This window comes from Ambystoma mexicanum, chromosome 2p (assembly GCF_040938575.1).
Source record: "Ambystoma mexicanum isolate Mex_15411 chromosome 2p, UKY_AmexF1_1, whole genome shotgun sequence".
In the NCBI taxonomy this organism is placed as follows: domain Eukaryota; kingdom Metazoa; phylum Chordata; class Amphibia; order Caudata; family Ambystomatidae; genus Ambystoma; species Ambystoma mexicanum.
Window position 1 is genome coordinate 1,062,218,706 of NC_090923.1, and position 288,358 is coordinate 1,062,507,063.

The 288,358-nt window shown below is 48.0% G+C and overlaps 1 protein-coding gene across 1 annotated transcript; it reads left to right on the top strand.

Moving 5' to 3' along the window:
* The first annotated feature begins 83,077 nt into the window (after nt 1-83,077).
* On the top strand, nt 83,078-189,333 carry LOC138567109 (phospholipase A and acyltransferase 3-like). The gene is made up of 5 exons (XM_069644989.1): nt 83,078-83,211; nt 83,640-83,802; nt 128,448-128,550; nt 148,528-148,796; nt 185,240-189,333. Exons 3-5 carry the CDS (start codon nt 128,448-128,450, stop codon nt 185,339-185,341), a joined length of 474 nt encoding a protein of 157 aa, XP_069501090.1. The 5' UTR covers nt 83,078-83,211; nt 83,640-83,802; the 3' UTR covers nt 185,342-189,333.
* Nucleotides 189,334-288,358: the final 99,025 nt, after the last annotated feature.

Below are 288,358 nucleotides of genomic sequence, written 5' to 3' on the forward strand. Positions count from 1 at the left end.
CCTTTCATATTCAGACAACAATGTTAACAGTTGAGCAGAGTAAGCAGAATTTGCAAGAATTGCAAGCTGCAAAGCAGTTTAGACAGAAAGCAATGAGCAATGGTTAACAAGCAAAATGGCGATTCTTGCTACGTTTAAAATGGCTGCTTGTTGGTCAAGCATAGCAGTCTGTTTTTCTATAATTCTGTGCATAAGACGGTTGGCCTTCGGCCATCAAGATACGTCTATCATCCAAATGAAGGGTATTCACTTTTCCAGATTGACAGCGCGCGGTTTCACCTGGCGTGATGAGGAGGCGCGCGGGTCATTCAGACCCCGATGTGTGACAGCATCCACCCCCAAAGGCAGCGCCAACCCCTTGCGGGCATGAAAGCGGCGTAGAAGCTCAGGAGCTCGGATGTTCTCCAGTGGTTCCCAGGATCTATCCTCCGGGCCGTATCCCTTCCAATCAACAAGGTAGTACGGACGACCCCTGCGCAGCTGGAAATCCAGGATATCCGCCACCTCGTATTCGCCATCGCCATCCACCCTGATCGGGGGAGGACGAGCAGGCAAACGAGTAGAAGGCGAGCAAGGCTTAACCAGGGAAACATGGAAAACCGGATGCACTTTCCAAGAAGAAGGCAAAGAAAGCCGCACAGCAACCGGACTAATCACCTCAGTGATGGCATACGGACCCACGAACTTGGGAAGGAGCAAGCGTTTTCCAGGGATCTTCAAGTTGCGAGTGGACAACCAAACTTTTGCACCCACTTTATAACTGGGAGCAGGAAACCTATGCTGATTCGCATATTTTTTAGCCTTAACCTGAGCATGGAGGAGATGTTCCAGAACAGATTTACGAACAGATTTGAGATCCCGAATACAAGCTTGTGCAGCCGGGTTGTCAATAGGAAGTGTAGGATCCAGGGGCAAAGACTGAGGATAGTAGCCATACAAAGCAAAGAAAGGAGAAACACCAGAAGCCGAATGTCACGAGTTGTTATAGGCGAATTCGGCAGGTGGCAACATCGCCAACCAGGATGACTGGAAATGAAGACAGAGACAACGCAGGTATTGTTCAAGAGTTGCATTGAGCCTTTCGGTTTGCCCATCCGTCTGCGGATGATAAGCAGAAATGAATCTGTCATCAACACCAAGAGACGATGTCAACGCCCTCCAGAAGCGGGACGTAAACTGAGGGCCGCGGTCCAAAACCACAATGGAAGGGAGCCCAAAGAATCGGAAAACATGCTTTAGAAACAGTGAGGCCAATATAGGTGCAGAAGGCAGCCCGGAACACGGAATGAACAGTGCCATTTTAGTGAAATAATCGATGACAACCCAAATAGTATCAAAGCCATCCACAGAAGGAAGATCGACTATAAAATCCATAGAGACCATATACCATGGCTTGTGTGGCACTGGAAGAGGCTGCAGCAAACCCACAGGTTTAGATCTAGAGATTTTGGACTGAGAACATACTGAACAGGAGGCCAAATAATCAATTACGTCGCTGGACATAGAAGGCCACCAAGCCCAACGGCGCAAAGAGTCAATGGTCTTTTGTTGTCCCGGATGAGCCGCCATAAGCAAATCATGAGACCAAGCAAGTGCACGTAAACGCCCATCACCAGGAGGTAGAAACAATCTGCCCTGGATGTAGGGCAAACCCTGCACTATATCGAGGTTGAGAGCCTCACATTCCCCTGCATGTGAGGAAACCCACTCAGAGATCAGGGAGCGTAGTGGAGGTTGAGGAGTGCACCCACAGACCACTCTACACGGTAGCAAGAGAGAGTGCTTGTTAGTTTTACCACCGGTATTGGAAGACAAACGTGACAAAGCGTCAGCACAGGTATTGAATCGGGCTGGCCGATAAGTAATGGTGAAGTTAAATTGTGAAAAGAAGAGATGCCAGCGAGCCTGTCTAGCGGTAAGACATTTCATGGACTTGAACGCAAGAAGACTCCGATGATCTGAAAATACTGTGACAGGATGACGCGCATCCAGCAAATGATGTCTCCATTCAGAAAAAGCGTCCTTGATGGCCAACAACTCTCTTTCCGTGATAGGGTAGTTTTGTTCATATTGAGTCAACTTCCGTGAATGAAAAGCAACAGGATGGATTTCACCTGAATCGGGACAACGCTGGGATAGTACTGCTCCAACGGCGGAACCTGAGGCATCGGCCTCCACTAGATATGGTAAGAGTGGATTTGGATGTTGCAGTACTGGAGCAGTCGAGAAGGCGGCTTTCAGAGCTTCAAAGGACTGTTGCGCCTCCGGACTCCATTGAAATACCCGTTTAGAGCTGGTCAACGCTGTCAAAGGAGCTGAGATGGATGAAAACGAGTGAATGAATCGTCTGTAAAAGTTTGAAAAACCCAAAAAGGATTGTAAGGCCTTGGTAGTAGTAGGCACAGGCCATTCAAGAACAGCTCTGACTTTAGAACGGCTCATTCTAATGCCGTGGTTAGTAAGATCGTACCCTAAGAACTCTACTTCAGTAGAATTGAATACGCATTTTTCAGCTTTAACAAATAAATGATTGCCTCGTAGCCTCTGAAGCACGAAACGAACATGGTCAATGTGTTCCTCCATTGAAGAAGAGTATATCAAAATGTTGTCTAAGTAGACAATGACAAATTGATCCAGACAGTCATGCAAAATATCATTCATGAATGCCTGGAAGGTAGCAGGCGCATTACACAGCCCAAAGGGCATCACCAGGTACTCAAACAGTCCATACCGGGTCTTGAAGGCTGTTTTCCACTCATCCCCCTCTCGTATTCGAACAAGGTTATATGCACCTCGAAGGTCCAGTTTAGTGAATACTGCCGAAGAACCAAGCTGATCCAAAAGAACAGATATCAGCGGAAGAGGGTATTGATTCTTTACAGTTATAGCGTTCAAGGTCCTGTAATCAATGCAAGGGCGAAGATCGCCTTCTTTCTTAGGGACGAAAAAGAGGGGAGATGCCGCAGGAGACTTAGATGGTCTGATGAACCCGGTGATCAAGGCCTTGTCGATGTATTCCTTAAGTACTTTGTCTTCGGGCAGTGTAAGCGAATACACCCTTCCTGCTGGTATCTTAGCTCCTGGCACTAAATCAATAGGGCAGTCGTAGGGTCTGTGAGGGAGCAGAACATCTGCTCCCTCTTTGTCAAAGACATCCTGGAAATCACTGTATTCTGAGGGAACATGAACTTCCTTGGCAGTAGTAATAGCACCGATAAATGCATTGGAGGCTGCCAACACATTCGAGTCCTAAAAACTTTTTTCATTGCAGACCGAGGAAGGAAATTGGACAGTTTTTGCAGCCCAATCAATGGCCGGGTTGTGATAGCGTAACCATGGAACTCACAGGATGACCCGAAACTGGGGTGCTTTTATCAAATCAAAGGAGATAGTCTCCACATGTCCGTCTTCTGTTTGCATACGGACGAGAGACGTGTTTTGGGTTACCAACCCTGAAACCAGAGAAGTACCGTCCACTGCGTGGAGCGCCTCCGCTTGGGCCTTATCTAATACAGGAACCTTGTGATTGATGGCGTAATCATAGTCCATATAATTCCCTGCTGCCCCAGAATCGATGATAGCCAGAGAAGAAAAAGAAGTGTCAGCAGTTGCAGTAAATACTACTGGCAAAGTGACAGGGGCGGAGGCAGTACCATGAGAGTCCAATGATAAGATTCCCGGCGTAGGGACTCTGTCTATCGCCGGGATTTGGCGTTTCCCGCCTTCTTGTTGGGTTTCTTTGGACAGTCTTTCAGCGGGTGATCGGCCGAGCCGCAGTACATACATAGATTGTGAGAACGTCGATACTCACGTTGTGCAGGGGTTAGAGGGCCCCGCACTGCCCCCACTTGCATTGGTTCTGGAGCGGAAGGTTGTGTTGGCACAGGGTCAAAGGTGGGAGTTAAGTTTGCTTATGGCTTACGCTCCCCCTTCCTTTCGGACCTTCCGGTGTCTATCTGCAAAACTAAATCCAAAAGTTCCCCAAAAACAGTAGGAACCACGGGGGCAGTAGCTAGGATGTCTTTTAATTCCTCAGACAGCCCTTTATAGAATACTGCCGACTTCTTCTCCTCAGGCCAATCTGTTTCAGCCGCCAATTGGTTGAAACGAGTAAGGTAGGTAAACAGAGAGGAAGTGCCCTGTCGTAGGTTCAAAAATTCCAGGTCTGTGGCCTGTGATTTGTAGCGGGTATCAAAGACCCTGTTCATGGCTGTGATAAGAGCGTCACAGTCGTATAGAACGTAACTGTTAGATTCAAGTAAAGGATTAGCCCAAGCAGCTGCCGTCCCCCCTAGATGAGAAAGAATGAAAGCCGCCTTTGTCGTGGAATTGGGGAAAGCAGTTGGGCGGCAAAGAAAGTGTAGTTTACACTGATTAATGAAAGTACGGTATTGTTTTGGATCACCTGTGAAACGCTCCGGGGGGCCAACGGGAACTGTGTAGCCATGAGCACAGGGTTTGCGGAAAACCCGGAGGCGGCAGCCGTAGGGGTGCCAGAACCTGAAGCCGTAGCACCGGAGGAATCTATGCCCAGAATCGGAGGAGTTGGAAATCTCTGCAGACTGTCAATCCTGTGATGCAATGCATCATTCGCTGCCGTCATATCCGTACGGAGTTCGGACACCAAGCGAGCCAAAGCGTTCAGAGGGTCCGTCTCATCCATGGCTTCTGATTTTGTTACTCACCGGCCGGCAAGTGGTTCAGGCAAGTGACCAGGAAGGTTGTACTGGATGTTCCTTGAAGAGCTCGAGATGGAGCCTCTACATGAGCCTCCTCTCTGTTGAGGGAATAAGCTCTTTTTGATGATATGACTCTCAGCTGCACTAAATTACAGACTGAGAGACTGATCACCCAAAAGAGTGGGGAGAACACACCGCCACGGACCCAGCTAAAAGAAAAAGACAATTGGTAAATATTTGGGAAGAGCAAAGATCACCACAAGAAAAAAGCCTCTCAAAAGCAGAAAGTACCTGGGTCACCCACTCCCCTTGTAATCGAAAAGGAACAGAAATAGAATTTCCCCTGTAAGTACAGAAAAGAGATTAACTTCTATTTTGAGGATTCAGATAGGAATTAATAAAGAAAGTTAAGGAAGTCTTACCAGAACAGGAATTGAAATAACCTAAACAATCCAGGTTAGAACAACGGAGGTACAAAACAATAAACAGGAAGGTTAGTAGGGATGCTATACCCGGGCGGCACGAGGGGCGCACTAGATACGGGTAGGTGCACACTTCTCAGCAAGGCGTCCCTGTGTGCCCTTTCAGAAATGAGTCTTTGTGTAATAATCAGCAAAGCGTCCTTGCGTACACTTGAGGGAGCAAATCCAAAACAACGGGATGGAGTTGGAATCCACAAAAGAACACTGGAATTGAAGAAGGAAACAGTACCCAGTACTTGGAGTCAGCTGGGAAGGTGAGTTGAAGGCAGTGGTAGATAAATCAGGACAGAAGGAAGGCAATCCAGTAAACAGGCAGCGAGATCTGATACACAGGCAGGCTAAAGACAGTACAGAATCAGGAAGTAAGCAATCCGTAGGACAGGCAAAAGTCCGGTACACAGGTAGGCAGAAGACAGTACAGAATCAGGAAGCAAGCAAACCGTAGAGCAGGCAAAGGTCTGGTACACAGGTAGGCAGAAGACTTGAGAAGTCTCAAGGCAGTCCGTAATTGGAAAAACAGGAATTGGTACACGGGAAGGCAATGATTGGAAAGGTACAGAAGACGAAACTTCGGATGCCAGTTGCAACTTTAATCAGAAGCAGCGTCCTTCCCGCTGCAGTGCCTAATATACACAGGAGGCGGAGCGCCGTAAGCCCGTCAGAGCTCACGTTCCGAATAGTCGGAACTACACGCAAAAAATCGGTTTCCTGGGAGTTGTAGGCAAAGGCTGGGTTGTCGATACCTTTGATGTTGTTGAGCCCAATCTCCAGGGTAACCGCCACCGAGCGAAATAAGGGGCTGAGAAACGTCGGATACTGTGGCGAAGCGCCACGACTTTGGTAGGTACCTTGAAAGTGGTCTGTTTCACCTGGCGTGATGAGGAGGCGCGCGGTTTCACCTGGCGTGATGAGGAGGCGCGCGGGTCATTCAGACCCCGATGTGTGACACAATGAGGGGAGGGTCAGAGAAATGGATCCTCAAAAATATCATTTTCCCAGAGACCAGATGGTAAAATTTAGTGGGGAACTCCAACAGAGTAGGCCCACTAAGGGCATCCTGAAACCCTCTTCCCAGCTAGGACAGTGGGGGAGGCGGTAGGGGGGAGGTACTCAGCCAATCCTGGGAGCAAGGAAGAATCAAAAGACTCTTCTGAGCGCCACAGGACTCAAGAAACTAGGCCCCCACATTCTGCCAGCCATTCCTAAGCTTGCAGAATCCAGGAGAGCCTAGAAGACCAGACAGGCACCTCTGGTAGCAGTGCCTCTGAGTCAGAGGATGAGTGGACCAGGGTTACCCGAACTAAAAAAGCCAACAAGATCAGGAGGGCCTTGCTCAAGGATCCCCTAAAGCAAATAAAAGCTATTAGAAGCGTTATCACGCCCTATCATAAGAATGCAAAATATTCGGTTTGGGAGCACCTTGAGCTATTTGAACAAATGATGGAAACTTTCCATTTGAAGGACATCCAAAGCTGTATTTAAAGTGGGCATTTTCTCCTGAGGACTCCAGCTTCTTTGCGGGGCTGGAGGATCAGAATCATTCCAGGTGGTCCACCTATACGGCGGCCATCCTGAAACTTTTTTATATTCACAGGAATCCTCAGTAAACTCGCAAGGCAGCCTATAACTTGCAATCTGGGGAAGACCAGGCTCCCCAAGAATTTGTTCAAGAGTTGAAACGCACCTTTGTGCAGACCACTAGAAGGGTGCGCACTGACAGCAAAGAGTTTGTAAACACTTTCTTCCATGCTCTCCCTAAGTATATCATGACCCAGCTAGTGAGGGACTTTCACGTGAAAAGATCGCTAGACTGGGTCATTGAACGAGCCACGCGCATTTATGAGGTGCAAAAGCCTGTGGAAAATAAAAATAATCCCAAAAGCCCCAAAACAACCAACACCCCTGCTGCTGCTAAAGTGGCAGAGGTGAAGCTTGCCCCAATTTTAGATTTAGAGATGGGGGGGCCTAAAAATCTGCCCGCACAGATTCAAAACAACCACAAACCCAGAAGGCCCTCGAGCCAATCACAAACAGGGAGCCAGGGAGGTAATACCACAAATGGGACCCCTAACTCCCCTGACTACATCAGCCCACGCTACAAGGGCAATAGACCCATCCTGAGTTATGTCTGGACTCCTCCAGCCCAAGGGGGGGATCCAACCAGACCACAGGAAACCCACGGAACTTCCCTCCTCACTTTCCCCAGGAGGCCAGTAATTCCTCAAATACCGGACAGAATTCCTTCCCAAGGTATCCGCCAAACTTTAACCCCCAAAACAATCCATCCTTCTTTCCCCACTTACCTGAGCGCAGACAGCCCAATCCGGGAGAGTTGAGGCCAAGGGTGGAGGGGTACCCAAACTTCCCTAACGCGGGGTATTTTGTGAGAAGGGATAGCTAACCTTCCCAGGATCAACCCAGGGGAGACATGAGAAACCCGTACAAGCCAGAGCGGGTGTCCCAACTAGAGCCAGGTCCAGAACATGGCACAGGATCTGGGTCACATGCTGAGGGCTCAACAGAACCCTCAGATGAGCATGGCGGTGCAGAATGCCTCAAATCCAGGACCTGGTGCTCCAGAGCAATGACGGGGGAGGAACCCCAACAACCCACCGGTTCCCAGGAAGGAGGCACAAGGGGAAGGGGGGTGTAAAGCCTTGGAAGAAGCTTCCTTCCCCACTTGTAAAAAGCCCCTGGAAACCCAGGAACCGGAACCAAAATCTCCTGCCCCCTAAAGTCTGCAACCCAAGGAGCAGAGGGGGGGGTAGGAGAAATAAAGAGCCCAAAAAGACCCATTTTGTGGAGGAGGTACAGATCTTCCCGTTTGAAGGAGAGGGGTCCTCAGAGGATCCTGGGAAAAGGAGCTTCTCCTTCGGAGATGGGGGAACTCCTCCCAAAGAAAAATGGGTCCCAAAGGATCCAAATCCAGACTGGGTAGATATGGGGACTGACTTAGCACTGCCCATCATCAAACCCCAGAATCACCAGCATGAAAATTCCCTGGTTCAAACCCATCCTGGTGACTGTCTCCATAAAGGGGGGGCGGCCCAGAATCAGAACCAGGGGAACCCAAAACTCCCCCATATCCAGCTGTCACCTTTTTCTTCCAGATTCCCAAGACTCCCAACAGAATCCTACCCAAATCACCTTCCTCTCAGTGTCCAAAACCAAGAAACTAACCCACCAGTTGTCCAAAAATGTACATTATCTTTGCCCCCTTGAGGAGAAGGAGGGAAGATTCTATGCCCTGGTCCAAATACAGAGGCAGTGTACAATTTTGGCACTGGTGGACACTGGATCCCAAGCTACCCTTCTGTCAAAAAGGGCCTTTGATCAACTGAATTCTGGAAGGGGGGAGAAATACCAAATTCCTCCCACCTCTCTTCCTCGACAACTTCAGAATTTCGACAGGAAGGAAATTCCCGTCGAGGGGACTGCAGATTTGGACATTAAAATTGGGCGACACAAAGTGAAGCACCCGGTCATAGTTGTGACTCCAGAGGGCACACCTTGTTTACTAGAAATGACATCCTGCATAGGTTGTCACCCCTGATAGATTGTGTAAACACGGTCCTCTGGACCCAGACTAGCCGACCAATAAAATTGAAACAGAGTGTCAACCATGTTAGTTTAAACGGCACATGCCACATGATTGAACAAAAATCCGACCAAATAGAATTTCACTTCCAGAATAATCAAATCCCAGACGTGACAGTAATTGCAGTAGGACAACAAACTGGTGATGGGGGGCCCTCTCTATTTCTGAAAATCAACCTTCCTTCCAGTCTAAGGTGGCATTCCACACTGGAAGGAAACACTCTGAAATTCTTTACTAATTCACAATCGGAGAATCCCACTCCTATAGTCCAGAAAGATGAAAAATCAGCTCAATGCCTTGCTGATATTCAGAAAATTGGAGAGCAGTTGTTCATCCCTATTCAGTTAAATGAGGTGAAGGACTCTGTTCTCGCCCGTGTGTGTGTGAACAACGGTAAGAGCTTCATCAGCGAAGCCATGTTCCTCAAACTTCCAAAAGATCCAGCCATTCCCACATTTAAACCGATAGACAAATGGGAAATGGACCTGGAAACACCCAATTACATCTCCTGCCTAGCAGGTGTATGCTCAAAATTTCCATAGGCAACAAGAGCATAGTCCATAATTGTTGGGTCGTGCGAGATGTCCCTGCTGCATTCTACTTAGGCAGTGACATTCTCAATCGCTTTGCCATTATTTTGGACCTGATAAACTTCAAAGCCTGGTCCCGATTAGCGGGTAATCCCATGGACTTTGATGACCCAGAGAAAGCATTTAGGTCAGCTCAACTGCTGCCTTATGCAGTTGAAATTCAGATAGTAGAGGAAGTTACCATCCCTGAAAGAACCTGACACTTCTCACTGGAAGTGAAAGTTAAAAGAGGACAGAAACTGAAAAACCCTGACGCCTATATTCATCTTAATGCTCATTTCCAACAGCAAGGGTTGGGGGTAAATCCAACACCACTAGTCAACATAGAACATGACACCATTCCAATAGAGGTGGATAACAGCGACTTAAAGAGTATCACTCTAGCCACAGGCACCATTATTGGAATGGCAGTTGATGACCGACATTTTTCCATTGATTTAGGTAATGAAATGTTAGGACCAATCTCCAAGGACTGTTTTGACAGTGATAGTGATGATGACACAACACCAGACAGGATCTTCACCCGGCATGGGGGGAATTTCCTGGTGTACACTTCCTGCCCTTATGGTAAGGAAGATGTGACCTGTGACTTCAGGAGGGATGAGGTGATCTTCCAGGTCCGCGAGGGCAGCTTTCCTCACCTGAAGCCATCAGTCCAAATCAGCACTTTGACCAGGGACTTCTCCACCCAGCTGGAGGAGGCCGCTGAGATAGCAGAACCAGAAGTCTTTCCAGGCTTCAGGCAGATGGTTGAAGAGAGAGTCAACCTAGCCGATGCCCGTGAGACTCTGGAGCAAAAGCAAAAATTGAAACAAGTTTTCTTAGATTTTTAAGATCTCTTTGCGGTGGACTCATATGACTGTGGTTGCACCGATATCCACACAACAACAATTCCCACGGACCCTGGCATGACTCCAGTGTTTGTGAAGCAATATCGCTTGCCTCTCGCATCAATGGAGTCCCTTACTGAAATAATTAAGAACCTTGAGTCCCGTGGGATAATTCGTCCAGTCCACAGCACCTTCAATAATCCGGTGCTGGGGATTCTGAAACCAAACGGCCATTGGAGACTCTGCGCTGACCTAAGGGAGCTCAACAAACGGGTCCATACTTCCCGATGGCCTCTTCCCTACATTGACCAAGGGCTGGCCCAGATCCAGGGGTCACAGGTATTCACTGCAATAGACCTGGCCAATGGGTACTCGACTGTAACTGTCAGTAGGGAGGACCAATACAAGCTGGCTTTCAACTTCGAGGGGCAGCAATACACTTGGACTCGGACTCCCTTCGGATACATCAACTCCAGCAATGACTTTAACATTTTTCTACATAAGGCCATGCCCGACCTGGGTGAAAGGGGTAACCTGGCCTATGTAGATGATGTTTTAGTCAAAAGCTCAACTGTGGAGGGACACATAGCGGAGATCCGTTATGTTCTGACACAGTTGAGGGCTGCCGGAGCAAAACTCTCCTTTCAAAAGGCACAGTGGAGTAGAACCCGTGTCAATTTCTTGGGGCATGTGATTACTCCTCAGGGTCTCTGTCCCCAGGAAAAGAAAGTGGAAGCACTCCAGAAATTAAAAGACCCCACATCTTTGCGGGAACTAAGGAGCCTCCCTGGACTGACTAATTACAGCAGAAAGTTCATTGAGGACTACGCAGAGATCACAAGACCCCTGATCCATCGTTTGAAGGGGTCGGTCAAGTGGGTGTGGGGTGCAGAACAAGCCAAGGCAGTAAGACAACTCAAAAGAAGCCTCTCACAAGTGCCTTGCCTAGCTTACCCTGTCAAAAACAAGGAATTCTTCTTGGAGACAGGGTTCTCAAATACATGCATGACTGCAGTATTATATCAAAAGCATGACAAGGTCCTGGCAATGGTGTGAGCATTGAAGAATTACCACCCGTTTATCCAGGGGGAACACATCATAGTGGAGACACCACACCAGCCTCTGCAATATCTCCAAAGTGACAGAGTCCCGGCCGGAAATGTGAGTAATTCCTGAATTACTTCCTGGATTCTGTCAATGCAAGGTTTTCCTGTGGAGGTCAGATATGGCCAAAATAAGAAGAGTCCCCTCGCGCAAGGTCTGGCTAACTTGCATGATTGTGCCAGTGAAAACTGTCTCGAGGATGAAAGTCTTAAAATTAAGGACAACATGGAGGCATACCTTAATTCCCCACACAAAGTCTTTGAAGAAGACAAGTGTGAGGGAATGCCCACTGTCTATGTGGATGGATGCACTTACCATGTTGACAACAACTAGGAAAAAGAACTTGTGGCAGGCGTAGGGAATGCATGGGTGAATGATGCCCCAGAACCCTCCACTGGGTACAAAATCGGTCCCTGAAGTAGTCAAGTGGCAGAGTTGATGGCTGTGCATCAAGCCATCCTCACTGCTGTCCAACACCAACTCCACGAACTGGTCATAATCACTGATTCGGGTTATGTACGGAACGGGTTCGTGGAGCACCTGGTTAACTGGAAAACCAGAGGCATGCTATGTGCTAATAACAAACCATTGAAACATGGGAAATTAATCCAAAATATTGATGATCTGGTCACCTCGAATGGGATGACCATCTATTGGAAAAAGATCAGGGGTCATTCCAAAGTAGAGGGACGAGACAAAACTGGAAATGACCTAGCTGATCAGTTGGCCAAAACCAGAGCCATCCAAGGGGATCTACTTGAGATCCAGTCCCTGTTGGGGGAAATCCAGGTCATTGCTATCACTAGGTCCCAGACAAATGCTCACAATGAACTCTCAACTGCACAATGGAGTAAGGAGACCCCAGATGCTGATTTGATTACGGCTCAAAAAGGGGATCCAATAATTGGTAAGTTTTATCAACACATTGAGGACCCTGAGAACTTTCCCCTGACGGATACCGATTACATTGGGAAAGAGGACCTCAGAGTGTTGATGAAATGTCCAAAAATGTTCCGAATCCAAGACGGTTTGTTGGTGAGGAGATCCCAAGCTGGCCATGACCAGTGGGTATTCCCTACCTCATTCCGAAGCCTGATGCTAAGTCACGCCCATGATGCGGCCACAGCCGGTCATCGGGGGTTTCATACGACACTAGAAATCTTGAGAGAGGTTGCATACTGGCCACACATGGGGCAGGACCTCGGCCAATACTTGAAGGGGTGTCTTGTGTGTTTACAATTTCAGCCAACATCACTCACACACCGTGCTCCTCTCCAAAAGATGGGGATGACACTGCCTTGGTCAGATGTACAATTCAATTTCATTGGGTCAGTGTAGTCAAGTACATGTTGACCGTGACATGCTTGTTCACTAAATGGGTGGAATGTCTCCCGGCCCCAAATTGCAAGGCAGAAACAGAAGCTACCCTGATGATCAACCACATCTTCTCGCGTTTTGGACTACCCCAAAGGATTGAGTCAGACCGAGGTAGCCACTTCACTAGCGAAGTGATGACAAAGATGTGGGAGATGCTTGGGGTCAAAAGGAAACTACACATTGCTTACCGGCAGCCTCTAGTGGTGGAGTTTCGAGATACAACAAGACAATTGTGAGCCTATTAAAAAGGTTTGTGGCAGATTCTGGGCCAAGTTGGGACATTCGATTACCTCTTGTCTTGATGGCCATCAGATCTACCCCTTCTTCTGCAACTAAAATGTTGCCGTTTGAGCTGATGACTGGACGAAGGATGGTGCTTCCCCAGCATCTGCTCTACAGAACCCAAAAGCAGACCTTGATAAATGCCTCCACAACTCATTAGTAAGTTGAGAATCTGAGAAAACACATTCAACATGCTTTTGCCTATGCCCAGCGGAATCTAGAAAGATCTGCAGACAGTATGAAGACCCACTATGACCTTAAGACTACTCAAAAAGCATACCAAGTAGGAGACCGGGTCGACTTGTACAATTTCCAAAGGAACCAGGCCAAACAGCGCAGATTTCTTCCTAGCTGGCGGGGTCCTTTAGAAATTGTAGACAGAATCTCACCAGTCGCCTACAAAATCTGTATCCCCAAAGGCAGCTTGGCAGAAGGGGAAGATAAGTGGGTCCATATCAACCAGCTGAAGTTTTGCCATCCTAGGCACACTCTGCAGCAACCAGAGGATTCATCTGGAAACCCAGAGGGGGACATTCCAGCAGCTCCCTAGAAATTCCGACTGTAAAAATCATTCCATCTGTTATAATCAATAATAGTTATAAGCAGGAAGAATTGTCATTATATGTCAAATGTATGCGTCTGCCCCACTACATGAATAGTGGTGGGGAAATGTCCACAAATATGCTCTGTTTTGTCATCATAGGATTAAAACCATGGATCCTAAGCACCTAGGAGGACCCCTCAGGGAGCGGAAGGAAACACCCAAGGGGCCCATGTTATCGCTCCATACTCTCATTCGGAACTGGCGAGGAGGACCTGTCGATCCACCACTGATGGGAGAAGCAGACACATTTTTCCACTTGGACCAAAAAAGAAAAACTGGACATCCCAAATCTCCCGACTTCCCTTTGACGGGCAGTCAAAAGTCAAGTCGGGAGGGGGGGCTTTGCGGATTGTATTAACCCACTTATGCTCTGCCCTGCGGCATCACTGTGTGCTGGTGGCACCAGAATCATCAAAATGGCCGCAAAACCCCTATGCGTGCCAAAACCCATGAAAATTGCACTCTACAAAGCACAAAAAGATGTCTGCCAAATCTACCAGGCATGTTGTCAGTGGTGGAATGGAGACTGCACTCCTGAAACATGTCATTGGGCTGCCCAACATGTAAAAATTGAGTCTACATGAAAAGCAGTGCTGGCTGAAAGAAATCCGAAATCTTGCATTTTAAATCTTTTCTTGGTTGCTGAAAATACAGAATGCTGGTGAAAAACACCCACAAACACCCAATCTTCTTGCTGGGTATCACATTTTACTGAATTCAAGAAATCATTGTGAAATTGCAATATCCTGGAAAGCTGAATTTATCATCAAAACACCCACAGCCAGGGCCTGCCTGTGGAATCTGTCAAAATGTGGGCGCAGTACCAGCGGCTGCCTGAACGACTGTTTCAAAAGCCTGCATTAAAACTGTAAACTTGTACCATTAAGATCTAATGTCTAATATCTAAGTGACCTGTTATCAAGAGTAACCTAGGTTGTAACCATTTAAAATTCATGATTTAAAGTCTGGAATCAGTGTTCTAGCTGCTTGTTTTAAAATTGCAAGTTTATTTTAAACAAAGAAAAATGTAACAAAATGACATTTAAAGTGAGCCTGATTCCCAGCCAAAACCACAAACAACTTCCCCCACAGAGCCAGGCACCCCCATTCTACTCTCTAGACCAGGAACCCCTCTTAATCAACACATGAATGTGAATTCATGTGTTGATTGAGAGGGGAGGAGCACTTGGGCTGTTCTGGGAAAGGCACAATGGACTTCCTCTCATGCAAGGAGATGCTAATCAGGAAGGATCGTAAATAGCCTCTACCAGAGGAAGGGGCGGAGATTGCTTCTGAGCTGCAAGCAGGAGAAGGAGGCGGGGACAGACAACTTTTGTTGATTCACAATGGACAGAAAGTATATTTCTAAAAAGACTGATAATTTACTGTGGACAATTGTAAAAAATATGGAAACTCTGGACCTCTAAACCTAAATTTTGGGCTGTACAGTTTAAGAGGAGCCAGAACTCTGTGCTATGTTCTGGGAAGTAACTGTAGAAATTGTGGTTTTATACCAAATGTATTCATATCAAAAGTATGAAGCTTCACACGCGTATGCCCATATGCAATGCGCACAGTTGTACACAATTTTTGATAAACTAGATATTGTGTTCCGGCCCAAAAGGGCAGAATTCTGTCAAAAGCCGACACAAGATCCTTCCATGACGGGGCTTGGAAGAGCATTTGCTCCACAAAATATGTGATCTAGATGTTATTATTATAAAGTTTGCAAAATTGTAAATATGTATCATACGAAAAGTAGATGTCATGTTCAAAAGCCAAGGGGAGGATTCCCGGACTCATAAAACCACATCATCATGGTGACACCCTGTTTTCTCCTCCAATCAAGCGAGAGGGAAGATTCTAACCTATAGCCAACCTAGGGGGCGCGCTTAGGATAATCCAGCATACACACCCCTTTATCAAATGCATAAATAGAGACAGCTGAGGACTTAGAGACACAATGATTCACCCACCAACCGATTGCTGGCAGAGCACTTTGCGAGAGAACTTGACATCTTCCCTGCTCCAGACTCCAGAAACTTGGCAAGCAGAAAGGCCCATTTCCATAGCTGAACCATTCTCAGCTAGGCCTTAAAATTCCAGAAACCAAAATTTACCCCAGACATCTAAAGGGAACCAAAGAACAGCCGGGCTGTGCTGTAACCACTTTCCTGCTAAGAATTGTTACCAGAATCCAAAGATCCAACCAGTAGTGCCGTGCTGTGCCGTGCTGTGACCAGATAGCTGTGAACCAGAGCCATTGCCGACCCTGTCCAGTCCGGTGTGCCCAGCAGCCTGTCCCAGTCCAGTGTGCCCAGCAAAATTTCTGACCAGAACCCCTGATTTTGACAGACCAGAATACCTGCGGTTCTGTTCAAACCTATATAGTGAGTATCCTTAGTATAGGACTGTCAGTAGCCTATGTACTGTCCATAGCAATCCCTATCCAAACCCATCCTATCTGATATCCAGAACTGCATTGTTAGAATATTTTTGAACTGCCTGAACTTTCTATCTCATCCCTAATATCTCTTTCTGTACTAGTAGTGTTAAACCGATCTTTGCGATGATATATTTCATCTGGAGAAGGCAAGCGTCCCGGCAGGCAAAAACCTGATCCAGAGGTGTCCTGGTCTGGTGGCTGTGCTGTCGAATAGTATTTGCTTCTTCATAGTCCATCCCTAGTGTAAAGAAATCCTGTTTCTCTTTTAAAAGCACATCCTTGTTTTCTCATTTTCCTCTATCTGAAATAAAACGACCTCCACGAAAACGTCCATAACTTCTTCAAATTTCGATTATCGCGCGCGGAAAACTTTGCCGCGCATTTTGTCTTAGGGAATTTCTATAACGTGTAAAACAGCTTTCAATTGCACCCGACCTCAAAATTAAGTTTTCACATTGCTTCTTGCTCTCAAATCATTGCTAGTGTTTGTCTGCAACCAGATAAAGCGGCTCCCATTAGAATTTAACCCATTTCAGTGATTTAGCCCATATTTAGTGTTTTACCCATTCCATTCAAAGACAATTTTAAAACCATTTTGACAGTTTGCCAATCAGTTATGTTTCTCTCTTGTGTTTGCTGGGGGGAAATGGGGATTGATATATTTGCTTGAATTCTGCATTCCTGAAACCAGTTCTCTCTCTTCCTATCTCTCTACATTGTGTATTGGGTGGTTGAGGGGTGTGCAGGGGTAAAGAGTAACCGCATTGCTATTTGATTTGAACACATACCCACACAAGCATTACTGTTGTGCTGCATTGTTTTTTGCTCATTATTACTCCTTGTGCTTAAAGAGATTGCTTAGTGTGACATCACCACATTGGTGATTATTGTATCCCCTTTCAAAATAGTGTGATTATCTTGTGAATATATAAATAAATATGTTAACCTTGCAAACCAGCCTGATTCCTGGTTCAGTGTGACCATTGAGGTTCCAAGAGAGAGGCATGATATAAGTGGTACATCGTTCAGAATAAAATAACTTTTAGACACAAATAAATAAATAAATAAGGATTTCAGTTGTGCATTACACGCTAGGCATTGACTTAGGTGAAGTGCCAGATTGAAATCACTTACAATACATCTGACCCATATACCAACAGGGGCCCCTCAAGACACTGCCTTCAGTCCCCGCTACTCACCCATAACTCCCCCTCCCTTGGACAAATCATTTTCTCCTTCCTGTTCGCCTACTGCCTATTTGCAGATGGCATGCAATTTCTCTTTTTCTTCCCTGCATTCACTCTGCACTCTCTGCACAAATATCTAATTGCCTTTCTGCCACTGAATAGCACTTTGTTTTCTCATGCTAAACTCTTCCTAAACCGGAGCCATTTATATATATATTTTTTAAAACAATTTTTATTAACTTTTTACAGCAATCAGTTATTCACATAACAACAAACTTAGCAGTATATGTTATACATTTTACATAGCACGTGTCATGTTTTAACCATAGCCGCCCAAGACCCCTTTACCCTCCCCCCAACAACATGAGCCCATTCCACTTCGCTGTCCGCCACATCCTCTAGCGATGTACCCTCTTCCGTGTCTCGAGAGGTATCATTTCCACTTAGACTTTCCTGGATAGACTCCTACAATAAGGCCACTAAGTGCCTCCAGGCTGTCAATGTATCTACCTCTTCCTCTCCTCCTCTATTAACTGCCTCGGTCCATACTGCCATTTAGGTTTCTGCCCACTTCTTAAGGTCATTCCACCAGACCTCTAGCTTGGGTCTGTTACATGTTTTCCAGCCCATGGCAATTCTGTGCTTGGCCAGTATATAAGCCGGGTCTTTGAGTTTACTCACATGCTTTAGCTTGCGTGGTCTAGGGAACCCCCCCAACATACATGCCCACACTGATTCCACCACTAGCGTAATGCCTTTCTTCGCCAGTCGCCGGGCCACTTCTTTCCAGAACTACCCAATTTCTGGGCATGCCCAGAACATATGTGTCATGCCGGCATTCACTTCTCCGCACTTGAGGCATATTTGTATTCCTGCGTTCTTAAATCGGGCTATCCTTTGGGGGGTCATATATACGCTCTGTGAGTCACCTATAGCTGGATTTGTTGCAGCCTTGCGTTTCTCGACACCTTTTTATGGTACCTTTGAGCCCTCTCCCACTGCCCATCATTCATACTTTCTCCCACTTCCTCTTCCCAATCCCGTCTCAGCTGGAACACTTCCTTCCCCACTTTAGTCATCAGCAATTCGTAGATCCAGGAGACCTCATGCCCTCCCTCTGCAAGGTCATATATTGTATCGATCACTGTATCTGGTTGGTCTTCTAGCACTATCTCGGACCATGTTTTCCTAAACCGACGTACCAGTCTAGTATATGTGATATGTTGCCCCAGATGTAGGCCCGTTTCTTCTACCAGTGCATTAAATTCCAGTATGTTCCCGTCTTGCCATATATCTCCCAGTGTTGCAATACCCACCGGTTCCCAATATCTGCGTATCAACTGCCTCAGTTGTGCATCCCCATTGGTCAGTGCTACTAGCGGCACCTGCAGGGAGCATGGGGTCGGGCTTGCCATGGCCTGACAAGCCTTCCGCCACATTTGCCATCCCAGTTCCAGCATTCTCGGGCACCCCTTTATTTCAGCTTTGGGCAGCCATATCCATTCTTTCAGAAGAAATGGAGCACAGTCTTACCGCAGCAGTCTGGATTCAGCTGTCGAGTCTTCAGATAACCACCTGGCCACGTATTGCAGCTGGCTGGCCCAGTGGTAGATCTCGAAGTTAGGAAGTTTTATGCCACCTTTATCGTTTGTGTTCTGTAGTTTCCACAAGGCTATACTGTTTCTAGTGTTGTGCCCGATGAAACCTCTGCATATGCTCTGGAGTTTGACAAAGAACCGCTTAGGTATCAAGTATGTTATGTATCCGAAAAAGTATATTAGCCCAGGCAATACCACCATTTTCAACAAAGCCACCCTCCCTTCCATAGCCAATGGGAGCTTAGCCCAGAATCTCATGCTGTTCTCAATGTTCACTACTGCCTTTTCTGTGTTATATTTGTGTCCATTCTCAACAGCATGGTAGATATCTTTTCTCAAGTATCTGAAGGTATCGGTCTCCCAGGGTATTTGTAAAATGGGTAGGTGCTCTTGCGATATCCCTTTGTATCTCCCTAGGGGGAATATGCATGGCTTTTTAGGGTTAACTGCAATGCCGGAGAGCGACGCAAATCACTCCATTACTTCTAGGATGTATTGCAAGTTTTCCTCCGGATATCTCAAATATAGCAACATATCGTCTGCTTACAATGATATAAAATGTGGCCTTCCTTTAGTGAAAATCCCCACCTCTCCGTACTGTTGTCTTAGATATATATCTAGGGGTTCTAGTGCGAGAACATATAGCATCGGGGAGCAGGGGCACCCCTGTCTGGTGCCTCTACCAAGTTGCCATCTTTCTGAGATTACCGCTCCCGTCTTAACCCTGGCCAATGGTGAGCTGTACAGTAGTTTAACCCATTTCAGATATTCAGGCCCTATCCCATATTCCCGTAAGGCTGCAATAAGCCACTGCCATTTAACAGAGTCGAACGCCTTGACTGCATCAAAGGAAACAATTGCGACTTCCCTCTGTCTGTTCCATGACCCGGTGAAGTCTCCTAAGGTTATCGGATATGCTTCTATGCGGGACATATCCAGTTTGATCGGGATGAATAAGTTTGCTTATAACCTGTCTCAATTTCCCTACCAACACAGCTGCAAGAATCTTGCTATCCTGGTTCAGCATGGACAGCAGTCTATATGATCCGCGGTCCATGCTCGGCTTATTTGGTTTGAGGATTTGCAGCCCTTTGGATTTTGCTATCGCCGATCCCCTTACCACCACTTTAAACGCCTCCCATAAGGTACCGGCCGAGTTTACACTCCCAGTGTTAATTCTGAAATATTCTACTATATCTTCCCTCAGGTCCTCTCTAAACATATCTTTAGTGCTTCGGCTCGCAGTCGCCACTTTGGAATTTTAGCTCTGGGGGCTTGGTGCTGCCATGTTAAGATTAGCGGTGAGTGGTCTGAAAGGACTTTCGACCGCACTACTTCCCCTATTACCTCTGGGGAGGCAAACAGATTGTCCAACCATGTGTACAAATTATGTGGGGCTGAACAATGCGAGTAATGTCTATCATATGGGTGTTGTAGTCTCCACATGTCCTCTAGTTTAAGGTCTTTCAACAAGGTCTTCAGGATTTTGGCTGCCGGGGTGGGTTTATCTATTTTCCCATCTGACCTATCTATCTTGGGGTCCAACGTGCAATTAAAATCACCTCCCCATATGACCACACCTCCCAGGAATGGGCTTATTTTGCTATATAAGGTCTTAAAGTAGGACACAGTGTCTTGGTTTGGGGCATATGTATTAATGATGCATACTTCTCTGTTTTCTATCAGGCCCCGTATTGGAACTAGTCTCCCATCCGACTCTGCCGCAGATTGTTATAGCTGAAAAGGGACATGCAGTGCTACCCAGGTAATTACCCATAGGGGCATATGCCGAGTATGTTGCCCCCAGTGGTTCCCTTCCATTTCTTCTTTATCACTTCTAGTTTTTCTTTGGTGAGATGGGTTTCCTGTAATAGTGCAATGTCCACTTTCTGCCTTCTCGGGTACATTTTATTTTATTTATTTATTCAGCATTTTTAAAGCGCTCACACAGCCTGCGGGCATCGAGGCGCTGTTACAGGAATTGTTCGTTTTTTTAGTTGCGTGGGTTTTTTTTGTCTTAGTTACGTATTTATAACGCGCTTAAACACCCAGAGGTTTCTAAGCGCGGACCCGGGGATTGAACCTGTGTTGCTTTGTGTCGTCTTGCTTCCAAGGCGCACACGTTGCGGTTAAGCTATCCTCCCGGGACATCATGATCTTATTTCTCTTCAGGTAACTATTTAGCCCCCTGACATTCCAGGTGGCTATCTTGAGGTCTCCCATCATTCATCCATACCCAGACCCACCACTGTCCTCCTTTGTCTTCTGCATCTTGCGCCATGGCGCGTGGACATAGGTTTGTTCCCTAACTAAAATCACTGCACACCCTCCAACGCCCTTCCCACCCCCCTCCCTTCCCGTTCCCAACTGTTGCCCAGCTCCATCCCTGGATCTCAGGCTATCCCTCATTTAGTCCTTCCGCGGCGTGCCGATGCTAGGAACACAGCAGGAGATTGCTGCACTAGCAACAACCTAACTAAACTGTCTATAGGTTTATGAGTGCGAGTCCATCGCGCCTCCCGCACCTTCACACTATTGCGCCATGCTAGTTTATATCTATTTATTCGACACATAGCCTTTTTTAAAAAAAATAATGTTATTATTTTCTACAACCAACAAAGAAACAAACCAAAAACAAAACTTGCAGTGCATATCACAATATTGCAACACTTTACTTATGCCGATCAATGACCACTGCCTACCCTATTCCCACCCACCAACTCGAGCCTACTTCATTCTGTCCATTTTACCAATTCAATTTGAGTACCTTTCCGCTGAGTCCTGGTCCGTAGACCAGTCTCGGATGGGCTCATACAGGGTAGCTATCAAGCGTTTCCAAGCCATCACAGATTCTGTTTCTTCTTCCCCTCCTTTATCTCCCGCCTCTTGCCATACTGCCGTTTCAGCCTCAGACCATTTCTGCAGATCTCCCCACCAGACTTCTACCCTTAGTCTGGTACATGCCTTCCATCCCATGGTTATTCTGCGCTTGGCAAGTATATATGATAGATCCTTCAGTTTGCTTACATGTTTCATTTGGCGAGGTCTAGGGAACCCTCCTATCATGCATGCCCACTCCGATTCCACATTTAGCTTGACTCCTTTCTCATCTAGCTGTTGTGCTATTTCTGCCCAGAACTTCCCAATTTCCAGGCATGCCCAGAACATGTGCATCATCCCAGCATTTTCCTACCCACATTTGGGGCATTTATGTGGTTCTGCATTTTTAAACTTGGCTAATTTTAGGGGCATCATATACGCCCTGTGGGTGACATATAATTGTATTTGCTGTAGCCTTGCATTCCTGGACACTTTCTTATGATAACTCTGTGCTCGCTCCCACATCCCATCGCTCATGGCTTCCCCTACTTCTTCTTCCCAATCTTGTCTCAGTTGGGCCAACTCCTTCCCCACCCTAAACATCAGAAGCTCATATAATCTGGAGATCTCGTGCCCTCCATCTGCTATGTCATATATCGTTTCAATGGCTATATCAGGTTCCTCCCCCAATCTTATTTCGGACCATGTTTCTGTGATCCATCGTATAATACGGTTATATGCAATATATTGTCCTGCCTGTAGCTGGTTTCCTCTATCAGGGCTTTGAATCCTTTTATTTCTCCTTCTTGCCATATGTCTCCCAGTGTTGTTATCCCCACTAGTTCCCAGTACCTACAGATCGTCTTTATTAGTTGCCCATCTCCTCCCGCTAGCACCACTAACGGCACCTGCGGGGAACACAGGGTCGGGTTCTCCATAGCCTGGCACGCCTTCCGCCATATTTTCCACCCCAATAGCATCAAATCAGAGTGCCCTTTCAGTTGTGTTATAGGGAGCCATATTATTTCTTTCAGGACGAAAGGGGCACTTTCTTCCCTTAGCAGTCCCAATTCTGAGGTTGATTCCTCTGACAGCCACCTCGCTACATATTGCAATTGGCTGGCCAGGTAATAGACCTCAAAATTAGGTAATTTAATGCCCTCCTTGTCATACGCATTTTGCAATTTCCAAAGGGCGATTCTGCTTCTAGTACCATGCCACAGGAATTCTCTGCTTATACTCTGTAGTTTAGTAAAAAACTGTTTTGGTATCAAGTATGGTATGTTCCCAAAGAAATGCAATAGCCTCGGTAGTACCACCATCTTCAGTAATGCCCCCCTCCCCATCATTGCCAAGGGGAGCTTGGTCCAAAACCTCACGCTATTGCTAATGTTCTTTACCGCCTCCTCCATATTGTGTATATGCTCTGCCTCTACTGTATGGTATATGTCTAGGTCTAGGTATCTAAACAAATCTGTTTTCCATGGTATTGGCAGGACTGGTAGTTTTTCACCAGGGACCCCAACATACCTACCCAAAGGGAATATACAGGACTTTTTAGAATTCACTGCAATGTCAGATAATGCCGCAAAGCGCTCCATCACTTCTAATATGTATTGGAGGTTCTCTTCTGGATATCTTAAGTATAATACCATGTCGTCTGCATACAGCTAAGTTAAGTGCGGTGTCCCTTTCACACTGATCCCTATTTCCTCATATTGCTGTCTCAGGTATATTGCTAGCGGTTCCAGCGCTAGTATGTATAACCTTGGTGACATGGGGCATCCTTGTCTAGTGCCCCTGCTTATTTGCCATCTCTCCGAGATGATCGCTGCTGTCTTGACTCTGGCTAGCGGTTCACTATACAATAATCTGACCCATTTGCGATATCCCGGTCCAATCCCATAACTCGTCAAAACTGCATTTAGCCAAGGCCACTTGACTGAGTCAAATGCTTTTATGGCATCAAGTGACACAATTGCTATCTTGTTCGGGTCTCCCTTTGTGTGTTCTATGACCCTATGTAATTTTCTATGATTATCTGAGATATTCCGTCCAGGGACATATCCAGTTTGGTCTGGGTGTATCAATTTGCTGATGACCCGTTTCATTCTACTGGCTAGCACCGCAGTGAGTATTTTGCTATCTTGGTTCAGCATCAATAGCGGTCTGTATGATCCGCAGTCTTTGCTATGCTTGTTGGGTTTGGGGAGTGGGATTATTATGGCTTTTCTAAGGAATTCTGGTAGTTTCCCTATTTCGAATGCCACATTTAACATGGCTAGCAGGGGGGGAAGCACTTCATTTTTGTACATCTTATAAAACTCGCTGAGGAGTTCATCCGCCCCCAGAGTCTTACTAGTGGGCAGCTGAACTACTACCGCTTCCATCTCTTCTAGTATAATGGGGACTTCTAAATCTGCTCGCTCCTCTGCACTTATTCTTGGCATGCCTATGTCTTCCAGCGTATTCATCATTTCTCTAACATCAAGCTTGCCCTTGTCCTCGTACAAGTGTTTATAGTATTCCAGAAATTCCAAGTTTACTCCCTCTTGGGTGTTCACCACCTGCCCCTCTCCTCCTATTATTATTCTGATTGGTGCTCTGGGAGTCTCGCCCTTATACAGCCAGGCCAGCATTCTCCCTGATTTATCTCCTCCTGCATGCTGCCTCTCTACTTATTTTTTGTAGTTTAAGTTACACAGTCTCTCCCAGTATCCCGAGCATTTCTGTTGCAGTTCGCTTATGGCTTCTGCATCTTCCTTGGTGTCACTCCCTTTACCCATCAGTGTCTCTAACTCCTTTTCTGACTTTTGTAGGTCTCTGATTATCTCTCCCTGTAGTCCTCCTGACTATGGCTATTCCTCTTACCACCACCTTAAATGCTTCCCATAATGTGCCGGCCGAGTCCACACTCCCCGTGTTTTCTTCAAAGTAATGTATTATCTCTTCTCTTAGGTCTTCCCTGAACATTATGTCTTTAAGTGCTTCTGCTCGGAGCCACCACGTTGCGACCCTAGCTCTTGGGGGCCGATATTGCCATGTTACAACTAGAGGTGAGTGGTCCGATAGGACCCTTGTTTTATATTCGGTACGCATTATATCTGCCAAGATGTCTTGTGTGGCAAATATATAATCTATCCTAGTGTATAAGTTCTGAGGGGCAGAGTAGTGTGAGTATTGTCTGTCTTGCGGGTGTTGTACTCTCCATTTGTCTTCTAGCCGGAGATCTACAAGCAGCCCCTTCAAGGTCCTGGCGGCCGGTGCGGGTTTATCTAGCTTTTTATCTGATCTGTCTATCTTGGGGTCTAGTGTACTGTTAAAGTCGCCTCCCCAGATCATCGCCTCCCCAAGGTACGGGCTCAATTTGGTATATAGGGTTTTAAAATATGACACTGTATCCTGGTTCGGGCGTATGTGTTGATAATACATACCTCTCTGTTATCCACCAGCCCCCGTAATGCCACCATTCTACCATCCTCATCTGCTGCAGAGTGCAATAGCTGAAATGGGACATGCGGCGCTACCCAGCTAATCACCCCTCTGGCATACGCCGAATATGGTTTCCCGTAAACCATCCCTTTCCACTTTTTCTGCATTATCCCTAGCTTTTCCTTCGTAAGATGAGTTTCTTGCATGAGGGCAATGTCTATTTTCTGCCGCTTTAGATACATCATTACCTTGTTTCTTTTTAGGTAACTGTTGAGCCCTCTTACGTTCCAAGAAATTACCTTAACGTCTCCCATAATTCGGCCTAGTCCCGCCACCTCTCCCTTGTCCCTCCTTCTGTTGGATAAGGTATCTATCTCCATACATGTTGGCTTGTTCCTTTCCCTTAACTACCCCTAGTCCACAGCACTGCAACTTTCCCAACTTACTTCCCTCCCCCCTCCCTTCCCATCCCCAACTTCCCTTCCCCAACAGTTGCCCAGCTTCATCCCTGGATGTCAGGCTATCCCGCATTTAGACCTGCCTCGACTAGTCCGGTGCCAGGTCAAGCAGGGGGTTGCCACTCTAATGACAATCTATCTAATCTATCTAATGGGGTGTGAGGTGGGTGCACTGCATCTCCTGCATCAGTGCTTACATATGCTTGCCTGCCTTTAACCTTGCCTTGGTGCTGGCTGTCCAGCTCAGGTTTATATTCCAGTCCCAGTGTGGTCGTTCGTTTCCAGCGGGCCATTCTGTACGTCCAGCCATTCCATAGAATCCTCCGGGGTTTCGAAAAATAGGGCTTTGTTTTTGTGGAGTACTTTCAATTTTGCTGGGTACATCAACATGTACTTATTGCCCGCCTCTCGCAACCTTCTTTTCACTACTCCGAAGTTCATTCTGCGTCTTTATACCTGAAGCATATAGTCCGGATATGCCGTTATATCCGCTGATGCCCTCTGGATTGTTCCACCTTTTTCCGAAAATGTTCCAGAATCTTTTCTCGATCCCGGTAATTTAGTATCTTGGCGATGATTGGCCTTCGGGGGGCTCCCGGTGCAGGTTTCATCATCAGTGCTCGGTGGGCTCTTTCTACTGCAAATCCTTGAGTCAGTGCCCCTCCGTTTATTTCTTGCAATAGCTTGTTTTCAATGTATTCTGTGGGATTGTGGCACTCCTCACCCTCCAGGAGTCCTATTATGCGCAAGTTATTTCTTCGGGCACGTCCTTCGGCTTCCTCGGCCATGCTCTCCAGGTTATTTACTTGCTGGCGCAGTGCGTGGAGTTCGGAGGCATTCGATTTGCCGGTCCCAGTATTTTCTTGGCCTTCTTTTTCCAGCACTCCGGTGCGCTCTACTATCGCTCTCACATCTTGTCTCAGGAGGGTCATGTCCACCTGTACTGCATCGATCTTGTGCTCCAGCGATGTTTTTAGGTTTGTCATCGCTGCCTCGAGCTTAGTTTCCCAGGTGACCTTCAAGTCTGCTATTGCTTTCAGGATCTGTTGGTCGCTGCTCATGGGTGCAGTGTCAGCTTGTGAGCTACTTTCTTTGTCCTTAACTTTATCTGTCTGCGTTGGAGTTTTGGCGTATTCATCTAGGGTGGGCTGTTTCCCTTTCAACTTGCGTGTTTTGGCCACCATCTTCTTGTTACTTGTTGTGCTCCCTGCGACCTCCAAGGCTGCAGTGTCCTTGTCTAGGGCCTGTGTTGGCCCGATGTAGCTAGGTTCCGCCCGGGGAAACCGGCCGCTCTTATGTGGGCCCAGGCGTGTCTCTTGTCACTTGCAGTACTGCCAAGCAAAGCCAGCGGTATATTCTGTTTTCAAGCCGTCGTTTATCTATGTCCTCTCAAGATGCTGATGAGCTGTACATCCTCACTCTGTTTTCTCTTCTTCGCACCAGACTTGTCCACATCACTTTCTGGGGCTAGTGGTCCCTCTGTGTTTCAAGTCAGCAGTGTCTCCTCCACAGGTATTGTGGTGCTTATCTAGCCCCCAGCACATAAGGGTATTGTGTGTATCAGATGTTACAACTTCCAGTTGTCATATTGTGCTTTTCCTCCAGCGCTCAGGGGTCTCAATCTGCACCCAGCCACTGCATGTATGCCTATTTTTTGTGTGTATTCTACCGCCGCACACCTGCTGCTCTGATGCAATGTTTCGTCCACTGGGTAGCATTATAATCCCGCTTGTCAGCAACTTTTTCCTCCGCTTGTTCTGACGCTTCCTCTATCTCCCAGCGTCTGCTCTGGGGCTCCGGTGTTGATCCTCTACAGAGCGGGCTCAGCTGTGCAAATGTTCATTTTTAAAAAAAAATATGTTTTATTTATTTATTATTATTATTATTATTATTTTTTTTTAAATTACTATTTTACTCGTGGGCAGGTGCCCTTTTGTTGTGCTTGCATGCGTGTCCATCGGAGTGAAATCCTATGGTGCTTCCCCTCTGCCTGCTCTCCGAGTGCCTTTGTACTCTGTTCGAATCCTGTCTGTGAGTCCTGTCAGCCGGCGCTCCACACCGCTGAGCTGCATCCCGCGTGGACCGGCCTGCTTTGCCTCACTATTGCTCCGTCTGTGATATACTGGCCGGGGCCTTATCAGAGATCTGCTGCCCGGCCCCCGATCGCATCACCTCTCGAGGGCCCCACGCTCTGCTCAGCCTCTCTGTGAACGCCAGTGCCACGCGTCTTCTCTTCGGCTGCTCTCTGTTTGTTCAGCTGGTACCTCTGGATACAATGTGTCCTTCGCTTCACGTAGTTGTTACACTCGCTTGCCGGCTGCATGTCGCTCAGCTCCAGCTGACTCGCCACATCTCCTGTTATTATACCGCTTCTTCTCAATACCTCCAAGGCGGTTTCTCTGCAGAACGGGGCTCTGTTGTCGGCCCCAATTGCTATGCGGCTTCTCCTCTCCTTTGTTCCCGGCCGGGCGCCATTTTGGTTCATCAGCTCGCCATATCACCCAACCTTCTTCTTCTCAAAGTGCTGTGCCTGCTGTGAGTTTCTGCACGTACTTGTAATGATCACTATCAATCGTTCTCAATAATAAGTCAGTCTTTAAACATTGCAACATAGGAAACGTAGAATCTCCTACCTGGAAATGGACGAATCGACCAGCTCGTACCTCCAGAGAAGTATCAGGTGTAAATCAACCAGAAAGTTAAGCTGAACCCAGGTCGAGAATAGGAATCCCCCTGACTCCTCCCTCGGAGCCCAGTAAGATACTTGGCGACCGAGGAAAAACCCAGGGAAACCCTCGTGGGGGAAAAAACCCTGTGTAGAGCTGCTAGGGATCGTTGGTAAAGGCAAACGAATCAGGGGGACTGATGGACCTCAGATTCCAATGATGACGTCTTAGGTTGATTAAAGGCTGTTGATTAAAGCTGGATAAGTATAAGGGTAAAGATATGAGATTCAGTTGAAAGAGGAGAAAGTCACGCAATAAGAAATGGTGATGAGAATGAAGGATCAGGAATTACCATTCAGACATCTAGACAAGGAGTTTTTAGATGAGGGATCAGGGAACCGAACCTCTTCAAGAACTATTTCTTCGTAAGAAACTGGACGTTTTGGGAAGCAATATGTATGAGAGTTAAGACAGAAAAGAAAGACAAGTGGTAGAACTGAATGGTTCAATAATGAATTCTACCTTCAAGAGAAAAACGTGAATATGTCAAGATGGGCCACGCACGGAGAGGGCGTGGCTTATTTGTAAAAAATACGATATCCTCGATCCGATCGTGATCCGGATCCTGAGAACAAACGGAAAATAGATGATGGAGGCAACCAGGTATGGAGAGAAGAAGAGGAAAGATAAACAATGAGAAAAGGAGCTGGTAAGCTATACTCACTGAGCGTCCGTATACTCCTAAGAGAGTAGCAACGCGCCGGTATCCTGGACTTCCCGGATGATATGCTGAGGGGAAATCGACTTCCGCTTCCTGTGTGACTCGAAGCAGGGAAACAACTAGACCGTGGCTGGAGTCGCGGCGTTCATAAACCGGTGTGGCCATCTTGGAATATGTTAAAGCGGAATGAATCGTCCTCACGAACGTTACAGTATGCCCCTTCTTAGGTCCAACCCCTCCCGGCTTGTCAGGGTGTCTGGAGTGAAATAGTTTAACAAGGCGTGGTGCATGTACAGTGTCTTTTGACTCCCAGGTACGGTCTGAAGGGGAATAACCCTTCCAATCAACCAAATATTGTAAATGTCCTCGAAAAATACGAGAATCACAAATTTCTTTCACCTCAAACTCAGGACCAGATGAGGTCAAAACTGGAGGAGGGCGAGTTGTTATCTTTGGATGAAAAGAATTTCGATTGTCCGGTTTCAATTGAGAAACATGGAAAACAGGGTGAATACGAGACCAGGTATCAGGAAGAATAAGTCTAAAGGCAGCACTGCCGATCGGTTTGTCCACCCGAAAAGGGCCAAAGTATCTTGGAGACAGTTTAGATGGTACCAGGTGTCTAGGGAGGAATTGTGAAGACAACCACACCCTATCTCCTGATTTGATGATTGGTGCAGGAGAACGGGAACGATCAGCAAATTTCTTGGTTCTATCCTGGGTTTGTAATAGGGTATATTTAGCCTTCTTGTGACCTTGTCTGATTTGATTCATTAAATGATCTACATCTGGAATTCTGTGTTCCGATCGTTTTAGAATCGGAAATGTTGAAGGATTGAATCCATAGGAGCAAAAAAAAGGAGAAGTGCGAATGGAAGAGTGATAAGAGTTATTGTAAGCATACTCTGCCAATGGAAGTAAATCCTTCCAGTTATCCTGAGCTGCCGAAATGTAATTCCTTAGATATCCCTCTAGAGTTTGATTGAGACGTTCCGTCTGACCATTGGATTGGGGATGGTAACCGGAACTAAGGGCACGAGAAATCCCAAGATGTTGACAGATGTGTTTCCAGTAGAGTGAGGTATACTGCGTTCCACGGTCAGAGATAATTGTATCTGGTAAGCCATGTAAAGCAAAAATGTGATTGATGAAGATACGGGCCATAACGGCCGCTGTAGGAATTCTGGTGAGAGGTATAAAGTGAGCCATCTTCGTAAAAGAATCAATCACCACCATTATTGCCGAACACCCCTTAGAGGGGGGAAGATCAACGATAAAATCCGTTGAAATTATTTGCCATGGATGAGATGGAAGGGGCATCTTGACCAGTAGTCCCAATGGAGACTTTCGGGAAGACTTGTTCTGAAGACAGTCTGGACAAGATCCAATGTATTCTTTTATGTTCTCCCGTAAAGTTGGCCACCAGAACCAACGGGAAATCATTTCGTATGTTGAAGTTATTCCACGATGTCCTGCTACCTTAGATTTGTGACACATATCCAATACCTCCTTCTGGAGTGAGGTTGTAGGGATGAAGGCTCGATGACCAAGGAAATAACATCCATCCTCTTTGACCAATGTAGGTAGTTCCCCTAGTGAGATTCCTGATTTTCCAACTGATTCAGATTGATGTTTCAGACGAATCAGGAAGTCATGGGAAGCATGTATTCCTAATGCCATCCTAGGAAAAATTGGTTCAGATCTAAAGGAATCATTAGGGAGCTGTTCCTTACGTGATAAGGCATCAGCAATTATGTTATCTTTCCCAGGTATAAAGGAAAAAGTAATCCTAAACGGAGAAAAAAAATGAGCCCACCGGGCCTGACGACTATTACAAGTCTGGGCGTACTGGAGAATACGGAGATTGTGATGGTCCGTACGAACTTCTACCGGGTACTTAGCTCCAAGTAATAAGTGTCGCCATTCTTCGAAAGCCCTTTTGATGGCTAACAGCTCTTTCTCCAATACCGTGTAATTTAGTTCTGCAGGTGCCAATGTCTTAGATAAGTATGCCACTGGATGTTCCTGTTCGAAATTATCGGACTGTAGAAGAACTGCTCCCAAAGCATATTGAGAAGCATCAGTCTCCACAATAAACTGGCGATTCTGATCAGGTGTCTGTAGAACAGGGGCGGACGTGAACAGATCCTTAAGTTTCTTAAAGGCTTGATCTGTAGTCTCAGGCCAAGAAAAGGGTACCCCCTTTTTTAGAAGATTAGTCAGAGGTTTAGTCAGGCTTGAAAATCCCGGGATAAATCGTCGGTAAAAATTGGCAAGGCCGATAAACCGCTGAATGTCTTTCCCTGAGTTTGGGATAGGCCAATCCAATACTGCAGAGACCTTCTCTGGGTCCATAGCTACACCTTTTACCGATAGTACATAACCTAAGTAAATGACTTGAGATTGATGAAAGTAGCATTTCTCCAATTTGCAGAACAGGTGATTTTGGTGAAGACGACGAAGAACCTCTTCCACATGTTTAACATGGTCCTGTAGGGTATTAGAGAATACCAGAATATCGTCTAGATATACAATTACATTATGTAAGAGTAGATCGGCGAAGAGGTGATCCATAAAGCGTTGAAAAATCGCCGGGGCATTAGAGAGTCCAAACGGCATAACTCGGTATTGGTAATGACCAAAGGGTGTCCGGAATGCCGTTTTCCATTCATCTCCGGCCTTGATCCTTATCAGATGGTATGCTCCCTTGAGATCCAATTTGGTGTATAGATTTGCCCCCCTGACTGCTTCTAGAATATCTGGTATCAGGGGCATCGGATATTTGTCTGGGATAGTGATTTTGTTGAGCCCTCGGAAATCGATACAGGGACGTAGTTCCGTTGTGTTCCGTTTAGACACAAAAAATAATGATGCAGCTGCCGGTGAAGTAGATTCAGTGATCAACCCATTCATGAGATTTACTCTAAGATATTCTCGTAGCACCTCTTTTTCGTTGTGAGATAAGATGTACATTCGACCAAAGGGTAAAGGTTGATCAGGTATTAGATCAATAGCACAATCGTCTCGTCTATGGGGTGGTAACTGTGAATACTCAAAGGTGGAAAAGACTTCTTGATATTGATGGTACACGTTGGGAAGACTTGTGATTTGATTAAGAGTAGTCATTTCCTGGAGTTCAGGAGCGGAGGAATTGGTTTCCAACAGAACCTCTTGTTGATCTTTTATGCAGTGGCCGAGACAAAATTCGGAACCCAAAAAGAAAGACCCAGCTGTCCAGTTAATAAAGGGATTATGCTTCCTAAGCCATGGTATGCCCAAAATAATCGGATGGTGAGCTGCCCGAATGATGTCTAAAACTATGAGTTCTTGATGAGAAGAGATAGACATAAGTAGGGAACCAGTGTGATCCGTAATAGGTCCAGATGTCAAAGGACTGCCATCCACACTTTCCACGGGAATAGATTCGATCTTACAGGACCGTGGGATACCATGAGTAGAGGCCCAATGATCATCGATAAAATTCCCAGCAGCACCACTATCGATAAGAACCGGGATATTTTGTACGACTTGATTCCCAAAGGTTAGAGATACCTTTACAATCACCATGGTAGTATCCGAGGGATTGCTACAGGTAGATGTATGGACAACTTGTGAGGAACCTTGTTTAATCAAAGGATCCCGAACCGTGGTTCCCCTTACGGCCGGGCTTTTGCGTTTCCCGATCTCCTTGGTGGTGCGATAGTACACTCCTGTACAGTGTGGGTATTGGAACCGCAATACATGCACAAACCCTGGGATCGTCTTCGACTCCGTTCTTCAGGGGAAAGTGGCCCTCTGCCTGTTGTACCTAATTGCATGGGTTCATCTGTAGATGAAACACGTGGAATAGCAGGAATATTAGCAGAAAAACGAGACATTCGTCCTTTCCTTCTTTCACTGATGCGTTCCTTCATACGATAATCAATCTGAAGGACTAATGCAATAAGCTCGGTCAAAGAAGAAGAACGAGGAACCCTGGACAATTCATCCTTCAACTCTTCCGACAGTCCTCTCCTAAAGATGGTGATTTGTGCATCATCGGACCAAGTGGTTTCGCTGGCCATTTGTTTAAATCTAGTTATATAGGCCAAAATGTCAGAATTTCCCTGTTTTAAATCTAGTAAGTGTTCTTGGGAAGCTACTCTAATCTCCTGTCGACCAAACATAGTACGAATACTATTACAAAATGCCGTATGGGAGTCTAGTATAGGATTATTGCTGACAATTAAAGGTGTGACCCAGGCTAAAGCTGAACCAGTCATTTGGGACACCATATAACCCACACGATCCCGATCAGTATGAAAGAAGGCATTTTTAAAGGAAAACTGAACGTAACAGGAATCTAAGAATTCTTTCACCTTATGGGGATTCCCATCGAATTGGCCTCCCGGAAGGGGTCCTGGGGGAACCTCCGAACAGTGTGGAACTCGTGAGGCAGTAGTATGTTGTGCTATCTGCTGGGATGTCTGTTGTTGATTTTGCCTTAAGGCAGTATTCTCCTGCTGGAGTTGTTGAACTTCAGTGGTTAAGGATTGCACAGCAGAGATCAATTGTTGGATCTGCTGTTGTTGTTGTTGGGAATCCATTATGAGGATTTCCTAGACTCCCTGTTGCAATGACCAAAGACACCGGGAATATTTTATTTTTATAGGCGTTGCTATCTGTAATGATCACTATCAATCGTTCTCAATAATAAGTCAGTCTTTAAACATTGCAACATAGGAAACGTAGAATCTCCTACCTGGAAATGGACGAATCGACCAGCTCGTACCTCCAGAGAAGTATCAGGTGTAAATCAACCAGAAAGTTAAGCTGAACCCAGGTCGAGAATAGGAATCCCCCTGACTCCTCCCTCGGAGCCCAGTAAGATACTTGGCGACCGAGGAAAAACCCAGGGAAACCCTCGTGGGGGAAAAAACCCTGTGTAGAGCTGCTAGGGATCGTTGGTAAAGGCAAACGAATCAGGGGGACTGATGGACCTCAGATTCCAATGATGACGTCTTAGGTTGATTAAAGGCTGTTGATTAAAGCTGGATAAGTATAAGGGTAAAGATATGAGATTCAGTTGAAAGAGGAGAAAGTCACGCAATAAGAAATGGTGATGAGAATGAAGGATCAGGAATTACCATTCAGACATCTAGACAAGGAGTTTTTAGATGAGGGATCAGGGAACCGAACCTCTTCAAGAACTATTTCTTCGTAAGAAACTGGACGTTTTGGGAAGCAATATGTATGAGAGTTAAGACAGAAAAGAAAGACAAGTGGTAGAACTGAATGGTTCAATAATGAATTCTACCTTCAAGAGAAAAACGTGAATATGTCAAGATGGGCCACGCACGGAGAGGGCGTGGCTTATTTGTAAAAAATACGATATCCTCGATCCGATCGTGATCCGGATCCTGAGAACAAACGGAAAATAGATGATGGAGGCAACCAGGTATGGAGAGAAGAAGAGGAAAGATAAACAATGAGAAAAGGAGCTGGTAAGCTATACTCACTGAGCGTCCGTATACTCCTAAGAGAGTAGCAACGCGCCGGTATCCTGGACTTCCCGGATGATATGCTGAGGGGAAATCGACTTCCGCTTCCTGTGTGACTCGAAGCAGGGAAACAACTAGACCGTGGCTGGAGTCGCCGCGTTCATAAACCGGTGTGGCCATCTTGGAATATGTTAAAGCGGAATGAATCGTCCTCACGAACGTTACAGTACTTCACCCCGCTCTGTGTCCAGACTGTTCAGACATCCGCGGCTTTCATTCTTTTGTTAATATCTTGTCTTTTTTGCCTTTTAGTGCCACGGATCTTCGTCGGATCGGCAGGAGCTCCTCAGTGCACGTCCTCTACGTGGCCATGTAGCTACGCCCCCCTCTTTTCGACACATAGCTTATCGATTCTAGCCAGCATTGCCCCATCTTATATTCAAGTCCCAGTGTTACAATTTATACAGCACCTTCGATATAGCAATCACTGTCTCACTTATCCGTTCCATTCTCTTTCTGGTTGTCCGTTACCATCGGGCAGTTCTGGGCATCCAACCACTCTGTCGCATCTTCAGGGGTGTCGAAGAACAGGGCTCTGTTCTTGTGAAACACTTTCAGTTTCGCCGGGCACATCAGCATGTATTTGTAGCCCACCTCCCGCAATCTTTTATTCACCGTTCCATAATTCAATCACCTTCTCTGCACCAGCAGTGTGCAGTCTGGATACGCCGTAATGGCCGCGGATACCCTTTGTATCGTGCCACCTTTCCGTATTTTCTCCCTGTTTCGGTAGTTCAGGATTTTGGCAATTATTGGTCTTCGAGTGGCTCCCGGCGGTGGCTTTCTTGTCAGGGCTCTGTGTGCCCTCTCCACAGCGAACCCCTGGGTGAGCACCCATCCCCCTATTTCTTGCAGCAACTTCGTCTCAACGTAATCCGTTGGGTTAGGTCCCTCTTCACCTTCCAGAAGCCCAACGATGCGTATGTTGTTTCTCCGAGCGCGTCCTTCAGCTTCCTCCGCTCTATTTTCCAGGTTGCTCATGTGTTGCTTCAGTATGTGAATCTCCGATGCGTGAGACGCACATGCAGCTGTGTTGGGGGTCACTTCTTTCTCCAGTTCGCCTGTGCGTTCTGCTATTGCTCTTACATCTTGCCTGAGCAGATTCACTTCCTCCTGGACTGCGCCAACTTTGAGTCCCATTGCTGCCTTGAGTTCAACCATGGCTGACTCCAGTTTGGTTTCCCACATTAATTTCAGGTCAGCAATCGCCTCCAGGATCTGTTGATCATTGCGTGCTGGGGTAGTTTCCATTTTTGGGGTCTTTTCCTTACTTCTGGCTCCTTCCGTTGGCTGCGGTGTCCTTGCAAATTCTTCCAGTGTGGGTTGCTTCCCTTTTGTCTTGACCTGTTTAGACGTCATCTCGGTGTCGTTGTGTGCTTCAGTTCCAGGTGGCGCGGGTCTAGCCTGCAATACTTGAATATGTTATATAATTAGTAATGTTTTATGAGGATTTGTGCTTAGATGATTAACTTGACATTGGAGCTGCACAGGGAGTTTTGAAGTGTTTTGTGTTTTCCTGCTCGTGTAGAGTGAGGTGTACAAACCGATGCTGCGATGCCTCGCACTGCCACCATGCCAATAGTTTATGCCAGCTTGTGTTCTGTAGGGTCGCCTGTTCCACCACTTTTATGGATTCCATCACACATCCACCTGAGGTACCATCTTACAAGATTGCAGACAATGCGAGGCCAATTTTGATAGAAGGCGTCCCACCCGTAGGTGCAGTATCTGAGTCTTCCGCCATGGAAGGCCGTGCTGCACAAACCCGTTGCTGTGTGCACCTCAATGCGAGTGTGCCGTGGCCTGGCCCCTCAGCTTGCAGGGTCACTTTGATTATGCATGTCCGTGTGCCTTATGGGGGTTGTGCGCCACGTGGGCACCACTTTTTCCAACCAACAGTGACTACAGGGTCTTGCTGCTATGAGTATTCAACTTGTAGGCGAGCTCCCAGCCCTACCTTCAATTGGAGCGGGGTGACGGCACCCAGGCAGTGTTCCTCTTCCCAGTGCGGGCGCCCGCAGGCGATATCCCATGACTCCCGCACCCACAAATAGTATGCAGGGTCTGGGGGTTCAGCTCCTTTATGAACTGCTCTCTTTTGTGATCTTAATTGTTTTTGTTGTACCTCCGTTCGCGCTCAGCACCCACCCATTGTATGCTTGTGTGGGTCTGTCTGTTTATTCTGTTGGCTTCGTTAGTATACATGGATATCACACCCTGTGTCTCGGAGCTCCAGTCTTGTCACTGTCTGACATCACCGTTCCTTGGGGAATGAAACTTGGACTGGGGCGAGCCGTCGAGGCAGATTCCACATCAGTTTTACAATGTAGCAGTGGCCTTGCTACATTGTATCCACGCCGCGGTTGGTGTCGGAGGGGAGTCAGCGTCCTCTCGTAGCGCAGTACAGACCCGCAGGGCCACCCTTCCGAGTGTCGGGCAATCCGGTGCGAGCGCAGTACCTGCTCCGCGGGCTGCATCCCAGTTATCTGTTATATATGCCATTGCCCTTGTCCCACGGCATACACTCCAGCGTGTATGGGGTGCGGCATCCCAGCATAAAGTCTCTCCATCCAAGGGTGCAGCACCGTTTTGCTTGCTCCGCCCGCTATCGCAGTGCAATCATCTGGGCACAGTCCAGGACCCACCGTTTTCCGCAGCGACGGATCTCTTTGTTCTAGTCGCCACCATTTAGAGATCGCCCGATCCTTTCCCATGTAATCTTTCTTCTGCGGATAACTGACTGGATCACAGCTCATAGCCGGTTTCAATAGCTTCTGCCTGTGCCTGCCAGCTTCATGAGCACATGTGTATGAGTTTTAGTCTTCTATGGCTGCATTTAGTCGCATTATGATCCGGATCATTGTTGGATTTGCAGGAGACATGGCGGACACACGTCTTCCTACATGGTCACCAAGCCATGCTCCCCCCCCCGGAGCCATTTATATTTATTTATCTATTGAAAGCACTCCTCCCGTCACCGATCTCGTTGCCATCTGACTTACTATCCTCTTTTCCTAAGTGGCGCAATCTTGGCATCCCTTTTGACAGTAATCTTAGCCTCCACTATTCCATCACTTCTACCTCCACAGCGGCTAAAATTCAACTACTGAGTATTAGGAAAATGTGCACCCTTGCTTCACCACAAAAACCCTTGTTCGAACCGATGGTACCAGTCTCCTGGACTACTGTGCCCGCCTCCTTCTAGGCCTCCCACCATTCTCCTTCACACTGCTTGATAAGCTCTGCCACCCGCACTCTCTACCATCTTCCCAGCTCCTCGTCCAACTACAAACACTGTCTTCATGCCTGTTAGCTGCTGCCCAAGAAACTTAGATCCCTTTTCTTGTTGCTTCTACTTGTATTCAAATCTCTTCACAACCTTAGATCCCCAGGGTCGGACTAGCCTATAGGGCAATAGGCACATGGCCGAACCAAAAAACGCTAAATGCTGGTGTGGCCAGTTTTTTTTTTGTCAAAATGGGCACTTTTGTAGCCAATGTGGGTCAGTTTGATGAGTTACTTCACCACGCAGCTAATAGTTTTGACCAGTTTTGCTGAATACATATTCATTAAAATGCACAATTTGCATCACGTTATCAAAAAACTCCCCCTTGGTATTGAAACAGTGTCACAAAAGGAATGAATGGCCATTTGCAAATGAGGGCCACTTTTTCTTTGGTGCCCGAGACAATACTATGTCCCAGTCCGACCCTGCAGATCCCCCCACCCACTTCCGACTTTGCCGACACTCCTCCATAGACCCTCCACTCCTGCACTTCCAACAATTCTACATGTCACTCACCCGTCCTGTGCCCCCCTCCCTCGCTTCCACTCTGCTTCTCTTTGCCCCCTCGTTACTGGCTCCCTTCCTTCTCATATGAAAAGCTTTGCTACAATACATATACACCCATAGCTCTCAACCATTTGTGTTGCAAAGGCGGGTGAAATCACCCGATTTTGTTTTTGGCGGGTGAGACGCCCATTGAAATGAATGGGCGTGCAGGAGGCTTGGCGGATGAGTCAGCCCTTTAGAAGGCGGGTGACACCCGCCAAAAGCGTGTGTGTTGAGAGCTATGTATACACCCCATTAAAACCTCTCCAAAATGTCACCTCCCCCCCTCGAAGGTTCACCCTCTATCTACACCCATGCCACCTGTGGCCTCCCTGCACCCCTCTCTACTCCGCCTGCCTTTGTGACTTCTGTCTGTATCTTGTCTGTACTATCCCTCACATCACTTCCTTATTCACCCACTGGCCAATTGTTTCACTACCCACCGTACTATTGCACAGTTCCTGCTCTGTGATTGCCCTGAAGGAAGTGAGCTCCTTTTGTTAAGTGCTTCCGGCCGCAACACCTTCTTACCTCAATAAACACAACAAGTATAAAAGACAATAATAAATCTGTCCCAAATGCGCACAAACTCCTCGTGCTAGGGGTAGGAGGCCTCCAAACCCTTCCACCTGCCTATCCAAACTAACCACCCCAACCCAGCTCTTCTGCAATTGCCCTCAGGACCTCTCTTTGTTATTTGGAAACGTGTAAATACTGGCTCAAGGCTGACAATGTTAAACAATATTGTTATGGCGACCGGTCTCTGACGCTGGTATATGTTCCCATACTTATACCTTCACCACCTGGTAAACATTATTCCATCAAAGAATGCTCTTGTGTAAAGGCAGCTTTCCCTGGAACTTCCATTGCTCTCTTTTATTGCCTTCTCTGTAAGCCAGTGTTGTACGAAATTACCCTCTGTTCTTCAGTAAATACAAAACACAAATCTCCAGCAGTGCTGCTGGTGTCAAGGTCAAACAGGGAAAAAGTGGGCACTGGTGGTGCACGAGATGGACAGTAGGATAAGTTGGGAGCTTTGTCTCTGGAAAAGATACATTTCAGATGGCGCTAATAACAGAAGTCTGGTGAGGTGCCCGCTTTTATGCTGCACGCCCCACCCATACGCATCCCGCCCCCGCGTGATGATGTCCCTGAGCCAATGCCTGGCACAAGTGAAAGCGATTCCCGATCCGCCTCCAGGAGGAGTTCAAAGTTCGCCCAAGTTATTTTCCGCAAGTCTGTCTGTGCTATGCCAACACGGCAGTCGCCCTGTCTTTGGTGCGCAGGCAGAGATTATGGTTCCATGTGATAATATCGCCGCAAAAATATCGCCGTACAAACATTTTGCCATATTTTTGCGGCGATATTACCCCATGGAACCTGCGGGGGACACCACCGCACCCCCATATATTTTAAAAGGGAGCGGAGGACAGCCCTGCAACCCCCCCATCCGTTTACCCCATAATATTATCCCCACCAATAATATCGCCTACGACGACCGTATGTACGGCGAAATTTTTGGTGACGATAATATTACCTGATAATAATAATAGAATCTTTCCAGGTTGGTGAAAACGTTATATCGGTACCTCAACAAATAGCTTCGCGACTTCCAACTATTATTCTCGAAACAAACCATCCCCCTTGAGCATGACTGGGAAGGGAGAAAATAAATAGCGGGCACCTGGGAGTTAACGTGAGGGGAAGGGTGGCCGCGCGCGCATGGCTCTTGCAAAGCGTCGCACACGCAGCCTACCGAACTAGGGACGTGTATATAAGTGCATATGTTTGGTTAATACAACAAATGCTTGTCTGTCGGTTGATGGTGCAGCCTGTCCCTGTTCACGGGAGAGAACAGCTAGTGTGGTGTCACGTGCCCTGACGTGAAAGGTCACGTGACACAGGAAGGGGAGGAGAAAATAAAGGTATCACCGGAACTGGTGGATTCGCGCCAGTCCGGGTGTATGCAACCTAACGCAGAGTCGCGTGTTACTGCTGCGCGGCGCCCTACATGCTACGAGAGCAAGACGGCTTCCGCTGAAGGCCGCGTTCATTCCCCTGCTGCCGCCCGCTCTACCGGAGGCAGCCGACATCACACTGGCGACGAGGCAGTTGTGGACTGCGCGCCTCCCGGCATCGGAGGGAGCCGCTGCATCCACGGACCCACGTAATCGTCGCGGATGCCGGTAAGCACTGTCCCCGGCTCCGCCCACGCTCAATGCACGATCCTGCTGGCCGCACCTGGAAAAAAAATTAATAATAATAAAACGACAACAATCATATATACAGGAAAAAAAAATAAACCTGTTACGCCAGCGCCCCAAGGGAACCACAGCACGATTTATCACACGCGGCCCGCGCATATCACACGCGGCCCGCCCAGAACTGCAGCGCTCCACGTGGGGTCACGTGCCATCACACCAAGCACCCCAGCGGCCACGACAAGCTCACCAGCAACACTCAGCACCCAATAGAGCAGCATGTCGAGCCCAAGCACCAGCCCGACAAGAATCACCAACTCATCATCATCAAGGAGAAGCATCACTGATGAGCGCAGCGATCCCACGCTAACAACATTCATGCCACCATTCGACCCTTTCACCAGCGGAGCTGCCATCAGGTGGGAAATATGGCTGCAACAATTTGAGATGCACCTAGAGGCCAGAGACATCGCCACACCCAAAAAGATGCGCACCTTCCTTTTGCTCAACGTAGGGTCAGCGGCTCTGCGCCTTTTCAACGCCCTGCCAAACCGTGGGAGCGACATCGACTACGCAGCAGCGAGAGCTGCGCTCACCAACATGTTTAAGCCTGACCTCAATCCAGACTATGAGCGGTTCCACTTCTGTATGGCGAGACAACGCGAGAGAGAGACGGTGGACAAATTCCACGCTCGCCTTCGCGAAATGGCCGTAGGCTGTGAATTCCCGGATGAAGAATTCGCCATTCGCCTCCAAATCATCAATGGGATCTCCTCTGAAAAACTAAGAAGGGCAATTCTATCAGAGAGGAACATGCGACTATCGCGCATTCTCGAGACAGCGCGTCTCCGTGAACAGACAGAAGACCAAGTAGCGGTAATGGAAGCTGCCATCCAGAGACTACCGCTAGACAGCCCCAGACCCGCAGAAGACGTAGCAGCTATCTCCAAGCAACAAAGCACGCACCCGAAACAGAACCAGAGGCCCCACCTGTCACAAGGACGAGATCAAGCCTGCAAATGGTGCGGAGGCCCATGGCATAAAGGCGAATCTTGCCCCGCCTGGGGGTCCACATGCAGAAAATGCAATCGACTTAACCACTATGCAGCCGTCTGCCTGAATCCGCCGAACAGGAATGACAAAGACCCAGGCTCACGCCCAGCACAAGAACAACGAAGAAAATTCGCACCCAGAGAACCTTCCCGCCAACAAGCGAGGAGAGGTAAAGCTAGAGCAGTCGATGAGTCCCAAAGATCCCCGAGCTTGAGCGACTGCGACGACAGCGACAGCAGCTCATCCCCCGAAAGGTGGAACAAAGGGAGGAAGAAGAAAGGGAAAAGACAAGTACACCGAGTACACTTAATATCAGCAGTCAAATCAGGCCGGTCACGCCAGAAGAAGAGACCATCGTGCACAGTCCTCTCCAACGGAGACCCCCTCAAAGTAATAATTGACACCGGCGCGACAGTAAACGTCATGCCTGTGACCGCATTCAACAGACTTCACCCAAAACCAGAACTCCACAAGAAGAAAGTCAGGCTATATGCCTATGGATCCAAGAAACCCCTCCCAGTGCAGGGATCGTTCAAATCAGACTTTGCGCACAACAACACAAATTGCCGTGCACGGATCTACGTTGTAGATGCCGGCTGCGAAACTTTATTGAGCTGCAGAACAGCAGAGAAACTGAAGCTGATACACTTTGCATTCAGCGTTCAACACGACGAACTTAGCAACATCCTAGGTCGACACAAGAAACTGTTTCAAGGCATCGGATGCCTAAAAGGGAGGTCTATCAAACTCCACATAGACCCTACCGTTGAACCCAAGGCGGTGCGCCACCGACGGATCCCATTTCACCTGAGAAATGCAGTAGAGAAAGAGCTATCTAAGCTCGAAGACGCAGGAATCATCGAGAGAACATCAGGCCCGACCCCGTGGGTCTCGCCAATGGTGGTAGCCCAGAAACCGAAACAGCCAAACGCAGTAAGAATATGCATTGACATGAGGCTCCCCAACGTAGCCATCGGCCGAGAACGCCACGTAACTCCCACCATTGACGAGCTCATCGTGGATCTCACAGGAGCGAAAGTATTCAGCAAACTCGATCTCCGGTCGGGATACCACCAGCTAAGACTATCCAAAGAATCACGTTATATCACCACGTTTTCGTCCCACCTCGGCCTAATGAGGTACAAGCGACTAAATTTTGGGATATCATCCGCCCCAGAGGTTTTCCAGCATGAGATCCGCAAAGTCATCACAGGGCTGGCAGGTACCACCAACATCAGTGATGACATCCTTGTATACGCCTCAGACAAGGACGAGCACCACCGACGGCTGGCAGCAGTCCTGAAAAGACTTGAGGAGGCGGGTTTGACACTCAATGCAGAGAAATGTGAGTTCAACAAAGACGAACTATGTTTCTTCGGCTACATCTTCAGCGCAGCAGGAGTATCCCCTGACCCATCCAAGGTACATGACATAAAAGATTTCAAGCCACCCCAGTCTGCCTCAGAGGTGCGAAGTTTCATGGGGATGGCAACATATTGCGCGCGTTTCATCCCCGATCTCGCCAGCATCGCGAGCCCTCTCAGGGAACTGACCAAGAAGGACCAAAGATGGGAGTGGACCGAAGTACACCAACAGGCGTTCCAACAGATCAAAGACGCCCTGTCCGCCACCACGACCATGGCATTCTTCAACGTGGAACGGCAGACTGAACTCCTTGTAGATGCCAGCCCCGTGGGCCTAGGAGCTGTGCTGACCCAAATAGACAGCGAGGGTAGAGTGTTCCCCATCGCGTTTGCCAGCAGGGCCCTCACGAAGCCCGAACAAAACTATGCCCACATAGAAAAGGAAGCCCTGGCCATACTGTGGGGGTGCCGCCATTTCAAGGTGTACCTGTTAGGAAAACAGGCAAAAGTCTTCTCCGACCACAAGCCCCTGATCCCGATATTCCGAGGTTCCGCCCCACACCCTCCTGCCCGCATAGAGAAGTGGATGCTGCAACTGCAGCCGTACAACATTGAGGTAGAATATCGGCCAGGCTCGGATAACCCGGCAGGCTATCTGTCCCGCCATCCACGACCCGCTACCGACAGCGAACAACATCACGCAAGAGAAACGGACGAGCATGTCTGTCACGTGGTAGCATGCGCCAGGCCGCGAGCCCTGACACTGCAGGAAGTAGTACAAGAGACAAAAGAGGACACAATTCTGCAACACACTGCCTCAGCCATTCAATCAGGAAGCTGGAAAAACTATCTCATGTCGACGTCCCACCGCACCGTATCAGCTCAAACCAAACTCAGAGCCCTGTTTGGGATCAGGCACGAACTCTCGATAGCACCGGAAGGAGTGCTTCTGAAAGGTCACCGCATCATACTGCCAGAATCCCTCGAAGAAAGGGCACTCAAACTAGCCCACAGTGGACATCAAGGGATTGTCAAGTCCTCGGCGTACCTCAAGTCCCGAATGTGGATGCCAAACATGCACCAAAGAATCACCGAGCTGGTAGAGTCGTGCGCAGCCTGCCAAGCGTCCAGGAGACCAGAGAACCCAGAACCGATCAACAGTGTCCCACGGAGCTGCAAGCGATGGGACGCGGTCAGCATGGACCACTGCACCATTGCAGGCGAGGGATACCTGCTCGTAGTGATAGACGAATTTAGCAGATACCCCGAAGTAGAGCATGTGTCATCCACCAACGCTGAAACCACCATCCTCACGCTGGAGAAAATATTTGCCACGCATGGGATCCCGAGGAAAGTGAAAAGTGACAATGGACCATCATTCACCAGCCAGGAGCTGCGGGAATTTTTCAAAGAAGTAAACGTAAAACATCAGCGCATTACCCCACGATGGCCTCAAGCAAATGGTGACGCGGAACGCTTCATGGGGTCGCTGAACAAAGTTATCAGAATTGCCAAGGAGCAAAGGCACCCCTGGCTAAAGGCAGTGTATCGGTTTCTAAGAACGCACCGGCAAACCCCACACTCCGCCACTGGAATCAGCCCAGCAGCCCTCATGTTTGGAGTACCAATAGAGGCGGAACTCCCGGTACATCCACACTGGGTTGCACCAGAGCTAGACATCCCAGAAATGGACGCAAGAAGGAAGAGGCACAACGAGCAAGAAAGCATCGCCAGACGCGCGTGCCATCGAGAACTAAACCCAGGAGACACGGTCCTCGTCAAGAACCGGGCACAGCCAAAGAAGATGTCCCTAAACTTCGAGGTTCGTCCGTGGACAGTCCAGACCACCAACCACAGCATGGTCACTGCCACCCGAGGAGGGGACACCGTGACCCGGAACATTTCCCACTTTAGGAAAGTACCCCCGGAAATGTGGGAAGAACACCCCCTATCCCCGAGAGAAAGGACCGCTGACACGCCCCAAAGACGCATGCCATCGAGCAGTGAAAATGCGCCGGAAGAGTCAGACGGACCGCACCCACCAGAGACAGAGATGGGGGAAAAGACCACCATAGAAAGCTCGCCCAAAGGAAGGAACACCCGCTACAGCCTGAGAGAGAAGCCCAAGCCGTCATCTCGCCTCCAAGGGTATGTCGTGGACGGAATATACCGTCAAAGAACTGGTGCAAGAGACAACAATCCAGGTTAAAATGTGTTCCATTGTTATCTGTGATTTTGCCTCCAAATTGGGGAGGAATGTGGTGTCACGTGCCCTGACGTGAAAGGTCACGTGACACAGGAAGGGGAGAAGAAAATAAAGGTATCACCGGAACTGGCGGATTCGCGCCAGTCCGGGTTTATGCAACCTAACGCAGAGTCGCGTGTTACTGCTGCGCGGTGCCCTACATGCTACGAGAGCAAGACGGCTTCCGCTGAAGGCCGCGTTCATTCCCCTGCTGCCGCCCGCTCTACCGGAGGCAGCCGACATCACAGCTAGGACCTGAAAGTAAGTGACCACAGCCAGCGGAGGAAGTGAAACCGAAAGGAAAGACACGACAACCATATAACACGCCCACACACCCAGCTGAGGAGTGGCCGCCCTGTAAAGTAAGTAAAGATTGTGTTGGTTATTACGGGGGAGTCGTACCTCGCTCCTACGTCCGTTCTCTACAAACCCACTTATATTACATGTTCATATATCTTCGACGGTGGCGCGATTTTGCTAACCAGAAACATTTGTAAAGTCATGTATACATATAGAAATGAGAGAACTAAGCTTGCGCACTGAATAATATCGACTAAAGGCCAGGGACGGCGCTCGGGCCTTTCCACTTTTTCAGTTGAAATGAGCCCAAGTGTTATATCGTGTTTTATATCTAATTCCCCTGGTTGCTGGATGCAAGGTGTGTGACCTCATGAGAGAATGTTGAGTGAATGTTTACAATGTGTATGCATGAAGGGGCATCCAGAGCCAGTCAGTTGAGAAAAGAGACCTTGGGTGGTGGGATCCAGTGAGTCTGCATGCACTGTGTCTGCAGGGAGGCTTACATAAGATCCTACAGATGCAATTGGATAAAGGAACTTCATGTCACCTTACCCAATCTCCCGAGCATCCTTTGGTGCAACAGCGGCAACGAGCTGGTCAGAAACTGGGCCCAGGAGTGCTGAAACCCAAAGAAGACGGAGAAAAGAAGGAGTTACCTGCTACAGGGGCTGCAAATAGAGTAAACTGCTCCGGACATGTATGCATGACAGTTGGCGTTTACAACCATTTCATATGGCACCCTCCCTTTCAAAATATCCTATATATTGCTTCAACTTTCAGACCCCAGCATGCAGGATCGTACACTGTTCAAGATTCAGCTAAAAACGCGGGCCGATTTCCCTGCCTTCTACTGAGCCAGCCCCGCTCGAGGTCAGGAAATGCCTTCCTTCTGTGCCAGTACTGTGCACCACGGTGCGCGTCAATGCTGTAAACCAGGGCCCCTCTCCTGTTTGCCTTTCTCACTGATTTCCGTTATTTTTCATAACTTTCACCCACTAGCACCTCCGGCGGCCCAGGTCCTCAGCCCGTTTACTTGCGGTAACGTTCGGTTTAAGGCAATGGGCCTCATTACGACCATGGCGGAGTTCCATGGTGCTATAAGCACCATGGTCCATGGCGCTAAGCTGCCAACTCCGCCATGGTGGTTGGCGGATTTACCGCCCCATCCCGACCTTGGCGGGGCGGTAAATCCCCAATCCCCATTTTGCCCTTCCCCATTCCCATTCTGGCCCCATAGGGCATAATGGGAGTGGGGAAGGCGTTAATTACGCCACCGCAAGTTACGGTGGCGTAATTAACTCTAATGCCCCTTACCGCCATGGATTTTACCGCCTGCAAAAAGCAGGCGTTAAACTCGCCATGGCGGTAAGGGAACTCGTAGTATGGCGTAAATGTACGATATGCACTACGCCGGCGTAATACCCCTACCGCCATGGTCGTAATGAGGCCCAATGTATTTTACGGCAGTTCGAAACGTTTCACCCCAAATGCAGCTTTTGCCGGCCGGTTCCGTTTACTTTTATGGTAACGTTTAGTTTATGCTCAAGTCACTTTCACCCAATTGCAGCCCGTGTCCTTTGCGCGTTTAAATGAGTAGAAGTTTAGTTTCTGTAATTTCACCCTTACGCGGCCCGGGGCGTCAACGTCTGCTCCCCCACTGCTGTTTGCGGCGGCTCACCTCGGTTACTGCTGTCTCTGCGCCTCGGGTCTCCTCCGATGCAGGACCTCGTTGTCGGGTGCTCCGCTCCACCTTCCGGTCCCTCGCTGCCTCTTCCAACGCTGCACCACGCTCTCGGCAGCACCGGCTCCCCTCTAGGTTCCCTCACCGCACTGCTCTGCTTCTTCCAACGCAGCTCCTCCTGGCTGCAGCGGGTCCGCGTGGCAGCCCCAAGGCACTCGCACCGCGGCTGGATCAATCATGCTTCTGTGCCTGTGCTCGAGCTCCTCTTCCACGACCACAACTCCCGACTCCATGCAATCAGCTTGGCTGTAAAATAAAAGGAAACAGGAAATAAAAATGGAAAACCACTGGTCCTTCGGTGCAGTGGGCGTCCTTCTGATCGAGCTGGAATCTCCTGCAGAAGGAACCTGGGCGGTTTATATGCCGCCTGGCACGCCCCCTGCCTTGTTTATTTCCCAGGCATTTCTCTGCTTTTCGCAGGCTTCCCGCCCCTCGGCCCTGTGTCCTGCATACCTCCCCCTTACCCAGGGGGGAGGGAGGAGAGGATCCTGCCCCCGTTATTAGGGTGCCTCCTCCATTCTTTCGTCGACACCTCCATAGTTGGCCTGCAGATGGTCTGTTTGAGTGTGGAAGATGAGAGTGTTTGTGTTGGGCGGTTACTAGGCAATGTTGCAACCTCCCTCTGATGTGTTCGGAGCAAGATCATAGTCAGGTACATATGCTGTGGAGTCGCCCGTAGGCATAAAGGAAATCTGCATGGGCCATGTAAACTGCAGACACCATTGGGATAAAAGGAAGACACTAAAGGCCTGATTCATGGAATATTTGCCCGGTTCAAAGTGAATTTGCGCTGCTGAAAAGTGACTTTGTACTGCCGACACAAACCCTGATTCATGAAACCATGCAAAGTGTATTTTTGCCATGCAGAGTCCGGGCAAAGTCATTTTGTACTGCAAAAATAACTATACGCTGACTTTGCCCGGACTTTGCACTGCAAAAATACAATTTGCACGGTTCCATGAATTTAATCAGGGTTTGTGTTGGCCGTGCAAAGTCACTTTTCAGCAGTGAAAATTCACTTTGAACCAGGCAAATATTCCATGAATCGGGCCACAAGAGTCATGCAGGAGACTAGCTAAGAAAACAGCTATAATAGTACATGAAGGAACCAAAAGAGAGAACTACAATGGACCCACAGAAGCCAGGGATACATACAAATTACAAAGAGCAGGATTGGGACCGCCTGACCAGACAGCCATGTGCAATAGTGTAGACACACATCTAGTGAGGAGGCATCTCTGGCTCCTTCGGTAGCATCATCTTCTCACTTTCCCATCTGATACATCTACTTGTCTTTTCTGTGCTAATTTTCTTTCTTTCTGCAGACTAAGATCTGTATGCCCTTCCAAGGGCAAGCCTGGGTGCTCTAAAACTGCTACGGTGGTGATTTGGCACAATATGCAAGCATGTTAACAGCATGTAACTTTTGGCCCAGTATAAAAGATGTCTAACATATCACATTTCAAAACATTGCCTTTCATCCCATTCCATTCTGTTGCCTGAAAGGGTCTTCAGGGCTAACCAGGTAGCGGGTGAGTCCACAGAGAGGGTGTTTTAAGGGCATCACTCTCTCTCAGTGCCCCACTCCGGGCCCTAGAGCCTATGCACAGACGCTGTGTAAATACATTATTTGCTTTCCTGGGATTTACTAAATACTGCAGTGTCTCAAATTATTGGAAGGCAAATGTAAGACAGCATGTTAGCACTGCATATAACAAATAACACAGTAAGACATTGGAACAAATAAACTTCAGTCATGTCTCCAGATGTGTCAAACAATGAGACATAACTCACTTGCCAGAAAGGGTCCACATTTTTCTTCCTATAGCCAGGAGAGATAGTGCCTCTTAGTGAAAGAAGAAATATCACCTCTTAATGAGAGGAAAGAGCAATTTGTCATAGGGTGGAAGGAAGAAAGAGTGTGAAGGGTGGATTCCACTTGCCTTGGGTCCCTAAGCCTTGGCATTCAAAAGTGCATTCCATTCACTTCTTGAAAGCAGTGAACCCCCAGAGCAGCAGACTTCAAACCTCGAAGTGGTGAGTCTCGAGCACAGTGAGTGAGTGTGTGTGGTTGGTATGCTAAGCAGCAGAGCCAGCCTGAGGCATGGGTAGTCTGTAAGGAGGCTCAGGGCTGTCAGAAGCTGTCAGAGTGGGGCCCCCAGGCACCAGTGGCTGCCTCAACTATACCAAGAATATTGTTTAAGGGGGGCTGTGCGTAAGGCCAGGGTGTCGCTTCCCAACCTCGTGTGGCTCTCTAGAGACCAACACCCACTCCGAGCGGCCCATCAGACACTGCAGGCCACTTAAAGACTACTTATCACTTTCTTCAAGCATAGCATTTAAAGTGGTGGCAATTTACAAGTGATAGCCCATTTAAGAGAACATTGTTTTGGTGGAGATCCTTGTAACATTTTTGTGTTAAAAAATACAAATAGGCATTTGCATTCTGAAAGCACACACAAAGCACCAGTTAGCTGTCTAAATCTACCTCTCCTCTAGGTCAATTACAATATATCACACAAAACAGCTTTAAATTACCTACATTATTTTCAAATGTTCATATTTAATGCACCAAAAAGCGTTTATTTTTGGTAGAATGTGATATATTCATCACATCATATATGAACCCTGCATATGTCAAACACTGAAACAAAAACAGGTAACCTTTTCACACATTACATGTTACCAGCACTTGACCCCTGCTCTTAGCCTTGCACTCGCCACCAGCTGGCTGCACTTTTTATTATTGTCTTATGTATTTGACTGTTATCCTATGTACTGCATTTTGGCTACCAGGATTTCCCCCAGGCTGTCATGTTTCCAGTGCAGACACATACCTACCTGACTACCACCTGTTTGTGATTGGTCAGAGGGTCTTCTTTGCTTCTGATTTGGTTGGTTTTCGGAAGGTGTATTTTTAGGCCCCGCCATTTCTCGGTCCAAAATGGGTTCCATGTGTTAAAATCGTGGCAAAAATGGCTGTGAACACAAAATATTGCAGGAAAAAAGGCTGTGGGTTTTCCACTGCAATCCCTGTAAAGGATGCAGGGGACACCCCTGCAATCCCCGGACCTATTATACCATTTAAGGGTAGCGGGGTACACCACCACAACCCCCGCTTCCATTAAGTGGTGTAATGGGGTACACATTTAACGGGTCAAACCATGGCATTTTTGCCACAATTATTTCTTCAGGCGGCATTTTTACCACGATTTTATCACTACAAACCCCAAAATGGGGGTAACCTTCACCTCCGCCACATTGGCAGCACCGGGGGTGTTGGTTTGTATGGGGTTTTTAGCTGGATTTTAGTTTCTTCAGGTTTTTCGACCTCGTAGATCCAGGTAGCTTGCTCTATTGCCCAGTCCAGGCCCCTGTCATCATGGAAATCCCGTACCAACTGGGTCATGATGTACTATGTAAGTGCATGAAAATAGCTATTTATAAATTCCCTACTATTTGTGCGCACCCGCCTAGTAGTTTGCGCAAATGCCCGCTTTCATTTTGGAACAAATTCTCTTGGGGCCTGATCCTCTCCACACTGAAGGTTGTGGCCGCCTTGCGAGCCTTCTGGGGGTTCCTGTGTGTGGAGAAGTGTTTCAAGGTGGCCGCCTTGTAGGTGGACCACCTTGAATGTTTCTGGTCTCCCAGCCCAGCAAAGAAGCTGTAGTACTCCGGAGAGAACGTCCATTTTGCAAATTCTATGGAATTCTGATAATTTCTAATGTTAAAAGAGGTCATCATCTGGTCATATAGCTCCAGATCCTCCCAGGCTAAATGTTTGGCATTTTTGTGGTTCAAGATCATGAAACTCCTAATAGCTTTAATCTGTTTAGTGGGGTCTTTCACCAGAGTCCTCTTTTGTCTGTTAGCCTTCTTTTGCCGCTGCACCTGAGTCCATTCGCCCTCAGACTCAGAGCGGCTGCTATTTGAGGTCCCCTCGCTATCTCTAGGCGCTCCCTAATTCTTTGAGCTTGGGAGACTCTCCCAGAATGATGGGGCCTAGTCTCATCTCCCTTGTTGTACTTTGGACTCTTTGGGTCACTCCCCTTGGACTCCCTCTTTCACACAGGAAAGTAGTCTTCTGCCTCCTCCCTGCTTCCAGGGTTGGTGGAGAACTCCCTCCACTTCCCTGATTGGGTGGAGGTTTTCAAAATTCTCTTTTGGGGCCTCAACTCAGACTCCCTTTTCTCTGCAAAGCGAATTAAGTGGTTCCTTTGTAGGTGATATTTCTGCAATTCTAGCTCCCTGATTTTCTCCTCATAGGGGTCTTCCAGTTCCGATCCATCAGCCATTACATTTTTTAACCTAAACAGGGATGCCCGTCCATCAACCTGTGATGTGCGGTAGCCTGCCGGCTCCATCATGCTGGGCCTAATTGAGTCTGGCTGCCTCATGGTTCCCGGTTCTTGTGAACTGGTGGACATGAAGTCAGCAGTGCCTTGCGCATACAAGGTGGTAAATGGGTTTGAGGCCCTTGGTACAGAGGGCCTCAAACTGTGATCAGGGGTGGCCCTGTCCCTCAAGTTTTGATACAACCTAGCACACTCTTCTCCTAACCTCTCAAGTTTCTCTTTCTCAGCCCCTATCTCCTGACGGTAGGAAAAGGCCTGAGCCTTTTCCACTGCTATCAGGGCTTGACTGACCTCTATTACCTTCTCTTGTGCTGCTACCTGGCTCTGGAGTCCCCTGTTCACATCACAAAGGCCCTTATTTCTTTTATGGGCCTCTTGTATTGCCTGGGGATACTCAGACCATTTTTGTTGCAGGAGATGCATCTCCTCACTCTGCACCGCTTTGGCCTCTATGGCCTGCTCTAGATCAAGTTAGTTTGTCTCCTATGTCCCATTAATTGTTCATACTCTGCTTTTAGGTCAGTCAGTTCATGAAGATCTGACTCCCTTCTCTCCAGGTCTGTCTTTAATTGGCACACTTCCTTGCATGGGGCATATTTTTCTTGATACAGGGTGCCCATCTGTTCAGTCAGGTTATCCCTCTGTTTTATAGTGCTTAATTTCTGGCCTTCCTGGTCAAATTCTGTTTGGGAATGGACTCCTGTAGTAAATATCATGAGGCATTTATTTAGAGACCCACTATAACACGCCCCTCCCTTATATTATGAAAGAAGAAGTAAGCAAATAATTAAAATAAAACAAAACAAGGAAAGCGTTTAGTCAATTACAGGAGGAGAAAGAGAAAAAAAAACAAAAGCAAAAAAGAACACAAGAACAGTAAAACATTACAGAGATAAAAAAGGATACATCTGTGTTCCCTAGGTATCCAAGCACCTCTCTCTTGGATAATATGCCTCCTGAAACATCACTCCTACTTCCCGCTTCACTGTCTCTTTTGTCAGAACCGCTGTCCTGTATTCTCCTGTTTGCGTGATCTGTCACCACTTGAGTATTTGACTTACTGGTACTTGGCATATTGGAATCCCTTTCCACCCATACAACATCATCGCATGACCATTTTTTTTCCATCCTCAATGAGGCATTTATTATAGTTCTGGAATGGCAACATTCCAGAACCATACAATACATACGTAACTGTAAGAACTTAAGAGACCCACTTTAACAACTTCTTTAATGATTAAGTAATTATTCTGTTTGTCCAATTTCTCAATCTGTTTTTGTAGCGCGTTCATGTCCGTCCTCTAAGCAGACTCTGTTGTACGTTATTTGTTGCTTTAATTTTTGTTGACTCTCTTTCAGGGAATCAACCCTTTCCTGACACTCTTCTTTTAATGTAGCTAGTTGGGCCTCCTGTTCTGAATTAGTTCGTCGTTGTACTCCCAACACCTCTTTTAACTGTTTGATGAGATTTCTCAACTCTGACTCATAATTTTGGCTCTCTTGCATTTTTTCCTCTACCTGCTTTAATTAACTTTGGGTTTGATTTTGGTGGTCAGATTGGTTTTGTGCAAATGTTATAATTTCTTGATATTTTTCTTCCATTACCACCATGTGGAGGTATATGTAGGCAGTGAGTTGGACCATTTTAAGCTGCTCCTCTTTGATATTCTGAGTCATATAAAACTCAGTCAAGGCTTGATGTAACAGGCCACTGTCCTGCCACACATCCATGCTTGTGGAGGTGACCTGTTGCATCATGCTGGATAGCCAGGATTCCGGCTCCTGCTCTGCCCATTCTCAGACAGAAGGTGCCTCCTAGCATGTTAATCTTATATCACAAAAGGGGGTAGCCGCCTAACAATAGTTGAAACATACTCATGGTTCTGTATGCCATTATTAGAAAAGAGGTGGTTGTAGTGTTTGCAGAGATCACCACTGGTCCATACTTGTGACTAAGTCTAAGGGACCCCATGAGGTAGAGGCTACAGGCACATTCATTTGTACATGTAAGCATAGAACGGAAAAGAAATAATAAGCTTTACGTGGTGCAAATGTATTACAAGAAGCTCTTGGTAACAGGCCAACAACAATCAAGGTAGGGCAACTTGATACCTTAAAGAACAAACAGATAGCATTTTTAAAGCATGTACCCTAAAAGTCTTCTGCAACAGTGAGTTTACAAAAATGTAAGTTTTTCCACATGTAATTATGCTTCAACAAAAAACACATTAGTTGTAGACTGAAGTGTATGGGAATCAAGAAAAATCAAAATAACATAGAGAGTCATTTACAACAGTTTGGTAAGGTGCAACATAAAAATAGACTGCAGTGAAACATAAGTAGGTCTAATAGACACTAATTTCTAGTGCAAGCATAAATGTATAGAAAAGGTGCTTGTCCTTGTAAGGTCGAGACAAGTCCTATATGTTTTAGACAATAGTCTGTTCACTATAGGTGACCAACCTTTGGTCTACGTCGGGAACAAAAGATACCCAAAGGTGTAGCTGGGAGCAGCAATAGTATGGCTGGACCCTAGGACGTTTTGGCTTCCAGGATTTGGTGCCTTCTTCCGGGCCAAAGGATTGTGTCTCCCTTGAGCTTGAATCCAGGAGGGAAAAGGGCAGATCAGTAGTGGTTTGTACTGCTGAGTCCTTATTCGTACATCAAGGAGAGGTGGATCCATCATAGCTCGTGGGTGCCAGGTAGCGAGTATATCTTCCTGGGACCAGATATGAGTCTTGTGTAGGTACAGGGAGCCTTCACTGGGTAAAGCTGTGTCTCGTCATGACCAGAGATCTGGCATTTGCCGCCTCAAAAGGTGCTGGGACGAGGAACTAGCACGCTCCCTGAAGGGAGCAGCTGGCTACAGGGGCCCTGGCCGTGTAATAAAGGACACAGTGCTCAAAGGGGGCGCAGCTTGCGGGAGCTTCCATGCAAACACAGCATGTTAATCTTGACGGTGCTCATTATGAAAAGTGGTCTTCCTTTATTTAATTATCTATGCAAGGACAAATCTGTACCCTGCTCTTGTGCAGTTTAGGGTTAAATTTACTTGATTTTGAAACACAGGCCTGATACCTAGGGTATACGTTTCGGGAAGGCGCTTTTACAGTGTAAAATAGTTTTCTAGCCAATTACAGTATCACTATCTTCGATGGGTTACCCTGCTGTGTTAGACTGTTACGGGTGGAAACTCTAAGCTCAATCATGGCAAGAGCCCCCACTGTGTAACGGTTTTATAACACGGCACACCCCAGCCAGGGACTTCTTCCACTGACAATGAATGTGGTGCACAATAAAAACACTTTTTATTTTTATTTGAACCCTGGGTTCTTTGTTTAGTAGGCCTCCAACCCGTCTCACGCCCACCTTAACACACACCCAATGTCACAATGGACCAGTAACCAGGCCGGTGTATAACAATAAGATATTTATTAATTTTATGGTTCAATGAAAGATCAGAGCAAAATCAAATAATTGGGCAGCAACCACCAGTGTGGCAATACAAATGCAAAGATTCCCACAGCACAGTTAATTCAAACTCCTAACATATACACAGAAACCTTTAATAGCAAAACAGAAGAGAAAGCATTTTTAAAATCAACAGATGGCTTTTAAGTTAATCACTCCCCCTGCAACACTCACCGCAAACATCTGCTAATTAAATTCTTTTAGGATGGAAGGCAGTGGCGTCAGAATGAAGAGGGAAAGATCAACTTTTTGATTTAGCCCACCACCCCCAGATGGGAGACCAGAAATATAAATTGAAAACCTTATTTAGGAGCAAAATGTCATAATCGGTTTACACTTATTATTTGCGCAGCAGTTTACAATTGCGGTGGGATAGCTAGACAGAAATTTGTGTGGCTGCACTTAAGAGACAAGGAAGCTTACAGATACTAAACAGCACCAAGGTAATGTGGACACAAATAAGAAAATCGATTTTGGGGGAAAAAACGGAGTGCAAAAGAAAAAACACACAGCAGAATGGCAATTCTTTTCTACACAGAACTTGTGATGACAGACAGCCACAGAGAAGGGCGGAACTGTCAAAATCGGAAATAGTTTTTTAGAATTGGAAACAGACACATAACAGATAGGATTCTGATAGAAAGGGGTTATTCTTAATAAATTACAGATGGGGTTTTTCTATGGGATGAATGCAAACCGGAATGGGTAGGAAAGCACAATGCACATGCAAATTCGGGTTTTGTTGCACTAGACTATTTCTGTTGAGACTATGTTTTAATGACTATAGTTAGTAAAAACACTCGACAAAATTGTTGATTTCGAATGGCAACAATAATAAATGTGAATTTTCAATGGGGAAATTAAATGATTTACTTCAAATGATACTAGGGACTTACACAGATAACTGAAAGATTTCTTAAAGGAATACGCTAACATACTGTCAGGGATGGCACTCTATTAAGAGTGGCACAGGACACCCAGAAAGGGTTTGGGTGGTTGTGCCAAAATAAAGTGGACAGATAAGTACACACACAGCAGAGAGGAAAGAGAACGAAGAGTAGGCCAGAGTAGCAAGGGAAAAGGTACAGAATGAATTCCCTCTTGGGGTGTATGCAGATCTAGGAAAAGAGTATTCCACGAACCTTAGGAAATACTCTAGCCTTCTGCACAGTTTACTATAACAGAGGCCCACGCTGTTTGCTCATGGCTTGGAACAGCAGCTATGGGTGTCTGTAATGTAGAAACGAGACAAGGGAAGGGGCAGAGGTTGACTGATGGGAACCAACAGACAAGCTCTGTACAAAAGGGTCTACAAACAGTACAAGAGAAGATACTTACAGACAAATCCAGGAAAGGAGGTGATAGCAAACTAGCAGAAGGAAATGAAGGGAAAGTCGTGTAACAGGATGGGATAGCAGAGGACAGTAAGGAACGAGGTTGAGAGCTCAGAGGAGCAGGAACGCAATAAGTAAGCCCACAGGAGCAGGGCTGTTAGGTAGAGAGCCCAGAGGAAAAGGGCTTAGGGCAGCAGAGTAAAGCAGGCTGCACGGCAAGGAACCCGGAAGGACCGGGCAGCAAGGAGTAGACCCTGAGGGGCAGGGCCGCTGAACGTAGAAGGTTGCAGAGGACTGTAGAAGGCTGCTAGGCCGAGAACCCAGCGGAAAAAGGTAGGTAGTAGGCAGCGGAGCGTGATAAGCTGCAAAGTAGAAGGCCCAGAGGACAAGGGCTGTAGGCAGCCGGAGTGAGGTAGGCTGCAGAGCAGGAAGCCCAGAGGACAAAGGCTGAAGGCAGCCGGAGTGAGGCAGGCTGCAGAGCAGGGAGCCCAGAGGACAAGGGCTGAAGGCAGCCGGAGAGAGGCAGGCTGAAGAGCAGGGAGCCCAGAGGACAAGGGCTGAGGCTGGAAGGCAGCAGAGCGCGATCAGCTGCAATGTGGAGAGCCCGGCAGGGCAAGGGCGGAGGCTGGAAGGCAGCAGAGCATGATCGGCTGCAATGTGGAGAGCCCGACAGGGCAAGGGCGGAGGCTGGAAGGCAGCTGAGCGTGATCGGCTGCAATGTGGAGAGCCCGGCAGGACAAGGGCGGAGGCTGGAAGGCAGCAGAGCGTGATCGGCTGCAATGTGGAGAGCCCGGCAGGGCAAGGGCGGAGAGGAAGGGAGCCTGGAAGGCTATGGCTGTAGGCAGCGAAGTGTAACAGGCTGCAAGGCAGGAAGCCCAGAGGAGATGGACTGAGGCAGGGAGCCTAGAAGGCTAGGGCTGTAGGCAGCAGGGTGTAGCAAGCTGCAAGGCAGGGTCCAAGCAGGAGTGATGGTAAACAGCATACAAAGATCCGTAGAAAGACACGAAAGGTGGAGGAAGGACTCTCAATGCAAGAGGCTGAGCAACTGCAGGCAGCAGCCTTATATACTGCCTAGCCCAGCACAGAGGCAGGCTAATTGGTTGCACCTGGCTAAGCACACCTGCAGGCAATCGGCCACCTCCCTTTCTGTTCCTGGGCTGGTGGAAGCAGAGCAAATCCCTAGGGCTTCTGGGGGGTGTAGTTCCTTTGATGACCAATAGGAACAGCCAGGGATCGATGCTTGTAGCCAAGTGCATTATGGTATGCGTAGTTTGTTGGAAAAAATAACAAAGCACCAAAGTCTCGCAAATGGGAAATAAAGTCCCCAAAGTAAATATAGATGGATCCAAGAGTCTGTTGTAAATAAATGATAAACAAATAGTCCATAGTGAGCGCAAATGGATGCGCCCATGGCGCACGCATGACACATACATAGGCTAATACAGGTTTGCCTATGGAAAGGTGAACAGATGATACTGGCAATTTGGGATATGACTGGGACTTCAATGGGATTTGAATAGGATGCAAATGTCAAAAGAGCGGGATATGCAGTTTGGGGACTGGGTGATGTGATACTTACAATGTAAGCTTGAGTTTGTGGTTTCTGGACAGCCAGCGAGGTCTCTAGACAGCGGGCCAAGGGATCTGGTCACTGGGACAGCAGGGCCAAGAGATCTAGTCACTGGGACTGCTGGGCTCTCCTGGATGGGATCAGCTGGGCAAGGGGTTGGTCACTGGGACAGCGGGCTCTCCTGGATGGGATCAGCTACCTTTCCTCCTTTCTGCCTGGATTCTTGGGTATGCCTGGATCTGTATGGGTGGTTCTGCCTTGATGGATCTCTGCTTTCCTGGATCTTGAATGGATTTCAGTGGCATGTCCCTTGTGTGGCACTGTCTCCCCCTTATATAGCCAAAGTGACATCATAGAAGTTTACAATCTGGGGGTGGGGAGTACTCAGGAATTCTTCCGATCCTGGGATCGGCCCGGCTACTGGTCCTCCCTCCTCCCCTGGGGCTGATTGGATCAGGGGAAATAACATCATTTATGTGTGTGTGTTTATGACATTTCTTTGTCTCCCAAAGCTATTTTTTTAATCAAAAATGAGTTATGGAGCACATCTTCAAATGTATACTAGTCACCATCATAAGAATCAGATATGCGGATACCATATGTCGCAGGGAAGCGGACAGTCCAATCGCCAACTCTGTGTGACGTTGCATCGCCCTTTGGCACAATTTCGCCATTTTCATGAAAAGCATAATATCTCAAATTCTGCAAATGGCTACACATATGCCCACTAACATTCTGCATCTTTTCACCAAGTTTCATGTCTGTGCCATTTATAATTCACCCCGAAATGTGTTTGTCTAAAAATCCTATGTAAAGCTGTCATAATATTACATTACTGCTTATTCAGGGTATTAAGAGAAATGTCTTAATGGAAAAAGTTCTTTAAAGTAAATGAGCTGGATTTGACACTGTGTGGGTGGTCCTGCAAACCCCACAGCCAAATTGTCTCCTCCTGGGTCAGTCTGCACAAAGGACTTTTATGACGCCCTTTGAAGCCCTGTAGTTTGTCCTGGGAATGGGTTCAGGAGAAAATCGCACCTCTGTGAAATACTATTTCCACTTGGGTCCTTTGTTCCTTTCTGCAGGGATGCCGCCAAGTCTGGCGAGGCAGTGAATTTTCACACTCTTGGGCCTTTCAGGGGTCCTTGTGGGCCGGTTTACTTAGAGATGCAACTTTTCCCATGGGGGCAGGGCCTCCTTGAAGTTAGTGCCTGGGCTATAAACCGGTTCTGCTGGTTTCTGAGTTTTTTTCTTTTTCAAAGGAAACCAGTCTTTTGGGGATAAATATACTGTACATTAAATAGCAAACAAGCACAAGCTGTCATTTGACATTTCACTCTTAAACTGCATTTTCATTGTTTTGAAAGAGCAAATTTACACGTGTGTTGATTTCCTTGCATTTTGAGATTACAAATGTGTTTTTTTCCAGACCATAGTTTCATTTCACTTAATGTTCTGGGGTGTTTGGCATCTACGGTTGATTTAGAGTAGAGCGCTCGCTTTGACATCAGTGCAGAGCCTGCGAACGCAGGTTCGAATCCCGGCAGCGCCAAACTCAGCGTTTCATCCTTCCGAGGTCGATAAATGAGCACCACACACCGTGGGTAATAATAAGCAGCGCTCAGATACCTGAGGGTTCGTAGCGCTATATAAATGCCAAATTATTATTATTATTATTATTATTATTATTATTATGGACTCAAAAGGATGCTGCCCAGGATCTCTTTGATATTGACACAAGAGAAAGAAACGCTGTGTTATTTCTTTCATTTACTGCAATTCTGAGTGTGATGGTTCCCGGTAAAAGAAAACAAAAGCTGTGTTTAAGTGGAAAACAGAATTCTTTGCTCCTCAAGTACTTTATCAGTACAGCAGCTGTTCTTCGAAATGTATTGCCTCACTTCTTGGCAATTAGAAGAAATAAAGCATGCAAGGGTGTGTTTTCACGAAGAGGACAACTTTGTGATGTTTTCATGATATAAAGAACAATTTTGCAAAGCCGTTTTGAATGCTGGCCCTTTTCTGATGCTTTAATTGAAGGTAAAACAAATGCAGAGCCATTCTTTGGCTGGCAGTCTTCAATGCTCGCCACATATGCGCCAGGGAAAGAAAAACGCAGCTGCTTTTGTGGCATTATTTGAAGGCGTTTTTTTTGGCTTGAAGGGAATTTCTGTAATGGGCCTTAAATGTACCCCAGAGATTTTCCTTCCCTGCATTCGCTCTGAACTCTCTGCCCACATATCTAAAAAAAAAGGAGCCATTTATATTTATTTATTTATTCAAAGCTCTCCTCCCCTCACCAATCTCGTTGCCATCTGACTTACTATCCACTTTTCCTAAGTTGCTCAATCTTGGCATCCCTTTTGACAGTAATCTCAACCTCCACTATTTCATCACTTCTACCTCCACAGCAGCTAAGATTTAACTACTGAGTATTAGGAAAATGTGTACCCTTACTTCACCACAAAAACCCTTGTTCGAACCAATGGTATCAGTTACCTGGACTACTGAGCCAGCCTCCTTCTAGGCCTCCCACTATTCTCCTTCACACTGCTTGATAAACAGGCCGATTCATGGAATTAATGTGCGCTGAAAATATCCGCGCAAGCGTGCGAAAGCATGCGAATCGCAGGGCAAGTGCGAAAATCGCAGCGAAACCCGCGGACAGCGATTCATGGAAGTCCGTGCGCATGTAAATCCATGGATGTGCGCTAAAATCCTGCATGGCGCACGCTGGCGCCCACGCGCGCACAGCAAAAGCGCACATAGCGCAGCGCACACAACAAAAGTAGGCGTAATACGGGGCGTAACATGCGGAATGGGGAACAACGCGTGAAAATGTGGGCATCACGGGGGAAGTACAGGAGGCAAATGCGCAGAACGCCCACACGCGCACCTACAACTCGTATTCATGGAATCGAACGGGGCTAACACGTGCGCCAAAAAATACGCGCTAATCCGGAAACACGTACACCAGCAGGAAGCAGGCGTACGTGGACCTGCGCAGCATAAAAGTGCGCGCAAACAACAAACAAGCTCAGACGCTAAGATGAATATACCGTTACTTGGAGCAGTGGTCGTGGGATACCGCAGGAGGAGGAGGAGGATAGTCAGGGCCAGAATTTTCACACCCAGAATCAGCCTTTTTGAGATGCCTGATGACCAGGTGTATGGGATGTACAGGTTTCCACCTCACATAATACTCGACCTGGTGAGTGAGTGGGAGGAGGACCTCACATCACCCACCCTGTGCTCCCAAGTACTGATCCCCTTGGAAAAGGTGCTCAATGTACTGCACTTCTTGGCCACTGGTTCATTTCAGTGGACAAGTGCCATAGTGGGGGGGGTGTCACAGGCCACGCAGTCACGCTTCCTGCACCAGGTGTTGGCCATCATGACTGCACGCCCATCAGTCAGCAGGCACATATACCTGCCCAGAACACCTGTAGAAAGGCAGGCTGTCGTCCAGGATTTTTACGGGGTGGCACATGTCCCCAAAGTGCTAGGTGCCATTGAGTGCACCCATGTGGCTCTACGTCCTCCCAGGGCAACTGAGCACATCTACAGAAACCGCAATCACTGGCATTCCATCAACGTGCAGGTAGTATGTGATGCCAAGGGAATCATTACCTCAGTATATGCCAACTATCCAGGGTCCACCCATGACAGTTTCATTTACAGAATGTCAACCCTAAACCGGGACCTAGAAGCTGGGCGGCATGACGATACATGGCTGCTTGGTGAGTATAAATGCCCCTGCACATGCATGCATGTCAGATACTGAGTAATGTCACAACCCCACTAATGATACCCATCATCACCTCCCCAGAGGACAGTGACTACCCTCTGAGCACCCACATGATGACGCCAATTCGGAACCCCACGACACCACCCGAGGTAAAATACAACACAGCCCATATTGCAACCCGGGCATAGTGGAGCGCACATTCGGAGTGCTCAAGTCATACTTTCGCTCCCTTGACCGCTCTGGTGGGCAGCTGCTATACGCGCCCCCAGTAGTGTGCAGGATCATAGTGGCAGCATGTGTCCTGCACAACATTGCAACACGCCGGGGCCTGCCGGTGGACATGGTGGTGCCCACACATCCCCACCCACAAGCACGGCTGCTGCGCATAGGAGGGGAAAGGGCACGTGGTGAGGCAGCCCGTACGCAGCTGGTGGCTAATTACTTCACCTAAAATCACACCCCTGTAGAGTGCACACAGCCCTGGTACATACCAGCTGACAATCACTGATGATGACATAAGAGACAGTCAACTGTCACAACCATACCAGCCTGAGATTGGTCACCTGGAAATGTTACATATTGTGCATCCCTACCTACCCAAAGACAACTAATGCTGTGTCACAAAAAGACACACATTCATGCTGCATGAATGAGTACCCCCTTGCAAAATACAACATGAAAATAGCGCCATGTCACCCAACCCCTCCCCATCTCCGCCACCCAACACACCATGGCATGTCCTGCAATGTGAAAGCAAACAAAGGAATGCACAACACATGACACAAGTGTCACAAAGTGCACTGTCCCAAATGCAAACAGGCCACAGACAATATGCTCCCAGTAATCAATAACAAACAGCCCACATGACCAAATACTACCAGCAACATAATACAGCAACACAGCATGAATCATTGCCAAAATATGACAGTATAAACTCAAAGTAATGTAAGTCATACAACCTCAATAAGCCAGCACATCGACCCCTTCCAACTCCAGAGTGTTGCTGTCAGGCAAATGTGTCAGTGTACTGCATACAACATGAACTGCATCTGCAAAGGAGAAGGCCTTGTGAAGACATGAAGATGATACCTGCGAATAAGGAGGAAGACATGGATGCACAAGCTCATATCAATACACCATGCAGTGTCCAATACAAAAACATACCCCACTAGGGATGTCCACACAGTTATGACTACAGACTGCCCACACAGCTCATGGGAGCCCAATGTCACTGTGTAAATCACTGTCACTTGGTCACACCCTTTACAAACCCATGGAAACGGGAAGCAGGAGGGGTGTGTGTGTCAGGAACCCAAGCATCTAACCCAAACACAGGACAAGTCTGTATGTGCCCAGCCTGAATACACAGTGGATGCCCACGGGAGCCACACAAGGCAACACAATGTAAAAAAACAAAAAAACAAAATGGCCAAGAGGGGGCCGGGGGGGCGAGGCCACCCAGGAGGTCCGAGGACAAGGTGCACACCAACACCCACCTGTGTGGATGTTGCGAAAAAAAAAAAACACCTCCATGGGCTCATGGCCTGCACGGCTAAGCTACTGTGGGAGAACTGCTGCTGTCGCTCTCATTACCCTCTGCTGCTGCATCAGGAGGTGGTGGTGCTATGGGAGGCAGCCCACGCAAAGCCCTGGTATGGTCCTCCATGGCAGCAAGCATGCAGGTGTGGAAGGTCTTGTTCTGGAGGATGATAGTACGGAGATCCCCATGCAGCACCTGACGGGTTGCCTGCATTTCTGCACGCATGGCCTCCTGTGATGCCCGGATCTCCTCCCGAGTTGCTTACAGCTCAGCTGAGAGCGAACGTGTGAGCCGCTCCAGCTGCTGTTCTGTCCTCAAATTTGTGGAAGCCTCAAGTTCAACAAAAGTCTCCCTGAGGTTATGGAGTTCTACCATCAGGGCTTCCCTGTGGCTCTGTGACTCTATAGAAATGGCTTCCCGCAGAGTCTCCAGTGCCGCCCGTCGGTCCCTGTTGGACGCCAACATGTCTTCCCTGTGTGATTGGCAAATGGAGTCTGTTGCCAGCTGTTGTTGCTCCATCTGCCTTTCAGGGGGGATAATGGAAGTGGCCACCCTCTCCATTGCCTGAGCCATCATTTCAACTGATGCTGCCTGTTGGGTTGCCATATCGTACATGGAGTTCTCCCATACAGTATTGCCTGGTGGCATACGGCCACGCGTCGGCGGGCACCACACCTGTTTGGGGCAAGGCAATCTGCAACTTGCTGTGCTGGCACTGCCTGAGGCTGCAGAACTGCATTCTCCCTCTGATCTGCTGGCCCAGGAACAGGATCAGATGTTGTGGAGTGTGACCCTGCATCCGTAACAGCCAAAGGCGGAGTAACCAACACTGACATCCCCACAGAGGGTTCTACCCCTGGTGCAGGTGGGTTGGACAGAACAGAATCCCTGCCAGAAACACTCACCTGCGATGGCACATAAGTCTCATCATCCGATTCAGCACCTGAATAGAGGTCTGGGGAGGTGCACCCAGAGACACCCCTGGACAGTATGGTCTGCAGTAACAAAGGGTTTTCACCCACCACCACACCACGTCCTCCACTGGTGCCCGGACGTGCCTGAGATTCCTCCTGGGTCTGCACCATCTCCTCCACCTCAACAGCATCAAGTGCGTCATCACCTGCAAAAACATGAAAGACAACAAATGGAAACAGGCATGAGCACCATAGCACACACATAGGCCTTACAAGGCAGAGATCCAGTACATGAATAACACATGTCCCACATGACTGTAACGCTCACCTGATTCCCACGAAGGCGCCGGTCTTGGCAGGATGGTGTCTGTGACTCGAAAAGTGAAGTGCAGGACTCGATTGGCTTCCGGGGCTGAGCCTCTTCGCACTGTGTGTCTAACTCGAAGAGTGAGATATCTGCAGGTGAAAGAATATGGGGTTAATGATCTGGGGTTGTCGGGTATCTCTCTCTCTTTCCCTTCCTCGCTTTTCCGTGGAGCCCCAAGGTCAACGTGCTCACCTTAGATAGGTGAATGCTGGACTCTCCATCTGCGTCTGGTACAGGGTGCCGTTGCCAGTTCCTTCACTGGGTAAAACGTAGGCCTCTTGACATCAGAGGATTGCTACCGTCGTTAACTGCACGAACGGTGAGTTTCAGGACACCTTTTAAGTCCTTACAGTCTTTAGGTGCGTGGGCACGTTAATATGGAACAGGGCTCTGTATAATGCTTTTTCTATTTGTCTTGCAAGGCTCTTGAGGTAGAAGATGGTGTAAAGAAAGCCAAAGTTCGAGCCAGAGTCTTGGAATGAAGCGCTTGGAAATGCGTAAGTAAATGCCAGTTGCCTGCTTTTCAAAAGCTCTCTAACTGTCTCTTTTCCCTTGCAGCTGTGAGTTCGGGTGTTGAAGAGACGCTGGAAAACGCCGGAGTATTTGCAGGCACCCTATTGTGGCGGGCGCGATGGCGCGTAAGTAAAATACCTGTCTAATGTCTCTTCTTTTGTCTTTCAGGTGCAGGATTGCAGCGTTGAAGATAACCGGAATTCGCGGAGTGCCGGTAAGTAATTCCACACAGGAATAACTATGCTTTTGTCTTCACAGGCGGAGGAGCAGCGTGAAGAGATGGTAGCTGCCGATGGATCAGGTGAGGAAAGCGCTGCGCGTGAAGGTTGCCGTGCTAACCTGTTGTTTCTTGTCTTTGCAGGTGCTACTGAAGGCTGGATACAGGAATGGTAAGCGTCTGTTCTTGCAGGTTCAGGATCGGAAAGAAGAAAACTGGAACAGACACAGTGAGCGTTCTGCTGCAGATGCAGAATAACGCGAAGCACGTTTCATCAATCGGGTGTGGTTTAAATAGCCTTGGAGTGATTAGGCGTCTTCCTCCACGGCCTCGCCTAGTTAAGAAAAGAGTTCCTGTTCCAGAAGAGTTCCAGTGTTGTATCCAGGGAGTGGAGCTTGCCCCACCCAGGTAAGAAAGTAGTCCCGGCTCACAGAGGATTCCTATGTTGCTGGTAAGTAAGCAGCATGGTCTGCTGCAGGTAAGTCCACCCAAGCATCTTCATACAAATTATGAGCCCGGCGCTTCCAGTGCCGGGACCAGTGACTTTGATGAGCCTGGTGCCACCGGCACCAGGACAAGGTCCAAAAGGTCCCAGTGGGGACCGGCTGGTGCCTAGGATGAAGGTTAGGGGCCTGCTTCCAAGGACGTTGGGCTGGTCCTAGCTCCTTGGAAGCAGTGATCATGACAGCACCCCCCCTCAAGGCCCCTCCCAAGCGTGTCTTCTCCGGGGGTTTTGGCTCGTCGGGGTGATTCAGATGGAATTTCTTGACCAGACGAGGTGCGTGGACATGTTCTGAGGGTTCCCAAGACCTTTCCTGGGGGCCGTATCCTTTCCAATCAACCAGGTAATATAATTTAGATTTGGAGATTTTGGAGTCTAGGATGTTCTTTACTTCGAACTCAAGTTCTACATCCACTAGAACAGGTTCTGGGAGTTCGGTCAATCGGGTTTCTGGTTGTACTGGTTTTAGTAAGGAGACATGGAATACTGGATGTATTTTCATATGCGAAGGCAATTCCAATTTGACAGCCACCGGATTAATTATGGCAGAGATGAGATAGGGTCCTAGGTATCTCGGGATGAAGGTGCGGGGTCCTTTTAGAGGCAGGTGCTTAGTGGATAACCAGACCTGATCTCCCACTGCGTAGTGAGGGGCCTCTTTACGGTGTTGATCTGCTCCTTTCTTGTATAGAGCTTTAGCTCTTTGCAGATGGGCAGTGGCTTCTTTAAAAGTACGAGTGATCACCGAGTGCAAGTGATCCACAGCAGGTGTTTCGAATTCTTGGGGAGGATCCAGGTTAGAGGTCCTAGGATGGTTTCCGTATAATAGGAAGAAGGGAGTCTTCCCGGTTCCAGAATGGGTCGAATTGTTATAAGCGTATTCAGCGATCCAAAGGATATCCTTCCAAGGGTTTTCAGTTTGTTGGAGCATGCAACGTAAATATTGCTCCAGAGTTTGATTTGTCCTCTCGGTTTGTCCGTCAGTTTGGGGATGGTGACTGGTTGAAAGTCTCACATCAATTTGGGCTAAGCGACAGCAACTTCGCCAAAAGTGGGAGATGAATTGACTTCCCCTATCGGAGACCAAAACCGAGGGAAAACCGTGTAACCGAACAATGTTTTCTAAGAATTCCCGGGCTAATACTGAAGCTGAAGGTAGGCCCTTCAGGGGAATGAAGTGAGCCATCTTGGAGAATAGATCCACGACTACTAAAATGGTATTATACCCTGAGCATGGAGGTAAGTCCGTGATGAAATCCATGTAGAGGGTATGCCATGGACAGGGAGGGATGGCCAGTGGGTGTAAGAGGCCGGCTGGTTTCTCCTTCTGACTTTTATTCTGAGCACACACACCGCAGGAGATTACAAAGTCTCTAATATCCTTCTTCCATGATGGCCACCAGAAATGTCTTTTGACCTTTTCCATGGTTTTGGTAATGCCAGGGTGACCCTCCATTAATGAGTCGTGATAACAGGAGATTACTTGTTTTTGTATTTTCTCACAGGGCAAGTACAATCGTCCTCGGAAATATGGTAGGTCTTGATCCACTGAGAAATCCTTACCCTTGAATTGCCAGTCCTGTAATTCTGCCGGAGTTAGGAGTGATTTGACTGTAGTCTCGATGTCTTCAAAGGATTGAGCGCTGACCAAGCCCAAAATCCTTTGTTCTGGGATTATGGGTATTGGTTCAGGATTGGTCAAGTGTTCATCTATTCCCATCCGGGAGAGGGCATCTGCTTTTCCGTTTTTACTGCCTGGTCGATAAGCAATTATAAAGTCAAACTCAGCCAAAAACAGAGCCCAGCGGAGCTGCCTGGAAGACTGAGCTTTGGCCGTCTTCAGATATTGTAAGTTGCGGTGATCTGTCATTACGGTGACTGTGTGTCTGGCTCCCAAAAGATAATGCCGCCAGGCTTTAAAGGCTGATCTGATAGCTAAAAGTTCCTTGTCTGTAATTGAATAGTTGATCTCGGGAGCCGAGAATTTGCGGGACCAAAAGGCTACAGGATGTAATTGGTGTGTGACCGGATCTCTTTGTGATAAAACTGCCCCCATAGCAAGACTAGAAGCATCTGTTTCTACGATGTAGGGGAGTTCTGGGCGAGGATGTTTTAGAACAGGTGCAGAGATGAATTTAGCTTTTAAGTCCTGAAAAGCTTGTTCCGCCTCGGTAGACCACTCAAAACGTTTGTTTTTCTTTAACAGAGCGGTGATGGGCTGGACTATTCGAGAGAATTCAGGAATGAACCTGCGGTAAAAGTTAGCGAAGCCTAACATGCTTTGAACTCCTTTTACAGAGGTTGGTGAAGGCCACTTGATGATTGCATCGACTTTCTTTGAATCCATATGGACTCCGTTTGGTGACAATATGAATCCCAGGAACTCAACTTCAGTTACGTTGAAAACGCATTTTTCAAGCTTAGCAAAAAGGTTATGTTGACGTAATCTCTCGAGGACCTCTTTAACGTGTTTCTGATGTTCCTCTTCAGATGATGAATAGACGAGGATGTCATCAATGTAGACAACAACACACACATCTATGAATTCTCTAAGGACATCATTCATAAAATACTGGAAGGCGGCAGGAGCGTTGCATAGTCCAAAGGGCATAACTTGATATTCAAATAGCCCATACTTGGTGCGGAAGGCCGTCTTCCATTCATCGCCCTCTTTTATTCGTACCAAGTGGTAGGCTCCTCTGAGATCCAACTTTGTATATATACATGCGTCTTTGACTTGGTCCAGGAGTTCAGGGATCAAAGGTAACGGGTATCTGTTTTTAACAGTGATTTGATTCAGGGCGCGGTAATCTATACAAGTCCTAAGGTCTCCTTCCTTTTTCGGAACGAAGAACAAAGCCGAGGAAGCTGGAGATTTTGAAGGACGGATAAACCCGTTAGCTAGGTATTGGTCCAGATATTGTCTGAGGTGAAGATTCTCTGGCTCGGTGAGGGCATAAATCCTACTGCAAGGAGGAGTTGTTCCGGGTATCAGATCTATTTGACAGTCGTAAGACCTATGAGGAGGCAGGGTGTTAGCTTGGTCCTTCTGAAAGACGTCTTGGAATTCCTGGTATTCGGGAGGTAGTTTGGGAACCTCAGAAGAGATTGCCGCCAGTGAAACATCAGGCCGAGGATAACAAGTGGAGATACATTCTGGAAACTGAACCGTCTTTGCTCGCCAATCGATTTGAGGTTTGTGCTTCTCTAACCAAGGAATTCCCAGAATGATCTGGAACTGAGGGGCCTTGATCACATCGAACACGATTTTCTCCCGGTGTCCATCTTGACTCACTAACGTCACTTCTTGGGTGGCGTGAGTTACTGGTCCGGAGGCTATCTCCGTGCCATCCACTGTAGGAATGACGTCTTTTACTGCCTTAGGGACAAGAGGTAGATTCATCCTTGTTACCATTTCACGGTCCACATAATTACCGATTGCTCCGCTGTCGATGTAAGCTTCAATTGCATGCAAACGATCCGGACGTTCAGGGCTAATGAGGACCATAGGCACCACGAAATGCGAGGTCACGGAACTGATTTTAACGCTCGGCAAGAGGACCTCTACACTTGTCGGGCTAGGTCGTTTCCCTGCTCAGAATTTGTGGTACAGGTATCTGCGGCTCCTACAGCCTTCTTAGCTGGTTTCACTGGACAGTCTCGAAGAAAGTGCCCCGAGTTTCCGCAATAGAGGCATAATTGCAGCTGTCTTCTCCTTTCTCGCTCTTTTAGGGTTAAAGGTCCTTTCATGCCCCCTATTTGCATGGGTTCCACGGTGTCAGCTCCCCTAGTAGAGGTCTACGGTTTAGAAAACACTCGGGTATCAAATTTGGAACGATCAGCCTTCCTGTTCTGTAATCTGTGGTCCAATTGAACAACTAAGTCAATATAGTCTGAGCATTCTTGTGGAGGATTCACAACTTGAGCTAACACATCCTTGAGCTCTCCACGCAGGCCTCTGTAGAAAAGCGTTATTCTTTTATCCTCAGGCCTTCGAGTTTCCACTATAAGTCTGTTGAATGAGGCAATGTAAGTCAAGAGGTCTTGATTACCCTGTCGTAACAAAAGGAGTTCATTGTCCAAGGCCTGCCCTTGTGCATGTCTTGCGAACAGTTTCTCCATGCTGGACTGGAAGGCCTGGAAATCATGAAGAACCGGATCATCCTGAGTGACTAAAGGGATCGACCAGTCTGCGGCACTGCCACTGAGATAAGAAAGCACAAAAGCCACCTTGGCCTGATCTGTTGGGAAGGCAGCTGGTCTACATAAGAAGTGTAGGCGGCACTGGTTAATGAACACTGCAAATCTCTTTGGGTCACCAGAAAAGTGTTCGGGCGGAGCCAAGGGCACATTACCGGGTAGATTGATTTGCACTGGATTTGAGAAGGATGCTGAAGGATAATTTCCTCCTGGAGCGGGCAAAGGTGTTTGTCCTGCCTGCGTTTGTAGCAACTGCCTAGCGAGGTCCTCTGTTCGCTCCTTGGATATTATCAGCTCTCTTCTTAGAGCGTTTGTTTCCTGACGAGCTGCATGTACTTCTGCTCTTAGTTCCCCAAGCAACTGGGCCAATTGATCAGTATCCGAGGTTTCCATTGCGCCTGGGTAGGAGTTTTGCGGTGGGCTTCGCGTTCTGTAACGCTCACCTGATTCCCACAGAGGCGCCGGTCTTGGCAGGATGGTGTCTGTGACTCGAAAAGTGAAGTGCAGGACTCGATTGGCTTCCGGGGCTGAGCCTCTTCGCACTGTGTGTCTAACTCGAAGAGTGAGATATCTGCAGGTGAAAGAATATGGGGTTAATGATCTGGGGTTGTCGGGTATCTCTCTCTCTTTCCCTTCCTCGCTTTTCCGTGGAGCCCCAAGGTCAACGTGCTCACCTTAGATAGGTGAATGCTGGACTCTCCATCTGCGTCTGGTGCAGGGTGCCGTTGCCAGTTCCTTCACTGGGTGAAACGTAGGCCTCTTGACATCAGAGGATTGCTACCGTCGTTAACTGCACGAACGGTGAGTTTCAGGACACCTTTTAAGTCCTTACAGTCTTTAGGTGCGTGGGCACGTTAATATGGAACAGGGCTCTGTATAATGCTTTTTCTATTTGTCTTGCAGGGCTCTTGAGGTAGAAGATGGTGTAAAGAAAGCCGAAGTTCGAGCCAGAGTCTTGGAATGAAGCGCTTGGAAATGCGTAAGTAAATGCCAGTTGCCTGCTTTTCAAAAGCTCTCTAACTGTCTCTTTTCCCTTGCAGCTGTGAGTTCGGGTGTTGAAGAGACGCTGGAAAACGCCGGAGTATTTGCAGGCGCCCTATTGTGGCAGGCGCGATGGCGCGTAAGTAAAATACCTGTCTAATGTCTCTTCTTTTGTCTTTCAGGTGCAGGATTGCAGCGTTGAAGATAACCGGAATTCGCGGAGTGCCGGTAAGTAATTCCACACAGGAATAACTATGCTTTTGTCTTCACAGGCGGAGGAGCAGCGTGAAGAGATGGTAGCTGCCGATGGATCAGGTGAGGAAAGCGCTGCGCGTGAAGGTTGCCGTGCTAACCTGTTGTTTCTTGTCTTTGCAGGTGCTACTGAAGGCTGGATACAGGAATGGTAAGCGTTTGTTCTTGCAGGTTCAGGATCGGAAAGAAGAAAACTGGAACAGACACGGTGAGCATTCTGCTGCAGATGCAGAATAACGCGAAGCACGTTTCATCAATCGGGTGTGGTTTAAATAGCCTTGGAGTGATTAGGCGTCTTCCTCCACGGCCTCGCCTAGGTAAGAAAAGAGTTCCTGTTCCAGAAGAGTTCCAGTGTTGTATCCAGGGAGTGGAGCTTGCCCCACCCAGGTAAGAAAGTAGTCCCGGCTCACAGAGGATTCCTATTTTGCTGGTAAGTAAGCAGCATGGTCTGCTGCAGGTAAGTCCACCCAAGCATCTTCATACAAATTATGAGCCCGGCGCTTCCAGTGCCGGAACCAGTGACTTTGATTAGCCTGGTGCCACCGGCGCCAGGACAAGGTCCAAAAGGTCCCAGTGGGGACCGGCTGGTGCCTAGGATGAAGGTTAGGGGCCTGCTTCCAAGGACGTTGGGCTGGTCCTAGCTCCTTGGAAGCAGTGATCATGACAATGCCTATAACCCTGGCATGCATGCACTGTCGATGAGTTGGAAGAGGAGGCAAAAAGCACACACTGATGACACCAAGATGGAAAAGCAAGACATTTGCTGCATGCTGGGTAGCACTGGCATCACACATTAGCCTGTGAGTGGCATGTCCAATACACATACCATCACACAGATGGCATGTAGCATAGCCATGGTACATTCCACAAGTACAGCCATATGTCAGTGAATGAGTACTGTCAGCCATCCATGTGAGATGGACATGATGAGATGAAAAATGCTACATAGTGTGACAAAATACGCATGTGCCACTCACTGCAACACATCCAGTGTGCAAGAATACAGTGATTGCAAGCAGATGTACACATCAATGGTTGGTCACTTAAACTTGACAGGAAAGAACTATCATGTACCACATACAAACAGGCACCAAAAATCAATGTGAGCAGGCCAATACTCAATCAGCCTGAATGGTCTAATTCACATAACAAGGTAAAAAATGTGGGTCAATGTGGGGTGTTATCAATGACAGAAGCATGTCACGTATGTGACAATAGGGCTGAAAAATGTGTTGCAAAAGTGGGAGAATTGAAACAATCAGCCTGAACGAACACTGAAAAATTCTGAACAATGTTGTTGCAAGATGACAGTTCAAGGGCAACTGCAGTAATGTGGCGCTAAATGGCTACTGTTGGCAGAAGGGATACCGTCATACCCAAATCCAAGGCCAGTGAATGTTTTGGAGGAAGCACATGGGTGACCCATACCACTCAGGTGCACACACCCTCACCTGGCACTCAATCAGAACCCGTCACCCACACAACATACACATGGATTACACACACATGCATGGGCACTCACCGGACAATGCGTCGTAATCTGGTAGGTCTCCCACGCCTTGGATCTGTTCCTCTGTGACGAAGGTTCCAGCAATAGACTCATGTTCAGTGAGTTGGTTGTCCTCTTATGGAGACCCACTGCCAGTCACCAGAGTAGAAGCATGATTTGAGGCCAGCTTGTTCTTTGCTCTGTGTTTCAGGTCATTTCACCGCTTGTAGCAATCATCAGCTGTGCACCTCACAAATCCAAGGGCACTAATGATGTCCGCGATGGTCTGCCAGTGTACCTTACATTGACCAGGTGTGGTCTTGCACCCTGCAGTCACCACCATTTCACGGCTATGTGCTGAGACATAGGCCACAAGTGCATCAAGTTCTGCGTCATTAAAGATAGGCTTCCTTGACGTGCCGGAGTGTGTAGCCGTGTCTGGGGTCTCAGCCTGTAGTGCCAGAGCACCCTTCTTCCTCTTTTTCAAAGGTGGTGCAGATCCTGAGTGGCTTACGCCGCTCTAGTCAGTAGGGGCAGAAGTGCCGGTGGACTGGGTACTAGGAGTGTGCAAATGCACAATGACCATAGGTCTTGGTGCAGGCATTGGCTGCAGGGTGATGTTGGCAGGGGCAACGTCGGTATGATGGACCAGGACCAACACTGTCCCAGCTGGGAGAGTCGGAGCTGGGGTGGATCGAGCTGCAGCTGCCCCTGCAGCCTCCCCACCCTGCCTACTTGGGGCAGCAGATGACATAGCTGCCCCAGATCCACGTGGCTTGGTGACACCAACTTGCACCGCCACACGTGGCTTAGACTTGCTGACCTGGAAGTCAGCCTGGGAGTCATCCTGTGCCGGTTCAGGTGCCACAATGGGCTGGTCCAACAAGGGCTGAGCTGGAATGGTGTCAGCTACGTTTCCCACAACCATGGGGGGGCATGGGTGTCCCTGATTGCTCCTCCACACATGGGGGTCTAGGGGCACCCTGCAAATCCTGGCCACGTCCCCTACTGGGCCCACCACGCCCACCTTTTGGAGGTCAGCCACCTTTGCCTCCCTTACCGCTTGGTCGCCTCCAACCATGGCCCTGATGTTCTTGTGCGTATGGGAGTAGCAGTAAACGATTGTCCTGGGCAATTGGGGGTGAAAGGGGTAGGGTAATAGATGGAATTCGTACCCTATTGCTCTAGCAATGCTGTCTGTGACCCCTGGGGGAAGATGACGGGTCACGCAACGCACAGGCACCCCGAAAACAAAAAATAACGTGCACGCAACCCCTCGTAGACCACGTGCGTGGAAAAATGAACCCGCACTACGCTGTGGCACCCAGAAACACAAAATTAAGCATACGCGTAATACATGCAGCCTACAATGACCTCTGAAGGGGTACGCGACACACGGGGCAAGCACAGTTGGTAAATACGTGCGCGACTCACCGTCTGCCTGGAAAAAGAACGTGAAAAAGACGCGCGTGTGCGCGTTGGCAACACCCCTGCCAAAAGAAGAATTGTACGCTGTCTGAGGAGACAGGACAAAAGAAGAAGTGAATGCTGTTTGAGGAAACAGGCCCAACAAAAAAATGTAACGCTTTCAGAGGTAACAGGGAGTACGAACTTGAAACGCTGTGAAGTAATCGCGTGTGAACCGACGAGAAGTACAGAATTCACCCACTCGCTCTCCACGAAAAGCACGTACAAGGAAACGTACCTTTTAAACCGGCCCACACGTACAACGTCACTTACACGTGTACGCGCTGAGGCCCTTTCCTCCAATTACTCGAGCTGACACTCGGACGTGCAGTTTTTGCACGTGTATGATGAACATGCACCGTGTTGAGGGAAACGCCCTTGCGCGTCATGTCACAGACACATAGGCCCTTTCCTCGGATTACACGCATTCACACGCGGACGTGCAGTTTTTTCACGTGCCCTGAACCACTATGCCCACGTCAGGAGGGAAATGCCCGCGCGCGTAACGTCACAGATGCGCTTATGCGCTAAGGGCCTTTCCTCAAATTACACGGAGACGTGCAAGATTTTCACGTGCCAAATCACTCCGTATCAAGCTGGCCACGCAACAACACACGGAAGACCACGCACCTGCCCAGAAGGCCGAATTACTGCCCCCCCAGAGCCCCGAGCATGCTCCCACCTGCCATCTGCGGCTGCCTGCCTGCTGCCCACGTGCCCTGCTATTTGCTGCCTGCACATCAGCCATCTGCAGTGGTGCAGTTGTTGTGACCACCCTTGCTGGAAATGAAGACTCCCGACTGGGATACCATCACTCCACAGCCCAGCGCCAGGACCCAGTTTCCCACCCAAACCTGCCTCTGGGGTTGCCATGTCGGGCACACGACCATTTGGCACCACTGGTAACCCCCAGCCAGAGAGGCAGAGGGCCACCAGCTTCAGTGCCAGGGAAGTTGGTGTCCTGGTGGAGCAAGTCCTGGGGCAGTATGATGCCCTCTTTGGAAGTTCTCGCGCCGACTATGAAGGACGGACCAGGATCTGGATGGACATCGTGACTGCCATCAACGGGGAGGGGGTGGCAGTCTGCAACTTCAAACATGTCAAAAAGCGCTGGGAGGACTTCAGGTCCAGGACCCTCGACAATGCCCGGCGCCTCTTGAAGGCAGCGGATGCCAAGGGGCGCAGGGACCACCTGTCCGACCACCAAATGAGGGTCCTGGAACGCATATGCCCAGCGCTCCACGTCCAGGTCCTTGAGAGGCAGACCAGTCTGGAGTCGAGCAGTAAGTGTACATGCATACTGATTGGACGCTGTGCGTGTCGTGGTGTGCCAGTAGTGTGCAGGTTACACATGTGTTTTTGTAGGGCCATGTATGGATGTGTATGTACAGGGGCGAGGCTGAAACATGCAAGTCCTCTCATGTGTGAGACACATGGATGGTGTATGTGTGGGTAAGCATGCAGGCCAAATGCAGATGTGGGAGCACCCATGTTTGAATTACTGCATATGTACGTTGGCATGGTTGTGGTGTCACACTTGGATGTTGGTTCCAGCTGCATGTATCTGCACTGTGTACATGTGCATGTGTGTGTATTTGACAAGTGTGCAACTGTGATGCAACATGGATGCATGTGACACTGATATGTAGAAGGCTGAATGCCAGATGTGACATGGATGGCGATCTCCTCACTGCGACAGTTGGTGGAGATGTACACATGCATGTAAGTGTGGTGGCGTGTGTGCATGTCTTGTGCACTCCCCATGTTTCATGTGATGTCAGGCTCACTCATGCTGTTGTATCTGTATGGATGGTGCTGCCTGGTGCGATATTGCTGTGGAATTGCTCATGTGTGTGAGTTGAAATGACATGTGTGTTAGGGATTGTGATGCCATATCTGAAGTTTGACACTGCCGCACATGTGCAACTGTCATGTGTGTATCAGTCCATTGTACAGTGCCCTGATGCCCGTGTCCTATCTCTCCCTGTCTGCAGCGTCAACTGATGAGGAGGGCGGAGAGGGTGCTGTGGAGCAAGGCGGCAGGGATCGCACCGCCAGCCGGAGATGCAAGGCCCGGCTCCCCTCCCAGGTTGTCATCTCGTCAGGGAGTGAGGAGTCCGGTGCCGCGTCCCAGGTCGCAGCTGCCGAGGGTAGGTCCAAGAGGCAGAGGTCAGAGTTGGACTCCTCGGCAGCAGAAGGGGCAGCTGAGACCCCACATTGTCCGACGGAGGAAGATGGCATGTAGTCATCCAGGTTGGTGGGGGTTTGGTGGAGGAGGAGGCCGTGGAAGGGACAGACACGGGGTCTGGAGGTGGGGATTCCACTGGTGCTAGTGGTGCAGTGTAGTGGCATGGACAGGAGGCAGCACAGGCCGCCGCAGAGGTGCCTGTGTGTAATCCTGTCCCTGATCCTGTGACTGCATCATCCTGCACCAGCAGGGATGCCTACGTCCAGACCCGTTTTCAGGGAGGGGATCCGCTTACAACAACTGGCCTTCCTCTCCCTGCGGCCGTGGCTATCCGGGACCGGGTTGAGCCTCTCCTGAGTGGGATGGCGTTGCGTCAACGGGGCATGCGAGGTGACCTGCAGTGTTTTCGTGAGGACACTGCAAGTCATCTCGAATGCCTCGTTGACAGCGTTGACCTACTGGGACGGGTCACCAGGGCCGGATTCCTCCGTTTGCTGGACCTTCTTCCGACCCCCTCCTCACCTCAACCCCCTATGCGCCAGTCATCCTCCATGCCATCTTCCCACCCATGTATCACCTGGGTACCCTGTGGAGCTGCCTCTGACCCTGCGACCAGGCTGGTGGAGGACACATCCCTGTCACAGTCGGGAGTTGGACGTCCAGCAGGGGTGGCAACCTCAACAACTGCACCCCAGCCAGAGGAGGATGTGCAGGCAGCAAGAGCCAGGGCACAGGCACAGGTACAGCAGCAGCAGGAACTACAAGGTGGGAGCCATGATGGCTCGGGGCCTTCAACATCGGAGGGGCAGGCATCGGCTAGAGGGCAGGAGGACCCAGGATTGCAAGTGTCTTCCGTGTGGCAGCGGTTGGGGCAGGCCATAGATGCGGAGCAGCAGCGGGCGGAAGAGGCACGGCTCACAATGGTCAGGGTGGAGAACTCCATGGGCTCTGAGGGCTCTGAGGCGGGCCGAGTGCCTCGAGGCAATTCGCAGGGAGTTTGAGGTCCACATGTCATCGTTCCTGCGAACCCTCAGGGCCATGGAAGAGGATCGCCTCCGGGACATCGAGCAGGAGTTCGATGATGCCCTGGTCCAGGAAATCAGGAAGTGAGCAGTCGGACTAGCACCGCTGCCATTGTAAATAGTTTTTAGTGTTAGGTTTCCGTTTCCTTTGATTTGTGGTGAATGGACTATGCCAGACACATTTGTATATAGATTTTTTACTAGGTACTTTCTTAGGTAGGTTTCATTTCTTTCGTTGGGCTTATGGACCCTTGACAATGGATTGTACATAGTTGGACAATGGATTTATTTGAAATTTTTCTTTTGATTTCACCATAGATTCATGGATTTTTCTTTTTACGTTTACTTTGGATTTGCGTTGGTGGAGGAGGGAGAGTTTTGACTATTTTTCATTGGGATTTCTTTGGATTGGTTATACTTTTCATTTACTCATCTTTTACACATGCGTTTCATTTCATGTTTGCTATTTTGTTATGCTTTCATTTCATTGCTTTATTTTTGTACATAACACATTTTGATATTTTAGTTCCATGTGTGGGATTCGCTCATTGGGTTAATGCATGTGAAAATGTGGGTTTACACAATCAATGCCAACCAGTGTGTGTATGTGATGGACATGTGTTGATGTACATAGTTGACTTTTGGTTTGTGTCTTGAGATAGGCATGTCAGTGTGTGGTGGATTGGGAAATCATTGCGTCTCAAGAATGGGGTGGCATGCTGTGGTATTTTGGTGTGGAAGTGGGCCATGATTGTGCTTCTTTATTTCATGTAGTGGGGGGACATGAGTGGGGGCCTGCTGGCAGGTGCCCCTCACTGCTGGGGGGTGGGGGTGCAGGGGGACATGAGTGGGGGCCTGCTGGCAGGTGCCCCTCACTGCTGGGGGGTGGGGGTGCAGGGGGACATGAGTGAGGGCCTGCTGGCAGGTGCCCCTCACTGCTGAGGGGGTGGGGGTGCAGGGGGACATGAGTGGGACATGTGTGGGGGCCTGCTGGCAGGTGCCCATCACTGCTGGGGGGTGGGGGTGCAGGGGGACATGAGTGGGACATGAGTGGGGGCCTGCTGGCAGGTGCCCTTCACTGCTGGGGGGTGGGGTGCAGGGGGACATGAGTGGGGGCCTGCTGGCAGGTGCCCCTCACTGCTGGGGGGTGGGGGCGCAGGGGGACATGAGTGGGGGCCTGCTGGCAGGTGCCCCTCACTGCTGGGGGGTGGGGGTGCAGGGGGACATGAGTGGGGGCCTGCTGGCAGGTGCTCCTCACTGCTAGAGGGTGGGGGTGCAGGGGGACATGAGTGGGACATGAGTGGGGGCCTGCTGGCAGGTGCCCCTCACTGCTGGGGGGGTGGGGGTGCAGGGGGACATGAGTTGGTGACCATATTGCAACGTGACATGTGGCTTGGCTGGGGGGCATGCCCATGGTGGATGGGCTGCGTGCGGGACATGACCAGGGGTGCAGGGTAGTCCCCTGTGGTGTGGGCTGCCGGCAGGGGCTGTGGAGGGGGTAGAGGGGACACCTGGGAGGACCCACACTGCCAATTCACGTGTGGGACTCCCTGCGCACCCCACTGGATACACGTACCCTGCTCTGACAGCGAAATGACGTGTGAAACTTCACGCACACCCCTGAAATACACGTACCCCGCTCTGACAGCGAAATCGCGTGTGAAAGTTCACGCGCACCCCAGTAATACACGTAACCCACTCGCACAGTGCCAATCGCATGTGAAACTCAACCGTGAACCCCAGTAATACACATACCCCGCTCGCACAGGGCCAATCGCGTGTGAAACTTCCCGCAAACACCAGTAATACACGTACCCCGCTCTCACAGGGCCAATCGCGTGTGAAACTCCCCGCGCCGGGGTGTACATGTATTCGGAGGGGTGCACAGGGAGTTTTACAGGCGTTTTCGTGGTTGGGGGCCTGTGCGCCATGTACGGGATTTGTGTGCTGTGCATGGTGCACGGGGAGGGGTTGGGGTGTAACTGGCACTGCTGCAGGGTCGCTGCGCCACTCTGCGCCACGGCTGGTTTTGGATGTTGAAATCCATGAATACGCTGTGCTCGGAAATGGATTTTAGCGCACGCGGCTGGCGCAGACTGTCGCACACGCACACTGTGCGCCAGCCGCGTGCGCCACTTGTGCGCTGGATTCTATGAATTACCCCCAAAGTCTCTAACTCTGCCACCCGCACTCTCTACGATCTTCGCCGCTCCGCGTCCAACTACAAACACTTTCTGCATGCCCGTTAGCTGTCCAAGAAACATAGATCCCTTTCCTTGTTGCTTCTACTTGTATTCAAATCTCTTCACAACCTAAGACCACCATGGTCGGACTGGCCTGTAGGGCAATAGGCACATGGCCGAACCAAAAATGCTAAATGCTGTTGTGGCCGTTTTTTTTGTCAAAATGGGCCACTTTTTTTGCCAATATAGGTCAGTTTGATGAGTTACTTCACTATGCGGCTAATAGTATTGACCAGTGTTGCTGTATAAATAATCATTAAAATGCACAATTTGCATCACATTTTATCAAAAAACTGCCCCTTGGTTACTACTCAAACAGCGTCATAAAAAGAAATGAATAGCCATTTGCAACTGTGGCCCACTTATTTTTGGTCCCAGAGATAGGTTTATGTCCCAGTCCGACCCTGCAGATCCTCCTCCCCTTCCGACTTTGCTGACACTCCTCCATGGACCCTCCACTCCTGCACTCCCAACAGTCTACATGTCACTCACCCGCCCTGTTCCCCCTTGCCCCCCTGCTTCCGCTCAGCTTCTCTTTGCCCCCTCATTACTGACTCCCTTCCTCCCCATATCAAAAGCTCTGCTACAATACACCCCATCAGAACCTCTCTAAAATGTCACCTCCTCACCCTCGAAGTTTCACCCTCTATCTACACCCATGCCACCCCTTGGCCTCCCTGCACCCCTCTCTGCTCCACCTGCCTTTGTGACTTTTGCCTGTATCTTGTCTGTACTATCCCTCGTCTATCTCACATCACTTGCTTATTCACCCACTGGCCAATTGTTTCACTACCCACCGTACTATTGCACAGTTCCTGCTTTGTGATTGCCCTGAAGGAAGTGAGCTCCTTTTGTTAAGTGCTTCCGGCCGCAACACCTTCTTACCTCAATAAACACAACAAATATAAAAGACAATAATAAAAACTGTTCCAAATGTGCACAAACTCCTCGTGCTTGGGGTAGGAGGCCTCCAAACCCTTCCACCTGTCTATCCAACCTAACCGCCCAACCCAGCTCTTCTGCACTTGCCCTCAGGACCTCTCTTTGTAATTTGTAAATGTGTAAGGGAGGCCCTGGGGGAACGCAAAGCGTTTCCCCCCGGGATGTATTTTGGCGCTGCACATGGCCAGCCAGATGGCCTGCGGGGAGAGCGCCTCTGGGGGTATTTAAAGGGTCAGGGAAGGTTCAGGAAGCAGGCAACGGTTGTGCGTGAGATTGACCCGCCCTCCCATCTCCTTTTTCGGGTTATGTCAGGTAACTGGTTTTATTTTCTAGGGGGGGAGGTCCATGTAGTTGGGTTCTTCCGGGTTATACCTTCCATGTCAAGGTTACAGGGTTTCTAGTCTCTGTTTAAGGTCTTTATTGTTTCGGTAGATTTGTGTACCCAAATATTCGGTGTACCCGTGGTGAGAAGTAGCAGACTCGTGCACAAAATACACTAATACAAAGAAAGTAGTTCTGCTACTGGGAGAGGTTTGTCCTGATTATTTGTCATTGAATAAAGCATGACCAATTTATAATATCAAGGAACCTTAACTTTGTTTACTAATAGATTATATCTTGAATAAATTGACCCAAAGAAAATGTCCAGAGGAAAAAACCAACATCTACTACAAGGGCTGTGAAAACATATGTCTTGTATTGAAAACACATACTTATAAATATATACAAAACATTTTTAACTTTTTTGATTGTAAACAACAACAAATCAAAATATTTACAAATAAACAATCCAGCTTAAACAAAGTGTTGTAGAGAAAGATCCTGAAATAAAACATGTAATAAGAAACAAGCAAAGAAAAAACAAGAGGTGTTTAGAGTGTGCAAGGAATATAGCACATATCTATATTAGTCGACAGCTTGTATTCTTTAGAAGTATTTTTGTGAAAAAAGAATTCCTGGGTTACATTTAGTTGGGTAGATTCTATCTACCAATGAACAGATGTCTGTGCTGGTAAGTTCTATTGGGACCAAGTGAGCCCAACTAGCTGTATGCCAACGTTGCAGGGGGTATATTGGTGAAAGTTCCACATCTAAGTGAAAAAGTAAACATGCAGTATCTTCTCACTGAACCACAATAAGTCCCCTTTGCTTCAAAAATGACGTTTCGGCAGCCGTCCATCTTGTAACCAAATTTGAGGGACGTGAAAGCCACCTTCTTCAGGGCGATTGAGTGACCCCACAAAAACCTTGTGGGCACGCCCTTGATATTGCAGGCTCCCCGGTATGGGTTTAGTGGGATGCAGGGCTGGTTGCTGTGCTTGAAATGATGTAGGACGACGTAATGTCGCCCTCCTGGGTCCGAAGTCTGTTGGTAATACTCTGGAAGTTTTAGTGATGAAACTCTGGGTTTAAAGATTTTTTATGGCAGTCGGTGCGTTCTTCTAGGGTGTGGAATCGAATCTAAGAGAGCTCCGTTGATGATTTGCAGTGAGTCCCTTGTAATGCGTTTCTGTCCGTTAGTCTGCGCCGTGTGTGGAAATTGATCCGTGTGTCCTGCCTGCTGCCGAGAAGAGTGGTAGATTTGTGTGACAGGTTAGGGCACTAATGAAGTTGTGATGCAAAATGTCTTGTTGCTGATGTGGCAGGTCAGACTGGCTGCAGGTCATAGGAAGCGGGAGATTGGTGTAGAGGGGAGTTTTATGGGTTCGGAAGTTGATTGGGTTGCCCGGGGCATGGCCCCTTTAGATGTGGAGGGAGGGAAGCACAATGGGGGAATGGTGCGGGAAAGGATGGGGTGGTGCTGTTTGCACAAGCGGGCTGCCCCGGGGGAACAGGTATTGTACCTGGATGGGCATGGCCCCGGGGAGAAACCGTGACACCTGGAGAAGTGGTGAGGAGACGGTAGGGTCCAAGGGATAGTTAGGGAGGAAGTGGAATTATTTAATTGTTAGGGGAAATGAAAATGTTGAATTATTAATTGGTTGTTTAAAATATTTTGTTAGTCTGTAAGGCCATGGAGCCAGGTAAGTGGTTAGTTGTAAGCTCTGGCCTGTCACATTAAAGCGACCTTTTCCACTTTAAATGAGTCTGGGTTTTTGTGCAGTAAGTCAAAAATACTGGCTACAGGCTGACAATGTTAAACAATATTGTTATGGCCACCGGTTTCTGACGCTGGTATATGTTCGCATACTTATCCCTTCACCCTCTGGTAAACATTATTCCATCAAAGAATGCTCTTGTGTAAAGGCACCTTTCCCTGGAACTGCCACTGCTCTCTTTTATTGCCTACTGTGTAGGGCAGTTTTGTACGAAATGACACCCTGTTCTTCAATAAATACAATACACAAATCTCCAGCATTAAGTGCTGCTGCTGCCAAGGTCATACAGGGGAAAGGTAGCCACGGGTGATGCACGAGATGGACAGTAGGATAACTTGGGAGGTTTGTCTCTGCAACAGGTACATTTCAGAGGCGCTAATAACAGAAGTCTGGTGAGGTGCCCGCTTTTATGCTGCCCTACCCACCCATACGCATCCCACCCTGCCCCTCCCCTCACCCTCGCGTAATGAAGTTCCCGCAGCCACTGCCTGGCACAAGTGAAGGCGATTCCCGATCCGCCTCCAGGAGGAGTTCAAAGTTCGCCCAAGTTATTTTCCGCAAGTCTGTCAGTGCTATGCCAACACGGCAGTCGCCCTGTCTTTCGTGTGCAGGCAGAGATTAGCTGCTGAATGAGTCCATCTTTCCAGGTTGGTGAAAACGTTATATCGCTACTTCTACAAATAGCTTCGTGACTTCAACTATTATTCTCGAAACAAACCATCCCCCTTGAGCATGACTGGGAAGGGAGAAAATAAATAGCGGGCACCTTGGAGCTAACGTGAGGGGAAGGGTGGCCGCGCGCGCATGGCTCTTGCAAAGCGTCGCACACGCAGCCTACCGAACTAGGGACGTGTATATAAGTGCATGTGTTTGGTTAATACACAAATGCGTGTCTGTGGTGCCTGAGCGGCGAGGCGCTTTGATGTTTCTACGTTGGCAGCCACTGTTACAAAAGCGACAGCAGTGTGTGTTATGAATGACGACACGAACTGAAAATAGCTCTACCCTTATTAAAATAAAACTGGTACGGCAACGGAAGATACCGTTGAATTCCCTTCCGTTCCTTTCCACTCAGGATTTGCCTTGATGGTGCAGCCTGTCCCTGTTCACGGGAGAGAAGAGCTAGGACCTGAAAGTAAGTGACCACAGCCAGCAGAGGAAGTGAAACCGAAAGGAAAGACACACGACAACCATATAACACGTCCACACACACAGCTGAGGAGTGGCCGCCCTGTAAAGTAAGTAAAGATTGTGTTTCTTATTACGGGGGAGTCGTACCTCGCCCCCACGCCCGTTCTCTGCAAACCCACTTATATTACATGTTCATGTCTTCGAGGGTGGCGCGATTTTGCTAACCAGAAAACATTTGTAAAGTCATGTTGTACTACATATAGAAATGGGAGAACTAAGCTTGCACACTGAATAATATCGACTAAAGGCCAGGGACGGCGGTAGGGCCTTTCCACTTTTTCATTTGAAATGAGCCCAAGTGTTATATCGTGTTTTATATCTAATTCCCCTGGTGGCTGGATGCAAGGTGTGTGACCTCATGAGAGAATGTTGAGTGGATGTTTACAATGTTTATGCTTGAAGGGGCTTCCAGGGGCAGTCACTTGAGAAAAGAGAGCCTGGGTAGTGGGATCCAGTGAGTCTGCATGCACTGTGTCTGCACTGAATCTTACTGAGCCTGCAGGGAGGCTTGCATAAGATCCTACAGATGCAACTGAATAAAGGAACTTCATGTCACCTTACCCAATCTCCCGAGCATCCTTAGGTGCAACAGCGGCAACGAGCTGGTCAGAAACTGGGCCCAGGAGTGCTGAAACCCGAAGAAGACGGAGAAAAGGAGGAGTTACCTGCTACTGGGGGTACAGGAAGAAGATAGCAGACTCACTGCCCCTAAAAGTGCGTAAGGCAAAGTTGCAGGTGTGCTCCAAGGGTGTCCCATGTACTAGGAAAGGACTGTGCTGGCTGAAGGATCAGGGGCAGAGGTACACCTAGAGCACCTGCATTGCTGAAGAGTTGCTGGCATGAGAGGTGCAGGCCAGAGAATAAAAAGACCGCAGCTCAAAGGACCCCTCGCACAAGAAAATGTGCCCATGGGAGTACTCCCAGAGCTGATTGGAAAGGACCCTGTCTTTGCGGAGTGCCCTGTCTGCAACTTCGAGAGTCCCAGGAAAGGAGACTGGCTGCATATGGCTCCATCGGCCAGGGCAAAGTCTGTGTACCAATATCACCCAGAGCAGAGCTTTTCGGTGTCGGCAGGTAGCATCGGCCCGGTTGGCAGACATTCTGGATACCAGAACCGAGTGACAAAGAGGGCACCTACTCAGAAGGTGGCACTGCTGGGACCTCTGTGGTTGTAGGAGGCATCCTGATCCGCTATTGGAATATATATATTTTTAATATCAGCTAGATTTGGGGTGTGATTAACTCTTGAAGCGCTATTTCAGGGAGATGTATTTGCTTATTTATATGTTTGGATTTATAGAGCACTTTTGCCAACGCGCTATACAGTGAATTAAATCAGAGCGCCATTGCCATTATAAGGTGCCAAATAATGTCATGAATAAATGTTCTGAGATGGTGACCATCGCAGATCGGGCTGTAAAATTCCCCAAATGAAACCCCCTCAGATTATTTCATCACTGAACGAGAAAGGAGACACACTTTCTGTGTTACAGGAGACTTCCGCATTGAAGGAGTCGTTTCATTGCGGATTTAATTGCACCGTGCTTTGAATAGTACTTGTCTAACCAGTTTACCTCCCGAAATCTTATGCACAGTTGTACCCTTAATTCATTGAAACCTCTATTTTAAGGTAAAGGCACGGTGCATTTACCACCTGTCTGATGAGTTAGTGTTAACCAGTGCTTTGAGAGAAATATATAATGGCTTCTGGATTGTCTTTCAAGTCAACTCTTATGACAACATCCCCTCTACAACCTAGAAAATATTTGACTGGGTCTATACTGCTTGCCTCCAGGCACTCTGAAAGAGAAGGGCAGGGGTTAGGTTAGTGGCGAGAGAGGCAAAAGGCAAAATAGCTTGGCTGCTGAGTCGATTCATGCAGACCGGAAGTACCCTGAGCCCTCCAGAAGGGTGTCTTTGTGGGTGGTCTGTGTTGAGGGCAAATAAGTATTTCTGTCTAGATGGGAGCCTGCTGTGCCAGTGGGACTAGGATGCATCGGCCAGGGTGGGTGGTATCTAAGTTGTAGAAGCTGTGGTGGCCCGTCACAGGTCTCCAGGGCGGGCCACACCAAGTGCCAGGATCACTTGGCGGTACAGTTACACTGCGGGCACGCTGCAACCACAAGGTAGGGGTCACCCTGCTGTATCCGGAACACCGGATCCGGATAAACTGGCTGGGGGCACTCAGCAGACCGCAGACCCTGGCCGGGGCTGCTACAATAGGCCGTGATCACACGGCAGTCGGATCACCCAAGAAAGGACACAGACACAAGTTGCCACTTCCTGGGGCTCTGCTGCACTGGCTCTCACGTGCCAGCAGAGCCCTCTTAAAGGGGCAACAAGCCCACAGTTAAATGGGCCACACACCACATCCCTCCTTTATTATAACAAAAACACAGCACACATAAGACTAAGACTACGACCCTATACAGGGGTCTACTTTTGTGATGTAATCTAGTCTGCGCACCACCCCTTGACTACCAATTCACTGCAAACAGTGGGGCATTCCAGTCCGCACACCACTCTGATGAACTGTTCAATCACTGCAAACAACAAGTGCCTTCCAGTCCCCGCACCCACGGGGCCTGATGCCGGGCGCTGGGTACCAGAAAATGCCTGGATCAAACTGGCCGCTTGCGCTGCTGCAGGACAAGAAGAACACAGTTTCCTCATCATCTTCATCGGCATAGTCATACAGTCCCCTCTTTTGCTCTTCGGCGACCTGGACCGCCCCAACTCTGGGGGCTTCCTCCCTGCGACCTCCTTTGACACACTTCCTGCCGATGGCCCAACCATGCTGGTCGGCGTGAGGCTGGGCACACCCATGCAAAGTGATCTACCTTTCCGCACCTCCCACAGATGTGCCGCTTTGCCGGGCACTCCTGCGCGTGCAGGAGCTCCCATCAACACTAATGGCATATTGTGGCACCTGGCTCTCTCCATGGCCAATCCCCTCTTCTTGTTGGCCTAACTCCTTGGCACTTGCTAACGGCCGACACCTCTTCCAACTTTACCCGTAACATGGGGGGCTTGAGCTGTTGCCTTGAGAGGTCCAGGGCCGAGGCACGCACATCTGCCAACTCCTGGGTGTGGCCTGGATTCGGTCCAGACCCAGACCTGGCTTCCTGAGGACCTGTTTTCTCAACTTCGCCGAACTACAGCTGTAGATTATCTGAGCCCTCATCTCATCCTCAAAGTTGCCCAGGGCGCAGGACAACGCCATTCCGCGACGCTTACCATGAAATACGTCAAGACTCTCCCCTACTTCTTGCCTCGCGCATCTCATCCTGAACCGTTCGTAGTCCCGGTTGACCATGGGCATGAAGTACTCGTTCAGTGCTGCAATGGCTGCGTCATACGATTGATCCCTGGGCCGCAAAGTTTTGAACAGTCTCTGGACGGTCGGGCCAGCTGAATACAGAAGCATTGGGCGTTTAGCTCTGTTCTTGATCTCAACAGCCTCGAAATAGAGTTCTAGGTTTTGCACCCACGCCGTCCAACGGGGTCCTAGACTGGCCGGAGCACCCACCATGTCAAACGGATACAAAGGCGACGGCTGCACATTCTGACGGTATCCCCCTTCATTTTCTTCATCCGCCATGATGGTGACTTCACATGGCGGACTCAGTACCCAATGCAGGTGTGCACCTATCCTCGGTCAGCAGCTTGATGATCCCCAACAGGCGCACAAGCACTCCCTGTGGAGAAGCTACCCTTCCGGGGTCCTTGGTGACAGTGGAGGAGCCACTGCGATGGCATATGGATAGGCCCTCCGGGCTGTTCTGGTGTCTGGCTGGGCCCTCAGGGCCGATGTGGTAAACAGGTATGCTGGGTGGGCTGCACTGTGACACTGTCCATGCTATGGGCAACAGTTGGTGGAGGCCTCTCTGCTGTCTTTCCCTTTCCTGTGGCCACTGTAGAGGCCTGTCTGCTCCCCCCTCTGACTCAGTAGGGAATACAGAATGTTACACCACTCTGAATGTCCTGGGGTGGGCACCCCCCCCCTGAGCATCACCTGATGCTAAATGATGGGCGGTCAAACACGAGGCCCGGTGCTGCTGCAGGACAAGAATACTTTTTCCTTTTATTGCGGCCAAAAAGTAATTTCTTTATTCACCGCCAGGCCCTGGTGTTTGATGGCCATGCCCCCTCCACGCGACAGGCTGCAGTCTTTTCTTTGTCTCCTCACCGCCGCAAGGAGGCCACTCCCCCTCCATACGGGCCACTGCAGGCCTCCTCAGTGTCTTTTTCTTTTTCTGTTTTCTGCCACGGGCCTGGCTGTTTACCGGCCCCGCCTCCTCTTTTCCGAGCGATACAGGCCTTGTCACTTTGCGGGACCAGGCTTTGATGGGCCCGCCTCCTTTCACCGGACTCCTTTGTCCGGCGCGAAATGGGTGCCTGAGGGCCTGCTGGCAGCTCCTCTACCCTTTGAGAGTCTCCAACTGACCTCAGTGCTCCCGTTCCACTGCTTCTTTGTTGTGGCCGACGCCGCCCGTCCTCCACGCGGCCCGCACCGCTCCTCCTCGTCCACACAGTCGATGCCCTTTCCTGGGCCGCCGCAGGCTTCCGGCATCCCTCACAGCCCACGACCACTTTGTCGCCAATGTGGTGGCCCGCCACAGGTCATCAGGGCAGGCCACACCAAGTGCCAGGATCCCCTTGCGGGACAGTTATGCTGCGGGCACGCCGCAACCACAAGGCAGGGGTCACCCTGCTGTATCCAGAACACCGGATCGGGATACACTCGCTGGGGGCACCCAGCAGACCACAGCCTCGGCTTGGGGGCACCCCAATGGCTGCTACAATAGGCCGTGATCACGCGGTAGTCGGATCCCCCAAGAAAGGACACAGGCCCGAGTTGCCACTTCCTGGGGCTCTGCTGCACTGGCTCTCACGTGCCGGCAGAGCCCCTTTTGTTGAGGAGGCAACAGGCCCACATTTCAATGGGCCACACACCACAGAAGCGTAGAGTTCTGTTGTTTGACATCTGTAGGGATGGATTGAAAAATTGCCGGGTGCCAGTGGCATAGTTGGCCTGCAGATGGTCTGTATGAGGGTGGAAGATGAGGGTGTTGGTGTTGGGTGGTTACCAGGCAATGTTACAACGTCCCTCTGATGTGTTCGGAACTGAGCAAGATCATAGTCCGGTATATATGCTGTAGAGTCGCCCATAGGCATAAAGGAAATCTGCACGGGCCATGTAAACTGCAGACACCAAGGGCCCGATTCATGGAATATTTGCTCGGTTCAAAGTGACTTTCCACTGCCGACCCAAACCCTTTTATTTAAATGTATATAGCGCGCAAACAGCCTTTGGGCATCGTGGCGCTGTTACATGTGATGAGCTTAGTTACATGAGGCATTTTAGTTGGCCTTTGGAGTCAAAACAGATTAGATACATACATACATTATACAGTACAGGCAGATAGTATTGAGAGTGTTGTATACAGGTAGTGTGTGATTCATGGTACCGTGCAAAGAGTATTTTTGCAGTGCAAAGTCCGGGCTAAGTTATTTCATACTGCAAAAGTGACTATGTGCTGACTTTGCCCAGCCTTTGCCCTACAAATATACACTTTGCACGGTTCCATGAATCACGGTTTGTGTTGGCAGTGCAAAGTTACTTTTCAGCAGTGCAAATTCACTTTGTACCGGGCAAATAGTCCATGAATCAGGCCCCAGAGTCATGCAGGAGACTTACTAAGAAAACAGCTATAATAGTACATGAAGGACCCAAAAGAGAGAGCTACAGTGGACCCACAGAGGCCAGCCCAGGGATACATACAAATTACAAAGAGCAGGATTGGAACCGCCTGACCAGGCAGCCATGTGCAATAGTGTAGACGCACATCTACTGAGGAGGCATCTCTAGCTCCCTCTGTAGCATCGTCTTCTCACGTTCCCATCTGATACATCTACTTGTCTTTCCTGTGCTTTTTCTTTCTTTCTTTCTTTCTTTTTGCAGACTAAGATCTGTATGCCCTTCCAAGGACAAGCCCGGGTGCTCTAAAACTGCTACGGTGGTGATTTGGCACAATATGCAAGCATGTAACTTTCGGCACAGTATAAAAGATGTCTAACATAACATGTCACATTTCACAACATTACCTTTCATCCCATTCCATTCTGTTGCCTGAAAGGGTCTTCAGGGCTAACCAGGTAGCGGGTGAGTCCACAGAGGGTGTTTTAAGGACATCACTCTCTCTCAGTGCCCCTCTCCTGGCCCTAGAGCCTATGCATAGACCCCGTGGAGCACTACAACCTCTTTTGTTTGAAGCATTTATTTCAAAATGAATTACATTATTTTCTTTCCTGGGATTTGCAAAATACTGCAGCGTCTCAAAGAATTAGAAGGCAAATGTAAGGCAGCATGTTAGCCCTGCATATAACAAAACAAATAACACAGTAAAAAATAGGAACAAATAAACTCCATTCATGAAAGTCTCCAAATGTGTCAAAGAATGAGACAAAACTCACTTGCCAGAAAGAGTCCAAATGTTTCTGCCTATATCCAGGAGAGTTAGTACCTCTTAGTGAAAGAAGAAATATCACCTCTTAATGAGAGGAAAGAGCAATTTGTCATAGGGTGAAAGGAAGAAAGAGTGTGAAGGGTGGATTCCACTTGCCTTGGGTCCCTAAGCCTTGCCCTACAAAAGTGCATTCCATTCACTTCTTGAAAGAGTGAACCCCCAGAGCAGCAGACTTCAAACCTGGAAGTGGTGAGTCTGGAGCAGAGTGAGTGACTGTGTGTGTTTGGTATGCTAAGCAGCAGAGCCAGCCCGAGGCATGGGCAGTCTGTGCGGAGGCTCAGGGCCCCGCTGTCAGAAGCTGTCAGAGGGGGGCCCCAGGCACCAGTGCCTGCCTCAACTTGACCAAGAATATTGTTTAAGAGGGGCTGTGCGGCTTCCCTGTACTAAGGCTGCGTAAGGCCAGGGTGTCGCACACCCACTCCGAGCGGCCCATCAGACGCGCAGGCCCCTTAATGACTACTTATCACTTTCTTCAAGCAGAGCATTTAAAATGGTGGCAATTTGCAAGTGATAGCCCATTTAAGAGACCGTTGTTTTGGAGGAGATGTTTGTAACATTTCTATGTTAAGAAATGCAAATAGGGATTTGCACACGCAAAGCACCAGTTAGCTGCCTAAATCTAACACTCCTCTAGGTCAATTACAATATATCATACAAAACCGCTTTAAATTAGCTACATTATTTTCAAATGTTCATATTCAACGCACCAATAAGCGTTTAATTTTGGTAGAATGTGATATATTCATCACATTATATATGAACCCTGCATTTGTCAAAACCTGAAACACAAACAGGTAACCTTTTTACACATTACATGTTACACTTCTTGAAAATGCAAAAGCCATTTTATGTGCCTTTTGTTGAATTGCATTCTGGTATTTGTAGTCTCAGAGTTAAGATGAGGGAATAATGCCACTATTGTACACATTTTTCATAACATATTTCTATCAGGATTTATATATTTGAGTGGGTACCTTATTAGGGTATGTGTACTTTTCAATTCATTTTCATAAAGCATAGTATGGTTGAAAGCCAGGCATGGAATTGAGGAGGGGAAATTATGAGAGGGCAAGTGAGTCCTGAATACTTACCCAGGATGTGGCAAAAGAGGTTGTAATCCTGGAGACTGGTGCAGGTTTTTTTACCTGATTGTGGCCATGTGCTGCTTTTCAGGACACAAGTAAAGGATACATGTGGGTGGATAGTGTAACTGTTTTCGGAGGGCGGACACAACCCACTTGGGTGTTTTTGAAGTAAGCAAACTTGCTCAAGCATTTGGCTACCAGGATTTCACCAAGGTTGTCATGTTTGCAATGCAGACACATATAATTATCATCAAAGCACATGCTCATATTGGGATTTTGTTTCCCAGGGAATATTTCACTACATATTGCTGGGATTAAAAAGTGAGCACCTTTTATAATTTGCCAGTGTATTTATTGGACATTTTCCTCTCTCAGGTTACTTTTCCATTGTTGATTACTTTTTTTGAAATGCCAATTCTCTTTTGCCTAGTGCACTTCCTTCTAAGGGGAAAGGGCAATTGAACTAAATTTGTATCTTTCACTTCAAGATATGTTCACTTACAGTGCGTATATATTCCTGGGTGCCAGCTTTTGATTTTCGATATGGGGGCAAAAGTTCCCACACTGAGTGAAGCGAGGGAGCCATACTCATCCCCATTTACAAATCCCACATTTTACTGCACATGTTGCCGCAGGAATAGGAAAGAAGACACATGATTTACAGGAAGGTCTAAACATATAACATCTCAGCAACTTTCTGCTTTAGGATCCCCTGGTATTCTCCACCGGTGAACAGTTTTGGCTGCTCATCCCCTCCAATCAAGGCTCAGGGGGTACAATAATGAGGCTCCCTTCTCATTTTGTAGTGAGCAGCACTTGATAAACTTAGTTATTATTTGCTATCATTTATTTTTCAGTCAAATCAATCCTTATATGTAGCTTCTGAAATAAAAGCATATTGCTAATTTGGACAATATTTATTTATTTTGTATTTATTTATTTTTAGATTTGTAAAGCACACTAAGCCCGTAGGCATCTGGGCGCTACTATTGCCCAAATATACACACAATAAAAATAAAAACAATCGTGAAACTTCTGCAAAAACAGCAGTTACTTTCAGTTAGCAAAACACAATCACCATATTTTTGCAATGCCTTCCACAGATAGTGTTTTCAAACCAAAGTTTCAAAAAGACCTTTTACAAACAGTATTTCTGCCAATTACATCTGGGAAGAGAAATGGTCAAGTTCCTGAATTGCAGACTGCTCTCCAATTCATCAAAGTGACGAGTGCTGCCGGGCAAATCCTTTTATCACACTATGCCTTATCTGCCAAATTTAGAAGTCTGTTCAAGGCATTTAGCAGTCTGCTACTTCAAAAAAATGCCTCACTCCTGATATTGGCTCAAAGCTAAATATTAATATTGACAATTCTAATACTGGACGTTACAGTGTATTTGTCTACAACCTTAAGCATAGCAACAGGTTTCTAATTTAACTTCCCATGATACCTTTGTGTAATAAAGACTCATTCTGTGATATCACTGATGTCACTATTCATGCAAATTAGCCCACACATCTTTTGTCGCCCAGGGCCCCACCAATCCTACAGCCGGCCATGCTAAGCAGTGACATGTTTTGCTATGTGGCCACACTCTTGTTTATGCTTTGCCCTGTTTTGAAATGCTACGATTGCTTGGGTTGGGTATCACGCACTGTATCATGTTGAAATCAAGGTCCCAGGCCTTTTTTGACTGTTCCTGATTGACCACTCCATTCCCTTACCTTCGCCTGAGGATGCAAATTATATAGATGCCCAGGCAAATAAACCACAAAACATCCAGGATTGCCGGAGCACACTCTCAAGCCCCTCTTGCATCCAAAATGACATTGTGCACTATCTTATAATTCTCCAAATCTGCCTTGGAAACACACTCCAATTATCACAACACTTAAGGATGTGCAGAGCCATGGTCTACCTAATAGGAGAGGTACACAGCCATGCAGCTATCACAAAACATTCTCCCCCCACTGCATCACACCCTTCCTCACTTTGTTGCATCCACTTTCCGTTTTCTACTCGCTTATTTTCCTTCTTCCAGCAGACAAATGTCTGGATTCCCCTGGTGGGGGGCCACTATGCCACTCCACAAACAAAACTAGGCACTCTTAAACTGTTCTGGTGGTGGCGTGGCACGGTATACAAGCCTAGTAAGATAGCATAACATTTAAGGCAACGCTAAAAAGGACAGCAGGCACAGGTTTGGCATAAAATAAGAACTCGTCATGGTTTCCAACTGCTTTGAAGAATATGAATTGGAAGCTTTATTATTTACACAACTGTTTTCCCAAGAACCTCCATAAAGAGTGTAGCTTTCATGTCAGCTCGGTTTGTGGCCCGTTACAAGCTGTGTCCACCTGACAGGCAGGGCACGGCATGAAAGACATTCACACCCCGGGGTTCGTCCGAGGTGTGAATGGCTTTCACAATGTTGCATTGGGAGATCCGCACTGCTTCCGCAGCCGAACTCCTGATGTAAAATGAAAAAGAAACAGAAAAAAGCTGGCTGCTGCCGCCATATAGAACTAAGACCATATGGGCCTCATTACGGCCCTGCCGGTCCGGAAAGAACGGTGGCGGTAAAAACGCTGCCACCATTCTTTCCAGACCGGCTGATTAAGAGTCCTGCGGGCAGGAGTTAGATTTACACCACCCGCCTGCAGGCAGACATGGAAACACCGGCTCTGTCATAGACAGAACCAATGTTTCCGTTTAACGGCGCCGTCGGCGCCGTTAACCCTTAACGCCAGATTTCCACCTTAACGCCTGCTTTTAGCAGGCGTTAAGTACCAAGGCGCTAAGCGTCCTTGGCACTAATTACGGCACCGTAATTTACGGTGCCATAATTAGCGCCTTCCCCACTCCCATTATGCCCTATGGGGCAAAAATGGGAATGGGGAAGGGTAAATGGGGATTGGGGATTTACCGCTCCACTCACCTTGGAATGGGGCGGTAAATCCGCCATCCACCATGATGTAAACCGAGTTTACACCATGGTGGTAAAGTAGGGAATTTACCACCTGGGTTGGAATGAGGGCTGTCAAAATCCCCATGGAGTCCGATGGGACTCCATGGGAATGGGGACTTACACAATTCCGCCTCCGGAATTCTGGGTCACCGGGGTCGTAAGGGCCCGGTGATTCTGGGAATCACGGAGGCAGAATGGTAATACGGGTCCGGCGGTAACCTGCCGGTTTTTCCGGCTCGGTTACCGCCGGACTCGTAATGAGGCCTTATGTCCCTGTTTATGGCGGCGGCCAGATGGAGGAGCTCAGGACAAGAGCGCAATGCTCCAGTCCCGCAGGCAAGTGGAGGGGAAGCGGGCCATTTTGAAGCGGGGGCAACAGAGAAATGGGAACAAAAAAAAGAAAAACGCCACCCCGGGAAGGGCCTAAGGTGGCTTGGACAGCAGGCAAGCTCGCCCGCTGTTCCAGCCACCTGATTGGCTGAGCGCTCTTCCCTGGGTGCGAATGGGAGAGGGAGGGAAAGAAACACAGAGAGAAAGAGAGAGAGAGACACTCATTTCAAATGTTCAAACCAGGCTTCTTTTAATGCATGTAAAAGGCATAGAGCACAGGCATGACTTGTAGTAAAAAGAATGAGTTTGGGATTTAAAGTGGCACACTCAGTCTGAGGCAATTCCTTTCCAGGTTTACTGGTCATTCTAAACCGTTTCAATTAAATGTTTCAGAGAACAGTTCGCCAAGCACATCTCCCTTAAGTAGATGAAACGACACTGAGCCTGATTTGCAAACTGTTTTTCAATGGGATTTTCCCGTTTGAAAATGCTTTCGTAAATCAGGCTCATGTAGCGAAAAGAGGGTTGTGTTATAAGCACATAGAAAAACCAAAAGAAAATCGGATTTTAAGAACTGTATCAAGCCACGAAGCAGTTTTACAAAAACAAAAAGGAATTTAATTAGATCCATTTTGCAACTGTGGGAAACATGAAAATAGCTTCTACAGACAAAGAATTATATTACAATCAATAATGGATACAGTCGAGTATTTCCTTCCAATCAAGCTGGGGCTTGCACTGCCACTGTACTGCTCTGACAACTGCTCTGACATGTGAATGTGAACATGAGCCCAAGCGATAGTCATACACAACTCACTTTTACTCATATGTAACTGCTTATCCAGAGTTGGCCCATAGCGTCCGTGACTTATACCCTCCTCACCATCCCAAACCTGCAGTGGAGCATTTCATCTCAATTTATAGACGATCCAATGTTGGAGAAGCAAGATTCATTATTTCCGTGACTCTCCAATTAAGACCCAGGTCAAGAGTGTGATTCAATTGGGATTTCAAGAAGGTACATTTAGGTTCTCACTTCCAAATGGATCCCAGCTAGCCCTAACAACAGGCAAGCTTTCAAAAGATAAAACACACTGTAACACTAAAGTGAACAGGGAGCCACCCTCCCCTCTGCTCCCACTCACTGAAAACATGGCCACCAACATGACATTTTCTCAGCCGCACACGCCATGCACTTTTACAAGGTCATGTCTTTGAGGATGTGGTCGAGCTCCTCGCTTATCGCTTTTCCTTTCAGTTTCTAGGCCTATGGCTCAACTGATTGAACCAAATGGCAATGACGGGTGAAGGCGTGATGTAGCAATTAGACAGTAGGACGTGCAAAGTACAGCCAACAATGCAAGACACATACACACATCCAAGACATGAACGCACAGGGGGTGTAGTAGCACAGCACAGTAAATTGTGAGGCAAAGAGCAGGCAGCATGACAACGGTCATATAGGGGACTGTAATCAGCATACAAGGGCAGGCAGTACAGACGATGCAGGGGAGTGTAGGAGGAAGAGGAATCCGCGCAGCTGGGCTGAATAGCAAATATGTGAGAGGAAGAACAGGTGGCATGGCAGAGCGATATCCACACGAGAGCCAGAACAGGGCTCCAGAGAGCAGGCAGAAGTGGATTGTAACTGACAGGGCCGGCCTTAGACCAGATTGCACCCTAGACGGGATGCATCCTCGGGGCCTCTGTTTTGCCTTTGGCAAATCCTAGATCTCGTAGGAGACAGTCGTAAAGCTACTAGAAAACAAATTTTCACTTCTGCACATCCTCAAATACCCTCATTAATATACACACTGAAAAGAGATGAACTGCTTATAACCATGGGCAATTTATTGTGGCAGCTTCCACTGCAGCATTTGTACATGTTTGTGCCATTCCAGACAGGGACAGGCCTATGCTCATCAGTTTTGGTCCTGTCACCAAAATGATAGGATCATCATGAACAGCTAGGCAAAGCACCCACAGTTTACCGGCAATTTTCCTGGATCTGCAAACTTATAATGACCCTATAATTGATCTAAAATCCCAGATTAAAAATTGAGCCTTAGTCAAGTGAATCCTTATACATATAAATATAATGCACAACAGTACAATACAATATATTATATAAACAGTTATGAAAAGGTCCCATGTAAAAGTGGAGATACAAACAAGGAAGAATGAATCTGATTTAAGAATTTCCTCTATGCATCCAATAGAGGCCAGAATTAAAGCAACATGTTTACCTACTAAAATCTCTTTCCAAAATTCATCAGCCCTGTACAATCTTAGACCAGATACAAATGTATCTGTATTTATACCTTATAGGAAGATTAGACGGACAGACCGTTAACAAGTGTTTCAAGGTTAATAAAGACTCCTTTATCTTATCTGTTTTTTTCAAACAGTCTACTCCCTTTCTGGCCCCCTCGACTTCGTCAGTGGGTAATAAATGCATACAGAACCATAGAAATGTATTCCTCCACAGTGGACAAGGAAATTGTTTAATATAGATCTTGCATTCCATCATGGGTTTCGGGAGCGATGATATCTTTTGAAATAGGGCATATCTCATGTTTCCCTCCCTAGTCCTTACCAAATGCCGCTCCCAAAGAGCCTTTTTTATTTTTTGCTGGAATAAGTCCAGAGATTCACTAGAATGCGCCAGATCTTGTAACACCAATTCACATGATGTTACCCAACTAGAGAGGCATTGAGATCTGTTACCAATCATTAAGGTCTTTAATTTAGCAAATAAAGAGTTAGGAGGAGGTAAACAAATTTTCCTATAAGAAGATAACGTTTTCCACTCTAGCTATGATGTTATAGAGAGAAGACCCAACTCCTGATGGATGATAGAAGCAGGTATACCATTTGGAAGGTGCAAAATGCTCCTCCAAATCAGGCCTTATAAAATCTTCCAAATTGAAAATTCAACAATGGAAAGCAGATCAACATCATACGGAAGCGCTGGTAGCACTGTAGCTCTATAATACTTGATTAATTGGACAAGAGAGACCTTTCCAAGCTCCCCATTAATCCTGTTTATTGCTCACAGAACGTTATGCATTTCCTTTTCATACAGTCAAAATTATATCCATTTCTTGGATAGCTAAATATTGTAAGACCTAAATATGCTTACTGATTCACCAAGTTTAATTTCACTCCTTTAATTTTCCAGACAAAAGCGGGTTTCTTCCTTCCACAACTACAGAGAATTACTTTTGTCTTTTTGACATTGATGGGTAAGTCAGGAGCCACCATAAAAATACTTAGAGAAGAAAGGGAACGCTGCAGTCCAATATGCGTTTGATGAAGTATCACCAGGTCATCTTCACATGCTAAGTATTGAATTCGCAAATGCTTTAGCTTGACTCAGCCACATACCTATATCTGAAAGGTACAAATAAAAAAGGATGGAGGCCAATACGCACCCCTGGCGCACCCCTCTTGGGTTTGTTAAATTGCCCTTACAGTCCAATCGCACTCTCATCTTAGTGTTAGAATGCAGAGCCATCAGGACCTGTAGACGACTTTGTGGCATATTCCATTGCCTTAACTTAGACCAGAGTGTTTCTCTTTTCACCTTATCAAACGCAGAAGAAAGATCTATGAATGAAAGGTAGAGAGGTTGCTTCTCTCGCCTCATTGTTCTAATCATTAGGAAAAGTAAGAAGCCATTTAGGTGAGTTCCTAACCCTTTCCTGAATCTAGCCTGCATTTCGTCAAATCTCTCAGCAGTCCTGGTTCACTGATTTAAAGAATCCAACGCTAGAGACATGAAAGATCTTACTGCTCATGTTGAGCAGGGTGATTGTATGATAGTTGATAGGCAATAACTTATTGCCCTTTTAAAAAATTGGAATTATGATAGCAAATTTCCAAGATTCTGGAATCCTTTTAGACAGTATGATATCCCTAAATAACAAATCCAAAATGTCAGCCCACAACATTGGGTTTGCCTTCATTACACAGTTGGAAAGCCTGTCTTGGCCAACAGACTGCAACAGGTTATCGGCACGAATAAGCAATTCAATATCCTCCCAATCGAATGATAAATACCATGTATGGTCCCCCTGTTAATTAACCGTATTCCCAGCTCTCTTAACGGAGGCATATAGTTGGGTCATATGGTTCACCCACACTGACTCTGGAATAGGATTTAACTGTCGTGAAGCTTGAGTTCTAGGGTCATCATTTAGAAGTGATGAAAAGGCCCTTCCATCCCGTTTGGATGATGATTTTAACATTCTTTCACTTTCAACCTGATATCTTTGTATTTTTCACCCTTCTAGACAATGTTTAAATGATTACTTTAGTTCTCTTAATTTGACCCAATAGATACCAATCCCAGTGTATCTCCTAAGAATATGTATATCCTTTTCATTTGTCTTTTCTTTATCTCTACCTCTGCATCGAATACTTAACTTCTTCCACTTACCCCTTGTGGGGCCAGTTTATGAAAGCCTTGCATGGTCTTTATTTTTGTATCTATAAAAAATTATACAAACTTCTCACATTCTGGCCTTGAGACTGAATCAACGATATTTCCCAAATGGGTATTGAGATCATCAATTAACCTTGGGTTTCAGCTCAAGCGTTCAGCTCCTGGTCCATTCAACAGCGTGCCAGAATGCGCCCAACACCCTCCCAACATGGCGGGCGCAGCTCCTTAATCAACGTTATAGTTTCTAGTCCGCCTAGATAAGCGCCCCGCCCCTGCGGATCGGCGCATGTCAATTCGCTCACAATTCCTTACTCGAGTGTTGTTCCTTGCGCTCGCTCCTAGGATTGTGCCTTCCTTGCTCGCCGTGGCCGTGTCTGTCTGTTTTCCACGGCCCTCCTTCCAGGACTGCTCTTGCGGTTGCCTTCCGACCGCTTACCTTCACCCAGGACTTCCGGAACATATCGGTCATCGACTGCAGCTGCGACTCACCACTTCCGCGGTCCTCCATTCCGGACTGCTCTTGCAGTCACCCTCGGGCCGCTCACTTCCACCCAGGACTCCCGGAACATATCGGACATCGACTGCAGCCGTGACTCAACACTTCCGCGGTCCTCCATTCCGGACTGCTCTTGCGGTCGCCCTGGGACCGCTTACCTCCACCCAGGACTCCCGGAACATAACGGACATCGACTGCAGCTGCGACTTACCTCTTCCGTGGCCCTCCTTCCAGGACTGCTCTTGCGGTTGCCCTCGGACCGCTTACCTCCACACAGGAATTCCGGAACCTTACGGACATTGACAGTGTGGCGTCCGAAGAAGTCCATCCTTACCTCCACGAGACCCGCACCTGCAAGAAACACAGGCAGCCAGAACCATCAAAAAAGAAGTTTACAAAGCCTAAACAGGTGAGCCCTCAATCAAGTCGTGACACAGAGAGGTTTTAGAATCTCAAATCCACAGCTACAGTCTAACATGGGTTGAAACATAAATATATCATCAATAATGGAGGAGGCAGTGCTTCAGTGGCAAGTTTTTTCCAATTCATTACCAGGGGCATATATCTCATTCATACATTGTAAATCCCAGTTGTTCATAAGCAGCTACCATTTCGGAATATTGTTTCTAACCTTGAAATTAGTCATAACTTTGTTTAACTTCCTACTGCTTATGTTGTTTGCACAGTAACAATTCAGATCCCCTGCTACAATTATATAATTTATAATCGTTCTTTTATAACACGCTTAATATTAGAGATTGTTTTCTAAGCACAGGTTCGGGTTTGAACCTGGGTTGCGCTGCGTTGTCTTGCTTCTAAGGCGAACACATTGCCCCTGAGCTATCCCCCTCACCAAATCTGTTTCCCAATGCATACCATTCTTGCACAAGGTCAGCCACCTGCTCTACTAAAAAAATTCACCCAGGGCTATCTGATTCCAATAAATATTAATCAACAATATATTCCTCCTCATATTATCATCCCCATGGTATATCATTAGCACTACGGCCAACATACTTGAACTAGAGTGAAACCGCCTACTGTCCCACCACAGATTATTCTTAATAGCTGTAATCAGCTCCCGCGATGGTCTCCAGGCTGAAAATGAACCATTTACCCATCTAAAAAGGGAGCGTCTGTGAACCAGACTTCCTGGAGATTAATTATATGCAATGTCATTAGAAACTCAAGATCTCTACTTTTTTTTAGTAAGATGAGTATACCCTTTTGTTTTCCAGGAGGCCACTTTGATTGCTTTATCCTACGTGTGGAATTTAATCCCCCACTTCGTACAGGCCCCAGGCAAACAATCCAGAATCCAACACCAGTCAGACCTCACATTATCAGGGTTTGACCACTCCTCCTGTACATACATTGTTCTGTTATTTCGTTCTTCTCTCTCTACCATTACAGAGGGCCATGTGCAAATCGGCCTTGATCCTTCATCCAATAGGAGCTGTAACTGCTGGGTCATGTCCAGTTTAGAACTTGGATGTGCCTTACTAGTTTGGGATGGATTGCCTTTTTTGGGGTGGGACCAATACTGATTTGCAAATGTTTTTGTTCTTTGATGGCGCAGCAGACTGAAAACTATTAAAAAACTATTAAATCAAAGGCTGTCCAGAACACGTACCATTGGTTCTGATTAATTCCACCCATTCCACCCATCACTTTGAAGTTTTGCAAACCTTAGGGCCCCCTCAAAGAACCCCTTGCATGCCCTTATATTGTCCCTGGCATTCACTTATTTAGCCTTCAAAGCACTCTCATTTAACCCGTAGATGACCCTCATTTAACCTTTAGTACAGTGCAACCTTCATTTAGCTTCTATCCAAATTTTACCTCTTGAGACACCCTCAGGTAGCCACAAGAAGACCATCATGTGGCCTTTAGCATATTTCCATGCACCTCCCCAGCAGAATCCCTCCTCGCCCACATAAGTTCTTTCATTCATTTTACTGGGGTAGGTAAGTACTTGGAAAATTTCAATCTGGGAGCTATATTAACAGCTGTGATTTCTGCCACCAGAAGTGTCCCCAGTCCACCCAGAGACGACCTTTCCTGTCATGGGCCTGACTTGGGCAACACACAACTAAAGTTACCTCAGGGTTTGTAACCCAATCCTATACATCTGCCAGCCTGCCACTCTTTGTGGCTTTCCTTACTTCCATTATTTTAATGCAGTTTGAACATGTTTGTCATAGCACATTGAAACAAGCATTGGCGAAGCCAATAGTTTGGGCATTTACTTTGCATTCATCGGCACCAGCGTGCGAGGAGAAGAGCACAAAGTTTCAAGGGAGGATGTGGGAAAGGCCTATAGACACCACAAATGGCGACGAGGGTGGGATGCCTGGGTCTGAGGAGGATGTGGCCCCTTTGATAGCGCCTCCGAATTCTCACACAGCAAGTAAGATAGGAATGTCTTCCACACCCATAAAGGAATTTGTTGTGCAAGGTGTTCCATCAGCACTGGGTCCGAAATGGGCCGTGTGGACAGAAAGGTTATAGCTGTACTTTGACAAAACTCAAGACTTTGTGGCTGATGGCAGGAGAATGTCTGCACTTATTTTATATGCAGGCCCAGTGGTGCACACAATATTTCAAACTTTGAACCCTGTCAATGCTTTTTATGGGAAAGCCAAACCTGTGCTAACTGAATATTTCAGCACCCAGGCCAACGCTGATTTTGAATGTTTTCAACATATGCAGGCCAGGCAAGCGCCTTAGAACCCATTGATGCCTTCCATGCCTGACCCTGACAATTGGCCTTGACATGCACATTGCTCGATGAGACTGACAAAGTGAAATCCCAAATAATACAAGAAAGCCTCTCCAACAAACTGTGATGGCAGATTCTAAGCGAACCAAGTTTTACACTACAGCGCATTCTGGAAATGGGCTGCTCCCACGAGCTAGCTGAAGTGAGGGCTGGTAAAATGGAGGCAGCATTCCAAACAATCGACCTCCAAGAAGTATAGGCGATCAGAAAGAGGAGACCAGTGAGAGCAAGTGAGCACAATACAACCACCAGTCACAAGCAGAGAGAAAGACCACACACCTGTGATATTTTCTCCATGAGGACATTGCCCTGTGTGAGAAGCAGAGTGGGGCAAGTGTGGCCATATAGGACACTTTGCAAAGGTTTGCAAATCGGGAAGCAGGCTAATATGCACCACATGGAAGCAATAAACAAAGAACAAGAGGATTCTGATGACGATTGGGACGTATTCCTAATCTCAGCCATGATCAAGAAAATTTGTAAAAAGAAAAAGCCCCTGGCGTGGAATCATCATAGGAGGTAACCCAATGCCAGCCATAATTGACAACATAGCTTTGCTCAATGTGATGAGCATGGCACAATTTGCATGCACAAAGCCTCGTCCAACCTTGTGCCCCATGAAAGTGCGCATTTTAGCGAATGGCAGTGACATACCCATTACATTACAAGGAGTCGCTCAAGTGGTTTTCTGACACAACTACAACCACAGAGGGGAAAGTTTATCACAGACACGGACATTGAAGATTTGCTGTATTGGTTTGCTGACATCTTCAAAGGAAGCTCAGCCCCACATTGGCCGTACCATCTAATTGATTGCGCGTAAGCACTGACGGATCCCATTTCTCATTTGTCCCAAAGTTGAGCAAGAGCTGCACAAGCTAAAGGAGGCATGGATCACAGAAAAAGCCTGCAGCCCCATCCTCTGGCTGTCGCCCATTGTTTTCACCCGTAAACCAAAGAATCCGCAAGAAGTGAGAATCTGGTTGGATATGCACCTTCTGAACAAGACTGTAAAGAGGGAGAGACAAGACACCCCACTGCCACTATCGATGACCCATCGGGGGGTTTATTGCTTAAGTGTAATAGTGTACAGCCTAAGATTTCACGCTTTTCAAAGCTTTGTAATGTATTTATTAGTTGTATGCACACTATTTAAGTACATACTGTAAATTTAAAGCACGTTTTGAGATGGTGGTTTTTCTGAGATGGTTATATCACCATCTCAAACCGCACTTAAAAATCGTATGGGGGGCATGGCCTGGAGTGCGAACGATGAAGCCGCTCCTGTGATGGCCTCCGTACGAGACCTGCAGCAATGAAACAAATCTGAACTTCGAGTGATCGGTCTGCGGCGACCTTCTTCCTTGAGAGAGGCGAACCCCTGAGGCGTCGGCTGCTGCCTGGGGGGACAACAATATCGCTCCAGGGGATGAGATTCGGCCCGTCTTCCCGGTGCCCCCACCTCCTGACGGGGCTTCCAAAATGGCGGACATGGGGAAATATCCCCGCCGTTCCCGAGGCGGGACGCGTTGAGCTTCAGATCGGTTCCTTGAAGGCTGGACCCGATCTGATACGGGCTGATGGCCCCTGCGCCCCGGTGGCTGGGTGGCCTCCCCCCTCCTCCCTCCTCCCTGTGCTGAGTTCGTCGGAGGCCCCGGAGCGGGGTGGCTTCCACCCAGCTCCCCGGTGCCGTAGTGGCTCGTTGACGAGGAATCGAGGAATACGCCCGTGAAGTGAGAGCCGTCCCCGCGGGAGATCCAGCGATCCCAACCCCCGCGACGGAGAGCGAGCTGATGCCCGCCCGGGCTGACAGCGGGAGCGCGGCCATCGGGGAGCGGGGATCGCGTGGCCCCCTGCGCCGCGCTGCCCGAGGGCCTGGAGCTTGGGGACACAGAGGGTCCCCCGATGCTGCTGTGGTGAGGCTGGTGCCCCCCCCTGCAGATGGATGATCCGACCGCCGTGCTGAGGCGGCGTAGCTGAGGCCTCCAGTCTACCCTCCTCTGGGGTTCCACAGGGACTGCTGCCTGCCCCACTCTGCCCCGCCACCCCACGCCGGAGTCCCAGCACGGATACCGCTGTGAGCGGGAGTCCCTTTCGCCGACCCCTACATCAACAGGCTCTCCGGCTACTCCTTCCACTCTCATTCTTCCCCCCAGCACCAGTGACCTGCCCGGTGGCCCGGGCCCTAATGAGGTAGGAGAGTGTTTAAGGCCTAACTAAGTGCCGGCTGGCTGCTGCTGCCCAGAAGACCAGGCGGTGGGCCCCGGGTGCCCTTCTTGACCTCCACTCCCATCTGGTGAAGTTCCTGGGGCGCCCCGGCCCACCCCTGCTGTCCACAACACAGCCCTGAGTCTTGGCTCCGGGGGTCTCCCCCCCTCTACCTGATACGTTCCACCCACCTCCCTTCAGTAATTCACGTTGGAGGCATCTCTATGGCGGCCCCTTTCTAACGCCGGGGAGGCCCGGCTTGAGGATCCTTGTTGCTCTTGATAGACTGCCTGTTCTCCTGAGTCTCCCCCTCCCCACAAGTCGCATCTATCTCCCCTGGGATCTCGGCCTCTTGCCTCCTCAGATTAGAGAGCTCTATCTTGCTATCTCTAAGCACTGCGGTCACAACAGCCCGGAGCCCCTCATTTCGGCACAATGTCAAAGCCAACGAAATCAGCCAAATCTTCGGACATCTCCACTATGCTGATGGCGGCGGACAGAACGAAGAAGTCGGACCCTCCCCCTAAAATGACCCCACCAAAACCCCCCAAGGAGCAGGGAAAATTAGCCAGTAAGGAAGACATCCAGGCCTTTATGCAGGACATCAAGGCGGAGCTCAGATCATGTAAGTCAGGGCTTACCGCACGGATGGACCAGACCGATCAAAGACTGATCGAGGCGAAACAGAGGCTGGGCGAGGTGGAGGACCTGACCCAGAGTCACGACGCCACGATCCTAGACATGAAATGGGAGATCCTGGCGCTACAGAAAAAGAATGAAGTGCTGGAGTTCAAGAAAGAAGACCTAGAAAACAGGGCACGACGAAATAACTTGCACATCCGAGGGGTCCCGTTGACCATCCCAGACAAAGAGTTGCCAGAATACATTGGCAATTTCTTCCAAGCTCTTCTCCTGAACATGGATAGGACCCAACTTATCCTGGATCGCACTCACAGGCTTCGCCCAAGACGTGGGGTGGATTCAGACGAGCCCCCGGACGTTATTACCAGGGTCCATTTCTACATTACCAGGGTCCATTTCTACGCTACTATAGAGGCCATTTTGGCCATTAGCCGCACCAAAGATGAACTTTCGTTCATGAGCTCCCCGCTGCAGATTTTCCAGGACCTCTCGTTAACGACTCTACAGAAAAGAAGAACCCTTAGACCTCTAACGCTATTCCTACAGAGCCAGCAGATCCGCTACAGATGGCTATTCCCCTCCACTCTCCAATTCTCATTTCGGGGAATCCAGCGCAGAATTAGCCACCTAGAGGACGCGGAATCCATCCTACACCCAAGCTCGCCGAAGCCTCGACCGCTCAGACCCCGCAGCACTCGCCGGAGGGGGCCGAGCAGCTACCCCAGAGACAACAGCAGCAACCCTGGTCGAAGTCAGACGCCGAAAGATAAAATGATACATCCCGGACCGGAGGTCATTCCCTGACCAATCCTAAGATGAAAATAGGAACCAGTAACGCCGCGGGTCCCGAGCAGCCCATACCCTACTCCAAGGAGTATGTCATCAACTCACCCTTGGAGACCAACCCTACGTGGTGGTTGGATCCCAGCCCCGTTGGCTGGGAGCACAGTTACAGAGAAGGCCCGGTTGGCCGTGGGAACTGCCAAACAGGAAAGATCGGCCTCCCTCAAGAAGACAAGTTTACCCTCCCGTTGGAGGTTTCATAAAATTCGACCAATGGAGAACTGCACAGACACCAAGCCCATAGATGTTGGCTGATACCCACCACCCCTCCCCTCAGACGTCGCCCCAGGAACAGATGGATGACAGCGGAACCTCTCAACCACACCGCAAAGTCAGGTTCCTGACGAGCAATGTCAGAGGCTTACATGCACCACAGAAGAGGAAATCCATGCTGCGGCGGTTGCAGAACGAAGAGGCTTCGGTGGTGTTCCTGCAGGAAACCCACCTGCTCCCAGCAGATTTCACGAGGCTGCGGGACAGACATTTTCCGTTACAGTTTCTAGCATCGGATGGCACCAAGAAAGGTTGGGTGGCAATACTATTCACCAAGGACCTTAGGCCACAAATCTTAGAAACCTTGCTCTATCCTGAAGAACGTTTCGCGGCGATCAAATGTCGGATCTACGACCAATTGTACTCATTGGTTTCTATTTATGCCCCGAACAAAAAACAGGAAGAGTTTTACTCAGCCTTGCCGCCGTTCGTGGTGGGCCAGACTATAATAGGAGGTGACTTCAACGGGGCCCAGATCCAATCAAATATAAATCCCACCCCCCGACTCGTAAAGACTATAGCATTGCTACGGCCCTCCTCAAATTATTCCGAACCTTGGATGTGGTGGACACTTGAAGAGTACTACACCCAGAGGTCCGTGATTACTCATTCTACTCCAGTGTACACAGAACCTACTCCCGCATCGATTTGCTCTTGGCTACTCCCCAGGCGTTAGCCTATACTGACGATGTAATCATTGGCCCTAGAATCCTATCGGATCACGCCCCAATCATTTTAACGCTAAGAGCTCACGATCCGGACCCTCCCCCAAAGCGCAAATGGTCATTGTACGACCCGATTCTGGGAGACATGACGCTGAGAGATGTAACAGCGAAAGCCATCAAAAATGTCTTTAAAGAAAATAAGAATGAGGACACCTATCCGGCCACCAGATGGGACGCGATGAAGGCAGTTGTAAGAAGGGTCTTAATCTCGCAAGGGGCGGCCTATCATAGGAAGAAAAAGCAAACCCGCCAGGTCCTGCAAGAAGAAGTAGAGAGAGTGGAAGCAGTATGTAAGGCAAAGAACTGGACGCCTAAGACACAACGGACCCTGCAGATGGTCCGAAAGAAGCTAGAGGCACATTATGCGGAGGACACAGCCCAGATTCTAGCCAGAACTAAACAAAGTTATTATGCCAAGGGAAATAAGGCTAACAAATTCTTGGTGGAAAAGCTGGCGAAGATTAGGAAGAGGAACGCTATTCTAGGCCTTCGTGATCCTTGGGGGGGAAGTCCAGTTCGTGGAAGAAGATAAACTGAACATTGCAGTAGCCCACCTCACGGATACGTTGACGGCGTCCCCGAGATCCTGTGAAGACCAACAATCCTATCTTCGGAATGCGGCCCTTCCCCAGATCTCCCCCTCGACCAGAGATGAGCTAGAGGCCCCGATCACAACCGAAGAGGTCAACAATGTTATCAAGAGCCTAAAACCGCTTTTACAAAATGTTCCGCCCCCAGCTGGTAGCCCCACTGACAACGCTTTTCAACTCTTTCGCTCTTTCTGAGACAATCATGCCGTCTATGCAAGAGTCGATTACTGTTCTTGCTTTAAAACCAGGAAAAGACCCAAAAGACATCACAGCGTATAGACCAATCTCCCTATTAAATATGGATGCGAACATATATTCGAAAGTCTTGGCTAACCGACTAGCGAAGGTGCTCCCAGACATCATTGATCCAGACCAGATGGGGTTTATTATGAACAGAGCCGCAGTAGATAACATACGCAGAGTCCTGAACTTAATTGAAATTACACAGCGAGACTCACGAAAATTGGCAGTCCTGGCCTTGGATGCGGCCAAGGCTTTCGACAAGGTGGACTGGTCATTTCTCCGGCTCACCCTGGAGTCCTTCCACTTTAGTCCCACTTTCCAGAAATATATCCTAGCGAACTATCAATCTCAGAAACCCTTGCTCCGAGTCAATGGGCTTCTATCTAACCCGATACCCCTTTCATGTGGAACCAGGTAAGGATGTCCCCTATCCCCCTTGCTGTTCGCTTTGTTTATGGAACCCCTGGCCCAACGAATCCGCCTTAACCCCAGAATTAAAGGCCCCCAAGTAGGCCCCTCCCAACATAAGATAGCGTTATACGCGGACCACGTAATGCTAACCATAACGGATACCGCCCAATCGTTGAGATCCTCCCTGGCAGAAATTCACGCTTTCGGCAAGGTGTCGGGATTTGCCATAAACTTTACGAAATCAGCAGCCCTAGGGGTGCGAATGGACCCGCACGATAAAACGTCCTTCAGAACCCTCTGTTCTATCCAATTGTCAGAAGAGGCGATATCCTATCTGGGTGTCCGGATTCCAGCCCGCCCAGAAGACACCTATCGGACAAACTTTCAGCCGTTATTCAAGACACTAGAGGAGGACCTGGATCGCTGGCTCCCGCAGGAGATATCGCTGTTAGGCCACATAACGGCGTGTAAAATGAACCTCCTCCCAAGACTTCTCTACGCTTGCTCAGCCCTCCCAATTATGATCCCCAGCCCCCGCTCCAGAGGAAGATTTTGCAGTTCATTTGGAGGGGGAAAAAAGCAAGGATCCCACTGAGAACTATGCTGACCAACTCCAACCTGGGAGGCCTAGGGGTCCCAGATCTCCAGAAGTATCAGATAGCGGCACAAGTAGCCCGTACTCAAGCTTGGATTAATAGCTCGAACCGACCACGATGGGCAGAGATTGAGCAATCCCGCTTACCCCTCCCTCTCCGCTTTCTTCTGCATCTGCCCCCAGCCTCACGGAGGACATGGCCGACCATGCTATCCTCCACCAAGCATACCCTGAAAGCATGGGAGTGGACTCGTAAGCATAGGGGTATCCCCCGAGACCTGAGCACATCAGCCCCAGTATTTCATAACCCGACATTCTCGCCGGCAGCCCACCCCGCGAACTTTAAGAACTGGATTGCAGGAGGCCTTAGCACCTTGGGTCAGCTCTATGAGGGGGATAAACCGCTCACCTGTAATAAATGCAAGAGCTCCTTTAACTTACAGGAAACGGATAGTTTTTCATATGTTCAACTAAGACATTGGTGCTCCCATCCATCTACTCGCACTGCAGCGACACGAGATCTGGACCCCACAGAGCTGACAATTGCAGATCCCCCACACCGAGGACGAATCTCAACGTTCTACAAATTGTTGCAGACAAGCGCCCTAGCGGTCAGGACATCGTACATGGCCCAATGGGAAGCGGACCTAGGACATCCAAACGACCAGACGTGGATAGACATTTGGACACGCACTCGGTCCTCCTCCTATTGCATCACTAACCGAGAGTGCGCCCATAAACTACTTCTAAGATGGTACTATCCGCCGCTCCGACTACACCACATCAACCAAGCCTTAGACCCCCGATGTTGGCGCCAATGTGGCCACCCGGGATCATTCATACATATGTGGTGGTCATGCCCTGTGGTTGCAAACTTCTGGTCCCAATGCATCCTGGTCATAGAGGACGTAACGAAGATAACATTACCCCTGGAGCCAGAACCGATCCTATTAGGAGCCCCGATCTCTGGCATATACCCAAGATCTAGCAGAGTGGCTGCCCTCCTAACTCACTTACTGCTAGCCGCTAAAATCACGGTGGCCCGAACGTGGAAATCTCCGGAAGGCCCCCTGATGATCCTATGGTGGCTGAAAATATGGGACATATTCATAGCAGAGAAAATTACGGCGGCAAGCAGGGGTCTCCTTCAACGCTTCACAAACATTTGGGCTCCATTAATAGACTACTGCAGGAGTTATCCAGCCCTAACATATAAGCCACGCTCGGTGGCAAACGCTCTAGCGGCTGAGTGCTCGGACATGGTGCGGCAGGTGGGGGAGCGAGAGATGGATCTAGACTGAGGGTTAAGGGGAGGAGGGCTAGCCTAAAGTAAAGGGACTAATGGGCTGGACAATTGATGATGAGTTAATAATCTGTAATGTATGATTCTCCTATGTGTCAACCAAAAATAAACATGTTTAAAAAAAAAAAAGAAATCGTATGCAGGTTAGGTTTGCACACTATTACTATTAGCACATATGTAGTAAAAAGTCTTTGTTTCGCTGCAGTGAGCAAGAGTCTATGCAGTGTCTATGCTTAATGCAATAGTGTGCAAACCCTAACTTTTAAGTGCCCCTATTCTCTTACGTACTTCTACATGAATGTGCCGCGGCGGACACACATACCCTGTTTTTAAGATCAAGGACCACCATGGTCTTTTAGTGTACATACATGGTTGTCCATGATCCTGCAGATATTCAGTAACAGTGGACAACCATAGATAACCATGGTGTTATAATGTCCATGGTACCATGGACCTTCATGATTGTACCTAATCCTGAAGAGTTCGGATAACCACGAATAACTATGGACATGAACATTTGAATGGCCTTTCATATTTGTTTACCCCTTATTCTTTTACCTTTGGATTGTCAATAATTTGTGGTTTAAAATTCACCCTAGATGAGCATGGTTAGTAATAGTCATGCCGAAAGACAAAGGTCCCAGGAGGTATTGCTGGTAGAAACCGCCACCCCTCTATGACGTTTGCCTAGCCAAGAACCCCATCAACACAAAAGCAGACACATGTACAAAAATATCTTTTTTAAGAAACCAGGTATTCCTGTTGAATAACAAGTGGCTGCACAATTTATGTGCACACCTTTGACGGACCCTAACAATATCAGGATGACTTTATACATTGTATAGTGAAAAGATTGTAACAGTGTTACGGAAATAAACATTTTATATGTGCACTGAAAACTATTTTATACCTGTATTTATTCATGTCGAAATGACAACATAACTCGCTGTATTTGTGCAAAGCATCTTGGGTATACAGATAGATACTGCCTTGCGGAACAGAACATGCAATTTTCTATCATGGTAAAAGGAGCCCCTGGGATGCCCATTGCATAGGATGCATGCAATTTGCACACATGCCACACTGGTTTTGCTAATACAATGATTTAAATGAACTAGCTTTTTACAGGGTGCAGGGAAAGGGTAATTTTTTGGGTTGGTATGAAATCAATTTGTGATTTAAAAGTGGGGTTTAGAGTTGGGGTCCCTTTGAGGGGTTACTAAAAAAACAAAACTAGTATTTTTTTCTGAACAGAAAATCTTTTATTTTCCTTCCTATCATTAACACCCCTTAAGATTGAGTAATTAGCCACAAAATGAAGAGATGAGCAAACACAAAGATGCATGGGACATGGTGTGACCATGGACAGCTCTTGCTGTCTGTTCTTGTATAAACCTGTGTTAGGAAGGAGGGGTGCTTGACCCAGGACCCCCAGTGCTTTCGGATGAGGCAGGCCCTGGGTGTGTGCAGTGGGGGGAGGCAGGTGTTGCTAGTGGCTATTATGTGGGAGGGGGGTGTACGTTTTACTCTGGTGTACATGGGGAACCCAGCACCACCTTGTATAGTAGCAGCCATATTGGAATTGAAGCCCAGTTCTGTGCTAAAGCCAGGGTTGCAGGCCGGAGTCACACACCTAGAAATAAAGTGCGTCCATGCAGAAATAGGTTGTTGATCGGGTACGGTGAGAAAGGCCAGAGCAGCAGAGATTCATAAACCCTCCATTGTTTCATGTTACTAACATTTTGTATCCCAGAAGGAATGCACCCTACAAGGCCATGAGGGGGTTGACCGCTCTCAGTAAAAAGTGATCCCGTGAGAAGGAGGGCACGAGCCTCCAACCTGCCTTGGCCCAATTCTTAATAATAGCGCCCAAGCACCCCCATCCCAAGATCCCCTGCATTCCAAAGTGCCAGCCATCCCCCAGACCACCGACCAAAAAACTGTTGGACCCTCATTCGATCAAGATAGATCAGAAGACAAGGATTAGTTGCCCTCACCATAAGTCATGTGATTTGTGCTGCGAGTTGGCAGAAAGGATGAAACAACATAGCCAAAACGAAGGTGGGAAGCATTAGGAGGGCACCACTGTGTCTGCAATCGAGCTGTAGTTGGTTAGAATCGATGGCCTCAAGGTCTCTTCTTAGCCCATGTCTGCAGTACCAGGTGCACATCAGGTTAGAGATAGAGAATGCATTGTTTTTCTTTGCCTAACAAGCAATTAATTGTAAATTTGCGCCCCCTGATGTGCGAGAGGAGTCCACGTGGATGAAGATGGACAGACTGGGCTGGGACGAATGGCCTGGTATCCCATATGGAGCAGGTAGCCTATGTATAGGGTCGCGCCAACCAGGCATTTGGGATTGTACTGTATATAATTTTGTCACTGATGATGCTGTGTGCCTTTAAAAAGTGTTGCTTGTACCAATTCTGGCGAAATGTTCCCTGGAAGCAGAGCTCTTTGCTGGCGCATTTCTATTTTTGTGGAATTAAAACTTGGTTCTCCTTGCAAGAGGTGTGCTGGGCCTTTTTTACGTAGTGGGTTGTATTTTTTCTGGTGTGAACGTTGAGGGGTTTCTCTGCACCTTTTACATGGACAGGGAACATGGATCATGTTATTGCCCTGATTCATGGACAGACCATAGACAAAAATAATTGAGACAGACAAAACCAAGATGTATATACATAAGCAACTTTATTTATGTTTGCTAACATGGACAACCAAATGTTGCCTGTCCGTGTATAGTCGGTTACATGGCAAAAAACCATGGGAAAAATAGCAGTGATTCATGGACAGACCATGGACAAAAATCCCATGGGCAAATATTGGACACAGAACAGAGATGGCCATGACTGTTTATCCATGATACTGTGAACAAGCAAAGAATGAGGGCAGCTTCTACATCATCTCTTCAGCTGGTGCATTGCCTCCTTAGAAATGGTATCCCTCTGTCCATAGGATTCAATGGCAGCTGTGATTTTACCATTGACTACAATGCCTGGAAGGTTTTCCACATTTGTGGGATGAAAATAGTGCACATAATGGCATAATGTTCAACAGCTTTGCTGTTGGCACTGTGATCAAATCCCCTGCCTTACCTTGGAGACCAATAGTGGGCTGGTCAGAGGGCATACTTTGAGCTAGTGGTTGCTGGACTCAGAGGAGGTATTTTAGGAACACCAGACCACCCACACTGGGCCCATGCATTAAAGAAATTGGCAGATACGGAGCCCTTACATCCTCACCACTCCTATAGACACCCATGACCACTAAAGGGGCACTCGCAAGTGCATTTACACCAACACCACTGACCACCAAAGAATAGGAAACAAAATTGACCCCCTTGGGAATGCCATAACAATAGTAGTACCCCAATTACACTCACTGGCCAGACTCACAATCTCTCCATTGAAACTCAGTGTCCCCTGGACTTCACTGCAGGGGCCAGTGGTACAATGTCTCACAGGAACCGCAGATGAGATAACCTTAGACAAAGTCAGGGAAGGGCCCAACTGTGGGACCAAATTGGTGTGAGTTGGAGCCCAATTGTACAAAAGGAATTGTACAAAAGGAATTATACAATTGGTTTCATATAGTGTGCTCAAGGGATAACTTGCATAGTTGATGCCATTGCTCCCTCTATTGGATGAAAGCGCCTGCATGTTACTCTGATCCTTCTAGAAGTGTGTTAATGTAGTCTTCACGAAGAAACAATCGTCCCTTTTTTGTGCAAAAGACGACCTTGATGAGCTGTTGAGACAGATTGTAAGTCACATTTCTCCCAATTGAGGAAGAAGTCAGGTCAGGAGAACCTTGCAGACATAGCCCTTAATAAAACTGAAGCAGAAATTCACAATTGATGCACATAATTAAACGTTTGGATCCCTTGTTCGCGCAGCAGCCCCATAAAGAGGCCATTATCTTGGTGAATTTTCTAGGTGCCGAGGCCAATCTGAAAGTGAGCACCCTGAATTTCATACTTCTGAGGGTCCATGTGAATTTGCACATGCTGCTAAGAGTTTTAGGATCCAAAGCTGCTAGGTAATCTCCCATGTGAATTAGAGTAACAATGGCTTGTAAAGTCACACATTTCCTTTTTTGGTCCATCACAGGTCTGCACTTCCCCGAGTACGTTTGTACCAGAAACAGGATTGAGTAAAACCTGTGATTCTGCTATATCTCTGGTACTGGTATGATGGTCCCTTTTTGCAGCAGTCTCCATGGAGCAGTGCATCCCACTTTAAAAAAAATGATATTTGTTTATTTTATAACCTCGCCCCGGGGCATTAGAGCGCAGTATAATTACACACTCCCGATGCCAAGTCTGCCGCAGTACAGTAATCTTCTGCAACCAATTATTTCTGCACATTGTTCATACCACTGCTGTCACAGTTAAAAAGAAATTGAATGACAGGGTCAGGAAAGACCCTGTCATACAATGAGCAACCTCTGCACCTCTTCCAAACTGGTACTGAGGAAAGTCTACATTTTCTGTGCATTTTAAAGCAGATCCTGTTTGTGAATTTAGGTTGCACTATTGAATGTGCAGAAATGCCTACTGATTTTACGCAAATGTGCAAAGGGGTGAAAAAGGGATTCTGAATGGGCACATCTAAGATGCCCTTTGTGGTTTGGGCTGCTTTGAGAATCTGGTCCCATATGTCAGGTTCTGTTGATCCCACTTTTGACAACTTGTATAGTGCAGAATCAACGGAACAGATCCAAAGGAGCAATGCCTTGAATGAGAATAAAGAGCATGTTAAAATAACAAGAGTCATATGAGCGACAACGTGGTGTGAGGGGAATTCTAAGCCCAGTGAAGAAGTGAGAGAAATTATGAGCAAGTAGTGAAAGGAAATAACACAGAGATAAGGAGTGCTGATGCAAAACGGCGGGTCAGAAAATAAGATATCAAGCAATGAAAATTAAAGGGTAACACATTGTGCAAAAGAGCACCAATGGAATTACGCATGGTGCATTAATTATGCAATGTCTTTAAACATGTTCCATGACACTTACGTCCCGCATACTCATCTTAGTACGTACTTTCAAGGAGTCCTGCCTAGTGAACAGGCACCTTTTGGGCGTCTCACTTCCAACAGCACTGTATAGTTTATATCTCAAATTGGACATTACATATCTGGATGACATTGTTGCATCTAAGCCTCTGGAAATTTGGGCAACCAAATGGTTGAATATATGAGCAATATTAATCTAGATTGTCGCAGATGTATAGTCCAGCAAGTGTAAAACCAACTCCAGATGAAATAAGGAAACATAGAGCACCAGCATATGGCAGTGAAGTACGATCTGCCCTTTATACTTACGGTAGGGCCTGTGCCCATTTCAGATTGGAAGCTGAAGATGGACTGACAAAGAGTGACCAGACTTGTACCCTTGCTGTTATAAACTGGAGACCCAAGCTACTCCTCACTGATGAGCCCCAACAAGGGCGAAACATGTTTGGGGATGCTTGTGGTCTCGTGCAGAAGGGATGTGGCCTAGCAGTTCGGGCTGGACTGCCCCTTTTGGGGTGGGGCCAAGCCTGATTTGCATATGGTCTTTCCCTTCTGTAATGGCTTGGCAGGCGAAGAACGGTGGTCTGGAGGGTTGCCCAGAGCATTGCCAGTGGTTAAGATTAATTCTAAACCTTCCAGCCATCACCTCTTTGTTTTTGCTATGTCACCCCGAGTGGGACGGGTATGCCCAGACGTGGGTCCCGTGCCTGCTGGGCCTAGAGACCCAAGCTACTCCTCACTGATGAGCCCCAACAAGGGCGAAACATGTTTGGGGATGCTTGTGGTCTCGTGCAGAAGGGATGTGGCCTAGCAGTTCGGGCTGGACTGCCCCTTTTGGGGTGGGGCCAAGCCTGATTTGCATATGGTCTTTCCCTTCTGTAATGGCTTGGCAGGCGAAGAACGGTGGTCTGGAGGGTTGCCCAGAGCATTGCCAGTGGTTAAGATTAATTCTAAACCTTCCAGCCATCACCTCTTTGTTTTTGCTATGTCACCCCGAGTGGGACGGGTATGCCCAGACGTGGGTCCCGTGCCTGCTGGGCCTAGAGACCCAAGCTACTCCTCACTGATGAGCCCCAACAAGGGCGAAACATGTTTGGGGATGCTTGTGGTCTCGTGCAGAAGGGATGTGGCCTAGCAGTTCGGGCTGGACTGCCCCTTTTGGGGTGGGGCCAAGCCTGATTTGCATATGGTCTTTCCCTTCTGTAATGGCTTGGCAGGCGAAGAACGGTGGTCTGGAGGGTTGCCCAGAGCATTGCCAGTGGTTAAGATTAATTCTAAACCTTCCAGCCATCACCTCTTTGTTTTTGCTATGTCACCCCGAGTGGGACGGGTATGCCCAGACGTGGGTCCCGTGCCTGCTGGGCCTAGAGACCCAAGCTACTCCTCACTGATGAGCCCCAACAAGGGCGAAACATGTTTGGGGATGCTTGTGGTCTCGTGCAGAAGGGATGTGGCCTAGCAGTTCGGGCTGGACTGCCCCTTTTGGGGTGGGGCCAAGCCTGATTTGCATATGGTCTTTCCCTTCTGTAATGGCTTGGCAGGCGAAGAACGGTGGTCTGGAGGGTTGCCCAGAGCATTGCCAGTGGTTAAGATTAATTCTAAACCTTCCAGCCATCACCTCTTTGTTTTTGCTATGTCACCCCGAGTGGGACGGGTATGCCCAGACGTGGGTCCCGTGCCTGCTGGGCCTAGAGACCCAAGCTACTCCTCACTGATGAGCCCCAACAAGGGCGAAACATGTTTGGGGATGCTTGTGGTCTCGTGCAGAAGGGATGTGGCCTAGCAGTTCGGGCTGGACTGCCCCTTTTGGGGTGGGGCCAAGCCTGATTTGCATATGGTCTTTCCCTTCTGTAATGGCTTGGCAGGCGAAGAACGGTGGTCTGGAGGGTTGCCCAGAGCATTGCCAGTGGTTAAGATTAATTCTAAACCTTCCAGCCATCACCTCTTTGTTTTTGCTATGTCACCCCGAGTGGGACGGGTATGCCCAGACGTGGGTCCCGTGCCTGCTGGGCCTAGAGACCCAAGCTACTCCTCACTGATGAGCCCCAACAAGGGCGAAACATGTTTGGGGATGCTTGTGGTCTTGTGCAGAAGGGATGTGGCCTAGCAGTTCGGGCTGGACTGCCCCTTTTGGGGTGGGGCCAAGCCTGATTTGAATATGGTCTTTCCCTTCTGTAATGGCTTGGCAGGCGAAGAACGGTGGTCTGGAGGGTTGCCCAGAGCATTGCCAGTGGTTAAGATTAATTCTAAACCTTCCAGCCATCACCTCTTTGTTTTTGCTATGTCACCCCGAGTGGGACGGGTATGCCCAGACGTGGGTCCCGTGCCTGCTGGGCCTAGAGACCCAAGCTACTCCTCACTGATGAGCCCCAACAAGGGCGAAACATGTTTGGGGATGCTTGTGGTCTCGTGCAGAAGGGATGTGGCCTAGCAGTTCGAGCTGGACTGCCCCTTTTGGGGTGGGGCCAAGCCTGATTTGCATATGGTCTTTCCCTTCTGTAATGGCTTGGCAGGCGAAGAACGGTGGTCTGGAGGGTTGCCCAGAGCATTGCCAGTGGTTAAGATTAATTCTAAACCTTCCAGCCATCACCTCTTTGTTTTTGCTATGTCACCCCGAGTGGGACGGGTATGCCCAGACGTGGGTCCCGTGCCTGCTGGGCCTAGAGACCCAAGCTACTCCTCACTGATGAGCCCCAACAAGGGCGAAACATGTTTGGGGATGCTTGTGGTCTCGTGCAGAAGGGATGTGGCCTAGCAGTTCGGGCTGGACTGCCCCTTTTGGGGTGGGGCCAAGCCTGATTTGCATATGGTCTTTCCCTTCTGTAATGGCTTGGCAGGCGAAGAACGGTGGTCTGGAGGGTTGCCCAGAGCATTGCCAGTGGTTAAGATTAATTCTAAACCTTCCAGCCATCACCTCTTTGTTTTTGCTATGTCACCCCGAGTGGGACGGGTATGCCCAGACGTGGGTCCCGTGCCTGCTGGGCCTAGAGACCCAAGCTACTCCTCACTGATGAGCCCCAACAAGGGCGAAACATGTTTGGGGATGCTTGTGGTCTCGTGCAGAAGGGATGTGGCCTAGCAGTTCGGGCTGGACTGCCCCTTTTGGGGTGGGGCCAAGCCTGATTTGCATATGGTCTTTCCCTTCTGTAATGGCTTGGCAGGCGAAGAACGGTGGTCTGGAGGGTTGCCCAGAGCATTGCCAGTGGTTAAGATTAATTCTAAACCTTCCAGCCATCACCTCTTTGTTTTTGCTATGTCACCCCGAGTGGGACGGGTATGCCCAGACGTGGGTCCCGTGCCTGCTGGGCCTAGAGACCCAAGCTACTCCTCACTGATGAGCCCCAACAAGGGCGAAACATGTTTGGGGATGCTTGTGGTCTCGTGCAGAAGGGATGTGGCCTAGCAGTTCGGGCTGGACTGCCCCTTTTGGGGTGGGGCCAAGCCTGATTTGCATATGGTCTTTCCCTTCTGTAATGGCTTGGCAGGCGAAGAACGGTGGTCTGGAGGGTTGCCCAGAGCATTGCCAGTGGTTAAGATTAATTCTAAACCTTCCAGCCATCACCTCTTTGTTTTTGCTATGTCACCCCGAGTGGGACGGGTATGCCCAGACGTGGGTCCCGTGCCTGCTGGGCCTAGAGACCCAAGCTACTCCTCACTGATGAGCCCCAACAAGGGCGAAACATGTTTGGGGATGCTTGTGGTCTCGTGCAGAAGGGATGTGGCCTAGCAGTTCGGGCTGGACTGCCCCTTTTGGGGTGGGGCCAAGCCTGATTTGCATATGGTCTTTCCCTTCTGTAATGGCTTGGCAGGCGAAGAACGGTGGTCTGGAGGGTTGCCCAGAGCATTGCCAGTGGTTAAGATTAATTCTTTTTTTGAAAATATGTTTTTATTAACATTTTATAGGTTATTACTGCAAACATTGTGCCAAAGAAAACAAAATTACATTTATTCATTAACCCTTTTATCCCCCCTCCCCCCTCCCCCCTAGCCGTGAAGTCAAAAATAGAGTCCAGATTTAACAGTTCAAAGCATAATGCACAGTTCCAGAGCACAGGCGACATGCATGTATTGCACACTGGTCTTTGGGCTCCGTCAATTAGGCCCCCCTTGTGGTCGGGCAGGGAGCACGTCCCCGTTGCTGGGTGCCCATAGAGTTTCTGAATTTTACCGTTCCCCGATGTCTAGAAGACAGAAACCTGTCCCACCGCAGTGATTGGACCCCTTATGCTCTGTGCTCATATCTTTCAAAAAACGGGAGCCAGAGTTCACCAATGTTGGTCTTAGATTCGTCAAGGACATGTGTGAGGAACTCCATGTCATAGATCGCTCGGACCTTGTTGACCCATTCCTTTTCCTGTGGCATGTTTGGGCTTTTCCATTTTTGGGCCAGGCAACACCTGGCCGCCACCAGCATAACCTGAAGCATGTGGCCCTGAGTGTCCTCCTGATCTTCCCCCACCTCGATCCCAAAGAGGAGCAACCAGGGGCAGAGGGGTCTGTCTATCCCCTCAACCCCTTTGATCCAAGATAGGACCTCCCCCCAATATATCTGTACCCTGGGGCATGACCACCACATGTGTATGTAACTTCCGGTGGCGTTTCGACATTTCCAGCAGTGTGGGTCGTAGCCTGGGAGCATTTTGGATATTCTCTGGGGGGGGGTAATGCCACCTATGTAGTACCTTTAGTGCCTGGTGTCTGTATTGGAGGGACGTGGTTGAACGATGGGCTCGGATACACATCTTGGACCATCTCTTATCGTCAATTGCCACGCCAAGGTCTCTTTCCCATTGCGTTCGTGCTGGGGGGGGATCCCTTGGTATCGACAGCAAGAGGAGTCTGTACAATCGAGCTATCACCCCCCTGGAGCCCCGGGTGGAGATGATCAGTTTCTCAAAATCTGTGAGGTCCCTCCTGAGAGTGTCCCCCCATGATGGTTCTGAGAGAACTCCCTTGAGCTGGAGGTAGCGGAATGGCGACAGTTTGCCCAGACCCAAGGCCTCCTCGAGGTCAGGAAGGGGCATAAAAGATCCCCCCACCCACATGTGGCCTGTCCTAACGAGGCCCGCCTCATACCAACTCTGATATGCAGCTGGTTCTGCTATTTTAGCCAGGAATGGGGGCGCCCAAATGCAACTCAGTGGGGAGGGCCAGGTCGTGAGCCACCTGAAGTAGCTCCCCTCCTTCCAGATCGACCAGAGAACCCCTAACACCGGGTGTTCATGTACCCTCCTAGGGATGTGTGTTCTTGGGACCCATAGTTGTTCGTCGATCGTGACCGGGGCGAGAAGTCTATTGTCCAGGGCCACCCACTGCTTCTCCGTCCTAGGATTAAAATGGTCAACCAGGATCCTCAACTGTGACGCCTTGTAATATGTTTCAAAATCAGGGAATCCCACTCCTCCCTCCTCCTTTGGTCTAGTCAGGACATCGTAGGAGATTCTATGTTTCTTCCCCGCCCAGAGGAATCGAAGCAATGCCCGTTTCATTGAGCCAAAAAAGGGCTTCGGCACTTGGGTGGGGAGCATCTGGAAGAGAAACAGAAACTTGGGGAGTATCACCATCTTAATCAGGTTCAGCCGTGCCATCCATGAGAACCCCGCCGCCGCCCACCTCTCAGTATCTCTCTTAACTGCTGTCCATAGTGGGGTAAAATTGCGCGCGAAGAGGTCGCCCGGGGCGGATGGGATTAGGATTCCCAGGTATCGGAACCCCTCTCTCTGCAACTGGAAGGGGAGACTTTCCACATATTGCATCTCCGGCTCCGGCAATTGGCCCCCTACGAAGGCCACGGACTTGCCCAGGTTGACCTTGTACCCGGAGAGGTTGCCATAGCGCGCCAGGGCCTGTAGAACGTGGGGGATCGTCTGAGATGGTTTAGAGATATACAGGAGGACGTCGTCTGCGAATAGACTGATCTTGCAATGGGAGTCGCCCAATCGGACCCCCGTAATGTTTTCATTATTGCGTACCGAGACTGCCCAGGGTTCCATGACTAGGGCATATATCAGGGGAGATAGGGGGCATCCCTGTCTTGTACCTCGCCCCAGGGGGAAGGACACTGATTTCGTCCCGTTGGCTACCACCCTGGCTGTCGGGGAAGAATACAAGGCCGCCATCCAGCCTAACCACCTCCGGCCCATCCCCACCGCCGACAGGACTTCTCCCATGAATTCCCAACTCACCCTGTCGAAGGCCTTCTCTGCATCCAGGGATAGGAGCAGAGCTCCCCCGTTCCGGATCTCCCTTGCGTACAGCACATGGAGGGTTTTACGCATGCTGTCCGAGGCCTGTCTATTGAGTATGAAACCCGCTTGGTCGGGGTGGACCAGTCGGGGAAGGCACTTTTCTAGGCGGGATGCCAGGATTCTGGTGAATATCTTGGCGTCAAGATTTAAGAGGGAGATGGGTCTATAGGAGCCGCACTCCCTCGGATCCTTACCCGGCTTCGGGATAACCGTGATGAGGGCCTGGAGGAAAGAGGTTGGGAGCGTCTCCTCGTTCCGAATCTGGTTAAAGAGTTTGGCTAGGGGCCCCACCAGTGAGGGTGCGAACTGCCTGTAAAAGTCAGCCGTGTAGCCATCTCCCCCCGGGGCCTTGCCCACCTTGAGCCTCTTGATGGCCGCCTCGACCTCGTCGGTGGTTATGTCTGCCTCTAATTCCTGTAATTCCGCCTCAGTCAGGCGGGGCAGAGGGTGTTCCTCCAGGTATGCCCGCATCTCCTCCGGTGAAGTTCCCCCCTGTTTTGTGTACAGTTCCTTATAGTATTCAGCAAAGGAGCCCACCACCTCGGCCTTGTTGTTGAGCATGGAGCCCCCCCGGTCTCTAATAGGGCCAACCCTCCTCTCCAGTCGACATCCCCTAGCTCTACGAGCCAGCAGTGTTCCCACCCTGTCTCCCTTCTCGTAGTACCTCTGCCGTGTGTATCTCAGCTTCTTAACCACCTCCCCTATGAGAACCGTGTGTAGTGCCTGTCGTTTCTCACTCATTTCCAGTAAAATGGATTCCCTGTCCGTCCCCCCCCGGTTGAGCCTGCCCCGCAGGGTTCCAAGGTCAGCCCGTATTCTGGCCTCGATGAGCCCCCTTTCCCGTTTACGTCTGGCTCCCTCTGCTATGAGGAGGCCACGGAAAGTGGCCTTTGCAGCTTCCCACACCATTGGCATGCCTGTTTCCCCATTATCGTTCGTCTCGAAGTATGCCGCCATTTCGTTTCTCAGGAAATCCCTAAAGACTGGGTCCCTGAGCAGCACATCATTGCACCTCCAATGGGCTGACCGAGGGGAGACGGGGAGAAGCCAGCTCACCACTAGGAGTTCGTGGTCCGACCAAGTTATTGCCTCGACTCGCGGGTCCGTGGCCACTCCGCCTCCCTCCCTAGAGGTCAGGAGCAGGTCTATTCTAGTGTATGTGTTGTGTGGAGGGGAGAAGAATGTATAACCTCCCGGTTCTGGGTGTGCCGCCCTCCAAACATCCTCCCAGTAGTGTTCTCTCAGGAGGGTCTGGAACGAGATGTTATCTTTAGAAGTCGCCTTGGGTTCTACCCCTCGGGCCGTCCACCAGTCTAATTTGGGGTCCCTTATGAGATTGAAGTCACCTCCGAGGATCATGGCCCCTTCCGCCCATTCATCGATTACCCCCATCACCTGGGTTATAAACCTAATCTGGCCAGAGTTGGGTGCATAGAGGGTAGCCAGGGTGATACGTTCGCCCTCATGGGTGCCCTTGATTGCCAGGAACCGTCCCCCAAAGCCCCTCTTGGTTTCCATGTTGGATAGGTGGAACGTTTTGTTCAGGATGATCCCTACCCCTTCCTTCTTTGAACTTCTGTGGGAGGCCCAGTAATTAGATCCTATGTCTCTTCCCCTTATGGGTGATTCCTTGCCCTGTCTATAGTGGGTTTCTTGGAGGAAGAGTACCATAAGATGTTGTTTGCAAAACATGTTACTCGTCAGGGATCTCTTGTTCTGGGAGTTAAGGCCCTTGACATTCAGTGTGCCTATTTTGCCCTCAACCATTGTCGCACAAGGGGGCCCCCTCGGATTGACCTGTGTCGTGATGTCGCTCTGTGGTCTGTGTCCGCATCGTGGATCCCGGTTTGACTCGGCTATTCCCCCCTCCCTTCCCCTGTGTTCCCCCCCCACCTTCCCCCCCCTGTCCTCCCCTCCCTCCCTTTCCCCCCTTTCCCTTTTCCCTGTCATTGTAAGGCGTCCGTCCACGCCCCCCAACTAGTGTCGGGGTTGGTCAACGAACCACCAAGGACTCTTACCCCAGCCCCGGGTATTTCTTGTGTTAGGGATCCCCATCTCGTAATATTACCCTATGTGTCGACCCCACTCATTGCCTCAATGGAGGCAGTCAACACAGAAGCCAATGAACCCCCCGGTCCCCCTCTCCCCCCCAAAGTCCAGCACTCAGCCCCAAACCGGGGAAAACACAACAAAACCATGAACATTGCATCACGCTGCTTTCCGCCCCTAAACCAGGCGGGTTAAATCTCACTCCAACATGGCGATCGGTATCGGCCTCGTGAGGCCGGGTCTCATGTTCCAACACTGCTTGAGCCTGGAGTGCAGGAGCATCAGCACAGTCCCTCAATCCTCGAGGGAGTAGCGTAGTCACGGGTCCGGGCAATCCTCGGAGCTTGGTGGCGGGTGTCTTGTTTTTTGAAACTTGCGAGTCCCCTTAACCTTCGACTTGCCGCTGAGCTTCCGCGGGCCGACCGGGCCTCTAGGGGGTTCCTGGGTGCCGGCCATTGCACTGCCCGAAGGAGCGGGTGTGTCGCCAAGCAGGTCATCTGTGGCCCTCTGGATGTCCCCCTCCGAGACCAGATGGTACCTCTCTCCCTGCCATTCGAACGATAAGTAGAAGGGGTGGCCCCAGCGGTATCTGACCCCCTTCCCCTGCAGCCATCTTGTGAGGGGGCCGCATTTCTTTCTCATTAGCAGGGTGAGGGCTGAGAGATCTTGAAATATGGACACCCTAGAGTCCCCATATTGGATGTTGCCTAGGTTCTTTGCCTTCTCCAGGATCCTGGCTTTGTCCTTGTAGTGATGCAGTTGGGCCAACACTGAGCGCGGGCCCCTACCTCCGCCCCCCGCCCGGTGGACCCTGTCGAACTTGATCTCGCCTCCAACATTCTCACCCAGGACAATCCTTACTATATCCAGTACTTTGCCCTCCAGGCCTTGTACGGTCTCGCCCTCAGATTCCACCAGTCCGAAAATGCGTAGGTTGTTCCTCCGTTCTCTGTTCTCCATATCGTCCACTTTGAAGCGAAGTTCTTCCTCCCGCCGATGTATGTCCTGGAATCTGACCTCCATTTGGGTCTCCAGAAGTGCCGTAGAGAGCTGGTTATTTTCGACCCCCTCCATCCGGTCCTCGAGGGTGGTGACTTTGGTGGCGAGGTCCGCCAGTTTGGCCCCCATGTCAGTTCGCATCCCGCGTATTTCCTCCAGGATCATCTGGATATTATTTTGTATCGCCCCCAGGTCGGGGGGAGGGGTGGGGGAGCCCCCCGCAGCCATTTCGCCTCCAGAAGCTACGAATTGGTATTTGGAGAGGGTCTCCCTCCAGTCCACGAAAGGAGCACTCCAGAGGGTTTTAAAGGGGTGGAGAAGTGTGCTCACGCGTCCGCTCTCCTGTCTGGTGGTGTGGTGGGGGGGTGAGGCCTCCGCAGTCCCACCTCGGGCCCTGCTAGTCCAAAAGGGAAGGATTCAAGATTGGGGTGGGGAGGGTTGTACTCCCGTACCGCCTCTCCGAGTCTGTGGGTGCGCCGCGGGCGATCTCACCTCTCGCGTCGGGCCGACGCGCCACACCCGGGTCCGGGTATCGGGTGGTCTCCACACTTAGCCGCGGATCTCGCATCCAATCTCCGCCTCAGCTTTCCCAGTCTCCGCGTCGCGTCTGGTTCCTCCCCATCCGGGCCCGGCGCGGCCGCCGCGGCCTACCATCGAGCTCCACTGCAGCGCGTGGGGGGAGGGGCCGGCGAATCTTCCGGAGGGCCGAACTCGGCGATGCCTTCACGGCCGGGGGTCGGAACTGGACCCAGCTGGGGGCCGAAGGTTCCCACAGCCTCGTGGGGGGGTCTCGAGAAGGTTGGGGGCCCCGCTCTTCTTCTCTGCCAGCAATTACCCGGGGCTGGGTACGGAGCTCTCAGCTCAGGCAGCCATGTTGCCCGCGCCCCCTGGTGGCCTTTCCCCGGTTAAGATTAATTCTAAACCTTCCAGCCATCACCTCTTTGTTTTTGTTATAAACTGGGACCTGACAGGTGGGAGGTTGCTCCAAGTGGTGTGTTTCTTGATCCCTGCTGAGAAAGCCAGGTTGAATGACCCAAGAGTCTTGGGAGTCCTGACATTAAAGTGATGGCTCCTCAGGAGCTGATAGTACTATACACTATATAGAAAATGCCCATGGGGTTGTGGACCTTCAAGTCATTAAAGGATTTCTGATGACGGCAGCATGTGCAGGAGGCAGGATATGACCCACACATGTCTGGTGCACAAATATGCTTGAGAGACAGGCCAACATGAAAGGAGTGGATACAGATGTATTGTTGCCATTTGTCAGCAGATAGAAGTAAAAAACTGTAAATATGAGATTCCAGCCTGGAAAATGTGTGTCTAGGAAAGAACAGTGCCTGATTCTTCATCTCACTGCCCACGATAAGTGATCTAAGGAAATACAAAGGTCCTTTCAAGACTCCCATTCAGGTGACAAGAGATGGTAGCCTTATAAAGAAACACTTAAGGAAGTTTATGGTCACTCCAAAAAGCAAGGCATTTATAAATAGCCAGATTCCTCCTCTTCCTTTTCTTCTCCGTTCCTGATACATCCTTAGATGGGGATGAAACAAAAGATGAACCAAAGGGCAAATACCTTCATATAGAGGTGCTCTCTAGCAGAATTTTCTTCATGTACCACAGAGACTAGGGCCTAACACTCAGGAAGAGCCAGCTCCCTCTCCGGAACCCAAGATTAGACAATTCAAATAGCCAGCCAGGAAGGAATTGATACTGATTTTGTCTGCCATGAGCAAGATGCTCCATGAATGGAAAGAACCATGCAAAAATGCAGTTTTTCGCTTAAAAAGGCAAAATTGTTGTTTGGGTATAAGGTTTGCTTCATCCCTCACCAGAGATTGTGTTTTTATTAGCCAGTCTCATAGGTAGACCGTCTAAAGGTTGCAGCAGAGGGATCTGTTAAAGGTCCTGGGACAAGATGATAGCCGCAGCCTTAACATAAATTACATAGATGCTCATCTTCCGCTATGAACCAGCATATATACCACTCAGGCCGTACAATCACTCTTCAATGACTTCCAGGAATTGTATTCTACTATCGACAAAGGATTAGGCATTTGAGTAGTTATGCACTAGCTTTCAGATCATAAGTTTGATGAGAGATACTGGATTGGCTACTTGAAGATGCATTCATCGGAAAGACTTGCACACAGATCGTTTTCAGAAACAATGTGGCATTAAAAGTTCTCCCAAGAGAAAGCTGTCTGGGGATTATTTAGAGGAGAGGGATCATAATATTTCTAAGGAGGACAAGCATGCTCTGGCCCTCGGACGAAAGCCAAGATTCCATCAGTCAGACTCAAGACCTCCTCTCTTCAGCACTCTTCCAAGCCTCACTGTTCATACATCACAGGCAGGTTGAAGTCAAGTATGAAGCCTGGAGCCCAGCACCTGTGGCAAGAGCTTGCTGCCCCAGAAGACTCAATGTTCCTGACTATGCCGAAGAAGAAGTGATGATTCCAGTGGTAGGCAGATTGAATCATTTCGCTGCTCTCAGGGAAGAGTCATTCATGGACCAGTGGATAATAAGTCCCGGGAGGACTGCTCGGGGGCAACATGCTCGCCTTGGAAGCTAGACGACATGGAGCAACCCAGGTTCGATCCCCGGGTCCGCGCTTAGAAACCTCTGGGTATTAAGCGCAATATAAATAACCTATCATATCATATCATATCATTATAGAAAACAGATCCAAGATCTGATTTTCTTCATATCTCCTTATATAAGGACCACAGCAACTAATTGTCCTCGGGGACTATCAGGGGGGCATCTTTTGTACAGGGAATATGTAGTGTGTAAATGGAAAGGGCAACCAACCCGCTTGGCCATCAAAAGATAGAGAGATACATTCATATTTGATAGTTTTGCTAGTTCTACAGTCTTTGGGTGACTACATTGTGATGCTAGCCGTAGTGAGTCAACACTGTGACACCAACATTTTCTTCAAAGATGGAGAGACTTCATGGAGTAGTTAAGTTGATTTTCAAAGAGGACCACCTTGTGAATCTGGGCCACCTGGATGCTTACCTGCATGTAACACAAAAACGGTTTTAGAGCCAAAAGGTGCTATTGGGGTAGCTTATACATCTTACCAGAGATGAGTTGGGGGCGTTCCACAAGGGAAATGGCTGCCACCTGGGATGAGGTTCAGACAGCACCACTTCAGGAGATTTTCAAGGCAGTGATTTGGGCAATATCTAATGCTTTCATCCAGCATCAAAGGCTGCAGCTTCTCAGAGCAACTGCCCCTAGTTTTAACAAGGCAGAGTGCGTTGGTTTCTAATGCAATACAGTTTGATGTGTGCACAGTATGTTCATAGTATTCTTTCTTTTCAACTCAGTCCAATCCATATCTTTAGGATGCCTCAAAAGTAAGGACTGGGATAAAGAAGAGCGATGTGGTGACAATATGATGGCTACATCTGGGCTTCTCCTTTACCTTCACTGATTTCGTACTCCCTCTTCCCCTACCCCTGGGGTTTGGGTCACCTCTCCCCTCCAACTCTTGGGTTGGATCTGGGATCCCTTTATCCTGTCCAGCCCTTCCCACCCTTCATACTTTGTCCTATGTGCAGTCCTTTTCATCACCTTTCAATCTCCCTAATGAAATGCAAATTAGTATAAATCCTCATTAATACTAGCCCCACTCTTTCTCATCACAGTACATATAACTTTTCTGGTGTCCCTTGTGAAACTATTTAATACACAATTCTGTCTTTTGTTTTTGAAAACCCTGTCCCTTCCAGTTCTGGAGTATAACTATCCCCTTTTACCACAATCCTCCTAATAACACACATTTCCTGGGGAATGATCTGTCATTCATCATTCAATGGGTTGGAGTGGTAGGTGTAAATAATGCGCCATGTATCCCTTTTCTGAGATTAATTGTGCCCCCTCTTGCTTTCCAGATGGACCCTAAGCTTGGAGACCTTATCGAGATTTTCCGGACTGGCTATCAACACTGGGCCATCTATGTGGGAGATGGTTACGTGGTGCACCTAGCGCCTCCAAGTAAGACCTTGCTTTGTATACTGCTCTGTTCAAAAGCCCACTAGTCCATAATTCACAGATGCAAATAATGCCCAACAAGCACATCCTAAAAACATGTAATTTGAAATGATGGCAAAATAATATATCTGATATTGCTTCTGCAAAAGGTTCCAAGTTTGATCCAAAAACCTGATGTTGTACATCACAATGATTCCCCCCAATATTGCCCACAAACTCGAAGAATATTCGTAAGACTTAACCTCACAGTCCTGCTTCCTCATGTCATTTCTTAAAACAATGAGAGGGAGTCATGCTTGGCTTCTTTACCTGACTTTACTATCTGCAGGGGTTTAAAGAGGAGTTTATAGTTACTTTAAATTCAGTCTCTGTTGTTCAGCTTCTCAAGTCGTACATCAGTTGCCTTGGAGTTCTGGACCCAAGTTCTACTAAGGAACATGATGTCGCTATTGGCTGTGCTGTATTAAGGCTGAGTCTGCTCAGAAAGCTTTCCTTTCGCATCGCCTCTTCCAGGCACCAACGTTCTAGGAGGGCTAGTGAGGCAGCTAGCTAAAGTCTGAAATGGCTCCATTCTGGTGCACTGAGACCTTCACTAGTAATTTGGCACACTCTTTCTGTGAGACCTGTGACGTGTACATTTTTTTAGACCTTGCACTTGACCTAGAGTTCGAGGCTGTGGTTGCTTGGTAAAGCTGAGGAATGAACCAAATGTTTTAAAATGAATTATTTTATTCAGTATTTGGCTTAGATAGGGATTGGGTCACCCATCTGTTGGTACCAGGTAAATATCTGTGATAAGGAGATTCTTTAATTAAACTGTGTCAGGGATAGGGCAGTACACAGTGGGGTTTCTTCAAATGTTTCACACCTTCAAAGATAAGTACTCAAGTTGTTAACCTAAACCTTCAAGTCCATGTCTCTCCATGGATACCCTATTCTACAAAAGAATGTCCAACGAAATGGCCAACATAAACGTTCAAAGTCCTACTCTTAATAAGTTTGTCGCCTCCTGGCTACCCAAAATTGCAACACAAATATTCCATCAAGTATCCAACAAAAGCATTCCCAACCTATTCTCATATGTCGAGCCGTCATCTAGCACAACAATCCATAGGCTTCATTATAGATGCAATGGATCCTTCCAACAACACTTCACAAAATAGGCTCAATTTCTTTTGTCTGCAAGATCAAGCCCATCCTCCTAACCCAGGATTTCCAAATGATGGTGTAAAACCTAGTGATAATGCATATCAACGGGGGTAAGGCTCTCTTTGTAGGGTTGCCGGCCGCTAACATGGCCCCCCTCAAAGCAGCCCATCATGCTATGGCTTGCTTCATCACCAGCTCTAGGAAATGTGCCCGCATCACCCTTACCTTTGTGCGAATTACACTCACTCCCCATTCTGACTAAGATCTGGTTCAAAACCAGATGCCTCACCTGCAAAGCAACCACTTCCAGTACGTTGGCCTACCTCCCAATCAAACCAAAAATATCAGGGGGCATACAGGCACCTCGCAGTAAGACCATCACCAGATTGGAAAAACTAGGAAACAGTCCTTCTCATGCTACAGTTCACTCCTTTGACTGCTTCGGACTGCTCCAAGTCTCTGTCAGTTCCAGAGAGAACTGAAGACCTGGATCTCCCAACAACACATTCCAATTGGTATATTATGCACACACCCCATTCGTATACTGTGTACTTTGAGAAACCCAAGGGTACTCTCATTCCTATTCCCCATGGACCCTCTGCCCAGGTGGCCAGGGAAAGGCCATTGCTCTTGGATCCTGACACTCGGGGTGAACAAGCGAGGGAGGATCACATGGGTGGATGGTCTTTGGGGACTGGGAGTGGGTGCCCTTGGGAGAGACATGGTATGCCCCCTTTCCCACCAACAAACCACCTGACCCTAAACCAACCTTTATGGGCTATTAAAAGCCTGTTTCCCTCACTTTCCCTAATGTGACATATGACAGTATTGTGATGAGGAAGAAGAGACTAAGAGGAATGAACACCACACATTTTCACCACTTAGGTACTGGGACGAGGAAGCTGCATCCTGAGCATTGGGAAGGTCAGACATGTCTTCCTAACTATGGTCAGGCAGATTTAATTCACCAGGCACGCCTGCAGCCTGTTAGAAGGCTACAGGTACATACATTGAGGGACTGGGAACACCCAGTAGAGAAGCTCCAGAAGGGAGGGAAGCTCCAAAAAGCCCCAGAAGCGGGAGAAGTTTTAGTAGCAGGGAGGCCGAAGTGGCAGATACCAGCAGGGGACTAGCTCTTCGTGGAGGCAGCTGTGGTGGGACTGGAGGCCGAACCAGAACGCCTGCAGACCATGATCACAGAGGACGCTGTTTGCATCCACTGGAAAGCAAACGGAGAACAAGATCAAGAAGCATCCGGCAGGCGAGCGGGGCTCATAACAGCAGTGTTTCCCTGCTCCAGAAGCAGAGCGGAAACAGCAGGAGCCGCCGGGAGAAGGAGCAGACCGCTAGTGAATGTCGGAAGGGCACGCAGACACCGGGGAGCTCCAAAACGGACAGCAGGCAAGTGCAGGTCCATATATTTTGAATATTGAACTGGAAATAAACTTGTATCTAATTGCAAAAGTGCATTTTGAATACCGAATGAAAGCAAACCTACATTTCACTACAAAAGTAAAATTTCAATACCGAATTGAAAGCAAATTCACATTTAACTGCAAAAGTGATTTTTGAATACCGAACTGAAAGCAAACCTACATTTAACTACCAAAGTGCATTTTGAATACCGAACGGAAAGTAAACTTATATTTAACTTACAAGAGGGCATTTCAAACTTATATTTGAACTTCAAGGACAAGAATGCATTTCAGTTAAACAAGAGTGTGTTTTTCAGAATTAGACTTAAACCTTAAGCAACACAAGTAACTATTGAATTGAGAGCAATTCACATTCAAAGTACATTAAAACTATTAAGCAATGTACATGTGAAGCCCAATTAGAACATTGAAATACAACCCCAGAGGCTGACAAAGGGGAAGACATTAAGCAGAAACACCTTGGTGCACAGGCGGAAGTGCCAAGGAACATCGTGGGGCACAGGAGCAAGCATCAAGGAAACCCTTGGCGCACATGAGCAAATGTCAAGGAACCGACAAGGGGCTGAAGAGCCCAGGGATCCTGGTTCCGTGACCTGTAATGGGTGGACTGTGTGGTCTAACAACTGCGCCTAGGCCAGTGAACCCTGAATACTGAAGACCCAGAGTATTGGGAAACCCAACTGATAAAACGAACTACAACAACTACAAAAGTTGAAGTTGAAGTCTTGGGGAAATGAGCCCTGAGTCTGAAAAACCTGCTCATGCTGTCTTGAGCGCGAGGTCACAAGAACCCCCTCCCTTTTTATTGTTTGGAATTGTGTTGCCTGAGACCTGGGGAAGGGAACCCAGACGACTATCTTGAACTATGTTGTTTGGCGCTCGAGAGAAGTGATCTTGAGACTTTTGCGGGACTATCCTATACTTGAGGACAGAAAGCGGAGAGCTGGAAGAAGCACCAAACTTTGCATTGAACTTTGCTTCTTCGGTTATTAACATCCCTACACATTGTTAGTATAAAGCCAGACTTTCAAATGGAACTATTTGACTCAGACCTTCCTGAGTTTTATTCCGATAGGGAAATCCCACATTAGCATAGGGCAAGATAGGCCTTCAACCATCCTGACATTAGATTTAATAAAGTCATTTAGTTTGAAATATGTGTCAGATACTGTCTTGAGTCCCCTAGTAAAATAGGAGTTTTGCCCACATAGTGTAGGCGAGGATTTCTCCTAACCAATGTAACTCTCTGAGTGAGGGTATACACAGAGCGATCAATTGGCTGAGAGATGAAGGACACCAGCAGGAACCTGATGACATCAGCCAAGAACGGATCCAAGAATGGGGTGCAGTTTCCTAGGTCGGAGTACTGTAGAAAAACAGGATCGTTAGATAAAGAACCTAGCCTCAAGGACCTAGTACCCTTAGAATTTTAGCTAACCTACAATGTGAATCCTGATTGTGGAGTATTGAGTCGTCTGTAGCAGACCGGAGGTAAGAAGGTCAGAATAAGGAACAGGCAATTCCCCCTCTAAGCAACATAAAAGATCTAATGAAAATCAGATGTATTAAGAGGACATGAGAAAAAGAGAATGAAGTTTTGGAACACTTACCCACTGGTTTGCAAATGACAGCTTAGTGTGGATGTCGCCCCTCGGTGTATATTGCCCAATAAGCTGTCCCGACGGCACGAGTACGCCTAATACGGAAACAGCAGTGTCTAGACCCAGAATCCGAAATGCAGACGCCTACGACCTAGGAGCGCCAGGGATGGAAGTCCAAAAGTTCCTGCGCTGAAGAGGCAATACACGAAACGGGCTTGAGTGATGATGGACTCTGTTGGATGTTGTGGATAAGTAGAAAAGCCGTTAACCAGTCCGAAGTCGATTTCCGTGTGGTTTGCAACAGGACAAAAATGAGAGCCAATGCAAGTTGAGTAGCAGTCCGAGGTCGAGAGCTGTGTTGTCTGTAACAGGACAAAACGAGAGCCAATGCAGTTTGAGTAGCAGTCTGAGGTCGAGGGCCGTGCTGGAGAAGAGGGAAGCAAAATCAGTAAGAGATGGCGAGTCTGAGTTTGTTACTGTTGAAACTGATGAATATCCAAAGAACAACGTACAATGTAGGAAGAAGCAAGAACACAGGATCAAAACAAGAGCAAGGCAAAGACAGCGTCTGGATTAGAAAATCGGAAGCACCTGGCGACGCCAACCCAGAAGTAAATACCTATGGAACCCGCCCCTGAACACTTTGTACGCTTTCACATAATGGACGCCATAATCACCATGGTAACCGTCACATGGTATGACGGTTGTTCGGAAGACGTGATGGCGGCTCAATGATGACAGCAGGTGGTTTCCCTGTCCTGGTAAGCGGGTCCCAGTATACCTTGACGAAAATTGGGAAATAACAGAAGTCTTACACCGGGGTCTTGTAACCCGGCACTGTCTCTTGCGAGAAGATGAGTGGGACATGACATGGCGTAGTCTCTGAGTTGGGGGAATCCTGACAATAAGTCTGTTACCTGGGTCATTCTTCATGATGCCTTCACAGTACTTTGATAATTATTATAGATGTTTACTTAATGACTTGATGAAGGATTTTGTACCAATGTTTTACTGTTTGACCTGGGCAGCACTCCATAGTTCCCGAGGTAAGTTTGTGCTATAAAAACATATAATAATAAAAATGATAATAAAATGCAAACGGATTCCTGAGAAGGCTCTTCCAGTGTTGCTTGCGGTTTTGACTTGTCGTTGGTCTTCCTACTTTCACAGTGCCAGGTAAGACCTCTTCCAGTTCTCAAACGTCAGACTTAAGCCTTCACAGGCTCTTTGCCTCAGGCTCTGTCTCCACCTTGTAGCGTTCTAGGTCTCTCCCCAACTGTGGGTTTCTCAGTATTCACTTTTGGTCTCTCCCGGACTTTGCGTTTGTCAACATTCAGTTTAGGGCTCTCCTAGACCTTGGATTTATCAGCATTCACTTTAAGTTTATCTGAGATCTTTGGTTTCTCAGCATAGCGCCAATGATTCCTCCAGAAAACCTGGCCTGGGAACCTTCTTATGTGGCCAGGGGAAGGCAGACACTTCCTGATTCCGACCCTGGGTGTTATGTTCTGCGGGAGGATGACATAAGGGGGGAAATAGGTCTGGAAGAATGGGAAACCCCCTTACTTAATTTTCCCAGAAACCCAAATCTTTTAATGGCTTATTGCCAAGCAACAGAAGTCAGAAAAACTGGGATGAGGAAGAGGACTGAAGACAAACCGGAGAAGGTGCTTGCCAAGTCGCTGGAAGCCAAAGCCACAGAGGACCAGCAACCGCAGAGAGGATCGTAGGTGAGCAACCCGACCAGTGAGTTTACAGTGGGAAAGTGACTCTGGGATGCTTGAATGCCGCTTGTGTGGTGCAGGTAGACAAGTTCACCCATGTGGGAATGAAAGAGGCGATAAAGTTAATTTTGAATACCGAAATATTACAAAGCAGTGAAAGTGGCCTATTAAGAAACCAAGTGACTGTAAAATTCAGCATGTGAGTTTATGGCAAGTCCACCAACCCAGGTAGGCAACCTTATTAAATGCTAATGCCTGCAACTATTACCCAAGCCAGGAGAATTTAAACCCTGAGCAAAATAAGTCCAACAGACATTGCCAAAGACAAAAGGGGAGTAATAGAAGACCCTAGGGTTGTTTAGTCTGTCATTCATGTATACTGAACTATATAACAACAGCTAATATAACACACATTACCAAAGCCAAAAAGGAAGCAAAGCAAATCTGTATTGGTGCCAATATATGGTTTCTGGTGCAGTAGGGACGCAAAAGAGTCATATAGGCTGCCCTATTCAGAGGGACAGGAGCATAATTTGCAGAGGAATCTTGAAGAGCATAACATCTTGTTTCCCTGAAAGGTCGATGGAAGTTGAATACTGCTAACCAAAGAGCACTGTGAAGTTGTTGCAAAGTTATTCAAGTTGTTGCTACCACTGAAGCACAAGCTGTTTATAAAGAGCTATTTGGGCAGGCGAGTAAACCCGGGTGGCAAACCTTTGAAGCAGTAGGCCTAACGTGAGAAGAGACCAGGTAGCAAACTGTGGTCCTGATAAACAAGGTGTTCTCATTTATGGTACTGAAGGGAGAATTGTATAATCCTACCGTGGAGGAGTTACATTTCCTGAAGGCATTTAGTGGTGCCAAAAATCATCCTGACAAAGGCAAACTTGTATATTTCTTGAAGGCATTTAATGGTCGTAAAAATCATCCTGACAAAGACAATTTGTGTTACCTTGTGGAGAAGATTATCCTGAGATACATTTGTATGCGAAGGAGAGAAAGAACATTTTCTTTTGAAGTTTTTGAACTTTCTATTGTCCAGTGGAAGTTACGAAGGACTGTGTTAGAACTTTGTTATCAACCCAGATTTTCGTACTTTTTTTAAACTGTAGAACAAGGACACTGGTGGAATGTGGGGAAGGGGAATTTACCCAGAGGGTAAGCCAGGACTGTGAACATATTACAGGTTCAATTATGATGTTTACTTTATGTTGAATTGCCATGTATTTCCTTATCACTTTGTTGAATGTTAAAGTGTGAGGGAGAACTATCCTTTATTACAGTGTTTCTGTTAGTTACTTTAGGCAGGGAAATCCTCGTTAGGGTAGGGACAGAGAGTTGTTCATCCAACCTTTTTGATTTAATAAAATGACAATTTTGGAAAACTGTTTACAAAGTCGGCCGCCTCACATTTCTAAACCCTCATAATAGTTACTTATTTCTCTCTCCCACCATCATCCAGGGACTTTTTCAGGCAGATGATATTATGTGTCTCTCCTGCCTGGGGTCTGTTCTCCTGGAAGGCTTTATGAAGCCCTTGACCTTAAGGCTTCTTTTATGTTTCTTTTTTGTTTTTATTTAGGCTTTTGGTTTACTTCAATCATTTACCAATTTAGAAAAACACAAAAATAATTGACCAATGACATATAATACTAAATCCATCCAAATAAAATAACATACAGTACAAACGAACAGATTAGAGACCAAAGTAAAACAATAAAACCAGTCTTACTTAGAATACAAGTAACATCATTTTTAAAATATGTTTATACATACAAATCAGCCTACAATAAACAGAGCAATTAAATCTAAAAGGTTATTCATAATTTCATATTATGACCATTACAAAAATGTGATCTAAGAATATAGTTAATGGAAAAATCACTTTAAAATGTTCACCCCGACACCTATATTCCCACCAGTCTGAAGCACTCCCATTTGGTACCTCATCTATGAGAGCACCTCAATAATGAGTTCTCATCATTTTAAGTTTGGGACAGGAGAGGGTCAAATGTCTTATTGTTTCTCCTGGTGTTTTGCAAAGTCTACTAATATCAGCCCCTTCATTAATCTGCTTTCTTGAATTAAGCACCTCACTAGTTGGAAACAGGTTCAGCCTAACTCGCATGAAAAGGTTTCAATGTTGAGAACTTAGAAATTAACAAAATACGTAGGGAGTACATTTACAGCTTATATGTCTTTGTTTAACCCTTTAAGTGCCATGGGTATTTCTCCCCAGTGGCAGGGCCTTTTTTGGTGATTTCGGTATGTGGCCATTCAATGGCTAGTAACTTTTTTGTTACATGAGATATCTCGGCCAAATTTGGCTCCTTTTTTCCCACATGTAGGCGGTCGTAACGCCATCCAGGAATCCTAGGTTGCTGTAGGGGGGTGAGAGAAAATAGGCAAAAAGGGGGAAAATGTGGTGTTTTTTCAAAAAATGCCAATAAAATGATGTACAAAAAATCCTGTGGTTTTTTCCTTGTAAGAGCTAGGAACAAATGGTTTGCTGTGCTGAATTCCCCAATTTCCTGGCTATCAAGAACAGGTTGAGTGGAAACGGAAAAAAAATATTTTGATGTGGTTATCAACTATTTTGTGAGAGGTAGGTGATGTTGGCCATTTTTGCCAATTGGACATGCATGGACGGAATGGGAGAAAAGGGTAGGAAAGCCGAATTGGAGGACGGAAAGGCATATATTTCTGAAAAGTAGACAAACTTCCAAGTTTAGGAACGGGTGATTTGCGTAGGTCAGGCAAACACTAGGTAGGGGAAAATGCCATGGATTGGGGGAAAAGCGGGAAAATGACCGAAAAAAAAGGTATGTGTTGGACATGGTTGGCTTGGTACGGCAATGGCTTCTATGAATTGTGAGAAAAGCAATGCTCCGCTACATTCCCCTGACTCTTGCAGTTAGGAAAGCACACATTTTTTGTAGTGATTTACAAAACAAGCAATACCACAAGCCAAACACCGAGCCCTGGTACACAGGAGTTTTACACTCACGGCCTGAACAGACCCACTTAGCATGTGCAAATCGGGAAAACCAATGTGGTGAGGAACGGCAAGCATACATTTTTTGAAAGAGCACAGGCAGACCTTTTCAAGGGTAGGTGACTTGTGCAGGTTACAAAAGAGTATGGTGGTGCCTAAAGCAGCGACTAAATGTAGGTCACATTTGGGAAATGAAAGGGTTGTGTGACAAAGGGCACCAGCAAATGGTCAAAACGTTATGAAAACCACACAAACATAACACATGGCCTACCGTCCCGCGTTCCCAGAGGTGTCCCGATGAAAACGGTACCTCACTTGTGCGGGTGCACCTAACTCTTCGCCAAGGGGAAAGCCTAAAACACAAGGAACCCCATGCATTTCCGAAAAGAGGACACCCGTGGGAATCCGCAGAGGTATGATTTGTGCAAATCGCCCAAGAATGTATTACCCAGACACCCCCGCAAAGTCCGAAATGTGGGAAATAAAACACTTTTTACGCACATTTCGCTCGGCTCACCCATCGAAACACACCCCCAACAACACATGGCCTACTGACCCGCGTTTCCACAGGTGTCCCGATGAAAACGGTACCTCACATGTGTGGGTGCACCTACCTGGGCGCCAAGGGGAAAGCCTAAAACACATGTAACCCCGTGTCTGTTTTCAGACCGGAATTTCAGACGCTCTGCTGACCGGCACACCATAAAGATGTGGGCCTCGGGTGTCCAAGCCACCAAGGAAAACAGGGAACCCCATGCATTTCCGAAAAGAGGACACCCGTGGGAATCCACAGAGGTATGATTTGCGCAAATCACCCCAGAATTTATCACCCAGACACCCCCGCAAAGTCCGAAATGTGGGAAAAAAACACATTTTCCGCACATTTCACTCGGCTCACCCATCGAAACACGCCCCCAACAACACATGGCCTACTGTCCCGCTTTCCCACAGGTGTCCCGATGAAAACGGTACCTCACTTGTGCGGGTGCACATAACTGGGCGCCAAGGGGAAAGCCTAAAACACAAGTAACCCCAAGTCTGTTTTCAGACCGGAATTTCAGACGCTTTGCCGACTGGCACACCATACAGATATGGGCCTCGGGTGTCCAAGCCACCAAGGAAAACAGGGAACCCCATGCATTTCCGAAAAGAGGACACCCGTGGGAATCCACAGAGGTATGATTTGCGCAAATCGCCCCAGAATGTATTACCCAGACACCCCCGCAAAGTCCAAAATGTGGGAAAAAAAACGCATTTTCCGCACATTTCATTTGGCTCAGCCATCAAACCATGCCCCCAACAACACATGGCCTACCGTCCCGCGTTCCCACAGGTGTCCCGGTGAAAACGGCACCTCACATGTGTGGGTGCACCTACCCGGGCGCCAAGGGGAAAGCCTAAAACACAAGTAAACCCAAGTCTGTTTTCAGACCGGAATTTCAGACGCTCTGCCGACTGGCACACCATACAGATATGGGCCTCACGTGTCTAAGCCACCAAGGAAAACGGGGAACGCCATGCATTTCTGAAAGGAGGACACCCGTGGGAATCCGCAGAGGTATAATTTGCGCAAATCGCCCCAGAATTTATTATCCAGACACCCCCGCAAAGTCCGAAATGTGGGGAAAAAACGCATTTCCCGCACATTTCTCTCGGCTCACCCATCGAAACACGCCCCCAACAACCCATGGCCTACCGTCCCGCATTCCCACAAGTGTCCCGATGAAAACGGTACCTCACATGTGTGGGTGCACCTACCTGGGCGCCAAGGGGAAAGCCTAAAACACAAGTAACCCCAAGTCTGTTTTCAGACCGGAATTTCAGACGCTCTGCCGACCGGCACACCATACAGATATGGGCCTCGGGTGTCCAAGCCACCAAGGAAAACAGGGAACCCCATGTATTTCCAAAAAGAGGACACTCGTGGGAATCCGCAGAGGTATGATTTGCACAAATCGCCCCAGAATTTATTACCCAGACACCCCCGCAAGGTCCGAAATGTGGGAAAAAAAATGCATTTTCCGCATATTTAGCTCGGCTCACCCATCGAAACACGCCCCCAAGAACACATAGCCTACCGTCCCGCGTGTCACATCCCTAGGATTTCCCGTTGTTCCCGATGTCACCCCCCAAAGCCCCAGACCCCATACCTCCACTATGCTCCATCCACAGGCTAGGATCCGGGACCCACCGCTGCCTTCTTCCCGTGTTCCAGGGCGGCAGCGCCAACGACCAGCCCACCAACGCGGACGCCCACTCCATTGGCGTATTCCGTGGCGGTTGCGGGATCGCCCCTGTTTCCTGCTTCGGCGTCACGTGGCCGACACCTCCCACTCACGTATAACAACAACACGATCACGTGATGCGGGTGCGGACCACATGACCAGAAGAAAAACGTAGCGCCACTATTTAAACGCTCGGATACGAGTGTTCAGTGCTTCACAGCTGTTCTCGTGACTACTGTTTGGCGCTAGGTTCGTATTTGGCTCATTTGGAATTCGACCTTTGGATTGTTTCCCGGACTGTTTCTTGGATTTCCCTGTGTTCTGGCTCTTGGATATTGGAACTCTGGTTATGAATCACGGACTGCCTTTGGTCTTACATCTCGCCTTGGTTTTGTTTTTTCTGGAGTTCTTGGTGGACTCCATCAACAGGTGGGCCCGGTGCCTTCAAGAACTTCACCTACCTTTTGGGAGGAACAACCTGCATCGAAGGCAAGACACTGGTGGGTCCCGGAATCCCTCACTAGGTTTAACTGAACCGCATCTATCAGCCATTGGTAAGACTGTTCCTTTCTTGTTGTTTGGTTTGTGATTATTGTTGTGGCTAGTTACTTAACCGGTGTTTCTTTGCAGTGGCCCAGGGGTTCCCAGAAGTTCGTGGCTCCGGAAGATCATCTCCCACCTGTGGCCTCAAGGGCTGCACAGAGAGTGACATTTGTAGTCTCCCTGTGTGGCACTTGTGGACGGAGGTATCCTCGTTCTACACGACAGTCAAGACATAACAGACTGTGAAGCCACCCTGTCGTGTAGGCGATGGAAGGGGCCGCCAAAGAACCCTTGGCCACTATGGTCCAGGCCATAACCGTGTTACATGCAGACATGGCCGCAGCAAACACAGACATTCACCAACGGTTAGACTACCTCCAGAGTATCAGACATCCCCTGCCTCCTGACTTGGAATTCGGAGGTACCCCTTCCGCCCCACCAATAGCCTCTCCTCCGGTTCCAGTCCCTCAGGCTCCCACACCTATAGTTCTTCCCACTCCTTTCTCTTTGGCCGCTCCAGAAAGGTATCATGGGGACCCCGGCAAGTTTAGGACGTTCGTTAATCAGTGCAAACTGCACTTTTTGTGTAGACCCCAGGCCTTCCCAGACTCGGCTGCAAAAGCCGCCTTTACCCTATCACATTTGGCGGGCATAGCTGCCACTTGGGCTAATCCCCTCATGGAAAGCAGCAGCCCGGTGCTTTATGATTTCGACTTGTTGATCACAGAAATGGCCCGAGTGTTTGATACCCGCCATAAGGTGCAGTCCCGAGACTTGGAATTATTGGATCTGGGACAAGGTAGGGGGTCTTTGATTGAGTACATTACCAAGTTCAACCAACTTGCAGCAGAAACTTCATGGCCTGAAAGTAAAAGGGCCGTTGTTTTTTACAGGGGTCTAAACAATGTCATGAAAGACGCACTTGCCGTAGTCCCTGCTCTACCCACGGCATACCATGACCTGGTGGATCTGGCATTACAAGTGGATGCTAGGCATTCAGAACGCAGAGCCGAGGCAGGTTTTGCTTCTGCGTCAGTGCCATCCTCCACCTCTACTGCCTCCAGCTCCAATCAGGAACCTATGCAGGTAGGGGGCATGCGTAGTCCAATCACACCATCAGAAAGGGAGCGCAGGAGGGTGGAAAATGCATGCTATTATTGTGGTCTGACTGGCCATTATGTTAAGGAGTGCCCCCACCGGCCAAAATCGGAAACGCCGGGCTTTCGGAATGCTCAACCCTAGACCCGGGGACTCGGTCGAGCACTGTCCCTCTCACCCCGGACCCGATACCCGCTTTTGGCCGTATCCGGCCCATACGTTTACAGGCCACGCTCCAACCCACACCTGAGATTTCACACCCGGTCACGATCATCCTTGATTCCGGGGCTACGGGTAATTACATGGATATTACGCTTGCCCACACACTCAACTTGCCCCTTTTGACTAAGACCAGGCCGGAACCGGTTCAGGCGGTAGATGGCACTTCCCTGATATCCGGGCCCAATAAACAGCAGACGGCTCCTATGCTTCTTACAATTTAAGACACACTCAAAGAAACCATAAGTTTCGACCTCATTGCCATGCCGCAGTTCGGCCTAATATTGGGGATCCCCTGGCTCCATGAGCATAACCCGCTGATAAACTGGAAGACGGGTTCAGTTCACTTTGAGTCCGAGTTATGTCAATGCTTCTGTCTTCCTGCAAACACCAACGATCACACTCCTGCTCAGGCCCTGGGGACTATAGCCCATTTAACCATAGAGGACACCACGAGTTTGCCAACTGAACACCACATGGTGGGACTGATTTCTACCCTCATTCCCGCTCAATACCAGGATTTTGCGGGCATATTCGATCATGGTTCTTCCGAAGTGCTTCCTCTGCACCGTCCCTATGATTGCCCAATAGATCTGATACCGGACAGTACAGTACCCACGGGTCAGATTTATTCCCTGACCCCTACTGAAGAGACAGCACTCAAGGAGTACATCCAAAAGTCTCTCCGGTTAGGCCATATCCGTCCATCTACTTCACCTGCAGCCAGTCCAATCTTTTTCGTCCCCAAGAAGGAGGGCGACCTCCGCCCATGTGTAGATTACAGGTGACTAAATGCTATCACAAAAATAAAACCCAATATCCCATTCCCCTGATTACGCCATTACTTGACCGTCTCGCTCATGCTTCTGTATTCACGAAATTAGATCTTCGTGGGGCTTATAATCTAGTTCGCGTTCGTCCTGGGGACGAATGGAAGACCACCTTTTTCACGCGATATGGGTTGAATGAGTATAAGGTCATGCCGTTTGGTCTATGCAATGCCCCGGCCACGTTTCAAAGATTCATGAATGATATCTTCTCCGACATTCTGGATGTATTTGTTGTCGTCTATCTAGATGACATCCTGATTTATTCCCAAACCCTGAAAGAACACATACCCCATGTTCGAGAGGTACTCTCGCGTTTACAAAGACATTCACTCTTTGCGAAACCAGAGAAGTGCCAATTCCATGCTGACACCGTGGAATTTCTCGGTTTTCATATTACGCCTGGAGGCTTAGCCATTAACTCCTCCAAAGTAAGGGCCGTATTAGACTGGCTGACTCCAAAAAATCTGAAAGCACTTCATTCATTCCTTGGCTTTGCAAACTTTTACCGACGGTTTATCTTCGGCTTCTCTTCTCTAGTGGCTCCCCTTACTTCTTTGACAAGTCCTCATGTTCCCTTTCTATGGGCCGAAACACACCAATAGGCCTTTGACTCTCTCAAGACGGCATTTACTAACGCCCCGGTTCTGCAACACCCGGACCCGGAATTGCCATTCATCGTGGAGGCTGACGCTTCCTCCTTTGCCTTGGGGGCGGTATTGTCACAGGTCTGTCCTGCTACTGGTCGGCTTCACCCCGTGGCCTTTCACTCCTGCAAATTCACGGACACGGAATCCCATTACACGGTGACCGAAAAAAAGAATTGTTGGCAGTCATGGACGCCTTCCGTGTCTGGCGACACCATCTCTTGGGTGCTAAACATCAGGTCACCGTGTACACCGATCACCAGAACCTGCAGGATCTGGCTTCTCTAAAGTGCATTAACAGTAGACAGGTCAGATGGCATTTGTTTTTTGCAGCCTTTGACTTTGTTGTCAAACATCGCTCAGGTTCGGCTCACGGGAAGGCCGATGCTCTATCCCGCTCCCCTGGGGGGGTCACCCTACCAAAATATCCCGACACTCTCTTGGACTGCGGCAAGGTGGTTTGTCTATGTATCCTGTCCCCGCCTTTGCTGGAAGCCGTTCGGGATTGGGTCTCCCTGCATCCTCACCAATTATCGGAGTGGGATTTCACACTTCATGACGGGCTACCGTTCATTGCCGATCGATGAAACCCATAACATGGCCCTTGCATGGTCTCATGATGCCCCTATGCATGGACATCCCGGTCAGAAGCGTACTCTAATGCTGTTGAAATGCTGGTGCTGGTGGCCCTCTATGAAAAGAGACGTAGAGTGCTATGTTAATACATGTGGGGTGTGAAAATCGAAGGGGTCTCCCTGTTGGTCTCCTGCTTCCATTGCCTGTTCCCCCCAGACCCTGGCACACTGTTACTATGGATTTTATCACTGACCTGCCCCGGGTTCAGGGATTTGACACCCTGTGGGTGGTCATTGATTCCTTCTCTAAGATGGCTCATTTTATCCCCTGCAAGGGCGTTCCCTTCGCTCCAGCATTAGCCAGATTGTTCTTTGAAGGTTTTTTTTGTCTCTTTGGTTTACCCACGGTCATTGTCTCGGATAGGGGTCCCCAGTTCATGTCACGCTTTTGGCGTGCATTAACCAAACTGCTTGGCATTGACGTACATTTCTCTTCAGCATACCACCCTGAGTCGGATGGTCAGACGGAGAGACTCAATCAAACCTTGGAACAATTCTTGCGTTGTTTGACCCTGCAGCAACAAACTTCCTAGCTGAGAGTTGTCCACATGGCTGAGTTCGCCTATTATAATGCAGAACATTCTTCCACTGGGTTCTCCCCGTTCTATGTCTTGTATGGCCAACATCCCCGTGGTTCTGCCCTTCCTCGCCATGCCTTACTCAGTCACCCCTGCTGCCGCCGATTGTGCTAGTGACCTGTCCTCCATCCACGCTCAGACCACGACTCATTTACTCGAGGCTCAGGTGTCCATGAAGGCTCAGGCGGATAAGAAACGGGTGGTGGCCCCGTCTTATACAGTGGGTTCCCGTGTCTGGTTGTCCACCCGACACTTGCGCCTGGCGGGATGTCGCAAGCTCCTCCCTCGCTTTGTGGGTCCTTATGTTATCACCCGGGTCATCAACCCTGTGGCCTTCCGGCTTGCGCTCCCGAAGTCTTGGCGGATTCACCCGGTCTTCCATGTCTCCCTCCTCAAGCCTTGCCCTGGTCCGACTCGACTTCGGGCGCCTGTGGCTCTGGTGTCCTTGTCTTCACCTGATGTTTTTGAGGTCTCTGGGATTCTGGGTTCACGCCTTTGTAGGGGTCGCCTTCATTATCTGGTTGACTGGTCTGGGTTTGGTCCTGAGGAGAGGTCCTGGGTTCCCGCTGAGGATGTTTGCGCCCCGCGCTTGGTGGCGTGTTTCCATAGGGACAATCCTTCATGCCCACGGGGTCGTGGGCTTTTGGGTGGGGGCTCTGTCACGTCCCTAGGAGTTCCCGTTGTTCCCGATGTCACACCCCAGAGCCCCAGACCCCATACCTCCACTATGCCCCATCCACAGGCTAGGATCCGGGACCCACCGCTGCCTTCTTCCCGTGTTCCAGGGCGGCAGCGCCAACGGCCAGCCCACCACCGGGGACGCCCACTCCATTGGCGTATTCCATGGCGGTTGCGGGATCGGCCCCGTTTCCTGCTTCCGCGTCACGTGGCCGACACCTCCCACTCACGTATAACAACAACACGATCACATGATGCGGGTGCGGACCACATGACCAGAAGACAAATGTAGCGCCACTATTTAAATGATCGGATACGAGTGTTCAGTGCTTCACAGCTGTTCTCATGACTACTGTTTGGCGCTAGGTTCGTATTTGGCTCATTTGGAATTCAACCTTTGGATTGTTTCACGGACCGTTTCTTGGATTGCCCTGTGTTCTGGCTCTTGGATATTGGAACTCTGGTTATGAATCACGGACTGCCTTTGATCTTCCATCTCGCCTTGGTTTTGTTTTTTCTGGACTTCTTTGTGGACTCCATCAACAGGTGGGCCCGGTGCCTTCAAGAACTTCACCTACCTTTTGGGAGGAACAACCTGCATCGAAAGCAAGACACTGGTGGGTCCCGGAATCCCTCACTAGGTTTAACTGAACCGCATCTATCAGCCATTGGTAAGACCGTTCCTTTCTTGTTGTTTGGTTTGTGATTATTGTTGTGGCTAGTTACTTAATCCGTGTTTAGTTGCAGTGGCCCAGGGGTTCCTAGAAGTTCGTGGCTCCAGAAGATCATCTCCCACCTCTGGCCTCAAGGGATGCACAGAGAGTGACATTTGTAGTCTCCCTGTGCGGCACTTGTGGACGGAGGTATCCTCCTTCTACACGACAGTCAAGACATAACACCGCGTTCCCACAGGTGTCCTGATGAAAACGATATCTCACATGTGTGGGTGCACCTACCTGGGCGCCAAGAGGAAATCCAAAAACACAAGTAACCCCAAGTCTGTTTTCAGACCGGAATTTCAGACGCTCTGCCGACCGGCACACCATACAGATATGGGCCTCGGGTGTCCAAGCCACCAAGGAAAACAGGGAACCCCATGCATTTCCGAAAAGAAGACACCCGTGGGAATCAGCAGAGGCATGATTTGCGCAAATTGCCCCAGAATGTATTACCCAGACACCCCCGCAAAGTCCGAAATGTGGGAAAAAAACGCATTTTCCGCACATTCCGCTCGGCTCATCCATCGAAACACGCCCCCACAACACATGGCCTACCATCTTGCGTTCCCAGAGGTGTCCCGATGAAAACGGTACCTCACTTGTGCGGGTGCACCTAACTCTTCGCCAAGGGGAAAGCCTAAAACACAAGTAACCCCAAGTCTGTTTTCAGACCGGAATTTCAGACGCTCCAGGACCGGCACACCATACAGATATGGGCCTCGGGTGTCCAAGCCACCAATGAAAACAGGGAACCCATGCATTTCCGAAAAGAGGACACCCGTGGGAATCCGCAGAGGTATGATTTGCGCAAATCGTCCCCGAAATGTATTACCCAGACACCCCCACAAAGTCTGAAATGTGGGGGAAAAAATGCATTTTCCGCACAATTCACTCGGCTCAGCCATCGAAACACGCCCCCAACAACACATGGCCTACCGTCACGCATTCCCACAGGTGTCCCGATGAAAACGGTACCTCACATGTGTGGGTGCACCTACCTGGGCGCCAAGGGGAAAGCCTAAAACACAAGTAACCCCAAGTCTGTTTTCAGACCGGAATTTCAGACGGTCTGCCGACCGGCACACCATACAGATATGGGCCTCAGGTGTCCAAGCCACCAAGGAAAACAGGGAACCCCATGCATTTCCGAAAAGAGGACATCCGTGGGAATCTGCAGAGGTATGATTTGTGCTAATCGCCCCAGAATGTATTACCCAGACACCCCCGCAAAGTCCGAAATGTGGGGAAAAAACACATTTTCTGCACATTTCGCTCGGCTCACCCATCGAAACACGCCCCAATTACACAATTAATTTTGTCTGTGGACGTATGGCAATCTGAGGTTCGAATACCAAGCCGATTCAACTCTACTTCCTTCTGTGGTGGATACATTGAGTACTTTTAAGTGGGAAGAATCTGACATGAAGTGCTGTACGCAAACGTGATATTGTTATTCTTGTCTTCATAAGGATGAAAGGCTGAGTCCTCCCTGCATCCTACCAAACCTATGATCTACAGGTTGCACACAGCTATCTACAGCAGGCTTGTTAACTCACTGGGATTGCGTACTGGCGCATTGGACCTGAAAGTACCTCAACCTTTTGACCTTTGAACGACTTTGAATTTCCCAGTTGCCTCAAACTTGACTTCAGGATCAAAGCTTGTATGGAGATTCATGGAGATTGAAGAACATTCACTATGCTTCTGGAACTCCTTCATACTTCTTATGCAGCCAGCAAACTTCTTTTTGCAATGTTTGCCCATGCTTTGTCCACAGTTTTATAACACACTTTTCACAACGATCAGTGAACAAGGCTCCTGGGACCAGATCCCATCTGAAGCTCTAGAGGGGAGATGCAGGGCTAAACAATGCACGTAGATGAGCAGAAACAGGAGCGGCAAAGTATGATGGTGATAGTTAAAGACCTGAATACAGTGCTGGAGTGGATGTGGGGTTCTATATCTATGGATTATCACGTGCAAGGGAGGCTCACAGGTAATAAAAGGAAGTTATTCCCAGGGAGAAATAATTGGCTATCCAGTGAGCAGCTGCCTCAATGAACGATGGAACAAAAATTGAAATAACACCTGGAACAGAGAAGTACCAGTCCTAAGTGAATGCTGGAGAAAACCACCGGAAAAGGTTTCTGTGTTTTTTTTAATCGATGGCCCAAGCGGTGTAGCTGCAGTGGCCCCTGCACAACCACAGATGTGAAGGAACCACCACAGCCGTATCTGCACACCACACAGTAATGACAGTTCTGCTGACAGTGAAACCTTAATGTATGTGCTTTATGCACTTTGAAAAGCTGCATTATCCCATTCCTCAGGCATCCTTATTAAATGCAATTTGTGATGTCATTATTAGCTTCAGCAAATGTTTTTTGTCCAGTATCCGGATGTGGGGTGATGCAGAGGCGGGTGGGAGTAGGTGGATGAGGGTGTACATTGCATTTGCCATGATTTCTACCTGCTGTGTGCATTGGGGATGGTGGACAGACAAATAAACATTCTCCAAATGCATGCAGTAGTTCTCAGGAATGAGCATTTCCTAATATCATTCACAAGACTAAACAGATGTGTGTGGTTAATGTTCATTAAAAGAGAGCGGGTTCAGAGGAGAATCCCTCAGGAATTAATCAACAAGTTTTTTTGGTGTAAGTAAGGGAAATAGAAAATGGGCAGATGGCACAGGCATAGGTTTTCCATGTCTGTCCTATTTTGTTCATTTCACGAGACAGGCAAATAGGGAGTGTGAAACTGAGGGAGGAACATGGGGATAATACGCAACCTCTGGTATCATACAGCATTAATTAACACAAGCCATTCTGCAGTGAGGATTGTCTGTCCAAATATTGGTAGCATGCACATCACTCATTTATCACAACACTCTCTTTGGGTTGCAGGTGAATATGCTTCGGCCGGATCATCGAGTATAATGTCTGTATTTGCTGAAAGAGCTGTGGTGAAGAGAGAACTTCTGGCGGTGGTGGCAGGGAGCAACAAATATTGTGTAAACAACAAGTACGACAGCAAGTATTCACCACAGCCCCGCACAAAAATTGTAGGAATGGCTGAACAGTGTGTTGGGAAAACAATGCCATACTCCGTGACCAGTAATAACTGTGAGCACTTTGTCACTGATCTACGATACGGGGTCAAGCAGAGCAAACAGGTCAGTATCATTCCTATCTACATCTATCTCTAGAGGTGGTAGGCTCTGTATCCCCCAGGCTAAGCCCACCCCAGCACTGCCACCTACCTTCTTGGTCATTCGGCCCATGAAACGTGTGTCAGTGTATGCCTTTGCTGCTACTTTCTCTGCTCCTCCTACACCTGCAGCTGACTTACACTCTGACACAGCCCTCTCTAATCTGAATCTTTCTATCTCCAACACTTTGGACGTCCTTGCCCCTGTCATGAGAGTCCATCTGAACCTACCTCCAAGTGCAACTCTAGGTATGACTCCGACCTCACCATCCTGAAATGCAAGTGCAGGGTGGCTGAGAGGAAGTGGAGGGCATCGGAAGTATCCTCTAAAAATGGGTTTACCGCCTACTCCAAAGGCAAAACAGACTTGCTGTCCTGTCCAAGAAAAGAGTCCACATCCAAGCCCGTGTATCTGTGGACTCTAACAAGATGGCCAAACTCTTTAAATTCTGCAAGGTGCTGGCCAATCCTCCTGCAGTCTCCACCTCTTCTGTTCCATCACAGGCCCTCTGTACGGCACTGGCTTCTCACTTCACCACTAAAACTCAGGACATCCTGTCCTCTCTCTGTTCTTCCTCTCCCTCTCCTGGCCCCCCTCTGGCCACCTTACACTCTCCTCCTCCTTTCTCCTCTTTCTCTTCGACTACACCTGACAATGTTTCTAGACACGTTCTATCTATGAAAGTGTCGTCCAAAAAGGTGCTTCCCTGCTCCTCCAGAACCATCAAGGACCACATTGACACCCTCGCTCCAGCCTTGGACGATTTCTGCAATCATCAATTTGCCTCTGGAACTTTCCCCTCCCTCCGCAACCACTCCCTTGTGCACGCCCTCCTTAAAAGGCCTTCTGCAGATCCTACCTGTCCGGCAAACTGTCACCCAATCTCTATCACTCCTTTTCTGGGCAAACTTCTGGAAAAGCTGGCCATCTCCCAGCTTACTCTCCACACTGAATCTGTTGGTTGTCTCCATGACCATAAGTCTGGCTTCAGAGACTGCTCTGCTGAACACCTGTGAAGATCCGCTCCCTAATCTTGATTCAAGCCTTCCTTCTGTCCTCATCCTTCTTGATCTTTCCTCTGCTTTTGACACGGCCAATCACACCATCCTGATCAATCGACTTTTGAGAACCTGGGCATCACAGATCAGGCCCTGGAGTGGTTGACCTCCTTCCTCCTGGACCGACCCTCCCAGGTCCAACTTGGTCCTTCCTCTTCACCACCTCCCTCTCCTCATGTGGTGTTCCCCAGGGCTCTAACCTCTCACCCTGGTTCTTCAATGTCTTCTTGGCCCCTTTGGCCCACCTGATCTATACCTTCTCCTCTAACTTTCCATGTTAAGCGGATGACACTCAGTACTCTTTCAGGCTTGCCTCATTCTCCTGTCTCGCTCATTCCTGACTGTCTATCCAGTATTCAGGATTTTTGCACCTCCAATGATCTCTACCTTAATGCCAGTAAGACTGAGATCCTTGTCATTGGGAGCGCTCCTGCCGCTTTCCCTCTTCCAATCTGGCCGCCCTCCTTGGGCCCTCTTCCTTTGCCTTCCTGTGATGCAAAAATCCTTGGTGTCATCTTCGACTCTACTCTCTTCTTCTCTCCTCACATCACGTACCTTGCCAAGAAAGCCCACTACCAGATGCACCTATTCAGAGGTATTCTCCCTTTTCTCACTTTCCCCCATAAACTCACTGTCTCCAGAGCCCTGGTTCTCTCCTGGGTGGACTACTGCCTTCCTCTACTCTCCGCCCTCTGCACCTATCCGCCCTCTGCACCTAATCCAGAACAGGACTGCAAGAATTATCCTTGGCCTCAAGCCCAGGGGCTGTATCTCTCCAGCCCTGAAATCCCTCCACTGGCTCCCAATGGCTGCAAGGATCAAGTTGAAGACCCACTGCATCGTCCACAAGCAGGGTTGGACTGGGACAAGAAATAGGCCCGCACACCCAAAAAAAGGTGTCCCACCCCTCGCCTCAAAAAAGTGGCCCACCCCTCGCCTCAAAAAAGTGGCCCTCAAACCATCATCCGTGAATCGCGTAGATTCACGACTTTACAGAAAATGCTACTTATGGAGGGTTCATGTGTCTGTTACATTACAACATAACTCATAAAATAACATAACTTTGCATACAAAAATGGATCACCATATGTATCATTAATATCTGTGTGTATAGATCCATATTGTCAAATTACTGTGATGCAAGCAGACGTCCAAGGCCAAATAATATGTTATTGTATAGCACTTACGCTTAAGCTCTTTTTTATAGAACAAATATGCATACAATATCTTGCAACCGGTGTTGGTACTCATTTATCGACCTCAGAAGGATGAAAGGCTGAGATGGCCGTGCTGGGATTCGAACCTGCAACCTGCAGATCACACACACACACATTGCAGCAGCGAGTGCTCAACCCACTGAGCTATCATATCAGCTATAGTAAAATGATCAATTATTATGTAGTGGATACCATTAAACTGGTAACTGAGATTTAACAGCAGACCAGTTAAGTTCTGTTTGGCATGGCCTCTGCCAAACCTATGTCAAATACCAACGTGCCCAAGCTCCCCCATTCCATCCCAGCTGGAAGGGTCAGCATTTCATCAGTTCTGTGCTTACCTTCTGCTCGCACCGCGCATGATGCACGCTTTTCTGCTTCCGCTAGGGTAACGGAGGCACAGCATTATTTGCACCAAGAGTACACATGCACTAAGGATCTGGGCAGGGATTTGAATTAATTGCCACTTGGCTCTAAACCCAGAAACCTAAATTGGCAGCTCTACCCTGGACCCTGGGTATATGCCTCCAGCATGGCAGATTTCGTGTCATAATATGGGTCCCAGAAGCTGTCGCTGGCCACATCTTTCACGATAAGTCTGTATGAACCGCAAGGGTACAACGTAATGTGTCCATGCGGTGCTGGCTAGTATCAGGGCGGCGCATCTCTTACCTCAGCTCAGGGCCATTTGCCTCTCTGTCTCTTGCTACCAGCAGCAGCAGGTAGGCAGTCTCAGCCTCAGGCGCGCGCCTGTGGTGGTGGTGAGTGGGCTGTGTGGTAGGGGGTTGGTGGGTTGCCTCTGTGCCGGCTGGCTGGCTGGCCCGGGTGGCTGGCTGAGTCAGTGCCGCTCTGTACCCTCCTGGGCTGGCTGGGGCGGCGGCCCTCTCTGGCTGCTGCTTCACACTGCTGCTTTGCCTGAGTGGTCCTCGATGTCTGGACTCCGAGTCCGTCGGAGACAGACTGCCTGAGGACAGCGGCCACCTGGCCTCCTCCGGACAACGGCCTCCTCCTCCTCCACCTTGACTCGCACGGCCCTGGTCCTCCCGAATCCTGGATTCCTGGGCCCTGGCAGTGATCCTCCTTTCTGTCTGTGCGTTTGTGGCTGAAGCCTGAAGGTGCTCTGCAAGCTGCAGCCCGACCTCTCTGCGCTGTGAGTCTGTGTCAGGGCGGTTCAGCTCAGCACAGTCGACAGCCGGGTCAGAGAGAGGCTGCCGGGCCGAAGCAAAATATAGTCAGTAGGGTGCGGGCATTGAGGGCTGGTGGCGGCACGAAGTCTCGCTGCATTTTCAATGACAATAAAAGTTGCTTTCAACTTTGCAAAGTGGCGTGCAACAAATTTGTTGCTTGCTTCCTGCAAAGTTGAAAGCAACTTTAATGTGCGCGCCCCTTGCCCAGCCCAACGCTGCAGGCATCCTGGCTCCAGGCTCCTCAGCCTGCCCTGCTGCCTCATACCAGGTGTGAGTTCTCACACTGACACGTTGCTGCAAACAAACACCACACTCTCTCGTCATGAGTGACACACTCTCTGTGTGAGCGGAGCGGGAGCCAGGCCCGAGCACCGTCCGGTCCGGACCGCCCCTCCACTTTGTTGTGTGCATAACCATAATTGCATGCATGCTGATGATGCATGCATAATAATTTATGATGCACTGCCCACATCATGCATGCATGCAAATTAAAGCAAGGTAACAAGGGTTACCTTGCTTTGATTATGCTGCCCCGGCCACAGCCAGCACAACCCCTCCCCCCTGCAGAGCAGACAGTTGATATTCCGGAGGCACTGTAATTACAGGGGTTACCAGACATTTGGTCAAAAAAAATTGGTCGACCAGACAAATGGTCGAACCAATTTGGTCGAAAACCAAATGGTCGAATTTTTTTTTTTTTTATTTTAACCCTTTTTTTTATTTTTTGGGGGGTCCCCCCCCCCCCCCCAACCTCCTTTTTTTCTCTAAAAACCCCTTTTTTCACAAAACGAAAACCCGAAAAAAAAATATGTGAAATAAAAAAAAAAATTCGACCATTTGGTTGTCGACCAAATTGCGTCGACCAAAGTCGACCAGTTTGTAGTCGACCAAATGACTGGACACCATTACAGGCCAGCTGGCAGCCAGGCCCAGTCCACTCCACTCCAGAGGTTCTTTGCCTGTGCCCCCAGGTGGCACACCACGTGAGCGTGACTGCTGAAAGCCGGAATTGGGAACAAACATGTGCAATAAAATGCGACAGGCAGGCACACACAACAAGATTCAGTGAGTTTAATACAGTGAAACAGGGCCACCATTATACTTGGCTGGCTGAGGTTCTCTGACTGCAGCCCTCGGCGTGTGCCACCCGTGGCAAAAAAGCAAAAAGAAAATACTTTTTTCCGCACTGAACTGGGCATGTTATTATTGTCCATGCACAGTTCAGTGCGAAAAAAAAGTATTTTTTTTCCTCGCTCAAACCAGCCAATGCATGGGGCCGACACCAGCCCCCAGGGGACTAATGATGATTTTGGAATGGCCACAGGCCGATTGGCCGAGGGGCCAGTCCGACCCTGTTCACAAGGCTTTCTGGGGCCGGGGCCCGCAATTCATCCAACTCTATCTTCCAAAACACCTTTGTCTGGAGCCCTTCGCTCAGCCACCTCCAACACACTGAGGGTTAGATGCTTCTCCAGGCAGAGAGTGGGGGATAGATCTCTCTCCTCTGCAGGTGCCTCCCTCTGGAATGGCCTCCCTGCCCCTCTCAAACTTGAGCCGGACCACCTGAAATTCTGGAAGTAGCTCAAGACCTTCCTTTTCACCTCTGCTTTCTCTCTCTCTCTCTCTCTCTCTCTCTCTCTCTCTCTCTCTCTCTCTCTCTCTCTCTCTCTCTCTCTCTCTCTCTCTCTCTCTCTCTCTCTCTCTCCCTGCTGACCTTCCTGTCCACTGCACTGACTGGTTGCCTGTCTGCCCCTGGAGTCTCACTTGCATGGGTGTAATTTTAGGGTTTTAGGGGGTGACAGGGGTGTTTGACCCCCCCGCCCCCAACTTTCATGGCACACCATTTTGTCCCCATTCATTTGGCTGGGGCATCTTTTCTTCAGATGTCCTGTCCCCCCAAACATTTTCAGCAAAGTTACTCCACTGCTCACTGGGTACCATGCTCCTCCACGACCAGTATCCCCTGCACTGCCTCCGGGTCTACAGCGCACATAGAGGCTGTAACTGTAACCCTACTGTCCCCTGCCTCCTTGCACTTACCTGAGCCATGCTTCCCTGGCTGCTCGTCCTCAGAGCATTGCTACCCTGATGGCACTTCCCCCTTCCCTCTCCCCTGCTCTTCCCCTTTCTCCCGCCCCCTGCACTTTGCGTTGTTTGTACTTGCACGATCTGAATGACACAAGGCCTAGTGAGATTGTTTGTTTTGTCCTCCCTCTGTCTACTCCTCTTGTATTGCACCACCTAGAAACACTTGTGTACACGCACGTTATAAATGACTTATATTATATCATATCATACCCCTTTGAGCCCTTTGAACCCTAGGGGTGAAAGGCACTATACCATTTGGCCACCCCCCTAAGCCCATCCAACCATAGCCCACAGTTAACAGGCTCTCTATCTTTTAGCCCAAGACATGATCGGGTTTTAATCCCTCCATCATCCCCGACCCCATCCAGTACTTGTGGAACCACGCTGTACATCCCTAGGACAACCAATGGAGCCTAGATAGTACTTGGGTGCATAGTATTGGGGTGGATTGTTTGACTAGGGTATTGCCATAATCCAGGTGAGTGCAGATTAGGGTGTTTACAACAGTCACTCTGGAAGATAAGGCATGCAGTGGAGGAGGTTTAGCTGTAAAAAGCAGGATTTTATAACAGAGCTTGCTTGGGCAATAAGGGAGAGGGCTCTGTTGATTATGAAGCTGATGTATGCCTATTTATTTTATTTATTTATTTGTTACGCGACGTAGCCCGATAGGCATCAGGGCGCGGTACAAGAACACATAGGACAACAGAAGCACTAGGAAGAGGAAAACCAAGAGGAGGAGGGCTGCACCTAGTCAAATAAGGTTGTCTTTAGTTGTTTTCTGAAGGTTTGGAGCGATTTTTCCTATCGTAGTGTCAAGGGGAGGCTGTTCCATTGGTTGCTATGAGTGGGAAGGTCCTTCCATTTCCATTTGCCCTTTTGAATTTAGGGTGTACCAGGAGTCCGGTATCGAAGTGCTCCCTGCAGACGGTGGGTTTGGAATTTCTCCTTCAGGTATGAGGGGCGCGCTGCCGTAGATAATTTTATGTTCCAAGGTAAGGGTTTTAAAGCAGATTCTCGGGTTCACTCTGAGCCAATTGAGGTTTTTTCTGTGCTTCGTGATGTGTTTCAAAATGTTGTTTTTAGTGCTCCCACCCAGAAGCTTATTGCAGTAGTCAAGTCGCGAGAAGATGGTTGCTCGCCAAGGTGTCACATTGTTCTTCCGAAATATAAGGCTTGACTTGTTTTAGCAATTTTAGGTAGTAGCTCAAGGTCTTCACCATGTGTTTGACCTGGTAGTCGGTGCTCAACAAAGAATCTAGATAGGTCCTTAGGGTTTTAACCTTACTCATAGTGGGGATAATGTGGTTGTTGATCATAAAATTGGCATAGCAGGAGTCTAATTTTGATCTGCCGTGTTGGAGACCGAAGAGCAAGTGCTCAGTCTTGGTATTATTCAGGCACATCAGATGTGTGGTCATCCATTACATTCCTTGACCTTAAGCTAGATGGAATTTAGTTTGTCATGATCATAAATGCTATCCATAAATTAGTGAAAGTTGTGTGTCGTATGTGTAATTCGAAAAAAGGACATTTACCTCATCCGTTAGGTCACACCATGGCTTGTGTATTTGTTAAAAAGAGCTGGTGACTAATGGTGATACAGTCAGAGTGTTAATCTCCCCAGTGCACAGTCGAGGATGTATCAGCCATAAATGAGTGGATCTAAGATGTTACCTAAGGGGATCATCTACCAAACTTTTCAAGAGATTAGAGAAGGATGTTATGGTCGAGCAAGTCGAAAGCCGCTGACAGATCCAACAACACCAAGAACCCAGATCTGTTGTTATCGACCATGTGTAGCATATTGATCTGAAGGTCTAGAAGGGCGCTCTCAGTGCTGTGGTGAGCCCTGAAACCAGACTGCTTCGGATGGAATATTGGTCAGGAAAATGTTGGTATTGCCTAGTGGTGATTGTATCCACTACTCCTATAAGGAAGAGGGAGTTTGTGATGGGCCTGAGACTGGAAGCATCTTCCAGGTTGTAATTTAGGAAGTTTTTCTTGGAGTCAAGGATGGCGGTCATATAGCTTTTTTTCTAGAGTTTTCCAGGCTAATTTGTGATAGTCATACTTGGTTTTAGCCCAGACAAGTTCTGCCTGTCTTTTCTTTTTCTTTAGATCTTCTAGTATGGGTTTGAACCAACTATGGGGGTAGTTTCCCTCTCTTACTGAAATTAGTTTTAGTGGCGCAATCCCATAAAGCATGCTTGTCATATGCAGTTTGTAGGATATTGCCAGATCGTTAGGGATGTCATTATCGGTGGTATTAGAGAGTATTAGTGAGATCACTTCCATGAGATCTTTGGGAGTTATTTTCCTAAGATTACTGCTCAATACCTTTTTAGAGGATTAGGCTGCTTTTTTAGCTGTTGAGGGGTGTGAAATTCAACAAAAAGGTGATCAGACTAGGTACATACCTGGTTTCCTTGATTCTGACATTGATGTTTCGACATGCTACCCAATCAAGGCGCTTCCTCCTGTGTGGGTAGGGTCTTGGTTAAGTACAGTGAGGTCATTATTGTTTAGTTTCCTTTCTAGATTCGTGGCCTCTAGGTCTAGTGTGGAGCTGCCTGGCTTGTGTAGGGGTTGTACTAAGAGGTTGAGCTCTTCGTTGAAATTTGCAGTTTTGTCTGGTGGGCGGTATAAGAGGATGATGTTAATACATGTAGCATGGAAAGTCATTAACTGCAGGTAATAGAAATTGTATACAGATGAAGCTACTCCCTTGCTATAATAGCCAATCCCCTTCCTCTTCCCTCAGATCATTGTCCTTTTCAGATTTGCCTGATGAAGGGCATGCATGCCACACTACATAGGAAATCCACCCAACATGCTACCCTTGGATTTTTACTTGGTGGCAACCTTAGATAGGTTAAAAAAATCAATAAAGGTGTATTCATTTTTCTGTGTTTCATAATTGCACCATAAAATCAGGTTTTGCAGACAGTCCTCAGCCTCAGTATTTCATTCAACCGCCAAAAATGTGTTTGATTTCCCATTATCAATCACATTTATTTTACTGCTGTCTACTTGTCTTGACTTATTTCACATTCCCTTGGGAGTCGTGTTTCAAACTGGAATGATTTTTGTATTCTTTTTTTTTGTTGCTTCGGATATCACAGTTAGCTTGCATATTTTTGACTGGCGTTTTCCTTCTTTTTGTTTTTCCATTGTGGTTAAAATCTATTTCGCTATTTGCATTAGAAGCATGTGCTAACATATCTATGCAACCCTGGTCTCCCATCTGCCCTAAACCTGCGCTTAATGGATACAAGTTCAGTTTTTGTTGGGTGAAGCTACATGAATTGTAGCCACATGGCACTTTTTCTCGTAACCGTCCCCCCTTTTGTGCCAATCAAGCAATTGCTATCATTTGTCTTTATAATGATTGAGTTTGTGTGCTGGTGGATGATCATATTGTTTGATTTGGGGCTGATCCTGCCATTCTTTTACTAGACTTTACATCATGTTGATTTTTAGAGGCTGTGTGTGTTTTAAGCACATGCATGTTTTTTAAACTGAATCTGCTAATAAATACTAATGCGTCCTGCACGCCCTCCCTGTATATGGTCTTTACATGTTATGTTAGGCACCATTTGTGAAGACAACATTAGCCATTTATTTGTTCTCTTGGTTCTGACAGCTGTCTCAGCGGGCGATAATGTTTTGCAGTGCTGGCATATCCTCTGAGACATTTCCAAGGGGTGTTGGGGTAGCTTTGATGCTGTTTCCCTGACACCCTAGAGTGGACAGTGAATATGGCTTGGCCAGGCTTTTAGGCCTCATGGGGTGCAGGCATTTCAGCATTGATGCGAGGTTCTTCATCACTGTGATAGTTGAGAGGGTTCTCTTGGATCTGGGTGGTCTGGCTATGACGCCTGTCAGGATGCATGATTGTCAGTGTTAATTACCAAACTGTTAACACTAGATTCATAACTATGCCCCAAAGGACAAGGCTAGCCTCAGTAGGAATATAACACATACAATAGAAAGCATTTAAGACATAGTAAACATGTCCATGGGCACAGGAGGACTGAGTTCTTCTGTTATTCATATGTCATTTGCCACCTTATCCCTTTGCCCTGCTCCAGAAATGGTCCTCTTCAGACAGCTTTCATTTAAACTCTCTCACTCTGCAGCACACTATTTAATCCACTTGTGCTGAGTTCAGCACTGCGCTGACTACCCTCTTTGACTATCATGGCCCAGCCCTCTCTTTTAGCCCCATCGCACACTCCTTGGGTGTCCAGACAAATCCAGCAGCTCAAGACAATCATGTGTCTACTTTTCTGCTGTAAAGATACTCTGTGTGGGCCTAGTTCCCCACCAAATTTTACAGACTGATCCTTTGGTAGGCGGTATTTTTGTGGATCTAATTCCCTGATTCTCCCCTCACTGGAGCACCACTGCTATTGATTCTGCCAAATCTTCCTAATGCATTCGTCTTTTCTCTCTGCTGACACACTTGCAAGCTGTCCATGACGCTTCAGGCCTGCCTTGCCCCCAAAACGTCACTGCATATCCTGCTTTCTCCCCACTGAAGACTTTGCTTCATACATCTCTGAAATCCCCAAATTGTCACCCTGGCCCATCCTTCTATCCCTCACCTCCCTGCTTCACTCTATCATCTTCCACTCCCCGACTTTTCTATCTCTAGCTCACTTTTATCTTCCTTCCCCAGCCAAGCTTAAACCCATCCTCTTCTCAATTAACATGTCCTGTGCTTCTTTTGATCCCTTTGCACCCCACATGATTAAAGAGTTAGGACAAAAGTGCAAAACAAACCATTCATTAAAACATGTGCGCACAGAACAAATGGACTCAAACTTCACAATTACTGACAAAAATAAACAAATAAAACAGAAATACGATTCTGGTGATATTATTAGACACAATCAATAAAATACACCACTTTAAACCACTTTAAATCGATAGCAATATTGTACCATGAAAATGTAAGGTAAGATCACAGACATCATCTAGTTCTTAGTGCGCATGCGTCATTTTTTGGCTAAATAACTGGAAACTGCTGAGCATCTCTAGTGGTTTGGGCCTGAAATTTTAGAAAAAATGGGAAACAGCCACCATTCAGGTAAAATTGAATATTTGGGACATTCCAAAAGAAAGTGGATTATGGTTTCCGTTACAGTTGGACAGAGGGACAACAGTCACTAAGACTGCTTGTTCATCTGTATGAGTATTCAAAGCTATATATATAGACCGCATACAAAAGGCTTTACCTGCTGATTGTACCACAAAGGGGCGCATTCCACAGGTGCAGCCTTTTGTAACCAGCGATCTCGGGGATCCCCCCGAACCCTGAACCATTGCGCGCCCACCTCCAGCCCCTTTCCCCTGCTCCTGCACGCCCCCGACTTACCAGCTGCGGGCTCTGGCCTGCGGCTGTCTCCTTCTGCACGGCTCGGGAAGATCGGCTCACAGCACGCTTTGCTTTTGTGCGGAACCTTTTGTGCCCCGGGCTCCCGGGTTCGTGTTATCTAGACTGCAAATGGAGTACTCGCCACCCGGAAAGATATTCAGATGTGATTTTTTGTAAACAATATCCGGTTATGATCAGGAAAAATCTCATTTAAATACATTTCTGTGGCAAGATCAGTTGTATGCACAATGTAGCCGGGGAATCTTGTCAAAGTAACAGACAATATCACTTCTGTTTCTATATTTAAACGTTTGAGCTTGTTTTTGGTACCCTTATAAATATAATCAGAAAGTATACATCTTTATCCAGTAAATGGGTTGTGTTTATCCTAATGAATAGTGTAGATACATGGGGGTACCAAGGCCATGATTTTCCCCAGGCTGTGTTTAGGACATCCCAAACCATTTCTTTTTGGTGGTGTAACCTGGCTATTTTTTGTAAGCATCTAGTAAAGGACCAGCATACATTTAGCTTTGAAGGTCACAGGTTGCATCCCCACCTCCAAATGTAACGGAATTGAAGGTGTGCTCTGCGGTAAGGCCAGGACCCTTTTCACAAACTTATTTACAGATTTCATTAGTCGGTCGAATACGCCAATACCCCGGAACTCACTCCCTTAAAGAGCAGCAGGGACTGCTGGCACCCGATAAACCTCAAGTGCCGTTAAAGGGGCACAGTTCCCTAAATGACTATTCAAAGTGAAAAGCGCATTAATACAGCGTACCAGAATGAGTTCACTATTGGCCATATGGTTCATCCATTTTACATCATTATGAAACCTAATGGTGAGATAATCATTATATTTAACTTCAACTAAAATAACACCATCCAGAGTAGTATTAATCTTATTTTGCTTGTAAGGTGTCAGAACCTCACTATAGTTTTATGGCGATTGACGCTTACGTTTCTGCCTTTGAAGAAATCAAGTACAATATCGAAGTGTTTTTGGATGCCCCTTTAGGTCTTTGAAATAAGGACTGTGTCATATGCATATAATCAAATGCTGATCATTTTATTAGTCATCATCGGGGCGTCAACATTCAAATTTACAATTTCTATCGCCAAATCGTTAATATATAGCAGGAAAAGTAAGGCAAGTATGCACCTTTGGCAGAGCCCATTTGGTACTTTGATCTTCACTGTTCCTCGCTCTTTAATCTCCCTCTTTCCACTGTGCTTGCTTCCCAGACTGTTGCAAGGTGGCCACGTCCATACCCATCTTGAAAAACCTCCTTCTGGCCCTAACAACTCAACCCTACCTTTACCAACTTGTCTCTCTTCTACCACAGCACTGCAAAGTCCTTGTGTGGACTATCATTCCCTCCTCCAAACTCTCTCATACCTTGGCTTCTATGATAACCCACTTGAATTGGTGGCTTTTTATCTCTCTGACAGATCCGTCTACATTTCCTGCATCTCTTAAAGGCATGTCTAGTAAAACATTTTATTTAAAAAATAGATAGGCAACATAAAAAAAAAATACTAGCATTCTCTTTTTTAAAACTTCCTATGTAAAATTTTGAGCTATTCAAGCTCAAAATTCGCAAAAGCTAGCACATGGGCGCATCCATTTTGTGAAATGGAGGCCCTCCTGTGCTGGCTTTTGCTTTTGCGGCACTAATGAAGGAAAAGCCAGCCAGCTGTAGTAAACAAAAGCTACCGCTGGGTGGCTTTCCCTTCATTAGTGCTGTACGCGGAGGACGGGGACCGGAGACCAGAGCAGGAAAGCTGCAGCTGAATCTCGGTAAGTGCTATTTTTTTATTTTTTTTTAAATAAGCACTAGCTGCGTTTTTTTTTCTAAGTTTTCCGGGCTGGAGGAGCCCGGAAAACTTAGAAATAAAACCGCAGCTTTAAAAACGTATTTATGTTTGCGGTCGCTTTTGAAGCGACCGCAAACATAAATACAACGTTATTGTGTTGGAAAACGCTGCAGTTTTTCTTTCCAAGTTTCTCAGGCTCCTCCTGCTCGGAGGAGCCTGAGAAACTGGGAAAGAAAAACCGCCGCGTTTTCCAACACAACCGCGTTGTTTCTGCCTGAATCTGCTTTCCCATTTGGGGCTCTCGGGCTCCCAATGGGGAGCCCGAGAGCCCGAAATGGGAAATCAGCTGTAGGTAAAAACACTATGCGGCATGTAAACATAACCGCGTTGTGTTTCTGCCTGCTGTGGCTTTCACTTTGGGTCTCCGGTGCTCCATTGGGAGCACCGGAGACCCAAAGTGATAGCCACAGCAGGCAGAAACACAACGCGGTTGTGTTGGAAAACGCTGCAGTTTTTCTTTCCGAGTTTCTCAGGCTCCTCCGAGCCAGGGGAGCCTGAGAAACTCGGAAAGAAAAACCGCAGCGTTTTCCAACACAATAACGTTGTATTTATGTTTGCGGTCGCTTCAAAAGCGACCGCAAACATAAATACAACGTTTTTAAAGCTGCGGTTTTATTTCTAAGTTTTCCGGGGTCATCCAGCCCGGAAAACTTAGAAAAAAAAACACAGCTAGTGCTTATTTAAAAAAATAAATAAATAGCACTTACCGAGATTCAGCTGCAGCTTTCCTGCTCTGGTCTCTGGTCCCCGTCCTCCGCGTACAGCACTAATGAAGGGAAAGCCACCCAGCGGTAGCTTTTGTTTACTACAGCTGGCTGGCTTTTCCTTCATTAGTGCCGCAAAAGCAAAAGCCAGCACAGGAGGGCCTCCATTTCACAAAATGGATGCGCCCATGTTCTTGCTTTTGCGAATTTTGAGCTTGAATAGCTCAAAATTTTACATAGGAAGTTTTAAAAAAGAGAATGCTAGTATTTTTTTTTAATGTTGCCTATCTATTTTTTAAATAAAATGTTTTACTAGACCATGCCTTTAACACCTACCTCACTCCCTGTCTGAGCCCACACCTAATAACTCTTTACACCTCCTTAATGGGTACATTTATCTCATACTTTGGTTTCGAACATCTCAGAACACATCCCCCAACTGCCTCCCTGCAATCCATCACTGGGTGGCCCTACGTTGTTTGATGCTAAACACCTAATATGTGAGAAATCTCTTCTCTCTTGATCGCCTCACTCGATCATCCAAGTCTCCCAACCTGGGGGGTTCTGTTTGACAGCAAACTTCCACTATATCATTTCATCACTGACATTGCCACTTTGGCCATTATCAACCACCTAAATATCAGGAAGATTGTTGGTTACTCCGCCACCACTCTGTAAAAACTCTAATCTCCACCCTTGTCTACAGTAAACTGGAATACTGCTTCAGCCTACTCCTGGGCCTTCCCCCATCTCTGTTGCTCCCCTAAATAAATACTCAAATGTACAACACATGCCCACTGCAACTTACCCAGTTCTTCGCCCACTTCCGAAAACAGTCACCATGCCAGGTGGCTCCTCATGCAAAATCTTTCCCTATCCAGGTTTTGACTCCTTTTCTTTCTTTTGTGTGAGTAGCCCTCTTAAATTATTGCCCTTTGTTTTTCAACCATTCTTCCTTATCGATACTGTGTGATCCTTTGACACCTGCAGTGGCAGTTTAGCAGAGTAAAAGGTTATTTCCCCATTCTCCCTTTGGTTACCACAAAGTGGTAACTTTTAAAATCTAAAAGCAATAGGGCCAGTTAAATAGACAAGGCTAGGGATGGACTGGAGAGCCTACGGGATGCGCCATGTACCTATTTTGTGACTTGCATCATGGAGCCTGTCTTCAATTGTCATCCCAGTCCCCTCCTCTAGCCTCCAGCATGGGACTTCATCACACCTCCCACAAACTCTTTCCCCACCATAACCTGATGCCTATTACTGTTAATGTGTACATTTGTATCCTCCATTATCTCAATACGTACCTACTAAAAACCCAGGCATTTCATCCCCCAAACTCTCTCGCCGCCCCATCCAGTTGCCTACAACTAAACACTGGGACAGATTCCCATGCCTAACTTTGGGGATAGAAGGTGTGGTAGTAAAGGGTCTGGGTCCATGCCAAGCTATGCCAGCTTGCCCCGGAAGAGGTATAAGGGGGATCCAAAGACCACCCTACCTTCATCCCTTATTATGGCAGGGGACAGTCACATGTATACTCAGCTATTGTTCACCCCTACAACTTAGCAGGAACCCTAAGAAGACAACCCCAGACTGGCTCAACCACCCCTTGACCACTGTGTAGAGCTAAGACCCCTAGGGGAACAGAGATAGGATGTGAAACCTCAAAATGCCCCTTCTGATATTACCCTCACTGCCCTTAACCTTAAGGCTAACCAGAATAAAGAATAGGGACCAGACAGGCCCCCTAAAGTAAAGCCTTCCACTGACTGAGATAAAGACTTCCAGAGAGCCATCCCAATTTCCTTAGCCAGACCCAGAATTCCAACCTTGTAAGGAAGGCCTCCCCCTTGCAAGAAACAATGTTACAACCCTTGGTGCCAGGGAAATCCACTTCCAGGGTGAGTCCAGCTTGCAAAGACCATGAAGGCACTATGGTTGCAACGTCACACTGGAATAATTAAGGAGTGATGTCTGCAGAAAGTGAGATGTGTAAGCTGTGGAGGCTGAGAACAGTGCACACAATCAAAAAGTGTTTGCAACCCCCATAAAACACGCACCCTGAACACAAAAGCCCGGGTCATCTTCCTGATATCCACCCAAGACCAGGAGATGCACCTGAAACTTTGTGAGAGACACTATATCACATTTTGACTTTCTTTTAACAAAGACTCTAAAAAACATAAATTTCGGCTTTCCTTTTGTTGATCCTCACTTCCACATCCTTCCCCCTCCTTTCGCAAGATGACTCAGGAGATGGAGGCCCCAACCTGTACCAATCTGCACCAAGCTGCTTTCGGTTTCTTTTCTGTTAACACCCTACCCAAACTTAGTTATTTCCTCTACAGTGGCCTTCTTGCACCATTTTGCTCATGGTATCCTAAATATGATAGACCCTTTTCACTGTTACATTTATTCTTATAGCCATTGGCTGAAAGCCAAAATTTACCCTAAATGTATGTATGTCTCCTTGTCAGATGATGTTCCCTTTTCATGTCTCCACGGCCTAACCCACTACACCTGGCTTGCCCCCACCTATACATGCAATGCAACAATGAACAGACGCCTTAAAGGGGATGCCCTCAGTTTTCTGTTTTTGATCTCAGTACAGAACTTATGGTTGAAGTTCCAACCCAATCTAGCAAATATATACATACACAAACAAAATATGTACTTTGTAGGAAATGACTAATATTGGTTCAGTAAGCAAACCACTATTATTGCCAAAAGTCGCATCTAGTTGTCCTTCAAGCCCCAAATGTAGAACTGAACTGGAGGCATTTTCCAGTTGTCCTCCAGCTGCACACTTTTTACCCTCATTAGCTGGTAAAAGTTCAGTAACTGGGTGACAACGACAAGTTAGGATTTAAGAAGTCAAAGATGGAGTGCTTGGTTGCGTATTATTTTTGGTAAATGGAATTTCAAATGGATTGTGTCATCTCCTCATATTAGATATATTCGGATCGTGATTTGCAGTTTTGGAAAACGATTTCGACAGCAGGGTGCACTGGTCGACGGTTACCATTCCTGCATGTGGACTGGACATTGATTACGGCATAAGAAGCATGCACTGTGCCCCGTTGCCTCAGTTAAATGTTTACGCATGCACAACACACTCTTGGAACAGTTTGATTTGCCTCCGTGATTTTCTTCAACAAACGTTGTACTATTTTTGAATTTTCTGTAGCATAGGACTCTTTGGGAATGGGGACTTACAATTTGCCGGTGCCTGACTTTCCGGTCCACCAGGGTTGTAATCCCCCAGCATTACCGGCAAGTCAGGCGCCGGTAAATATTTACGGGTCCGGCAGCAACCCGCCGGTATCACTGGCACGGTTACCACCAGACCTGTAATCAGGGCCATTGTCTTTGACTTTGAAAGTGCACAAAATACTCAAATCCAGCAATAAGGTATAAATCCAACAAAAGTCTCAAATGTTTAATATTCACAGTTCCAGGGAACGACTCCCTTCCACAAGTTTCTTTCCATCAAAACAAAAGTTCAAAAAGAATAATCAACTTCTTTGTAGACCAAGAGGATAGCTCCCTCCTCTTGGTGTCGCAATCCACTCCCAGGGAAATGACTCTCTTCCCCAGGTTTCTTTTCACCTTCAATCTAATTAACAATCCTAATGGGCACATGTCTTCCTTGGGACTTTCTTATGCAGTTTACGTCACACACTTGACTTTGCCTAGTTTTCTCTCCTGCCAGGACTTTATGCAGTTCACTTCACACACTTGGCCTTGCCGGTATACTCTACTGCCAGGACTTTCATATGCAGCTCACTTCACACACCTGGTTGTATCTGTATACTCTCCTGCCAGGACTACTCACATGCAGTTTCTTTAGACAGTTTTGTTCATTGACACATAATACCTGGTATACTCTCCTGCCAGGTTTTTAATACACAATGTCCCTCTGATTTTCCCTTCTTGGTCTTCCCCAAGTTCGCACTGTGGGTCCCAGAACCCATTCCCACGGTCTAGAGCTTTCAATACTTTGCCAGACAGAGCTTCTGTGTCCCAACCCTTTCTCTGGGCTCACCAGTTCTTTTCCTGCCATCCGCGGGTACCTCCAGCAGGCATTCAGTCATCAGTCAGTGTCCCAGCTCCCTCGGCAGTCAGGAATCACAGCTTGTTGCCTCCTGCTTTGCCACATCCTCCGCAGAGCTTCCCTGAGCATGCTGCTCACCGGGCTGCCTTCTCGCATCGTCTTGCTGCCCGTCTTATGCACTGTTGCCGCACTGCCAGTTTCTCTGCTCGCCTGTCGACGTATAGCTGTTCAGATCTCCTGTTCTCACGGTGTTCTTGATCTCCACCAGGATGAATCAGACAAACTCCATACTTCTCTTCCTGGCATGGCTTTAAACTGCATCGGGCTAGTCAGATTCTTCCAGCTACTGGACTACTGGTGTTGGTTCTCGTTGGGAAAAATCATCATTGCTCCTTAACTCATCCTCATCTCAGTTTTTGACACTTTGTTCATTATCTGATATTGAACAGTACTATCAGTAGACTTGGCAAGTTGTCTAAGAGGACCACGGAAGTATAACATCAAAGCAGGAATGGAGGCAATATCCCTAAAAGGGAAAGGTGAATACCATGTCTCACCTGATGATGTCATGTCATCCCCCCCAAGGGTTGCTTCCGCCCATGTGGTCCTCCCTCAAATAGCAGCCCCCAGGGGCAGGATCAGGTAATGGCTGTCGTCCCCTAGCCACACGAGGGAAAGGACTGATAACATCATCTGATTCATCACACTACAAAAAACAAAACCAATAATGAAGACAGATCAATTATTTTTCTCCTTAGCTTCTGGAAGAGAAGGGGATCATGTCTCTAAATCAGCTCTTTCAAGATTGATTGTAAATTGCATCCAACTTTGCTACTCACTGGCCAGGAATAATTTACCATTCATACCCAGAGCAGACTCAGCTCGAGGAACTGGTGCTACTCTAGCATTCATTGCAATGTGCCTTTAGAGGCTGTTTTCAAGGCAGCAGAGTTTAATTCACACTTTCATGCAACATTACTGCATGGATACTCATAAAAGGAGTGATTCTCAAGTGGGCCAGTCAGTGTTAATACTTTTGCTGCTGTACCTTCTAACAATCCACCTCCTTCTCCAGGTGCTGCTCGCTAGTCTATGCAAAGTATATGATTCTAAGTAGATCCACAAGCCTCAGAAGACAAATATTACATGCCTGTAATCATCTTTCTGATGTATCTGCTTAGATTCACATGCGCCCACCCTTCCTCCCCTCTATGGAGTTGAAGTAACATAGACATCTTACACCTTTATTCACCTTCCTGTACTCACACATATACAACATGGTCTCTAATCTCAGAAACAAAACAATTGGAAGATCTCGATGCGTGAAGGACCATGGGTACAGTACACGTCACACTAGGGATAGCATTACAGACACGCCCTGTCGACGATCCTTTTTGAAGTTTGAAAACAAGTCATGCAATACTCTGCACCAACCACTAGATCTCAGCCTATGCAAAGCATGTGAATCTAAGCAGATACAAGCATCAGAAAGACAATTACAGGTATGTAATATTAGCCATATTATGCCATCCTGCTAACACATGGCATAGTTAAGGTTAAGACAAAGTCTCTATGGAGTTTCAGAAAATCAATTCTTAATAACTTTTGAACCCTTGCATGAAAAAATCTGAAATAATTCCAAATTACAATGTCGAGGTAGCCATTTTCAGAATTTTACATAAACGATTTCATAGTTTAGAAAAATGTTACTTTGGTTGCTTTTTTAACAGCTTTTAACATGGGTTTTTTGGCACATGCCTAAAATGAATGTACATCTTTCATACAAAATGCACTAGGAGGCGTATGAGTTTCACAATTCATACATTACGCAATTGCATCTGTGCACAAACTCTACACAGAAGTGCATGCGTTTTACAATTCGTAAATTCCGCAATTTCTCTTCTGCGGAATGAAAACCTGCTGTTGCCCACCCTCCGGCAGCCCTGCATTCTTTGGCTGCCCAGAGCAACATATGGCCCCTTGATGTTGCGGGAAGCCTTGTGCTTTTTTGTGAACCTGCGCACCTAGGCGTGATTACTGAAAATCATTATCAATTGCTATTGCATCCTCGAAGAAACCAGCATTTCGAATGGATTGTGTGCTCCAACGTATTCCACATCTTGGACATGTAATGTCCACAGCTGTGCACTTTGGAAACTTTTTTGGCAGAGGGCGTCCTGCGTCAATGACGTCGGGTCAATGTCCCTCGAAGGCCTCCGTCGAGGGCGACGTCACCGGATGTTATAAATAGGACACACAACGCCCGTAGCCCCAGTTACGTTTTTTCCACAAACGTGTTGCTTTGTGAAACTCGACACGCTTAGTGTGTTTCATTGTTTGGATGTCTTTTTCTTCGACCCCTCCGACTCCGCGGTCTGGCTTCAAGACTTGCCAGGACTGCAAGTCGAAAATGTCGAACATCGACCCGCATCACATTTGTTTGTGGTGCTTGGGCGAGAGTCACAACACTGACAATTGTTCAAAATGCCAGTCGCTGACTGAAAAGGCCTTGTGGAAGTTTAAGGGGAAGCTCCAGGTAGGTAGGGGTTCTAACCCCAGTAAGCCTCGTAAATCAAAGTCCAAAGGGGTGTCCACCGACGACTCGAGGGGCGACTCTCTGCGTCGGAAGGAGGCCCGGGGTTCTCGGTCCCGGAATGCTTCCCGCCATTCTTCTTCCTCGTCGCAGCATTCTTGGAAGCGCCGTCACCGGTCGCCTTCCCCGTCCTCCTCGGAGGATGGAGCCCCGAAGAAAGAGGCATGCCCGACAAAGTCCTCTAATCCAGAGAAATGGGCTGACTTTAAGGAGCAAATGTTGGCAATATTTCAATCTCAGGGCACAGTTCCATTCGCGCCTTCTAACGAAGCCGGCCAGGAATGGTCTCGTACCGTGGCTCGCACGCCTTCGGGCTCGGGTCCGTGACGCGCATCGGGAGCCTTGGAGGTCCCGTTCGGACAGGGCTTCGGATAGTTGCAAGAGATGTGCTTCTAGGTCTTGGTCCTCGTCCCCAGCAAGAATGCTGCAACCTACTAAGGGCTCGAAGCCGGCGTCGACTCAGTCGGCGCCGTGTTTGTCCGACTCGGACGTCGACGCTTTGCCGTCTTATCAGCCCACGGCGCCGTCGGAACCAGCGTCGACGCCGAAGCCTTCGGCACTCACGACGCCAAGGTTGTCGACGAGCTCGGTTTTGAAGCCTTCGGCGCCCTCTGCGCCTTCAGGGATTTTTGCCCGAAATTTGCTATTGGAGTACCCGGATGTGGTGGATCCTCCAAGGAAGGCTACTGCGAAGTCTGTGAGGCCAGTATTCGACTCCAGGCCCTCTTCTGCCCCGGGCCGGGATTTTACCTGCCTCTGGACGAAATATATGAAGAGGAGGAAAGGTCTGAATTTGAGGACCCTGGTGAGCATGATGAGGCTCCCGTCTTTTCTGGAGACAGTCAATTGGAGGAGTTGAGGCAAACCCTTCATGATGCCAGTGGGTTGGACACTTCTACGGAAGTAGAATTTGGCTGGCCGGAGCCTGGGGCTCATGCAGAGTCTTCGTACAGGCGGCTCATGGCTAGGGTATCAGAGTATCTGGGCTGGTCCAGTCCTCCGGAAGATTTTGTGCAGGATGATCTAACTGACATTTTAGATCAAGGTCCGTCCTCTGACCCGGTGTTACCTTTTCATCTCACTTTACAGAAAAGGGTGGCAGCTGCTTGGCAGTCACCAGAATCTCTTCCGGCTGTTAACAAGTCTTTGACAAAGAAGTACTGCCCTTCCGGTAGTGACCCCAGCTACTTATCCACTCCCCCCACTCCCAAGAGTTTGGTGGTTCAGGCGGCTACGGCCACCTCGGGCAGGCGGCATACCCTACCATCCCTCCGGACAGAGACGACAAACGCTTCGATAGTTGGGCTCGCAAGGTATTTTCTGCGGGGAGTATGGCATTGAAATCAGCCAACTCCACTTGTGCCTTAGCAAGGTTTTCACACACTCTGTGGAACTGTGTTTCTCTAGCGGCTGAGCATATTCCTGAGGGGGAAGAAAGGGAAGGGTTCCTTGCTCTCGTGCAGGATGGCAAGGATGCCATGTGCGAATCCCTTCAGTCGGGGTTGGGCACGGCTGACAGTGTTAGCCGGTCCATGGCTGCGAGCACCGTTATATGCAGGTTTGCGTGGTTGCGGAAGTCGGGTTTTGCCCCGGATGTGCAAGGTTGTCTTTTGAACATACCCTTTGATGGCGCGCATTTGTTTGGCAGCAAGGCTGAGGAGAGTCTTCAGAGGTTGCAGACCTCAAAAGCTGTGGCGAAATCTTTAAGTGCAGCAGTGCGTCAACCTCCACCTATTCATCCTAGGGGACAGCAATGGAGGGGACGTTCTTTTCGTTACTACTCCTCCTTTGGTAGAACGAGAGGAACCGCCAGTCAAAGGGGTCACCGTAAAAGTACCCGTGGTGGTCAGGGAAATAGAGGTGACAAAGCCACTCAGGCAGCTGCCTCGTTGTCTCCAGGCGCTGCCGCAGCCGCTCCAAAACAGTCATGAGGCCATGTCCCATGGTTAGCAGGTTGGGGGCAGGCTGTCTCAGCATCTCAAAGAATGGCGAGCCATTACTTCAGATGTGTGGGTTCTGGATACCATAGCCCACGGCTACTGCCTTCCCTACTGCCTTCCCTTCCTAAAGCGGCCTCACGACAATCCACCGGGGAAACTCTCTTTGAAGCTTCCAGATCCGCTCCTTGTGCAGGAAATCTTAACCCTGCTGGAGAAAGGCGCTATAGAACTGGTAGCGGAGAGTAATAAGGGATGGTATTCCCCTTATTTTTTTATCCCCAAGAAAGATGGGGGATTGAGACCCATCCTGGACTTCTCAGGAAGGACAAGCTCAAGTTGGTCACTCTTTCTCAAGTCCTCCAGGCCCTTCAACTTCAGGATTGGTTGATGTCTGTGGACCTACAAGATGCTTACTTTCATGTGCCGATTCATCCCAATTTCAGGTTTCAGGTCCTGCCGTTCGGATTGACCTCCGCCCGAGGGTCTTCAGCAAGCTAATGGTAGTGGTGGCAGCGTATCTCAGGCAAGGGGGGATTCACGTCTACCCCTACCTGGATGACTGGCTGATCCGGGCAGGCTCTCCCGAGCAAGCGTTGGATCACCTCGGTCTCACCTGCCGCTCCCTCCACAGGCTGGGCTTCTCCCTCAATTTCAAGAAGTCGCATCTGACACCTTCCCAACGGCTCCAGTACATCAGGCATCATGGCGCTGGAGAGGCAAGTGGCTAACTAGATAGAGCAAAAAACCACGTAGGTCAAAAACATTGAAAAGTCAGAATAAATGGGTTTCTAAAGCTTTCCTAAATAGCAGGTGATTGAACATCATTTTAATGGGCAATGGAAGATCATTCCACAACTGAGCTGCGGAATGTAAAGCATATGGTTATATGCCATACCCTAATACAGGCATATAACAAACACTCATACTACATACATTGACACGCTATACACAGTACTCTCCAGAAAAAACTTAAATTATAAATAAAACTGTTGTATATGTTTCATGTATATCTGTCTGGCTAGGTAAGTGTTTCATGTGTATTATGTCAAGGTCTGTGTGATGTCACTGGTAGGATGTGTATGTTATGAAGTCTGTGAACCCTCCCAGGTGGGGATGATTGGGACCAATTGGCCCTGGGAACCTGTGGGGTAAGGCCAATGGGAGAAGAAAGGGGAGAGTAAAGCCAAGAACGAGAAACATTGTGTGCGTTGTTCGGGTGAGGTCAGAGGAGGCAGAGGTGGTGGAACAAAAGATCAGAAGGATGAAGGACAGTGTTCAGGTGATTTCTAGAAAAGATTAATTATTGGTCGGTGAGAGAAAGTGGTACCCTGTAGTGAATGTGTGTGCTAGTAGTATGAGAGTGGTAGTGGGAAGGTGGGAGTAGATGAAAGGGTGACTAAGGGAATGAAAGAAGAGTGACTGAGTAGTGGTGGTAGGCAGAGTGGTATTAGTGGATTGGAGTGGAGTGGTAGTATTTGAGTGTAGAGGGGCAAGTAGTAATGGAGGTAGACCATAGAGATGGAACATCAGAGGGGCAGAAGAGATAGAACCAATGAGAAAGAGGTGATCCAGTGAGTGGAGAAGGAGGATAATGAGAGAGTGAGGTGAGAGGAAAGGAAGAGCGATTTAGGAACAAGGTCAGTGACACTCAGGTGTCTGGACAGCATGACCCATAAGAGTTTACTGGGGTAATCCTGGATAGGAACCCTAGATGGTTCCACGAGGTAGACTAGAGACATATAGCAACTGCCTTTAGCACTCACAAAAAGATAGACAGGTTTATAGGTAGTAGTGTTTACTGATCACTAGTACTTGTCAGAGGGGGTTGAGGGAAGCCTGGATTAGGATAGCATCCCCATCCCTAGGTTAGTGAGAGAGGGATGCCCATTAGGATTTTTGAAACAAAATTAATAAAAACCCTTGACTCATTTGTGAGTTGGTGTCAGGATTCGCCTTTTTTGGTCCATTTGGGCTAAGTGGAAGCAAGCGTTGCCTCCACCAAGATAGCAGTCCGTGCCAACGACTGGTGCCCATCGCAAGATGCGCCCACATCCAGCATGCGCTGTGTGATGTCAGAGATCAGGAAATGCTGCAACCTGATGCAGATCTCCATAAAGCAGTTACAGAGCCTGTAAGACTTGCGTCACAACTATTCTCCTTCGTTGCACCGACGCTTGTTGCCCTTTTTCTTTTATATGCCCTCTCTGCTCCTTCCTTCCATCCATCTGTCCTCCAATTCCATGCTCTTCTTTGCTGCTCCCTTACGCTTTGTGTTGTTGTGCTGCTTGCTTGCACCATTCCTGAACTTGGTTACTCAGAATCCAGATCATCTTCACAAAGCTGGCTCCTCTTCTGCCTGCTGTCATCTCAAGACACTACAAGAGGGTTTGTTTCTACTGAGTTTTCCCTCAAATCGTGTCTGCCCTCTTAAGTAGCCACCCGCTTCCTCTGTTATACCAGAGCATGCAGTGGCTGCCCGCACTGCAGACCTTACCTCTACCCCGAAAGCACTCCTTGAAGTAGCAAGGTAAGGCATAAACCTGATAGTTCATGTGTTCTTCAAGCCATCTGTGACACTGTCATATTTGAAATACTGAAAGTTGATGAATTGTGCTGTTTGAACAATGTTGTAGTGTTGTATTTTAATTGTATAACTTTTTTCTTTTTATGCAAACTGCTGCTGCTATATTCTGTCATGCGTTGCCCTCATGACCCCTCACCAAACTCACCTATCACGGTATGAGGCTGGCTCCTCTATCTGTGATGATGAAGGGGCTGTGGGCCGTAGGACGAAGTGTGAGTCTTGGCAATGGCAGGCAGGACTCCCACAGGTCGCTCCCGGTCCATGATGGGCACCATGTTCTTATGGCTTCCATTGGACATTGGTCTCCGAAATTCCAGCACAATAACCTTTGCCTCCCATTTCAGTGTGTGCACTGTCTCTATAACACGTAAATACTGAGATGCTGTCCCATGTGTAGTGCCCCTGTTCCACCAAATCCCTTTTGCACTTAGCCGGGGATCGGTGGGGGCTTAATTCTATGTGTCACATTCTAAGAGTCCTGAGCCTGGATGGCACAATGATGAAGTCCTCAACCCATGATACAGGTAATCGGCGCAGGCGGGAAGCACACCTGGATATATTCTTATGGTTTTATATATACCCCTTGGGGTTGTTGTTGGTATGTGCTGTTTAATTTCTTTTAAAGTATCTGCATCTGCTGTTGACATACCTGGCCCAGCACCTGAACCCGATGAGGAAGAGGATCTGCCTGAGATTCTGAACCCCAGTGATCACCCAGATTTGAACAGTTTGTTTTCAGAAGGGGGTCCATGCAGAGAAAAACTCAGCGAGAGTCAGTGTGAATGTCCATCAATGAAAGGCCTCAGAAAAGAGCCTGTTCCCAGCTGGAGGGTGCGTCCCCTGAGAAACATAAGATTTTTTGGGAAGATGGGTTACTCCTATACTGAGCCCATATAATCCTCAGCTGTAGACGATAAGATGTTGGTGGACCCCAGTTTTTTTCTACTGGCATAAGATGGGAGTCCAGATAGAGAACCAGTGCAAGAGCTGTCCCACTTGACAGTTATCTGGCAAAAGTGGAACAAAAATCCACGCTCCTTGGTACCAGTAGTGGGTATACCGTTTCAGAGCGTAGATATATACATTGTTGGTCCTTTAGATCATCCTACATACATCCTATGCCACCAGATATCCTGAAACCATCCCAAACAGCACAGTAACAGCCATGTCAGTTGCTAAAGCCCTGCAAGGTATATGTACCAGAGGGGGCTTTCCAAAAGAAGTTTTGTTCGACAGAGGTGCAAACCTTATGTCCAACTACATGCAGGCAATATGGAAGGAATGTGGAGTTTGGTGCAGATTTTACTCTGCAAACCATCCACAAACCAATGGACATATGGAGAGATTCAACAGGACATTGAAAAGCATAATTGGAGCTCCTGATGAGCCCCAGAGAAGTGGGACCTTCTCTGACCATGCTTTTTATTTGTCTATAGAGAGGTGCCACACGAAAGAAGGGGTTGGCTTTAGCCCATTCGAACTTTTCTCAAACACCATGTCATGGGCCTTTTGGTGAAGAAACCCTGTATACTTCACCCACCTTAAGTATGGTGGACTACATGTTGGGTCTGAGGAAGAGAATGGCTCTCCTGATGGCCGAGGCATGCATTGATATGACCGGAAAGGCCTCACTTGTTCCTTTTTTTCTTGGCCAGGAACTACTGATCATGGACCCTAAAAGGCTTAGACCTTTACAGGACAAATTGTCAGGACCTTACAGAGTTATAGACGGACTAAGCGAGGTGAAATAGTTAGTGGGCGTGGTAACTCTGAAAAAAAGTATTGCACTTTAATCCCAAGGGAGGAAATGGCATCAGATAGGGAAGTCATGGAGTCTGAGCCTCTCCCTGATCTGTTCCAAAGTAGCCCCTCAAATGTTTCTATTGAGGCTGCCAAATTGTCCTCTGAACAGACCATGCAACAACAGGAAGAGGTCCAAACTTTGCTTTGACAGTTTGCCTCCTTTTTCTCACTAAACCCATGACTTACACCTTGGTGTCAGGATTATATTGATACTGGAGATACTGCCTACCAAGTCTAGAAGTTATAGGATGTAACTCCTCGACTTAGCAGACACATCAAGTCTGAGATGAGCAATATGTTGGAACCTGGGGTGATAGGGCCCTCTAGTAGTTCTTGGGCCAGCCCATTGATTCTGGTACCAAAGGCAGGTACCTCTGTTTTGAATTTATGTATGGATTACAGAGCTCTAAATGCTGTCACCAAGAGAGATTCCACCCCTTACCACAAACATATGAGTTGTTGGACAACCTTGGTGCTGCAAAGTACCTAAGCATTCTCGACCTCTGTTCAGGATATTGGCAAATATGCCTGTATGAAAATGCCAAAGAGAAGACTGCATTCTGTACATTTGAGGGTCTTTACCAGTTCAGAGTAATGCCCTTTGCGTTACATAATGCACCCTCTAGCCTGTAGAGGTTAGTCAACCATGTCCTGAATGGATCTCATGAATTCTGCATGGCATATCTAGATAATATTGCAGTTTTCAGTCCCACTTGAAAAGGGCATGGGAGACACCTCCAGAGAGTATTGCAAGCCCTTCAAGAAGCCAACATGACCATAATGGCAACCAAATACCAGATTGGACAAGGATCAGTGAGCTACCTTGCGCGTGGGTTTGATGGGGGCAAGATTAAGCCTCTACCCAGTAATGTACAGGTGGTATAAGACTGAGAGACACCTACAACTCCAACCGAGGTGATAGCCATTTTTGGCCTCAGTGGGTATTACAGGACTGTTATGGCAGATTAAGGCACTATAGCCCCCTTTATTGGTCTCATTACTCCAAAGAAAACGAAAAAGATCTCTTGGTCTGAGGAGTATGAGAAGGCCTTTCAGGGTTTAAAGGCTTCATTGTGTGTTTCTGGGGCATGCTTTAGGTGCCAGCTCACTTCAAACCTGTATGGTGCACCCTATCTATATAGATCACGTCAGGTGCCACATCTCAGAGGAGTTCACTGAAGATGGTCTGTATGTTCCCTTTCAGGTTTCCATCTACGATTTCCTCAGGTAGTTTCCTAACTCGAATATTTCTCTCTCACCCGTCACCCCTGATGAGGTCACCAGACAAGTCCGGTGTATAAAGGCTTAATCCAAACAGGCGGACCCCTTCCCCTCTAATACCATTAAGGACAACATTGACTCCCTCGCCCCAGCCTTGGCTGATCTCTGCACTCTCTCCTTTTCCACTTGAGTTTTCCCAACTGCCCTTAAGCACTCCCTTGTACACCCTCTGCTCAAGAAACCCTCTGGCAATCCCTCCATTCCGGCAAACTACCACCCTATCGCCATCCCAGCTGACCCTCCACACTGAATCTATTGGTTGCTTCCATGACCATCAGTCTGTCTTAAGAGCATCCAGAGGCATGGAAACTGATATTCTGAACATCCGTGAAGAACTGCTCTCAAATATTGACACTAACACTCCCTCTGTCCTCATTCTCCTTGACCTCTCCTCTGCCTTTGACACGGTTAAACACAACATCCTGATTGCACGTCTCAGCGACACCCTGGGAATCACAGGTCAGGCTCTGGCATGGTTAACCTCCTTTCTCTCCGACGCGCATCCCAGGTGCAACTCGGAGCCTTTCTCTCGACTACAGCTCTCTCAACCTGTGACGTTCCCCAGGGATCTAACCTATCTCCCTGGTTCTTCAATGTCTACATGGCTGTTGTGGCACGTGTGATTGCCACTTTCACCTCTAACTTCCATTCTTATGTGGATGACATGTAACTATCTTTCAGGCTACCCTCAGCCGCCACCTCCTCCATGCTCTTATCTGACTGTCTGTCCGCTATTCAGTCATGGTGTGCTGCAAACGACCTCTGCCTCAACGCCAATAAGACCGAGATCATTCACATTGTGACCCCTGCCCCCGCTTTCCCACTTTCACTCTGGCCGGCCTCCCTTGACACTGCGCTTGCGCCCCCCTGCGAGGCAAAAAACCTTGGGGTCATCTTTGACTCCACACTCTGCTTCTCCTCAGAGGTTTGCTACCTTTTCTCAGCGGATCACTGTCTCCAGAGCTCTGGTTCTCTCTAGGCTGGACTATTCCAACAGCCTCTTCCTTAACCTCCCTTCTTCTGCCCTGCGCCCTCTGCAACTCATCCAGAACAGAACTGCAATACTTATCCTTGGCCTCAAGCCCAGGGACAGCATCTCTCCGGCACCGAAATCCCTTCACTGGCTCCCTGTGGCTGCAAGGATCAAGTTCAAGACCCTCTGCATTGTCCACAAGGCCTTCAGGGGGCTGGGACCTACCTAACTGCAACACTGCCTATCTAAATACTGTTCCTCATGATCCCTCCACTCATCTACCTCTAACCTTCTGTGAGTGAGCCGGTTCTCCTAGCAGAGATTTGGAGGGTGATCCTTATCCTCAGCACATGCCTCCCTCTGGAATAGCCACAGTGCCACCCTCCGTCTTGAGCCTGATCGCATTAAGTTCCGGAAACTCCTCAAGACCTTCCTCTTCTCCTCTTCCTTCTCTCTCCCTCTACCTTGCTGACCTAGCTCTCTGCTCTTTCCCTTTCTCCCTCCTCCTCCTCCTCCTTACAGGTTGCTGACTGGCCGCCTAGTGTACCTCAGAGTCTCACAGGTCCCGGGCACCCCCCCCGTCGTCTCTCGCAGTTGCCGCAGGGACCTACACCCCACCCACCTTCACTGCACTTGAGAATTAACCCAAAAGAGTGGCTCTCTCTGCACTTTCCCCAGTCTCCACTGACTGGGTGCACTTGGACCCCCCTCCCTGTGACCGTCTGTGCACTTGCACGATCTGAATGCACCATGCCAGAAGATCCTCTGTCTGTTCTCCCATGTCTTCACCCCTGAATTGCACTGGTAAAACTGCAGAATCGCTGTAAGGCCTATTTGCTGTGTCTCAACTGTTATCATCCGACCGATGAAGTGAGTGTCCGTAGCTGTCTTTGCGGCCTCTTTTAACCACCCCGCAACTCCTGCTATTGACTCTCACTCTGACTTAGTCCTTGGTAACCTTCACCTCTTCATCTCCAACATCCTTGCCCCTGCCATGAGGATCCGCATGAAGCCTCCCTCCAAGTGCAACAGTTGGTACGATTCTGAACTAGCCTCGCTGAAATGCAAGTGCAGAGTTGCAGAACGGAAGTGGTTGGCTTCTTGCACATCCTCTGACAAACTGGCCTGTCGTTTGCTCCAAAGGCATTACAGACTCTCCATCCGGTCCAAGAAACGCGCCCATATTCAAGCCCGCATCTCTGGGGCCACCAACAACACGGCTGAACTTTTCTAAATCTGTAAGGAACTTGCCAATCCCATGGCAGTCTCTACTTCTCCTCTTCCTTTCCAGGCCCTGTGCACGGCTGTGGCCTCCCACTTCACAACCAAAACTCAGGGCATCCTGTCCTCTCTCTCTCCTCTACTCCCTGCCTCCACCTGCACCCAGGTCTCCCTTGGCCCCCCTCTCTCGCCATCCCTCCTACTCTCCTCCTTCTAACCCATTGCACCGGAAGAGGTCCCCAAGACTGTTTGATCTATGAAAGTCTCCTACAAACAGGTGCTTCCCTGCTCCTTTAGATCTATCAAGGACAATACTGCCACCCTCGCTCCCTCTTTGGCTGAGTTTTGCAATCACTCTTTTGCCACTGGCTCCTTCCCATTACCTCTCAAGTACTCCCTTGTGCACCCACTCCTAAAAAGGCATCTACGGACCCTTTCTGCCAGGCTAACTTCCGGGCTATCTCCACTACCCTGTTCTTGGGCAAACTCTTGGACAAGTTGATAATCTCCCAACTAATCCACCACATTGAATCTGTTGGCTGTCTCCTCGACCACCATTCTAGCTTCAGAGCAGTCAGAGGGATGGAAATTGCTTTCCTGAACACCTGTGAAGACTTGCTCTCAAACCTTGACTCCAAATCCCCTTCTGTTCTCATCCTCCTTGATCTGTCCTCTGCCTTCGACACTGTCAATCATGCCACCCTCTTAAATCGACTGGGCGATACTCTTGGCATCATGGACCAGGCACTGGCTTGGCTGACCTCTTTCCTTTCGAATCGTCCCTTCCAGGTTCAAATGGGCCCTTTTCTCTCCTCTACCTCACTCTACTTGTGGTGTCCCTCAGGGCTCTATCCTCTCACTGTGGCTTTTTAACATTTACTTTGCCCTTCTTGCCCACCTGATCTCCACCTTTTCTCCTTCCAGTGTTAAGCAGATGACACTCAGACCTCCTTTAAGCTTCCCTCCTATACCTCCTTTCCTTCCTCTCTCATTCCCGATTGTCTGACTGCTATTCAGACATGGTGTGGTGGTAACGATCTGTCTTAACCCCAGTAAGACTGAATTCCTTCTCATTGGAACTCTCCTTTTCGTTCCCCCCTACTCTCTGTCCACCCTCCTTGGGCCCCCTCCCCTCACCTTATTTTGAGGCAAAAAACCTGGATGTCATCTTTGACTCCTCTCTCTCCTTCTCACCTCAAATCGCTGACCTTGCCAAGAAGGCTCACTTTCAGCTTCACCTCGTCAGAGGCATTCCCCCTTTCCTCACCTTCCCCCAGAAACTCAATGTCTCTAGAGCTCTGGTTCTCTCCAGGATGGACTACCGCAGCAGCCTCTTCCTCAATTGGCCTCTTTCCTCTCGCCACCCTCTTCAACTAATCCAGAATAGGACCGCAAGACTTATCCTTGGCCTCAAGCCCAAGGACTGCATATCTCCAGCTCTCAAATCTCTCCACTGGCTCCTGGTGGCCGCAAGGGTCGAATTCAAGACCCTCTGCATCATCCACAAGGTTTTCTGGGGCCTGGGCATGCGCTACATCCAACTTTCTCTCCCTAAATACCTCCCTGCTAGATTCCTTTGGTCCTCCAGCTCTAACTCTCTGCAGGTCAGACATTTCTCCAAGCAGAGAGTGGGGGGTAGATCTCTTTCCTCAGCAGGATCCTCCCTCTGGAATGGCCTCCCCACCCCACTGAGACTTGACCTGGATCTCCTTAAGTTCTGGAAGCTTCTCAAGGCCTTCCCTTTCTCCTCCTCCTTCCCTCTCCTTCCTTGCTATTGCCCCCCTGCTGCTGCAACTGGCTGTCTGGTCCCTTGTGAGTCATACAGGGGCAGCCCTCCCACCCCCAGCCAGTCTGCCTCGGCACCTCCTCAACAGCACTTGCCTTCGGGCACCCTTCCCTGACTAGACTACTGAGTCTGGTCGACCCTCCCTCTTCGCACTAGTTCACCCTTATCCCGTCCCCCAGTACACTTGCCTTCCGGGCTCCCCATAGCACGGAAACACTTTCTACTGTATAGGCGCCATACAAATGCTCAATAACTGATATGATAGTTTATTTATATAGCGCCTGTACACAATGTGTTTCAAAGCGCTTCAAGGCAAGGGAGGGAACAAGGGAATATACAATGACATTCTAACAGGCCATGAACAGTAAGGATGTGAAATTAACTATCGTACTCGGCCTGACGACATTTCAGATAGTGCAAGAGCTAAGACATAGATAAGGAAGGGAGGGGGAGAGTGGGAAAGAAATGGAAATAGACAGGCAACTACCGTACTAGGCCTGACGACATTTCTGGTAGAGCCGGGGAAAAACAAAAGGTGAGAGAGGGGTGCAGAAAGGGAGGGGAGGAACAAAACAAGCGACTATCGTACTAGGCCTGACAACATTTTAGATAGTGCTGGAGGGGGTGGGGGGGACAAGTAAGGGGATGGGGAGGAGACAGGCGAGGTTGCTATCATACTAGGTCCAGAGACAATTCTGATAGAGTAAGTGCATAGAAGAAAGTAAGAGGAGGAGGGGAGGAGATAGGAAAAGGGAGAAAGGCAGAGGAGGAGAGAACTGAGAGTAAGCAGTCAAAAAGAGTGGAGAAGCAAGAGGGTAGAGCGAATATAATTGCAGAAGTCAGTACTAACACAATGTTGCAAGCCAGGTTACAAGGTGAAGATGGGGAACAGCATGATTCAGGGCCACATGAGTAAAAGATGCAAAGGAAGTACAGCATGAAAGTTGAGAAAGGGTGATGCACCGTGAATCAATGAAGTCCATAAAAGTAAAATCCAGCATTTGCCACAAGACGGTGATGGTGAAACCAGAATGTATCAGGACAGACTCCTGCAGAAGTAGGATGGAGGTGGGTGGGGGGGAGCAGGGTAGAAGAATCAAGCAAAACAGGCAACACCTGTGTGCGAGAAGGGGGGCACAAGGGAACATCACAGGGGGACCAGAGGAGGCGGGGATGGCTTGTGGGGACAGAAGGAGTAAACACATGCAAAATAAAATATTTCAGGGGCAGGTACCCTCCTGGGTTGGTTATTTTCCTTGTCTCCGGTTGGTTCTGTGTGTTCCAATGATTTCCTGCACTCCGGTTAAATCAGTGTGCTTCAACATACAGCAGTGTCTACCTTGCTGCGATTGTTGTGTTGCAGCCTCTGTTTTAGAATTTGGGTTTGGGTTTGTGATTTATATTTCAGGGCCAGTGCCCTCCTGGATTGGTTATTTCCTGGTTTTGGATTAAATCGGTGTGGCGTCTGCATTGCATTGCACATTGCACAGTGGCGTCTGCATTGCTGTGGTTGCTGTATTGTGATTCAGGTTTGAAGTATGTTCGTGGTATGTTCCGGGGTCAGGTGCCCTCCTTGGTTGATTACTTTTCTTGTCTCTGGTTAAGTTGGTGTGTTCCGACACACAGTGGCACCTGCCGCACGGTGGTTGTTATGTTGTGCCTCTGCTTTGGGTTTGTGATGTATAGGGTAAGGTAGTTGTTATGTTGCGACTCGCATTGGCGTTTGCCTTGCTGGTTCTGTCCAATTCAAGGCAGTATTATCAGAATTGCTACAATCGTAGTCTGGCTAAATTTCCGTGCAGTTCCAGTGTGGCTAGGTTCAATAGCAGCGTTACCTGGTTTGGTATTTTTCTAGTGTGGCTAAATTCGGAATTGGTGTTATCTATGTTAGTCCTGTGACAGTATTCAAAGGGCAGCAGAATTTAAGATAGTGCTAGACTTTAGAGTGTGCCTATGTTCAATCGGGTGGCAAAGTTCAAGGGGCAGCAGGATTTAAGGTAGCGACAGAATTCACTGGGCAGTTAGCTACAATACAGCGACAAGACTTCAGTGCGTAACAGTGGCCTAATTCACAGCGCAACAAGAATTGAGCAGTGGCAGAATTTGGAAGGCAGCAGGGTTCAAAACAATGGTAAACTTTCACAGGGCAGCTAGATTCAACATTATGGCTGGCTTCACAGGGTAGCTAGGTTCAACGCAGTGGCACTATTTTGCTGGTCATCTAGGTTCTACACAGTAGCAGAGTTTACAGGGCATTTAGATTCTACCCAGTGATACACTTCAGAGTGCAGCAAGGTTTAAGGCAATGGCAAGATTCCTGAGGCAGCAGGATTCAACAGTGGCAAGAGCTAGGAGCGCAGCACCATTTAAAACAGCAACATTCCTATGCAGCAGGATGCAACATAATGGCAAAACCTCTGAGTGCAACACCAATGTAGATCAGTGACACAGTTCCTGTGCTGTACGATTCAACACCATGGCAAAATACAGAGTGGAGCAAGGTTAAAATCAGTAGTACACTGGCAGCAGATTAATATCTAAATATAAGCCATGTCTAGTATGGCATGGTTGATTTTGAGATTTGAGGTTACACATAAATACAATGTATAGGGTGTTTTTTTTCCTTTTCCTTTTCTTTTTCCTTTGTTTTTAAGATTGCTTGCTTATATGTGGAATCGCATTATTTGTAAAAGTGACATTTGTATAAAATGTACATCAGTGCCAAAGTTCCTGTGCAGTAAGATTCAACACAATTGCACACTTCAGAGGGCAGAAAGGTTTAAAGCATTGGCAAAGTTCCTGCGCAGTATGATTCGACACAATGGCAAACTTCAGAACGCAGCAAGATTTAAAGCTATAGCAAGATTCCTAAGGCAGCATAATTTAACACAATGGCAAAACCTCGGAGTGCAGCAAAATGTATAACAGTGGCAAAGTTCTTATGCCTCAGGATTCAACACAGTGGTAATCATCAAATGGGAGTGACCGAGTAGTGGCAGGATTTAAGGGGCTCAGTGATGGCTGTGCTCGCAAATCTTACCACCTTACGTGATTGTTGCAGTAGACGGCTTTGTAGGGTGCCCAGGGCAAACAGGCAACCATCCGATGGATGTGCCCTTTGCTGTGGCCCTTAGCTCGCTACCCTGGGAGAGCCTTTGAAGAGTGCAGATTCCGGTCACGTGCTTGAGGCACGGACCAATTCAAAACAAGATGGTCGGCCAGTAGGGAGAGGGGAAGGCGGGACTGGGAAAGGTGCTGGAGCACCAAGGGGAAGGACAGAGAGGACACAGGAGGACAAAACTAGACTAAAGAGAAAAACAATAAAAAAAAGAAAAGATTACCAGGAGAGAGATCCACACTCTAAGCTTGGTAACGTTATTGTAAGAGAGCAATTGACCATTATGATAACATGCAAAAGGGAGATCGATAAGTATGAATAAAAATGTACCGTCCTAATTTCATTAACCTCAGTGTAACTATCAAATATTTTGTCAAGCAAGCTGCGGGTTGCCCTGGTTTCTTCTGCACAACTCTGCACAAAATAACAACTTGGAGACAGTAGTAAATACCCACTAAAAGAGACACAGCGACTCAGAGAGATCGAAGTAAGCTAGAAGTGAAAAGATATGGTGATGAATATTAGAGACCCAAAATTCATGTAGTCATTTTCATTATGGTACCGTTTGGCATATGTAGCAGGAACACTGATCCCCCAAACATTGGTGTGCTCATTTCATAGGCGTTTCCAGCAGGAAAACTGTACATAGAATACTAGATCATAGGCGGCCGCCAGCACTACATGCAAATAAGATGATTAAGGGTGCAGGAACCAATGGGTGGGGTAGGATAGTGCAATAACATATGATAAAAACAGCAAGGCGTACACAGGTCATTTGGCATTCAAGTTCTGAAAGAGTAGGGGTAAAGAGGTGCAACCACAGTGTGCAAAGCTGCTGCAGAAAATCGCAGACTGGGTGACCTTTCAACTCAGACAAGGTCATTCTACCTTGCACTCAACATCCTTATTGGTGGTGGTTGTTCTGAGGTTGAGGGGTGGGAGGGCCAATGATAGGATATGAGGAGGTTAATTTACCTGGATCTGGACATGGTGCAGGGGGCAGTGTGGAGCGGACGGTGACATAGTGGTGAGTTTTAGTGCATTAGAGGATGGTTTGTGGCATGTTGAGTGACAATCTGTGTGCTGCATAAGGCAGGAGAGCAGTGCCGAGAGTGGATCTGAACACCAGCACAAGGATCCCATGCATTGAAGTTGTGTGCCAACCATTCTAGTTCCCGGTGGGAGGTAGCTGTGGAACACCAGATGTTCAATAGGGTGAAAGGATTTTTCTGTTTATGTGCAAAGCGACAGTTTCCCACCCCACGCCTCCGTAGGAAATGGAGGCACACTTGTGACTAATAGGGGCCGTTGACTCCCCACCATGCTGATGCGCTGGGACGCTGTTTATTATTAACTTGGCAGGTAACTAGCCTTGAGCAGAAGGGGGATTGGGGGTGTCTGGGGAGGAGCCGTTTGCAGCAGTCATTTAGAACATGTGCATTGAAAAGCCTTTTCAGCCTTTGCTGACAAACGCCCGAGCAGTAGATGGTAACAAAGTGTTTGAAAAGCGCTGACTGTTGCTTGTCTTTTCAGGTGGAGGACGCAGTTACATATGGCGGCGTGGCCATGGTTGGACTTGCTGCTTTGGGTTTGATAGCCTTTGCCGGGTCTAGGAACAGGCGCCAGAACCAGTAGTGGATCCTGCTGGGGAAAAAGAACATCCAAACAGAAAGCCACTCCTGCAGCAGAACGTGCCAGCCACAGCCAGCAATCCTCACTGCCTTCCTCCAGTTGCAGCTCTGCAGGGAAAATTCTGATGCTGCCATCTCCTCTAAACCAAATAAAAGATCACCTCTAAACCAAATAAAAGATCACCCCATACCGCCACTTGCATTGTGTCCACACACTGTGATCGTGAACTGCTGCCAAACATTCACTCAAGGCCTATCGAGGGGAGTTGCATTACTACCCATGCCCATTACGTCTTTCGGCCTCCCTGTAAGAAATTGGATTTAGCTCTTTTTTGGAACACGAGTGACAGAATGTATATATCTATTTTCCAATACTTTGAGCCCATCCAATTGTATAGGTGCGAGGCTATGTATCCTTGTACCAAGCCCACGCCCATTCAACCCTCGAGAGGACAGGCTCTTCATCCCTGTGGGTAACATCCAGTCCTAGCAGGTATAGGCTCTGCATCACTGTGCCCATCCTTTGTGCCATTCTGTCCTAGCGGTGTTCATCTTTCTGCCTCTCGATCGCGTGCCTCTCTCCCATACTGATTCGCATCAACCACTGCTTTGTCAGTGCCAATGCATCCCTTGTGTGACTTACCATCCTCCTGCTGTTCCGTCTACTCCCTGCACCCTACCCTTGCCGCTAGGGCTCTTTTGGGGGGCTTTCTCTTCATGGGCAGGATACCTCAGTTCCCCCTCTTTTTTTACCTGCGGTAAACTAACCACAAAAACAGTATTGAGGCAAGATGACCTGGCACCACCCACAATGCCCTCCCAATGCTACCGGCTCCCATTCCTACATCTCGCAGTTTCTGTGGCCGGATGTCAGCACTAGTGATTATGAAACCTACCAGACATTGTATTATATGCTAACATTGGAACTATGATTTTGCACTGTTTTGCGAATGTTGTAACTACCTTTGTGTTGACCACCTGTATCTGTAACCAAGAACTCCTACTGTTGGGCCGTTCCCAATGTAACACTGAACCAAGCCTACTTAATTTCCTGCAACAGCGCCTCGATGCCTCTGGGCTGTAGTACGCTCTACAAATAGAAAAATAAAATAAATAAATAAAATGAATGCATCTCAGAAGCAGCGTTGGATGCACTCTGATATTCAAGCAGTGAAGCATCCTCAGAGCGCTCACTGACACACAGATGTGCAGCTGCCTGATGTGTACAACAGTAGAGAGGGTCACAGCCCTCTGTAAGTGTGGGGTGGGCAACCCGATGACTTGACCTTCCACGCGTTATCATTATTTCATTTGCCTGTGCTTCCTCCACGTCACTATTGTAGGCGCTGGTATGCAGTTCTAGACCATTCAACCTGGAATACATCAAGCAGCACTATGCTCAAGAATAATATCATCATGGGTCAGTGTATATGCCATGCACGTCAACTCACAAGATATTGGCGACCAAACACGTCTTAATTATGACAGAAGCACACCAGTTAGGTTCATAATAATGGCCAATGTATTTAAACTCACTTGTGTAGATTTAAGGTCAATCCAAGTAATTCAATTGGAGACAGGCATTTCAAGAACAAGTAGGGACGGTGGCAGGTGTTTAACTGCTGATTTTTTAATTGCAGAATGTTTCATTATTGACATTTCTCAGATGTTTTATTCAGTGCAGCAGCAAAATGCGGGGAGAGGGTCCACCTCAACCCCACCCCCGCTCCCGTCAACAACATATCACAGTCCCTCACCCCCCAAAAAACCCTCCATTTCCCAAAACATCCCACCTGTAAACAATGTTTCAAATATATATTGTGGTGACTTTCTTTGAGATTAATATTCTGCACTGAAAAATGTGTGCAGTGACTATTCTTCTATGAAATCCCTGGATACCATAGGCCCCGGTGTTCTATATCGCAAACATGCAACATGTGCAGTGAGGCGAATTTGGGGAAACGATGTTAAGAATTACAATCTTCTTAACGAAAGCGCAGTGTGCGGTGTGTTCTCTGTAGCACCTATCAGTTATCGCCTAGCAGGGGAAAGTACATCCATTCATAAACACATTTATAGTTGAGACAGACGTAAGAATAATATACACCGTCAGAAACATGTGGCTACCTGGGATGTGTGTTTGGTGTGGACTTGCCTTCCTCCCCACAGGTTAATGCTGTAGCTCGAAATGCTCACTTCCAACTACACTTGCTACAAAAATAATTGTCCTACGTGGAAATGTGCGGCAGAATTGAAATAATCCAAGTCTAGGTACTTTGATAAGTGGACAACCATAATGGTATTTACCCAAGGGTGCCAACATAACTGATCACACAGGTTCTGCTGGTCCAGAAGGGGTCAGCAAGCTGGTTGTAAGCTTCAAACAAACCTGTAGACCACATTACTCCAGCCTTAATAGCACTTCACTGACTCCCTGTGGAACAGAGGAGCACATTCAAAATCCAGTCCTCAATGCACAAAGCTTTCTTAAAAGGAGGTCCAAAATAGAGCACGAGCTGCTGCTTCTGTTACCGACCATCAGCAAAAAGACGACAACATATCAACAAAGAAATGGAGAACGGGCACGAAAGTACTCGTCACCAATTGCTCTACAGCCTGCGTCGAACCACCAATGAACTTGAGCACCCCATCAACTCAAGGAAGGCCCTTAAAAAGGACCTCCATCTTGAACTGAGCCTTTGCTGTGCAGAGGCACTTCTAACAATACCAAGTTCATACTTGGACAGTTGCCTCCTATTTCTTGTGATGGCTTCTCGGGGTCCCCTGGTTGAGGATCAGGAATGTAGCTCTGGTGTGCCTGAGAATGCCCACATCCCAGTCCTGTCCCACCTCCTACCCGTGACTCCCCTCTTTCACCCATCCCTCTCTCACCTGCTTGGCAAGCCATGAACAAATTGCTAATAAATTCATGAATGGATAAATACTTCTAAATGGGTGAAGCACTGTGGGCCCCATTTTAAAAAGTGTGCATTGCAGCGGTTACATGTACGTGCCCTTTGATCCCCTCTGTGCAGTGTTCATCAGTCCCAAGATGTATTGCAAAAAAAGTGTTAAAATGGGTAATATCGCCTTTATGCCTATTTTGGGAAACATTGTAAATTTCTCCAACAACTAACGATCGTGGACATTCTTTTCAGGGGTTTCCACCTGCCTTTAACATGTTCTACAAACAGATTCCATAGAATTCCATTGGTTTTACACCAGAGGGAAAGGTGCTGCTGGCATTAAGACAAATGTTTTTGCAGGCGCTATGGAAATGCTAGGCCCGAAGCTACATCCTGTTCGTGCCCCCAATCGCCTGCAAAAACAATGAAAATCCCCAAGAGGGTTGAAAAAGGTGTTAAGGCGGGCGCAACATATTTACACCTGTCTTTAACACCTTTATTTAAAGGTAATACCTCCAGTGGTAATACCGTCTGACCAAGTGGCGGTATCACTAATTCCGTTTGCTGATATTCCGGCGGATTTACCGACGAAATATGTTATGTTATTTGCACTTCTAATGCGCCGACAGCCCACAGCCATCGGGGTGCAGAAAAACAACCAGATGAGAGAGCAAAAGACATAAATAAGACAGAGAGGAGTTTATCCGAAATCAATGGTTTTCACTCCCTTTCGAAATTTCAAATGGTCGGTTTCGGCACGCAACCATATAGGAAGCTTATTCCACAAAGGGCGACCTGAGAGATAAAAGACCTGCCCAGCCCTCTGACCCTCTGAATACCGGCACACTTGTAATGAGCCCCATTGTTTTTCCACTAAATGCAACTGTTTTAAGGGTGTTGCTGCAGATATCTCCTTTGACTTCTTTAAATATAATAGTATACTCCTAACTGCCCTCAGACGGTTTGAAGAATATTTCTTGTTTACAAATGAAGGGATATTTTGTTTGTGTGATCATTGGATCCGTTGGCGTCTGAGCACTCTATATAAATCTGCACACCCTGAATCGAAAATAAATGACTGCATGAATAACCCTGATTTCGATTTGCTTTTTTCTATTTTTGTATTTTAGTTGCTAACATGTATTTTTCAATGTACAGATCAAACTTGGAAAAAGCCCACACCATTACAGTTGAACAATTAAATAAATATATTCCCCATCAGAAGTGTGCAGTGCTATGGTGTGCTGTGTAAATAACATGCAACGTCTGGGTTTGTCACTTGACTGTGCATATCTTTATTGGTGGGCTCTGAAACTGGTGAATTTTTTCAAAGATATTTTCAAAAATACTGTGTATTTGTAATGAAAGCAAAAAGAGCAAAACGTATAGAATTGCAACATTGTATTTATTAGTTCTACAAAAGAGTATATTTTCTTCAACTATACCTAAAAATCAATTTATGGTTACTTGCCAAAACATTTCAATGCGCACATTTCTTCAATTACGTGCTATCCATTAAACTGAAAACAATTATACTTTTACATTCACATATCCACCATTACCAAACAAATGCCTTTTTATTAAACAATCTGTAATATTGGCAAAATTGCCAATGACAGATTAAATTAAATTGATAGTTTATTTATATCGCGCTTGTACACAGGTGTTTCAGAGCGCGACAAGGCACGGGAGGGTAACAAGAGAGAACAAAAAACAACGATCTCACTAGGCCCAGTGACATTGAGAACGCGCAAGTGCATGGGAGAGGGAAAAAAGGGGAAAAGTGCATGGAAGGGGGAAAAGTGGAAAGTGCAGAGCAAAGGCATACAGATAAATAATAAATACATAAATACATAATAACAAGCAACAAACATAGTAGTGCAGCCAGCAGGTGGCAAGGCTAGTAAGTGCATAGAGAAGAAAAGTGGGGGACTGTATGGTTACAGATGCATGCACCAGTGCAAGGGTTTGCCAGGAGGCAGTGCGGGTTGGTGGCAAGGTGAGTGGGTACCTGGACCCGGAAGTTTGTTTGTTTGTTTGTTTTATTTGTTTTATTCACTTATAATGCGCACCAAACCCAAAGGTAGCAATGGGCGCAGCAGTACAGAATGTGTGAGGCTTGAGGTTACATGGTTCCAGATTACATACACAGCAAGATAAGTACAAGCCATCAGCCGTTGGACACGGATTATCCACATATGTACAGTTACAGATTGCAAACAAAGCTATCTACAGGCACTGGCCTGGAGTCACATCACTAGCCCTGGTGGGGGGAGGGGGTGTACAAATGGGCAGGATGCTGAATAAATATATATACAGTAGGAGGTATCATGAGTTTAGTGCAAGCTAGTATGCAGCTAGTCATCGGCAGCCTTCATCAGATTGGAGTAGTTGGACATACATTTTCGAAAAGGCTGTTCCTCACGTAGAGGGTGGGGCAGAGAGTTCCATAGTTGGGCCGCTCGGACCTGGTAGCTGCCTCCCCCAGCTTTATCCAACCTAAATCTAGGTATGATAAGGCTGTTGGCATTGGAGGTTCTTGCTGGTCGGGAGGAACTTCTCTTTGTGAATTTGTCCGCGAGATAGCTGGGTGCGGCATTGTTCAAAGCTTTGTGAACAAAAGAAGCAACTTTTAGGTAGATTTTATTTTGGTTGACAGCCAGTTGTTTTGACGGCTGATTTTAGATATGTGCGCTCTTTTGGATACGCCAAGAGCTGCTCGCAAGGCATTATTTTGTAGGATTTGAATTCTGTGGATGATAGCTTTGTTGGCGCCAATGTATAAGGCATTACAATAGTCGAGCCTAGACAGACAGAATCAGGGCTCTAGCTAAGATAATACAATTGTTATCAGAGAGAAAGTGTTTACCTGATCTGATGAGCTTACAAGTGTAAGCTGTGGCAGAAGCCATGGATTTCACTAGTTTATCGAAAGAGAGGGTGGAGTCCAGGTAGAAGCCGAATGTCTTCACCGCCTTAGACACCTTGATGATATTACCATCAATCTCAAATGATGTATAATCTTGGCCTAGTTTATTAAGATTAGAATGGGTCCCTAGGATCATAAGCTCTGTTTTATCATCATTCAGGCATAGTCCGTGGGTTGCCGTCCATGCCTGGATGATGAGATACACCCTATTTACCAAGGCCAAATCCTTGTTGTAATCCCCGTAAAGTGGGAGGAGAATCTGGGTATCATCTGCATAGTTAGTGTAGGTGAACCCAAGAAGGTCCAGATCATCAAAAAGGGGCTTAGTAAATATGTTGTATAGGGTTGGGGAGACACAAGAGCCCTGAGGAACTCCACTCGGGGTCGGGTCAGCCGCAGCCAAAGGGGAGAACACCCTCATAGTCCTATCGCTGAGGAAGGACTCGATCCAGATTATAGCTTCTTTGGAGAAGTGTGCAGCTGAATTTAGATGACTGCAAAGGACCTTGTGGTCGACAAGGTCGAATGCAGCCGAGAGGTCCAGCAACAGGAGAAGAGCCGTTTTACCTTTATCTCGTAGATCATCTATTTGTGCCATCAAATCGATAAGGGCAGTCTCTGTGCCGTGTTGGGGTCGGAATCCTGATTGACGTGCTCCTAGTAGCTTATGTTGTTCCAAGAATTTTTGAATTTGGTTGTAGGCAATCTTGTCCAGGATTTTTACGAAAAACGGGACTGTTGTTATTGGGCGGTAGTTAGTTGGTATAAGTCGGTCTAGGGTTTGCTTTTTGAGCAGAGGTAGTACCCAAGATTGTTTCAAATTCGTGGGCACAATGCCCGACGCAAATGAGGCATTGATTAGTTTTGATACAAAAGGGGAGAGATCTCTGGCAGCGTCTTCTATAAGCTGGGCAGGGCAGAGGTCGCCCTGGCAATTGGATGGCTTGAGAGAGAGGATGACTTTCTCTACCTCAAGGATAGACATTTTTGAGAACGTGAAACGTGCAGCAGAGTCCTGTTCCTTTGACAGGGGATCGGTAGTCAGATTGTTAGACTGGGCTGGTTGATTGAGAGAGGCTTTTTTCTTAGCTATTTTCTTTTGAAGCATAGTTACTTTATTTGATAGTGCTTGTATATCTAAGCACCATGTTTTATCTTTGGAGCAAATATCTGGAATGGGGATGGGTGACTCTAATTCCTTAAGGATGGTGAACAGTTCCCTCATATTCGATTTGGCATTAGATATGCGCTTGTTGTATGAGTTTTGCTAGGCCAGAAGGATTTCCTTTTTGTAGTGGGAAGAGATTCCTATTAGTTTATTTTTGTGGTCTTCTGAGGGGATTAACTTCCATGTGGTTTCGCAGCCCCTTTTAAATTGTCGTAAATCCCTTAATTCAGGGGTGAACCATTTATTTAGGTGGAATTTGGATTTGCTTGGTCTAAGTTTTAGGGGGGCAATGTTATCGAGAGTGCAGTTGTAGTCTGCTAGCCAGTCAAGGATTCTACCTTTAGTATGAGTAGGATCGAGAATTTTTGGAGTTAAGCCTAGTTCAGAAAGAAAGTTGGACATAGTGGTGGCATTTTTGTCAGACGGTAGGCCAGGTGCACCGAGCCAAGAGAGAGCAGATCAGCAGAGGAGAGGAGGAGCAAAGGCAGAAGCAAAGAGGAAGGTCTTGAGGGGCTTCCGGAACCAAAGATGGTTTCCTCAAGTTTCAGAGTGGCAGGGAGGCTGTTCCAGAGCGAGGCCCCAACCGAGGACAAAGATCTACCCCCGGCTCGCTTCTTTGAGAAGCAACTGACCCTAAGGGAGTTAGAGGTAGAGGAGTGAAGTGCTCGAGAGGGAAGGTATTTACAAAGGCACAGCTGAAGGTATATTTGACCCAGGCCCCAGAAAGCCTTGTGGGCAATGCAAAGGATTTGTTATTTAATCCTTGCAGCCACTGGGAGCTAGTGGAGGGATTTCAGGACTGGAGAGACACGATCCCAGGGTTTGAGGCCAAGGACAAGTCTTGCAGTCCTGTTCTGGATAAGGTGCAGAGGGCAGAGAGTAGAAGCAGGTAGATTTAGAAAGAGGCTGTTACAATAGTCTGACCTAGAGAGAACCAGGGATTGAGAGACAGTGAGCTTCTGGGGGAAGGAGAGGAAAGGCAGAATACCTCTGAGGAGGTGCAGTAGGAAGATGTGGGCTGAGAAGGAACGCGTGTAGTCAAAGATGACCCTGAGGTTCTTAGCCTCGCACGTGGGGCTAGGAGGAGGGCCAAGGGAGGCCGGCCAGAGAGTGAGAGGAAAGGAGGGTGAGGGTGTACCGATGAGGAGGATCTCCGTCTTGCTGGCATTCAGGCAGAGATCATTGGCGGCACACCAATCCTGAATGGCAGATAGGCAATCAGAGATGAGGGAAGGAGAGGAGGTGGCAGAGGGAAGCCTGAAAATGAGTTGAGTGTCCTCAGCATAACACTGAAAGTGGGAGCAGAAAATGGCGATGCGAAGAGCGAGAGTTGCCAGGTATTGGTTAAAAAGCCAGGATGAGAGGTTAGACCCCTGGGGAACACCACAACTAGTCAGGGAGATAGATGAAAGGAAGGACCCAAGTTGAACCTGGGAGGGTCGATCAGAGAGGAAAGAGGTCAGCCAGGCCAGAGCCTGATCGGTGATACCCATGTTGTCACGGAGACGGTTGAGCAGGATGGTATGGTTGACCGTGTTGAAGGCAGAAGAGGGATCAAGTAGGATGAGGACAGAGTGGAAACTAGAGTCAAGGTTGGAGAGCAGATCTTCACGGATGTTCACGAGAGCAGATTCTGTGCTTCTGGCAGCTCTGAAGCCAGATTGATTGTTGTTGAGACAACCAGCAGAATCAGAGCGAGGGTTAAGCTGCGAAATGGCCAGCTTTTTAAGGAGTTTGCCCAGAAAAGGGGTGATGGAGATTGGGCATTAGTTAACTGGGCAAGAAGGGTCGGCTGTGGGCTTTTTGAGAAGAGGGTGAACAAGAGAGTGCTTCAGGGGGAAGGGAAAACTCTGAGGCAAAGGAGAGGTTGCAGAAATCAGCCAGGGCAGTAGCGAGGGTGTCAATATGGTCCTTGATGGTTTTAGAAGAGCAAGGAAAACCCTGTTTTGACAAGGCTTTCATAGATTGAACTTGTCTAGAGACCTTGTTAGGGGAGAAAAGAGGAAAGGATGAGAAGGAAGGTGGGGGGGTGTCTGAAGGAGCACCAGAGTTCACAGAAGGGAAAGGGGACAGGGGGAGGGGAAGAGAGGGTGGACAGGATATCCTGAGTTTTAGAGATGAAGTGGGAGGCAAGGGCCGGGCAAAGGGCCTGGGAAGCGACAGGAGAGGTAGAGACTGCAGCAAGGTTGACCAGCTCCATGCAGATTTTAAAGAGTTCAGCCGAGTTGTTAGATGCTGCAGAGACACAGGCTTGGATGTGGGCTCTCTTCTTAGTGTGAACAGAGAGTCAGTATTGCCTTTGGAGCAGACGACAGGCCAATTTGTCAGAGGATGAACAAGAGGCCCTCCATTTCCTCTCAGCCACCCTACACTTACGTTTAAGTGTAGCAAGGTGAGAGTCGTACCAGGAATTGCATTAGGCTTTGGGCTTCAAGCGGATCCTCATGACAGGGGCAAGAGCATTAATGATAGAGGCTAGATAGAGAGGGCTGTGTCAGGATGCAATTCAGCCAGAAGTGGAGGGGGGGAGAGAAGGTGGCAGCGAAAGCTTCAACTGACACACGCTTCATGGGACGGATGTCCGAGAAGATAGGTGGCAATGTTGGGGTAGGCATGTCCTGGGGGGAAGAGAGGGAGAGATGAGATGAGAGGAGGGAGTGATTGCTCCAGGAGAGAGAAGTGGTCAGATGGATGGAGAGGGGGAGGCCAGAGGAGATCAAGACATCAAGTGCGTGTCCTGCCGAGTGGGTCGGGCCACAGGGGAGGATAGAAAGGGAGAGGGAATCGCAGAGGTCACGAAAGAGCACAGACAGAGAACAGGGATAATCGAGATGGATATTGAGGTCACCAAGGAGGAGGAGTTGAGTGGTTGAGGCCAGGAGGGAGGAGGAGAGGTCAGCCCACTCAGAGAGAAATGGGGTGAGTTGACCAGGGGGCCGGTAGAGAGTAGCAACAGTAAGATAGTGACTAAGAGAGAGAGAGAGCAGCAGGCAAGGCATTTGAAAGAGGAGTAAGTCTGCATGGGAATGATAGAGGCAGGAATCCACTCAGGAAAGATCAGGATTACACCCCCTGCGGGCCGTGTGGATCTGGGCGTGGAGAGGATCTTGTAACCATCAGGGAGGATAGTGTCAGAGCTTGTGACAGAGCTGGCAGTGAACCATGTCTCGGTAAGACCGAGGACATCAAGGTCAGATTCTTCCAAGAGGTGGCAGATGTCAGAGGAGTGTTCGACAGCAGAGCGAGAGTTGGGTGTGGCAAGATGAAGAAGGTTGCCAGCCTTAAAGGCCTTCCGTGGAGGGGTACAAATCAGAGGTACTCCCTGCGGAGGTGAGGAGGGAGCCTGAGGTGGGGCAGAAGAGGAGGAAAGAGAGGGCCAGGTAGCCAAGGGAGGAGAGGAGGGGACAGCAGGAGATGAAAGGAAGTTGATGAGGCGAGAGAAGCACCTATGAAAGAGGGGCTGTTTTTGGTCTTAGGGCCTTGGACCATGACAGTGCCATTTAGAAAGACATTCATGATGACTCTGGAGGAGTCGAAGGAAGCCATGAGAACTTCCCAGGGGTTCCACCATTAATGGGAGAGGAGGAGACAGGGCAGAGAACAGAGATCATACGAAGGGTCCACAGATCAGGCGAAGGAACGACAAAGAGGATGTCAGTGAGTGTCTGTCTAGAAGAAGTGCTGGAATAGGTATCAGCGATGAGGAGACCTGGGTTGGCGGCCAAGATATCCTTTTTAAACTTCTCCCTTCCAAACTTAGTGAGAAGGGAAGGATAGTTGACAGAGAAACAGTTGGAGTAGAGAAACAGAAAGCGCCATTGGTGAGTAGAGAGATTAGCAGCGGGAAGAGTATGCAAGTACAGCGGTAAGGAACAGTCACTGGGCCAGCAGGTTACAGAGAAGTAATTAAATGCAAACAAAAGTCACAGCAAGTATGCACAAGAAAAACAGCTAGTTGTAGCCCATGCATAAAATGCAAAAAGCACACCCAAGTTTGACCTTCAATGTTTAGTGCAAAAAAAATACCCAAGTTTGATTTTCAAAATTAAATGAAAAACACCCAATTTTGACTTTCAAAATCAAATGCAAAACACACCCACGTTTGACTTTCAAAATGAGTGCATAAAGCACACCCAAGTTTGATTTTCAAAGTTAAATGCAAAACACACCCAAGTTTGACTTTCAAAATGAGTGCAAAAGCACACCCAAGGTTGACTTTCAAAATTAGTGCAAAACACACCCAGGTTTGACTTTCAAAATCAAATGCAAAACATACACAAGTTTGACTTTCAAAATGAGTGCATAAAGCACACCCAAGTTTGATTTTCAAAGTTAAATGCAAAACACACCCAAGTTTGACTTTCAAAATCAAATGAAAAACACACCAAAGTTTGACTTTCAAAATGAGTGCATAAAGCACACCCAAGTTTGATTTTCAAAGTTAAATGCAAAAAAACATACCCAAGTTTGACTTTCAAAATCAAATGCAAAACACACCCAGGTTTGACTTTCAAAATGAGTGCAAAACACACCCAAGTTTGACTTTCAAATTTAGTGCAAAAGCACACACAAGTTTGACTTCCAGAATTAGTGCAAAAAGCACACCCAACTTTGACTTTCAAAATTAATGCAAAACACACCCAAGTTTGACTTTCAAAATTAAATGCAAAACGCACACCCAAGTTTGACTATCTATGTTAAATGCCAAGGCACAGTAGGTATAGAATTACAGTATGAATCAGAAGTCAGAGGTGAGTGCAGAAACGTAATGCATTTGAGAGCATAACTGGGAGAGCAAGCAGAGAAGGAAGTGAAGGTCTCAAAAAGGGAAAAAGGGCAATCAAAAGGAGGAAACTAACCCATAGTAAATAAGGTAAGAAAGTCTTGGTAGTCCAGTTTCCAAAGCAGAGTGAGCCTCGTAGCGGGTAGGGTGATGGGTTTTGGAAATAGTCACATATAGCGTTCTGGTAGCAGACAGGGGCCTTCATCGTGGGCCTTGGTAGATGGTGCCGGCTCCCGCCTCGTAGTTGCTCTGATTGGGCTATGAAGGCCCTGGCAACCAATGGGGGTGGGAGTCAGGCAAGGCAAGGCAGGGAAAATCGCAGCTGCAGGAAAAGGATGAGGCCATCTTGGAAGGGCCTGTGGCAGTGTGGCCCAAAGGGGCTGATGGCAAGAACAATGGCAAAAAACCACGAGATGGATGAAAGTCAGAAAAAAGATAGCTACTTCGTACAAACCGCTGCCCGCCAGCAAACAAAACAAATAATGTTGCTTTTAATTTTTTTGAAGAAATTTGCGCATCAGGTACAATGTGCACCGCTACATTGTAGGGATTACCCTGAAATAGTGCATGCTCTCCGGATCATGTAGTTAGCAGGAAAAGGGCCTCCGAAGCCCTGGAAGCAAGGATCAGTCCACGGAGGCTGAGAGGAATGAATGAGGAGGCCTCCTCTTGGGCAGATAAATGCAGTCAAAACAATGAGAACAGTACACGTGTGTACACGTGTTTATAAAAGATTTGTAATATTGGATGTTGGGGCTCCCGGAGGCCGCCGGTAGGTTGTATCACTCCAGTTGCCCAGTGAGTGCACACAAAGAACTACTCATAGCCTTAGGTGGTTTCAGAATGACCTGGGTCAGGCCCTTTACTCTTCCGCTAGATGTGACTTTTCATCAATGACCCGCAATATCTGCCATGAAGATACTTCTCACCACAGTATCACTCTTAACCCATCATAAACTGAAAATAATATTATTCTAGCATCATGGAGTCCTACCACCATGCTGATGGTCTGCAATCATCCCGGCTTGGTTTTCATCTTGCTGTAAGTGAAGTGGGTACTGGTATGCCGTTACTTTGTTCTTATCTCTGGCTTGATTGCCCAGCACTCTCTGAGGATAAATCATCTCCTTGTTCCTCGCTTGCTGGTGCACACTCCGTCATTGGGTCATCTGGTCAAGCTTTCGCTACTTCAACCTCATCAAATGAAACATCCTTTCTTATTTTTCGCAACCAACTTGTATTGCTTGTTACACTGTTGCTCCCTTGGCTTGCAGTAATCCTGCAACCCTTCATGATGACGACTTGTCAATGGGATAGTTTCAAATGTCATGCTCAGTTTGTGCCCTGGGCGTCTTTTCCAAACTTCTACTTCACCCACTTCCAGGGAACTGCAATGAGATGTTTTCTCTTGCTCGCCCTACTATTGATATCCCTCTGTTGTTGTGCAACATGCTGTATGTCCTTAGAGGGTACTGACCTTGATGTTGGTAGGCATGACGGGGTGAACCATCTGACTGAGGAACCCTTCCCACAGGGCCACAACGGTAGAAGAATGAGGTGTCATTTGGTAGAAACAAGCTGAGTGTTTCCTGCAGCAGGCTGTCTTGATTATGTGCAATCCGAAAGGCCTTGTTCAATGTACGCATGAACCTTTCAATATTCCTGCTTTCTCTCGGCCAACAGATAGTGATCTGTTTGTGTGACATCCCATAAAAAGTCAGGAACATGAGAAACTCCCTGCTTTGAAGGAGGTTCTGTTTTTGGATGAACTAACTAAGGGATGTTGTGGGGCTCAAACCACTCTTCCGTGAGTGGAATGATGCACTCTGCCACAGTGGAGGGAAGGAATCTGACCTTGGAATACCTAGAGAATACGTCGAAAATGCCCATCAAATGGTTGGGTTGTAAGATGGTTCCCAAGTCGATCCTGAGGGCTTGCCATGGTGCTGTGCTCCTAATTTGGGATTTAATTGGAGGTGGGCATGAGGTTATGGAGGATGTCTGACACCAGGTGCAGCGACCCAGCGCTTGGTCCACTTCCTTCTCCAGAGTTGGAAACCAGACTTATTCCATCAGATGTGCCTCGGTAGAAGTAGCAGCACTTTCATAGGACAACCAATGCGTGAATACCGCTGCTCTGTAGGATTGAGTGTGGCTGGCATATGCCATGGGGCACCGGACAGCCACCGTGTCCACCTGTGCAAGCACAGCCCCTACACCCAGAGAGCTGGTGTCCACCGGTACCTCTGATGGCTTGGATGGGTTATGGATCAAAGAACGTCATTATGGTAGGCACAACCAGGGCATCTTTTGCATAATTAAAGGCTTACTGTTCTGCGGGACCCAATATCAAAGGATGTTTTTTTGCTCTCAGCGGTCTCTAATGGTGGCCAGGTGCCAGATGAACTTCCCACAAAGGTTGCCCATCCTCAGGAAGCTTTTCACCAGCGATGGGGACACAGAAAGGACATCAGTTTGCGACCCATAACAGTTCTCGGGATAGCAGGGAGGCCAGTGTGCTTAAAGATGTACCCAAAAACCTCCACCTGTTTCTGGAAAAATTTGCACTATTCAAAGTACGGCCACTGTCTCTAAGGCCTCATAGAACCACAGCAAGTTCACTGACATGCTCCTTCTCTGATGCAGAATAGATGAAGACATTGGGCCTCATTACAACCTGCCAGTCCGGAACCGTGCAAAATCTGTGACGGCGCTAAAAACGTTTCCGTGTCCGCAAGGTTGCGGAAAAACCGTCCGATTACACGCTGTCGGTCACGCGCACCACACGGACTCGGAAACGTTGTTACCACCGTCACGGAAAACCTCACGGAAATGGAAATAACGCAGCCACAAGTGGCGCAAAACCCGTTTCCGCCTCCGCCGCCACGGACACGGAACCGTAAATACCATGATCGCCAAAACAGGAAACAGAGAGGCGGCCATCATATAAAAGCACAATCCATTGCCATCCAGAGCCAGCACAATCCTAACTCTGAGAAGCCAAAAGGGACCACCAGCATGTCTGCCAGGATTCCTGCTCAGAGGCAGCGCAAACAGCGCTTCAGTGAGGCGGAGCTAACCGTCTTGGTGGAGCACATTGTGGACAATGCGGAGATGCTGTTCAGCGCCGACCAACTGTGTGCCACACAGCAGCGGAGGAAGGAGGTGTGGACTGAAGCTGCACGCAAGTGCACCGCTGTGGGCGTGGCAGTGAGGAGCGTGAAGGACTGCCACAAGCGGTGGGACGACCTGAGGCTGAGGGTACGCAATCTCATTTCCACGCACCGCCAACGCAGCAGTGGGACAGGCGGAGGACCCCCTTCCCCACTGAGGCTGCAAGCATGGGAGGAGTGTTGCAGCAGCGTCCTCCACCTAGAGGGAATCCATGGGATCGGGGAGGCTGAGGCAGGAGTGAGCCCACCTGCAGATGCCGGTAAGTGCCCAAACATGAATGCCACATGTAAATATGCAGTTGTGAGTACTGGGCCAAAGGACCCATTAACAACCCCCCCCCCCCCCCCAGGCAGTGCATGTGTGGGCCAAAGGACCCATTAACAACCCCCCCCCCCCAGGCAGTGCATGTGTGGGCCAAAGGACCCATTAACAACCCCCCCCCCCCAGGCAGTGCATGTGTGGGCCAAAGGACCCATCATGATCCGCATGGCAACCAATATCACAGAATGCATACACCAGCAATCAGATGCATGTGACTAACACTATTCAATGTACAATCTTAATAACGCATGTGATGCACCCATCTGCCACCACAACAACACTAATTGCATGCCCTTTGTGTCCCCACAGCCGTTTCAAGTGACAGTGATACTGCACAAGAGGCCAGCCAATCTGCACCGGCAAGTACACAAGCCACCGCCACCACACAGGAGGATGCTGCCGGCAGTTCTGCACCTCTGGCCACATTACCAGCCACTACAGATGTGCCGCCCACCACCACCACCGACGTCCCCACCGTCTCCACACTGCCTGAGTCTAGACAGGTGCCACGGGGACCTATCATGGCCACCCAACACAACACCGAAGGCAGCAGCACTGCAGAGGGGGCGGCCTGCAGTGATAACAGTGCCCTGCAAGAGCACTTGGAAACAGGGCCACAGGGGGAGATGCCCACATTTGAAGACCTGGGATCCTTCCATGAGCTGGGGTTCAGCCCCACATCACTGGGGAGTCCCATGAGGTCGCCCACCCCATCCATGGCCGAACTGAATGCCCGCATGCAGCGGATGGAGGACCAGCAGGCTACCCTCACCCAGCTGGTGGAGAGGCAGCTAGAGGAATCCAGGCTGCAGAGGGAGAGCTACAGCGCCTCAGTGCGTCGCCTGTCGAGGTCCATCGGACGCTTTGCGAGCACTATAGTAACCCTTGCACGCCATGTGCGGGAGGGCAACGACCACACCTCCAGGCTTGTAGAGGCCATGTTGGTTGGCCAACAGGCAAATCTGGCACGGATGCCCTCAATCCCAGATTCTGCGCAATCAAACACAACCACCCCATCCAGCTCCACTACTGCCAGTCCAAGAAGGTGCTCAAGTAGGCTAACGTGTCCCTCGGGCAAGGTTGCACAGGCACAGAAGCGCACACGGAAGTGATGGCATGTGTGTGGGGCAGTGCAGGACACATGTGGACTACAAGGGTGTGAAAGGGGTGGGCACGTTTGGGTGGTGGGTAGGTAGTTTTGGGGGTTTGAACAATGGGTCCTGGGTGGGGGTGGGCACGTTTGGGTGGTGGGTGGCCCCGGGTGTACAGCTTCCCTAACCAATGCACCTCCTTCCCTGTTGTTATTACATCACTACATCACCATTTCCAATCAAGACATACTTTGTGGACATTGATCATTTATTTTGCAGTGCAACTATTGATTCATTGTCGTCACCATGTTCGTGCATTTCTGTGAATGTGCTGTGACTCAAAAGTAAATGCGAATCAGGGCATCCCGTGCTCTCTGCCCATCATGTGGACCCCCAGGGGGAGGCGGTGCCATCCTCATCCCCATCTCCATCCCCATCTCCATCCCCATCCACATCCCCATCTTCCTCATCTGCGTCTGGTGGCATTGGGATGTTCCTGCGCAGGCATATATTGTGCAGCATGGCACATACGAGTGTGATTTTACCCGTCTTCACTGGGCTGTACAGCAGTGATCCGCCAGATCTGCTCAGACAGCGGAAACGGGCCTTCAGCAGTCCAAATGTCCTCTCAATCATTCCACGTGTGCGGATATGTGCCCTATTGTATGCCTCTTCATGCCTGTTCCTTGGTCTCCGTACAGGTGTCATCATCCATGGCGTGAGTGCATATCCCGCATCACCTACATGGGATGTAGATGGGGAAACATGTCAGTGTTTGTGGCATCATGTCCTCATCTGCTGCTGTGCATTCTTGTGTCATCATTCATTCATGCATATGTACCATGCAGTGTATGGAGGTATGTTTTGGGCATCACGATGTATGTCGCTAACTGGATATGGGCCTACACATTAACTTGCATGTTTACTGTGCCCTGCGGGTAACATTTGTTTGGGTGCATGTCACGGTGCAGTGCTGTCCACACATGGCAGAGTGACTTCACTGTACGGAAGTAGTAAATACACGACGTCTCATTTACACGCCTCTCGTGCCTTTTGAGGCAGTGTTTCAATTGAGGTTGGGTGTCTGCAGTGGCAGAAGGTTCATGGGACAGTGACGGGATTGGCTGTGCCAGCGTGTGCACGGGCACATTGTGGTGCCCTGTCATGTCTTCCTTCATGATGTTTGGCATCCGCTGTGTATTTGGTAGATGGAAGGGGGGTGATGCATGTGCAGTCACAGCGGCACACTCGCAATGCTCATTGGGCTGGACACACACACACACACCACTTCGACAGGGTTGTAGCATCGTCAGCTGTACTCACCCAATAGCCATGTGCTTTGTCCGGCATAGCGTTCCATGTACCCTGGCAACGTGGAATTCCGCAGTACTATTGAGTCATGTGATGCTCCTGGGAAAGGTGCGCAGCAGTGTGTAATCAGTTGCATGGCATCACAAACCATCTGGACATTCAAAGAGTGATACTGTTTCCTATTGCGGAACACCGCCTCAATTGCACGTGGTACTGTCAGCTCAACGTGGGTGCAGTCAACTGCGCCTATGCAATTTGGCATGCCTGCTATGGCATGGAAGGCCAACTTGGTGGCAATGACCTCGGGGAGGGTGCGGGGTAGGGCTATGTGTTCCGACACATGGCGCAACAGGGCATCCAGTACCTGTACCAGGATTTTTGAGCAGCTCACCAACCGTGTGTTGATAGGTGCCAGTGCCAAGGGCCAAGGAAATGCAGTACTGAGACAACCTTCAGGAGGGGGGGTGGCGGTGGGGGTGTCAATTTGGCTGCTGATGTTGTCCTCAATCATGGCGGTGATGTGCAGGATTGTTGCACGGTCCAGCCGGTATAGTGTGTGGATCTGTCCTGGGGTGAGGTTCCAGGGTGAGGCCCTGATGCGTGGTTTTGGTGGCTGGCGGCGGGGTCGGGCTGGCTGGGCAATGGGGTTTGCCATAGCTGCAGGGTTGGCTGGTTGCCGCCTACGCCTCCTCCTCTGCGCCATTACTGCCACCATGTGCAGTGCTGCCTGTTGGTTGAGTAGGCCCAGTCCCAGTGCTACTAGACCTGCTGCCTGCATGGTTCTATGTTGTGTTGGGCTGGGTGTGGCCCTTTTGTGGGCTCCCAGTGGCCTGCTAGGTCCAGCTGGGTTGATTTGGTGCACCTGTGCCCTGATTCAGTTCAGCAGGAAGTGTATAACGCCATGTTCGCGGTGGCGGCGGTTCCGCCACCGTGATCACGGTATTTACGCCATTTTTTTCCCGGTATTTCCGTGTCCGCGCTAGTTGTGATGCTCACGGTGTTTCGTGTTGACGGTAACGGAGGTGTTTCCGTGCAGACGGACTTAACGGGACCCCTATTTCCCGGTGGCGGTTGAGGCTGGTGCTATTACCGGGGCCGCGGGTCATGATTGGGCGGACATGGAAACGGTGCCGGTATGGTTTTACCGGCAGTGTTAATTCCGGACCGGAGTACTTGTAATGAGGCCCATTGTCACTCACATCATTTAGAACTGCAGGGAGTCCTGCCAGCAATCCCCTGAGTGTAGTTTTGAAAACCTAGGCTACTGATTAGACCCTGAAGCTAAAACACTGATATCTGAACAGCTCAGCATGAGATTAAAACGCTGTGAATGTTCTTTAATCTGCATAAAGCTGGACCTGTTGGTACCTAGCATTGAGGTTGACATTAGAAAAAACAGTGGGATGGCCACCAGGGGGCGCAGAGATCAGCATGCTCTCTCTGTGAGCTCCGTAACCAGCACCCCGGAAGATGAGCCCCCGTCTTTTGGTACCCCCCTGCTGAACAAATACGGGATCTCACTGTGTGAACGTCCCCCCCACCCCGAGGAAAAATCCAGATGAAAATCGGCCTTCCACGGTCTCAGAAAATGCAAGAGAAAATCGGGGCCTCCGAGGCACGTGGAAATCGAAACCAACTGCGTGTGTCTCACCGTTGGAAAGCCCGGAAGGCGTGTGTTCGGCTCCCGGAGTGCAACATCCTCACACGAGGATGTGAGATCAGCCGACCGACCCAGTGAGCGCGAATAAGTGCTGCAAGAAGGAGTGAACTGCGGATTGCGAACATACCAATTTGTGACGGAGTGACATTGGGGAAGACCGCCGAGTGGTGCCCTCACGGATCTGCAACATTCCGAGTGAACCCAACGGCGCTGTTGTCCAGGCCCCAAAGAAAGGTTCACAAACTCCACCAGAGACAGAATTTATAACCGGTACAGACAGGGGACAGTGCCTACCACCCCTCGGAGCCGACTACCCAGCACGACTCCCCGCTTGCCCACGACACCACCCCAGGCCCGCACAAGAACCTACGCCGCCCCATCCGCAAACTACCCGCAACCCAACTCGAGGGAGTAGGCCGTCATCATCCACCTAGATTGAGTGAGGCGTGGATTATTACAGCGCACGCAGCTTCTACCCAGGCCCACCATTGGTGATCTGTATGAGTACTAAGCATAAACTAGCTCACTTTGCCTACATTCCCACCTTGCCTACAACTGCTGGCGCCAAGATGGCAAACTGCGCCACTACAGGAGACGACCTGGCTTCAGCCACAAAAGGAGACATAGCCGCCCTACTGGGGGAGATTAAGAACCTGGGAACAAATATAGGTGGCAAAATAGATAGGATCACTCAACGGCTTGATAGCATGGAGGACAGACTCGAGGGAGTTGAAAACAATCAGGCCTCCATTGACACGCTGGAAGGGCAACTCGACCAAAGAATGACGGAACTGGAACAACGTGAATACTAGTTTAAACTTAAGCTCGATGATTTGGAGAACAGAGAAAGGAGGAGTAATATACACATTTTTGGTATTCCGGAGAGAGAGGGGGAAACGGAAGCGTACCTTAAGGAGACACTTCACAACATCATCAAACTTCTGACAACGGATGATGAGGTGGATGAACCGGTAACCAAACTAATTCATAGGGCAGGAGGCCCAGCAAGTGGACCGCGCTTAGTCCTTGCCCAATTTCACTGATTCAGGGACAAAGCTAGAATTCTTGAGAAAGCCAGAATGAGCGAGAAGATTACGCTATGCGGAGCACAGATCTCCATTTACCAGGATCTCTCCTCCTTGACCCTAGCCCTCAGGAAAATGTGCAGACCTCTAACGAAGATGCTCAAGGACAAGAACGTTCGATATAGATGGGGTTACCCCTTCTCCCTCACATTCCAATACGAGGGGGCCAGATTCAGACTGCGATCAGAGAATGAGATAAAATCGTGCATATCTGACCTCTTAGGGTCACAAGGAAAAGAGGCGAGCCAAGAAACGACAAATAAGGAAGGAAGAGAATGGTGACTCGAAGGCCCCCGGAGAAAGAGAGTAAAGGGGTAGCGAAAATTCAGGAGGGGCAATCTCTCCCCAGAAACGGACAACTGACACCAGGTGACACCGGTAAGACAATTCCAATCAAAATATGTCAATGGTGTGATATGGATGCACAAGCGCACACACATTCCCTGAACTCTAATGAAGATAATTAGGGGGGAACCACCAGGGGGCTCACTCTGGACTACGATGACTTATTCTGGTCAAGGGGCGTGAAGTAACAACCCCCGGAAGTGGTCCGATGTCGACCTGGGACAACCGACTGGGCTCGACCGGACGCCATCAATTAGGAAGGAGGAAGGTGGGGGGCGAGGGAAAAGTGAAGGAAACAAAGAAGGTCAGAGCAGCAAACATAATGAACCACAACAGCCAAATCAGCGTGCGGCTCGTGAGCATAGCCCATTGCTGAGTGTATACAAAGAGACAACTCCCAGCAAGAAAGAGCAAGAAAGAACTATGGCTATGAACGTTAATATAAGGGAACCAGTCTCCTTAAGGGTTGGAACACTCAATGTTAAAGGGCTCAACTCACCGACAAAACGGTCCCTTGTAGCCAGAGAATTTCGTAGAAGCGGACTAGATATTCTTCTATTCCAGGAAACAAAATACACAAAAAGAGATGAACGAGGGATTCTTGGAAAACAAGTGGGATCTGAATTTTGGGGCTCGGGCCCACTCAGAAAGGGAGGGGTGGGAATCCTCATTAGAAAAGGCATAGATTTTGTGATGACCAAGGCATGGTCAGACATTGAAGGACGAGCAATGCTAGTGAATGGGCAACTAGGTCATCTGAACGTCACAATTGCCACCTTGTATGCTCCGAACACAGGCCAGTCTAGATTTCTCTCCAGAACAATCCCTAAGATACTACTTGAAGCCACCGGACAAATCATCTTGGGAGGGGGATTTTAATCAATGGGTGAACCCGGCCACAGACCGGAATCCTGGGAACCCTACCACGACTCATCAGAATAGACCTGAACCAACTGAGCTAGCTCATATGATGGAACTGTATAACATGGTAGATGCATGGAGAGCTCTTCATCCGGAAGAACAAGGCTACACTTTCTACTCCGCTCCCCATAATACGTACACCCGTATAGATTACATGTATCTCTCCAGAGAGCTCTCTGAAGTAACGTCACAGGCAAAGATAACCCCGATTACTTGGTCCGACCACGACATGGTCCTTACAGACATCCAGTGGGCCGACCTACCTAAAAATAGTGGGAAATGGCGCTGCAACGAGAGCCTTTGGAGGGATGTCGTTTTCAGAACTGAAATGGAGACAGAAATCTCTGAATTCTTTAAAACAAACGACAATGGTGAGGTACCTAAACAAACAGCAAACAGTGTGGGAGGCCAGGAAGGCCACCTGGAGAGGGATCTTGATAAGGGAAGGCTCATCAAAGAAGAGAGAACGTAATCTTATTGAACAAAGGCTCCGAACTGAAATCTCCCAATTAGAACGCACACCCAAAATAGGCAAAGAAGTGGATCCTCAGAAGATGAACGAAGCCAGACAGAAAAGAAACAAACTGAAACTATTGGAGCATGAAAAGGTCGTGCGTAAATTAAGATTCTTAAATCAAAAATTCTATGAGAAGGGCGATAAGGCCGACGCACTTCTCGCTGCCAGGCTGCGAGAACAAAGAGCGGTGCGAAGAGTATTAGAAATTAAAAGCGATACCTCCCCCACATCACACACCCGCACCACCATCCCAGAACATTTTGCCGATTTTTATGAAACTTTATATTCTTCTGAGGTAGACCCCGAACGATCGCAGACAGAGTCCTATCTGTCCTCAATAGGTTCTGTGGGATGTATTTACCCATGCATCCGGGCCCTACCTCAAAACTGTGCAGTACTGGCATGGAAAACATCATAATGGCCAGAGCTCCCCAGAAAATGCACAGGAAAATCCCATTTTGCCTATATTGTGAGTTCAGAGATGCAATGCTGATTGCCAAAAGCAAACCCATACTGTTGGGAATTCATTTTTCTTGAATGTCAAATATGGCAAAATCATGGGCACAGAATTACTTTACTGCAGAAACACACCAATGCCATGTCCTGAACATGGACAATCTACTCCATATAATATCACTTGCTGAAAGGAATCAATCTAAAAAAAAAAAAAACCCAAGGATGGATGCAGTAACCACAAAATCCTGATGGTGGCGCTAGCGGTCTAAACTCTGACAGGAGAGCTGTCTTGCAAACTGCATGAGTGCAAAGAAAGGGGTCTTATTTCATCAAAGGTTCAAAGGGGTTGCCTGTCCTGAGAACTCTTGACACTTCAGAACTCAACACAAGAATCCAGGAAATAACAGGGTTCTGTTAATTAAATGCAAAGTGGCCCCCTGGCCTCGTGATGTGAGCTTGCCAGACACCACACAAAGGACCCTTTCCTCTGAAAGGAATATGTTAATTCTGGATGTTTGCTGTCAACAAAGATCTGCCAGCCAGCAGAGATCTGTGACTGACCCACCCAAGTCTTGGAGGCGGACTTCAACACTCTGAGGACTGAATTGAAAGTAAAATATATATTTTACAAAAACACTGATAACTCTTTGTAATCAAATGACAGAAATGTATAACTTTGAGAGCTTTAATTTAAAAAATGTACCTTTAATTCAAGCCCAAACTCCAATTTGTGTGATGTTCTGGGGCAAAACCCCATTGTTTATTAATATTACAGACTCCCTGTTTCAGCTAGACAAACGAAAATGCATTGGTATGTGGGTAGATATGTGAGGAACAGTTGTATAAAATTTAATGAAGATCCAATGTTGTTCAGCACATGAAAAAGTGCTAGAAGTTGCCATTTTTGAATGCAAGCTCCTAGAAAGAGCAGATTTGGACAGAGACATGGCTGAATTCAGCCACACCATGTATGTGTAATTTCAAACAACTGTGTAACTGTGAAATATGGATTTTGATCATATATAGATTTGGGTGCACAGATGATAGGGGAGTTGTTTCAAGAGATCATAAATGGATGACATCACTCTAACTCACAGCTCCTTCGCCAATCAAATGAGAAATGGAAGTTTGACCAATTAGAAGCTGAGAGAGAGGTAGGGTCAGTGATGCTAGAACACACCCACATTCTAAACACATAAAAGCAGACAGACAGGACAGATAGGGACCTTCAATTCCATCTGCAGCTGGAAGCTCTGCCGGAAAAATCCATACTTACCTCCATCAACCTCCAGAAAGCCAAACTAGAGACTTCAATCTATCCAGAACTAAGAGACCAGACCAGAGAGAAAGCAGTGCTGTACCCAGAGAGACCCAGACCAGCAGAGAGAGCTGACCCAGATCACTGTGAAGTGCAGAGGCCAGACCAGACCAGACCAGAGTCCAGTTTAAAACCCTGACCAGATCCGTGACGAGGCCCATGTAATTCAAGAATATAGTGTGAGTACCCAGCAGAACTGTGTAGAACCAATCTCTTAGTTTAAATTCATCTAATTCAATCTATTTAACCTAAGTAGAACTGCCTGATAGATCCAAATCTGTCACCTGTCATTCTAGCTGCAAAATTTGTCACTTGTCATTTTGAGCTTTTAAAATTTGCAAAACCAAAAACGACCTCTATTAAATCGGTCATATCTCCGCAACCGTTTGTGCTAGAGACTTGCAGTAACTTTTATCTGAAAACTTAGAATCGTGGCTTTCCTATGAACCTAGAACCGCATTCCTACCCCTTATAGTTTTACCGCAATCGCGGAACACGCATTCGCGAATTTTACCGCGATTTGCAAATTTCTTCACATGTAAAAACTGCTGCTGCTTGCCTTCCATTTGCCAGAAATTCGTTTAACCTGCTAACTATCCCTGCATCATTGCTAGGGTGAGCCTGGACTAATATTAACTAGATACCACTCACCCTGAACCTCTGAAAGGGAATTAAAAGCATTTCCAGCATATTTCTCATCCATTGCTAGCACATATCAAAGCATTTTGCCTGTGTTTTCAAAACTCCTATCTGTTTTCTGTCGTGTAAGCTTGCTGGGGTGAACTGATTTACATTGATTGCATTTCTGAGAACTGTGTGTTTTCCTTCCATTTCCTTGCCTTGCATCAAGGGGGGGAGGGGATTGCCAGAGAAAAGTGATTACATTGTTTGGTTGAAATCATATTGAGTATTTTCTGTACTGCATTCATTGAATATTGCATCCACCTGAGCTTACATAAAGCATCCTCTACCACATTATACTTTTGTTCCTATTTACCAGTGTGCTACCTTATCCATTTCATGTCAACTCATTAGTGATTATAAGAAGTGTGCTAGTGCCAGATTCTCCGTTGTTGATCTTTATCATATCAGATTAAGTGTGCTATTCAATTATTAATTTATTATAAGGTGTGATATATATATATTTTAAATTGTCAAATAAACCTTTTAAACTTGCAAAATAGAACTACTTCTTGGCTCAGTGGGGTCAGGGGGATTCCAAGAGAGGGGTGTTATATAGGGGTAGTCATCCAGAACGCATGAACTGGACATAAAGAGATATCAATAAGGGTTTTCATTCAGTATTCTAGACTAGGCGTTGACTTAGCTGTAGTGTTGAATTGAATCCTCTTACAGTTCATACTGGGCAGACAAGGTGCAGACACAATCCGCAAAACCTTACACCTGATGCACGCATCCCAGACCATGGAGAATGACACGGCCCTGCTTTCCATCAACGCGGAAAACGCCTTTGATAGGGTGGAATGGGGGTTCCTTGAGGCAGTACGCCGAAAGGTGGGAATGGGCAATAGATTTAGGAGAGCGATACACGCAGTTTATACAGACCCGAAGGCATCTATATTTGTGAACGGAGAATACTCACGATGGTTCAACCTGCAGCGGGGGACCCGACAAGGATGCCCCCTTTCAGCGATTCTCTTTGCCCTCTCCTTAGAACCCCTGGCAATCGCAATAAGGGCGGACCCTACACTAAAAGGTATTCGACTCGGGACAACAGAATACAAAATTGCCCTCTACGCAGATGACATCCTCCTCCACATCACAAATCCCTCCGTCTCCATCCCCCGGGCTCTCTGCATGATAGAAGAATATGGTAAACTCTCTGGGTTCAAAATAAATAAAACAAAGTCCACACTTTTTCCCCTCCAAGGTCAAAAAGATGAGAATGCCATCAAATTCTCCCCATTTGGTCTCAATATCGAACATTCACAACTACAATACTTAGGGATACAACTAACGAATAATCTAAGTGACCTATTTGAAGCAAACTTCCCTCCCCTATTGAAACAATTTAGGTTAGACTTGACAAGATGGGATAAACTCACAATATCCTGGCTAGGCCGGCTCAATGCAATTAAGATGGTATCCCTGCCCAGGTTCCTATATCCTTTTCAAGCGATACCCAATAGGATTCCCAAAAACTTTTTTACTGAGATCAAAAGGGCCATGCTCCAATTCCTATGGCAAGGGAAAAAAGCCAGAATTCCATATAAGACTCTAACGCTCCCAAAAGATAAAGGTGGGGTTGGGCTTCCCAATTTTCAAAAATATTATGAGGCCGCCCAACTTAGGGTATTGATTCCACACCTCCGTAACCAAACAGACACCCAGTGGGTCAATATGGACAAACATTACTTTACACCAGCTACAGTATCTGAATGGTTATGGGCACCTAAAAAAAGAATCTGTAGAAAACTCAAAGACCACCCGATACTAATGACCATCTGGGAAATCTGGACACATGGCAAAAACATGCAAAACATTACTACCTGGCCGGCTCCCCTCAGCCACTTATGGTCCCCAGGAATCAACGACCACACCCCAGGAGTCAAAAGGTTCCAATCATGGTATGAGGCTGGATTAGAGAGAGTAGGGCAATTGCAACGGAAAGACTCCATTCTCTCCATGAACTAACCGAAGCCCTCGGAATAGGCCCATTATCCACCTTTCAATACTTGCAGATAAAAGGGGTTTTGACAAGAGCCATGTGGAAACCCAAATTAATGAGAGAACTCACCCCTTTTGAGAAAATACTGGACTCAAGAACTGTAATGAAAGGCCTAATCTCTGATATGTACAAAACATTGATAGAAGGGGAGGGGGAGACCACGGACTCATTGAAAAGCAGATGGGAGACAGATTTCTCCGAACAGTTCACTCCAGACCTATGGGATACCATATGCCAGGCTGCCACAAGAATATCCATTTCGAATCAATACAAACTCCATGCAATCAAATTATTACTTAGATGGCAATATGATCCAGTCAGATTATCGAAAATGTTTCAGACTACGAGCCCGGATTGCTGGCGTGGATGGGAAAACAGAGTAGACTACTGGCACATGTGGTGGGGATGTCCTAAAATACAAGTGTTCTGGTCGGAGGTCCTGGGCTGGATCAAAGAAGTCGATGGTATCGACAGAACACCTATACCCTCCCTCATATTGTTTGGCCTTGAGAAAGATGAAGATGACTGGGTCAAGATCAAGGATCTAGCACCACAATTGCTATTAGCTGCAAGAGCAACACTAGTAATGAGGTGGAAATCGCCCACAACTCCCACGAAAAATGAATGGATCCATGTTTCCAATAATATATGCATAATGGAACATATAACAGCGTTGTTACATGGAAAACTACCTCAGACTGAAATCTTATGGATGGAATATAAAAGTATATACCTGCCCACCGGCTTATCTCATAACAATGCCCCTACCACGACGATGGAGGAACAAAAATTGACCTAGGCAACGTATGAGGTGAACTCTCCAACTGACACTCTCATAACCAACGCAATTTCGACATTTAACACTGACGATGCTCGCCACACGATGAATGCTGCTCGACCTGCAATACAGGTTCTGATCAGGGGGAGGGGGGCACGAAGGGGGAGGGGAGCAAGGTCATTTTTGTGCACGAACCCTATGTATGAAGAAGGTGCTTGCAGGACAGACACTAAATACGCGAAATTTTAGGGGTTCGCTTTTCCATTATGAGATAGTTAATTGTATACTTAAATGTATCTTTTCTTTGCATGACTTGTATCTGTAAAAACGAATAAAACCAAATTTACAAGAAAAAACAGTGGCTCCCTATATGTCTAGAATTATGCCATCTAAGGTGGGGTCGGGTGCCGTTGCCTCCTGATGGCCTTGCTTGACAACTTCTTGTCCACACAAATGCAGACAGCGCCGAGCTGATTTGGCTTGTGGGCAAAAACAATCACAGAGTCCCATGGCGTTGGGCTTGTTACCCTCTCTATGATGCCCTTTTTTCCAGCTTGCTTAACTCTGCATCCACCTTCTTGCTCAACTGGAATGGTATTCTGTGTTGTCTCAGGGCCACAGGTTGTATTGTTGGATCAGCGTGAAGTCTGACTTTGTGGCCTTTGAGGAAGCCAATCCCTTCGAACAGGTCACTGTTTTCCTGTAATAGCAACTTAGCTTCCTCCTGATACAAACTGAATGCAAAGTGAACTAGGTTCAGTTCCTCTGCAGCCTGGGTACAACTTGGTAGCATGTCTTTCGCATCTGGCGTCAAATAGAAGATTGCAGGTGTGGAGTTTCTGTCTTGTGACACCCTGCTGTGAAATGTACCTTTGAAGGGGAGTGAATGGGTGCCCCCATAGGTGAAGATGAGTACCTTTGGACGTGCCAGTTGCAACTGAAGGGTGAGCATCACATTAATTGACACACCTGTGTCTATTAGTACTGGAATACTCTCTAACTGTATCTGCACTTCACATGGTCATTGATGCCATTTGCCTTTTTGGTCTTTGCAGAGGGCCAAAATGAAAAGAAAAGGTTATTAACATCTTCACCTTGCTGAGTGCTGGCATCAGTGGGTGCTCCTTCTGAGAGCATGACAACTCTAATATGGTGGAATCATGGTGCGTTTAGAAGGTTACCCAATGTGGCAGGCCATGGTACCTTGCAGACTCTCATGAAGTGGTTGGGCTTTGCACACCAGCCACATGTTTGGCCTGCCTGTTTGGCCTGCCACTAGACAACCTTGGGTGTGAGGCAGGGAGCCCCCACAATAAATCACACAGTCCTACTGAGGACTCCTTTGGTCCTGTCAGCATGGTGTGAGATCCACTTGTCTCTCTTGCACAGCCTCTCTGCGCCAGGTGTTTCCTGCTGGTGTTAACCATTTCCACTCATACCGATTTGAAATCCTTTTCAATGTGGGCCACCCTGGCTGTGGCTTGCTTGTGGGAGTGACTCAACTTCAGGATGCGGTGGGGGGTGATGCATTTGACAACACAGCGGGATGGAGGAACACCTTCTGATGAGCTGTGCTCTGATATCGTTTTCGTCATCCACAAGAGTATATGCCTTGGCCAATTGCCTGAGTTGAGTATGGTCCTACTGGGATTCCTGGGGACTTTGGCTTGCCTGATGGAGTTAAAACCTTCATAGTCTGCATTGACTAGGGGACTGAAATAGCCCTGGAAGAACTTTTTCATGTCAGCTATATATGAACCATCTTCAGGTGACACTTTTTTGTAGATCTTATGTTCTGCACGTCCTACAAAGAAAAGCAACATTGGGCTATTGGCCGGATCATCCAACCCCTTGGTAGACTCAAGAACATGTCTAGTCTCTCCGCCCATAGTTCCCACCAATGGCATTGTGTGGCAGGAGTACCAGATGCAATAAACTCCTGTATGGGGACCCCTTGAAATAGATCCGGGGACCTTGGGGCAGGGGTCGAGCTTGGCCCATCATAGCAGCCCTTCTCCTGGTATGTCTGATAACAGAAGAGGAAGACGACAAAGCATCATACCCCTCCTGGCTGTCCCTGTCCATTGGGACTATGTTTGCCCCAAAGGTTGGAGAACGGTGGTGCAGCAAAGAGCCTCACGTTGACGAGGTAGTATTGTGTTGGAGATCAAAGGCTATATAGGGCCTCCTGATGTACAGCAGCCAGTCTGTCATGCTCCCCACTGGGGTGAGAGAAGTATAGCAGTGTCATATATACATGTCACATAACAGCACCCTCGTATTTAAGACATGCGGGTTGCAAGCACCTTAATGATTTTCAGGCTGTGGCGAGAAGCTACTTTGATGAAGCCCATCCCCTGGTCACCGGACGAGCATATTACGTACAGCCGTTGGTGTTGGTGTCTATGTGTTAGCAGATCATGCTGATCATGTTGATAAAGAAAGAGTTAAGGCTGGTTGATTATTCAATAAAGTCTGGTTGAATAGATGGGTCGGCAGATAGATGATGCAGTGCATTATGGCTTTGAAGAGGGCTCTGATTTCATTGTTGGCCTTGGCTATGGTATTTTGGTAGTATTTGACCTTGGTAGTGGTGATCAGTTGTCTGCATGTAGCACTGTGTTCCTTGAGCAGGGCACGGTCGGGTGTGCTGCAAGACTTTCGCCAAGTCTTTTCTTGTTTTCTGATGGTTTGTTTGTTGAAATTGAGTTCTTAAGCAGACTAGGGTGCAGAAGGTTTAGGCTTGAGGGTGCATTGTTTCACTGGTGAATGGCGGTGGATGTTGGTTGTGAGGGAGGTGTTCAGTTCTTGGAGAAGTGAGTCACAGTCCTGGGTCGTCAGACGCAGATCAACCCATGAGAGGTGGACGTTTGGCGTGGTCTTCTGTGAGAGGCTTCACTGGGAAGTTCTTGAATTATCTGAAGAACGAGGAATTAGTGACAGTTTTTGATATGCCTTTTTGAAGATGGTGCTATGAAAGTCCTATATGCCTTGCGCATTGTTGAATGCAAAACCAAAAGTTGATGGCTGGAAGGTTTTCAATCAATGATAACAACTGGCACAGCTCTGGGCAACCCTCCAGACCATCGTTTTTCAGCCTGCTAAGGCGCTACAGACGGGCAAAGGCCATCTGCAAATCAGGCTTGTCCAACACAAAAGGGGCAGTCAAGCCCGAACTTGTAGGTCACATCCCTTCCGCACAAGACCATCCCCAAACATGTTCGTCTTCATTGGGCATTATCAGTGAGGAGTAGCTTGGGTCGCTAGATCCAGCAGGCTCAGGACCCGTGTCTGGGTATACCCATCCCATTTGGGGTGACTTATGCAAAAGCAAAAGGTGATGACTGGAAGGCTTTTATCAATGATAACCACTGCAACAGCTCTGGGCAACCCTCCAGTCCATAGTTTTTCAGCCAGCTAAGCCATTACGGAAGGGGAAAGACCATATGCAAATCAGGCTTGGTTCCATTGTAGAGCTGCTGGCAGCAGGACTCCAACAGGTTCTGCAGAGTCACTGATTTCAGTGCAACTCTATGGTTCTTGGGAAATTGCCAAACAAACCTTCAGCTGAAGGGAAAAAGACAGTGGAGGTCAGAGTGAGGGTCGAGATTATTCTGACAAAAGGCTTGGGGAGATAGTTCCTTAGAACATTCTGGGAAAAGCAGTGATAGACATGAACATGCTTGCCAAAGAAGACTCACAAAGTACTACTCCTCCTCCCTCATGAAGGAAGAGCAAATTAACAGAGAAGTACAAGGTGCTGGTCCACATGGAGCTGTGAGCTCATAGGGCACCCAGTGCTTAATTTGTAAAAAAATAATCGTCAGGGTCCAAAGATTCTTGGCTCACTGATGCTGGCCCCGACAGCGCTACGGTGCCAGCGGCCCGGCTCAGCGCTAGATCGGACACCCACCAGCCCATCACACTGCTGCTGCTCCATCTCACATGTTTGGCGTTGCAGCAACTGCTGGCACAGACTAGTAGTGTGATGGATGGGAAAGGAGCACACATGGGTTGAGGAAGTATACTAGTTTAAAGTTTGAAAACAATTGTTATGGTATGCTTAGTATTTCCGGCACCCCCAGAAGCAAAAGAGTGCCTTTGAACACACTTCCAGATCATACTTGTTACACGTCTGGACCATACTTGCTGTTCTCGAAGTAATAATGCATTTGATAAAATGGTCGAGAACCTATGGACATGCCAAAGGTACGCATGCGCCAGCATTGATACAGAATTTGGATTAGCGGCTTCACAGAATGTACAATTGCTGTAGCATTGATGAAAGCGACACACCTGTTACAATGAGCAGAATAAACATACCACGGCAAAGATGAGGGATACAGATTAGTTAGAAGTCCCATCGCTTTAAGTAGTGTTGACATGAGTGTGCCAAGAAACAAATTGTGATGCACTATATGCCAGAGCTCCCTATTAGTATATATGAAGTAGTGCTATCGCCAATTAAACCATGAGAGCAGATTTTCTGAAATGCGCACACACATAACTAAATTACTCGGAGGACCAGACCATTTTGATATATTAGGGAGTGCAATTTTTTTACAGGTCAGGCCAGAGATGGGCGTGTACTATAAATCATAGGTACCCAGAACCACTAGTTCTTTTAATGTTAAGAGCGTTACTTAAAGGCTCAAGAAATGAGTCCTTTGGTTTTCTCCTGAGCCACCAAATATAGATTCAGCTCAGACCGGACATTCAAGCACTGCCCTTTCCCAAGTCACAGCTAGAGGCAGAGACAGACACAGACACAGACACAGACACACACACAGACCCACACACAGACACACACACACTCTCTCTCTCTCTCTCTCTCTCTCTCTCTCTCTCTCTCTCTCTCTCTCTCTCTCTCTCTCTCCCTCTCCCTCTCTCTCTCTCTCTCTTTCTCTCTCTCCTTTTCTGGATTAGTTGCAGAGGGCGTAGAGTAGAAGCAGGCAGATTTAGAAAGAGGCTGTTGCAGTAGTACAGCCTAGAGGGGGAAGGAGAGGAAAGGAAGAATACCTCTGAGGAGGTGTAGCTGGTAGTGTGACTTCTTAGAGAGGTCAGAGATGTGAGGAGAGAAGGAGAGTGTGGAGTCAAAGATGACTCCAAGGTTTTTAGCCTTGCAGGTGGGAGCAGGAAGAGGACCAAGAGAGGCTGGCCAGAGAGCTACCGGAAAGAAGGGAACGGGTGTGCCCATGAGTAGAATCTCAGTCTTACTGGCATTAAGGCAGAGGTCATTGGCGGCACACCACTCCTGGATAGCAGACAGACAGTCAGAGATGAGAGAAGGAGAGGAGGAGGCCAAGGTTAGCCTGAAAATGAGCTGGGTGTCATCCACATAGCACTGAAAGTTGGGGCAGAGAGCGGCGATGCGGTGGGCAAGGAGTGCCAGGTATTGGTTGAACATACAGGGAGAGAGGTTATACCCCTGGGGGACACCACAGGTAGAGAAAAAGATAGCGGAGAGGAAGGACCCAAGTTGGACCTGGGAGGACCGGTCAGAGAGGAAAGAAGTCAGCCACGCCAGAGCCTGACCAGTGATACCCAGGTTATCACGGAGACGGTTGAGCAGGATGGCATGATTGACAGTGTCAAAGTCAGAAGAGAGATCAAGCAGGATCAGGACGCAGGGGGTGTTAGAGTCAAGGTTGGAGAGCAGTTTCTGTGCTTCTGGCAGCTCTGAAGCCAGACTGATGATCATGAAGACAACCAACAGATTAAGTGTGGAGATTAAGCTGGGAGATGGCCAGTTTCTCCAGGAGCATCCCCAGGAAGTGAGTGATGGAAATTGGGCGATAGTTAGCCAGGCAGGAGGGGTCGGCAGAGGGTTTCTTAAGAAGAGGGTGCACAAGGGAGTGGTTCAGGGGGATGGGAAGACTCCAGTGGCGAAGAAGTGATTGCAGAAATCAGCCAGGGCAGGAGCCAGGGAGTCGATGTGGTCCTTGATAGTTTTGGAGGAACAGGGGTGAACCTTTTTCGACGAGACTTTCATAGATTGGACTTGTCTAGAGACCTCATCTGCGGAGAACAGGGGAACAGGGGAACATAGACTGTCGTTGTTGCTAACCGTCAAGAACCGACAGAAGAAGCAAAGTACCTGAGCAGTCGCCCTAGCAACAAAGTGCCTGCAATGGCAGCAAGGTACATATAATATGACACTCCAGTGGCCGCAGGCATGACTATCCACACACATCAGTATACAGCAAGGATTATGACAAAAGTGGGTCATGTTGTTCACATAATTCTCCACCTATTTACACCAGACTACGCCTCAACACATGTGACAGCAGAATGCAGCGCAGACCTGTGACAAATTCAGGCAAACTGAACACATGGCGAGTCTCTAGCACTGATGCCACCCCTACTCCTCTCAGCACCCATCCACATGCCTGACCGCATGGGTTGCTTCTCTACCGGAGCCTGGCCATCCATGCTAAGCCTTTTTTTGCCAAATGCACACACGCATCCTTATCATACTCCATGACCTCCAACATTCAGGACTTCGGTCCTCCGAGGGTGTTCCCACTAACAGCGCATTGCGAATATAATAATTTTAGAGGGCACTATACAAAAGACAAGTACCCCCCTCTTTTGCCGCCAAGCATTTCAGCAGCTGTATGTGATCTAACAAAATAAATGCCTGATCCTACCGGACCTAACGTATATCTAACCAATGACATCGATTTGTGTGCATTTTATGGTTGAGCAGGGGCTAACTAGATCACTACAGGTTAGCCCCCCTCTAAATAATTGCTTATAACTCCTGTTCTGTATCAGATCTAATGTTGAAAATGGTTGATCATACCGGATCTAACGAAGATCTAACAAATGACATATATTTTTGTAATATTTATGACCTTTTCCCCAACATTTTGTTGAGGGGGGAAAAGATCATTAATTTCAATACATATTTGTTAGATCCAGTAAGATCAACCATTTTTAAAGTTAGATCTTCTACAGATCTTCTACAGAACAGGAGTTATAAACAATTATTTAGAGCAGGGTAAGACAGGGCGGCCCGCCACAAATAACTACACTGACCCTTATGAAAAGTCCAAGGGTGTTTATTTTGGCAAAAATTGTCAGAATAACTACTTTGCTCCTTAATTCTCTGGGGTTTAAGCGACTGGGAATGATTGGCACTAGAGCTGTCCCTTTCCTCTCTCGACTTCCCCAGGCGTGGAACCCACCTCGCAGCCCCAGACGTCCCTATCGGACTGTTAGTAATCTTCAGATTGGTAAACCCTCTCTGTCTTCTACTTCTATTCTCTTCAGGGGTTTGCCCTAATACGATGGCTATTTGATTCCTTAGGGAAATACTAACTTTGCCTCTCCTATCATTGGTTAGTCTCTCTGGGAATAGGGAATGGTGCCTTCTTTCGTACTGCAACACGTACACTCCTTTCACAACCTCTTACTACTGACCCTTCACCAATCTAACCATGTAAGCTACTCTCCCCCCACCACATCAGTGTCCCTTCCAATCTCTCACTCCGCCTTTCCACCTCCACCCTCTGATCGCACTTCCTTTCCCACTTCTATTCTTTAACGCTTCTACATCCAACTATCCTTCTACTTTCCCTCCTTCCTCTCACTCTACTTTGCCACCTCTTGCAATTCCCCTTGTTATAATTTCTGTCTCATTTAATGCCAATAGCCCCTCCCACTCTCCCACTAACTGTTGCTCATCCTGCTCTACTACTTTTCCTATTTCCCTAGTACCATAACCTCTTTCTACTACCTTCCAAGTTACAATGGGATATTGTGTCCTGCACACCACTGTCACTGTTACAGACACCCAGGAATATGGTGCCTTTCCCACCCTCTACTAGACCCTATTCAACCCTCAGGGACTTCCAGGGATATGGTGCCCTGCTCACCCTTCTACTACTAATGTGCTTCGCTCGCTACTCCCACCACCTACTACCTTTACTCCCAACAACTACTGCTACCTCTGCTCTGACTACTCCTACTCTACTCTACTTCTACTACTGGATGAGTGGTGGGCCCGCGGTGGAGCCACCTGCCCCCGTTACCTTGGGAAGCCCATGAGGCACTTCTGCAGAAGATAGTGGGTGGGCTTCCCAGGCTGAGCATCTGGAACCTGTTCTTGGCTGACTCCCTATTGGGAAGCTAGATGGGGCGCTTGGCTGTCTCGCTGCACGGGTGGGTGGGACAGGTGGTGCCGTCTCCCCTCAGCCCTCCTGCATTTGCAGGTTTGGGCCAATGTCTGGACAAAAAATGTGCCTGTGACTCCTGGGGGTGGACCACTTGGCTTACATGTCTATGAAGCCCTGGATTCCTCCTATTGCTCTACCTGTCTGAGGGCCGCTTGAATGTCAATAGCTCAGGGACACTTCCCGGGTGCATGGCTGGGACTGTTGCAGGAACCCCGTTCCCACAATCTCCCTAAGGTAAGTCCCTGATCAGCACAGTCACAGGATCCCTGGACCCGCTGCAGAGGCTTGTTGCTGGAGCATCCTGGCCTCCGTTTTCCCACTGCGTGAGGTTTGGAGGGGCACGCACCAAGTGTGCCCCGGTGGTGGTGGCAGCAGCCTAAATCCCTGATGCACCGTCCCCTACCCCAAGGCAGCTGGCAATGCCACTTGTCGCCATCTGTGGTGTCTCATTTCTGCCTGTGTGGGACAGCCCTGGAGTACAGGTCTTGCGACTGCATCCTATGGCCAACCCCTCCTAGACATTCTTTGGCACAAATCCGAACAGTGCACACACGGCTGAGGCAAACCCCCTGAAACAGCCCAGGCCCTGAAGCCAGCTGCCTGAGCTTTGGTTCCCCGACCATGACCTCAGATTAGACGTTGCGACCTGCTGAACTGAAGCATAGTACTAAGCGGAGGAAAAGTGACTAATCAGTATTCCCTCACAAATGGCAAGTGAACAGGGAAGAACCCAGTGCAGAATCCACATCCGGCAGCAGGGTGAGGCCGGTGTCGCACCCGCGCCCCCCGGCATGCTGGGATCGGGCCATCTTGGAGTTAGGTTGCTTGGGAATGCAGGCCAAAGTGGGGGGTAAACTTCATGTAAGGCCAAATACAGACATGAGACCGATAGCCAACAAGTACCATAAGGGAAAGTTGAAAAGAACTTTGAAGGTGAGTACAAGAGGGCGTGAAATTGTTGAGAGGTAAATGGGTGGGGTCCATGCAGTCCGCTCAGAGAATTAAACACAGTGGGCAGGTTGGTTTCCCAGAATGGCAGATCCCTGCAGGTTGCATTTCTTCCATGGTGGTGCACTGCAACTGGCTCTGGGTCAGCTGTGAAGGCTGTTTGATCTGGTAGAGACTGGCAGCAGTCTCGCCATGTCTGCGGGGCTGAGGGAGATTGACTACTGTCGTGCCCTCCTCCACCAACCATCCCAGCCCCTCTCGGAGGGTCACCTAGTCAGTGATAGGGGATGGGAATCCCTGATCCAAGTGTGACTGTCGACTGGGTTGGACTGTCCTTAGTGCGCCACAAATTTTTTGTGCTGCTGGGCAGGGATGGCCACAAAGGATGCCAAGGGTCTGTGGTGATATCAGTTACCCACCCAACCCATCTTCAAACACAGACTAAGGAGTCAAACATGGGTGCGAGTCACAGGCCAGTACCAAACCCTTGGCGTAATGAAGGCGAGGGCTGGTGCACACTGGCTAAGTTGGGATCCCGTTGTGGCGGGTGCACCACCGGCCCTCTACCCATCTCTGTCGGGGTAGTGGAGCATGAGCATGTGTGATAGGACCCGCAAGATGGTGAACAACGCCTGGGCAGGTTAAAACCAGAAGAAACACTGGTGAAGGTTCGTAGCGCTCCTGACGTGGAAATCGGTTGTCCAACCTGCATATAGGGGAAAAACGAATCGAACTAGCTAGTAGCTGGTTCCCTCTGAAGTTACCCTAAGGAGACTGGCGCTTGTAAACCCCACTTTTACCTGGTAAAGCAAATTATCTAATTAAGGTCTTCAAGGCGATAGTATCTTAACCTATTATCAAACTTAAAATGGGCAAGAAGCCCAGCTCACTGGTGTGGAATCAGGTGTTGAACACAGGTGCACAGTGGGACACTTTCGGGAAGCAAAATGGCACTGAGGGATGAAAATAATGCTGGGTTAAGGCAACCCATGCCAACATTCATCAGACCCCAGAAACGGTGTTGGTTGATACAGACAGCAGGACGGTGGCCGTGGAAGATGGAATCTGCTAAGGAGTGAGTAATAACTCACCTACTTAATCAACTGGCCCTGAAATGGATGGGGGTGGGGTGTCAGGCCCATGCTAGGCCAACATCAGTGCTCATTGTCGATGCTGAGAGCCATGGGGCAAAGCCCTGATGAGTAGGAGGGACGCTGTGGTGCGCACCAATGCCTGTGGCAAATATCTGGGTGGAGCCACCAGAGGTGCAGATCTTGGTGGCAACATTTCAAAAGAGAACTTTAAAGGCTGAAGTGGAGGAGGGTTCCTTGTGGACAGCAGTTGAACATGGGCAAGTCGGTCCCAAGAGATGGGCGAGAGCCATTCGGAAGGAACGGGCTATGACCTCCATTGACCTCAGCCGATTGAAAGGGATTAGGGATTGGATTGGCAGAGATGAGGTTCAGCCTCCAAGTTTTTGAGGGCAGAGCCCTGGACAGCTGGGTTGGCACTGGGTATACCCTAGCTGTCAAGTCACCCTGTCCCATGAAGGACCTCTTCACCCAGTCCTGTTTCTGTTGATTACCTACACTGCATATCTATGTGAGCGGACAAGGAGATTATGTGAGCCCTGTACCAGTAGCACTTCCCTGGGACACCTACTGGACCATGGCACCCACCTGGGTCTCCAGGTGGTGGGCTTGCTTAGCCTCTCCCTCTGTGGCCAGGCCTGTTGCTCCCCACCTGCTGTGGGTACACATCCCAGCATGGAGGAGCCCGTCCAGCTCCCATGACACACATCTGTCCCACGGGGAGACACTTCACACCTGCTATCATGGAGCCTGGCTGCAGGCAAATGTAGGAGACAGCTGTGCCAGGTGCGACTCTGTGGCCATATGGCAAGTTTGACCCAGTCGAAAAACCAGATAGCTTGGGACAGTCACCCATTACCACATGGCTGTGCAGCCATGCGGCTGAGCCTGCCTTAAGGCCACCATCCAGGGTCTGGGGCTGAAGCTTCCATCCGCAACAAAGGCCCACCATCTCTTCCCTGACTCCCATGAGTTGGATCCTTCCACTCTGCCGTTGGCTGGGCCAAACCCATCTGGTCTTCTGGGCTTACCGGAAAGAGGGAAGAATTATAGACACCACAAGCACACCCTCAGTCAAATATGTATTAGGAATAATAGATGTGGATAAGAAACTAGATGTAACTGAAGATGTACTTTAAGGTGCAGGGGAGAAGGATGCAACCTTGACACCTAGTTTGCGTGATATGGAGACAATACAAATAAGTTCCCTAGTCGGGAACTCACAGCCCCTGCACACTATCTTTTGTCTGGAAAACCAGACCAATAATTAGCAATGTTTTGAACATGCCTTAAATGTAATTATCTATATTTTCAGAAACAGAATATTCTTGAAAGAAAATTTTTCAATCAAACAATTTTAGGTCACAAGAAACCATCTTCTTTTTATTCATGATGTCGAAGTCAGGAGGGGCCCAACGCGTTTCGAGTGTAGCACACTCTTCATCAGGGGCAATAAGTGATTTCTAGAGAGAAATTACAATTGTACTTACACTAATAATATGACATAGTTTTTTTAAACAATTTTGACAATATATACTCAATACATTAGTATCATAAATCTGTCTTTACATCATCTTTGTATTCGTAGTGATCACTGTATTCATCTCTAAACATTCGTCATAACCATTTAAATACTCTGGTGATAGAAATATGGATGTTATTAATTATGAAAAGATCCTATTTATCATACTATTGGAAAAAATAATAATAATTGGTGAATAAGTGCTCCTAAATGTGACGGTAAAGTGGCTAAAGGAAAGAGATATTAATATGTAGATGACTAAACTAAAAAGGAAGTCACATCAAAGATTCTAACCTTGTGTTTTTAATCTTTATCAAGCGCTGTCAACAGGCCGATTTCCGGGTGGGTCAGTCTTCAGGATTGGGATTTCCAACTTAAAACGCTAGATACGGTAAGAAGCTATCCAGGCTTCCACTTCTCAAACTGGTATCTGTTGAAAGGGGCCAAAATATGACCAGGTTATTGATCAAAGTCAGGGATGGATAATCTCTATATAGTGCGTAAAAAAGGGGGGGCTTACATGGAAATACAGATATTCACTCCTTAAGTGGGGGCAGCGGTTGGTACCGGTTTACAACGCAAATGGGTCCGGTTTACGGTCTCTATGAGCGCAGCCCAGGTCTAAGGAATATATAAAAAATATACAAAAAATAGGGCTGTGGTTAGATTATTGAGAATGACTCATATATTTAGTCCACCAAAGTGTGGATCTAACACTGTCTGAGGGCAACGATCTTACCTTTAATCCGAAGTAATGTCCCTAGAAGTCAGGATCCCTCAGGATGGCTAGACTCCATTTTGTGTGTTGTTACGTGATTTATGTGTTGTTAGGCCATGACGTCATCATGCGCGTGCGCGTCTGACGTAAATGCTCGACAGCACATTCTGTTTAGGATGCATATTATGAACTGTGCCTGCATTCATTGCTCAATAGACGGAGATGAGCGCAATCAACCCGCATAAAGATAAAAAATTCGAGCCCTGACTAAATAGTTCCGGACGTGCTGGATGTTTACATCGTGACGTAATCACGTGCATAACGTGCATTACGTCATATGTAAACAATGTCTGTCCTGGTTAAATCCCGGGCATGTTTAAGTAGCTAAACTTATGGAGAAACCAAGACACTTCTAGGTATTCTATCCATATGAAGACATTTCAACCGTTTTATCCTGTATACTGGAAAGAGGGAACAGAGCCCAACGCTCATCACACATCCCCACAGGTGCACCCAGGGTGCATGGGAGTTTCCTGTGCACACTGTGGTGCAGCAGGAGGAGTAAGGATAGAGACCCTTGTGGTACCAGCACTGCGGCAACGCCATTGATGAAACTGTGCCTCAGAGTATAACTACTAATAGATTACAGCGAGGTAGCTGCTCTGCCACTCACAAACACCTGATCCAGAATTAGGTTGTCTACAAATCATCATGCACCACATTCCCCACAAATATGAGCTGCACGATGGGTGAGAGAGGAGAGAGGTTGACCACTTCTGTCCCCAAATGAGTCCTGATGCAAGCAGCTCTATGCACTGGCACACAGGCTGGCTATCTCAGGCCAACCAAGTCACCACAGTGATGGGTTACCATCATTGTTTTGGGGGGACACTGATTTGAGGTATTCAGTCATATTCACACAGATGGTAGCTTTGCCCCGTTGCCTCCTCAGCCATATTGTATATGATAGTGGGTTAAGGTTGTTTGGCCTCCATGACCTCTAATCATTTGCCTCAGAAGATTAAACTGGGTTATCTGAGTGCCAGCTATCCCAAGTGAAACATCAGAGGGAACCAGACACTAGATCTCTGATTGTTCATCTGACCCTATACCCATGCTGGACAAATGATTAGCATGTCAGGACCGCTATGGACCTCCACCACAGCACCCTCTGCCATCACCCTGCCCAGGCATAGTGCACCATGTCTCAAGTCCTATCACGCACATTCATGCAACACCTCCACAACAGAGGGGACGAGAGGTGCTGGTGGAATGCACGGTGCAATGGGATCACACTTCAGCTGGTGTACGCCGGCCCTCACCTCCATAGTGCAACAGGCTTTGATTTGGCTCTCCAACTTGTACACGTGGGTAACCGACATCACTGCAGAGGCCTGCCACTCTTTGTGGGCTTCCCCACGTGGAGATGTTATGTGGTCCAGGTACACTGAGGACAGGCCACCCCAGTTGACAGTCGCACTGGGAGCAGGGGGTCTCTTTCCCCTGCCTGCCCTGGTGACCCCTAAAAGATGCTGGGATGGTTGCCATGGGAATGTGCTGGTGGTCAATCACCCGTGGCCAGGTGGACAACTTGAAACTGGAGCCAGGGGTCAGTGGCACTCTTCACCAGAGTAGATAGTGTGACAAATCCCATGGTATTGTCACTGTTTCCATGGAGGATGCCCCTTTCCATGAGGCCAGGGAGGTGAGGTCGCTACCCGTTAGTCCCCCTGGGGGTGGTACTCAACGGGTGGATCTCGTGGGGAGAGAAGCCCTCCATGGGACCAGCAGCGATCACCTTAGGAGAATGCGGTATTACCTCCTTCACTTCTGTCCCCTCCTTCCTTTCACCCCACTCAGTACCATAGGGTACGCCACACTTCTATCTATCTATGTAGAGATGAGGAAACCAAGTCCCAAAAGACTACTGGGACAAAGAAGAGTGATACTGATCTCTAAAATGATCATCAGTTCAGTACTGTGAAGAGGAGGAACGGTGGAGCATTGAGGAATACTTATAGGAACCTGAATACACATTCTAGTTGCAGGAGACTGCCTATTCGTTACCAGGACTACAGATTAGAAGAAGTACTAAGCCATACGACGAGCCTGCCTGGAGGTACCGAGAGTGAAGTTTGAATACCGCAGACAGAGAGACATGGGAACAAGCTGCAGACCAGGATGATGGTGGAGTGGAGACTCTGTCTCTAAAGGTGCTGTCAAGAAACGGCAGACCACGAGAAAGCAGAAAAGAACCAAGTATGTGGAAGACTTGGGACACCTCCTGGAGGGAAGCCGCGCAGCCCGTCTCGTTAGAGGCGAAGCAGAGATGCGGAAGACTGAGAGAGGAAGATATGAAAGTTGTCCAGAGAGTCGAAGGAGCCCAAGCAGGACGCCATGCAGCCAGAAGCCCGAAAACAAGGTACGGTGCTGCCTGTGTGCTTGAGAGGGGCAGGGAAGCGAACAGGAGGAACCTACGGAGGGTCGGGGAGCCGATACGAACTAAAACTGATAATACATGGGTCAAGGAACCTAAGAGAAATATAAGGACACAGTCATATGCTGCATCAGTGGACACTTGGCAAGAGAGTAAACCAAACGCCCTCGAGGGGCACTACGTAGGGGTCTGGGACCCAAGTGAACCTCAGAGGCAAACCCAAAACAAACAGGTCGAAGACCCGAAAGATATACAAGGGCAATGAAAAGCAAAAAGGAACTTTATAGAATATCCAATAAGGAACAATACCTGCCAGGAGAGTACACAGGTCTGTTCAGTTGGACATCGAATGAGAGTGAAGTAAGGGTAGAGAACCCGATAGAGGAACACACCATGGTCTGGGACTTATATGAGGTTGGGCAAGGCCCACAAGAGCAAGGCACATGGGTCAGGGAACCATACAAGAGGAAGAGACATTTATAAGGGAATGATGCCCAGAGTTCTGTCATGGAGAGCCCGAGAGAATGTAAAGGGGTCTGTGACCCACACAGAAGAGAAAGGAATAGTCGGGGAGAACCCAAGACAACCCAGAAGGATCTGGGACGCATATGAAAGAGTACAAGAAGTTGAAACAAGGGGTTGAGGAGCCACTTCTAAAGGACGAGACATTTTCTGGAAATCTGAATTCGATAATTAAGTCCGGCAGGATAGTGTACCAGACTTGGCACTACAGTTTTGAATTGAAGACAAGAACAAGGGGAAGAGACTACTCCATTTGATACTGAGGAACTATACTTAAAGAGTCACTCATTGGGCCTCATTACACGGATGGCGCTAAGGTATTACCAGCACCGGTAAGGGCACTGGTGCCGGTAATCCCTTAGCGCCATACTACGAGGTCCCTTTGCGGGTCCCGCTAAGGCCGCCTGGTTTTACCAGGCGGCCTTAGCGGGACCCGCAAAGGAACTTTGGAGCTAATAACGGTACCGCAATTTGCGGTACCGTTATTAGCGCCTTCCCCATTCCCATTGAGCCCTATTGGGGCTCAAATGGGAATAGGGAAGGGCCATGGTGAATGGGGAATTACCGCCCCCACACACCTTGGAATAGGGCGGTAATTCCGCCATTCACCATGGCGGACTCAGTAAAATACCGGCGGCAACCATGGCGCTAATAGCGCCATGGTTACCGCCGTCTGTGTAATGAGGCCCTTGTGTTTTATCACCACAAACTGAACTTCACAGAGGCTGTATCCAGAATGAGGGAAGCCTCCCTCTGGAGCAAGAAGACGCAGTTTAGTGTAAGGGACAGAAATAGGATTGGACACAGGATCGTGGGCATTTTATTTTACAAGACATCTTGACTGAGTACTTAGTGTTTTTGTTGAGGTATGGCAACCCCTCATAGAAATAGGGCAAGATAGGTTTCTCCTTTTCTTTATTTTTATAATACAAGTATTTTCCAACAAGCATGCAACCACTGTATCAGACTCGCACTTCTGCACCCTTACAATAGCCACGTGCTTTCTCTATTTCTCTTTCTTTGTTCTGAGTGAAGACTATCCCATTGGAGCATCAATTTCCGTCCTTTCTGTTTGACTTATTCTGTATTCTTTGCATGGGTTTCTTTGTCTCAGTATAACACAGGTTTTACGTCACAGGTACAATTAAAGTATTTGGACTACAATAATAAATTCTGATTTGTTCTTCATGTCTTTCTTCAGGAGATGTCCTTAAAGGTGTGTTATTGATATGTAGCTCAGCAAGCTCATCACAAGAACCAGAGTCCTTGTCCCCAGGTGGAGACTATCCGCCGTTGAGGTCCTGCTTGCCTCTACCCCTAGGAAGGATATTGCGTAGCTCACCCCTAACCTCAGAGGGAAATGCTGCCCCTTGGGGAGACATGACAAAATCTCACAATTCATCACAACAGGGATAGAAAGCCTCCCTGCATGGGTAAATGCAGCAACCTCTAGTGTGATTCCACAGCAACCCCTAGTGTGATTGCCACCTTTCAGGTGTTGGATTCTTTGCTGGTGTCTCATATTCAAGACGTGTAGCACTCCACTGAGTCCGCTCTTACCTATGTCCTTAACTCCCTCTTTACCACTCTCTATTCTAAACATTCATCGATCCTCATCCTCCTTGACCTCTCTGCTGCCTTTGACACTGTCAATCACCCCTTACTTCTCAACACTCGGTCCTTTCTTGGTTTTGAAGGTTCTGTTCTTAACTGGCTCTCCTCTTACCTCTCCAACGGCTCCTTCGCAGTCTATTGGGGAGGACAAACCTCTACTACCTTCTCTCTTAATTACGGCGTCCCCCAAGGCTCGGTCCTCAGACCTTTCTTATTCTCTCTTTACACCTCTCTCCTTGCCCCTATTAGCTCTTCCTTCATGATTTCTCACCATATCTACACCGATGACACCCAGCTGTTCCTCTCCTTTTCCTCCTTCACCTCTGACTTACATCTCAACTTCTCTTATTGTCTTACTGCCATTAAAGACTGGATGTCATCTCACTATCTCTCTCTTAACACTGACAAGACTGAAGTCTTGTTCTTTCCTTCCAACTCCCTACCCTCTCCATCTCCCCCTCCATCCATCCATTTTCCCCCTTCTAATCTTCCAATCTCCAACCATGCTCGTAATCTAGGCATATACTTTGACTCTTCCCTCTCCTTCTCTCATCATATCTCTCTCACTGCTCGGGCATGACACTATCATCTATTCAACATCCGTAAAGTCCGTCCCTCTCTCACCTTCCATGCTACCAAACTCTTAATTTCCTCCCTCATCTTCTCTCGCCTTTTCTATTGTTCTTCTCTCTTCTTCGGTCTTCCTGCTTCCCAACTTGCCCCCTCAAATCTCTTTATCACTATGCCATACGTACTCTCTGTCTACTCTCTTCTCATGACTCTATTCCCAACTCACTTTCTTACCTAGGATGGCTTCCTTTCCACTCCCAGCTTAAATTTCACTTCCTTTGTCTTGTCTTTAAATCTCTTCATGACCTTGCTCCTCCTTACCTCACTTCTCTCCTTTCATTTTATACCCCCTCTCGCTCCCTTTGTTCCGCCGATCTCTTCTTACTTTCTGTTCACCCACCACCATGTGCCTCTTCTCGTTTCTGCTCCTTTCAGCTTCTTGCCCCCTTGCACTGGAACTCCCTACCTCTCTATATCTGCTCCTCCACCACCTATTCCTATTTCCGCTCCTCACTGAGAGAACTTCTTCTTCACTCCTCTCCCTGATACCTTCCCCTCTCTCTATCCCCTCCCTCCTTCTATTATCCTCTCTCTGTTCTTCTTATCTTTATCTGTTCCCTTCTCTCCTATGAACTCCTCTCTTTTGTTGCTCACTTCTCTCATTACTCTCTCCCTCTCCTCTTCTACCCCCCTCCTCTCCTCTCCCTTCTTACTTGCAAATTGTTCTAAATGCTGATTTTATGGTTTGATTCATGTTTACTGTTTTGCTTCTACTGTTCCATGTTTGATGTGTTACTTGTTGTTAACTGTAAAGCGCCTTGGATTAAGGCGCTATATAAAATACAAATACAATACAAATACAAATACGTGTATGGTCCGTCTACAGTCTCAGAGCCTGTAGCACCTGATATGCAGGATAAATACCCTAAGTGAACCCCTCCAGTTCAGGCAGAAAACATATCTGTCTGGAACAAGCTAGCATAAATTGTTGTTGAAATTCTCAGCATCTCCCCAGCAAGTGTCAAATGTGGTTGTTTTACAGATGCTGGGGGGGATAGTGACAGACAAAAGGGCATGTTCGTTGACAGCAAGTGTACAGCGGGTGACTATTTTTAAAACTGAACCATGAGGGGGGGCGCTCGAGAGCCCGAGCAAGATGGCCGTGAGTGAATGAGCTCTGAATGTGGTGAACGCTAATCTTTGAATAATTCCCAAGTAGCGGTATCGGTTTTTGGCAGGAACGGCCTTAGGCTGTGCCTAAGCATGTGGGGCAACACTGATAATACATTGGGGGCTCCTAGCGACTGCCTGCCCCAGATCGATGAGCAGATGCTACTGGAGCCATTACTCTGAGCGCAGAGGCTGGTGCTGAAGGTGCTGGAGGCTAGATCATCCACGTGTGGCATATGGCTCGCTGCTAGGGCAGCTTGGCGTGGCAGCGGGACTGTGGACGCACTGGTCCGCTATGCCTGGGCAGCATGGTGGCTGGAGCTGACCTGCAGCGCTGTGGGTGAAGACTGGAGCCGCCTCTCGACAACGCTCAGTGAGCCACGCTGGGCGCCTGGAGGTGGATAGGAGTGACCGTCACTCCAAGGAGCAGACTGAAAAGTAAAGCGATTGGATGAACTGTAGCACCAACAGCCAATGAGGCGAGGAGGTCCGCTTGCTTCTACCCCACTGACCAACCGACAAATTGACGATGCAGCACAGCGGCAAAGCTGCCCGGGACATGAGGATGGGGCCCGCCTGACCCAGCCATCGCCTGCATGCGTGCCGAGAATCTGCAAATGCAGGAGAACATTTTTCTGCTGGGAGGCCGAATGCAGGGTTGAGACCTGCATGCCGTAGACAGTGCCCGGGGGCTTTTAACTGACTGAGCACGCACAATAGTCGGGAAACCAAGCATTGCATCAAACGGTGCCCATCCAATTAACCCAGCACCGGACGACCCGTTACGCGAGAGAACGCAAATCAACAGTGGAGAACAGTGCGACATGGGACTGAGTGCGGGCCCTGTCAGAGGCTCCAAGGCACTGTGGAGGAGGGGGGCCTGTCGTGCGTGGTGAGGAGCAGGGTAAGAGTTTGCTGCAGCTACCCATATAATATAATTACTCTTCCTGCTCCCGCCATGTACCGGAAGCATCCCACAAAACACTCAGTGAGATTGGTAGCGTGGACCTGCTACGGGAGCCACTGTATGTGTCCCTCGGCCCCAACACACTCTGTACATGCTTCCTAACAGGCAAACAAGACGCTTGTGAAAGCCCACTGCCTTCTGTGCCCAGGTGTGCCCGGTGCCCGATTGTGACCATACTATCCACACCTGATCTGCAGCCCCATGACTTCCACAGCACCAAATAAAGGCACAGCAGATGCCATTACAGGGCTGGGCCCCCACCGCTGTAGTGACTGTCTATGGCCTCTGAGACTGTAATTAGTGTGCTTGACTGGTCTGAACACCGAGGGGGCGCCCAGGGGGGCAAGCGCCATGTACTTTTGGCACATCACTCCAGCATAATCCTTTGATCTGGTGAGTATATCGCAATATCGGATGCCAGGTGTATGGTGCTTCTATCATTAGCTGCACACCAACACCCCACTACACTATGCTGACAGCACGCTATTAAGAGGGTGCAGGGAAGGCAAGACGACACATACGCTGAGCACGCTGTCTGAAGATGGACCAGCCCATTGCACCACAGATCTGGAGGGTCACAAACTACAGCTCCACTACACTACTGGCACTGTGGATGCAGGGACATGCAACACACACCGGAGGTCCCTGATTCTTATAGCAGAGAAGACAGCAAACCCATCAAAACTCTGCTTCGTAAATCCGCCAGACGCCCCATAAAAATGGATCTTCAGATGCAATTGCAAGCAGTCCTGGGAGAAATTAAGCTTATTGGCCAGCGAATGCAGGGGACCAACGCTACAGTCCAGGATATCAAGAGGGAGATTCAGGATGTTAACACACAGAAGAAGGCCCAGGACGACAGGATTGCAGACAATGAACAACGGATTAGCACACTCGAACATTACTACAAAACGGCAAATAAAGATCTGCACAGGCTTATGAGAGAGGTGCAACATCTGGGGGCCAAGATGGGAGATCAGGAGAACAGATCCAGGCGCAACAACCTTTGTCTGGTCGGCCTGCCAGAAAATGCTGAGGGGAGTGACCTGAAGAGCTACATCTACGGTCTTCTAATGGACAAATTACATCCGGAGAACCCCCAAGCTTACATCATCGAGAGAGTTCACAGGGCTCCCATCCCCAAGCCTCCACCAGGCGAGCAACACGTAACATCACGATGTACCTGTTGAACTTCCAGTCTACAAAAAGAAGGTGTAAGTAGAGTGCCTCTATTAGGCAGGAACCAGAAAGATTACACAATCTTCCAAATTATTCTCATATATTTATAATGGTACAAAGTTTATTAATCATAAAACACAATCATAAAATGATCACATAACATAAAACATCGTGTAACAAAACAACACAAGTGAATCAACATATATGAGTCCTCTTGATGCAGTACACCATATCCTCCGTCTGAAACTTCACACTGGGGCCTTTTTCTTTTAGTATATTTGTTGTGCTTTTCCTCTTATCCCTATTTGAGCCCTACTTGTACAACTTTCTGTCCAATTCATACATATAAATGTCGGACATTCCTCAGGGGCAACGTTATCTTGTGTCTGTTGTGTCTAAAACCCGCAATTGTTTTCAAATTCTCTTCAAATCATTTTGGTGCCCTGTTAAATAAAGACACTTTTTTAGTATTTAATAAAGACCTTTTAAATAGATCTATCGATCCCCCCAGGGGTTTAAGATATTTTATAACTTCAAAACCTTGTGAGCAACTTGGGCGTGTTTACAAATGCCTCCGGACAACCTGAAATGGTCACTAAAGATGACTTCCTTTTCTTTAGAAATGTAAAACTGGTTCCTCTTTCCACCCTAGAAATTAATAGAAACTTCATTCAACCACAAAATTCTAAAATGAGCCTACTACAGGATTGATCACCCAATATTACCCGAAGTCTTACCTGTGGTAGCTATCTCTTCTGTACAACCTCTTTGTCCATATGGTAGTAGGGAAAGGTCTCGATCTTATTTCATTCACAGTCACAATCTATAAAGACTGGAAACATAATATGGAACACCTCAACTTGATGGTTCCGTATTATTATGACTAAGATTCTCTGTCGACAATGATATTATACATCATTGTCTCAATATTCATAATCAGTCCCAACATATCACTTACTTGAGAGTGGCTGTTAACGTGGGAGCACAGAAAAAGGAGAGAATCCCTTAGGCATTGCAGGTGTCCTCATCCACCAATATCTGTGGGGTAATAGATATCTAAGTTAGGTACTAAACTTAATCTGTCCTAGTTCTCTCGTTATAGACACTATAAACTTCCTCAAGGCCTAACGGGAGACTGTGACCATTCAAGTGGAGAACAACACAATATGCATATTCAATGACTATTCCCTTGAAGTGTCCAAACACAGGAAGGCCTTCAACCGCGATCTAATTGAACGGGCAATGGCACTGATTTGAAGACCCCAAGGAAGCATGGCACTTCTCAAAACTGAGAGATTTGATCATCACGGAATATACTGCTGGGGTGGAGCAGCCGCCATAACCAGACGGGGCACATACACAGCCCCGCGCACAACAGCAAACACGATCTTGGGAAGGATGGAAGAAGGCATGCAGGAAGCTCTAAGGATTGGGTCGATGGCAAGAGGATCCAGTGCAATAATGCTAGTGGGCTGCTCGATAACAGTATGTGCTCCTTCACTGGGAAGCCAAGTGTCCCCTAGCTTGAACATGTTGTCCTCCTGGGACTGCTGAACACTTTGGCCCAACAAATACACAAAGTCGAAGCCATAACGTCTCTTGGCCGCTAGTGATGGACATTGTCACACCTATTTGCAGGCTGAATCACTGAAATTTCTAAAACCGGTCTGCCGGGACGGGCCGCTATGATGGAGCTCGTCAGTCGGGGGTAACTTCTGGTCCCTACTTGTCTGTTGCAGGGCTGTGGCACTGCTCACGCACCATGGCTGGCATTCTTGACCCGGGAGTGCAAGCATGCAGGCATACAGGCGGCTGCAATGAGGTTGCCCCTGTCTGCTACCTTGAATTGGCTCTCTTTTGCTTTCAGAGTTGTATTGGAGTCATGTTGTTAGATTCCAATGTTTCACTGTTTGGTTGGTTTTGGGGGGGATTGTGGGTAATGGGAGGGAAACACTTCCCAAGATGCTAAGCCCTCGCAGGACAAGGCCATGGTTTTGAGTGACGCAGGTGCACAGGAGACGCTGTCCGATGATACTTAGCACGCAACGCTACGTCCATGCTTACGAGCCTTTAAGAACCGGGGATCAGATGTCTGTGGCAAAGCCCTCGCAGGACAAGGCCGCGGTGTTGAGCAATGCAGGTGTTTGGCGGCGATGGGTTTGCAGCGCAGATTGTTAGCGTGGATGACTTCACCCTCCATTCTGCGGCCGCAAGGTAGGAAGGTGCGGGGAGGGAGAGTAGCATTGCTACACTCCACGTAACTTCCCTGAGCTTGCGTCTGTCCCATTCTCCCTCTTGCACATGCGTTGTTCCCCCTAAAACTGTTCCACGCTTCCCCCGCCTGCACGCCCGCTCTTCTACCCTTCCCACGCTCACTCCCTTTGCAACGTAGGCCCTGCGCCCACTGCCTGGCGTGCCTAGTGCGTTACCTCACAACTTAGGCACAGTCCCCCTGTCTTTGCGCTGCATCCCCTCGTAACTTGTCGCCGCTACCCCGGCCTAGCGCATCCTTCACGTCGCTGCTCCCATGCAACTGTCTTCGCTCCCCTGGCCTAGAGCAGCCCCCTCTTCAGGCTCCCGCGTCCAGTGCATTGTTCCCTGTCTGTGTCTCGAATCCTACGCCCTTACGTTCTGTGACCATTGTATTGTCATTCCACTGCATTGTTTTCACTACTGTATTGTCATTCCACTGCACTGCATGCATTTCCTCGTACTTCTAGGTCCTTGTGAACTACCAGTGTTTGTGTTTTTTGTTTTGTTGGTTTACTATTGTATTGTATACGTGCTGCATCGCTTGCATTTCTCTTCTTCCCCTCTAGGGCACCTTTGACTTCCAGCTCTGTATTCTGTACTGTACTTGCCGTAAGTGCCTGGAAGTGTTACAGGCTGTTTGGCTGCAGACCCTGTTGGATTTATCTGCTGGACTGACTGCTGGATTCACTAACTTTGCTGCGGGAGTAGTCGGCAAGAGGAAGTGCCTGCTACTCGTAACGTGACGCTTTTAGACTACAAGAAGTAAATAGCTTCGTTTTGTTCCTCTTATTGTGTCCCGTTCCTGGGAGTCAGTGACTGGGAGTCAGTGTTTTTGCTTGTGCTGCTGGTCCTTTTCCAGTTTCACTCACTACCTACCTCTCTTTTTACAGCCACAATCCCTGGCGCTGCTGGGTGCCCCTCCCCCTTCTCATTGGGATTGGCGCGCTTTACTTGAAAACAGCCGTGCACACGCACCGCGCGTGCACCATAAGTGCCTGGAAGTGTTACAGGCGGTTTGGCTGTTCGGCTGGGCGGGTGGGCGAATTAAGAACATAATTCTTTATTTAGTTTGCTTAACCCTCCGTGCTGAGAAACTAGACCAGAATTAAGGTAGGATTAGTGTTTGTTAGTTTTATCAGTGTATGTAATGGTGTTTGGTAGTTTCATGATCTCTTTCTGAACCCCCTAAAATACACTGAAAACTGAATATTGTAAGGTTCCAGGCTTGTATAACTGCCTTACTCCTCCTTAAATATTACAAAAGATGGCAAGTGGCCTGAGAACTGGCAAGTGTTCAGGTATGGTGCTGCCTACTAGCATTAACAACGAGACCGAGAAATGTATTGCATCCTCTCTAAATGGTGATGTTGATGCTGGGAATATTAACTTTGATACACAGGACATGGTACCTAATACCCCAACTATCGTGTCCCCAGGTTCGCACAATGAAGGGAACTCGCTTAATAGCGATTTTGATATTAAAGCATTGGCTGACCTGGACTCTCGTATTAGATTATCTATTGGCCTGCTGACCCCACTTATTCCTAGAAATCGCGACTTACAAGAAAATGTATTTGGAAATGGTGCTCACCTTCCAATCTGCCAATCTCAACTGTAAACAATACTATTTGTGGTGCTGTTTCTGAATCATAACTTCCAATAAGTCCCGATCCTGGTATTCCCTACTCTCAGAATAATGGTAGCGAATCCAGTATGCCCCACACCCCTAAAGACCAAGAACCCTTCACCTTTCCAGTAATAATAAGAATACTTGATTTGTTAGATAAAGGGCACAATGTCACTCATTTAGAACTGAGAGACATCAAACATACTACGAGTGAGATCGTTTCCAACGTGACTAGGATGGAAGGTTTCATTCTCGCACTAGATGTTTTTTTTTTTAAATACCAAGACTCCCATAGAGGCTAAAAATAAGATCTTTCACGAACAAAGTACGCAATCTACAGAATCCTGTCCTGTTAACAAACTGGGCTCTGCTATTGAACCATCAAATTAATTTGATTTGCTACGAGGTGAACTAGTGACCATCAACTCTTCCTTAGTTGATTTTAAGAATAAGCTTGATTTACCAATCCCTATTTCCTCACAAGAAAAAAGGGTGACACCCGTTGATAGCCCCTCAGTCCTAATTAAACTTATGGACGAACAGAAACAGATCACAGGCTCTGTGAAATGTGAATCTGATTATATTGGCTACTCATCTAGAGGATTCCGCAAAAACCAAAAACACTGTGTCAAACGTGCTGAAAAAAACGTAGATCTGCCAACGAAATAATAAAACATTCCAAAAAAGAAAATTTGGTGATCCCGGACAGTGGCGGTGAGGATGCGATTGACGCAGCACAGCTTCTGTGGAATGTCAATCTCATCTGGGTGCTGACCATAAGAAAGAGGCTAAGATAAAAGAAGTCAAACTAATGCCAATTCCTTGCTGCCATCTTAAAACAGATTCAGCTGAACTACACGCAGAATATGCAAATAGAATATGCGATTGGCTCCGATAATACGAGTGAGATTGAAGGTGAAGTACTGAAAATCCAAAAAAATACTTCCCAACTACTTTCAGAGTGCTGGAAGGAAAAAAAACCTCCAATAGATCTAGTCTATCTCCCAACCACCTAACCGACCTAAATAAAGTATTTAAACAGCCTACTGTAGTAACAGCTAAAAAGGCTTCTTTGCTTTATTTGGAAACATAATTAAAAAATCCTGTGATTGTCCCAGCTACAAACTCTATCAATGTACCTATTACTCAAAATGGAAGAGGAAAGCTTACTTTTCAGAATGAGTTGGTATCTTGTTTTTCTGTTTGTTTTGTACATGAAATAGACAAACAACCATCGCAGAGCAGGAATCCTGTTGTTTCAAATATGCAAGAATCTATGCGTAACGCTCTAAAAGCTGGGATTCCTCCACTTGATATAATCAATCAGCTCTTAAATACACAAGCTTTTGGGAGCAAAATCAATGCTCATCACCATCCAACTCATTCATCGCTTGCAAATGCCCTATCTGATACTCAACCCAAGTCCTCGGAATCTGCTGATAGATCTCTGAGTGAAAATCTAACTAACTGGAAAAGCATTCTAAACCTCAATGACCACATGCCTGGAGTAAAGGACCTCTCCAATGTTGTCCTTACAGGTAGTACACAGTTGGCGCAAGATACCACTGCTGATGCTCGGCCTTTACTTTCTAATGCTAATAATAAGAAATGCATTAACATGATAGGGCTTGAAGGCAAGCAGGAAATATTATGTGGGGCTCGAATCAACAGAAAATATTTTTTAGATCTTCTTTATGTAATTCCGTCACTGAGAATTATAGCATCTAGCGATATTGATCGCATTGCATTAGCTCCAACTAATAATTTCCATATGACATGTCATCTGTTCTCTGAACATGTTTTGAAACTTATTTGGTCATATAGAAGGGAGCTTCATGAAATGGGATTTTTCATTATTTACATTTAATGATGAAAAATTGGCAGATGAATTTCTATATGTTAATCAGCGATTTGATTCAAAGGAGCAAAAAACGAATGGTGATTTGACAACTAGTGCGAAAAATTAAAGATTGTGTATATCTCAACTACTGACGATTGTCCGCACTAATAGTGAAATGGCATTGTTAGGATCACTGTTAAAAACAATATTTGCGGCAAATCCTGACTTACTTACATCATAAGTTAAGGAGAAGACAGTTCTTACTGTACTGTCATGGAACTTTTGCGGCTTTAGTAATATCTCGATTTGGCTTTCTACTCTTGTAAAATTACCATCAATTCTCTTGCTTCAAGAAATAATGAAAATGGATCCACTAGTTATCCCAGATTACCATTTATATTGCTCTCTTGCCTCTAAAGGTGTTGGAGGTAGGCAATTAATAATGCTGTTGCTTGTAGGATAACTTTGGTGCATTCATCTATTCATGTCTTAGCAGTAATTTTGTGCCTGAATAAGCATGAGGCAAATGTAATCCTAATCATTAATTTGTATTGTAATCCCTTGAAATACACTATACTGGAGATCCTCGATGATCTAGATTGTTGTTTTGATCAAGCTTCAACTCTCTACTCTAATTATGATACTATTGTAGATGGGGATTTCAATTCTCAATGTAATGGACTGCTTGCATATCATCATGTTCGTAATCAAGCTAGTACAAACAGCCGGAAAAGAGGAGCAGAATTCTGCGATTACTTTGAGAATTGGGGTATGTCATTTGTTAAATTCAGTAATTCTTCCAACATACATACCTGGAAAAGAGGTAAAACTGGTTCTGTGATTGATTTTTTTTTGTGTCCCCGACTCATTGTTAACAAGCATTGACTCTGCTAATATTGGGGATATTGCTTACAGCGATCATGCCCCTATTGCTCTTAATACTTCTCTTGTTACTGACCAATGGCATTCTAACCATTGTCTACTCCCGATTGAAATCAAAAGGGATAACATTTCCTTGAGATGGAATCCTACTTTATGTAGGAAGCTAGCAGAGCATGTGCAAAATCATCTTAAATGTGTGATTAATTGCGATTCAACTAATTCATACTTTATTGAATACTTGAATCTAATTATTAATGATTGCATTGAAGACGCTCTCAATCAATTTAGAACTAAAACACCTCCTTTTGGGATTCCTCTCAATCATAGATTCATTTACAAAATAAAAATGTTGAAAAGGTCTAAAAATCGTGATATTAGAAGGCTAGAATTAGGGAATCTACCGGTTCTGCAATATATGTTAAAAAAGAAGCGCATTGTTCAAGAATATAAATTTTATATTAAAGCAGTTCATCTCGAGCAATATAACGAGCAAAACTGCAAAATGATCAGAGCTATTTGTTGTCGCAATTCACGCGACATCTGGACTGCGCTTAAAAAAGGAAACGCACCAGTCAGACTAAACAAGTGTGAAATAAATGCCGAAACATGGATATCCTATGTTAAGAAAAAATATATACGCTACAAGCCCGTTTTGTCAAACCTAACGATGATACTGATCCCTCTCCTCCTTCTACCCATTTTGTTTGGTCCACGCATGACATCATGTGGGCCATTAAAAAATTGTCTAACTCCCGTGCTCCAGGCCCTGAGGGGATTCCATCTTGTGTCTACAGATCTGACCCCATTTTTTGGAGCAAGATTTTAAAGATCAAATTTGATAGTATTGCCCAAAAGGGTAATATTCCGATGTCATGGGTCATTTCTATTCTAATACCTCTCTATAAAAAAGGTGATTCCAGCTTACCTGAGAATTATAGACCTATCTCTCTGACAGACGCAGCGACAAAGGTTTTCTCTATTTTGGTCATCTTTGAGTTAGAAAAACATTTAGCCACCCACAAGATCTACTCTAAATGTCAAGTTGGATTTAGGCGCCAGATGGGAACAACTTTAAATGCCACAATAATGGCCCATCTGATTGCTGGAGTTAAAAGAAAGGAACTTAGTACCATATACATTGCCTCTATCGACATGTCTTCTGCATTTGATACAGTCAAGCGTCATATTCTATGGAATAAAATGCGTAAGTTTGGAATTCCAGAATATTTTATATATTGGATTACCAAATTTCACACCAACACATCATGCAGAATTCGCCTGACTCAGGGGGATCTCTGACTGAATCTGTTCTTCTTCATCTTGGACTAAAGCAAGGCTGCAATTTTGCAGCTCTGCTTTTCAATCTGTATCTTTCTGATATAGACGATCTTTGGGAATCAGCTATTACATATCCTGCAAGGCTATGCTCACTAAGAATACACTGGCTAGCCTTTGCAGACAACTTAATATTTTTGATTTAACCCCAGCTGGTCTTCAATGTAAACTAGACATATTTTCAAAGTTCGCCTATAACCATAATCTTGCACCCAATCCATCTAAGACCTGCATCATGATTTTCAAATCCAGCAAAAAACTTAAGAAATTTAGCTGGAGTATTGGTGATATCCCTATACATGAACTAAAAGAGACTGGGCCTCATTCCGAGTACGGCGCTAACCAATGGCGCTATTAACGCCTTGGTTGATGCTGTACCCGGACCGGCAGCGCCGTGGTGGATGGCGGAATCACCACCCCATTCCAAGGTTGGCGGGGCGGTAATTCCCCATTCACCAAGGCTCTTCCCCATTCCCAAATGAGCCCCCATAGGGCTCAATGGGAATGGGGAAGATGCAAATAACGGTGACCGTTCATTACGGTCACCGTTATTGGCTTGGAGGCCCCTTTGCGCCCTCGACTTTAACACCTGCTCAAAGCAGGCGTTAAGGGCGAGGGCGCAGAGGGAACTCGGAGTATGGCGGTAAGGGATTACCGCCACCGGTCTCGTTACCGGTGGCCGCTATCCCTTACCGCCATACTCGGAATGAGGCCCACTATCTATTTGGGTTACCGCCTGAGTAACGTGACTACCATTAACTCATGGGTAGATTACCTAAAGCAAAAAGCCAGACCTCTCCTGAGTCAAATGAAATTCATTTTCTCTAAATTCTGCAAATTTTCAATCATACCGCTACTTGAATTCTTTACTTTAAAAGTAGAACCAATTCTCTTATATGCATTGGAAATTTCTCTTGGTAGCCTGCATAAACAACTGGATTCATTACAGAGCAGCATGGTTAAAATAGCTCTGCGTTTGTCGCCAACAATTCCGAATTGTATTATTAGACACGAGATGGGTCTCACTTCCCTATCCACTAGGTTTACTTGGCGTGCCCTATCTAACTACTCCAAAATTCTTAACTGTCCCGATAATACAATCTATCAAGATTTTTTTGATTTCAAAAAGGGATGCTCTTCAAGTTCTATTACCAGTTATTATGCAACCATGGATAAAACTCTAACGAGCTTGAGTGTTGATAATGATGATTTCTACAGGCGTCCGAACTATGTAAAACAAAAGCTATTTGAGAATGATTGGTGTAAAACCATTGATGAAATTGCTACATTGAGCAAATACAAAGAATATGCGAAATTTCCTCATAAAAGAGATGGTTGTAGAGACTATCTTAGGATGTTTCCATGTAACATAACTAGAATGTAATATATGCGCTTCAAATTAATCAGTATCACACTCTCGAACGGACAAAGTACTGGGGAACAGGAAAAGAAAATCAGGGCATCTCTAATTGTCGGTTCTCTAAATGCACAGAACAGAATGAAACCTTAAAACACCTGATTCTATAATGTCCACACTTTAGGGATGTAAGGACAAAGCCTTTTTTAAGATCTATTAATGTGAACTATGTAGATTGTATGGTCTCACTTCGGAGTCGACTTGTGCAAGGAAATGAGAAAGCATTAATTTTTGGTTTAGTTGATTTTCTAAAAGTTGTTGAAAAAGAGATTTTGTTACTTTAATGTTATATTTATCATTTTTTTATTTTAAAATTGCTTTCAATTTATGTGTTTTTAACAATGTAATGTTTTGAAAAATTATTCGATTATGTATTGATGTGTAATTTTGTAAAGGTTCTTTGAACCACATACAAATAAAAAGAAAAAAAAACAAAAAACAAAAAACTGTACTTGCATTCTCACACCTTTGAGTTCCATTGTAGTGTACTTTCATTGCTTGCACTGTTTTCTCTACTCACGCTAGGACCCCGAAAGGCTCTAGTGTTCTTGTTCTGCGGTGTACTTACCTGCTGCCCCTCTTTGTTATGCGACCCCCCATGTGCCTCCCTCTTGTTTACCCCAGCGTGTGTCCCCCCTCTCTCTTGGGTTGTCCCCCCTTACTCTCCACCTGCACCCTTTATGCTGCTCTCTGTCTCCCCTATCTTCTCTAACTGATATTCTATTGACTATCCTATCCCTCTCACTAGGTCTGGTAGGAAGAAGCTCAAAAAGGACATCCTGGTCTCAAACCTCGGCCTCCCTATCGCTGATACCTACACAAGTGCTTCCTCCAGACAGACCCTCACTGACATCCTATTTGTCGTTCCCTCTCCAGGCCTATGGACCCCCCATATGGTCTCTGTTCTCTCTCCTTTTTCCTTCTCTCCTATTAATGGTGGGTCACCTGGTGGGAGGCCCTTCTGGCCCCCTTCCACTCCTCTAAGACCATCATTAATGTTTACTTGAAAGGTACCATCTTGGTCCAGGACCCTCAGGCCAATCTCCTCCTTTTTTCGAAAGTTGCTTCCCACATCTTATCAACTTTCTTTCTTCTCCTGCCTCTCCTATCTACCCCTCTCTGGCTCCTCTGCCGCCTCCTTCCGCCACCACCTCTCTGGCACCCTCCGCTGCTTCTTTGGCTGGTCTGCCGCCTCCTTCCTCTGCCACCTCTCTGGTACCCTTCGCTGATTCTGTGGCCGGTCTCCCTTCTCCTCCCTCTGCCACCTCTCTGGCACTCTCTTCTTCCTCTCTGACTACACTGCCATCTCCTCCTTCCGCCTCTGCACACTCTCAAGCACTTCTAACAGTTCTGCAGGGCATATCTCATGCCTGTACCCCTCCACAGAAGTCTTGAAAAGGTGGCAATCTGTTCCACGTCGCTCCACTGTCAAACGTTCCCTGGACATCTGCCGTCGCCTGGAAGAGCTTGATTTGGATTTACTCGGTCTCACCGACACTTGGTTCACGGCCAGCTCTATCACAAGTGTTGACACTGTCCTCCCTGATAGCTACAAGATCCTCTCTGAACCCAGACCTAACCGCCCTGGCGGGGGAATAGCCCTGATCTTCCCAGAATGGATCCCTGCTTCTGTCATTCCTATGCAGGCCTACTCCACCTTTGAATGCCTCATCTGCAGGCTCTCTATCCCTCCTGGTCTCTCTCTCACTGTGGCCACCATCTACAGGCCACCTGGCCAGGTCGCCCTCTTCCTCTCCGAGTGGGCTGACCTCTCCTCCTCCCTCCTTTCCTCTACCTCTCACCTTCTCCTCCTCAGGGACCTTAACATCCACTTCATCCACTTGGATGCTACAAGCCCCTCCTGGGGGCTCTTACGCAACCTATGTGACTCTCTCTCTCTCTCTATTCTACCTTCTGGCCGACTCACTTTTCAGTGCAGGGCGCACCCTGGATGTTCTGATCTCGTCAGACCTCCCCCTCTCCAAACCTCTTACCACTCCTCTCTCTTGGACTGACCACGTTCTTCTTTCCGCTCACTTGTCACTCTCTTCCCCTTAGGTTAAGCTGACCCCAGTACTTCCTCCCACCTTCTCAGTCATCCGGCCCATGAAGCATGTGTCAGTGGAGGCTCTCCTCCTCCTACACCTTTGACTGACACACTCTGACACAGCCCTTTCAAACCTTCATCTCTCTATCTCTAACACTCTTGATGTCCTTGCCTCTGTCATGAGGATACTTTTGAAGCCTGCATCCAAGTGCAGCCATTGGTACGATTCTGACCTCGCCACCCTTAAGTGCAAGTGTAGGGTGGCTGAGAGGAAGTGGAGGGCATCAAGCGCTTCCTCTGAAAAACTGGCATGTCACCTGCTCCAATGGCAATACAGGCTCTCTCTCCTCTCTAAGAAGAGAGCCTACATCCAAGCTCACGTCTCTGTGACCCCTAACAACTTGGCCAAACTTTTCAAAATCTGCAAGGAGCTGGCCAATCATGCTGCAATCTCTACCTCTCCTTTCCCCTTGTAGGCCCTTTGCATGGCTTTGGCATCTCATTTACCACTAAAACTCAGGACATCCTGTCTACTCTCTCTTCGTCTACCTCCTCCTCCTCTCCCACTCCAGCGCCTTCTCTGGCCGTTTCTCCGCTTCCTTTCTTCACCTTCCCAGGTTCACTCCCGACAATGTTTCTAGACCAGTCGAATCTATGAAATTCTTGTCAAAGCAGGTGCTCCCTTGGTCGTCCAGGACCATTAAGGACCACATCAACACCCTTGCTCCAGTGTTGGCCCGATTTCTGCAATCACTCTTTTGCCACTGGAACCTTCCCCTTCCCCCTTAAGCATTCCCTTGTGGACCCACTTCTTAAGAAGCCCTCTGTAGATCCTTCCTCTCGGGCAAACTATCGCCCAATCTCCATCACTCCTTTCCTGGGATAACTCCTGGAAAATCTGGCCATCTCGCAGCTTAATCTACATACTGAATCTGTTGCTGTCTCCATGACTACAAGTCTGACTTCAGAGCAGCCAGAAGCATGGAAACTGCTCTCCTGAACACCCGTCAAGACTTGCTCTCCAATCTTGACTCTCACCTTCCTTCTGTCCTCATTCTCCTTGATCTATCCTCTGCTTTCGACATGGTCAACCATGCCATCTTGCTCAATCGTCTCCGTGACAACCTCGGTATCTCTGGTCAGGCTGTTGCCTAGTTGACCTCCTTTCTCACCGATCGACCCTTCCAGGGCCAACTTGGATCTTTCCTCTCTTCTATCTCTCTCTCTACTTGTGATGTTCCCCAGGGGTCTACCCTCTCTCCCTGGCTTTTTTTTTTTCCAACAACATTTTATTGATTTTTACAAGGTAGGACATTACATGCAACAACGCAGTACAGGTCAATATGAGCGTTAATTAGAGCTTTTATAGTCTATTTCGAGTTGCAGGGTGGAGGAGAGATTGGGTGGATCCTGAATGCGGCGGTTGGGCGGGCGAGATCTGGGTGATTATTCCCCTCTGCTCTGGAGTGTTCGAGGACCGGTCGGGGATCAGTAGAGAGGACTGCATTGGAGCCATCTGGTGAGAGGCGGTCTTCTAGTGAGGGTTGGGTATTTGGCCGCATAGTCAAGGAAGGGGTCCCATATGTTTAGGGTTCTAAGTAAGGAGTCAGAGCGTATTGTAGTGATTTTTTCCGCTACTGCGATCTCCCAGCATTTGGCCCACCATAGGGCAATTGAGGGGCCACCTTTGTCTTTCCATAGGCGAGCCATTGCGATCTTCGCGGCCAGTAGTAGATGGTTGCAGAGGCGGGCGATATGGCCTGAGATTGGGAATGTTCCATCGCCGGTTTCGCCCAGAAGGACGATGCCTGGGTCCCATGGATTGAGAGGCCGGTTATTTCCTTTATGTATTTCAGCACCTCTTTCCAATAAATTTCTGCCTTTGGGCATGTCCATACTAAGTGGTAGAGGGAGCCGGGGGATTGGCAGCCTCGCCAGCATGAAGCGGGAAAATCCGGGTTGGCTTTATTGATTTGTGTGGGGGTGATGTAGTATCTGAAGCACAGCTTATAGCCTCCTTCTTTGTTTGTGACACATTGCGAGCTTTTATGTAGTCTGGTCCAAATTTGCTCCCAACTCTCTACTGCAATTTCCCGGCCGATATCCTTTTCCCACTCCGTCATATATCTTTCTTTCTTTGCTGGGTCCGATCTGTCGAGAAGTCGGTATATGGTGGAGATTCTCCCTTTGTTGGTCGGGGAAGTTAGCGTGAGTTCCAGGGCTGTTGGCTCTCTCGAGCATTTGTCTCGTGTCCCTCTGTGGGACATCCAATGTTTGATTTGCAAGTATCGGAATCTTTCCCGTTCACCCACTCCGAATTTCGTTTTACACCTTTCGAAGGTGATGGGGGAGCCCTCTTCCATGAAGTCGCTGGTTTATGCCAGGCCTCCTGCTATCCATGCGTGGAAGTCTCGGGGCGGGCTACCAGGGGAGAAGTCTGGGTTGTTCCAAATGGGAGACATGGGTCCCAGGTAGCTGCGAAGTCCCCATTTCCGCGCTGCGGTTTTCCAGCACTGGGTTGTTGTGGTTGTGGCCGACAATGGTCCTGAGTTGGGTTGTGGTTTGAGTGATGGCAGATGTGGGAGATCTTGCAGTGGGACCGGGCACCAGGATTCTTCGATTTGACGCCATAATGGTGGGTCTGCTTCTTGCACCCAGGCAAAAGCGTGGGATAGTTGAGCCGCTAGCGAGTATCTGGCCAGGTCAGGGACTCCCATTCCACCTAGGGGTTTGCTTTTTGTCATGATTCGCTTGTTGATCCTGGGCCTCTTCCCTCCCCAGAAAAATTCCATTAATTTCTTCTGTAGTGCTCGTGTGGCTGGGGGTGGGATTTGCAGAGGTAGGGAAGTACATTGGTATAACCATCTGGGTATTAGGTTCATTTTCACGGCTGAGATTCGACCGAACCATGAGATTTCTTGTTGTTTCCATCTTTTGAGGTCGTTGTGCAGCGCCCTGAGTAATTGTGGGATGTTTTTTGTGTATAGGCGTGCTGGATTTCCGGTGATCTGTACTCCGAGGTATTCTATGGCGTCTTTGGCCCAGGGAATCGGTGAGAGTGGGGCGAGCGCGGCCTCATCTAGTTGAGATAGATTGATGGGGAGGGCTGAAGATTTTGTTAGGTTGACTTTGAATCCTGACATGGTGCCAAATGACTTAATCTCTTTCCATAGGGTCCCCAGGGAGGTTGGGAGGTCCGTCATCGTTAGCATAACATCGTCAGCGTAGAGTGCAATTTTATACTAGCGGTTTCCCACCTGGATGCCTTTTATGGTTTCGCTTCGTCTGATTCTGGCAGCGAAGGGCTCCATGGATAGGGCGAAGACCAGGGGCGAGAGCGGGCATCCCTGTCTGGTGCCTCTAGTGATGCGGATGTGGTCGGATCTCGAGCCGTTAAGTTGGAGTTGTGTGGTGGGGATTTGATAGTTGGACATGACCCATGCTGTGAAGTTGGGGCCGAAGCCAAAGCCTTGGAGGACTTCGTGCATGTATCCCCAGTCCACTTGATCAAAGGCTTTGTGGGCGTCTAGTGAAATTACAGCCATTTCTGTTTTGGATTTATGGGCCCCTTCAATTAGGTTTAGTACTCGCCGAATGTTGTCGTGGGTCCCTCTGCCAGGGATGAATCCTGTTTGGTCACGGTCGATTAGGCTTGGGAGAGTTGGGCCCAGTCTTCTGGCTAGCACTTTGGCAAAGATCTTCCCGTCATTGTTTAGTAGCGATATGGGCCGATAGGAATCTGGCAGTTCGGGGTCTTTTCCGGGTTTGTGCAGCAGGATCGTAATTGATTCGGCCATGGATTTAGTGACGGTTTTCGTAGATAGGAAGGAATTGAATAAGGAAGTAAGATGTGGGGCTAGGACTCTGACGAATCTTTTGTAAAAGGTTGCGGTTAGGCCGTCTGGGCCTGGTGCGGCGGGTTTGAGAGTTTTGATGGCTTCGATAATTTCTTCTATTTCAATGGGGGCCTCCAGGTGCTCCAGGAGGTCAGTGTTGCGGGGCGGTAGAGTGCTTAAGTATTCTGGAAGGTCTTTTAGATTTAACGGAGCGCTGGACATTATAGAGGTATGGTATCTCAGTAGTTCATTTATTTTCTCCGGTTGGGCGAAGAGCAGTTTTCCATTTTCCCCTCGTAGTTTGAGTATGTTGTTCCGACTCCGGAGCGCTCTTAGCTTCTGTACTAATATTCTATTTGCTTTGTTTCCTTTGGCGTAGTAAAATTGCTTTGTGTACGCTAGGGATTTGGCTGTTCGGTCGGCGCAGTGCATTTCCAAGGCTGTCTTTGCCTTCCTCAGGGCTCGCTCGGTTTTTCTTGAGTATTGTCTTTTTAGCTGTGACTCATGGAGGGCTACTTCCTTTTCTAATTTGGAGGAGGCTATGTTTGAAATTCTTCGCTGTTCCGCTCCGGCCCCTATTAATACGCCCCTGACTACCGCCTTCATGGCATCCCAGATTGTGCTGATGGGGGATGTTTGTGTGGTGTTCTCTTCAAAGTATTTTATAAATGAGTCCTCGACTTCGGCCCTTATACTCATGTCTAGGAGGAGTGAGTCATTCAGTTTCCAGTACCTTTGTGGGGGGGATTTCTGGCCTGAGATGGCTATATTTACAGATATCGGGGAGTGGTCAGAGATCATGCGTGTGTGGATATCTGTGTTGATGACACAGGGGACGAGGATGCCGGGGATTAAGATTAGGTCTATTCTTGAGTATCCCTTATGAACGTTGGAGAAATGTGTGTAATCTCTTGTGGTGTCGTTTTGTATTCTCCAAGCATCTACTGTCTCTGTTTCTCTGAACAGTTTAAGTAAGGCGAGGGCCTGGGTGTAGTCGTTGTTCGTGGCGGGAAGAGATTTGTCCAGCACTGGGTTGGGGATGGTATTGAAATCACCGCCGATGAATAGGTGGCCTTCACGGAAGGATAGGATTGTTGGTAAAATGTCGTTGAAGAACTTGCTTTGGGTGGAGTTGGGGCCGTAAATTGATGCTAATGTGATGGGAAGTTCTTCGAAGATGCCTTTGAGAAGTAGGTAACGGCCTTCTGGGTCTCTCTTTATTGTGATGTTAAGGAGAGGAATTTTGTCGCTGAGCAGGATTGCCACCCCCCTTTTCTTTGAGCCAGAAGTGGTGAAGAAGGATTGTTTGTATCTCTTGAATTTTATGCGGCGTTCATCCTCTGCGAGTAGATGTGTTTCCTGCAGTAGGACAATGTCTCCGGCCAGTTGTCCCAGGCGGTGTTCCACCGATCTGCGTTTCCTTGGAGAGTTCATCCCCTGGATATTCCAGGAGAGAAATCTTAACTCACTTATGTTAGTCATTATTAGCGGCGAGGCGTCGCGGATGCATCGTGGGATTTGTCCCTGAGCTGCTCTGTGGGATTTGAGTGCGACCTGTTGAGTGGAGCGAGTTGTGGGCTTGATTTCGAATGTTGTTGCATGTTGTGTTGCGGAGTCTTTGGATGGCTCTGGGGACGGTGTATAACCGTGCTGCGTGAAGCATTCTTGTGCATTTCCTAACTTTTCCTGTATCAGTTACTTCTTTCCCACCGTTGAACTGGTAGGTGAAACTTCTACCTATTGCCACTGGGGAACTTGTGGCACCAATGCGCTCGTTGTGGCCAACCGGGCCGTCGAGGTGAACCGGGTGCAAGCTCGTCGAAGGACCTGCCTCTGTGTGTGAGCGCCTGATTTGCTCGCGATGATATCAGAGGGTCTCGGTGCTTTATTTGGTCTTATGGGATCGTTGCTTGAGGCAGCCATTGTTTTCTGGATTGGGGAGATGCCGCTGTGTGCTCAGCCCCCGTCGCCATCTTTTTTCCGGGGGCCTCTGAGTCTGCGCCGTCTGTTGGACTTGGACCATGCCCCTCCTGGGGAATCGTCTCGGGGAGGGTGAGCTGGTTCTTCCGGCACTGCGCTGGAGTCGTCCCTGCTTATGCCCATGAGTTTCTCCGCTTCTCTCAATGACTGTATTTGTCTCTGCGTTCCGTCCCATTTGAATTTCACTGAGGTGGGAAAGCCCCAATGGTATGGGATTTTCTTCTCTTGTAGCCAGGTTGTCAGGGGTCGCATTGCTTTCCGTTTCAGGAGTGTTGCGTTCGCCAGGTCTTGATACAGGTAGATTGTGGACCCTCTGAAGGTGATCTGTCTCATTTGCCTTGCTTCACGCATAATGTCCTCTTTTACCTGGAAGAAGTGTATTCTAGCCAAAACATCCGGGGGGAGAGTAGAAGTTTTCCTTGGAGTGGTTCTGTGCACCCGGTCCAGTTCTAGGGGGGAAGCGTCTGGGAGGGTGATAATGAATCGAAAGAGATCTGATATGTAGGCTTTCAGTTCTGGTTCCGGAATAGTGGTCGGAATGCCTCGGACTCTGATGTTGTTTCTCCTTGATCGATTTTCAAAATCCTCCTGTTTTGTCTCCAGGATGTTACATCTTGCTTCAAGGGCAGCTATTCGGTCCTTGTTATGTTCATCTTCGAATCTTTGGTCACAGACTTCTGCTACGATTTCGGCGGTTCGATGTTCCACTTCACCCATTCTTTTGTCAAGAGTATTTATTTTCTTGGTGATTTCCTCGGAACTTTTTTGGATTTCCCTGGTTAGGGCTGCCAATAGGTCCTGCAGGTCAGCTTTGGTAGCAGCTTGAGGCAAAGTGGGATCTGTTTCTGCGGCTGGTGCAGTGTTATTTTTCATAGTATCCTCCGGTGGGTCGGCTTTCTTAGATCTTTCGGTGGCGGCAGACGCCATGAGGGTAATAATGTCAGATTGTTTTGGTGTCTTCCCGCTTTTAGACATTCTCGTGGGGAATTGAGGAAAGTGAGGTGCTGCAAACTAGATGTTTTCGTGCGATTTTAGGGCCGGGTCACTGGGTTTGCGGCAGTGGGGAGGAAGAGACGGGTTCAGAGGGATTCCGGAGACGCAGGGGCAAAGCAAAGCGGAATGGGGGTTGCAAAGAGTAAGGCCAGCGGGTCCGGGGAGCTTCTTTTTGCCACCCCCCGGTGCGATTGGATTGTACTCCCTCACTCCCCCCGACTCCTCACCTCCTGGCTCCGGTGCTGGGATGCTCTGCGGCTATAGAAAATGCTTGCGGTCACGGGCCGCTTGCGGAGCTGCTGGGGGGAGAACAGCTCCAACAGGTCTGTGGAATGCTGGTCCACGCGTGGGGCCGGTGCCGTGGGGAGCAGGAAGCAGATTACCTGGGTGTGGTTGCTGTGGTGGCTGGGGGGAGGCGAGTCCAGGCGTGTTCCGGTGAAGTTGTGGGGAGGGCTGGGAGGGGGGCAGGGCCCCCGTTGCTGCTGTGCTGCGGTGATCGGGCCCTGGCGGAGGACTTCCAGGTGGGCGCCAGGCTTGGAGAGGCTGGAGCTGCAGGAGCTGTGGAGCTAGACCAGGCGGGAGGCGCCGTGGCGAGTCGGGAGTCCCACCGAGGGCGCCAATGTCTGTGCAGAGATCCGGGAGTCAGGGCCTCGGTGGATCCGATGGGGGGACCGGGAAGCGACCCCCCCTGGCGGGCCCCCGAGCTCCAGAGGCGAGGTGGAAAGCTGGTGGCCTCCTGTGGCGAGCTGGATGTGCGGAGGCAGGCTGGCCGTGCGGTGAGCGGTGCTGTTAGGTTCCGGGCCCCGGAGGAAAGGGGCTGTCCAGAGATTGCGTCCCGGCCAACGGGCGAGATGGAAAAGCCCGGCGCGGGGCTCGATCACGTCGAGCTCCGATGGCGCCGCTGGGAGCTCGGAGGGAGCCCGCGGTTGGGCGTATGCAGGTCCTCGGCGCCGATCCGCTCCGCACCAGGGCTCGGGTGAGCGGATGGCGTCCTGGCAGGCGAAGGGGAGGATCAGATCAGTGCCGATGTCTTCGTGTCCTCGGGCGCAGCCCTGCTTTGGGTCGTGCTTAATAGGGGGTGGGATCGGGGGCATAGTGGCACCACGGCAGGCGACTAGCAAGCGGGCACCGGCTCACCACGGACAGGAGCCGATCGGCAGGGCTTCTGTGTTCGTTCTGCCACCTCCTGGGCAGGCTCCGGCCCTCACTGCTGCGGCGGCCATTTTACCGCCGAGTGGGTCCCGGGACTGCTGGAAGGTCTCCCTCGGCCATTTCGGTGCGAAACCGGGACCCACTCGGTCGGCGGGCGCCTGGGGGGCCCCCCCACCAGTGGTTTCGATTCCGGGGAAAAACGGAGGCTGGAAACGGGACTTTTGTAGGTAGGCGCATTGGGCCAGACGGGAGAGCTCAGAAAGTCATTCCAGACGAGTCGGCTCCAGGCCACGCCCCGTCTCCCTGGCTTTTTAACCACTACCTGGCACCTCTGGCCCACTGCATCTCTACCTTCTGTTCTAACATTCAGTGTTATACGGATGACACCCAGCTCTCCTTCATGCTCCTCTCAGCCTCTTCTTCACCTTCTCTCATACCAGACTGTTTGTCCACAATTCAGGAATGGTGTGCCTGCAATGATCTCTGCCTTAATGCCAGTAAAACTGAGATCCTCCTCAGTGGGACACCTGCTCCCGCCTTCCCTCTCTCACTCTGGCCATCCACCCTGGTCCCTCTACCTGCTCCCACCTGTGAGGCTAAGAACCTTGGGGTCATCTTGACTGCACCCTCTCCTTCTCTTCTCACATCTCTGACATCTCCTCAGAGGTATTCTTCCTTTTCTCACTTTCCCCCCGAAGTTCACTGTCTCCAGAGCCCTGGTCCTCTCTAGGCTGGACTACTCCAACAGCCTCTTTCTAAATCTGCCTGCCTCTACTCTTCGCCCTTTACAACTTATCCAGAACAGGACTGCAAGACTTATCCTTAGCCTCAAGTGCCACTGCATCATCCAAAAGGTTTTCTGGGGCCTGGGACCACACTACCTTTAACTTTCTCTTCCTAAACATCTTCCTTCTCGAGCCCTCCGCTCATCTACCTCTAACACTCTGAGGGTCCGACGCTTCTCCAGGCAGAGAGTGTCATGATGCATACCCCCAGGCATCCAGACCACGTCCATCAGCCCCGGGAGCAGGCATCATATTGCCTTGAGAAAACCCAGCAACCCCTGTTAGGGGCTGTCTGGGTTCAGTCCTGGCGCCTATGGCGCCAGGCTCATAGGTGCCTACTTACCTGATGCAGACTGTGCTGCAAGAAAATCCAAACCCATGTGAGGCCTAGAAGGGACTACTTTACCTTAGGGACTATTTCGGGTGTGGTCGGGGAGGAATACCTGCCTGGGACTACTTTGGAGGCTATTTAAACCATGCCCGAAGAGCAGCACACGCTTCGCGTTATTCTGCATCCAGCAGCGTAACGTTCACTGTGCCAGCAGCAGCATCCAGCCTTCTGCCATGCCCGCCTCGAACCTGGTGCACCTTGAAAGAAGGAAAGAAGCAAAGGTTAGACCAAGAGTATTACCTGATTTCTTACCTGATTCCAGATTCATCGCATCTTCAAACCAGAGGAAAGACTTTGTTGTAAACGTGTCGCATCACAGCAGCAGCGCCGCGCCACACTCACCGTTCCACGCAGCATTTCTTCGATCCGGCGCTGTCTCCATCTTTACATCGCCGAATGTCATGATGCCTACCCCCGGAGCATCAGGCCAGGCCTAGCACCCCCGGAAGCAGGCATCGTGCCCCCGGGTAAAAGCCCAGCGGCCCCTTATGGGGACTCTTTGGACTCAGCGCCAGGCTCATAAAGGGAGGTGTTTTGTGCACTTACCTGATGCAGACCATGCTGCACGCTCCAGGCCTCCCTGAGACCTGAAAGGGACTATTTTTTCATAGGGACTATTTTTTCACTCGGGCGTGGCCAGGGAAGGCTACATACCTAGTTGGGGAAGGATACATACCTGGGACTTCTTTGGAGGCTATTTAAGCCACGCCCAGACAGCAGCTCATGCTTCGCGTTGTTCTGCTTCCTGCAGCTTAACGCTCACCGTGTCTGCTCCTGCTCCTGGACTACAGCCACGCCCGTCTTGAACCTGGAAGACCTGCAAGGAAGGAAGAGAAGAGAAAGGTGACAACCAAGGATTATTTCAAGCTTCTTACCTCCATCCGGAATCTTCTCGCCAGCATCCCTGAAGGAAGACTTCAATTTAAAAGCATCGCGTTGCTCGCTGCAGCGCCACGCTTCACTCACCTGTCCTGTCCTCGAGACATCTCCCGGCTCCATCGCGGCTGTCAGCATCGGACGCCACATCTCTGCACCTAGGGGAGAGAGGAAGAAACAAAAGGTGAGCAGAAGGACACACAGAAGGAAAGCCTGATTAACAGCCATAATACTTACCGGCTTTTCTTCCACATTTCGGGTCGGCGCCGCCCCGTTGGCAGGTACCGTACCCCGGCCCCTATGGGGAAAGGACTAGAGACATTTCAGAGGAATCGCCCTCATTACTACTCACCTCGGCAGGTTAACCCCTCGACGCATCGCCTTCATTCTGCACCTGAAATAAAGGACAGATCACAGGTGAGAAAGACAGCATAAAGGGGGCCTCAACTTGAACTTTGAACTTTCATACTTACGGCGCATCGCTCAGGAAAGTCAAGTGGATTTTGCCAGCGCCATTCTGAAAACCAGTGAAGTAACTGGACGAACGCGCGCCCCTGCACCAGAAGCAGGATGGAGAGTTCAACCTTCCAAACCATAAGAAAGATATTCCTACGGGCCAAGGAAGCACGATTTGGAGGTCCTGTCCAATCGGTGTTCCGGTCCTGCGCATCACGCTAGAAGAGGCCGCAGTAATCCAGACTAGATCAGCGCCCCCGTGGGAACCAGGTGGGCGTTACACCGAATAAGGGGGATAAGGGGGCCATGCTGCTGGTCGTTAGAGACACCCTGACGACGTAGCTCCTGTAGACATGAAGCAAACATGCAGCAGCGCAACTGACACGCGCACCAACCTACACGAAGAACATGTACAGTTTGATGAGATAGAGGACGGTGACACGTACATACTATTAGTGCATTCATTATTTCATCATTAGGCTCGCTCCAGCACAGCAGAAACGCAAGAAGCAAAGAAGAGCTTGTGTAATATGCTTGCAGATGATTATATGCAGATGATTATATGCAACTAACCCTATGGAAGGACAGGGGGCACACTAGGGACCTGACTAACCTTAAGACTCCCACTAACTCATAGATGCTATGAGGACTCCTTAAGCAAGCCAGAGTAGGCCTCAGATGAATACAGCAGGCCGCAATGGGCCCAGAGAAACCCCCTGTTACAAAGTGCTGTGCTGTGCTAGCAGAACAAGCCCAGGCGTGAGCAGCAGGCTGCCAAAGCCATCATGTTGCAAGTAACATTCCACACCTCGAGCCAAGGTGACACCGGCTGCAGCAAGAAATATTGCGCACAAATATACACATTCATCTGAGACAATTCAGCCTGAGAGAACGATCTCCAGTCACGTGACCCGGCCGAGCTGAGGACGGGCCAAGTCTCAAGGACCGAGACGAGCAGCCGTCCCACGCCTAGACGACAACCTGCAACATATTGGTTACCTCCAGACACCTTGTAATATGGGAATGGAACACTCTCATGGCATTAGCCGTCCACCCTATTTTAATACGCAGACACATAATTGCAATTCACTGGGACCTGAACCGGGAGCAGGTGTCTTGCGGGCTGGGAAGGAAGGTTGTTCCAGGCTTGGGAGCCCGCCACCTGACCAATCAGGAAACCAGGGGCTGGGGAGGAGATAGCATGAGGTGCAAACCAATTACTAGGCTTCCTTACTGTAACTGTTCTAGAGTAGCAACTTTCAGGGATGTCCCAAGTGTACCACCTGACACAGTAATATCCTATGATCAGCCACCCTATAGGATCCCATACTAACCCTACTACTCGGAGAACCAAGCCTGTGCCCAGATAGGTTTTTAGGGGTGGCTGCTAGATGACTACAGTCATCGTGTCATGAGTATACAAAACTGGTCTGCGAGCCAGAGAGCAGCGAGATGTTCCTGAGCCTTGTTCACACATGTATCCCCTGTGTGTTTCATGTAATAAACCACAGTGATCCTTGGTCCTTGTTTGGACCTTGGCTTCGTGGGACCAGGGAAAGAGTTAGGGCCTTCCGTGAGCTGGGAGTCTGCGGACCCTTGGCACGGCTCTGCCGGCCCCAGAAATCTACCTAACAAGTTGGAGGCCCCAGCGAGATCGTTTGTGAAGTCAGATCTGCCAGGTGCTGCCTCCTCTGCCGTCGAACCTCGGAGGACTGCAGGACCCTCCTGGGAATTGCAAGATAACTGGCCTGCGCAATCGGGAGAATTGGTTGTCGGGAGCCGCCTTCAAAATTATCCTGCCCGCAGTTGGCGAGTTGTCCACGCAGTCCAGAAAGGGTGAGGCAAGCCAAAGGAGAGGAGTCAGCGGCCGAGCGGCGCCGGCAGGCGTGTAACAACGTAAGCGTGGTCCACACAATGAGCAACCCAATTTGTGTGGGTGTGGGGAGGTGTGTAAATAGGAGCATGGAGAATGCGAACTGGCAATGAGTATTTGTATTGAAGAAGGGCTTTGCACACGTGTGAGTGTAGGGATTAGAGCAGATGCGGAAAATCCCTTCTTTGTGTTTAATGTGTATTCAGGTTGCTGAGCAATAGGTCCCTGTATAAAGTAGGGTTGGTTGTTGTCCAGCTTAGATTTTGAGTTTGCGTGTGGATGTAGCGTATTCCTATAAGTTGGACGTTTTAGTTTGGTGAGTAGATGACGGATTCCCGTGGAGATTAGCAGAAGCTATCTAGTGCGGAAGGGGACTTGGCTGGTTAAGTCTCCCCATTGAGAGGAGTTTAATTCGTCAGGCAATGCAGCGGGTGCAGTCCAATCACATTTAGTTGTTAAAGAGTTAATGGGTATACTCCACTCCTGAGAGGTGGGAAGACAGCTGTGGGGCATTGTGGGTTGCAGGATGGGGTTGAAATAACGCGTTTCTTTCATGCAAATGTTAGCTGGTGACGTCACCATAGGCCATTGCATAGGACCTTGTGTTTTCGAGTGGTGGAGCACTAGTTAGCTGGTATTTTTGTATTGCTAGACAGGTGAACAAGCGGCAGTGCACGGCTGCGCCTGCGCATGATTAAGGTGGTGGCTTGGGTAAAGGGGGGGCGGTACAAGAGTATGCTGCATAAGGTACAGAGCTGCGGAGGCTCGTAGAAGGAAAAAGAAAAGATAGACAATTGCGTATACTGTATTGCATAACCAATGAATTTCTTACCCCTTTGAATTGACAGCAGAGTGTCGAAATCCTCAATTTGAGGTCAGGTAAAATACAGACTGGTACTGCTCCACGGGGAGGTGACAGGGTGGAAATCTACAACGGAGCAGGGATAATGGTACCTCCTATACAACATATGTGCAAAACCCTGCCCCTCTATAAGGATAAAATCATCAAATATTGTGTACGATGGTCCAAAGGTACAGAAGGGAAGGTACTAACACAGTGGCCGCCTAACGACAGTTTTTCTCCAGATGTGCTGCAATCACTACTAACCCATTTACAGAGCACATACAAGGGGAGAAAGTTAGCTAATCGCATGGAGATATACGACTTATGGCATATATTCCAGGCGGACAGACCATGGATGATGAGATTGCAGGGGGTGAAAGAGGAAGGCGTAGATTTGTGCAAGCCCCCTCCGGAACCACCCAGCGTCGCCTCCGACGACGCAGAAGAGGAGGAGGAGGAACAGGGCTTCTACCCACTACGGAACCTAGACAAGGTGAAGGGGCCACGAGAGTTGAAAGCAGCGAAAGGATATTCCAATCCCACATTAAGTCACCCCCGTATGCCCCAAACACCCTGCAGCAAGGGAAGGGAGAAGGGACTGACAACTTAGGCATCGATGAAGAGAGGCTGCAGCGCGCAAAAACAGAATTTGCAGGGGTAGTCCCGGATGAGTGGGTGGCGGCACAGGTACTATTGAAATTGCAAGGGGTCATAACAGGGGAGGCAGAAGGTGCGGCAAAGGCAATAGAGGAGTTGGAACTGGGACAGGGGTGCAGAGGGAAGACGACGCATGTGAAAAGTAAAACACAGCAGCAGGGAGGTGCGGGGCAACGGATGGAGGAGGAGGGAAAGGTACAAAAGGAAGTAATACTAAGGGAGTTACAGCAGCAAAGGCAGGAACAGTGAGAGGGGCTAACAGAGATGGAAAAGGAGCGGGAAGGGATAGTAGAGAGGGATGCGCAAAGGACAAAGCAAGTAGCAGAGACAGGAGAGGATGAAGGGGACACAGTGATCACGTACATGAGAAAGGAAAGGGAGGAGGCAGAGCGAGATATGGCGTTCTGGACGAAAAAGATATTGTTGCAGCAGACACATAAGTATGAAGAGGAGAAATTAAAGGAGTTAAGACTGGCACGGATCACAAGGGAACGTGACGAGGAGGAGCGGGTGCTTAAGCGGGTCAGAGAAGCCATAAGGGAGGAGCAAGACAGAAAGAGATGCAATGATGAAAAACGAGAAGAACAACAGGATAGGCAGACTTCTCATGAGTTCACAGTGGGTGGCGTAAACACAGCCAAAGCACACTTGGTAGACACTGAGGTAATATGCTCAGGGGTACGGGAGGAAGAGAATGCATACGGAACCATGAACATTGATCTTGAAAGCGTAACGGTACATTACCTGCATGCACACAAGCTGAAATTCTCTGATGGGGGCAGGGATGGAAAAACTGACAGACGATGAAAGGGAAGGGCCTAGAAAATTCTATATAACACGAACAGGCACGGGAATGTCATGGGAGTGTAAGAAACAAGACAAGAGGAGCGGGGGAAAACACACAGAGAGCGCACCTCAGGAGGCAACCAAAGGGGTGGCCCCGCAGACACCCTACACAAGCAGGCTCCGGGACCTCCCTGGGCGCAGGAGAGATGGGGCAACAATAGAACAAACTAAGGGATATTCATGTTCACGGGGCAGGCTCTCTGGGGTGCAAAGCGCCCTGAATGACCCACAGGCAATACAGATAACGGACATAGGTACAGAAGCAGAGGATGAGGAGAGGCCGATTGAATTACAGCAGTATGAAAGCACACCAGAAGAGAGGGCTGTTTATTCCCAGATGCCCCTATTAGAGAGGGTGGGGCAAGGCCACAGTACATACCATGGAAGCACACAGACAGGGAGAACATTAGATTACGGTTACCCTCCCTAGGTGGAGGGGCGGGGAAATGGATATATGAAAAGGAGAAGCTGACAGCGGTACACATGTTGGCGGTGGGTGACGTGAAGGGGTTGCTGATCTCCATATTAGGTGATGCAGCAGATGACATTTGGAAGAGGGCGGCATTCCTGGGAGTGACCACCCACAACACTGCACACGACGGAGCACCATTTGCAGTTTAAAGAAATGCAGTATGGCAGGCATTGCGCACGCAATGTCCCGACACATCAGACATAGGGGCGATCAGGTCACGCAAGATGTGTGACGACGAAGATCCCATTCGCTACATTCAGGAGATCCAAGAGCTTTGGCGCCATGAAACTCGAGATCTGTGGGATAAAACGATCGCAATCTTTTATCACATCGTGATACAAGGATTACCAGAGCCAGTACAGAGACAATTGAAGAAGCTGGTGGGGATGGAGGCAAAGGCGTGGTCAAAAATACAATTAACAATAGTACATCATTGCAGGCTGTGGCAGGAAAAGATGAAGCAAAAGGTGGAAGATAGAAAAGCAGATGAGGCGAAACTAGTTCAAAAGAAACTGTCCAATTATGCTCTAGAGGGAGCACTTATAACAAGCTCAGCCACACAAACACAGACAGCAACATCGCAAACACAACCCCTACAGGCACCACAGTACACTAATATGCACCAATTCGTACCACAGATGGGTGGAGGGTATATGGGATTGGGCAGCGACCAAAATAATTAAAGAGGAAGGGGAGGGTTTCACAGAGGACGGGGCTTTGGACCACAATCGCACCATCCAGAAGGCGGGGGGTCCAGGGGACTTCCACAGTGCCAAGGCAAGGGAGGAATGGGGTTTCCATGACAGCCACAAGAGCCACCCCAATGTTGGCCCTGCGGACAACTGTGTCATGGCCACGGGCCCCAGAACACAAAAAACACACCATCTAGTGACGGGGGCATTGGGTCACTTGACTCACTTATGTCCCTTTGGGACTCATAAACACAGGGGCCCTGTCTGGACTCAGTCCTGGCGCCTTTGGCGCCAGGCTCGTATAGAGATGTGAGCAGGAACACTTCATTTTAGTGCAGGAGTGCTTTTATTTTACTACAGTGCACACTTTATTTCAGTGCAGGAGTGCTTTCATTTTACTTCAGTGCTGGAGTGCTTTCCAGGTGCTGAAAGCCTTTATTCCAGAGAACATCCCCATGTGCTGACTCATCGGGCTTGGCTCCCTAGGCCTGATCTTCTGGTTCTGACTCATCGGGTATTGCAGGGCGTGGCAGCAGGAAGGCCAGAGCTACTGGGCATGGCCGGGAACAAGACTATATAAACCCACCGATCCCGCAAGCAAACGCTTCACGTTACTTTGCGCCTCCGTGCAACGTGACGCTCACCGCCGCCTGGACCAGCTACTTACCTCGTGATCCTGCAACAACAGCATCCTTACCTGGACCCTGGCTCGCATCTCATGGCAACGCTCCATCTTCTTGGCAAATCCCGAATCGACGCCGCAGCACCTGCGCTCTCTGTCCCACGAAGCCGAAGTCCTGAAATGAGAAAAGAAAACAAGACAAGGTTAGAACTCCCAAAAACACCCAACCCAGGGTCGTGCCGCATTTAAAACCCAACGCGCACCCTAAGGCACCATTAAAGGCTACTTACCAGCTGTCGGACCATCTCAGCCCTGCTCCTCCGTACCGCCGTCTTCACTTCTTCTACCACAGCTACGGCCGGCACCGCTACACCACCTGCAAGGGGAGAGAGCAGAGAAAAGAGACATTGCATACAAAGGACAGAGAACGAACTTTATAAATACAATTACAACAGTCGGAAGACAAGCAGGCAAGTGGAAACAAGGGAAACACTTGCCTACAAGAGAAGTGGACTAGTCGAAGCTGGCCTGGACTTCCACGACAAGGGACCAGTGAAGGAACTCGGTTCCCTTCAACAAGCGCCCCTGCCAGAAGTAGCAGGACAGAGAGCTCATTATCATCGTTCAGCAGGTGAGCCTCAAGAGTAGTGCAACCCCAGGGAAGCCACATCCAGGGAGAAGAGGTCTGGAGAAGGGGTCAGGGACCACAGGCTGCATGCTCATCCTACCCCCCTTATATTCACGCAGGAACCGCACTGCTCATCACGGCAGTTCCCCACACTAACGCAGAGGGAGGAACAGACAAGAGGAGTTTCATCCCTGGGAGGGCTGCGACCCTACCCCAACGCCTCAGCAGAGACCAGTTGAGCGCAACAGAACGCAAAGCCTCCTACGAATTTCTGCCTGGGCATTATGAAACTTCAGAAACGGACCAGTTTGCCCAGTTACTGGGAGAGTTACGGCTGAAGTTCATGCCTCAAGACAGGAAACCAATGCCTTAAGAAGGGACCTCATTGTGAATCGAGAACGCACGGACGATTTAGCAAGGCAGATGCTCCAAGCACAGGCTGGCCAAGCTCCATTACCGGGGCTGGCCCACCCTATTCTGCCACCACAGTCAACGCCAACGCCCGTACAGGTGGTTCTTCCAGGGGCAGTTCCCTTAGCTCCGCCCGAACGCTTCACTGGTGATCCAAATAAGTAAGCTGTAGTTATGAATCAATGCGGCCTTCATTTACTGTGCAGACCAGGGGCCTTCCCCAACAATCAATCTAGGGTGGCATTTGTACTTTTATATTTGGAAGGAAGTACGGCGGACTGGTCTATACCCTTGGTAACTCAAGATGACCCCTTGCTTCGGGACTTTAGGGGTTTTCAGCGTGAAATGGAGAAACTATTTGCACGGCATGCCCAAGGTCAGGCTCTGGACAACAAATGATTGTCACTTCGGCAGGGTAACCAAGATTTGTTAACGTACATCGCCTCCTTCAACCGTTTTATAGTCCAAACAAATTGGCCAGAGGGAAAAAGAATTCCGCTCTTTCACCGTGGATTACGAGGGTAGCTTAAGGACATTCTAACCCAAGTAGTAAATCCCCCGTAGGGGTGTGCTGAATATATTTACCTAACAGTTCAACTCGATCATAGATTGCAGAATCGGAAAATGGATAGAGCCAGAGCTGAAGGGCGGTCGGTCTATGTGCGACCCCGTGTGAATCAGGCCAAGCCTCATGAACGGTCGGAACCAATGCAGATCAGGGGCTTGCGGAGCCCTCTCACCAAGGCGGAAAGAGAAAAATTAAGACAGAAACAGCTCTGCTTGTATTGTGGCAAAGCAGGACACTTTCTCAGAGAATGTCCGGTGAAACCACCCAGCAGAACAGTCGGAGCAACTGACAAGAGTGAAGGCGAAGAACTGGACTCGGGAAACTCCAACGCCCGGCAAGCCTAGCGGTCCACTTGTCGAGCAGTGAAAAGGAACCAATACAGACCTCACACCTAGTCATCCTGGTGCTCTTGGTAGACCACAAACACCCATCGAAAATGCATGCTTTAGAAGCATATATTGACAGTGGAGCTGAGGGGAATTACATTGACCTAGATTTGGCTATCCGGATAGGTCTTCCTCTCCGACAGAAGCAGAGATCGTAAAATGTTACAGTGGTTGATGGATCTCAGTTATCATTTGGCTCAGTGACGCATTATACCAAAAACGTTACGCTTCTGTTTCAGTGAGGTCACCAAGAGGACATCACCTTCAATCTCATTGGCGCTCGTCAGTTCCAAATGATATTAGGCCTTGGCTGGAAACCCATAATCCCAAGATTGACTGGCGTAATAGAGTTTTGACTTTTCCCCCAGACTGTGCTAACACCTGTTTCAACAAAGAATGCTTAGTGAAAGATCACACTAAACCAAATTCAAAGAAAGGAATCGTATTAGGTCTCACCAGTTCTTTACCCTCTGAATACCTGGATTACCAAGTTATATTTCAAAAGGAGCAAGCAAATACCTTACCCCCGCACAGAACGTACGACTGCCAAATTGATCTTGTACCCGGAGCCCAGATTCCTTGCAGTTGGATTTACACACTAACGGAGCAAGAAAACCAACATTTAAAAACATACTTGGATCAGTATTTAGCCAACGGCTTCATTCGCCCGTCAAAATCCACTGCTTCCTCTGCCCTATTTTTCCTGCCTAAGAAGGAGGGAGACCTGAGAACTTGCATTGACTACAGAGCCCTAAATCAGATCATGGTAAAAAAACGGTACCCGTTGCCACTCATTCCAGAACTTCTGGATCAAGTAAAAAACATGAAAATTTATACCAAATTGGATTTACGAGGGGCCTACCATCTGGTAAGAGTCAAAAAGGGGGATGAGTGGAAAACAGCCTTTCACACAAAATATGGCCTTTACGAATATCAGGTTATGCCCTTTGGCTTCCAATATTTTATGAACGACGTGCTCCGTGAACTATTGGACGTGTGCGCACTCATCTATATCGACGCCATCCTCATTTACTCAACCACCAAGGAGGATCATGTCAGACACGTCCGGGCTGTTTTAGAAAGACTTCAACAACATCGGCTGTACTCCAAGTTGGAGAAATGCTTCTTTCACGTGATGGAGGTTGAATTCTTCGGGTTTATACTCACACCGCGAGGGGTACACATGGACACGCACAAAGTAGATACCATTCTCCAATGGCCCTCACCAACTTCCACGAAAGGTGTACAAAGTGTGCTCGGGTTTGCCAATTTTTATCATCGGTTCAGCCCAGATTGTTCACCCCATCACATCCCTGCTGTGAAAGAACAAACGATTTCAGTGGACCACAGAAGCAGAAGAAGCCTTCCAGACCCAAAAATGAACATTCATATCAGCACCCATTTTACGGCATCCCCGACCCAAATTGCCATACATCGTCGAAACCGATGCTTCCAACGTAGCAATGGGAGCAGTTTTGTCTCAGCGAGATCCCGAAACAGGACAATTACATCCCGTGGCTTTCTGGTCTCGTAGGTTTTCCGCTCCCGAATTGAACTATGCAATCACAGATAAAGAACTGTTAGCTATAAAAGCGTCATTCAAGGCATGGAGGGATTACCTTCTTGGAGCCAGACACACATCCACCGTCATTACGGACCATCGTAACCTACAATATCTGAAAACTGCAAACGTACAATCATCACGTCAACTCCGCTGGGCTCTCTTTTTTGTGGAATATGACTTTGTCATTACCTACAGACCCAGAGTACGCAATGGAAAAGCGGAGGTCCTATCACAAATGAGCAAAGACGAAAAGGCATTCACCAAAACAGACCCCGTGGCAATCATTCCTGAAGAACGAGTCTTGAACACGATTGCAGCAACTGCCACTTTGGACGACCTAAAAATTGACCTTCAACAATTGATGAACCAATCAGAACAGCATGAATGGCTGTCAAGAGGAGACCAATACACTATCGTGAACAATCTACCGCACTTTCAAGGGAGACTGTATGTTCCGGATAAAGACCTGCAAAATGAAATTATAGCAAACTACCATGACTCTTTAATAGAAAGACGTCCAGGAATGGCTAAAACCCAAGCTAAAATAAAGAAAATTACTGGTGGCCCACTTGGTGAAAAGATATTGCCCAGTTCATCGCGACCTTTGGTTTTTGCGGTCAGCACAAGTCTCAAAAACAGAGTCCGGCAGGCCTTCTACGTCCTTTGATGGTGCCCCTGGCGACTTGGCATATGCTGTCTATGGATTTTATTACTGATCTTCCCCCATGCAACGGATACAACACCATCCTGGTCATCGTGGATCTGTTCTCTAAGATGGCCCATTTCATTCCTCTAAAAGGGGTCCCGACAGCCTCTACTCTGGCCACCGTCTTTTTGGAACAAATTGTCCGACTACACAGATTCCCATCAATATTGATATCAGACCGCGGAACTCAGTTTGTCTCAGCTCTTTGGAGGAGATGTTGCAGAATTGCCAAAATCGACCTTCGATTGTCCACAAGTCATCATCCCGAACCGATGGCCAGACCGAACGGACCAATCAAACTCCATAGCAGTAATTAAGGTGCATGTTACAACAAACCGAAGATACCTGGAAGGACATACTCTGGTTGGCCGAATATGCATACAACAATTCCATCCACACCAGTACAGGACAAGCGCCATTTTACACAGTATATGGTCGACATCCACGAACATCTGTCTTTGATTCGCTTGAAGCACTGGAGTACGCCAGCGGTGACAACCTTACATGAAACCATCACTCGAGTCCTTAAGCAGGCAGCAGAACATTTCACCAGAGGCAAAAAAAAGCAGAAACAGTTTGCAGACCGACACCGAAAGGAGGCTCCAAATTATCAGGTCGGCGACATGGTTTGGTTAGCTTCCAAAAACATTTCTCTGAAGGGGCGACAAATCCTCCATCCCAGGTACCTAGGACCCTTTGCCATCAAAGCCGTGATCAAACCTGTGGCCATGAAATTAGAATTACAGGCCCACATGCGGATCCACCCGGTGTTTCATGTCTCCCTCCTAAAACCATTGAGACCAGGTACGCAGATCGATACTCCACCGGATCCCAAAATAGTTGAATGAGAACCAGAATACGAAGTTAAAAGGATCCTAGACTGGTCTAGATGGTCCGGTCCAAGCTATACTACCTTATAGAATGGAAAGGTTATGGATCCCAAGATCGGACCTGGGACCCAGTGAATATATCCACACTCCACGATTAATCAGGCAGTTCTACTGCAATAACCCCACAAAACCAGGGCCGGGGGGGGAGCCCCCATGGAGAGGGGCCTTGAGGGGGAGTGCTGTCATGGCCACAGACCCCAGAACACAAAAACCACACCATCTAGTGACGGGGGCAATGGGTCACTTGACTCACTTATGTCCCTTTGGGACTCATAAACACAGGGGCCCTGGCTGGACTCAGTCCTGGCGCCTTTGGCGCCAGGCTCATATAGAGATGTGAGCAGGAACACTTTATTTCAGTGCAGGAATGCTTTTATTTTACTTCAGTGCACACTTTATTTCAGTGCAGGAGGGCTTTTATTTTACTTCAGTGCTGGAGTGATTTTATTTTACAAGAACCTTCCAGGTGCTGAACGCCTTTATTCCAGAGAACATCCCCATGTGCTGATTTATCGGGTGTGGCAGGGCATGGCAGCAGGCAGGCCAGAGCTACTGGGCGTGGCTGGGAACAAGACTATATAAACCCACCGATCCCTCAAGCAAACACTTCGCTTTACTTTGCACCTCCGTGCAATGTGACGCTCACCGCCGCCTGGACCAGGTACTTACTTTGTGATCCTGCAACAACAGCATCCTTACCTGGACCCTGGACCCTGGCTCGCATCTCACAGCAACGCTCATCTTCTTGGCAGATCCCGAATCGATGCCGCAGCACCTGCGCTCTCTGTCCCACGAAGCCGAAGTCCTGAAACGAGAAAAGAAGACAAGACAAGGTTAGAACTCCTGGAAACACCCAACCCAGGGTCGCGCCACATTTAAAACCCCAAGATCTTCCAGTACGGGACAGACATGGCCCTCACGTGGCTGCCTGGAATTGCAGGGAAGGTATGGAGGAGGCCAAGTGAGTCCGTCTTCAGGCCAGAGACACCAGCAGATGAAAAGGAAGGGGCCTTTGTATCAATTGACATATAAGGGATTGTGGCAAGAGGGGATTGGGTTGCCGTGCATGCACTAGATGATGAGGGAAAAGCCTGGAGGGCCGTAATAGCACTATCGGAAGGATGTTGGCTAACACATGTGTCTAACGAGGAACTCTTCTCCCAAGCAAAGGGGAAGAATGAGATGATGTTCGGAATGAGCATGTATGTTTGGCTACGCATAACCTACAGTGAGGTGGCGCTGAAAATGGAAATGGCCTTAGTAGCTCCAGCTTCCTTCTGTGAGGAAGACCTAGCTAAAGTACCTGAGACGCTATGGACGACCAGTCCATATGACGTTGGATGTATAAAAGCATAGGAGGGCGACAGATAAAACTGAAGCAAGGAGCTATCCTACCAAGGGTTAGGCAATACCCCCTGACCAAGGAAGCAGATGAAGGCATCTATGAAACAATAAGTGCCCTAATAGATAGAGGTATCCTGGTACCATCAGAATCTCCATGAAACACTGCAGTGTACCACGTTCGCAAGGAAACTGGGGGGTCATGGTGTTTCAAACAAGATTTGCACCCTTTAAACAACATTGTGGAAGCAGAGTACCCAGTAGCAGCTAACCCTGCAACAATATTGTGTGGCATCCCAGCTGAAGCTACATGTTTCACAGTAATAGACCTTAAAAACACATTTTTCTGGATACCCCTACACCCAGATTCACAAAATTTAACAAGCTTCATGTATCGCAACCAGAAGTGGAAACACAGCAGGCTACCACAAGGGTATTGCGAGTCACCCTCCATTTTCAACAGAATAATACAGATGGACTTAGCCAATGTACAAACAAAAGGGACAGTACTGCAATATGTAGATGACATTCTCATTTGCAGCGTCGCAGAAGAAGAGTGCAGGGAAGACTCCATACACATGCTCACCATGCTAGCAGAAAAGGGATACAAAGTAGACAAGGCCAAGCTACAGTACTGCCAAAAGGAGGTACTGTACCTCGGCCACATCATCTCGCAACACGGGAAGAGCATAGCACCAAACAGGGCCCAAACAATATTAGATACACCCCAACCAAAGACACTAAGGGAGCTGCAACGATTCCTCAGATTATGTAACTATTGTAGGGCATGGGTTTTTGGCTACAGCACATATACATGTCCTCTCCTCCAAGCATTGAAGGAAGCACAGAGAAACAACAAACAGTTGCACTGGCCAAGGGAGATGACAGAGGCATTTATCAAGCTCAAGGAAGTGATATCTACGGCTCCTGTCTTAGGGACGCCAGATTATAAAAAGGAATTTTTCATATTTTCTCACTCCGATGGGCTGGTCATGAAAGCGGTACTGACAAAAGACCAGCATGGGATACAAGCCAATTGATTACTATAGCGGGCAGCTGGACCCAGTAATGTTAGGACACTTCCCAAGTGAACAACATTTGGCTGCCGCAGCATTCGCTGTCGAGAAGGCATCACCAATACCTATGGGGTGCTCCACTACACTATATGTGGAACATGCCCTCTTTGCGATACTGCATAAGCCAAAGAGCACTCTTACAACGCAACGAGCAACGGGGTATGCGATCATACTGTCCCAACCCGAACTAAAGATAGTGAGATGTAAAAATGTAAACCTAGCACAATTCCTCGCAGAAGAGTACGAAGACGGTGAACGTGCTCATGATTGTACACAAGCCATTGAATTGTTTGTTTTATTACTTGTATTGCGCACCAGACCCAAGGGTAACAGGGCGCATTGCATACGACAATTTACAGCTTAGTTACAATAACACAAAGGCACATATGGAGACAATAAATATACACAATAAGGCAAAACAATGGTACAAATTATTGCAGTCCTGCTCAGTCAGGCGGTAAATACTGAGTGGTAGATATGTAAAAAGATACAGAATTGGACACAGAAACATGGAAAGTAGAGGAAGAAGCACTTGAGGGGGGAGAGGAACTGTATATTGATGGATCTTCCATAATTGATCAAGGTGATGGCGTCAGGAGAACAGGTGCAGCGATGGTAAGGTTGAAGGAAGATTGGACAGGTGAGGTAGTTAGAAGTGTCCGGCTACACCCGCATTACACAAGCAGCAGAATTGGTAGCATTGATTTTAGCACTCATAACATGTGACGGCAAAAGAGTAACTATCTAATCAGATAGTGCCTACATCACCTCAACGGTACACTCTGGATTAGCGAGGTGGCTCAGAAGAGGATTTAGGAGAGCAGACGGGACACCCGTACAACATGCCCTCCTCCTGGGAGAATTGATAGAGGCCATCCTATACCCAGTACAACTAGCGCTAGTGAAATGCCAGGCCCATACAAATGTAGACAACCCAATCTCAAAAGGGAACGAGGCAGCAGACTACCACGCAAAGTATGCATCATACTTTGGAGAACTGTGGGACATGCCAGAAAAACAAAAAGATAGGGGAGGTGTGAGGCAAATGCTAATGAAAGAGGGGTACAAGCACCTAGAAGAAACTCAAATTATGGAACTACAGTCTGCAGCACCGATGAGTGAAAAGGAACTCTGAGTAAAAAGAGGGTGTTCAATGTACCCCACTGATGCCTTATAGCGACAAAATAACACTGCAAAGATAGTGATGCCTTGGGTACTATTGGAAATGGCCCTCTCATAATTGCACCATCCCACACATACAGGGAAAGAGGTCATTGCAGCATGCATTAGAGAATCATGGTTCTGTCCGACCTGAATGCACAGGTTTCCAATTTTATAAGTAACTGCTTCACATGCCAACAAATTGTGGCAGGGCATACCTTGAGGGTAATAACAGGAGTAATCTCAGACCTGAAGGTCCATTCTTACACCTCCACATCGACTACGTGGATATGATCAATGTGTGCCAAGGAAACGGGTATATGCTAGTGGTAGTGTGTCCCTTCTCAAGACGAATTGAGGCAGGGCCTTGTTCCCATGTTGATGCCCTGAGGTCAGCCAAATTCCTGGTCCCAGAGGTATTCCCGAGATGGGGGGTTTGTGATGTTCTGCGGTCAGATAATGGCCCCCACTTCGCCAATGAACTGTTCCGCCATATAACATCCCTTTTAGGGATCAACAACAAATTTACATGTGCATACCACCCACAAGCTAACGGTGTATGTGAATGTCTCAACAGTTTACTGAAAGAAAGCATAGCCATAATCCAACAGAGCACCAAGAGGAACTGGTTACATTGCTTAGCCCTAGCCTTGTTTGAACTGAGGAATAAACCCGGCTCCGACCACCACCTCACACCACACGAGGTGGTGACAGGATGCTGCATGCGCCTCCCCCTAGCACCACCCACTTGGGCTATTAGAGATTGCGAACGGGTTGCAGAAGTGTTTGGCACAGAAATGTATTACTATGTGAATTCACTTGTTTCTAGCGCTTCTTTTATCTCTCGACAGATCCAATGGACACAGGGGGAAGTGGAGGACGTCATGCAAGAAGACAACACCCAATACTCAGAAAAAGAGCAGCGTATTAAAAAGGGGGATCAGATCCTCCTAAAAAATTACATCAGGTGCTGGAATGCGCCTCGCTTCACTGGACCCCACATTGTGGAGGCAGTGACTGACGGGGCAATAAAAATAGAGGGACGATCTGTCTGGTATCATGCCCAAGACGCAAAGTTATACAAAAGAAACACATCAGATCCAAACCTTCCCATAGAAGTAACAAGCACCAACAGCCTGAAAGTAAATAACACCCCAGACAGTGGTGATACCCCAATTGACAGTACTGTAAATGTTGATGAACCTATGGACCACAACCCCCGGAGCGTACTGACCATCCAATGATCAGACACTCACCAGTAGCTGATATCCCCACTGCTGTGTTGATCCAACTTGCTGACTAAATCGAACATTGGCCTTAGTGCCAAATGATTACAATGTAGAAATGTAAACGTTGTATCGTCGTGTACAGAATATCCAGCGGAAACTATCGTCTGTTAAAATAGAATTGACTATACAGCACGCACAATCTCATTAGGAATACACTGTGTTAACACTGTTTCCATGTTTTCTCTCTCTCTTTTTCTCACACATGCAGGTTGTTGTGATGTGATTGTTGATGTGTAGATAGGTTAGGATAAAGGTTACAGGATACTAGATGCTACCCTCCACTGACTATCCTGAAGCATTGTTGCATCAATACATTCATGCCATAAGGAGGCACACACACACACTGGACCAAGACCGCCCAGAATTTATTATTTAGCATTTCTTGAGTACTTAGCACAAACGTATCCACAGCTCCACCATATAATACCGATTCTTAGACACAGATCTGTACAAAAGATGTGAGAGAAAATGTTTGCGTGGGCTCTAAATGATTACCTAGTATACGGAGCTTGAGGCATATCCACATTACTAACAATAACGCTTTTTATCGCGATTTTCAGGCGGGCAACTATATCATCTCATCAGCCACAACAGTGGTGTTAGTACGAGAGAAGGGAAATGGTCAAATTAATAAAGATAATTATGTGGGCATTATTGATGATGGGGTGTTTAGCTATTGTATTTTCGCAGGTGTACCTTGCTTCGCATGCCTCCACTTCACATAATACTAACATCTCCCCAACCCACGCGGCAAGGACAACTGTGTCAGGTGATATAGGAAATACTGCTGATAAGGTAAGGAGAGGTAAGCGCAAAGTGGGCACTGTTATAAATGGGGTTGACACATACCTCACTGACACAACACATATAGCTAACAACATGTGGTATAAACGGTGTGCAGTTATAATGTCGACTGCAAAAAGTCGAAAACAAAAATGTCAAAAAAAAAAATCGAATGTGTTTTTTTTATTTGTATGTTTTTTTGGGTTTAGCTATAAAAAATATAGTGGGGTTTGGGGGTGGAACCCCCCCATTAAAACATTTTTTTTAAAACACTTTCGAATTTTTTCTTGTTGACATTTTTGCAGTCGACATTTCATTTTCACTATAAACCGGTATAAACATATGTTAAAAATTGGTAAGGATACAACAAGGGAGAGCTGCTATGTCTGCTCACTGATACCCTATGCCATGGGGGCCTCCAGGACCTATGTAGCGACAGAGATACCATCTGCCACGGTACAATGCCTGTTAAACCTCGCAATGTTCCAGACGAGAGGACATTCCAGCGAAAGACGTCGATGTTAAGATGGAGATCTAAAGTAACATTTCCCTGTGAGGATAACTTTATCAAGACATTACCAATGTTGGGCAATTACTGGCAGCACACAGAGGCCCTGCGTTACATCACTGCCGGACCAGAGAAAGGAGAAACGAAGGAAGTAACTCTCCAATACCTGCCGTGCAAATGGGGAGCAAAGGAGATAGGTGGAGAGCCCTGCTGCTGGGAACGGCTGCAAGTGTTGATATATGGCAAGGTATACACGAAGGATGGATGGGAGGATGGAGTAGTAGGAAGCAAGGTGCTGACATTAACAAAGGCTGCTGTGATGAAGGTGCAAGAAGAAAATGACAAGTGCCTCAAGGAATGGGCCAAGAGTGCAAACTTGTTGACATGGGTGGATAAGGAAGACGGGCCGCTAACAATAAACCCGCTGACCTCACCTGCCCTATGCTACCAGCACGATGGCACAGATGAAGTAGGACAAAACAAAGGATGCCGAAGAACAGAGAAAATACTGCAGATGGCGACGGGAACGGCTGTGCTAATGGACAACTATTGGGCCTGTGGTTTTAAGGTGTACGAGAAGCTACCACCGAATTGGGGAGGAATATGTTCTTTGGCACACGTAAACACACCCTCATTAGTGGTACCCAAAACGCATTTGAACATAAACAATTTCCATAAAATGGATGAAGGAAGAAGCAGGAAGAAGCAGGAAGAAGCGATCGTTGACAGCCACGCCTGACTCCAGAGGTGACGTTACAGCTAAACAAAGCACACTTAGGAGAGCTAAAAGGGGAAACTACCTTTGGTCTGAAGTGGCCCTAGACGAGATACCACCGGCACACCGGCTCTTCAGCAGAGCTGCAATGTTTTTATCAGCATTAATACACCCCGGATTTCAAACATATGCCAACGCAAAGTGGCTGCAAATAACGTGTTGGGAGCTGATGATGACCATAAATTCAACTGTGAACGTGTTCAATTCTATAAAAGAAGAGCTCCGAGCAATACAGTTGGTGGCACTGCAAAATAAGTATGTCCTGGATCTCCTCACAGCGATGAGTTTGCACCAAAATAGGAAGTTCCTGCTGCACATTCTGCACGGAAAATGACGAAGACATCGGAACTCTGTTTGTAGCAGTAGCGCAGTTGGCGCAGATGCACGCGAAGATGGAAGAAGAATCAAAGGGCACGAAGAAAGATACCAGCTGGTTCACATACATCTGGTCTTGGATGCCATCCTGGTTATCTGATGGCCTAAAGGTGTTAGCAGGAGGGTTAGTAATGGAACTGGCATCCTTGTTGGGCATGAAGTTCTGCATAGCGAGATGCAAGAAGGCTACTGAAGAAGCAGTAGGAAGTTACTGATGGCCATGGATAATGATGAACATATGGACGACATAATGAGAGAACGAGAAAGGCTAAGACAGCAGATTACAGAGGCAGATGTGTACCCTCCTACGATGAAATTAGAAAACCAGCGCAACCCAAGGAAATACGTAGGGAAGTGGGTGTATTGCAAACCTGGAGTTGGCTGCGTCTACATGCACTGGTCGTTTGAGGATCATGTCAACCATTACAGACATTTAGCAGGAATAACAAAGGTATGGCGCCTGATGGATGACAGAAGAATCCACAATGTTGTGGTCGACAAGTCGACCAGAGGGGGGACTGAAGAGAGAAAACCTGGACTTAACCTCAGCCCCGGACGACCCTCCTTTCAGAAGAAGTACCAACAGCACCATGGACGTAGATCCCATGAGTTTATGCCAATTCCCACTGCTCCTGCTATGAACAACTACCACAAAAGATACCATACCGGTCGATCATATGTCCCTGTGCCACCACGAACATTGCCTAGAGTGGACGAGGAGACACTGGACAGACCCGGAGACAACCGCATGGACAGACTTGACTAAAATGCACCGAACCAAACCTGTCATGCTGCTGGTCATTAGAGACACCCTGATGACGTAGCTCCGATAGACATGAAGCACACGCGCAGCCAGTGCATCTGACATGCACACACGCACCAACCTACACGAAGAACATCTACAATTCGATGAGATAGAAGACGGTGACACGTACATACTATTAGTACGTTTATTATTTTATCATTAGGCTCGCTCCAGCTGTAACGCTCACCTGATTCCCACGGAGGCGCGGGTCTTGGCAGGAAGGTGTCTGTGACTCGAAAAGTGATGTGCAGGACTCGATTGGCTTCTGGGGTCGAACCTCTTCGCACTGTGTGTCGAACTCGAAGGGTGAGGTTTCTGCAGGTGAAAGAATATGGGGATTAAAAGTCTGGGTTGTTGAATGTCCCTATCTCTCTCTCCCTCTCTTCCCAGCTTGTCTGTAGAGCCCCCCTCCTTGGTCAACGTGCTCACCTTAGATAGGTGAATGCTGGGCTCTCCATCTGCGTCTAGTGCAGAGTGCCGTTGCCAGTTCCTTCACTGGTGAAACATTGACCTCTTGACTTCAGAGGATGGTTACCGTCGTTGTCTGCACGAGCGGTAAGTTTCTGGACACCCTTTGTCTTTATAGTCTTTAAATGCGTGGCACGTTAATTTTGAAGACTCTGTATAATGCTTTTCCCTTATGTATTGCAGGACTCTTGAGATGGAAGATGGAGTGAAGCGCCTGGAAATTCGTAAGTATGGCAAGCGCTCTAACTGTCTCTTTCCTTGCAGCTTAGTTCGTGTTAAAGAGACGCCGGAGTATTCGCAGGCGTTTGATTGCGACGAGCGTGATGGGCGTGAGTAAATACCTGCTTAATTTCTTTTTCTTTGTCTTTACAGGCGACGATGCAGAATGAAGAAATCCGGAATTCACAGCGTGCCGGTAAGTGTAACAATGCTTTTGTCTTTGCAGGCGAAGGTGCAGCGTGAGACATGGCCGCTGCCGATGGATCAGGTGAGTAAGCACTGCGTGTAAAGTTCGTCTTGCTAACCTGTTGTTTCTTGTCTTTTGCAGGTGCTGATGTTGACTGGGTACAGGAATGGTAAGTATAATTCTTGCAGGTTCAGGATCAAAAGAAGAAAGGCTGGAACAGACTCGGTGAGCGTTCTGCTGCAGATGCAGAATAACGCGAAGCACGTTTCATCTATCGGGTGTGGTTAAAATAGCCCTGGAGTGATGAGGCATCTTCTTCCACGGCCCGTCTAGGTAAGAAAAGAGTTCCAGTTTCCAGAAGAGTTCCAGTGCTGTATCCAGGGAGTGGAGCTGCCCCACCCAGGTAAGAAAGTAGTTCCTGTTTCACAGAGGGCTTCAAAGTGGCTGGTAAGTAAGCAGCATGGTCTGCTGCAGGTAAGTCCACCCAAGCACTTTCACACCAATTATGAGCCCGGCGCTTCCAGTGCCGGGACCTATGGTTTTGATGAGCCTGGTGCCACCGGCGCCAGGACAGGGTCCAAAAGGTCCCAGTAGGGACCGGCTGGTGCCTAGGATTAGGGTTAGGGGCCTGCTTCCAAGGACGTTGGGCTGGTCCTGGCTCCTTGGAAACAGTGATCATGACAGCACCCCCCCTCAAGGCCCCTCCTCAGCGTGTATTCTCCGGGGGTTTTGGCTTGTTGGGGTGATTCAGATGGAATTTCTTGACCAGACGAGGTGCGTGGACATATTCTGAGGGTTCCCAAGACCTCTCCTGAGGGCCGTATCCCTTCCAATCAACCAGATAATATAACTTAGATTTGGAGATTTTGGAGTCTAGGATGTTCTTCACTTCGAATTCAAGTTTTCCATCTACTAAAACCGGTTCTGGAAGTTCAGTCAATCGGGTTTTTGGTTGTACTGGTTTTAATAAGGAGACATGGAATACTGGATGTATTTTCATATGCGTAGGTAATTCCAATTTGAAAGCCACCGGATTAATTATGGCAGATATGAGATAGGGTCCAAGGTATCTCGGGATGAAGGTGCAGGGTCCTTTTAAAGGCAGGTGCTTAGTGGATAACTAGACCTGATCTCCTACAGCGTAGTGAGGGGCCTCTTTACGGTGCCGATCTGCTGCCTTTTTGAATTGAGCTTTAGCTCTTTGCAGATGGGCAGTGGCTTGCTTAAAAGCACAGGTGATCTCCGAGTGCAAGTGATCCACAGCAGGTGCTTCAAATTCTTGGGGAGGATCCAGGTTGGAGGTTCTAGGATGGTGTCCGTATAATAGGAAAAAGGAGTCTTCCCGGTTCCAGAATGAGTCGAATTGTTGTAAGCGCATTCAGCGATCCAAAGAATATCCTTCCAGGGGTTTTCTGTTTGTTGGAGCATGCAAAGTAGATATTGTTCTAGTGTCTGATTTGTCCTTTCGGTTTGTCCGTCAGTTTGGGGATGGTGACTGGTCAAAAGTCTTACATCAACTTGGGCTAGACGACAGCAACTGCGCCAGAAGTGGGAGATGAATTGACTTCCCCTATCGGAGACTAAAACCGAGGGAAAACCGTGTAAGCGAACAATGTTTGCCAAGAATTCTCGGGCCAATACTGAGGCTGAAGGTAGACCCTTCAGGGGTATGAAGTGAGCCATCTTGGAGAATAGATCCACGACTACTAAGATGGTAGTATACCCCAAGCATGGAGGTAAGTCCGTGATAAAATCCATGGACAGGGTATGCCATGGACAGGGAGGGATGTCAAGTGGCTGTAATAGGCCGGCTGGTTTCTGCTTCTGACTTTTATTCTGGGCACACACACCGCAGGAGATTACAAAGTCTCTAATATCCTTTTTCCACGATGGCCACCAGAAATGTCTTTTAATCTTTTCCATGGTTTTGGTAATGCCAGGGTGCCCCTCCATTAGAGAATCGTGATAACAGGAGATTACTTGTTTTTGTATTTTCTCACAGGGCAAGTGCAATTGTCCTCGGAAATATGGTAGGTCTTGATCCACTGAGAATTCTTTTCCCTTTAATTGCCAGTCCTGCAAATATGCCGGAGTTAGGAGTGATTTAACCGTGGTCTTGATGTCTTGAAAAGATTGAGTGCTGACCAAACCCAAAATCCTTTGTTCTGGGATTATGGGTATTGGATCTGGATTGGTCAAATGTTCATCTACTCCCATCCGGGAGAGGGCATCTGCTTTTCCGTTCTTACTGCCTGGACGATAAGTAATTATAAAGTCAAATTCAGCTAGAAACAGAGCCCAGCGAAGCTGTCTGGAAGACTGAGCTTTGGCCGTCTTCAGATATTATAAATTGCGGTGGTCAGTCATTACGGTGACTGTGTGTCTGGCTCCTAAAAGATAATGCCGCCATGCTTTAAAGGCCGATCTGATAGCTAAAAGTTCCTTGTCGGTAATTGAATAGTTGATCTCGGGAGCCGAAAACATACGGGACCAAAAGGCTATAGGGTGTAACTGGTGTGTGACCGGATCTCTTTGTGATAAAACTGCCCCATAGCGAGACTAGAAGCATCAGTTTCCATGATGTAGGGGAGTTCTGGGCGAGGGTGTTTTAGAACAGGTGCAGAAATGAATTTAGCTTTTAAGTCCTGAAAAGCTTGTTCTGCTTCAGAAGACCACTCAAAACGTTTGTTCTTTTTTAACAGAGCGGTGATGGGCTGGACTATCCGAGAAAATTCAGGAATAAATCTGCGGTAAAAGTTAGCGAAGCCTAACATGCTTTGAACTCCTTTTACTGAGGTTGGTGATGGCCACTTGATGATTGCATCAACTTTCTTTGAATCCATATTGACTCCGTTGGGTGACAATATGAATCCCAGGAACTCGACTTCTGTTACGTTGAAAACGCATTTTTCAAGCTTAGCAAAAAGATTATGTTGACGCAATCTCTCGAGAACCTCTTTAACGTGTCTCTGGTGTTCCTTTTCGGATGATGAATAGACGAGGATGTCATCAATATAGACAACAACACACACGTCTATGAGTTCTCTAAGGACATCGTTCATAAAATATTGGAACGCGGCAGGAGCGTTACAAAGCCCAAAGGGCATCACTTGATATTCGAATAGCCCGTACTTGGTGCAGAAGGCCGTTTTCCATTCATCGCCCTCTTTTATCCGTACCAAGTGGTAGGCTCCTCTGAGATCCAATTTTGTATATATACATGCGTCTTTGACTTGGTCCAGGAGTTCAGGGATCAAAGGTAACGGGTATCTGTTTTTAACGGTGATCTGATTCAGGGCGCGATAATCTATGCAAGTCCTAAGGTCTCCTTCCTTTTTCGGAACGAAGAACAAAGCCGATGAAGCTGGAGATTTTGAAGGACGGATAAACCCGTTAGCTAGGTATTGATCCAAATATTGTCTGAGGTGAAGATTCTCTGGCTCGGTGAGGGCATAAATCCTGCCGCAAGGAGGAGTTGTTCCGGGTATCAAATCTATTTGACAGTCGTAAGACCTATGAGGAGGCAGGGTGTTCGCTTGATCCTTCCGGAAAATGTCTTGGAATTCCTGGTATTCGGGAGGTAATTTAGGAACCTCCTCAGAAGAGATTGCCGCCAGTGAAACATCAGGCCTAGGATAACAAGTGGTAAAACATTCTGGAAACTGAACCGTCTTTGCTCGCCAATCGATCTGAGGATTGTGTTTCTCTAACCAAGGGATTCCCAGAATGATCTGGAACTGAGGAGCCTTGATCACATCAAACACGATTCTCTCCCGGTGTCCATCTTGACTCACTAGCGTCACTTCTTTGGTGGCATGCGTTACTGGTCCGGAGGCTATCTCCGTGCCATCCACAGTAGTAATGACGTCTTTTACAGCCTTAGGGACAAGGGGTAGATTCATCCTTGATACCATTTCACGGTCCACATAATTACCGATTGCTCCACTATCGATGTAAGCTTCAATTGCATGCAAACGATCTGGACGGTCAGGACTAATGAGGACCATGGGTACCACAAAATGCGAGGTCACGGGACAGATCTTAACGCTCGGCAAGAGGACCTCTACTCTTGTCGGGCTAGGTCGTTTCCCTGCTCAGAATTTGTGGTACAGGTATCCGCGGCTCCTACAGCCTTCTTAGCTGGTTTCACTGGACAGTCCCGAAGAAAGTGTCCTGGGTTTCCGCAATAGAGGCATAGTTGCAGCTGCCTTCTTCTTTCCCGCTCTTTCTGGGTTAAAGGTCCTTTCATGCCCCCTATTTGCATGGGTTCCACCGTGTCAGCTCCCCTAGTAGAGGTTGGTGGTTTAGAAAACACTCGGGTATCAAATTTGGAACGATCTGCCTTCCTGTTCTGTAGTCTGTGGTCCAATTGGACAACTAAGTCAATATAGTCTAAGCAATCTTGTGGAGGATTCACAACTTGAGCTAACACATCCTTGAGCTCTCCACGCAGGCCTCTGTAGAAAAGCGTTATTCTCTTATCCTCGGGCCATTGAGTTTCCACTATAAGTCTGTTGAATGAGGCTACATAAGTCAAGAGGTCTTGATTACCTTGTCGTAATGAAATAAGTTCATTGTCCAAGGCCTGCCCTTGTGCATGTCTTGCAAACAGTTTCTCCATGCTGGACTGGAAGGCCTGAAAATCATGTAAAACCGGATCATCCTGGGTGACTAAAGGGATCGACCAATCTGCGGCGCTGCCACTGAGATAAGAAAGCACGAAAGCCACCTTGGTCTGGTCTGTTGGGTAAGCAGCTGGTCGACATAAGAAGTGTAAGCGGCACTGGTTGATGAACACCGCAAATTTCTTTGGATCACCAGAAAAGCGTTCGGGCGGAGCCAAGGGCACATTACCGGGCAGATTGATTTGCACTGGATTTAAAGATGATGCAGAAGGATAACTTCCTCCTGGAGCGGGCAAAGGTGTCTGTCCTACCTGTGTTTGTAGCAACTGCCTAGCGAGGTCCTCAGTCCGCTCCTTGGAAATTATCAGTTCTCTTCTTAGAGAGTTTGTTTCCTGACGAGCTGCATGTACTTCAGCTCTCAATTCCCCGAGCAACCGGGCTAGTTGATCAGTGTCTGAGGTTTCCATTGCGCCCGTGTAGGAGTTTTGTGGTGGGCTTCGCGTTCTGTAACGCTCACCTGATTCCCACGGAGGCGCGGGTCTTGGCAGGAAGGTGTCTGTGACTCGAAAAGTGATGTGCAGGACTCGATTGGCTTCTGGGGTCGAACCTCTTCGCACTGTGTGTCGAACTCAAAGGGTGAGGTTTCTGCAGGTGAAAGAATATGGGGATTAAAGGTCTGGGTTGTTGAATGTCCCTATCTCTCTCTCTCTCTTCCCAGCTTGTCTGTAGAGCCCCCCTCCCAGGTCAACGTGCTCACCTTAGATAGGTGAATGCTGGGCTCTCCTTCTGCGTCTAGTGCAGGGTGCCGTTGCCAGTTCCTTCACTGGTGAAACATTGACCTCTTGACTTCAGAGGATGGTTGCCGTCGTTGTCTGCACGAGCGGTAAGTTTCTGGACACCTTTTGTCTTTATAGTCTTTAAATGCGTGGCACGTTAATTTTGAAGACTCTGTATAATGCTTTTCCCTTATGTATTGCAGGACTCTTGAGATTGAAGATGGAGTGAAGCGCCTGGAAATTCGTAAGTATGGCAAGCGCTCTAACTGTCTCTTTCCTTGCAGCTTAGTTCGTATTAAAGAGACGCCGGAGTATTCACAGGCATTTGATTGCGACGAGCGTGATGGGCGTGAGTAAATACCTGCTTAATGTCTTTTTCTTTGTCTTTACAGGCGACGATGCAGAATGAAGAAATCCGGAATTCACAGCGTGCCGGTAAGTGTAACAATGCTTTTGTCTTTGCAGGCGAAGATGCAGCGTGAAGAATCCGGAATGCACAGCGTGCCGGTAAGTATAACAATGCTGTTGTCTTTGCAGGCGAAGGTGCAGCGTGAGACACGGCCGCTGCCGATGGATCAGGTGAGTAAGCACTGCGTGTAAAGTTCGTCTTGCTAACCTGTTGTTTCTTGTCTTTTGCAGGTGCTGATGTTGACTGGGTACAGGAATGGTAAGTATAATTCTTGCAGGTTCAGGATCAAAAGAAGAAAGGCTGGAACAGACTCGGTGAGCGTTCTGCTGCAGATGCAGAGTAACGCGAAGCACGTTTCATCTATCGGGTGTGGTTTAAATAGCCTTGGAGTGATGAGGCGTCTTCTTCCACGGCCCCGCCTAGGTAAGAAAAGAGTTCCAGTTTCCAGAAGAGTTCCAGTGCTGTATCCAGGGAGTGGAGCTGCCCCACCCAGGTAAGAAAGTAGTTCCTGTTTCACAGAGGGCTTCTAAGTGGCTGGTAAGTAAGCAGCATGGTCTGCTGCAGGTAAGTCCACCCAAGCACTTTCACACCAATTATGAGCCCGGCGCTTCCAATGCCGGGACCTATGGTTTTGATGAGCCTGGTGCCACCGGCGCCAGGACAGGGTCCAAAAGTTCCCAGTAGGGACCGGCTGGTGCCTAGGATTAGGGTTAGGGGCCTGCTTCCAAGGACGTTGGGCTGCTCCTGGCTCCTTGGAAACAGTGATCATGACACCAGCATCGCAGAAACGCAAGAAGCAAAGAAGAGCTTGTGTAATATGCTTGCAGATGATTATATGCAACTAACTCTATGGAAGGACAGGGGGCACCCTAGGGACCTGACTAACCTTAAGACTCCCACTAACTCATAGATGCTATGAGGACTCCTTAAGCAAGCCAGAGTAGGCCTCAGATAAATACAGCAGGCCGCAATGGGCCCAGAGAAACCCCACGTTACAAAGTGCTGTGCTAGCAGAACAAGCCCAGACGTGAGCAGCAGGCTGCCAGGGCCATCATGTTGCAAGCAACATTCCACACCTCGAGCCACGGTGACACCGGCTGCAGCAAGAAATATTCTGCACAAATATGCACATTCATCTGAGAAATTTCAGCCTGCGAGAACGATCTCCAGTCACGGCCAAGTCTCAAGGACCGAGACGAGCAGCCGTCCCACGACTAGACGACAACCTGCAACATATTGGTTACCTCCAGACCAGTGGTCAAAGTGAGCGGGAGCGGTCGGGAGCGGTGCTCCTATACTTTTTTAAATTACCTTGTACAGCTCCTATACTTTTTATTTTAAAAAGAAACCGTTCCGGAATGGTTTTGTTTTAAAATAAAAGTGTAGGAAGAAGTTGAAACCTTCACTTTCAGTGCACTGCACTGAACATTCCCTCAAACAGCAGGTGCAAGTTACTTCTTTTCGTACTCTTCGAAAACTGCTCCAGACACCTTGTACTATGGGAATGGAACGCTCTCATGGCATTAGCCGTCCACCCTATAATACGCAGACACATAGTTGCAATTCACTGGGACCTGTACCGGGAGCATGTGTCTTGCAGGCTGGGAAAAAAGGTCGTCCCAGGCTTGGGGGCCCGCCACCTGACCAATCAGGAAACCAGGGGATGGGTTGGAGATAGCACAAGGTGCCAACCATTTACTAGGCTTCCTTACTGTACCTTTTCTAGAGTTGCAACTTTCAGGGATGTCCCAAGTGTACCACCTGACACAGTAATGTCCTATGATCAGCCACCCTATAGGATCCCATACTAACCCTACTACTCGGAGAACCAATCCTGTGCCCCCGATAGGTTTTTAGGGGTGGCTGCTAGGTGACGACAGTCATCGCGTCATGAGTATACAAAACTGGCCTACGAGCCAGAGAGCGGTGAGATGTGCCTGAGCCTTGTTCACGCATGTACCCCCTGTGTGTTTCATGTAATAAACCACAGTGATCCTTGCTCTTTGTGTGGACCTTGGCTTCTTAGGACCAGGGAAGGAATTAGTGCCTTCCGTGAGCTGGGAGTCCGCGGACCCTTTGCACGGCTCTGCCGGCCCCAAAAATATCCCTAACACTGGGGTTGGACCTACAACTGGTGGACATGTGGAAACAGCTACATGTACACACTAAGGACTACACATTCTATTCTAACCACCACCAGAGCTACTCTGTGCTGGATTATTGGCTACTGCCCAGCACTATGCTACACATGGTAGAATCTTGCTCAATCCTCCCCATGACCCTCTATGATCATGCCCTGTTCCTTATGTGTTTTACCATCCCAGATGCTCCAGTCAAAGCCCCCACCTGGAGGCTAAACCTAATGGTACTGCATTACCCTGATCTGGTAGAGTCACTGGCGCAAGACCAGGGCAGGTTTTGCCATGATAACCTAGTAGAAGGATTAAATAGTTTCAGGTGTTGGGACCCTTTTACGGCTTTCATTAGAGGGCAATTCATCTTGTGTTGGGCATATAAAAAGAAATCTTGGGCCGCAAGTTAATATCAACTCATGGTGGCGGTCACGGTGGCCGACCACACGCACAAAGCCAATAGGGACACCCAGACATACGGCAAGATAGTAAAACTTTAATCAGAAATCACGCGCATCACCACGGCTAGGACCCAGAAGGCCTTCTCCAAATGGATGGTCGATCTGTAAGCAGAAGGGGACAGGCCCCTTTGCATGCTCGCTCTAGCCCTTAAGGAGAAACAGCAGAGTCCGCTTATCACATCCATCAGGTGCACCAACGGCAGGCTGCTCACTGGGGACCGAGTCATTAACAAACGTTTTGCGAAGTACTATAGGAATCTCTACGCTGCCCTGCTGCACAGAAACACAGGACGAATCACGGCATTCCTTAGGGACATTCATCTCCCAACACTCACCCCTGCTGACCTTGATCTCTTAAATGTTCAGTTGGAGGATGAGGAGGTCATAAGGGCCATACGGGGACTGACCTCGGGTAAAGCCGCCGGACCAGACAGTGGAGTTTTCGGGCAGAGGGTTGATGCAGTGCTTGTTGTATTTGAAGAGGGCTCTGCTTTCATTGTTGGCCTTGGCTATGGTGTTTAGGTAGTAGTTGGCCTTGGCAGTGTTGATCATTCACCTGCATGTAACACAGAGTTCCTTGAGCAGGGCGAGGTCGGATGCGCTGCAGGGCTGTTTGCCAATTTCTTTTTGTTTTCTGATGATTCGTTTGTTGTGGTCGACATCTTGAGTGTACCAGGGTGCTGAATGTGCAGGCTTGAGGGTACGCCATTTCATTTGGGTATGGTGGTTGATGATGCTTGTGAGGGTGGTGTTGAGTTCTTGAAGAAGCGAGTTGCAGTCCTTGTTCGTCAGAGGTACACCCGCCCATGTGAGGTAGAGTTTGGTGAAGTCTTCTGTGGGAGCCTCAACTGGAAAGTTCTTTATGGATCTGAAGGTGTGATTGCTTGGATTCCAATGGGTTTACTTGAGAAGTGTGGTGTGACTAATTTCAAAGGGGATTGCCAGGTGGTCCGACCAGTCGAGCGAAATAGGAGAGCTTTGATGAAGGGTGGGCAGTGTGGTGATGATGAGGTCGAGGATATCACCTTTCCTGTGAGTATGTTCTTTCATGTGCTGTGTGAGGTTCAGTGTGTGAGTAGACAGTGGTAATCTTTCGTCATTGATTTGGTTGCTGAGTGGCCAGGGATGTTGAAGTCGCTCAGGAAGATGTTGGCATGTGTGAGAGACATGGTGGTGACCAAGTCTGTGAAGGCTTCGTTGAAGGAGGTGTTGGGCTTGGGTGGTCTATAGATGAGATGAAAAGTGTCTGTGTCCATTGGGGAGAGCAGGAAGTGGCATGATAGGTTTTCAAAAGAGCCAATGGTGGTAACGTCCTGTTGGGTGCATGACCATTATGGCGAGGCCTCTGCCGATCTTGTTTTGATGGTCTTGTAGAAGTTTGTAGTCGCTGGGGGAGAGGACAGCTAGGATGTGGGTGGAGGTGGATGTCATACAGGTCTCAGTAATGAAGATGGCATCCAAGTCATGTGTGGTGATGAGGTCAGCGATGTTGGCAGCATGGTTGATTGCTGAGTGAACATTGGCGAGCATCAGTTTTCGTGTAATGGTGGATGATGGAGTGGTGATGGGATGTATGGTGACATGGGTGAGGTTGCTGCAATGCAGTGTCCATGATTTGCTGGTGGAGGGTGTGGTTGGCGGTGAGTGGTGATGGTAGGAATGGGCTGTTGTGTGAAAGTAGTAAAACATATTTGTTTTAAATATAACACCAGCAACTTAAAGGGATGGTCTAGTAAAAATATTTATTTAAAAAATAGATAGGCCACATGAAAAAAAATGCTAGCATTCTCCCTTTTAAAACTTCCTATGTAAAATTTTGAGCTATTGAAGCTCAAAGTTTGCAAAAGCAAGCACATGGGCGCATCCATTTTGTGAAATGGAGGCCCTCCTGTGCTGGCTTTTGCTTTTGCGCCACTAATGAAGGAAAAGCCAGCCAGCTGTAGTAAACAAAGGCTACCGCTGGGTGGCTTTCCCTTCATTAGTGCTGTAGGCGGAGGACGGGGACCGGAGACCAGAGCAGGAAAGCTGCAGCTGAATCTCGGTAAGTGCTATTTTTTTTTTTTTTTAAATAAGCACTAGCTGCGTTTTTTTTTCTAAGTTTTCTGGGCTGGAGGAGCCCGGAAAACTTAGAAATAAAACCGCAGCTTTAAAAACATTGTATTTATGTTTGCGGTCGCTTTTGAAGCGACCGCAAACATAAATACAACGTTATTGTGTTGGAAAACGCTGCGGTTTTTCTTTCCAAGTTTCTCAGGCTCCTCCGGCTGGGAGGAGCCTGAGAAACTCGGAAAGAAAAACCGCAGCGTTTTCCAACACAACCGCATTGTTTCTGCCTGAATCTGCTTTACCATTTGGGGCTCTCGGGCTCCCCACGGGGAGCCCGAGAGCCCCAAATGGGAAAGCAGATTCAGGCAGAAACAACGAGGCATTGCGGAAAACAACCGCGTTGTTTCTGCCTGAATCTGCTTTCCCATTTGGGGCTCTCGGGTTCCCCGTGGGGAGCCCGAGAGCCCCGAGAGCGGCATTGCGGAAAACAACCGCGTTGTTTCTGCCTGAATCTGCTTTCCCATTTGGGGCTCTCGGGCTCCCCACGGGGAGCCCGAGAACCCAAATGGGAAAGCAGATTTAGGCAGACAATGCAGCATTTAGCATTTCCCATTTGGGTCTCTCGGGCTCCCCAAATGGGAATTCAGCTACAGGTAGAAAACTACGCTGCATGTAAACATAATCACGTGTGTTTCTGCCTGCTGTGGCTTTCACTTTGGGTCTCCGGTGCTCCCCTGGGAGCACCGGAGACCCAAAGGGATAGCCACAGCAGGCAGAAACACACGCGGTTGTGTTGGAAAACGCTGCGGTTTTTCTTTCCAAGTTTCTCAGGCTCCTCCGAGCCGGAGGAGCCTGAGAAACTTGGAAAGAAAAACCGCAGCGTTTTCCAACACAATGACGTTGTATTTATGTTTGCGGTCCCTTCAAAAGCGACCGCAAACATAAATACAATGTTTTTAAAGCTGCGGTTTTATTTCTAAGTTTTCTGGGCTCCTCCAGCCCGGAAAATGTAGGAAAAAAACCGCAGCTAGTGCTTATTTAAAAAAAATAAATAAATAGCACTTACCGAGATTCAGCTGCAGCTTTCCTGCTCTGGTCTCCGGTCCCCGTCCTCCGCCTACAGCACTAATGAAGGGAAAGCCACCCAGCGGTAGCCTTTGTTTACTCAGCTGGCTGGCTTTTCCTTCATTAGTGCCGCAAAAGCAAAAGCCAGCACAGGCGGGGCATCCTTTTCACAAAATGGATGCGCCCATGTGCTTGCTTTTGCGAATTTTGAGCTTGAATAGCTCAAAATTTTACATAGGAAGTTTTCAAACGGAGAATGCTAGTATTTTTCTTTTTATGTTACCTATCTATTTTTTAAATAAAATTTTTTACTAGACCATCCCTTTAATACAAGAAATTCCAGCTGGAAGGTTAATGTTCCTTCATGCCAATTACATGCCAGTGTTAGTGGTGGTAATTGCTGGTCCGGTGGCAACGGCGGGTCTGGTAGTCAAGGTGGAGGATATATGTGTCAAGATGTCCTCATGCATGACTCTCCCAGATTTCACCTTTCCCACATCTCCCCATGGCAGTCCTTCAGAAATGGTTCCAGCAGCATCTCTTGCACTCTTTTATGACATCACTGTGCTAGAAGCATGCCAATATCACACATATGAAACAGGGGTGCTTGGGGCAACAACAGAAGTAATTCCACTGCTTTCCATAGTCGAGGAGTTGGGCACATCGCTCCGGTGCCAATCAACATTTCTTTACAAATGCTTGTGCTAGGACACATGTATTACATCCTCGTCACTAGAAAGATAATGCTAAGTGACATCGAATGTTGTGCATTTTCTGGTTGAGGGGGGCTAACTAGCTCACTACAGGTTAGATCCCCTCTAAATAATTGCTTATAACTCCTGTTCTGTAGCAGATCTAACGTTGAAAATGGTTGATCATACCGGATATAACAAAGATATAACAAATGACGTATGTTTTTGTACTATTTTTGATTGAGGGTGGTGACTAGCTTTGTATGGGTTAGCCCACTCTCTCTAAATAATTGCTTATAACTCCTGTTCTGTAGCGGATCTAACGCTGAAAATGGTTGATCATACCGGATCTAACGAAGATCTAACAAATGACATACATTTTGGTCCATTTTTTGCTTGAGGGGGCTGGCTATGGGTTAGCCCCTTCTA

Coding starts and splice junctions, on each gene's coding strand:
- LOC138567109 (XM_069644989.1), top strand. CDS start 128,448: ATGGACCCTAAGCTTGGAGACCTTATCGAGATTTTCCGGACTGGCTAT. Junction 128,551..148,527: donor GGTGCACCTAGCGCCTCCAA/GTAAGACCTTGC, acceptor TTTGGGTTGCAG/GTGAATATGCTTCGGCCGGA. Junction 148,797..185,239: donor GGGTCAAGCAGAGCAAACAG/GTCAGTATCATT, acceptor TTGTCTTTTCAG/GTGGAGGACGCAGTTACATA.